This window comes from Telopea speciosissima, chromosome 7 (assembly GCF_018873765.1).
Source record: "Telopea speciosissima isolate NSW1024214 ecotype Mountain lineage chromosome 7, Tspe_v1, whole genome shotgun sequence".
Lineage (NCBI taxonomy): Eukaryota > Viridiplantae > Streptophyta > Magnoliopsida > Proteales > Proteaceae > Telopea > Telopea speciosissima.
The window spans coordinates 28,462,111-28,741,590 of record NC_057922.1 but is presented as its reverse complement, the minus strand read 5'-3'; the positions used below and the strand labels follow the sequence as shown (position 1 = coordinate 28,741,590).

The 279,480-nt window shown below is 39.6% G+C and overlaps 10 protein-coding genes and 4 long non-coding RNA genes across 16 annotated transcripts; 3 read left to right on the top strand and 11 right to left on the bottom strand.

Annotated features, from left to right (window-relative positions):
- Nucleotides 1–44,166: 44,166 nt before the first annotated feature.
- Nucleotides 44,167–97,947, bottom strand: LOC122667703 (probable indole-3-pyruvate monooxygenase YUCCA10). Its single transcript, XM_043864096.1, has 5 exons — nt 97,927–97,947; nt 50,193–50,810; nt 49,860–50,093; nt 44,805–44,927; nt 44,167–44,409 (listed from the first exon to the last, which is right to left on the bottom strand). Exons 2-5 carry the CDS (start codon nt 50,805–50,807, stop codon nt 44,245–44,247), a joined length of 1,137 nt encoding a protein of 378 aa, XP_043720031.1. The 5' UTR covers nt 50,808–50,810; nt 97,927–97,947; the 3' UTR covers nt 44,167–44,244.
- On the top strand, nt 81,109–120,156 carry LOC122667710. Of its 2 annotated transcripts, XR_006333840.1 has the most exons (4): nt 81,109–81,118; nt 97,864–98,084; nt 111,997–111,998; nt 114,599–114,612. It is a non-coding gene; the product is annotated as an uncharacterized LOC122667710 (long non-coding RNA). The 2 variants fall into 2 exon arrangements; XR_006333839.1 differs by lacking the exons at nt 81,109–81,118; nt 111,997–111,998; nt 114,599–114,612 and adding exons at nt 105,242–105,244; nt 120,143–120,156 and having other exon boundaries at nt 97,989–98,084.
- Nucleotides 120,157–131,544: 11,388 nt separating this feature from the next.
- Nucleotides 131,545–135,061, bottom strand: LOC122667705 (probable indole-3-pyruvate monooxygenase YUCCA10). Its single transcript, XM_043864098.1, has 4 exons — nt 134,418–135,061; nt 134,056–134,289; nt 131,868–131,990; nt 131,545–131,741 (listed from the first exon to the last, which is right to left on the bottom strand). Exons 1-4 carry the CDS (start codon nt 135,027–135,029, stop codon nt 131,577–131,579), a joined length of 1,134 nt encoding a protein of 377 aa, XP_043720033.1. The 5' UTR covers nt 135,030–135,061; the 3' UTR covers nt 131,545–131,576.
- A 980-nt stretch (nt 135,062–136,041) lies between these two features.
- On the bottom strand, nt 136,042–150,153 carry LOC122668423 (probable indole-3-pyruvate monooxygenase YUCCA10). Its single transcript, XM_043864989.1, has 5 exons — nt 149,519–150,153; nt 149,185–149,418; nt 147,506–147,628; nt 147,127–147,291; nt 136,042–136,098 (listed from the first exon to the last, which is right to left on the bottom strand). The coding sequence occupies exons 1-5, from the start codon at nt 150,128–150,130 to the stop codon at nt 136,042–136,044; spliced, it is 1,191 nt and encodes a 396-aa protein (XP_043720924.1). The 5' UTR covers nt 150,131–150,153.
- Nucleotides 150,154–160,149: 9,996 nt separating this feature from the next.
- On the top strand, nt 160,150–161,448 carry LOC122668422. Its single transcript, XM_043864988.1, has one exon. It carries the CDS (start codon nt 160,150–160,152, stop codon nt 161,446–161,448), a length of 1,299 nt encoding a protein of 432 aa, XP_043720923.1.
- A 3,139-nt stretch (nt 161,449–164,587) lies between these two features.
- Nucleotides 164,588–169,049, top strand: LOC122668421. The gene is made up of 4 exons (XM_043864987.1): nt 164,588–164,697; nt 164,781–165,495; nt 165,586–165,599; nt 168,920–169,049. The coding sequence occupies exons 1-4, from the start codon at nt 164,588–164,590 to the stop codon at nt 169,047–169,049; spliced, it is 969 nt and encodes a 322-aa protein (XP_043720922.1).
- A 13,016-nt stretch (nt 169,050–182,065) lies between these two features.
- LOC122667707 lies at nt 182,066–185,944 on the bottom strand. Its single transcript, XR_006333837.1, has 3 exons — nt 185,731–185,944; nt 185,459–185,542; nt 182,066–182,079 (listed from the first exon to the last, which is right to left on the bottom strand). It is a non-coding gene; the product is annotated as an uncharacterized LOC122667707 (long non-coding RNA).
- Nucleotides 185,945–192,425: 6,481 nt separating this feature from the next.
- Nucleotides 192,426–193,906, bottom strand: LOC122667704 (probable indole-3-pyruvate monooxygenase YUCCA10). Its single transcript, XM_043864097.1, has 4 exons — nt 193,275–193,906; nt 192,904–193,137; nt 192,688–192,810; nt 192,426–192,599 (listed from the first exon to the last, which is right to left on the bottom strand). The coding sequence occupies exons 1-4, from the start codon at nt 193,884–193,886 to the stop codon at nt 192,435–192,437; spliced, it is 1,134 nt and encodes a 377-aa protein (XP_043720032.1). The 5' UTR covers nt 193,887–193,906; the 3' UTR covers nt 192,426–192,434.
- Nucleotides 193,907–200,245: 6,339 nt separating this feature from the next.
- On the bottom strand, nt 200,246–200,668 carry LOC122668420. The gene has a single exon (XM_043864986.1). The coding sequence runs from the start codon at nt 200,666–200,668 to the stop codon at nt 200,246–200,248; it is 423 nt and encodes a 140-aa protein (XP_043720921.1).
- Nucleotides 200,669–213,204: 12,536 nt separating this feature from the next.
- Nucleotides 213,205–214,624, bottom strand: LOC122668419. The gene is made up of 2 exons (XM_043864985.1): nt 213,550–214,624; nt 213,205–213,239 (listed from the first exon to the last, which is right to left on the bottom strand). The coding sequence occupies exons 1-2, from the start codon at nt 214,622–214,624 to the stop codon at nt 213,205–213,207; spliced, it is 1,110 nt and encodes a 369-aa protein (XP_043720920.1).
- A 9,677-nt stretch (nt 214,625–224,301) lies between these two features.
- On the bottom strand, nt 224,302–224,641 carry LOC122670048. Its single transcript, XR_006334123.1, has 2 exons — nt 224,564–224,641; nt 224,302–224,485 (listed from the first exon to the last, which is right to left on the bottom strand). It is a non-coding gene; the product is annotated as an uncharacterized LOC122670048 (long non-coding RNA).
- A 1-nt stretch (nt 224,642) lies between these two features.
- Nucleotides 224,643–227,664, bottom strand: LOC122668418 (protein indeterminate-domain 7-like; the record flags this gene model as incomplete). Its single annotated transcript, XM_043864984.1, has 3 exons — nt 227,053–227,664; nt 225,980–226,376; nt 224,643–225,153 (listed from the first exon to the last, which is right to left on the bottom strand). Coding segments are annotated over exons 1-3 (1,164 nt in total), but the record flags the coding sequence as incomplete, so codon positions are not given.
- A 16,338-nt stretch (nt 227,665–244,002) lies between these two features.
- On the bottom strand, nt 244,003–253,411 carry LOC122669547. Of its 2 annotated transcripts, XM_043866330.1 has the most exons (5): nt 253,256–253,411; nt 253,030–253,075; nt 250,464–251,342; nt 245,397–246,199; nt 244,003–245,168 (listed from the first exon to the last, which is right to left on the bottom strand). In XM_043866330.1, exons 2-5 carry the CDS (start codon nt 253,033–253,035, stop codon nt 244,232–244,234), a joined length of 2,625 nt encoding a protein of 874 aa, XP_043722265.1. In that variant the 5' UTR covers nt 253,036–253,075; nt 253,256–253,411; the 3' UTR covers nt 244,003–244,231. The 2 variants fall into 2 exon arrangements, with proteins under 2 accessions (XP_043722265.1, XP_043722264.1); XM_043866329.1 differs by having other exon boundaries at nt 244,003–246,199.
- A 3,452-nt stretch (nt 253,412–256,863) lies between these two features.
- On the bottom strand, nt 256,864–257,108 carry LOC122669329. The gene is made up of 2 exons (XR_006333994.1): nt 257,058–257,108; nt 256,864–257,014 (listed from the first exon to the last, which is right to left on the bottom strand). It is a non-coding gene; the product is annotated as an uncharacterized LOC122669329 (long non-coding RNA).
- Nucleotides 257,109–279,480: the final 22,372 nt, after the last annotated feature.

The window sequence follows — 279,480 nt, the reverse complement described above, 5'->3', positions numbered from 1 at the left end:
GTTGTAGTTTCAGCATCAGATTCGGTTTCCTTCCTCCACAGCGGCGATGTCTCCGTCAGAGTTCTATCTCTCTTTCTGAATGATGTAGCGATTTCTTCATTCGAGTAGAAAGTTGCTCCCATTGTTCTACTTTCTTTGTATTTTTTCTATTTCTTCTCTCTGACGACTCTTTTGGTTTAGATTGAGTTGCAGGTCATGGGAGGAAAAGAGTGGTGTAAGGAAGGGGATAATTTTGGGGTTTTTAGATTCAAGGGTACAATAGTAACTCTACACTAGGCAAGGATAGTTTAGGGATTTAAATTTATTTAACTGGCTGACATCATCACTTAACATCATAAAACTAACAGTGAGGACTAATTTGTCATATTGGGGTATATATGGGGTGATCTGAGTATTTTCAAAGACCAGGGGTTGATTTGAGTTTCATTTGAAAACCAAGGGTGACATGTAATTTACCCTAAAGTATATTAAAAACATAACATCAATAGATCAAGTAAAGTATATGATGCATTTCATGCATGGCAAGTACTTATCAAAGTATCTTAAACCAACTTTAATCAATTTTTTTTTATTTTACACAATTATTTTCAAATTGTTTAAGTTTTCAAAAATTAAAAAAATGAAATAATATAGTAAGTTATGATAAAAATAACATCAATCTAAGGCTTGTCATGCATTTCAGCCATTACATGATCTAATCAAACTACAAAGAAAGAGTAAAGATGAAAATAATCCTTTCTTTTTTTTCATCTTTTGATTATTTTTTAATTCCAAAAAATAGCTAATAAAAATATAGATTATTAAGTAAATATTAATGCTACATTGAAGGTGATAGATCTGATGTAAATGTAGTACATATATTTTTCCCATAAGCATAGGACTTGATTTTTAAAANANANANANANANANANANANANANANANANANCCTTTATGAAAGACATTTTCATTTTTGGGTGAAAAATCGAGGATTTGAGTTCAAATTATTGCAAATGTTCATCATGCATACATCTAATAGCTTAGTTGAACCTAATAAATGGATTTATAGCAAAAAAAGCATAATTAAAAAACAAGATTTAAAGAAAAAAATCCTGTTTTTTGAAAAAACATACCTTTCCTTACCAAATCCCCTTCAATCTTCGATTTTAGCTTATGTTTACCACAGATTGAGTCATCTTTTCACTCTTAAATGGAAGCTCTAAGTTGATTTTGTTGGATCAAGCGCTTGCCAATCCCCCAAAAATCATCTTGTGAGGGAAGGTGCAACTTTATTTTCTTATTGTAAACTAGCCAGCACGCATCGCTTCTCCCGAGCCGGGGTCTGGACCGGTGTTTGATTCCCCAACAATCCCCCCAACGCCATGCTCAGGGGCTACTCATAAGTACAGTCTGCTCCGTAGAATGTCGCATGCGAGGAGACTCGAACTCGCGACCACCTGCTCTGATACCAAATGTTGGATCAAGCGTTTGCCAATCCCCCGAAAGACGCCTTGTGAGGGAAGGTGCAACTTTATTTTCTTATTGTAAACAAGCAGCATGCATCGCTCAGCCCGAGCCAAGGTCTAGGCGGGCATTGGATTCCCCAACAGATTTGTGTGAAAAATGGAGTTTAAATCCAAGTTTTCAAGGTTTTCCAAATGGCTGGAGGGTGTTTTTTCCGCCTCTACAGTTTTCGGTTAGTGTGTTTTGGCAAAACGTGAACTCTAAGTGTGATGTATCGATATGTATCAGTCGATACATATCAATGCATTTTAAATCCAAAAAATCGATAAATGAAGTACGTATCACCTGAATCGATATATATATCGAGAGTATCGTTTTGTATCAGATCGACACGTATTGGTTGATACAATACAATACACTCGATACACTTTAATTTTTTTTTTTTAAAAGAGACATAGTTGTTAGTATCGTATCAACACCTATCGATACTGATCTATATGCTTGCCATATTGGTCTATATGCGTCGTGTCGTGCTGGTACCCAGGTGATAGATGGTACGGGACGTTGATGCACCTGGAATACCTCTCGGGACGATAGGATCGACTTGTATGTAGTATATCTGCAGTTAGGATCTTTGTTCCCTTATGCTACGACCTTTACCAACAAGGGTTTAGGTGTTGGGTGATCAGGACTCCTTGCCTGTGGGGGAGAGAGGCCAGCTCAAAGATGACCACTAATCATCAAGGTCTATCACTGGGTGGTTTTGGTGGCTTCGACCGGCGTAGGCCCCTGGTGATAGTTGAGATTTCATTGCACGATAAGTTAAGTGACCCACGGTGTCCCTCAAGTTGTTACAGTAGCATATACCATTGACTTAGTTTGTGTGCTAGGTGAAAAATGAATTTAACATGTACATGCATTATGAACTGTTTGTAATTGTGTGTTTATGTATTTGTGCATTCTCCTTTGCTCTCTCACTAGCTCAGTGGAGCTAACCCCCGTGTGCACACTCTTTTAAATTTTAATGCAGGTGGTGGATATTTTGCTGGACTTAAGGTCCAATCTTCAAGTTATGACGATTTTGTTAATATGGAACCTGAGGCCATGACAGGGGATCATAGTGATGGTTGTGCCTACAGGCCCTACTAATACTCAGGATTCTGTCCCGCTGTGTTATTTTGTGGGCCTTGTTTTTTGTATAAACTTCATGTTATATCTTTTTGATAGTTACTTGATGGTCATAGGAATTTTGTAACTACAATACTTATTATCATTAGCTAAAATACACCTTGTAACTATTTGATTTATGCTTCCGCAAACCTTGATATATGTTGGAATGTAATTTCCATTGCCTTTCGCTTTCTGATATTATTGTATTAATATTGGTTTAAGGCTATGGATTGGGATACTATGTTTGTAATCCTGGTAGCATTGTAGGATGACATGTGTTGTCCTACTCACCCTCCAATCAGAGTCGTGATGCTTTGCACCAACTATAGTTTGCCTAAGAATCTTGATTTACTCTATACAACTAAGTTCTAACTTAAAAACTTTCAAGAGAATAACTGGCTTGTGTGTGGACTTAGGGAGAAGACACTGTTGTGAAAAATACCCGACAAAAAATAGTATATAATAGAAGAACATTGTGCTTTAGCAAAAAAGATAGATTCTATTAATAGTTCAATTGTTGCTACATAAACCTCCCCTTACCCTCTAGTGTGCAGCAAAAATAATTCTGCTATTCTATTACATATTAAACTTTGGGCATAATACAAAGTGGTTAAAAGTTTTGGCATGTACTCCAGCCTAGGGGAGTCATTAGAATAAATTTCTATAAAACTTAGCATGTTGGGTGTAATGTTGCTTTCCAAGCAAAAGTATTATAAGAGCCATTACAACTAGAGGACTAGTTAGTTAAAGAGAGAACCTTTATTTCAATCCCACTTGTAACCCAAAGACATAAGACATACCAAGCTAAATGGTACAAGTCATGGGGTGATCATGAGTAAGTCAAAGCAACAAGATTTGGAGAATCTCAAGTCTAATTTGTTAGATTTAAAATATATTTTATTTTATTTTAAGTTTTAAAATATTTTGATTGCTTTGTTATGGTGTGGGACCCATGTGATCAAAGAAGTAATTCCAAAGATTGTAACATTCTATGGGTACCCTAAAGTCTATTCATGGTCACTATCATGAGTGGAAAGGTAGGTCAAGGATATTGAATGAGATTGATTTCTCAATTCATGGTCATAGGTGATGTCTCTCCCTTTATGGGGTATTAAGGCCTTTATGGTCCTTAGTGGAGAATGACCTTTTATGGGGTTTTAAGGCCTTTATGGTCTTAGTGGAGAATGAATGAATTTTAAGGTCATTCATGACCCTTAGTGGAGAATGACCATGAATTTGGAATTAACCTCCAATTCATGTCCATATTCATGTCCATAAATCTTATTCTTCAATTTGGTCATAAGTGAATGGTTATTCTTGAAAATTTCAAGGGAGTGCAAGGATTGGTCTTGGGCCTATATAAACCCAACCAATTGTTTTATAAGAGACATCTTTGGATACATGTTTATGCCCATACTTAGCAATCACTAAGAGTATTATTCTCTCTCTCTCTCTTTTCTTCTAAGTGTGTTAGAGGGTTACTGTGTTGAAGCTCTTGGCTCCTTCAAGGGACTAGAAAGACTGCTTCATCTTCTAGTTGGAGGTTGTTTTATCTTGGGGTAGTGGTGTAGAACACTCCTTGACAGTAGGAGACATCAATTACCTTAAAGGCAGCACCACAAGTGTAACTCAACCTCAAGCTTGTTCAAGTTGTTGCGGGTGTGGTTCTACATCAAATCCAAGCTTTGGTCTTCTCATTTCAGCCAAAGGTCAAGCCTAGTTTCTACTGCTTAATCTATTGTATTGCAATTCGTGTTGTTTCAATTATTTGTAAGGAATTGTAATACAATTACCCAATAAATTTAAGGTAATTGATATTATAAGATCTCATGGCTGATCTTGGAGTTGTAAGCAACAAGGGTGATGCTTGGAACAACAATACCGCTGATGGAGCTGCCAATGAAGGAAATCCTTCAAACACCAGTATTGAAGGGGCAATCAACAACTAAGAAGGCGAAGTTCCTGTTAGCCGTAATGGTAAGGAGATTCCTCTTTTCCCTACCGTTGACTCAATTCCCACCAATGTTATCCCGTCGGTGACGGAGTTTATCCCGGATTTGGGTAAGATGAGGATTATCTCTGAATTTGGCAAGATCGAACAGTTTGGAGGTCAAAACTTCAAACGATGGAGGCAAATGATGTTGTTTGCATTAGCCCAAATTAGGGTGGTATTTGCCTTGACTGAACCCATGCCGGAAAAAAATAATGATCCTGAAAAGGAGGGCAAAAGGGTGGCTTGGATTCAAGCGGATTACCAGTGCAAGAATCGGATTTTGAATGCATTATCAAATGACCTATACCATGTGTATAGTTCTTTGGAGTATGCATGTTCGATTTGGAATGCATTGGTAAAAAAATACTTTCTTGAGGATGCTGGTTCAAGGAAGTACTTGGTGGCTAACTTTCTAAACTTTTCTATGAAAAATAGTGATACCGTCTCAAACCAAATTGGTCAATTTCAAATTTTGGTTGGAAAGCTAGCAAAGGAAAATATGGTTCTACCGGAAGAATTTGTGACCGGTGCCTTGATTGAAAAGCTTCCATCTTTTTGGGATGCCTTTAAGGCGTCTATGAAACACAAGAAGATGGAGTTGAGTCTAGACCAATTGATTGTAAGGATCAAAATTGAGGAGAAGAATCGGCACAGGGACAAGGGTGAAAAAGACCTTGGGGAAAGACGCCTAAAAGCGAACTTGGTAGAGACCAACAAACAAAACAAGAAAAGGAAGAATAGTCAAGACAATGATGAGCCTTCTTTCAAGAAGAAGAAACTTACTTGTTTTGTGTGTGGTAAGCTAGGATACTTCAAGAAAGATTGTCGGTTCAGGAAGAAAAATTTTGAAAAGGTGAACCTAGTTGAAGACATCATCTTTATTGCTATGATCACGGAAGTAAATTTGGTTGAAAAACTAAAAGATTGGGTATTGGATACCGGTGCCACAAGACATATTTGTGGTGATCTGAAGATGTTTTCCTCTTATTCCATGAATACAGAGGATAAAAAGGTATTTATGGGGAATTCCCAAAGTGCTCCTGTTATGGGAAAAGGAAAAGTGACTTTAAAACTCACTTCAGGGAAGACTATAGTTCTCACCAATGTTCTTCATGTGCTGGATATTAGGCGTAATTTAATTTCAGTTCCTTTGCTTAATAAAGTAGGAATGAACTTGACTTTTGAAAGTGATAAGGCAGTTATCACTAAAAATAATATTTTTGTGGGGAAGGGATACCTTAGTGAGGGGTTGTTTGTACTAAGTGTTGGAAATATTGTAATTGAGAAAACTAGTACTTCTTCTGCTTACATGATTGTCTCTTCTAACTTTGTTTATTTGTGGCATGGTAGGTTGAGTCATAGTAGTGTGAAACATATCACCAAACTATGCAAGTTAGGCATGATCATCGATAAGGTGGAACCCTCCGTGAACAAGTGTATAACTTGTGTAGAGGCAAAGTTAACCAAAAAGCCTCACAAGACTATGGATAGAAAGAGTGATCTCTTGGAATTAATCCATAGTGACTTATGTGACTACAAGTCATATGAGTCTAGGGGAGAAAACAACTATGTCATAACTTTCATAGATGACCACTCTAGATATACCATGGTATATTTACTCAAATCAAAGGATGAAGCCGAAAAGACGTTTATGTCTTACAAAATGGAAGTTGAAAATCAACTTGGTAAAAAGGTTAAAAGACTTAGAACCGATAGAGGATCTACGTACTTTAACCTTGATAAGTTTTGTGAGAAAAATAGAATTATCCATGAAACAACTGCTCCATACCAGCCGGAATCAAATGGGGTTGCCGAAAGGAAAAATAGGCCTCTTAAAGAGATGATGAACTCTATGTTATTGAGTTCAGGTGTACCACTTGATATGTGGGGGGAAGCCATGCTATCGGCATGTTATCTATCAAATAGAATCCCACATAGCAAGATTGGTATGGTTCCATTTGAGAAATGGTTTGGTAGGAAACCAAGTCTAAAACATCTACGGGTTTGGAGTTGTTTGGCTAAGTTGTTGTTACCGGATTCCAAGAAAAGAAAATTGGGACAAAAAACATATGATTGTGTGTTTTTGGGTTATGCTACAAATAGTATGGCATACCGGTTCATGGTGATCAAAGCCATGGATGATGTTATTGAACCAAATAGCATCATAGAATCAAGAGACATTGAGTTTTTTGAAAATTTATTTCCCTTTAAGTCCATCTTACCTATAAGTAAAGATAGTCAATTGACTAATGGAGAAATTGAGTCAGATGAAAGGGTTACCAATCAATAATTGAGTAATGATGACAAAAGTTGGCTTAAGATGAGCAAACGACTCAAAAGATCCAAATATACAGATGATGAGTGGCTTGTCTATTTAGTAGACAAGGATCCTCTTACATACAGAGAGGCTATTATATCACTGGATGCCGTCTTTTGGAAAGAGGCAATCAAGAGTGAACTAGATTCAATCTTGGCGAATAACACTTGGAAATTGGTGGATTTACCATTCAGGTCCAAAACTTTGGAAACCAAGTGGATATTTCGAAAGAAATTAAAAAGTAATGGGTCACTTGATCGTTTCAAGGCCAGACTTCTTGTCAAAGGTTTTAGGCAAAAACCTAATATTGATTACTTTAACATATTTGCCCCGGTGTCTAGAATTGCCACGATAAGGGTTATATTGGTAATAGCGTCAATATATAACCTGATCATCCATCAAATGGATGTGAAAATGGCATTTCTTAATGGGGACTTAGAGGAGGAAATTTACATAAAGCAACCAGAAGGTTGTGTTGTAATTGGCCAAGAGCAAAAGGTTTGCAAACTTTGAAAATCCTTATATGGATTGAAACAAGCACCGAAGCAATGGCATGAAAAATTGGATAAGGTTCTAATTTCAAATGGATTCGTTGTAAACGACGTTAAAAGATGCTTATATAGCAGGTTTCATGGTGATAGGGGTGTATTCATACTACTATATGTAGATGATATGCTCATAATGGAAACAAACTTAGAAATGGTTAATCAAGCTAAGAAACTTTTAGTGTCTAGTTTCGACACAAAAGACTTAGGAGAGACTGATATGATCCTTGGGATCAAAATCACCAAGCAAGGAAATCATGTTTCATTATCCCAAGCCCGTTATACAGAAAACATACTTAAAAAGTATGGGTACCATGAAGTTTTAGCGGTTAAAACACCTTTTGATATGGGGTGTCACTTGAAAAGGAACCTAGGTGAACCAATGAATCAAAAAAGATATGCTCAAATTATTGGTTCAGTCACATATCTAATGAATTGTACACGTCCAGATATTGCCCTTACGGTAGAAAAATTGAGTCAACATACTCATAATCTAAGTAAGGAACATTGGAGCGTGGTTGATAGGTTATTAAGGTACCTAAAAGGCACTATAAACTATAGTTTACATTATAGTGGTAAACCAGCGGTTTTGGAAAGGTATTGTGATGCAAATTGGATTTCGGATACAAACGAGTCCTTAGCTACTAGTGGATATGTGTTTACACTAGCAGGCGGTGTAATCTCATGGAAGTCCACAAAGTAATCTTGTGGGACAGGCTCTACCATGGAAGCTGAGTTTATAGCCTTGGAAAAGGTAGGAACGGAAGCCGAATGGCTTAGAAATTTAATGACGGGCATTCCATTGTGGTAAAAATCGGTGCCATCGGTATCACTACATTGTGATAACCAAGCGGCTATACATCTAGCCAAGAACCGGATATACACTGGTAAGAGGAGGCATATACGCCTCAGGCACAACCTTGTGAGACAGTACATAGATGAAGGAATGATAGCTATCGATTATGTGAAGTTAGAAAGTAACCAAGCTGACATGTTCACAAAGCCTATGTCTGTCAAGAACTTGTGTAGTGCATCTACAGGAATGGGGTTAATGCCTAATCCATAGGTCATGTGATGGATACCCTACCTATGTAAAGAGGCTAAATGTCTGAATTAGGTTCAAGGGGTACAAACGAAATCACCGGTTGACCGGTTTTGTACTACTGCTTGTTTAAATATTCATTCCAAGTTATAGATGGTGAAAGTAGTACTACCACAAAGAAAGAGATTGAGCGATAAAGCTCTTAATTAGTCTAATCCCAGGAAATGTGGGGGGGTGTCAGTTGTGGTGCACACCAGGGACTAACCTAAGTAAATGTAAGGGGTGTGGCCCCCGCCAATGAGAACTTATAGGTGAGTTGTCTGAAACATTCACGAGTTCAAAATAAGGGTTATGGCCGGTTCAAAAGTCCAAAGTGATTTTATGATGAGTAGCGTAAGATTCGACCTATGGGATATGGTTGATGGGATGGTCAGCTACACTAATGAGAATAGGTTCAAGGAGGCTGACTTCACCTCTACTCTGTAGCACGGTCCATTAGACCTAGTGTAGGTTCAAGTCTGGAAGACACCTACAACGATGTGTCCTATAGTGTCTAATTCAGTCACAGCATGTGTGTCTCATGTCGTTTTGAAACTTGTGGGGGATTGTTAGATTTAAAATATATTTAATATATATTTTATTTTATTTTAAATTTTAAAATGTTTTGATTGCTTTGTTATGGTGTGGGACCCAAGTGATCAAAGAAGTAATTCCAAAGGTTGTAACATTCTATGGGTACCCTAAAGTCTATTCATGATCACTATCATGAGTGGAAAGATGGGTCAAGGATATTGAATGAGATTGATTTCTCAATTCATGGCCATAGGCGATGTCTCTTCCTTTATGGGGTATTAAGGCATTTATGGTCTTTAGTGAAAAATGACCCTTTATGGGATTTTAAGGCATTTATGGTCTTAGTGGAGAATGAATGAATTTTAAGGTCATTCATGACCCTTAGTGGAAAATGACCATAAATTTGGAATTAACCTCCAATTCATGTCCATAAATCTTATTCTTCAATTTGGTCATAAGTAGATGGTTATTCTTGAGAATTCCAAGGGAGTGCAAGGATTGGTCTTGGGCCTATATAAACCTAACCAATTGCTTTGTAAGAAACATCTTTGGATACATGTTCATGCCCATACTTAGCAATCACTAAGAGTATTATTCTCTCTCTCTCTCTCTCTCTCTCTCTCTTTTCTTCTAAGTGTGTTAGAGGATTGCTGTGTTGAAGCTCTTAGCTCCTTCAAGGGACTAGAAGGACTGCTTTATCTTCTAATTGGAGGTTGTTTTATCTTGGGGTAGTGGTGCAGAACACTCCTTGGTAGTAGGAGACATCAATTACCTTAAAGGCAGCACCACAAGTGTGACTCAACCTCAAGCTTGTTCAAGTTGTTGTGGGTGTGGTTCTACATCAAATTCAAGCTTTGGTCTTCTCATTTCAGCCAAAGGTCAAGCCTAGTTTCTATTGCTTAATCTATTGTATTGTAATTCGTGTTGTTTCAATTATTTGTAAGGAATTGTAATACAATTACCCAACATAATTAGTGATCCTTTGTACACCATAACCTTAGGAAACAGTTGGGTATGGTTTGATACTTCTTTAGACACAATAGAAATCCTTTTTTATGCAAAGCATGATGGAATCACAATATGAGATACTTATCACTATAAATTCAATCCTAGAAGACAAGTATAATAGTTATATAGTGGTATGCCTGAATGAAGCTCGGATGATTGAGTAAAATAATACATTCCAATAATGTCTATGAAAGGAGTATAGCTGTGATTAATTGGAATGAAGGTTTAAACCCCAACATTAAAACTTAGTAATGGACTGTAATGAATAGACAAAAGTATGAATGCCTATCATAATTCTTGTTCAAAATACAGCAATGGGGAGTGTTGTGTCTCCTAAGTATAGTGTGAAGAGGAAAAAGAGGGTTTTATTCCCTTAGTAATATTAAACCAATACACTTGAGAGAGAAAAAAATAGAATAAATACAAAGATGAATGCAAATTTGAAGAGCTATCATTCTCTCACCGTAGCTAAGAAGACTTGGAAAGAATCCACCTCTAGAGAGAGATCTTACTTTTAAGCTTTCCTCAAGAGGCCTATCTTAATGGTCCAAAGCATGTGTAGTTGGGTTTAAATAGTAAATTTATGAAATGATCAATGGAAGATGGGAGTACTCCTACCACAAGGTTGTTTTCCCCAAAATAGTAGGATTTCAGTTTTGAGCTTATTCCATCCAAGCTCTTGCATAAACCGAATATGTAGAGAGATTAGATAGAAATGTTTATGCTAGGATTACGATGGGTTGATTTGTTAATGATATAAATATCTCATTCAAGTCACACATGTACAACAAAGAAAAGGAGAGAAAAGAATAAAAAAAAACCTTGTCAATGTTGAAGTTCTTCTTTCAATCTTAACTTAGAAATGCTAGGGGAAACCAAGTATAGTTTTGGGTTGAGGTTTTCTTTCCAAACTCAACTTAGAAAGTCATAAGAATAACTAAGAACATGACTAGGACTTCCCACACCTTGAACCTTATACATAAAAAAAATGGGGATATATATGTATATATATGGCAGTAGGGCAAAATATAAACCTATAGTACTTCAAGAGAAGGAAACCAAGAACAGTAAAATAAAAATTCTTCACAGCTATGAGTAGAGTCAGTGAGGGTAGTAATCATTTATTTCACTCTCACTTGCAAACCAAAACATAATGTATATCAAAGTAAAAATGGGGCAAATAATGGTGTGTGTGAATAAGTTAAACTAGTAAAATTTTGAGGTGTATTCAAGTCCATTCATGCAACCTATTGTACTCCACCATGGGTGAATCAAGTCTTAGCCAAATGATGATGTAATTCTTTCCAAAACCTCTACCTAGAATACTAAAAGACGAATGCAGTAGCTATCCTCTGTTTTACTGTTATGATTAGTTAATTTCACAACTAGGACTGAGTTGAACAAGTGTGTACTTGAGTGTGAACATGTAAATGAGGCTATGTAAGGATAGTGTGCATGATCTAACCACACTTGAACCAATAGAGAAGGGCAAGTTGCGGGCTGTGTTTTAAAAGAGGAATATGCATCGGATATGCGCCCAGGTAAAATCCGATGCTGTATCTGATGCTTCCCTAGTTACAACCCGGATCGGATTTAGGATAGGATGCAGGTTACTGGTTGCATCCGATCCCCCTCTGAAGCTTATTTTGCTGGTTTACTTGACCAGTTCCTTTCTAACCCTTTTTGTGTCTTATTGTGGGCCTTTCTTCATGTGTTAGCTTTGTAATGCTAGTGTATTGTTTTAAATCCTCTTGTGTTATCCTATGCTTGTATTGTTGATCTTGGGGTTTAGCACCCAGTTTATTTATTCACTATTGTTTGTAGTAAACTCTTTGTACTTAGTCCAACTATCGGTAAGTGACTCACAAAAGGTTTTATTGAGTAGCCTAGCCGATAAAGGGAGGTACATTTTATTTTTACGGCCTTAGTGTTTTGCTCGGGCTTCCTTGAGAAAACACCTAGAGAGTCTGAGTTTTAGTTCCAAGTACCCTTGGGCGTGTCCACCCTTGGTCTTATTCGACCCTGAGTATCACTTGGGAGTATTATTTGGAGATTTCAGTATTGGCCCTGAGTGTTCCTCAGGAAAGCTGATTCTTAAATCTTGCCTGACCTTGAGCATCACTTAGGAGAGTCTATCTAGACCAGAGGCTAAGAAGTGAGTAATAACTCTTGAGATGAAAATTGTTGTAAGTTATTTCTATTGGGTGTTAGTTTAGTAGTCTTGTGTGGTTTTGAAAACTGAAACTGGAGGATTTGACAGGACTTTTCCCAACGATAGGTATGAATGGAGTTATGGGTCACCAAACGCGTTCCCTTCGTATTGGGAGTGAACAATAGGAGATTCCATCAATATTCAATTCATTCTAAAGTTGAGTTAGGTAATGGAGAATCAAAAGTGAAAGTCTTCAGAATAAAAGCCTTGTGAGAAAAGTAGTATAAACATAACCTTGCAACCCAAGTGATGGAAGTATGACTCTGGGAGTGGTCCGGAGGTTTAGTTAGACCTTTCGCTTCCTTATGATTTATGTCCAAAGATCGAACCTCCTGGGCTCTTATGTACGTTGACCTATAACCCACAGGTCCCAGGATCATCTTAAACTACATCATTAGAGGTGAATGTTGCTAGAAAATTGAGTCCAGGCAGCTCAAATCAGACAAAAGAGATATATCACTACAAAAAGAGAGGACCTGGAGTTCACCGTAGGAGACGATGTATTACTTCGGGTATCGCCAACCAAATGGGTGATGCAGTTCACTAAGAAAGAAAGTTGAGTCCAAAAATCATTGATCACTGGCATACAGAGTTGACACTGCCCCACCTTTTTGGCAGGATTCCCTGACATAGTCCAGGTATTGGTGATGAGAGGATGATAGGCGATCGAAGTACCCTCACCTATTAGGATCCCTAGTCACGTCAAATTTTGAGTATGAAATTTCTTATAAGGTTAGGGGAATGTTATACCCACACCCCGGATACTATTATTTTAATACCTTTCTATGCCACGTAGATGGGGCAGAGATGTCTATGAGGGTGAACTGTTTTCCCTGGTCACCAAGCCAACTCATAAGATCATTGATCGGTTCATGGGGTTGACTGTTGAGGACAGATCTCTCAATCGAGAGTGGGAAAATTCGTTGATGATGACTTCACGGGCTTTCGTCCTAGTACAAGCCCCAACAGTGAGGCATATTGGAAGGCACACCCTGTGTCATACCATATCAACATTTCATTCGCTGATGAGGTTAGCATCGCCGTTGGGAAGCTCTTCGGGATCACGGAGGTCACACCATGATGATCAGAGGGTAGTTACTGACCCTATTTTATTTCTTATTACCTTCCTCTCAAGTCCTTGGTGTGCGGGCCAAAGCCCGTCAACCTTTGATGTTGTTTTCAGCCAGTACAGGGACGGATCAACGAATGGATCCACTCCTGGTGAATCCGTTCGACAATCCTTCTGCCCTGTCTTATGCATTTTGTGTGTTTTCTTTCATGGGGCCCACCTACCCTTTTGTTTGGACATTGTTAGTGTCCTTGGGCTTAGTTAAGTCCTACCTAGGCCCTTCACTTGGCAACCTCTTTAATAAGCCCATAGGACCCAAGTTAAATTCTATTATGGGCCCTTAAAGCCCATGTTTTATTCTAAAACTAGTCTTAGATGTGTTTCTTCTTAAATGGACTTTTAAGCTACACTAGCCAAACAAACCTTAGTTGGCTTTTTCTATAAATAGGGTACCTAAGGCTAAGCTCTCTCATTTTTCTCATTTCTTCTCCTAACCAAAACGTGGAAGGAGAACAGGGTTAAGGAAAAGAGGGTTTTGTTAGAAGAAGGACAAAAGGAGAAGAAAGAGAAGGATAGAGGATCGGTTGCAAAAGCTTGGATCCTCAAAGGGAGCTGCAGTGGAGCCTTGAAGTATTTCAAATAGGTAGGCCAAGTGCTCTTTCCTCTCTTTCCTTTCTCTTTTCTCTATTTGGTTGAGCTTGAATGGCTCCAATGTTACTGTCTTAGACTTGGGGTTTCTCATGGAACCCAAATGCTTTACCTAGATCTATGTATGGGACCTTTTATTAAGGTGTTATACTATGCCTTTACACCTAATCTAGACCCCTTGCTGAATCCTTGAGCTTGGGGTTTGCAAAAACCCAAGAGAAGCTTTTAGATTTTGGAGCATTAATGGTGGTTTTCACTTAGAACTCAAAGGAATGACCTTAATGGACCATAGGTTCCTTTTTCCTTGAGCCATTAGGGTTAATAGGACCCTAATGAACTTTAGAAACCTCCCTTACAAATCCTTGAATCCATTAATGGCCTTAGGAACCAATTTGGAGGGGATTCAGAGTTGAAAACTTGTTTTTGCTGCAGACGGACTCACCATCATGCTTCCTTCCATTAATCCGTTCACCTCTGTTTCATTACATCTGAAAACGGAACCACAAACTAATTCATATAAGTGCCATCGTCCGTAAATCCGTACGTTACTGATTGCTTGACCGCTTCTCAGTATTTTGACCATAACTTTGTCTATACATATTGTATCGATGTGATTCAAGTTGCATTGTAAAATAGACTTAGAGGGATATATTTCCTATAAAGGAATCTTGGACCCAATCTGATTGAAAGACCCTTAAAAGTGGGATCAAACACTGAGGTTATGTTTTGACAGCAACTTTAGAACATAACCTTAATCCGGTGACCTCGCCCATGTCATGGCTACTTGTGTAAGACTTGATAAATTTTAATGGGGGATATTTATCACCTAAATTTCCCCCTAAGTATACTAATTAAGTGACCTATTGTGGTGCCTAGGTCAACCCTTAATGCCCTTAAACCCCCTTGCCCTCATTGGTTTTGGGTTGGGAATCTTGGAAATTTGATGTTGGATCTAGGGTTCCACTTGGGCCAAGATTGAGCTTAACCATATAATGAGCTTCATTAATGGATCCTATCTCCTACCTACATCCCTTGTATGGTCTCCATTGCAGCTTCCTTGCGGTCCTAAGATACTGTGAATTCACCTAGAAAGGGGGTGAATAGGTGAACGTAATGGAAAGTATAAACTTTTGCGAAAATAAAAATATTATCAATATAAGACAAATAAATTGCAAAGATAACACCAAGATTTATAGTGGTTTAGTCAAAACTTGCCTACATCAACTCCTCTCACCTTAGAGAGAGGTCCACTAAAAATAAACTTGAGAGTGAGCAAGAGAACTCGTACAAATCTTGATTTCGAGCAAGAGGACTCACACAACCAACTACTCTTGATTTCGAGCAAGAGGACTCAAACTACTCTTGATTTCGAGCAAGAGGACTCAAACTACCATTTAAAATAAATGGTACTAAAGAAGGGGTTACCTCAACCTTAGTAGTGTGTGTGCTATCTTTCAACTTGAAGCTTAATGCTAAGTGAATTGAAGGAGCTTGTGAGGGAATGTGCTTGAATAAATGCTTGATGAAGATTGCACACTTCAGTGCTTTGAATGATCAAGTAGCAATGTCTTTTAGTGCCTTTGATTAGCTCTGATTAATTATGTTTAACTTAATTAAGCTTACCTATTTATAGGCAAAGGTGCTCAAAGCATCCATGAATCATTGTTAAATTTGGATACAAGTCAGTCCTGATCCGGTAATTCGGTATGCCGGATCACAGAATATCCATTGACCAACGGCTAATTTTTAACAGACATAACATGATTCGGTATGCTGGATCATGATTCGGCATATTCCATTTGCTCTCTATGAGTAAAACCCTAAGATTGCATTTTGCAGACCAAATGGGATTCGGCATGCCGGTTCTGGATTCGATATGCCAAATCAGCTATTTTTGTTGAAAATGGTTAAGTCCTTTGTTGGATAAGTCTGGGTCATTTTCTTTGGTTTAGTCCATGTGAGATATGTCTAATATAACCTCCTAAGGTCATACTACATGTATGTATGCGTGAGTATGTGCGTTACATTTGAATATGGACCTTAACTTAAATACAACTCAATACAATATTAAAACAAGTTCTTTAAGGTCTTGTATCTCATGAAATTGTTTGAAGAGATGCCTTGAGTTGTGTTCTTCACTTCAATTGTCTTGAAAGCTTTGACTTGGTGCATCAATCTTTTGAGTGCTCCCCCTCACTTGATGCTCTACTCTTGTGAAGTATCTCTAAATAACTTAACACAAGTTAATACAAAGAGTTATCATCAAAACCATAATGGATGATGTGTGAGGACTTTACCTCAATAATTTCCCCCTTTTTGATGATGACAAATAAAAAATATCAAAAGGCCCTCAAGACAATATCAAGTCATATATGTTCAAAAGATAATCTCAATACATTAATTGCATTAATATATTCAAAGAGAAAAACTACATCCATTTTTGTTCTCATAATAATCATAACAACTTTTTCTCCCTATTTCTCTCTCCCTTTACATTATCAAAAAGCGGGGATATAAAAGAAAATAATAAATGTAATTATTTAAATGGGTTACAAATGCCCAATTCTCTTCTTAACATACACTAAGTTACTCTTTTGCACTTACAAAATAATAATGCTTAATAAAATTTTGGTCCTCATTGTGTGTTGGGTCCATCATTGTTAGTAACTTACATTCCTCTTGGTCTCTAAACCATTTGATTTCTATTTACCTTTTGGTTGCCATACCAATTTTTGTATGATTGGGGGTTCCAAGGTCTTTGGTTTTGGGGTATTCTATATGATCCTTGGTTCTTAGATGGTTTTTGCACATTTGGTGGAGTTCTAGATGGTCTTTGCATCTTTGTAGGACTTCTCCTATTTTAACCATTATAAGGTTTTCTAGGATAATAAAATGCTTGATTCATATGATAGCATTCTCAAATTGTATGTTCCTCTTTGTTTCAGTTATTATATACAACAATTTGAGGGGTTTTTTGACTTTGAATTTTTCTTTTGGGATTCGGGTTCTTAGCCTGAGAACTTTTCTTCTTGGAATAGCATTCCTCAAGAGAATGTCCTTTTTTTTTACAATAATTACAATATTTATTTTTCTTTACTCCCTTGCTTGCTATTTTACTTGAACTTGGCTCTTTGGTTTGATTTGAACTGTTGTCCATAGCATAGCCTAAACCTTCCTTATTGAAAGATACTTTGGACGAAGATCCAAGTAAAATGTCAAGGTTCTTCTTACCATTTGTAAAAGATTCTAAGGCTTTACACAACTTTTCTTTTTTTTCCTCCAAGTCATTAACTTGAGAAATTAAAGTCATGTTTTGGTCTTTAAGGAAATTGATCTCTTTTAAGAGATTCTTTTTGGTGGAGATGGAGATGTAGGGGTTACCTCATTTTGGTTTTTCTCATCTTCAAGAGCCATGAATGCCAGGTTGGTTTGCTCTTCTTCTTGAGATTCTTCATCTTCCTCTTCTTCATCGCTTGAGTCAAATGAGTGTTTAACTTTGTATGTCTTTTTATATTTCTTCATTTTCGGATAATCTCCCTTGTAGTGTCCCAATTTCCTACACTCAAAGCAAACAATGTCTTTTGAAGAAGATTCATTATTCTCTTTAAAAACATTCTTACGTTTTTTGTCTCTAGAGAATCTCCTCTTGTTGAATGAGGTTTTGCCTTTGTTTTTTAGGAACTTTGAGAACTTCTTTGAAAGATATTCGATATTGTCATCGGATAGTTCTTCTTCATTGTCACTTATTTTGTAGCATGATTTGAAAGCCACGACCTTCTTCTTAGACTCTTTTGATTTATCTTCTTTGGCATCTTGCTTGAGTTCCATTTCATGAGTCTGAAGAGATCCCAATAACTCATTAAGGCTTAACTTATCAATGTCTTTAGATTCCTTGATGGCCGTTGATTTGGGTCTCCATTCCTTGGAAAGAGATCTCAAGATCTTTCTCACATTTTCTCCATTAGTATAGACTTTACCTAAGCCTTTCAACTTGTTCACAATGTTAGTAAAACGAGTAAACATAGCATAGATATCTTCATCATTTTTTATTTTGAATAATTCATATCCATTTACTAGCATATCTATTTTGGATTGTTTGACCTCCGAGGTACCTTCATAGGTTACAATAAGTTTGTCAAACATCTCCTTAATGGAGTCACACATGCAAGTTCTATTATATTCTTTTTCACCTAAAGCACATTGAATGTAGCTAATGGCAACATAGTTAAGTTGGATTTTTTCCTTTTCATCTGCACCCCATGTGTCTTTGAGTGTGGTCACAACATTTAGACCATTATCAATGATATCCCAAGCATCAATATTGTTAGCACAAACAAAGTTCTTAAAATGATTTTTCTAATAGGAAAATCCTTCTCCTTCAAAGAAGGGTGGTCTAGTGATGATGTATCCCTCAATCTTTCGATTGCTATAGGATCCCATGGTCTTTTAACTCTTAATAAGATTAAAAATAATCAAGGTCTTGAGCTTCCGCTCTGATACCAAATGTGAATTCACCTAGAGGGAGTTGAATAGGTAAACATAATGAAAAGTATAAACTTTTACGAAAATAAAAATACTATCAATATAAGACAAATAAATTACAAAGATAACACCAAAATTTATAGTGGTTTGGCCAAAACTTACCTACATCCACTTCTCTCACGTTAGAGAGAATTCCATTAAAATAATCTTGAGAGTGAGCAAGAGAACTCGTACAAATCTTAATTGAGAGCAAGAGGACTCACACAATCAACTACTCTTGCTTCCGAGTAAGAGGACTCAAACTACCATTTAAAATAAACAGTACTAAAGAAGGGGTTACCTCAACCTTAGTCGTGTGTGTGTTACCTTTCAACTTGAAGCTTAATGCTAAGTGAATTGAAGGACCTTGTAAGGGAATGTGCTTGAATGAATGCTAGATGAAGAATGCACACTTTAATGCTTTGAATGATCAAGTAGCAATGTGTTTAGCTTAATTAAACATACCTATTTATAGGCAAAGGTGCTCAAGACATCCATGAATCATTGCTAAATTCGGATACAAGTCAGTCCTGATCCGGTATACCGTTTCCTAATTCGGTATGCCGGATCACAGAATACATCCGTTGATCAACGACTAATTTCATAACATGATTCGGTATGCTGGATCATGATTCGGTATGCCGGATCATGATTTGGCACATTTCGTTTGTTCTCTGTGAGCAAAACCCTGAGATTGCATTTTGCAGGCCAAATGGGATTCGGCATGCCGGTTCTGGATTCGGTATGCCGGATCAACTATTTTTGCTGAAAATGGTTAAGTCCTTAGTTGGACAAGTCTGGGTCATTTTCTTTGGTTTAGTCCATGTGAGATATGTCTAATATAACCTCCTAAGGTCATACTACATGTATGTATGCATGAGTGTGTGCATTACATTTGAATATAGACCTTAACTTAAATACAACTCAATACAATATTAAAACAAGTTCCTTAAGGTCTTGTATCCCATGAAATTGTTTGAAAAGATGTCTTGAGTTGTGTTCTTCACTTCAATTGTCTTGAAAGCTTTGACCTAGTGCATCAATCTTTTGAGTGCTCCCCCTCACTTGATGCTCTACTCTTGTGAAGTATCTCTATACAACTTAACACAGTTAGTACAAAGAGTTTATTTGTTATCATAAAAAACATAATGGATGATGTGTGAGGACTTTACCTCAACAAATACTTATGACCTTGACCTAAATGGTAGAGACCTAAAATGGTTTCTAATCTTTGAATCCTCATGGCTAAGGTTTAGGCTTGGCCATGGCAACCTTAATGGACCTTAATGTGATCATTTTGCGGTCCTATGACCTCTTTACCTTCAATAATGAAGTTTGGAAGAGTGGAACTTTTGAAATTCGTGTTTAGGTGAGGAAGGATTCACAGACGAAACCAGGCATCGGGCCTCCATTCAAGAATCCATCCCTATTAAAAGTCATTGGTTGACAACAAATAGCCTGAATGGAACCACGGACGGAACCAGGCTTCTGCTTCTGCCCGATGTTCCATTCGTTTCTATTTTAACACATCTGAAGACGGAACTAGGCTTCTACCTCCACCCCTACGTCTGTTTGTGCTGTGTTTTTCTATACCCAATAGTAACTCTTGGGGAATCCCCATGGGATCCCTCCACACCTATTCTAACACTTTCGCTCGCACCTTTAGGCTATCTAGCTCGCTCGGGTGAGCATGGTCCAAAGCAAACTTTATTAATCGTTCCAAACATTTTGAGAATTATCGGTGAGTGGGTTTTGGGTGATTTCCTTGGGCTTGCTTATGATAATTGTATCTAATATGTTATTTGCATCATGATTTAATATCTATTGCATACTTGCATATTATTCTTGAAATATGATATGATATTAGAACTATTGTAAATTGTATTCTTTTGTGAATCGGGTTACGGTGCCGGGGGAGTACTAGTGTAGGAACCCCAGATATGCTTATGTTATCTTCTATTGCTTGTCATATTGGTCTGTATGCGCCGTGCTGTGCTAATAGATTGTATGGAAGGTTGATGCACGTGGAATATCTCTCGGGATGATAGGACTTGCATGTAGTATATCTGCGTTTAGGATCTTTGTTCCCTTATGCTACGATCCTTACCAATAGGGGTTTAGGTGTAGGGTGATCAGGACTCCTTGCCTGTGGGGGAGAGAGGCCAGCTCAAGAATGACTAGTGGCATTCGGGGTCTGGCACTGGGTGGTTTTGGTGGCTTCGACTGGTATAGGCCCCCTAGTGACAATTGAGGTTTCATTGTGGTGATAAGTTAAGTGGCCCGCAGTGTCTCTTGAGTTGTTACAGTAGCATATATCATTAACTTAGTTTGTGTGCTAGGTGGAAAATGAATCTAACATGTACATGCATCATGGACTATTTGTAATTATGTGTTTGTGTGTTTGTACATTCCGCTTTGCTCTCTCACTAGCTCAGTGGAGCTGACCCCCGTACGCACATTCTTTTAGATTTTGATGCAGGTGGTGGATACTTTGTTGGACTTAAGGTCCAATCTTCAAATTATGACGATTTCATTACTGTGGAACCTGAGGCCGTGACAAAGAAACATAATGATGGTTGTGCCTACATGCCCTACTAATACTCGGGATTCTGTCCCGCTGTGTTATTTTGTTGGCCTTGTGCTTTGTATAAACTTCATGTTATATCTTTTTGGTAGTTACTTGATGGTCATATGAATTTTGTAACAACAATTCTTGTTACCATTAGCCAAAATACACCTTATAACTATTTGATTCTATTTGATTTACGCTTTCGCAAACCTTGATGTATGTTGGAATGTAATATTCCCTTGTCTTTCGCTTTTTGATATTATTGTATTTAATATTGGTTTAAGGCTGTGGATTGGGACACTGTGTCTATGATCCTGGTAGCGTTGTAGGATGACATGTGTTGTCCTACTCACCCTCCATTATTACTAATATATTCCTTATTGGAATGGGGGCATGCCACTGTAGACACTGAATTTTATCATCCCTTGGCGTTGATGACAATAGGACACAGACATACATCGGTATCTCTCTCAAGAAGGACTCTTGCCCCCACATCTAAGCCAAATCACCCTAACATCTCTAAAAATGACTTCTAAGACCCTTTTACCAAATGCTAAAGGAGATACTGCTCACCTTCCTCGACCACGGCGGTGTCGTGAAAAAGGACAACGTCATCTACGACGCCGTGATTGGTGGGGCACCCCTATAAATAGGGAGGTCCCCCTCTCTCATTTTGAAGGAAGAAGGTCGTGGGGAAGAGGTTCCCAGCCCATTTTCTAGTTATTTTTGCCTCCTTTGAAGCCCTTTGAGTGATTTTATGAGTATTCTTGTAAACTATGGGTAGATCCTTTGATTACCCTATGTGAAGAGAGAGAGTGTTTATATCCTGGGTTAAGCCATTATTTCGTCTGTATACAGGTAATGAATACCACCTCTCCAAATCGTTATTCTATCTGCACAGATAACGAAGAAGCCTTTATTACATCCGTTGCTCTGTCTGCATACAGGTAATGAGAATTCCTTATACAACCGTTGCTCTGCCCGAAGTCTGAGTAACGAAACCCATCTCATATAGTCCTTATTCCTTCCGACAAGAGAGAGACAAGCCGATCATCTGTCTCCACCTAAGCCGTGGGACATCACATATTTTGCATTTGGTACATTTTCCATTCTTTTCTTTTATTTCTTGACATGTATTTGTCTCTTTTCTTTTTATTATTTTTGGCATAATGTAGACCATTAAAGTAATTCGCTCTAAAGTACATAGTAAATGATTTTTTTCCTTTCTTTGTCATGATTAGTGCATCATAATCTAGCCTTACATGTTTGTATAGGACATATTATTAAGGGAGAATTTTATAAATCTAGCATCTAATAGAAAGATCAGTTTAACCGGACGAGATGGGGTGCTAATATCTTACCACGCTTGTAACCTGACCACTTACTCAGAATCTCTGACCAAACTATATGGAATCACATAGCACATTTTCGCTCACCCCGAATAGGGCTACACCCATTGGTCCTAAGCACGAATCCTAGGTGACGACTCCATTTTTTGTTTTATGAAGCATGATCCCAATCCCCATGATTATGTGCCGTAATGATACGTCGTCAACTCCCGAAGACCAATATCTTGTCGCCATAAGGCTGAGGTACCCTCGTCCCGAGGACCGCGGTACTTATAAACCCGAAATCATTAAGATGACCTTATTTGGTCATATTGTGCTTACACGTAAAATTTCGTGCAATTTCAGTATCATTTGGACCTTGATCAGTGAGAAACACCATTTCTACACTTTTCTTGGTATTCATGCCATTTTGCTGCAAAATCTGACCACATCAGCCGTACGGATGGAAAGTACTTGTTGTGACCATCGTGTCGATATGTGGTGTGCAAAAAATAGCCATCTAGATCAAAAGATATTGATGTTTGAATGTGGACTCTTAAAATTGAATAAAAATAAAAATAAAAGTTGCCAAAACCAAGTCAGACCAGGTTAACCCGATCCGTCTTGACCCAATCTGGCTGGGTCTGTAGGCAGCTTAGGCCCGTCGGCAAAGGCTACAAGGCCTAAGGCCCATGTGCACAGGCCATGGCCATGCACCTGGCCGTAACTTGCCAGCGTGTCGTGCACGTAGGTCAAGCCCGCAACCCCAACCCCCTTTCTTGTCGACCTGTATCAAATGCCCAAGGTTTTTTTTTTTGGGTAAACAAATGCCCAAGGTTCGTTTGGACATTTTGTCGAACATATTTTGGCCTATAAATAAGCTATGATTTGGAAGGTTTAGAGACCCAGAACAATTCAGAAAAAAATATCTTCATTAATTCATGATCTCCTCTTTCAATCCATAGTCTGATCATACCCAGATTATGCTCCATTATACATAGAAAATTCCCCAAATGTCCCTTTCTCACAACTCTTGCCATTCGAAGCAACCACATTTGGAACAACTTTCTGAGGTTTCTGGCGACGATTTGCTGTCAAAATAGGTTACCCAAGCTGAGCCCAAGCCCTTCCTCAGTTCGAAGCTATTTTTCTATATTTTATTTATCTTTATATATTTTCTTTGATTTTCTTTACAAAAAGAGGTTGTTTTTTAGTTACAAAAATATTAAAAACTAATAAAAGTTTGATAAAATCTTGAAAATTTTCAAGGATATGTTTTTCACTATTTTTTATGTCCATTAATTTTCCTAATCTCCAAATCACATGTTTTTGGGACACTTTTACCCCTGTGAATAATTTTGTGTTTTGCAAGACTGGGCCCCCACAAAATTGGATTCGGGCTGAGCCACTAACATGGGTGTGAAGAGAATGCTTATATTAGTATGTCTCTGTTTTTGTTTGGTCTAATTCAGATTTTTGACATTTATTTTGTATTTTCTTCATTTTAATCATTGTTTACATTCTAGGAAGCATAAAAAAATTAAAAAAATATCAAGAAAATCATAAAAAAAAAATAATTTTATGCATTATATATTGTGTTAAGTTGTTGTAGGAAGTGTTAATGTGCATATATTTCTATCATGTATCATGGCCATGCTTAAAGGTCACTTTCGCCCTTCGGGGGCATTTTGGTAATTTACCAAATGCAAACCCAAAATGACCTTCCAGAACTAAGATTTGGTATAATTGGTCATTTTATGACATTTACCATTACACCCAATGCCTGAAATTACTTAAGAGTGCATATTCTTGCATTTTTACCATTTTGTCCTTTAGGGGCATTTTGGTCATTTTGCGACCAAACCTTGTTTAGGACCCCAGAGCGGCTCTTGTTACTTTTGCTGCATGTTTTGACATTAATAAACATGTTTTAAGCGTAATTAAGATGTTTTATGAATTTTCATGCATTTTCTACATTTTTGCCCTAATAGGGGCATTTTGGTAATTTTTACTACCATGCATTTTCTTAGAATTCTATGTGCTTCTGTTGATCTAAATGCATGTTATTAATTTTTTAAACATATTTTTCTTATTTACAACATTTATATATGACTTCATGTTATGCTTTTGCACATATTTTGGCCCTCTAGTGGCATTATCGTAATTTTAGCTATTTTGGCCTGATGAGTCATAGTTCGACTCATCCAATCCCCAGGCCACATGTGGAGAATCGGAAAACTACCGAACCGACCAGCTCAAACAGAGCTGTGTAGAAAGGCACAAACCGAAAGCTCCGACACCTCGGGTCGGCATAATCGACTCAGGTCGGCCTGGCGCTCCGGGAGCCTGGAACGGTTAACTAACTTAACCATAGACCCCGATCAGGTCAAAGTCATGCTTTCTGCGTGACTACCAGCCTGGCACATGGCAAATCTAGAGAATCTCACTAGGACTACGTGAAGCCGAGATTACCGTCTATAAACAAATAGTACATACACCGATCTAATAAACCAAAACTATAAATAGATACGCCTAACCCAGTTAAAGGTGACCCTCTTAACTCATTTTCTTAAGTTCTTAACTTGGGAGAGTTATCTGTTGCAGAGGTTTGACTTAGGCATCAGAGTGTACTAACCGGCTCAGGCTGGCACTCTCTTGTCTAGTGTTGTCTACTTGTGCAGGTCGGCCTGACCAAGTGGACCGCAACTCGGATTCTACCGCAACAGATTGGCGCCATCTGTGGGAAATGCTACGTAAAAGCCATAGAGTATGGTGACTGACAGAGCAAACAATTCCCAATCAGGGGATAGTTGAGCCACGGGGAGCTCCCGCCATAGAGGGAATCGAGTTGATAGTGGTCCAGTAACTCGACAGGCGACCCAAGCAATGCTTTTGCCACTGGGCACTATGGCCCAGGTACATCAGGCTTTGGAGGTCCTGATCGAGGAAGATCTCCCTCCCCCGCCGCCATTACCGATTCCGGGACTCTAGGGAGGGGGACCAAGACCCCGACCGGCCATCCCAGAGGTACACTACCTTGACCCAAATGCTCCTGCGACCAACGCACAAGTACATGACCTACGACTCTAGCTTGCAGAGACAAATGCGATGATGAGGTCATGTCTCTTATGGGTGGAGACGAACCAGCCACATTAGCAACAACCACTGCACCAGCCGGTGTTGGAACCGGTAGGTAGGCCCGACCACCAAATCGAGAGCAAGGCCAGCTCGGCCCGGGCATGAAGAAGTACCCCGCCACTGCACGATTAGATAAGACAATGAGATGTCAGGTTGGGTTCTCGGGCACGGTCCCCGATCTGACCTGATCGAAGTCCGAGGAGGGAACGAGAGAGAACGGTTTCAAGGCAATCCCGAGGGAGTTTAGATCACAAATCGAGAACGTCATCCAAACTTGACCTGAAGATATCGAGATTAGGCGACGGTTGAGAGATCTCAATGAAAAGATCCGAAACTTCGGGGGGAACGCAGTGGAAGAGATGTTGGCAGTAACAAACCAGCACCTGTTCTTGGAAGGAATCATGGGAGCAGAACTACCAAGGGGGTTCAAGATGCCGACCTTTGTCCTATATGATGGGATCGACCGACCCAATCTGTCACACCCCCATTCCGGCAAGGGATAAAATACTATAAAAGGGGTTGCCTAGGATGCTTACCAACATCCTAACCACTACCAGGATCTTGATGCAGTGGCCAACTCACAGTCTTAAAATCAATATTAAATTACAGTAATATCAGAGTGCGGAAAGTAAAGGAATATTACATTCCAAAAGATCATAAATAAATGGAAGCGTCTATAATATCAAAAGGGTTCAAGTCTAAGTGATAATAACTTAATATATTACATCTCAACCCAAGGATTGATTGAAACTCAAATGGCAGTAATGTTGTCAAGTTTATACAATGCAAATGATAAACAAATAGCAAAAGATAAAGTTGTGCCCAAATGGCACAGTTCTTGCGTGTACACTAACATCCGGGTCCAATATCACGGGCTCCGATCAGTCCACATCAAAGGAGGATCATCGTTATACATCACCTGCATACAACTAAAAAGGGTTGCACAACGGGGGTAAGCTCCACTGAGCCAGTGAGGGAATGTGGAATGCACATACAAACAATTTACACATAGTCCATGATGCATGTAAATGTTAATATATATTTTTCATCTAACACACAATCTAAGTCAATAGGTATATGCTCCTATAATAACTCGGGTGTAAGTACCGTGGTCCTCGCTTCTTTGACGAGGGTTCCTCAGCCTTAGTGGGGTGCAGGCATAGTAATGTTGGGTAATATTATCAAATGTTTAAGAATAATATCAGAGGTTTGGGATCATGCATAATATACTAAAATAATGTGAAGTCGCCACCTAGGGTTAGGGCCTAGGACCCATTAGGTGTAGCCCTATCTGTTGAGAATAGTATCGGACTACGTGACTCCATATGGTCCGACCAGAGGTCCAGGTAAGGGGTCAGGTTACGAGTGTGGGAAGGTGTTAAGCACCCACTTCGCCCAGTCGAAACCGGTCTCTCTGTAATAGATGCTACAAAACGACGAACATTCTCTCCTAATAATACGTTCTATATTAACATGCAAGAATAAATCATGATAAAGAAAGAAAAATCATTTATTATGTACACTAAAATGAACTACTTTAATTGTCTACATTATGCCAAAAAATAATGAGAAAGAAAGAGATAAATACCTATCGAGAAATACAAGAAAAGAGTAAAAATGCACAAAGATATGCAATATATGATGTCCCACGGCTCAGGTGGAGACAGACAATCGGCTTGTCTCTCTTTTGTCGGACAGAGTAAGGACTAAATGAGATACGTTTTGCTACTCAGACTTCGGGCAGAGTAACAACTATATAAAAGACTCTCGTCACCTGTATGCAGACAGAGTAGCGGGACCGCCGTGGTGGAGGAGGGTGAGCAGTACCTCCTTCAATGTTCAGTAAAGGATCTTATGAGTCATTTTATGGATGTTAGGGTGACAAGAGTCCTTTTTTGAGAGAGATACCAATGTCTGTCCGTGTCTTGTTATCATCATCGCCGGGGGGTGACAAAATTCAGTGTCTACATCGGGTATACACTGTGGGTCACATAACTTATCGCCATAATATAACCTCAATTATCACATTGGGGCCTGTACAGACCGTAGTCATCACCACCCAGATGCAGACCCTGATAACCATTACTACCTTGACTGGCCTCTCTAACTCTCCACAGAATCCGATGCTTTGGTTACCCAACACCTAAACCCTTGTTGGTAAGGGTTGTAGCATAAGAAAACAAAGACCTTAACCGCAGATATACTACATGCAAGTCCTATCATCCTGAGAGATATTCCGGGTGCATCAACGTCCCATTCCATCTATCACCCGGGTAATAGCATGGCACGACACATATAGACCAGTATGACAAGCAATAGAAGTTAATATAAACATAACTGGGGTTCCAACACTGGTACCTCCCGGCACCGTGACCCGACACAGTTCGCATCATCATAATCATCATCACAAATAAGAAATAATGCAATTATGTAATCATGGTTATAATGATAATATACATATGTAGGTATAATAAGCAAGCCCAAACAATCACCCAGACCCACTCACCAATAGTTTGAATATCGTTCGATGTGATTAGTATGGATCGCCTTGATACACGCTCTCTCACAAAAATTAGGTAGCCTAGGGATACGTGAAACATAGCATTAGAAAGTATGGACGGATCCCAAGAGGAGCCCCAAGCGTTTTCATCATTTTATACAAAAGACAGCAGGGACGAAAGCAATAGAGGTGGTTCCATTCCTGGTTCCGCCTAGGCCATGGGCTCAAAATACATGGGACGGATCCACGAACGAAATTATGATCATGGTTCCATTCGTACATCCGTTCCAAACCCTAAGAAAATACTGAAGGGTTCGGAACTACGGATGGAAGCAGTCAGAGTGGTGCCTTTCGTTGTTCCGCCCGAGCCTGAACATGAAATCCTTAAGTCAATCTGATTCCCAGCCCTCTTTGTTGAGGTCCAATAGCCTCAAGGGCTAGAGGAGGGTGTCCTAAACCTTCCTAAGGGCATAATGTCACATATCATTCATTGGTCTTGAGAGATTCTATGGATTGGTCTCACCTTAGGGTTTTCCATTTCTATGTTGAGGCCATAAGTCCCTTAGGACAGCAAGGGGTTTTTGAGGGCGACAAGGTTAGACCTTGGCACCACAATAGGTCACTTAATTAGTATATCTAGGGGCACTTTAGGTGGCAATTAACTTCCATCAAAATTTATCAAGTCTTACATAATCCGCCACGACGTGGGCGAGGTCACCGAATTAAGGTTATATTCTAAAGTTACTATCAAAACGTAACCTTTGATCCCACTTTTGAGGGTCTTTCATTCAGATTGATTCCAAGGTCCCTTCATAATAATTGTAGTCATTTGAGTCTAGTTTACAATGCAACTTGAATCGTGTCTATACGATATGTATAGATAAAGTTATGGCCAAAATACTGAGATGTAATCAAGCTGTCAGTAACAGACGGATTTACAGATGGAGGCACCTTTGTGATTCTGTTTGTGGTTCCATCCGATGTTTCGTTCTCAGATATGAGGGTCCATAAAAACACCGAACAGTTTAGAACTACGGACAGAAGCAGGCAAAGTAGTTCCGTTCAATGTTCCATCCAGTTCAAATCACAAATATTCACAATTTTACACAGGACGAATTTATGGACGGAACCGCCAAAATGAGTTTCCAAATCCGAAATTCCTCCAAATCGGTTCCTAAGGCCATCAATGGCTTCAAGGGTTTGTAGGGATGATTTTTAAGGTTCATTAGGGTTCTATTAACCCTAATGACTCAATAAATTAAGTCACCTATGGTCCATACTCAAATCACCTAACCCAAACTTGGGTTTTTGGGTGAAAAACCTAGGTTTTCATGGACTGGTTGAATGGCACCTCAAAGAGAGGAGCAAGGCTATATATTGGCACCCCAAGGGATCCAAGTCAAGTCCAACACAAGGGCATTGAATCCCAAGTGTAAACCAATGTCATTCCTAACCCCAAAATCCAAAACCCTAAACTAACAAATAGAGAAATGGAAAGGGAAAGTTGGGAAGTTCACTTACCACCATTGGAGGCAGCAAGAACAAGGCTAGGTGAGCCCTCTTTACTCTTTCCTTCTCCTCCTTCCCTTATTTTCCTTCCTTTTCTTCTTCTCTTTCTTTTTTCTTTCCTTGTCCGGACAGCAAGAGGGGAGCGAGAGAGTGTGGGTGAGGGAGTTGTTTTCCCCTTCCCCCTCTCTCCTTCTTCTTCTTCTTTCCCCTCCTCACGATAGGGCTTTTGGAGAAATGAGGAAGGGCTTAAGAGCTCCCTCCTTTTATTATTAAAATGGACCTTAGGGTCCGTTTGCCTAAGTCCTTAAACTCCCAAATCCATTTTAACTCAAGTTGGGCCTTAGGGCCCCGCCTGTCTGGATGGCAACCTAAAACTCCAACTCATTAAGGCTCTAAAGTGCTATGGTCCTAAAGTCTTGTTTGACTTAGCTTAAAGCCCTAAGGTGTGTTTTAGGATTAGGGATTGTTTGGTTGGCCATCTTTAGGACTCAAAACTCATTAAAGCCCATGTTGAGCAATGTGGGCCCACCAACTTGACCCCATAAGGTATGGAAAGATGGGGATGGGGTCCACCATGCCCGGGAACATAGCAACGGTGTCCGGAGAACGGGCACATGGGTCTCACCCAAGAAAACACATAAAACAAGCATGACAACACGGACGGAACATCGGGCGAACTCACAAGCAGTGGTTTCGTTCATGGTTTCATTCATGGTTTCGTCCCTACTGTCAAGGCAAAAAACTGAAAGAAAGATGACGGGCTTCGACCCGTACTTCAAGGACTTCGAGGAGGGTATGTGTACCAAACATTTAGGGTTCAAAGCATACTCATTATGTGGTCCAATCGCCCATTAAGGTGTGAATACAATACTTATGTTCGAGCTTTCCCTTTGACTGTTATGGTCCAAGGTCATGAGTGTCGACTGTAGGCAGCATCGCAACACCTATCAATGAAAATTCAATTTAGCCTAAAAATTTAGGGTGTAATTTGGGCGCGGGTATAACACGATTGATCACGTCAATTACTTCAATTCATTCATGATGGTCTATGGCGGATCAGACACTACATCGTGCAGATTTTTCGCAGCACTTTTGAAAGGAGCAACGACTTACTGGTTCTCACACCTAAGGCCGAGATTTGTCGGATGTTTTTCCAAACTCAGTAGGGCATTTGTCACAAGATCTCAGAGCAGCATCCGGTAGAAGAAGATCGTGGCGAAACTATTGGCTATCAAGCAGCGTCGAGACGAGACGATTTAGGATTTCGTCTCACGGTTCAAATCGGGAATCCTTGGACATTCTCGACCTCAATGACTCGATGGCGTACAATGCTCTTCAGATCGGCATAACAGATATCGAGTTGATAAAGTCTTTAATTTTGAATAAGGCCAACAACATGACCGAGTTGATCTACCGGTGCCATCAGTTCAGCAACATGGCCGAAATCATCGTCACACGTAACAAGGTGAACGGGGTCCTAGAAAAGAAGAAGACCCCAGATAAAGAGGATAAGAAGATTTACAGGAAAGATGACAAAAGGCCCAAAACTAAGAGGGCTCCTAGTTCCGAGTTCACCCCACTCAATACTAGACGGTAGGACATCCTGATGTAGATAAAAAATAGAGGGCTACTGAACTGGCCCAGACCAATGTTCTCGAAAGCTGAAGATAGGAATCCTCATAAGTATTACTGATTCCACAAGGACACGAGGCATAACACCGAGGACTGCAGACAATTGAAAAGAGAAATTGAGAATCTGATCAAGGAGGGGTACCTCGGTCGATATGTGGACAAAAGGAGAGACTACCGACCCGACCACAGAGAAGGAGGTCAGGAGGCACAAAGAAAAGAAAGGAGGGACAACCAGAAGGAAGGAAGAAGGCCAAAAAAATAAAAAGAGAAGAAAGGAGAGAGACGCCCAGAGCCCAACAAGGAAACGGGACAGCCGAGCAGACCATTGGCCGCGCTCATCTTAACAATTTTAGGATGTCTCGGATTGGAGTCAGTTCGAAAAGTGAAAGCACATGCTAGGTTTGTTGGAGTGGCCAAGATGATCAGGAATACGACAAGGTTCGAGCCGACCATTACCTTCACCGGAGATGACATGGAGGGTATTAGTTGGCCACATGATGATGCTATAGTGCTACAAATGATAATACAAGACCGACCCGTCCACCGAATCTTGGTTGATACAGGGGCCTTAGTGGACCTGCTTTCGTATCAGGCCTACCAGTAGTTTGGGTTAGGGGATGAAAGCCTGACACCAGATGGAACGAGCTTGTAGGGATTCTCAGGGGTGGCAGCTTGAATTGAAGGAAGCATAAGGATGCTTGTGACTGCTGGGGAATGCTCAAACGAAGTTACTGTCGAAGTAAATTTCATGGTGGTAAAGATAGTCTCAACTTTCGATGCCATTTTAAGCCGACCTTCCATGAACACATTAGGATCAGTCATGTCTATCAAACATCTGAAGATAAAATTCTCAACCCCAAACGGAGTAGGAGAATGACGAACTGACCAGAAGAGGTCTAGAGAATGCTAGGCCACATTCATGAAAACAAAAGCAACTGTAGAGGCATGGCCTTGCCGATCGAAGTGCCCAACCACGAGGATGAGCTCACAGCACATAGAGGAGAACCAGTTGAAGAGATTATTGCAGTCCCGATCTGGGAAGGACACCCGGACCGAACCGTTCAGATCGGGAGTCAAATGAAAGAAAAATAGAAGAAAGAAATTATGGCATTTTTAAAGGCTAATATTGACGTTTTCTCCTGGTTGGTAGCAGACATGCCAGAAATCCCCAGGAGTATTGCAGAACATCGGCTCAACATCACTCCAAGAAGCAAACCAATACAGTAGAAGAAGGGATACTTCGCTTCTGAGTGGATGATAACAATAGAGGTCAAGGGATAGAAGCTAAAGGACTCGTGATTTATTGAAGAAATTAAATTCTCGACCTGGCTCTCAACTATGGTCATGGTCCCAAAGTCTAACGGGAAGTGGAGAATGTATGTCGACTTCACCAATCTAAATAAAGCTTATCTGAAGGATTGTTACCCCCTGCCTTATATAGATCAGCTCATTGATGCAACTGCAGGACATGAAATGCTCACCTTCATGGATGCTTACTCAGGCTATAACCAAATTATGATGAGTGAGGAAGATCAGGAGAACACAGCCTTTTAAACTGAGCAAGGAAATTTCTTTTACAGGGTCATGCCCTTTGGATTGAAGAATGCGGGAGCAACCTACCAAAGAACAGTTAACCACCTTTTCAAACCTCAAATCGGAAGGAACATGGAGAATTATGTGGATGATATGTTGGTCAAGAGCGTTCGAGCTAAGCATCATTTGAGTGATCTAGAGGAAACTTTCCAGTCTTTACGGATGAATAGAATGAAGTTGAATCCCATAAAGTGCGTATTCGGAGTAGCCTCAGGGAAGTTCCTTGGATTCATGGTGTCAAACCATGGAATAGAGGTGAACCCAGAGAAGATCAAGTTAATCCATGAGATGGAGCCGCCCCAAACTATCAGGGAGGTTCAGAGGTTGATCGGGAGAGTTGCTGCTCTCAACCGATTTATTGCCCGAGCCGGGGACAAGTGTCTACCTTTCTTTACCACCTTGAAGAACTTAAGGAATCCCAAGGACTTCCAGTGGATGGCTGAGTGCCAGGAAGCCTTCGAGGAGTTGAAATTGTACCTGGAATGAACCCCATTGTTATCCCGACCCGAACACGGAGAAGAGTTATAGTTATACCTAGCCACTTTGAACATGGCAGTCAATGCAGCCCTCATCAGGACGGACAAGAATAGTCGAATTCAGTAACCGGTCTACAATGTCAATCATGTGCTACTGGACACAGAAATAAGGTACGCACAAGTTGAGAAAATGGCTTTTTCTCTTATAGTTGCAGCTCGAAAGCTCAGACCTTACTTCCAAAGCCACTCGATCGTAGTACTAACCAACCAACCTTTGAAAAAGATCCTGCACAAGCCCGACCTATCTAGTCAACTGGTTAGGTGGGCCGTCGAACTCAGTGAGCATTGTATCGAGTACAAACCCTATAATGCGATCAAGGGCCAGAGCCTGGCAGACTTCGTGGTTGAATGTACTAAGAGCGAGGAAGAAGGCGAGGAAGCTGACCCGATCTCATAGCTGTTGTTTGTGGATGGGTCATGCAGTTCTGCAGGAAGTGGAGCTGGCTTGATATTAACTAGTCCAAAAGGGTTCAAGACACAGTACGCACTTAGGTTTTAATTTCCAGCCTCGAACAACGAGGCCGAGTATGAAGCATTATTGGCCGGCCTCAGAGTGGCATGATCAGTTCAGGTCAAGCGTCTGATCACCTATAGTGACTCTCAGCTAGTGGTAAATTAGGTGTAGGGTAGCTATGAAGTAAAAGAGGAGAGAATGATAAAGTATCTCAAAAAGTTTGAGAACTAACCTTCGCATTCGATAACTTTGAGATAAATCAAATTCCTAGATGTGAGAACGGGTCGACAGATACGCTGTCTAGGCTAGCCACTGTAGTATGGTCAAACCTTGATCGAACTGTATACATCGAAGTCTTGAAGTAGCCATCACATATGGGGGAGCCCCAGGTAAACATAATTAAAGAAGGTCTGAGCTGGATGGACCCGATCATCACTTATCTAAAGAAAGACATCCTACCGATTGATCGGGTCAAAGCGCAGAAAATCATAAGAAGAGTAGCTCGATGTACTGTGATAGACAGAGTGCTATACAAGAGATTGGTCAACATGCCACTATTGAGGTGCCTCAGGCTGATAGGGGCCCAATACACCTTGGTTGAGGTGCACGAAGGAATCTATGGTAATCACCTTGGAGGTCGGGCATTAGCCTACAAAATCCTACGACAAGGGTTCTACTGGCCCTAGATGCAAGAGGATGTAGTAAGTTACGTTAGAACATGTGAACAATGCCAACTGTTCACTCTAGTACCGCATCAGCCAACGACTGCGTTGACCTCAGTGCTTAGCCCCACACCATTTGCTATGTGGGGAATGGACCTACTCGGGAATTTCACCCCAGCATCGGGAAATAGGAAGTTCCTGGTAGTCCCTATTGATTATTTCACCAAATGGGTCAAGGCCAAACCCCTGGCAGCCATCACTGAGAAAAACATGGAGAAATTTTTTTGCGACAAGGTCATTTATCGGTCCAGCCTTCCTAAGGTCATGCTTATCGACAACGGTAAAACAATTTGACAATTCTGCTTTCAGGGCCTTTTGTGAGCACTACCATATTGAATTAAGAAAGACATTCGTAGCGCACCCTCAGTGCAATGGGTAGGTAAAGGTCACGAACCAAACCCTACTAGATGGCATCAAGAAAAGACTGCTCGAGGCTAAAGGAAGGTGGGTCGATGAACTACCAAGAGTTTTGTGGGTGTATAGAACCACAGTTTGGACCCCAACTGGCGAGACACCTTTCAGATTGACGTACGGAACGGAAGCTCTAACATCGGTAGAAGTCCTGGCCAAGTCACATCGGGTCATAAGTTTTGACGAACAACTGAATGATGAAGGATTTAGAGCGAACTTAGACTTCTTGGATGAGATACGAGAGAATGCACTGATCAAGAATGCGGCTTACCAACAAAGGACAGCTAATAGAGGGAGATGGACCCTACCGGTGTATTATTTTTAGGCAGGGGGTAGGGTGGTCATTTCCACCCTCCCTATTAGATAGAATCGAGAAAATTGAGGGGATAAAGATAGTCAGATTCGTAGAGTCTGAATAAGTTATCTCCGAATTGGGAAGGACCTTACATAGTTTCCAAAACGATCCGACCAGGGACCTATCGTCTGCAAACTACGGGGGGTGAAGACATCCCAAGACTATGGAACTCTAAGAATTTAAGGAGGTTTTACTAGTAAAAACCCCGACCTGACTCCCTTATAGAACCACTGCACTTCACTTTTATATTTTACCATGTATTAACTACCAAGCAAGAAGGAATATATACAGATAAAAGAGTTGAGTTCGAAACTAAATGCTTTTAAAACATGCAATTTTTTCACTCGACCTAACCTCACGATCAGATGAGTCATCATCCGTGAAGAACAAAAGTCCTCACATGTGAGGCAAACAACCTGACCTCAGGATCAGAAAAGTCCTCACCCGTGAGGCAGCCTACCTGACCGCAGGGTCAGATAGGTCCTCATCCTTGAGGAACAAAAGTCCTCACCCATGAGGCAAACAACCTAACCTCAGGGTTAGATAAGTCCTTACCCGTGAGGCAGCCTACCTGACCTCAGGGTCAAATAGGTCCTCATCCTTGAGGAACAAAAGTCCTCACCCTGAGGGAAACAACCTGACCTCAGGATCAGATAAGTCCTCATCTGTGAGGCAGCCTACCTGACCTCAGGGTCAGATAGGTCCTCATCCTTAAGGACATAAAAGTCCTCACCCGTGAGACAGACTACTTGACCTCAGGGTCAGATAGGTCCTTATCCTTGAGGAACAAAAGTCCTCACCCGTGAGGCAAACAACCTGACCTCAGGGTCAGAAAGATCCTCATCCGTGAGAAATAAAAGCCCTCACCTATAAGGCAGACTACTTGACTTCAGGGTTAAATAAGTCCTCACCCGTGAGGTAGATCATTGGACCGTAGATTCAGAGAAGTCCTCATTTGTGAAGAATAGAGGGCCTCACCCACGACATAGACTACCGAGCTAAAGAAGGATGAAGAAAATACAACATATAAAAGCACATGTAATGACATGAGGAATAAAGGAAAAATTCTGCATTAGATAGTGATATTGTTAAAATTACAATGCAAGTAGGCTCCAAAGATGGCCGACCAGACCCAGAATTCAACATTTACATCTTTAAGAAAAAAAAAACAACATATATAACAAAAAAGAAGAGTTCTGGAAGGGCATTAGTCAACAATGACTTTCTCCTTATCCTGACCAGAGGCAGCAAGGGGAAACTTGGCAGCATTGAAAGCGGGGGCTCGGGAAGACACATCAGCATCAAGCCCCTTCAAATCATCCAGAGGAGCAGTGGCCTTAGAAAGAGCTGGGATGATATCAATAATCTTCTTTTTATCAACCTTAGCTTCCTCCTTCAAAATCTTCTCCTCGGCTTCGGCCATCTCCTTCTCAACCGTAGGGTCATACTGTTTGCAATTAGAAAAATCATACTTTGGGTTGCTCTTGTGAATAAAGTGGTAGGTCATGTTGGTGCCAAGGGAGAAGACCTCCTCGTTATACTCATAAACTAAGTCCTCAAATTTGTCGAACGATTTAAAGGCCTCAATAACATCCTTCCAAGCAGCCTCAACCTCAGCAGCAAAATCCTCTTTAAGCTTCGCCTTCTCCGACTTGACCTGTTTGAGCTCGTCATACATGACCTTGATACTATCATTAAGACGGGTTTGCTCATTCAATAGCTGACCATTCAAAGTCATAGTCTTAGAGAGGCTAGTCTTGATCATCCCTAGGTCAGCCTCGGTCTCAACCATGCTCTTATTTAGGGTCTCGATGAACCCGTTGGCCTCCTTCAAATCATGGGCCAGCTTACGGTTCATCTCCATAACCTCCTCGACCCGAAGAATGGCCTCAACAAAAGAAAGTAAACCCTAAAAGAGAGAGAGAGATAAGAAAAGGAAGAGCCTAATAAAACCCTAGATAATAGAGAGTGGGAGAACAAGGATGGGTAAGGAAAGGAGCTAACCTTGGCCAGGTCCTTGTACGCAGAATTCATGAACCGACCGTGGGAAAGGGCCTTGAAGCGAGCCGCATCCCGGGGAAGACGACCCTTGGTTAGGACTTCAAGAGCCACCGCAAAGTCATCATAGGCTGAATCAGCGGTATTGACCTTCCAACCTGGGTAATAAGGGGAAAGGCACTGTGCCGTAATTTGGGTGGAAAGCACGGTCAGGGGGAGCTGGTCCTCGTTGACCCGATACAAGGAATGGCTTTCCTCGGATTGCCTTCGCATCTTCCTATGCTTATCAGGGATCTAATGCTCCTCATTCCTCCTTTTCTGGGTGGAAGATCTGGCGTCGGATTTGGGGGTTGGAGTAGGGCCCCCAGTTCGGCCAGTACCTTTGCCCTGGGGAGCAGCTACACCCCCTTCTCCTTCTCCTAACCTTTCTTGGAGATACCACCCGAGTCAATCTCCTGCTCGGGTGTTGATTTTGCTACAGCCTTAGCTGCATTCTTATCCTGCTTTGCGGCCCTTTGCTTTGCGGCAATGGTACTCAACCTGGCTGGATCCAACTTCATTGAAAAAGAAAAAGAAAAAGCGAAGGATTGGTCAGGACAGACATGAAGAAATAAAGGGAAAGTAATAATTGAGATAGGTAAAGGAGGTCGGACTGACCTGGACTGATACCCCATTTGAAAAGGAAAGCCTCAAATTTTAAGTTTCGTACATCGAACCGGGGGCTGCTAAGAGTGGCTTTCACTGACTCTTGTTCATCTTGGGTCAGACCAACCATGCGATTTACGACTTTTAAGTTAATCTTCAACCACCCCAACTTTAGAGGATTCCCCGGGATGACCACGAAGAAGAATTTTCCCTTTCAGAACTTGTTAGAGGACGACACTTCATTATAAGACTTGAACCGTTCCCTAGCCTCACCAATGTCCCGGCGAGCGAAGTAATCCCAACCCTCTCTGTACTACTTCAATAAATAGAAATAGGCAAACAGCGGGAGGGTCAGCTCTTGACCTCAAACAGACGTACATACAAAAAAAACCTAAAAAGGGCTTTCCAGGAGTTTGGCATGGCTTGGCTTGTTGCCAACCCCTAGTGATCGAGAATGTTGGTCACAAACCAGTGCACCGGGAAACGAAAACCAGCCTTGAAAGCATCAAGGTAAAAATAGACTTCAGGGCTACGGATCGAGGAGACCCTCTCCTGACGGTTGGGTCGGCGTTTACTACATCGAAAGGAATGAAATATTTCTTCCTGATAGCTTCGAGGGTCGAGTCCTTCAGGGTGCACTCATACGTTCACTGGAGCACGTTCTTGAACTTTAAGGAATTCAACCTCCTCATCGTCTGATTCATCCGACCCATCATCCCCTTCCTCCTGACCTACTGACCCTTGCCCCTCGGTAGCTTCTACACGACCAAAGAGCACAATAGTCTTCTGGTCGGGTCGGACAACAGGCTGATCTACCTCTACATCCTTACCTGTCATAGAAACTACCTCTCCACCCTCACTATAATTGGAGTAGTCATCCGAAGACCTAGAGCCGACCTTTTGCTCTCGGGGTATCTATCCCCACTAATACCCTTTATCCCGCCCTTGATGGGGACGGGTCTATAATCACTATCAGAAGACATGAGAATGGAAGTTATGGAGATACTTACTTCTTGTGAAAAGGCCTTGGCTAAGCTGGACGACGGGATAAACTGAGCACAAGAGGGCAACGGAGCCGAGCAGAAAATAGCAGCGATCGAGCAACGAAATCGTAGAAGAGCACAGAGCGAAAGAAGCGAAACCCTTATTTATAGGATTAAAGAACGGGTAGGCAGCAAGATTCGACAGCCCAGATTAAAAAGATCAACGGTTGACAATGCACGACAGTTCCTCTACCCAAGGAGTAATCATGATAGATGCCACGCATCAAAACATGAAAAGCACATCGCGTCGGCGTTATCTTCCCAAGGCATTGTATGGATCACAATAATTGTGAACGTCCCATCAATCTACTTTGTTGTGAAGAAACCCGATCTGGAAGTTACGGGCAGAGTTAACCCGGACCACCAATGGCCGAACCGATCCTAGTCTCATCGATCAACCATGTTCAATAAGAGTGGGGGGCCTATAATGAGTCATAGTTCGACTCATCCAATCCCCAGGCCACACGTGGAGAACAAGAAAACTACCAAACCGACCAGGTCAAATATAGCTGTGCAGAAAGGTGCAAACCGAAAGTCCCGACACCTCGGGTCGGGATAATCGACTCAGGTTGGCCTGATGCTGAGAGAGCCTGGAACGGTTAACTAACTTAACCATAGACCCCGATCAAGTCAAAGTCACGCTTTTTGCATGACTACCAGCCTAACACATGTCAAATCCAGAGAATCCCACCTAGGACTACATGAAGCCGAGATTACCGTCTACAAATAAATAGTACACACACCGATCCAATAAACTAAAACTATAAATAGACATGCCTAACCCAGGTAAAGCCGTAAAGGGGACTTTCTTAACTCATTTTCTTGAGTTTTTAACTTGGGAGAGTTATCTGTTGCAAAGGTTTGACTTAGGCATCAGAGTGTACTAACCGGCTCAGGCCGACACTCTCTTGTCTAGTGTTCTCTAACTGTGCAGGTCCTCCCGACCAGGTGGACCGCAACTCTGATTCTGCCGTAACATGGCCTATAAGTTATTTTGCTTATCAATGATTGTCCTTCTCCATGATGTAATTAGACTTGGTTTTCTTTTTTACAGTCAACCATGTTTTTGACCATCGAGTTAGGCTTTCTAACCTAGGTAAAATCCATGAATTAGTATAATTAGGATGCATAATGTATATAATCATTTAACCTAGTAGTAGTAATTAGGATTAAAATGTCAATCTTAATTAGCCTGATTAGGTACAGAAATTTTAACTAAGATAATCAAAATCTTTCAAAAAAAAAAAAAAGTTTAATTAGGTGCATAATACGTATAACAAAACAGTACACAATAGAGTTTGGTCTAGGGAGGCTGGTCATTGGTTGGGCGGTTGTTGGGTGCCTAACACCTTCCCAACCCGTAACCTAACACTTACCTAGAGATTTGGGGCAGACCATCCATTAAGTCATTGAAGTTAATTTAGCACTCTTTCTCCAAAGGAGGGGCACCATTCATGGGTCCTAGACCCTAAATCTAGATGGTGACTCCCATTTATCTTCTTTACCTCAGATACACGCCAGCGACTTCTGTCCATTGTACCTATAGTGGCGACTCTATTGGGGACTGTCAGACGTCTGATTGACCACACTTTGTTGTATACTTGTTGTGTTATACATAATTGTTTGCATATATATTGTGATTGTACTAACTACATCATGCATCTTACTAGAAGTGAAATCAAACAACGAGGGTACTCCCTGTTGTGCCTCTACCCCTAGGAAGGTGGGGCACATCATACTAAGTACTCTAAGATCCGATGATAGCCACTTCTTGCTTCACATTCGTACATACACTCACTGCATGGAATCACTCAACCCCGTGGTTAGTCGTTGGAACCCATGAGTAGTAATGGGTAATCCGCGGCGAAGCCACAACCCTTGATATCATACCTCTAGTATATCAAAGGAACCACGTACCCTCGACTCACTTCGTACATACGAACGATAAGTATATCGATTCTGTCAAGGGTGGCCGTTTCTGTCCTATGGCCTACCTTATGCATGCATCATGTACTAGGACCCATAAATAATACCCCCTATTTTTGTGGTTGAAATACCCCTATTTAAATCCAATAAAATAGTTAAAAAATCAAATTCCAAAAGGATAAAAAGTCAACCCTCCAGTTCAAGAACAAAAATTGGATTTTCGACGGTAGGTGAAATTTTTTTCAACTTTCTAATGCTGGGGTTTTTCTCAAATCTAAAAACTCTATAAATTTGAATATGATCAAACATTGCTAAAGACCAAAAGTGCGGTAAAATATTCATATGTTTTGATGTCTAAAAAAATATTTTCATTCAGAGCGATTTTAAATAGCATTCACGCATACCAAATTAAGTTTGACTAAAACATAACACCTTCATTATAAATCAGATTTAAGCAGTCTTAGATTTGTTTGAAAGCTTTGTTGGAAAACTTTTAAAACAAATCAAAGATTTCTTAAATCTGATTTATATTAAAGGAGTTATGTTCCGGTCAAACCTTATTTGATACCATGTCCAAGAACATTATACAATATCCAACTTGGGTCAAAACCACAATTATTATTTTTAGTGTTCTCTATGTGAAACTAATGCATGGATTGGGTTTAAAATGTCAAAAATAGGGAGCACAACAAGAATCAGGGCAAAAAAAACAACTTATGGCCTCGAAACCAAGGTTCAAGTTAGCCTGGAGAAAGTTCCAGGTTTTGACTGAGATATGGTCGAAACCAAGACAAACTCAATTTCTTGTTGGTTGAAACCTAGTTGAAACCCGAGTTTTAGAACCTTGGTGCCATGTGGGAAATGATATAGCAACTTTAATATGTCTGTAGACACCTCATTTTATCTTTCCCCCCGAAGGTTTCCAGTAACGATGATGAGCATCCTCCAAGGGCTAGAGTCGATGTATTTGTGGATGTAGCATCAGTGTGCACTTCCCGAATCCGTATACCGACCATCCTTTCCCTAACCCAGATCCCTTGGAACCAGCCTAACCCAGCCCAAAACCTGACCCAAGCAGCCCAAGCCATGCCCATCGACACTGAAACCCACCTGGACACTCAAAGGCACCGAGTCGACACCGAACCTATCCACCCGCGACATTGAGCCATACCCTCTAACTGTCGAACAGTATACTTCTACTGTCTATCTCACTTCGACATTCAGTTAATGGCAATCGACACTCAAACACCAACCCTCGATGTCGAGTCCTGTTCATCGACAGCCACTCGATGTCGACTATACCCCACTTTGATGTCGACTCAGGAAATTTCAATGTCAAATATCTGTAAATCTGAGAAGCCCAAACTTACCATTTTTTGCCCCGATTGCGATCCCTTTCATGTCCCAGCCTATTTTTGGCACTTTGGATCTCAATCTTGGCTCCCTTAGGCCCCAAGAAACACTCCCTAAGGCAACTAAACACTTGCCACTCACCCATTGATCCTTACCTTGACTTTACACCCATCGTCGATGCAAAGATAGCTCCCACCGACGATCCAGATCAACGCAATCATACCTACACGAATTTGGGAGTGCATACACCCCTCTACATCTATAAATACACCCTCTCTCACATTGAGGGGGGTTACTTGGCCATTGCATGAACTTGGCACAGCCTCCCTTGGTGATTCCTTACCCATAGTGCATCGAGACACCCCTCCGTCCATACTTAGCCTCCATTCAAGAGTTTTGAAGCCTTAGCCTCAGCCCATCACTCCCTTCATCTCTTGAGTACTACAATCCCACTTACAACATCAAGGTTTGGAGACACCAATCCGATAATCCTGGCTTGCCAATGAACTGCTACTTGCAAAGAGACAAGAGAAGCCACAACAAGTGGTAATACTTGCTCAATGTACGAATCTCCTAAGTTACACAAGGGAAACCCCAACATTCTTATTTCGATCTTCTTTCACTAGGTAGGCCCTTCGATCTTTGATCTTATTTAATCTACATTTTTTTATTTTCATCGCGTTTTGCATCTCCAAGGGGAGTGTGATCCCGTCTTCCTAGACAGTGATTACACCCTATTATTTCTTTTCTTCTTCTTCATGCTTTTTTTTTCTTGTGTTGTATCACCTCTTCCATGCATGCATCTCCATGATCCCAATCCCTCATAGTTTAAGAGTCCCTCATGCACATGCATCATTAGCATATTCTTTCCTATTCTATTTCTATGTTTCTCCATACATATGTATTAAATTATCATCTTTTCTTACATACGTTCATCATATCACCATGCTTAGGTTATTTAGGTTTTTTGATTCCCTTACTTTTACATTCCTGTATACTAACCCTTAGCCTGCAGTCGAACCTCTGGGTATGTGTTCCTTAACATCTCTTGTACCTTATTTTCTCAGAATTTTGTCTGAATCTACATTCTTCCAAAGCATGTTAGACCCTCCTCTAGGTGGCTACTCCTTTACAACCAACTTCACCTCTCTCTTCTCCCTAAAGAGGGATGAGGTGGAGGACCACGTGGGGATCCCTCGCCATGTCATTGTCCTCACAATGCTACAAGTTGAATTCAAAGTGAAATTCTATTAAAATTTCTCCCATGCATGTCAATGCATACATGTATTTGTCAAAATGTCCATTTATTGACATGCACTCTCCCGTGGTTCTGGATTTTTCAAAGCAAAAGTTTACAACATTGCTAACTCTATTTAGGATGAAACTTGACAAGCGAGATACATGGGTCCTTTTGTCAAAAAACAAATTCAGCTACATATATCTGACTCGGTCTCACCTTGCAAGAAATGTTCATAGACTAGATACCTCTCTATTCTATGCAAAGTAAAGATAATCTGGCCATAAAAATAGCACAAAAGGTTCTTTGGAAGGCAATCCACTTAGGACCTTTGTATAGATAGGACATGGTTTAGATTAGAGTACTCTTGTAAAATTTAGGAGCTTAATTAATCATGTACCCTCCCAATAATGGCATGCAACCATATATTGGAGTGCACTCTTTTCGTAATCCTAGATTTTAGAACTTTGTTTTTCTATGCAACTAACTCCATTTGGCATAAATTTTGACATGTGATCAAGGACCTTACACCCTACATATCCATAAAGTTAGGGCTGCATTTGAGCTATTACATTATAGAATTTTAGGCTATACAAGAAGTTTATTTATTTATTTTTGGTAACACAAGAAGTTTAGTACAAGCATATAAAATACCACTCACTCTTTCCTTTAATACATGATATTTAATAGGTTCACTTTTAGCAACAACATTTTAAGAAATTACTGAATACAATCTCCCTTGCAATTGGTGTTCTTCACAATAATTTCTTGATATCATTAGCTATGTTTTGACCATCCACACCACCTCCATACAAGCCTTGTCTTGCCAACCCTGCAAAATACAATCCATTCTTTCCCTTCCAATGGTTTGGATAACTTTGTTTTGGAATTCCATCCTCGTTGAGAAACTCTTCATCATCCTGAACAAACACAACACAAACATTGTTATTAATTATCATCGTCGAATGGATAAAAAAGGCCACCCCTACTAGGGATTGAGATATCGGTATCGATATTGGTCTGTGGATACCAATCTATATCGGTCAATTTTACCTTAGTTTTCACTAAAAATTTTTTTTTTTTTTTTTACAATTTTACCAATTGATTCGATACCGATACCCGATCTAGAATCGACCTCCATCGATATCGATCCAATACTGATACCTCATTCCATGCCCCGACCCTTTCCATTATCCATGCACATATCATAACAGATTTTCTCATTATCAAAGAGAATACCCCTCTCGTTTCGTTTTTTTTTTTTTGAGTTCGGGAGACATAAGAAGAATACTTTATGATCTATTATAAGAGTTACCTTTAGCCATTTTTTTGTTATTCGATGAAATCCCGTGGCAAACAAAATTACATCAAACTGATAGGACTTGCCATCCGTGAAGATAACTTCATCACCTTCTACGCTTGATATTCCAGGTAAAACCTGTTAAATATAGTAACAACATAAAAAATAAATAAATAAAATAAAATAAAATAATTTCTAAATCTTTGAATCAAATATTTAGGTGTTTTTCCCCCTATATATGTGATAAAAAGAATAGATTTTTCTTGATATAATATTATTAAAAATATTCAGTGAGATCTATATGTCTTCTTGTGATGTTTGGTCTATTCTTTCAATTATGATAAGGAAAATTGCCGTGCAAGTAAACCAATGTGATGATCTTCACTAGTTAAGTTGCACGTTAGTAACTCCAAAATCTATAATTCCATTTCATTTTCTTCTTCTATTAAAAAAGCTAGAATACGAATTAATTATTTTGAAAAAAAGGAAAATTCTCCTCTCTATTTTGAAAGATTCTTACAAATGTACCCCTACCATTAGATGATAACAGTTAAATGATGATGTCACTGCCCAAATATTAACTAAATGCTCATAATACCCTTAATGAAATGCTTTTTCATATTTACCCCATTTGTTTCAAATGCTACTCAATTTTTTTATTTTTTTTCAATTTTACACTTAAAATAAACCTAATGGGATCCACCACATCACCGTCCCTTCTCCTCCTCTTCCTCATCTTCTTCCTCTTCTTCTTCTTCTTCCTCCTCCTCTGCAGCCCCACTAGCCCCACCACCTGCTGCAACCCAACCCCACCCGCCGCTACCCCACTTTCTGCAACCCAAGCCCACCATGTCCCACCCTCTCGTCTTCCCCTTCCCTCTGTTCCTTCCCCAACCAAAAAAAAACAAATTTTACTCTGTTATGTCTCTTCTTCAGTTCTTTCTCTTTTGCTTTTTCTTTCCTCGCCTGCCTCTTTTTTTGTCCTTCTGCCTTTGTATTGAACCCTCCCAAGCTTCAACCTTGGAGGGTTTTAATGCTCTCCTTTTGGTGTTGTAACCTAAGCTGCGCAGCTCCTTTATATGAAGTTTCTGATTCTGGGTTTTGGAAATGGCAACCATAGATAAGCCAAATGTTGGTGATGTAGGAGAATGGAGTCATCGTTGTTTCGTCGATGGTAGCGAAGAAGGGAGTGAAGGCAGCGTATGCTTCTCCGATGCTGATGACAAGTCATGGCATTCTCCTTTTGATTCCACTGCTGGTGGGTCTTACGATGAGCATAGGTTATCTTGCATCTCTGATCCCAAGATAGGTGATGTTTTAGATCAGCACAGAAACTCCTGCATGTCGGATTGTTCGATAGAGATGCATTTGGATTTTGGAGTTCCGGAGATTAAGGTGCATTTGGCTATTAAAGTGGAGAAGGATTGCAGGATTTGTCATCTGAGCTTGGACCCTGTTAATCATGAATCTGGGATTCCTATCGAATTGGGTTGTTTGTGCAAGGAACAGATGGAGGGGGGAGACGGATAGGTGGGACATGGTGGGGTTGGATTGCAGAAGGGGGGCAGCGGCGGGTGGGGCTAGGTTGCAGCAGGTGGTAGGGCCAGTGGGGTTGCAGAGGAGGAGGAAGAAGAAGAAGAAGAAGAAGGGACGGTGATGTGGTGGGTCCTATGATGTTTATTTTAAGGGTAAAATTGGAAAGAAAAAAAATAAAAAAATGAGTAATTAAGTTAGCTATAATCTGTTTTAAGTACTTCAAACACAACATGTGGGACATTGAGTATTTAAATTACAATTTGTTAAAACATTAGGTATCCTAGGGGTAGGGGTGTCAATCGGTCAGGCTCGGTCGGTCTTGGTCGGGCCTAGCCGGGCCTCACCAATTTTACAAACTGCATCGTGTTCGATCGTTTAGGCATTCGGGCTTGCCTTGGGCGGGTATGGTACGGTTTTATTTCGGTCGGTCGGTGTTCGGTCTATAATCGGGGCAGTCTTATTCGGACTAAACGAGCCTAAATCGGGTCCAAAACTGGCTAATGATTCGTTTAACTCTAAACGGTGTGGGCTTACTAATTGACATGCAATCAGAATTTTAAGTTCAAACCATCACATCGTTGGGCAGTCACGGACACCTCAACTCAAAGTCAAATAAAGTTTATCCCAACTAAAATAGCAGCACAACACCGAATAGAAGCACATCTAACCAATAAATGTCAAAGACCAACAAAGAAACAAACAAAAAAACGGAAATTTGGAGGGAAGGGGAGGGGAAGTTTATAAGTTAAAGGGTCGGGCTATAACCGGGCGGTCCAGGTCAAGCCTAGAATCGATCGGTCCGATCGGGCGCTCAATGGGCTAGGACCCCACACCGGGACCGCCCGATTACTAAACGTGTCGGGCTTAAGCCCGACACGTTTAGTAATCAGTCCGGGCTGAGCTTTCACCGAGTGGGTCCGATCGGGCCTGGCGGGCCGGGCCTAGAATTGGCACCCCTACCTAGGGGTGTCATTTACCCAATAACAAATAAGAAAGGCCAAGGTTCTCGTTCATTGCTTGGCTGGCCTTCCATGGGTGGCTCACTACCAAGGCAAGGATGATGCAATGGGGTATCAATGTTGATCCCATATGCTGCCTTTGCAAGTTGGCGGCAGAAATGCTGGATCACTTGTTTTTTCAGTGCCGTTACACCAGGGATCTATGGGGAAGTATACTTCAACTGTGTGGGTATACAAGGCACTCCAGTGATTCATGGCCTGAGGAAATTGGATGGATCGTCCAGCATTTTAGTGGAGATTTGATCATTGCTCGAATTAAGAAGTTGTGTGTGGTATCCACAATATATCGCATCTGGGGTGAGAGAAATGGTCGAACCTTTAAGCAGCAGGAACACACCTCCAGTGTTGTACTCCTTCGGGTTCTGCGTGACACCAGAGACAGGTTCTCAAGGAGGCGAATAAGACTCCCCGACACCAATGCCAACAGGGAGTTCCTTGAGCGATGGAGAATTAATATCCCACTCTACCACCCACGCTCAAAGGGCCATTCCTGGAAGGCCCCACCCCCGGGCTGGCTGACCATCAACTGTGATGGGTCGATAAGAGGTGACATTGGAGGATATGGGGCAATTGGACGAGACTCAACGGGGGCTGCTTCTTTTGCTCTTGCCAGTGCAACCAGGGACGTCAGCGTTCTGCGTATGGAGCTGTTGGCGATTAAACATGGGCTGCTGAAGACTAAATCTGTTGGTCGACACTCACGCCTTCAGGTCAGATCTGACTCGGTGGTGGCTGTGCAAGTTCTGACGGGACAATACACGCCTCCGTGGAACAAGTTGTATCTTCGTACACCACGTACGGGAGACAAACTTCTGTGCTGATTTCCTGGTCGGCTTTCTTTGTTAGTGTCAGGAGATCCATTTCTATATAGATAGTGTCCCTGAGGCTCTATCTCGTCTGATAAGGTAGGACGCCAAAGGGAAGAAATACTACAGGATGTAAATTCTCTTACTTATTCTTAATATAAATTCTTCTTTCTCTCAAAAAAAAAAAAAAAAAATTAGAAAGGCCAAAATTGTCATTTAGAAATAAAATTAACACAGTTAGCATTTAGGGGTATAGATGTAATTTCTGAAATCTCAAGAGTGGTAGATGTAATTATTTAAAAACATAGGAGTGATAGACGTAAATTTTCCTTAAAAAAATTATGAATTATTTTTAGGGAAAAATTTTCATACACGGTCATGTAAACCGTGTATGTGAGAGGGTAGGAGTTTCAAGGCATTAATTAATGGGTGGGGATTTATGACTTTTCCAACTCATTGTGAGAGATCCTCTCACATACATACACGGCTTACACAGCAGTGTATTAAAACTTTCCCCTTATTTTTATTATGTATTATTATAAAAATGACAAGGACTCTAGCAATGTGAACCTAACATATGGAATGGCCAGAACCCATTATAATGGTAAGACCCACACCATGTCCTCTCCAAAAGGGATTTCTCCATCGATTGTGAGTGGCCAAAAGGGATTTCTCCATGTATTCTTGCATTTCGGTTGAATCATATATCATAAAGTATAATAAACAAAGTTTTTCTTCGCCCATAGAGGACGGTTCACCCACCATCCTAGGCTTTACAAATCCCTCTTAGGATTTTTTGTATGTTCCGAAATATCCTCTAGATACCCATTCACCGTAGGTTGGACTGAAACTCGGTACAAGTACAATTAAGAAAGGAATCTCTTGACTTTGAACCATTAGGACTTGGATCTTGTGCAGCTGTGGCGGGAGCTGCACTGTACAACACCAAAACCCACCCTAAATACAGGGGGAGGTGGTCATTTCACATGTGGAGCTGCACTGTACAGCACCAAAACCCACCCTGAATACAGGGGGAGGTGGTCATTTCACATGTGGGGCCCAGGTGGGATCCACCTGTGAAGTGACTACCTTACCCCCATTTTTCTTATCGTTTAGTGGTACTGCACAGTTGCAGCTCCCGCCACGGTGGGATAAGATCCTTTTCCGAATCATTATGATAATACAATAGACATCATTATGAGAATTTGGATTTTCTACCCTTGCGGGGTACCACCTCATATGGCGAGAACCAATGATGTGGAATCTCTATCCCCAAGGGTCGAAGAGACTTATGAGTGGAGATTTCATTTTATTGGTCCTCCCCTATGTGGGTACGCCCCTTCAGTAGTCCTTTATAAAATAAGAGGCAGGAAGGTTCATGCAGCCCGGAAAGAAGGAAAATTGTTTCCACTACGAAATTTTTTGGGACCCTGATCTTCTACGGCGCCACGGGCAGAGCGGTCTGAACGGCGCACATACAGGTCACCCTAAAATGACCGCTTTGCCCCTGTCCGAGCACCTTGCCCTAGCGGGGTAAGATGGTCATTATAGGGTGCCCTGTTTATATGCGGTTCAGGCCGCTCTGTGCAGGGCATTGTAGACGATCTCGATTGAATTTTTTGCGGCCAATGGTATGTCAAATGTTGCACCAAAGTTATGGGATTTAATCTTCTGCTTTCCCTGAGGGGGATAAGGGGAAACGTACATACTTGAATCTCGCCGGACTTAATTTTCCCAACAGTGCCTTTGTCGATGACTGGATACTTTCCATACTTATCTTTCATAGTGAAAGGAGCTTCTTGGGGTCTCCTTATCCCACACTTGCTCATATCTCCATACCACAATTTACTAAGCAACAGAACAATCTCATCCACCAACTCAAAGGGCAAATACTTGAACAAGCTCAACCCCACATATGCCATCCATTGAGTCATAACATGTCTCTGTGTAAACACCATATAAATAAACCAAATTAGCTAGTAGTAATTAATTAAGAAAAATTAAAATGTACTCTTTCATTAAGGTGATAATTAATTAATTACCGGGTTTCGAATTACAATGGAGCTCCTAGCTCCAAAGTTTGATAGATCATAAGCAATCTCCATTCCAGAATTACCACACCCAACAACCAAAACACTCTTGTTGGCAAAGGGTTCTCCAGTCTTGTATTTTGTGGAATGTAAAATCTCCCCTTTGAAGCTTTCTATCCCTTTCATCTCCGGTATGAATGGGTCGGTGGTCTCGCCGGTGGCCACCACTAGAAATGTTGACATGTACTCCTCCACCTCATCTGTCTTCAAGTTCCTAGCCTTGACCAGCCATTTTCCGGCAACCTTATCGTACGCCGCCGCCGATTCGATGGACCGGTTGTAAACCGGGTTCACATTGAACTGGGTTAAATAATTGTCCAAGTATTGGACAAATAGTTTTCTGGGTACATAAGTTGGGTATGAATCAGGGAATGGCATGTGGGGAAGTTCACAGAATTGCTTGGCTAATTGAAGGTGGAGACAATCGTAGGATTTCTTGGTCCAAATGGGACAGTAAATGTCTTCTCTTTCGAGGAGTATGTGGGGGATGGATTGCAGGTTTAAACAAGCAGAAGTGGAGATTCCAGTAGGCCCAGCGCCTGCAACTATCACTACTGTTTCCTTCATTTTCTTTGCTGGTTTCTTTGATTTCTTCTCCCACTCACTCACTCACTCTGCGTCTGATATGTTAAGAGAGAAGAACCCAAGTTATGTTGATCCTTTTACTAAAGTGCATAGTGAGTTGTGGGGACCACAACTCCAATGTATTTCATACAAGGTTATAAATACTATGCATGCTTTGTTGATGATTATTTCTAATATTATAAAATAAAAGGGAAAAAAAATGTTGTTTGATTGCATGGTTCTTGCGCTCAAACTCAGAGTCTGTGAAACACCCTATTTTCATAATTAAAATAATAATATCAATGTTGATGCCCTTGTATATGCTCTGATGCATGTGCTATACAATCAATCAGACAACGATTTCTTGTTCAAAATAAAATTTATAAATAATAGGGAATAGAGAACGCTACGTTTGACTCTTCGAGTGGTGATTAATGCAGTCATTGATAACTAGTGGGGTTTTTGTTTTTTGAGGGGGGGGAGGGGGACATTTAGGCTTCCAAAACCTGAATCTGGCCAGGCTTGCTGGTTTTCCTTTCTGGGTCTGGTCAGGTGTTTCCAACCCATGGGCCGGACTGGGATTGAATTAAGCTTTCAAAATTGACAAAAGTCCAATCTAAACAATTCTATGTCTATCCAACATTCAAATTTCCGTCATCCTTTCACATGGCATGAGTGCATGACTTAGGCTTGCATTTCTTAGGAACATGTGCAAAGAATCTTTGTGCACTACAAATATGACCCGGGGGATTTCTATCTAGCATAGAGTGGAAAAGTATCTAGTTGCACACATTTCTCACACCGTGGGAGTTAGATGTAGCTGAAATTTTGTTGATAGATAGGTTCTATTCACAAGTCAAGTTTCATCCTAAATAGAGTATATATTTAGCCAAGTTGCAAAATTGAACTTTCAAAAATCTAAGATAATGGGAGAGTGCATGATAAGGGTGTCAATGAGAAATCGGAGCCGAATATCGAATCTTAACCCGAATTGAATAATCTGAACTGATCCAGATCGAATTTAATATGGTTAAGTCCAAGATTTGCAAATGCCTTTATAATTTGATTCAGTTCTGATCCGATACTAGCCACTAAACCGATGGTTCTAACCAAATCCAAACTGAATACCCGCATTACAAGTTAAAACTTAAAACCCTAATAGTTTATTAGTTTTATCTTCAAACTCTATTAGTTCATTAGTTTTAGTTTATCTTCAAACATAAAACCCTAATCAAATGCTGCAGTGTTACAAGGACTCTCTTCAAGTAATACCCCCAACGAACATGGCCGTAACAGTTTATTTGGCATCTAGTTTGGAATCATGTATTTTTGTTTTTATTTCAAGGGAGGAAAACAACATGATTAACTCCCTTATAAGGAGAGCCCAGTTCTTGACGTGTGGAACTGTTTAGCCCACTTCCATTCGGTGGTTTCATGAAACTTGTAATTTAGAATCCATGTGTACTACACATTTTTATTAGTAAAGCTTTGTTTATCAAAAAAAAAAGAAAAAAGAAAGGGACCTGGCTTTCGGACAAGTGAAGAGTAGTAATGTAAACTCATTCTTCCTCTTACTTTAGTGGCTGCTCCCCAACAGAAGAAAGAATGTCATGTTGCCAAGCTTTTTCTGAACTAAGTCTATCTTGTTTTAATAATAAAAGGTGTCATTATTATGCACTTTTTTTTCGAATATGTATGTGAAACGACATTATTACCCTCATTGGAAAAAATTATGTCATATTAAAAGGGCAAAAAAGTAAGATTACAAATTATTTAACATCTGGAGGGATACGTGTCAATAAGAAAATCCCCTAATTTAATATGGTATCGTTGCCCACAATTTGTTGGTTATTTCCCTTGGATCATCGATCATTTTGCACGTATAGGATGACGGCTCATTCTAACTTTAGATGAAGGATGTTGAGAGTCATAGAACTATAGTCCCACTTCAATTAGTTATAGTCTAACACCGATTTGGTGCTCAGGTCCTTGTTAAGGGTCCAATCTAAAACCTTAAAGGCATTAAACGGGCAGAGAGAATTCCTCAAGTATCTGAAGACACCAATGATTCGAACAAATCCAAGTAAGACAGACGTTTTTTCACCACCAATATAAAATTACTATTATACCCTTCAGTGTTTATTTATTAGATAAAAAAAAAAAAAAAAAAAAAAAAAAAAGGGCCAACTACCAACTACCAAAAAGGAAATTTTATATCTAATGAAAACTACAAGTCTTCAACGACAAAACCCACAAAAAAAACTACAACCACACGTCAAAATTTGCAACACAGATCTTCTACGGCGTAGGTGCCTATAGCGGCCTGTACGGTGCAGACTGGACCGTCCGTGCAATGATCGCCTTACCCTCATTTGGACAAGGCATTTGGGCAGGGGTAAGATGGTCTTTGTGTGTACGGCTCAGTCTGCGTGGCTCAGACCGCTACAGGCACCGCGCCATAGAGGATCTGGATTCGAAAATTTGAGACGTATACGCAGGGAGTGGAACTGGTGCAGTCAAGGCAAAGCTCACTATAAAAACCAAATGGGATAGAAAACTTTGCCCCATAAGTAATAAACATCTATCAAGTGCTTGATCCCTTACCAGTGGTTTGAATTTCCTCCTTTCTTTCCCATCATCTTCAACTAACCTGGGCCAAGCACTACAGTAGAGAAGGTGTTCTTTGTGAAGGAAGAGTCGAGGATACTTCCTGGAATTTGTATGGAAAAACTGGCTTGCCCTTCTGTGTCGGTGGAACATGATAGGACTTGTTTGTAATAATGGATTTGTGGCAAGGCTGTAGTGGATTTTTAGCTTCGGCTTGATCCATTTTCTTTATTCTCCTCTTTCTTGCTCGTTTCCTTACTTAATGGTTAATCTCTCTTAACTTCGGTTCACGTACGGGGTGAGTGTGTGACTTCACTGTGTGCAGGTACGAAATTACCATTGATGCTGAGGAGGTTGGTGTAGTTGGATTTGGGCTCATTGACGATGTCTCCTTCCACTGTTACTCCTTGTTTTCACTGCGGCTAACCCTTCTCTCTCTGCGCTTTCCTGTTCTGGTTTTTTTGGTTTGTTTTCGAAGATCAATGCTTGATTGATGGTAATACCTCTTTTGGACCATCTCTCTTGCACTGGTTCTTCTTCAGTTAGTCTCTTATTGGTCTTTGCTTAATCCTATTGTGGGGTTTGGCTCTCAAGGCCGGTCTTTCTCTTCTCCCTTCCTGCAATTCCTTTGTCTTTCCTCCTTCATGTCTTGGCGATTCCCCCCACCTGGACCTCTTGGCGGAGAGTTTCTATATTTTATGTGATCTCTTACTATGTAAAATCTCTCTCTGATGTACCATTATAAATACTCTCTAATTGAGAGAGTATGAATGAATGAAATACAATTTACTCTCTTCAACATGGTAATCAGAGCCTCTACTCCAACGAGACCTCTCTACTTCTAATTTTTTTTTTTCTTTCTCTCTTCTCTTTTCCACCATGACCGAAGGAACTTTATCTTCCACGGTTGCTGGTGCCATCACTTCCTCTGAGGTGCCGTGTTATACCCGTACCCCGGGATATAATTAAATATCATTTCTTCTCGTGACGTGTAGATACCGCTGCCATGTATGCTGGTGACCTGTTCTCCATGATGGTCAAACCTAGCTACAAAATCGTTGACCACAGCACGGGTTTGCCTGTGGAGGAAAGATTCCTCAACCGCCAGTGGGGAAAGTTCGTTGACGGCGACTTCGTCGATTACCCTCCAAGTACCAGCCGGGGAAGCGAGGAGTTCAGGAGAGAGCATCCTGGACCGTCACCTCAGTTGGATATTTCGTTCGGTGATGAGCTTAGCATTGCCGTGGCGAAGCTGTTCGGGGTCATGGGTAATAAACCATGACAGGGGGAAAGGTAAGTTCTAGCCTCAAGACTTATTAATTATTCTTCCCTTGGTAACCTCGAAGTGCGGGTCCGGGCTTGAACCGCTCGAGCTATTTCATGAGAGAAGGGAATAATTTAAGTTCGGGTCCCACGTACCTTTAGGAAGTACATTGGGGACTTATACCCATCTCTTATGAACCCATCTAAGAATGGGCTTTTCCCTAATTAAGGTTGTGGGCAGGCCCATTTAACCTATTGACCCAATGATGGGTTATTCCATCCACTTACCCACATAGGGCTAATGGGTTGACCCATTAAGCCTCATGACCCATTTGACTAGAGGTACCCAAATACCCATTTATTATAAATGAGTCCATGAGGGAGAGAGAGAACATCACTTCTCCTTCATCACCCTCTTCTACCCTAAATCGTGGAGGAGAGAAAGAGGAGAGGAAGAGAAAGAGGAAGGAGAGAGAGGCTTGGAGGAAGGTGGAGACCCCATCTCTTGGGCCATAAATCGTGGAGCTCTCATCTTGGGGGAAGGTAAGCTATTGAACCTTCTTCCTTCTTCTATTTTGGATTTTAAAAGGGGTTGGGTAATGGAAGAGATTGACCTAGATCTCTCTTGGAACCTAGGGAGTAGATGGAGCTTTAAAGCCAAGCTATGGTGGAGTTATTTCACTCCATTGTGAGCTCTAATGTGAGGGTTCTCATTGCCATTGAGAGATTTAAGGTTGGACCCTAATGAGCTTAGGATGGAGTTTTCTAGAAGTCCTTGTGCTTCAAAACCACTTGAAATGGGGTCCTTGGAGGGGAATCCTCCGGGTTTTGGACCTGAAGGTGTGAGGGTTTACATGTGGGTTCAGACCTGCAAGAAACCACCCTGAAATTACCTTCCCGAGAAGGATTCTGTGAAGGTCGGATTTACACTCGGTTTCAGTTTTCTGAAACCACATCTGCATCCGACCTTGGCCAAAATTGTCCTGAGTCCCTGTGAAGGTCGGACTTACACTCGGTTTCAGTTTTCTGAAACCACACCTGCATCCGACCTTGACTAAAACTGTCCCGAACCCCCGGTTTCCTAGGATTTACATGTGGTTGCAGAATTTGGGCATGAAACCACTCCTGCAACCACTTCGTCTCTGAAACCTTATACTTAAGTGTTTATGGGAGACCTTTTGGGGATCCGTTCCCTTCGCTCGTTTAACCTTATTTCACTCTTTGTATAGGTTAAAATATTCACTTTTGTGGCTTATTGCTTGATCGAGGCGACAACTGATAAACTGGGTGCTTGGCGTATACGTTGTGAGTGGGTTTGGTTGTTTGGGCTTGCTATTATTATTGCACTATATATTATGTACTCATTATAATTAATAAGCATGTTTGCGCATATTGCATAATTTTATATCTATTTGTTATAATGTTGATTGGTAATGTTGTACCTTGATGGGTCTCGGTGCCGGTGGGTACCGGTGCCGGAACCCCGAACACTATATACATTTATGAAGAAATTTTGTTGAATGTCATGTTGAACTGTATGCGCCGTGCCGTGCTGGTAACCGGGCACTAAACCAGATGAAAAGTTGATGCGCCCGGATTACCTCTCGGGACGATAGGACTTGCATGTAGTATATTGTGGCTAGGATTTCATACCCTTATGCTACGACCCTTACCAACAGGGGTTTAGGTGTTGGGTAATCAGTACACCGGATTCTGTGGAGGTGGGAGAGGCCAGTCATGGTAGTATTGGTTATCAGGGGTCTGCCACTGAGTGGTCTTGGAGGCTACGATCGGCGTAGGTCCCACGTGACAATTGAGGTTTCATTGTGGCGATAAGTTAAGTGACCCACAGTGTCTCCCGAGTTGTCACAGAGCATATGCCATTGACTTAGTTGTTTGTTAGGTGGAAAATGGACTTAACATGTGCATGCATCATTGGACTATGTGAATTGCGTGTTTGTGCATCCCCATCCCCTCACTGGCTCAGTGGAGCTAACCCCCTCGTGCGCACACTTTTTAGATTATGGTGCAGGTGACGGATATCTCGCGGGACTTGGAGTTCAGCCCTCGGGATACGAGGAGATCGGTGAGGAGGAACCGGAGGCCGTGTTTGAGGAACATGGCGACGGGTGTCCTTGCGATGATTGTGCCTACGGGCCGTGAGGATATTCGGAACTCGATCCCTTTTTGATCACTTTTGAGGCTAAGGCCTATGGTGAAATACTTACTGTAATACCATTTTGATAGCTATTAGATGATCATTGGAAATGTAACTAATTACTGTATTTATCATCTAGCTTTGAACATCTTGTAACTATTCGATTTATACGCTTCCGCAATACTACTGATCCTTGGAATGTAATATTCCTCTTTTCTGCATTCTAATATTATATTGTGTTAATATTGGATATGACTGTGCGTTGGGACACTGTGTCAGTGATCCGGGCGGTTTAGTAGGATGACACGCGTCGTCCTAGTCACCCTTTATATGACGTTATATTCCTTGTCTGGAATAGGGGTGTGACATGCCGAGCTTGCCTTCTTTCCCTAATGCTCATCACTACATATCAATCAAGTTAACATCCAAAAATTTTCTCTATTGGCAAACACAAGTAGAGCCCTTTCTTGACAGTCTTGGTCTTTTTGGACACGTCGATGGCAGTATGGTCTGTCCCACTGAGCCAGCAGCTGCGTCCCAATGGCGCAGACAGGATTCTATACTTCGCAGTTTACTTCTTGCTTCTCTATCTGAGGAGGTGTTCTCTTTAGTACTCGGCAAGCGCACAAGTCGCAAAATATGGACCACCCTTTGCACTGCTTTTTCTGCTCCATCAGAAAGCCGCATTATGTCCCTATCTATGGCACTTTAGGATCTCGAACAAAAACCAGAGGAGACTATTTCACAATTTTTACAACGAGCAAAGGCCATTGCCGCTGAACTTGCTGCGTCTGGTCAGCCACTGCGCCCAACACAATTTAATCTCCATATTTTTAGAGGTTTGAAATCAGAATTTTGACCCATGGTGTCATCTCTGTTGACTCGTACAGACCCTATTGAATATGACGATTTACATGCTATGCTTCTCAGTCATGAGTTTCTGAATGGTTCACTCCTGAACAAGTTGACCATATCAGAAACCCCCTCCTCTGCACCTGCTTCACCTTCTGCACACAATGCTCAACGTGCTCCCTCCTCTGGTAACTCTCTCTCTACTCCAACCAACCGTGGTGGTCGTGGTGGCCGCAGTGGTCGTGGCCGTGGTGGTCAGTCCTATGGACGATTTTGGTGTACTATTTGTCGGCGGATGAACCACAGCATTGATAGATGCTTTTACCGGCAACAACAACCTTATACCAACCCTAACTAGCCTCCATATGGCAACCAAGGACCGTACCCCATAGCCAACTATACCTATCCATCCATAATGCCCAACTATACCCAGCCCAATCTGCCACTGCTACCCACACCACTTGAGCTATTGGTTCTGGGTGTGGTAGGTCTGAGGCACCCTCACGCTTCCACCCAGCTGCCACTGTTAAGGAGATTCAAGGTTCTGAGTCTGGTGCGGCTGCCCTTAGGTTGTTGGCATCTAACAGCTCTTCTTCTAGATATGGCTGTAACAGACCATATCAACCGTACCCGATTTCTTTCCATACCTGTCGTTGCTTGGGTATCAAGTATACAATCCCATGCAATCTCATGCAATCCCATGCAATCCTCTATAGTGTCTCTCTCAATCTTCCATGCATAGTATGACACAATATTGTAATCCATTATTTTTGGTATGTGTATTATAGGTGATTGAGTTTCCAACATGTGGATTCCGTCACCTATATATACACTCATTATTGCCATTCAAATGTATACCCATCCCCTTTTCTCCTTTTTTTGTTTTCCTTCTCCATATCCTAACCCCCAACGTCCTCTCTAGCATGGACGATATGGGCTCCCCTCCCTCCACCCCCAACTCCTCATCTACTTCTTCCACTATTCCACCTACACCTAGCCTATTTCAAATACTTTCTATCAAGCTTTCTTCTAAAAATTTTGTTTATTGAAAAACACAAATTGTTTCGTATCTCAAAGGCCAGCGATGCTATGGCTATGTCACTGGTTCTAATCCCTGCCCCAAGCATGCATCGCAGGTTGAACAATGGGAGGAAAAAGACTCCTTAATCATGAGCATACTCATTTCCTCTCTCTCTGATGAGGCCATGTCCCTTGCAGTTGGATGTGAGACAAGTAAGGAGCTTTGGGACGTCCTTTATGCTGCCTATAGCAATGCCTCCACCCCATGCATTTTATCAATCAATACTGCCTTCAACAGCCTTGTAAGTACCGTGGTCCTCAGGACGAGGGTTCCTCAGCCTCTTGGCGACAAGGATTGACTTCGATGAATAATGGTGTATCATTCCGATATATCATCATGGGGATTAGGATTGTGCTTTATAAAGAAATGGAGTCGCCACCTAGGATTAGGGCCTAGGACCCAATGGGTGTAGCCCCATCCGGGGTTAGCGGAAAGGGCTACGTGATTCCATATGGTCTGGTCAGAGATTCAAGGTAAGTAGTCAGGTTACGAGGGTGGGAAGGTGTTAGGCACCCACCTCGCCCAAATAAACCGATCTTTCTACTAGATGTTGGTTTTCTAATATTCTCCCTTAATAATATATCCTATACTAACGTATAAGGCTAAGTTATGATGCACTAATCTTGACAAAGAAAGAAAAAATTATTTATTATGTACACTAAACGAGTTGCTTTAATTGTCTACATTATGCCAAAAATAATGAGAGGGAAAGTGACAGATACCTGCCTAGAAATGCAAGAAATAAATGAAAGCGCACTGAGGGCGAAATATGTGATGTCCCACGGCTCAGGTAGAGACGGACGATCGACTTGTCTCTCTCTTATCGGATAGAATGAGACTATACGAGATGAGTTTTGTCACTCAGACTTCAGGCAGAGTAACGGCTATATAAGAGATTCTCGTTATCTATATACAGATAGAATAACGGTTGTGAAGGGGGTTTTTCGTTATCCGTACACTGACGGGATAACAATACCTAAGAGCAGAATCGCTCTATGTTTGGATGGGTAACCGAAGGATCTACCCACGTCAAAGAACTCCACTCACTCACATACTCATGAGGAAAAGACGGGGGAAAAGAGGGTGAAAAGGGGGTAAAACAAGCCCTGGAGGGTCTCCTTACCCGAGAAAAGCTTGAGAAATGAGGGAGGGGGACCCTCACCCTTGGCCTGATAAGCCCTCCACGGCGCCGTGGGAAAAGTACATAGGTGCCGTGATGGGCCCCCATGATGCAATGGGAGCACTGCCTGCCCCCCTAGACCCCCACGGCCCCCTAACCAGCTAGCGAGACCGCCGTGGTTGGGGAAGGTGAGCAGTACCTCCTTCAGCGTTTAGTAAAAGGGTCTTATAAGTCATTTTCGGGATGTTAGGGTGATTTGGTTCAGATGTAGGGACAAGAGTCTTTCTTGAGAGAGATACTGATGTCTGTCCTTGTCCTGTTGTCATCATCGCCTGGGGAGTGACAAAATTCAGCGTCTACAAGCTTGTTCAAAAACCTGAAGAAATAGTCACTCAATTTCTCAGTCAGGCCATAGCTCTTTCTGATGAACTAGGCGCTACCGGCAAACCCCTCCCCACAGAGGACCTTAATCTACATATTTTTCGTGCTCTACGTGCTGAGTTTAAACCTCTTGTTCCAACCATGATGGACCGCAAGGACCCAATCAATTACACCGATTTGCATGGACTCCTTGTTAGCCATGAGTACCTGCTTTAATCCCGCCAAGCCGTTGTTGATCCTGCTGCCAATGCCACTGCCAATGTCTCACAATACAAAAGCCGTCCCCCTAACCAGCCCCAAGGTTGTGGCACTCCTGGTGGTCGCTGCCAGGGCAGGGGTGGTGGTCATGGCCCAAGTGGTTTTGGTCGATCTAATGCCTTTGCACATAGTCCCTGTACTATTTATGTCGTACAAATCATCAAGCCCCCACATGTTATTACAAGAACAAGATTGTTGGTCAACAGCCTAACCAAACACCCTCTCCATCTGCCTATATTGCCATGAACAACAATCCTCCATTGCTGCCCACCCCACGGCCTTACCCACATCAGCCACCGACCCAATCGTCCCACCCCCCCCACCATGGCCATTACCCCCCACCCGCTACCAACTCCAGTATAGCCTCTTGGATTCCTGACACTGGGGCAACTCATCATGCGACACTTGACTTGCAGTCTCTCTCCTCATATGCTCCCTACAATGGTAAGCACAATTTTTTGGTTGGTGGTGGTAAATCTATTCCCATCTCTCATGTTGGACACTCTTCTATCCCCTCATCTTCTGGTTCTTTATCTCTTTCTGATGTTTTACATATACCATCGCTTTCTAATTCTTTACTTTCTGTTAATAAGTTTGCTTCTGAAAATACCGTTTTCTTTGAATTTCTTGCTACTCACTTTCATGTGAAGGATCCGACGTCCAATCGCATTTTGCTTACGGGGCCTAGCAAAGACGGTCTCTACCACCTGCCATGTTCACATCCTCCCTCCACCAATATTGCTCAGGTCTCATCTTATGATCACTGGCACCAATGTTTGGGTCATCCTCATGATCGTTCACTGCATCTTATGGTTCCTGATGTCAAGCTCCCATCATCTGCGCATTTGTGTCCTGATTGTCAAATAGGAAAATCAAGCCATTTAACCCTTCGTGAATCCAACCATCGTGGTAGTTCTGCTTTATCTTTAATTTTTAGTGACATTTGGGGACCTCCCACTATTTCTTCTAATGGACATCGGTATTTTATAATTTTTGTGGACGATTTTACTCGTTATATTTGGTTTTATCCTCTTAAGGCCAAATCTGATGCCTTCACTGTGTTTAAGGAATTTCAAGCATTAGTTGAACGTCAATTTTTCACCAAAATAAAAAATGTGCAAACTGATTGGGGGGAGAGTTCCGCTCTTTTCATTCTTACTTTGCCACCCTTGGCATTCACCATCGGATCTCCCGCCCTCACACCCATGAACAATAGGGCACCGTTAAAAGGCGTAATCGCCATATTGTTGAGACTAGGCTAGCTCTTTTGCCTCATGCCTCAGTCCCTCAACTTTATTAAGATTATGCCTTTGAAACGGCAATTTACTGAACAAATAGAATGCCAAGTCCCACTCTTAGGAATCTTTCCCCTATCAGCTTCTCTCATCCCATCCACCCGATTACAGTTTTCTTAAAGTTTTCGGGTGCCTCTATTTTCCTTTTCTTCGCCCTTATAATAATCACAAAATGGATCCGCGTTCCGCTCCTTACGTCTTTCTTGGGTATAGTTCCCATCACCATTGCTACCGTTGAATGCATCTTAAATCACATCGCATTTATATTGCACGTCATGTACGGTTTGATGAGCATAGATTTCCCTTTAGTGAATCCCAATCAAACCCCCCTCCCACATCCCTTACCCCCACATGGGCTTCCCTATCCCTCACTATCTTATCCGATCCACCGATCCCTACTATCTGTACCCCAACCCCTAACTCCCAACAGACCCCCATACCTCACACCCCCATCCCTGAAGTCGATCTCATATCCCCTTCACCTAGTCCGCCACCCTCCCCATCCCCAACCCCTCCATCATCTCCCCCACATCGCACATATCTTCTCAGTGACTTGTATGCCGACCCCTCCACAGCTCCCCATGCCCATTTTACACCACTTAACTCTGAACCATCCACGCCCATAGAACCTACCCGTTACACTCAGGCTGTGAAGGATTCTAATTGGCACCAGGCCATGTCTGATGAGTTTGTGGTTTTGCTTAAAAATGGCACATGGTCCTTGGTGCCTCTTCCTACTAATGCAAATTTGGTTGGTTGTAAGTGGGTATACAAGATCAAGCGAAAGGCCGAAGGGACTATTGAACGATACAAGGTGAGACTTGTGGCCAAGGGGTTTCACCAACAACCAGGCTTGGACTACGATGAGACATTTAGCCTTGTTGTCAAACCTACGACCATATGCACAATGCTCACCTTGGCTGTCTGTAATGGCTGAGGTGTTCGACAACTTGATGTCCAAATTCCTTCCTACATGGTGTTCAAAATGAGAAAGTTTATATGACTCAGCCTCAGGGGTTTGAGGATGCCAATCGACCAACTTATGTATGCAGGTTCCACAAATCATTATATGGTCTCAAACAGGCCCCTTATGCCTAGTTCAGCCGTCTGTCCCAGTTGTTGGTCCAATCTGGTTTTCGATCGTCACAAACGGATGGTGTGACAACATCGGAGCCACGTATCTCTCAGTAAATCTAGTTTTCCACACCTAGACCAAGCTCATGGAAATCGATTTTCACTTCGTTCGTGACAAGGTTGCCAAACGTGATCTTCAGGTCCAAATTATTTTTACTAAAGATTAGATTGCTGATATACTGACCAAGGGTCTCGGTACGACCAGATTCACTTTTCTTAGGGACAAGCTGAAGATTCACCCGCATACATCTTCATCTTGAGGGGGTGTATCAGACCATATCAACCGTACCCGATTTCTTTCCATACCTGCCATTGCTTGGGTATCAAGTATACAATCCCATGCAATCCTCTGTATTATCTCTCTCAATCTTCCATGCATAGTATGACACAATATTGTAATCCATTATTTTTGGTATGTGTATTATAGGTGATTGAGTTTGCAACATGTGGATTTCTTCACATATATATACACTCATTATTGCCATTCAAATGTATGCATTATCACATAAAATAATAATCCCATTACGCTACAGGGAGAAACTGATGTTGTTTAGGTTCACTATGAGCATTCCCAAGCCCACAAAAGACATTTTCAGTAATCACTTCATGGTTATTTGGGAACCGCTTGGGGTTTCTGCTATTACCTGGCTTAAGCATGGCAAGTTTATGGTGGAATTGGTGTCCTTGGCTACGCGTGATAGACTACAGGCGCTTTGCCCCTGATGGTGTGGAAAGGCCTTAATAAACCTTGTTACTCACCCCCTAGTTGATGAATTATTTGCTTTTGAACGTGACATTGTGCCTCTGTGGGTCCAGGTCAGTCCCATTCCCTTGGAAGCTAATTCTTTTGACACTATTAGATAATCTATCTCATGTATTGGTAAAGTGCAAGATCTGTTCCTTAATACGACTGAATTGGGATTGCCATCTAATGTTGCTTGGTTAAAATCCTATTTTAGTGGAGAAGACCCATTTGTACCCATTCCAAAATTTGTAACAATAGAGGGGATTCTCTACCTGTATTCCTGAAATATGAGGCCCTTAAGATTTGTAGCATTTGTGCACATCTTTGTCATGAAGAAATCTATTGTCTTTCACAGTCAGGGCCGGTGCCATCCAGTAGGACCAATTTGGTCAATTTTTCGAGCAGGCTATCACTCCACCTGTTATACCCGCACCTCGGGAGTATAATTAATTATTATTTTCTTTTCGTGACATGTAGTTACCGCTGCCATGTATGCTGGTGAGCTGTTCTCACTGGTGGTCAAACCCAGCTATAAAATTATTGACCACAGTACGGGTTTGCCTGTAGAGGAAACTATCGGGGTCATGGGGGACAAACCATGATGGCTAAGAAGTAAGTTCTAGCCTTTAATTTTATTTATTTATCCTTTCCCTCAATGCCCTCGAAGTGCGGGCTAAGGTTTGAACCGCCCGGGCTATTTTAGTTGGGTAGAAAATATTTTATTGGTAGGTCCCACTTACCTCTGGAAACATGTGAAGAGCTTAAGCCATATCATGCAAACCCATCTTGTAATTAAGGTCTTTCCTAATTATAACCAGTGGGCAGACCCATTTAGTTTAAAAAGCCCATTGGACTCAAGTGGCCATTTAACTTATATGGCCCATTTAACTTAAGGGACCATATAACTCTATTTGACCCAAGGATGGGTTATTTCATTCCTAATTCCCAAATAAAATCATGGGTCGATCCATTTAGCTCTTGACCCATTTAACTTAAAGGACCTAAGGCCCATTTTCTATAAATAAGACTCAAGGGGGAGAGAGCATTCATTTCTCTTACTTCTCCTATCTAACCTAAATCAAGGAGGAGAGAAAGAGGAGTGAAAGAGGAAGGAGAAAAGGAAAAGCAAGGTGGAGAAGCTTGGTTGGAGGTTGAGACCCCACTTCTTGAGGCCATAAACGTGGAGCTCTCCTATTCTTGGGGTAGGTAAGCCATTAAATCCTACACCTCTTCCTCTATTTTGGGTTTTAAGGTTTGGGGAAATGGGAGAGACTTGACCTAGGGTTCTCTTGGAAGCCAAGGAATCGATGGAACCTCTAACTCTAGGCTATGGTGGAGTTATTTTACTCCATTACAAGCTCTAAGCCTAAGCAATCTCTTTCCATTTGAAAAATCTAAGGTTTCTACCCTATTGTGCCTTGGATTAGGTTCTTCTTGGGTTTCCTCTTCAATCCCTCGGATTGAATGGACCTAATGAGGCCTTAGAACCCTAATGGGCATAGGAAGGAGCTTCCTTGGTGTTCCTATGCTTTTAAACTACTTGGAAATGGAACCCTTGGAAAAGGGTCCCTTGGATTTTGGACCTGCAGGTGTGAGGTTTTACATGTGGCTTAAGACCTGCAAGAAACCACCCTAAAATTACCTCCCTGAGAAGGCCCCTGGAAAGCTAGGATTTATGTGCAGTTTCACTTCATGAAACAAAGCACTTGTGCAACCGCACTTGACTGAGACTATTCTAAGCCCCTGGTTTTCCAGGATTTACCTATGGTTTCAGGAATTGGGCATGAGACCACCCATAAAATGACCCTGTCTCTAAAATCTTATACCTAAAAGAATTAAGAGAGACCTTTTGGGGATCCATCCCTTTACTTATTTAACTCTATTCTTACTCTTTGTCTAGGTTTAAAACTCCCATTTTGTGGCATATTACTTAATCGCGGCGACAACTGTAACTTCGGGACATAACTTATATTGTGAGTGGGTTTGGTTTGTTTAGGCTTGCTATTATTATTAATTTCAGATGTACCATGCTATTAGTATATTTTATTAAGCATGATTGTGCATTTTGCTTGCTTTATTAAATGATTGATATGATGATGTTGTGGTTGCTTTCCATTCTTTATTGGGTTACGGTGTCGGTGAATATCGATGCCGGAACCCCAGAATACATATATAATACCTTTGATTGAATGTCATATTGAACTGTATGCGCCGTGCCGTGCTGGTACCTGGGTGCCAAACCAGATGAAAAGTTTATGCGTCCGGATTACCTCTCAGGACGATAGGATTTGCATGTAGTATACTTGTGGCTAGGACTTTTGTACCCTTATGCTACGACCCTTACCAACAGGGGTTTAGGTGTTGGATAACCAGAGCCCGGATTCTGTGATGTGAGAGAGAGCCATGTTGGGTAACCTAGAGGGGGGTGAATAGGTTACCACTAGTGGATTTTGCCTCTTTTTCGATTGGTTGCACACTTATACAAAAACAGAAGTAAATGAGGCACAAGATTTATAGTGGTTCGGCTAACTTAGCCTACATCCACTCCTCTCAACCTTGAGAGAATTCCACTAGTATTTCCCTTTCAATACAATGGGTGGGGAAATGACACCTTTACAACTCTTTTTAACAGGATAAGAGGATCCTTACAATCTTAGTTTCAGGACAAGAGTATCCTTTCAATCTCTTAAGGATGAGAGGGTCCTTGTACTAATCTAAGTACAGTCTAGATTAATACAACAATGCTTTATCAAATCAAAAGTATAAACAAGTAAATATAATAGAAGTTTGGTATAAATACCTATCAAAGAGTAGTGACACTTTTACCCTTTGAGTGATGGTGCTCAATGATATGAATGAGAGTGATGCACCTTGAGTCTCCTAGATGACTCTCCTTGATGGCATGAGTTGGAGAGAGTGGAGAGTTAAGAGCTTGGTAATATCTCTTTGAAGAGCTTGAATTGAATAATTTAGCTCAATGACAAATTCTCACTTTTGTACTTTCTCAAATGTACAATGCACTTTTTCTATCAAAAGATGTGTTTTGTTCCTTGTTTGGATGTGTTTTATAAAGCCAAAAGTTGGAGTTTGTTTGTTCTCCAACGGATATAAAACTGTCATATTTTTAGACTGTCGGTCGACCTATAAAAGTTGTCGGTTGACCATCAAAAAACTAGCTGTTGAAAACTAGCCGTTAAGCCCAAGTTTGGGGCTGTAGGTCGATTGTCGGTCGACCTATGGATCGACCTACAAGTGTCGGTCGACCGATAGATCTGTCGGTTGCAACCGAGCACTCGGAAACAGTCTGTATTTTTTATATTCTAGGTCGATCGACGAGTCTCGTAGGTCGACCGACGTACGCTTATCCTATTTTTGATTGTCTGTCAAGGGGATTTTTGGTCCGGCTTGCTTGGGGACTTCATAGGTTTTTGTCTAACACTTTAATGGCCATGTTTCTTGAGCCTAGGGCATGGGAATGAGTTCCTCCTAGGGTCTCTTACATGTGAATGCAATGTGTTTGTGATGTGATATGTACATGTAATGAAATGTGTTCTAATGCACTTGAATCTTCTTGGAGAGTCTTTGTCTTGGCTTCCTTTAGAAGATGTTCCTCAATCTTCAAATTTCTTCTTTTCCTCAATCTTCAAGTCTTTCCTGGATGCTTGATGTTCCCAACGTCTGACTATGAGGTTTGCTTAAAGATTGGAATATTAGTATTAATCTTAATGTTTGTTATCATCAAAATTAGTTTATGGAGGAATGTGTTTTCCAACAATCTCCCCCTTTTTGATGATGACAAACATGTGATTCAAAATATGCATTACTCATGTATGTATGCAATTCAAGATAAATATATGCATTATTCATGTGGGCATGTAACTCAAGATGAATTTGTATTATCATACATCATAATTCAAGGTATGCATTATCATAAAATGAATATTTGAATCATAATAACTTCTCCCCCTTTTGTCAACACAAAAAGGAGGTGTAGAGCATGAACAAGCACAAACAATCTTAGGGTGGCTCCCCCTAAGCCAGTGCTGGTAACCATGAACAAACAAAAACAATCTTAGGGTGGCTCCCCCTAAGAAAATGACTTCCTGCATGGTTAGAAGAACAGAGAGCAAATAATATGAAGCCCAATAAAGTGTTAATTTTAAAAGCATCACATGCTTCAAAATAGAAGTGACATGTTTTAAAAGTATGCCATAAAAGTACAGATCAAGAGTTCTAATATAAAGTCAGTGATGTCAACTATCTCTACTGGGGAGGAGGAGGAAAGAAATGCAGATTGAGACGCTGTAAGATCACGTGGTTCTCCTATTGGATGCGAAGAATCTCTTCTTGATCTTTGTGGAGAGAGGTGAAGTGATCATCAAAGCCCTTCAGGCGGGTGTCAAGTTGTTGGCGAAAACTTGAAAATTCTTCTCTGGTGACATAGTCCCCTGAGGGTTCACCAGATAGTCTTCATCCTCACTTGTCGTCCTCTTCTTGTGACTCGCCGTCACCGTGACATGTTGGGTAGCTCGCTTCCTTCGGGCTTGGTGTGAGGGAGGAGCCGCAACAAATCCCAGCTTCATCTTCTTGATGGTGGATGAGTCGATGTCAATCATCTTTGGGTCAATGAATTCCCCAGAGAGATCCACTTCATGGAACTTAAGGATGGCGATTATGAGTCCGCCATATGGAAGGTTTCCCTATAATGAGGTACTGCACAGTATTCCATGGTCTTCATAATCACATATGGAAGATTGATAGGAGTGGAAGTGACAAGACACCAAGTAATGTAGGCTTGAAAGGGATTGACTTGGTCTCTATGGCCTCCTTTGGGCAAGATGTTGTAGCTGACAATGAAGCTGATCATCTTGGGTAGTTCATGAAGTTTTATAGCTTTAACAGTTGGTTCAAACCCAACATAGTCTTTCATGATGGCACCATAAATTTCATCAACATTCATAAAGGTTTTGGCATCCCCTTTGGGAGGAAGATAGCTCATATCTCCTACAGTGGGAATCCCCATGATCTCTCCTAGATCTTCATAAGTGAACATGATGGGAACACCCTTTACTAGGGATGTGATGGCAAGCCTAGCATCCACTATTTGGGTTCTCAGATTACAGTAAAAGTGTCTGGCAAGGTCAGGATAGCAGGGATCAACATAAACTAAGGTATTTTCCCAACCCAAATATTTGAAATATTCTTCAATGTCATAGTCAAGAAATTGAGAAACTCTTACTGTTCTTTCCTTGTCAACCTTTCTCTTCTCAAATCTTCCCCAGAGAATGGAGGCTTCTTCTGAGATGAAGAGAGACTTGTCATATGCTGCAGAGCTCTCTCCAACTTTGGCTTTCTTCTTTGGTTGCTTGCCCTTGCTTTGCTTTGGAGCCATTTGAAACCTAGGGCTTTAGAGAATAGAGAGAGATAGAGATTTTTGGGTTGGAAGTGGGTAGATTGTGTAGGAAGAGTGATTTGGGGCTTGGATTTGGTGAAATCTCAAGGGTTTTTGCAGGGTTTTGCCTTGGAGTTCAGAGAAAAAGGGTTTTGGAGAGGAGAGGTCTCGAACATAAGAGGAGAGAAATGAAAAAATCCTCTCGGTTTATGTTTAAAAACGAAATTTTTCCGTGTCGGTCGACCTACACGAGTCTGGCGGTCGACCGACGTCAAAAACAGGGATTAATGGGATTTTAGCCCAGAATTCTCTAACAACCTGATTTTTGGGCTTTTTGAGGATTTCACTTTACTCAAAAGGGTTGCAAATCCCGAGTTCTCTCCTCAAATAGCAGAATCTCTCTTCACTTAATGGCTTGGTGAGTATGTCTGCAAGTTGTTTTTCAGTTTCAATGTATTTTAGAACAATTTCCCCTTTTTGAACTGTGTCTCTAAGAAAGTGATGCCTAATATCAATATGTTTGGCTCTTGAATGGAGAATGGGATTTTTGCTTAAATTGATTGCACTTGTATTGTCGCAATTAATTGGAGATGAACTAAAATGTATCCCATAGTCCATGAGAGTTTGCCTCATCCAAAGGACTTGGGCACAACACCTGCCGGCCGCAATGTACTCGGCTTCAGTAGTGGAAAGAGCAACAGAGTTTTGTTTCTTGCTAAACCATGAAACCAAGCAAGATCCTAAGAAGTGACATGTGCCACTTGTACTCTTGCGATCAAGATGGCACCCTGCAAAGTCGGCATCCGAAAAGCTTATTAAATCAAAATTTTGGTTCATTGGGTACCATAATCCTACATTTGTAGTACCTTTAAGATATTTAAAGATCCTTTTAACGGCACTAAAGTGGGATTGCATTGGGTTGGCTTGGAATCTAGCACAAGCACACACGCTAAACATGATGTCTGGCCTACTAGCGGTGAGATATAGAAGGCTGCCAATCATGCCTCTATAGCGTGTAGGGTCTATGGGAGTACCTTCCTCATCTTTAGATAGCTTTAGAGAGGTGCTCATGGGGGTGCTAGATGACTTTTGACTATCGAAATCAAATTTCTTGAGAAGTTCTTTAGTGTATTTAGTTTGACATATAAAGATTCCATTTTTGGTTTGCTTAATTTGAAGTCCTAAGAAAAAATTAAGTTCACCCATCAAACTCATTTCAAATTCATCACTCATGCATTTGCTAAATTCAACACAAAGATTTTCATTGGTGGATCCAAATATAATATCATCAACATATATTTGCACGATAATAGAGTCTTTTCCTTTATGTTTTACAAACAAGGTTGTATCAACCTTACCCATTTGAAATCCACTTTGGATTAGGAATTCACTCAATCTCTCATACCAAGCTCTAGGAGCTTGTTTGAGTCCATAGAGAGCTTTGTTAAGTTTGAAGACATGATCCGGATATTGTGTATCCTCAAATCCGGGAGGTTGTGCAACATATACTTCCTCCATGATAAAGCCATTTAAAAAAGCACTTTTGACATCCATTTGACATAGCTTAAAATTTTTATGACATGCAAAAGCAAGTAGCATTCTAATAGATTCCAGTCTTGCTACCGGTGCATAGGTTTCATCAAAATCTATCCCTTCTTGTTGATTATATCCTTTGGCAACTAATCTAGCCTTGTTTCTAATGATTGATCCATCTTCATCAAGTTTGTTTCTAAACACCCATTTGGCTCTTATAATAGAATGATTCTTGGGTTTTGGGACAAGCTCCCAAACATTGTTTCTTTCAAATTGATGGAGCTCTTCTTGCATAGCTACTATCCAATCACTATCTTCCAATGCTTCTTTTATATTTTTAGGTTCAATTTTGGATATGAAAGCAACATTGTTGCAAATGTCTTGAGTTTTAGATCTAGTTTGAACTCCTTTGTCTAAGTCTCCAATGACATGATCCAAGGGATGGTCTTTCCAAGGTCTAACCTCTTTGGGTAGATCCTTTGGTTGGTTTTCGGGTTCTCTTAGAGAGAGATTTTCTGTGTTCTCCCTAATCTCAACAAGTGTATCATCATCATCAACCAATGGCTTGTTTCTATCTTTAGGAAGAGATTCATCAAATTTTATATTCATTGATTCTTCAATAATCAAGCTTTTCTTATTGAAGACTCTATAGGCTCGACTATTTGAAGAGTATCCAAGGAAAATGCCATCATCGGCTTTAGCATCAAATTTTCCTAAGTTATCCTTAGTATTCAATATATAACATATACACCCAAACACTTTAAAGTAATCAACTTTAGGTAGTTTATTATGATAGAGTTCATAGGGTGTTTTGAGTAATATAGGTCTAATTAATACACGATTTAACACATAGCAAGCCGTATTGATCGCTTCGGCCCAAAAATATTTTGGAAGAGAGTATTCATTTATCATTGTTCTAGCGGTCTCTTGGAGTGATCTATTCTTTCTTTCAACCATCCCATTTGATTGAGGTGTTCTAGGAGCGGAGAAATTGTGGGTTATGCCTTGTTTACTGCAATAACTCCCAAATTGATTGAGATTGTCAAATTCTCCTCCATGATCACTTCTAATGGTTGTTATGAGATATCCCTTTTGGTTTTGTATTCTCTTACATAGAGATGCAAATTCATCAAAGGCTTCATCTTTATGTTTTAAAAATAGAGTCCATGTGAAGCGAGAAAAATCATCAACTATTACAAAGGTGTATCTTGAACCGCCTAGGCTAGGTGTAGTAATAGGTCCAAATAAGTCCAAGTGTAGTAGTTCTAAGGGTCTAGTGGTAGACACTTCATTTTTTGATTTATGAGATACCTTGGTTTGTTTTCCTCTTTGACAAGCATCACATACATGGTCTTTTCCAAATTTGAGTTTGGGTAAGTTTCTAACTAAATTCTTAGATGCAATGGTCTTAATCACTTTTACATTAACATGTCCTAGTTTCCTATGCCATAGGTAGGGATCAACATCATTTGTCACAAGACATGTATTACTAGAATTTGCTTCATCCAATAAGCAGATATAGATATTATTTTTCCTAATTCCCTTCAGGATAGTCTTATCATTTGAATTTTTTACTAAGCAATGAGAGGTTTTGAAAATGACACTATATCCTATATTACACAGTTGACTCACACTAAGCAAATTATACTTTAAATTGTCAACTAGGCATACATTGGATATGATTGTACCTCCAATGGTGATTTCACCGATGCCAATGATTTTTCCTTTGCTATTGTCCCCAAATGTCACCATTCCTCCATTGTACTTGTTTAGCTTGGTGAATAGATTGGGGTTGGCCGTCATATGCTTGGAGCATCCACTATCAATATACCATTCAATTGCTTCACTGCTCTTCAAGCATACCTACAAAAGCAATCAATTATATGTTGGTCCCCATAATCTCATGGGTCCATTGAGGTTAGGATCGATCATACCCTTAGGTATCCAAGCTCTTCTGGAATTTTGACTTTGTATTGTAGGTGTGATAGATGTAGGTTTTCGATGTCCATATGATCTTTGGGTTCTTCTTGGCCCTTGAAATTCATAGTGTCTATATGGAATATAGTAATTTTGTGATGTGTAAGACTTATTGTTGATGTAGGCCCTTTGGTGATCATAGGGCCTAGTGTATGTGTTTGGTCTATAGTGATTTTGAGGTCTTTGGGGTGCATATGGCATATATGAAGCATTTTGCCTATATGGTTGAAATGGATTAGGCTTGGGATATTGTCTTTGTGGCCGTTGGGGCACAAATTCTCTTTGAGGTTTGTTGGTCCTCTTTTGAGAAGTATAGTAGAATGCATGATGCTTCCTTTTTGTATCCGGTTCTTTATATATCACCTTACCATCAATATAAGCACCGATGCAAGTTTCATGTCCGGGTAAATGATATTTTTCACATATAATGGGATGTGAGGTTTGGCCTTGGTTTGATTTTCTCCATCTTGGAGTTCTCATCTTTCCCTTTCCTTTGGCTTGATGTGGTCTTTTACCATCATAGCCTAGACCTTCTTTATTTTGAGGTCCCTTTTGTGGATTTCCTAATAATGTATCTAAGGTCTTTTGACCCTTAGTAAAGGTGTGCAATGTGGAAGTTAGATTCTTATTTTCTTCTTGTAGGTTGTGTGCATGTGAAGTCAACTCATCAATTTTGTGTAGAAGATTGGCTACTTCTTTTTCTAAGGCCTTTTTAGAGGCTTCCTCTTGGAGACTTACATTATAAAGTTCTTCAAAGGCCTCTTGAAGTTCTTCATATTCTAAATCATCATTGCAAATTGACACTGAGCTATGATAGGGAGAGTTTACCTCGTCATCATCATTGTTGTGAGCCATTAGTGCCAAGTTGACGGTCTCTTCATCGGATTCATTATTTTCTTCTCCACTATCACTTGAATCCCATGATATCTCGGTGGTGCAAGCCTTTTTCTTTCTGCTTTCCTTTCCTTTTAGCTTGGGGCACTCGGTTTTGAAGTGTCCGGGCTTTCTACATTCATAACACACAATGTCCTTGTTAGTATTGAAGGGTTTTTCCTTTGTGTATGTTTTACCTTTGTTTTCTTTTGATGGTTGTCCTTTGTAGAATCTTCCTCCTCTCTTTCTTAGGAATTTTTGGAACTTCCTTGTGATTAGAGAGATTTCGTTCTCTATATCCTCTTCATCGCTTTCTTCTTCTTCGGATTCGCAAGAGGTCTTGAGTGCGATGGACTTTCTCCTTGGTTCTTTTACTTCTATGACTTTATCATCTTCAAGGAGTTCAACTTCATGGGTTTGTAGAGTACCCATCAATTCATCCATGTGTAGAACCTCTAGATCTTTTGCTTGTTTGATGGCGGTCACCATTGGTCTCCACTTGGAGGGTAGTGATCTCAAGATCTTCCTTACATTCTCCGCTTTGGTGTATTCCTTTCCTAAGCTTTTCAACTTGTTAACAATGTTAGTAAACCTAGTAAACATGTTAGAAATACTTTCATCATCAAGCATTTTAAACAATTCATATTCATGAACAAGTTTGTCAATCTTGAGTTGTTTAACTTGTGATGTTCCTTCATAGGTAACCACAAGAGTATCAAACATCTCCTTAGCTGTGTTACACATACTAGTTCTATTGAATTCTTTTTCACTAAGAGCACATTGTAGGAATGCAATAGCTTTGTAGTTTTGTTGTATGTGTGTTTTATCCGATGGTGTCCATTCGGATTTCTCCTTAGGTACAATTCTTCCTCCAACTTCTTTTGTGATTTGGAAGGGACCTTCCTCAATCACAGTCCATACATCAATATCGTGAGCACACACATAATTTTTGAACCTACACTTCCAGTAGGCAAATCCTTCACCATCAAAGTATGGTGGCCTAGAAGTGTTGAGCCCCTCAATTTGGTGTGTAGATGATGATGATGCCATGGATCGTTTTTAGCACAATATAAAGACAATATGGTCTTAGTTTTGAGCTCCCGCTCTGATACCAATTGTTGGGTAACCTAGAGGGGGGGTGAATAGGTTACCACTAGTGGATTTTGCCTCTTTTTCGATTGGTTGCACACTTATACAAAAACAGAAGTAAATGAGGCACAAGATTTATAGTGGTTCGGCTAACTTAGCCTACATCCACTCCTCTCAACCTTGAGAGAATTCCACTAGTATTTCCCTTTCAATACAATGGGTGGGGAAATGACACCTTTACAACTCTTTTTAACAGGATAAGAGGATCCTTACAATCTTAGTTTCAAGACAAGAGTATCCTTTCAATCTCTTAAGGATGAGAGGGTCCTTGTACTAATCTAAGTACAGTCTAGATTAATACAACAATGCTTTATCAAATCAAAAGCATAAACAAGTAAATACAATAGAAGTTTGGTATAAATACCTATCAAAGAGTAGTGACACTTTTACCCTTTGAGTGATGGTGCTCAATGATATGAATGAGAGTGATGCACCTTAAGTCTCCTAGATGACTCTCCTTGATGGCATGAGTTGGAGAGAGTGGAGAGTTAAGAGCTTGGTAATATCTCTTTGAAGAGCTTGAATTGAATAATTTAGCTCAATGACAAATTCTCACTTTTGTACTTTCTCAAATGTACAATGCACTTTTTCTATCAAAAGATGTGTTTTGTTCCTTGTTTGGATGTGTTTTATAAAGCCAAAAGTTGGAGTTTGTTTGTTCTCCAACGGATATAAAACTGTCATATTTTTAGACTGTCGGTCGACCTATAAAAGTTGTCGGTCGACCATCAAAAAACTAGCCGTTGAAAACTAGCCGTTAAGCCCAAGTTTGGGGCTGTAGGTCGATTGTCGGTCGACCTATGGATCGACCTACAAGTGTCGGTCGACCGATAGATCTGTCGGTTGCAACCGACAGGCTACTGGAAACAGGTCTGTATTTTTTATATTCTGTAGGTCGACCGACAGAGTCTGTAGGTCGACCGACAGACAGTTATCCTATTTTTGATTGTCTGTCAAGGGGATTTTTGGTCCGGCTTGCTTGGGGACTTCATAGGTTTTTGTCTAACACTTTAATGGCCATGTTTCTTGAGCCTAGGGCATGGGAATGAGTTCCTCCTAGGGTCTCTTACATGTGAATGCAATGTGTTTGTGATGTGATATGTACATGTAATGAAATGTGTTCTAATGCACTTGAATCTTCTTGGAGAGTCTTTGTCTTGGCTTCCTTTAGAAGATGTTCCTCAATCTTCAATTTTCTTCTTTTCCTCAATCTTCAAGTCTTTCCTGGATGCTTGATGTTCCCAACGTCTGACTATGAGGTTTGCTTAAAGATTGGAATATTAGTATTAATCTTAATGTTTGTTATCATCAAAATTAGTTTATGGAGGAATGTGTTTTCCAACAAGCCAGTCATGGTAGTGATGGTTATATTGGGGCTTGCCACTAGGATGTTTTGGTGGCATTGTCCGGCATAGGCTCCCGGGTGGCAATTGAGGATTCATTGTAGTGATGAATGGAAGTGACCCACAGTGCTTCCCGAATTGTCACAGTACCATATACCTTTGACTTAGTTGTGTGATAGGTGAAAAAATGGAATTAACATGTGCATGCATCATTGGACTATGTGAATTGTGTGTTTGTGCATCCCCATCCCCTCACTGGCTTAGTGGAGCTAACCCCCTCGTGTACACACTTTTTAGATCATGATGCAGGTACGGAGGAGCCAGAAGCTGTGTTTAAGGAATATGGCAACGGGTGTCCTTGTGACGATTGCGTCTACAGGCCGTGAGAATACTTGGGACTTGTTCCCCTTATGTTTATTTTAGGGCTTAGTCCCATGTATAAACATTTACTGTTATACCCTTGTTGATAGTTATTAGATGGTCATGGGACATGTATTAATTACAGTATTTATCATCTAGCATTTGAACATCTTGTAACTATTTGATTTTATATGCTTCCGCAAAACTACTGATCTTTGGAATGTAATATTTTCTTTTCGAACTCTGATATTATATTGCTTTAATATTGATTATGACTGTGCGTTGGGACACTGTGTTAGTGATCCTGGCAGCTTAATGGGATGACATGCGTCGTCCTAGTCACCCCTTATATTATATTATATTCCTTGTCTAGGATGGGAGCGTGACAGAGTGGTATCAGAGCAATGATGCTCTGCACCAACCACAGTCTTACGGACTCTTGATTTACTCTCCATAATTAGGTTCTAAACTAAAAATCTTCAAGAACATAAATGATTGTGTGCAGACATAGGAGAAGACTGATTATGGTGAAACAAGAACTTAGAAGATAATAGACAACATAGAACTTAGGACTTGAACCATAGGTTGTTAAGCTACAACTATGTAATTGTTTAGTTGAGTCTGGAGTAGGTTGTAGATGGGCGATTATGTGTTATAATTCATAAACAATAATGAATCAATCATAACCGAGCACAAATATCAACAATGATTTAAACAATAGAGAATTAAGCAAATACATAGAGATACATATAAGATTAATTACAAATATCCAATTGTTCCAAATCTTCCTGGAAGGCAACCATATCCTTCTCATTTCAACATTCATGATTTCATCCACTCCAAAAAAAAAAAAAAAACCATATGACTCTATCCTGCTCAATCAAAAAGATACAAATCTAACAACCATAATAGATTCTTTGTTTTGGCATAATTGTGTCTTTTCCAACTCAGAATACAAGATCCCATTTGTTCCAAATCAAAACATTTGATTCTGTTTATGTCAGATTAAATATACAAGTCCACCATTTCCAAAAGAGAAAAGGAAAAACTAAAAAAAGAAAAGTAAAAGAGCTCCACAAATATCCATCCTAAGACAAGAACTAGAAGAACTGATCCGAGATAATTTCAATTTGTTGAGAGAAAACTGGACTAGTCGTTTGCACCACCGCCACCACCATGACCAAGAAAGGTGTCAATGTCTACTACCCCTCTCTCGATACCCTCTAGGCGTCCAGTCTGGTCGAAGAGTTGTTTCGTGACCTCATCGAAGCCATCCACTACTCGCAGGTTCAGCCACCTGATGGTCGTCAGAATGTCAATACCTCCCGCTTGATGAAAGTATAGGGGTTCTTTCCCGGTGAGCAATAGGTCTTTGCTTCCCCAATAGACACATTACGAATCCCCGCTAACTGTGTTGCTGTGAAGGCTATAAAGACCCCCTTGACATATGAGACAACCCGATAATTCTGTATGCCCAAGTTCTCAGTGTCTAGATTTGTATAAAAATGTCGGATGAGTTTTGGGTAGTATGGTTCAGGAAGATTGAGAAGGTTATTCCACCCTAATGCCTCGAATCTCTGTTCCACCTTGTAAGCTTTGAGATCATCCAACACTACATCCCGCCCTTCCACTATATTTTTGAAGCGGAAGTAGCCTTGGTAAAGCTCTTGGTCCTCTATCTTTTGAAACCATAGTGGATCTAGGACAGTTGGTGCAACTTGTTCAACGCGTGCACGTCATGTTCTTGGAGCCATTAGATACTCTTAACCTGCAGCCAAAAGCTAAGATTGATAACAAATTAGTACCTTGAATGCTAAAGCCTAAGTAGGATGATCAATGTAAATCTATGAGGTTTAAAACCTTTGATTTTTCCTTTCAAAATAAATTAAATTACAGTAGGATTCTTAGGCTAGAAAATTCTAATTTTATCAAATTGTGATCTAAGAAGTTGGGGAAAAAGAGAATGCATGGCCACTATGTGAATGTAATCATATATGATAGAGATTGATGGCCATATTAAGCCTAGAAAGTAATATTTTATACAAAGCAGTAAGTTCAAACAAGAAATAGACTTGTTCGATCATGGAGCATGCCTTGGACTTCAAAGAAATTTTCTAGATTTTGTGGTTGGAAGTTGGAATCATGAAAAACAAGTAAATATGGCTTATGACAACTCAAAGGATGTAAACTAAGCCCTATCTAGTAAGACCGATTCAAATATGGCAAAAGTGAAGAGGAAAAATTCGATTAGGGTTTGGGTTTTTCCAAAATCTAACCCAATCCTTGAGTTAGATGCCAAGATCGTGTTCAAACCCTTACCTAGGCTGTATAGGGTGTGAAAATGGTTAAGATTAGGTTACAAATAGCCTATTAAGCAAAAAGAAAGCAAAAACCCCAAGTTTCCAAACCTGAAATCGTGTTTTACAGTTTCTCCAAGAGAAAGAAATCAATGGGAGAGAGAGAGAGATCTTACCTGAATGCGATTGCATGTTGTTGAGGAGTGAATTGGAGCACCAAAATCCATCAAGGAGTAAGGAAAGAGCAAGTACGATCTCAGTTGGGATTTCTCCTAAGCTTTAGAGTTATGTTTTGAAAGAGGGAAAATGACCCTTTAAATCGCGGACTTTAAATTTAAAGAAAAAGGCCCAATGGTTTTACCCACGGTTTCAGCCTAGGTAAAAATCACCTGTAAATCTGTGATTAACCGAGGTTGTTTATTCTGATTTCAGTCTCAGGCAGATTTACTTGCGGTTTCATATTTGAGTAAAACCAGGCATAAAACCGCCCAAGCCAGAAAGGGTTTTCTTGCCTTGTCTTGATGAACCAACCTATGTTAGGCTTTTATTTCCTTCGTTTGTTGTTTCCCTCGCCCCTTATGACCTATCTTACCCCGGTAATTTAAGCTTTATGCTTGGCAAATAAAATTATAGAAGTGAAATATCTACAAGATATGGGAACTGTATTATGGCAAGAGCTTATAAGGAAAAATGAGACATAATAACCATAGGAAGATGTTTGGAGTGAAGATAAATGAATAAAATCAATGCACATGTAAAATCCATGTGAGATCCCTAGTGCATGGATGTGAATAATGAGATCAATGTGAACAACATGTGCTTTTGGCTACTTTACATCCCAACCAATACCAAATGAGCAAGTTATTGGATGAAAATACCCCAACAAGAGATAAGAATTATTTATCTAAGGAAAAGATGAAAGATTCCAAGAATTTTATCAACAATCATGTATACAAGAGAATATGCTTGAAGATAAGACAATGTGATAATTTTCTATGAGATTTTATGGCATGCAAAAGAATTAAACTTGAACTTGAAGAGTTTTCCCAAAATATTATGAATTGAGGACTTTACCACAACCAAAACCTGGACATAATCCAAGTAAAATTCAACTAGACATGACAAACATAGCAACAATCTCTAAAATGCTTGCAAAGACTTGAAAATTTATAAAAGATGCAATAATCAAACAAGGATCCAACAACTTAGAGTCATCGATCAAATTGGGCTTGATTTATACCTAAAAACCCCAGTCCCAATCAGTTTGGCATGGATTTGGTGTACATGGCTATGGGATTACAAGCAAAATCAAGACTTGATCACGACTTGAAAGGATTCATCCCAAATCCAAGAAAAGAGAAAGTAGGAATGGGAAGAAAGCCATATGTTGAACAAGTAAGAGTTGAACCTTGAGGCTTAAGATTACAAGAAAACCACCCAAGGGAAACTTGAACGGAAGTCCCTGTAGAGTTTTTTTTTTCTCCCTGCGGTTATGTCCCTTTCTTTGGAGCCAAAAATGAGTTTTAAAACTCGCGGCTCTGTTTTGTTAAAATTTTACGAACAGATGAACGAACGGATCCACACTCATGCGTCCGTCTATAGATCCGTTTGACTTAAACCCTCTCTGCCATTGAGACTTTTGAGATCGAACGAACAAACGGATTCGCATTCTACATCCTCCCGTTAGTCCGCTCTCCCTATTTTTACGGAGGAGCCACGAACGGACCCAGAGTACTGACACCGCTCGTGAGTCCACCTGATTTCTTTTAAGATTTTGAGCTTGTTTTGGAGACCTTTGACCACACTTATATGTAATGATTATGTGCCTATACCTTAGATCGGACACCCCTGTTGTGTGACCCATTTGTGTGGATCACTTAAGTCTAGTTAATACCTTAAAATTGAAAGAGGTTAGGACTTGTACACGACTGGGTCAGCTAATAAGAACTAGCAGGCATTGATAACCGCTGTGACTCCTCTCTGACATAAAAGGAGAAGAGTTATCTTTGAGGATGAAGACCTTAGACCCTGTGAATTTAAAGACCCGAACCTTATGGATAGGAAAACCTAAACCTATACGGGTAGAGACCCTTAATGGCATGCGTAGAATCTAAACCTGTGGGCAGGTACTAGGAAAGAAAAGTAATAGGCTAGTTTGGACTGGTTTATTTGAGTAAGTTATGAAGGTCACATGTATTTGGAAGTCATTCATAACACCTCAAGCTAGTGACGACTCTATTTGAACTTTACTTGGTTTATCCAAACCTTGTTTAGACTCATAGAGAAAGTCCTACACTGTTATTTGACTTTCCAAAAAAAAAGGACTTAGCGAACCGTGCCTGAGAACTTCTTGTTCTTGTGGATTGATCTAGATGATAAATATGTTCATAGGGATGTGAATGTAATTATTAAATTTATGCGTATGTATTGGTGTGAAAATAAAATATATAAATATATATAGATATCCCATAGAACCTTGGACTTGTGTGACTAGGAGTTTGGGTTTCATTACTCAAAACCCTAGAACATGACCTTTGAGAGTTCAATCCCTTGAGTTCTCTAAGCCCAATGAATTTAATGATATAGCTAGGCCCTATCGAACCCTAGGATACCATTCCCTTGTCCTTGGGACTTAAAGATCCAAGTGGGACAAATTGGGTTAAGGAATACCTTCAAAATTTGTGACATGTTGTGATCGAATGCAAGGGTAGATGCAAGGTCCTGCCTACAATCGTGCTTGCATCTGATGCTGCCCTAAAGGCCGGCAACCTATGTAATTTATGGGACTACAAGTGTGACCTTACCTCGACCTTGCTGTGTAACTAGTTGGAGCCCTGACCTTGATTGACCAAACCTTAGGGTAATGAATAATGAATTTAATGACCGGGTAGGTTAAATTATTGAGACCTGCTTAAAGAGTTGACTTGGACAAAAGCTAGTAAAGGTTATTGGTTCTCGAAAGAGGACTGATGTGGACTCTTCCCTGTGGGATAACTGTGTAGTAGGTTTAAATGTTGTGAAAGCTGAAACTGAAGGATGTGACAAGACCTTCTCCAACAACTGAATGGGGTAATGGATCACCAAATGCGTCCCCTCCGTACTGGGAGTGAACAATAGGAGATTCCATCAATATTCCAAAACATTCTAAAGTTGGGTTAGGTAATGAGACAACCAAATGTGAAAGCCTTCAGAATGTAAACCCTATGTTGGGACATGGACATGTTAAATCCTGTAACCCAAGAATGACCAGAGTAGTGAAGGCTAAAGTGGTATCACCTGATCTTAGGACTATAAATGGATAACTGAAAATCCAAATTTGATCCGCATCCATATCCGTTTAGGGGCATCCGTATTTGATTAGAGATATCCGAAAAAAAAATCCGAATACTCCGATAAAAATCCGAATCCGAATACTTAATTATAAAAAATTAAGTAAATAACGATCTTGAGGGTTTTTGAAGATTCAATAGGTTCTAGAATATGAGGAGAAGAGAATCATGATCTAAAACTATGGATTGAGAGTGAATTGTATCCACTAGGGGGAGGAAGGTTCGGGTGACACAAGGTAGAGGTGTAAACGGATGGTCGAAAATCCGAATTCGATCCGCATTTGAATCCATTCGAATCCGTTTAGAGGTATCCATATTCGACCAGGAAATATCTGAATCCGATTACATCTGATCCGTATTCGAGCTGAATCCGATCCGTTTACAAGCCTACCTGATCTGGAAGATTTAGGGAACTTTTATTCCTTGAGACTTAATTTAGTAGTTGGAACCCTGTTTTCCTAGGGTTATTGTGAACCACATTTCTTATGGTAATGTGACCCTATAAAGGAAGAGAATTGTGGAACCTGACTTGCTGTGCCACGTAGGCACTGCCTCATTTTGACCCGACCTTTAACTTAGTTCAAGATGTGGGTGACTTGGGATGTTGTTATCTAACAGCCCTTATCATTTGAGACCCTAGCTACCTCAAATTTCGGAGACAAAATTTCTTGTAAGGTGGGGAGGATGTTATACCCGCACCCCGGGAGTATAATTAATTATTATTTTCTTTCTGTGACGTGTAGTTACCGCTACCATGTATGCTCGTGAGTTGTTCTCACTGGTGGTCAAACCCAGCTACAAAATTATTGACCACAGTACGGGTTTGCCTGTAGAAGGGGGACAAACCATGATGGCTAAGAAGTAAGTTCTAGCCTTTAATTTTATTTATTTATCCTTTTCCTCAATGTCCTCGAAGTGCGGGCCAAGGTTTGAACCGTTCGGGCTATTTTAGTTGGGTAGAAAATATTTTATTGGTGGGTCCCACTTACCTCTGAAAACATGTGAAGAGCTTAAGCCATATCATGTGAACCCATCTTGTAATTAGGCTCGTTCCTAATTATAACCAGTGGGCAGGCCCATTGGACTCAAGTGGCCATTTAACTTATATGCCCATTTAACTTATATGGCCCATCTAACTTAAGGGCTCATTTAACTCTATTTGACCCAAGGATGGGTTATTCCATTCCTAATTCCCAAATAAAATCATGGGTCGACCCATTTAGCTATTGACCCATTTAACTTAAAGGACCTAAGGCCCATTTTCTATAAATAAGACTCAAGGGAGAGAAAGCATTCATTTCTCTTTACTTCTCCCATCTAACCTAAATCGTGGAGGAGAGAAAGAGGAGTGAAAGAGGAAGGTGGAGAAGCTTGGTTGGAGGTTGCGACCCCACTTCTTGGAGTCATAAACATGGAGCTCTTCTATTCTTGGGGTAGGTAAGCCATTAAATCCTACACCTCTTCCTCTATTTTGGGTTTTAAGGTTTGGGAAAATGGGAGAGACTTGACCTAGGGTTCTCTTGGAACCCAAGCAATCGATGGAACCTCTAAGCCTAGGCTATGGTGGAGTTATTTCACTCCATTACAAGCTCTAAGCCTAAGCAATCTCTTTCCATTTGAGAAATCTAGGATTTCTACCCTATTGTGCCTTGGATTAGGTTCTTCTTGGGTTTCCTCTTGAATCCCTCGAATTGAATGGACCTAATGAGACCTTAGAACCCTAACGGCATAGGAAGGAGCTTCCTTGGTGTTTCTATGCGTTTAAACTAATTGAAAATGGAACCCTTGGAAGGGGGTCCCTTGGATTTTAGACCTGCAGGTGTGAGGTTTTACATGTGGCTTAAGACATGCAAGAAACCACCCTGAAATTACCTCCCTAAGAAGGTCCCTGGAAAGCTAGGATTTATGTGCGGTTTCACTTTCTGAGACAAACCACTTGTGCAACCACACTTGACTGAGACTGTTCTGAGCCCCTGGTGTTTCAGGATTTATCTATGGTTTCAGGAATTGGGCATGAGACCACCCATAAAACCACCCTATCTCTGAAATCTTATACTTAAAAGAATTAAAAGAGACCTTTTGGGGATCCATCTCTTTACTTATTTAACCCTATTCCTACTCTTTGTCTAGGTTTAAAACTCCCATCTTGTGGCATATTACTTAATCGCGGCAACAACTTTAACTTCGGGACATAACTTATATTGTGAGTGGGTTTGGCTTGTTTGGGCTTGCTATTATTATTAATTTCATAAGTACCATGCTATTAGTATATTTTATTAAGCATGATTGTGTATTTTGCTTACTTTATTAAATGATTGATATGATGATATTGTGGTTGCTTTCCATTCTTTATTGGGTTACGATGTCGATAAATGCCGGTGTCGAAACTCCGAAATACATATATAATACCTTTGATTGAGTGTCATATTGAACTGTATGCGTCATGCCGTGCTGGTACCCGGGTGTTAAACCAGATGAAAAGTTTATGTGCCCAGATTACCTCTCGGGACGATAGGATTTGCATGTAGTATATTTGCGGCTAGGACTTTTGTACCCTTATGCTACGACCCTTGCCAACAGGGGTTTAGGTGTTGGATAACCAAAGCCCGGATTCTGTGGTGTGAGAGAGAGCCAGTCATGGTAGTGATGGTTATATTGAGGCTTGGCACTGGGATGTTTTGGTGGCATTGTCTTGCGTAGGCTCCCGGGTGGCAATTGAGGATTCATTGTGATGATGAATTGAAGTGACCCACAGTGCTTCCCGAATTGTCACAGTACCATATACCTCTGACTTAGTTGTGTGATAGGTGGAAAAATGGAATTAACATGTGCATGCATCATTGGACTATGTGAATTGTGTGTTTGTGCATCCTCATCCCCTCACTGGCTCAATGGAGCTAACCCCCTCGTGTACACACTTTTTAGATCATGATGCAGGTACGGAGGAGCCAAAACCTATGTTTGAGGAACATGGCGACGGGTGTCCTTGTTGCGATTGCGCCTACGGGCCGTGAGAATACTTGGGACTTATTCCCCTTATGTTTATTTTAGGGCTTAGGCCCATGTATAAACATTTACTGTTATACCCTTGTTGATAGTTATTAGATGGTCATGGGACATGTATTAATTACTGTAATTATCATCTAGCCTTTAAACATCTTGTAACTATTTGATTTTATATGCTTCCGTAAAACTACTGATCTTTGGAATGTAATATTCCCTTTCCGCACTCTGATATTATATTGCTTTAATATTGGTTATGACCGTGCGTTGGGATACTGTGTCAGTGATCCTGGCAGCTTAATGGGATGACACGCGTCGTCCTAGTCACCCCTTATATTATATTATATTCCTTATCTGGGATGGGGGCGTGACACCACCTCTTCATGTTAACTTCACTGGTGTGTTGGATCATAATGCACTGAGTAGGGGTGGGGAGGACCGAGAAGCTTCCCCAGTCAGGGATCCTGATCCCCTTGCATTAGTTAATAGGGAATTAGATGGTGTTGAAAGTTCAAGTGCTAGAATCTCAAGTGGTGTTGCGAAGCAGGTTGACAACCCATTACCTGAGGTTACTGTAGCCGAATCTGAACCAGGCACTGAGTCTCTTGCTGCTTCGGGTGGCATAGCCTTGGAGTTGGATGTTGAGGATTTTCCTGTTGGGAAGGCTTGTGATCCTCTGGAATCGGCCGTTGATGATTGTTTTTCTAAACCTGTGTTGGCTACAACTTCCCCAAGTGATGATGTCTTTGTTTCCTCAATCCTTTCTGACTTTCAACCGAGTATAGATATCTTTGACATTTTTTAAGGTGTGGATCATGATGATGGAAATTTTATGGGTTCTATGGGATCTGATTCTGTGGTGCCAACCATTGATTTGAACCATTTGGACTACGACCCTTCCTACGGGGTTACTTCAAACCCTATTGTTCTAATATAATAGAAGGTTGTCCGCCCTGGAGGTCTTAGTGGGGAATCTGTTTTGCTGCCCAATCTCCAAAAAAAGAAAATCATGTCCCCTTCCCCCCCCCCCTCTTCCCTTGAGATTAAAATCTCTACTGTTAAGTCCCTGTTGGAGTTTTCTCTTACTACTTCAAATGATCCTTCCTCATTTATTTCTCTAGTCAAGGACTATGTCAATGAGTATGAAGGTGATTCCCTTACTAGTGGCTCGGATCTAACCTCTAATGATGGCATCTCATGTGATTTTGTACCTAGCATATCGGTGGAAGTCCATACACATAACCCGGTATTTTCTTTCACTCAGTACCAACAGTTTTTTGATTATTTCTCAGTGTTCTTCATTATTCTGTTTAGCTTGTCTATTTGTATATTGGATCTTAACAAAAGTGATTTAGGCCGAGCTTTTCATCCCTGGAGGTGTTACAAATTCTGTTGGTTTCCTTTCCTTTTTGCTTCTCTCCTTTTTGGTGTTGACATCATGCTTATTCTATTATGGAATGTTAGAGGCCTTAATAATAGTTTTACTAGAAAATGCTTATCTTTTCATTTGAACAAATATGTGCCTGATATTATTTTCTTTTGTGAGACTATGTGTGGATCATGCATGTATCAAGTTTAAGCCTCCTATGTCTGAGTACAAATCCACTTATTATATTAACAGTAGTGATTCCAGAGGTGGTATGGGAGGACTGTGGATTCTCTCTAAATAAAGTGCAATGGTCTTTGATTCCTTCATTGTAAGCAATTTTATTGGAATTAAAATTGAGAATTTTGGGGGGACTTTTTTTTTTATTAATTTACTTGTATGTTCCACCACATCAAGTTCAATGTTGGATGGACTTATCTGACTTGGTTTCCTCCCTGGATTGCATGTTTTGTATCATTGAAGATTTTAATGAAATTCTCAATCCTTCTGAGAAATTGGGAGAGACCCCCTTTCAACCTTCCTCGGTTACCTAGAAACTTAAGGATTTTATTACCTCCTTTTTTCTTGAGGATGTCTGTTTTCGTGGGTCTAGATTTACTTGGACGAACAAGCAAAAACCCCCTAGACTCATTAAAGAATGTCTTGATAGAGTCCTTGCCTCGCCTCAATGGTTTGCTTGTTTTCCCTTAGCGTCTGTTTCAAAATTATCTCCAATAGGCTTGGATCATAATCCTATTTTGTTTTCTACCTCTGGCTCATGTCCCAGTTACAAAAAGGTTTTTCATTTTCAAGATGCGTGGATCTATCACCCCGAATTTTCTTCTTTCTGTTCGGATTCCTGGAACTTGCTATCTGGAGATCCCTTGTCTGAGAAACTTGGTTCTTTCTCTAATAGATTGCAAACTTTGAATCGCAAGGTGTTTGGGCATGTTAATGTTCTTAAGAACCAACTGGTTGACAATTTCTTCTCCTGCTCGGATAAGATTGAACCAGATCTTGTTTTGATGAATAAAGTTCAGGGGCAACTTAAATGGATTTTTTTATGCTAAGGAGGCCTTTTGGCTTTAAAATTTGAGACATTTTTACATCAGAGATGGTGATCGTAATACTAAATTCTACCATTCGGTGGCAAGGTCAAATTGGAGAAAAAGAAGAATTGATTACATTTGGGATGAGGAAGACCACAGGATTGATGATCCAAAGAACATGCCCCACATTTTTGCTTCTCATTTAAAGGATGTCTTTACTACTTCTTATTCTTTGGATGCAGGATTTGTGGAGTGTTTGTTTTCTCAAGTCCTTTCACCTTTGGATGTGGAATTTGTTTGCTCTCCACCTTCTTTAGAAGAGATCAAGAAAGCTGTCTTTTCATTTGACCCTCTTAAAGCTCCAGGTATTGATGGTTTCCAAGCATGCTTTTCCAAAAATTCTAGGATTTGGTAAAGTCCTGATTTACTCTCTTTCTCTACACGATTCTTTGTTGACTCCTTGCTACCCCCTGGGGTTAATCATACCCTAATTTATCTTATCCCAAAAAAGGATTCAGCGGTTCAGGTGGGGGATTTCAGACCTATCAGCCTGTGCAATGTGTCTTATAAAATCTTATCTAAATTAGTTGCAATAGACTGAAAGGTTTTCTAAATTCTTTTATCTCCCCATTTCAGTCGGCTTTCATCCTTAGAAGACAAATTACTGATAATATTGTGATGGCTCAGGAGATTTTTCATTTCATGAAACACACCAGGGGAAAGATTGGGTATGTTGCTATCGATCAAAATAGATATGTCAAAAGCTTATGATAGAATCTAATGGGGACTTATTACTTCCTTATTTCGTTTCTTAGCATTTGGAGATAAATGGTGTGGCTTGATTTTTTCTTTAATCTCCACTTCTTCCTTTTCTATTAAATTAGACGGCAGTCCTTTTGATTTCTTTAAGGCCTCTAGAGGAATTAGATAAGGCTGTCCTCTTAGTCCTTATCTGTTCATTATGGCCATGGAAGTCCTATCTAGACTATTTCTGGCTTATAGGGAATTGAATTTGTTTAAGGGTGTTAAGGTCGCTAGAACGGCACCCGAAATCTCTCATCTTTTGTTTGTTGAAGACCTTTTTATATTTTGTCGGGCCTCTCGTGATGATCTTTTAACTATTAAAGCCATCTTGGATCTTTTTTTCGGATTTATCGGGCCAAGAAATTAATTTCTCTAAGAGTGGCATTCATTTTAGTAGAAATGTTCCAATTGTGGAAAGATAAGCTCTTTGTTCTCTTTTAGGAATTTCAAAAATGGCTAGTGATGCGGTTTATTTGGGAACTAACATTTTTCAAGGTACATCTAAAATACGTGATTTGAAAAAGGTAGTTGATAAAATGCAGAAGCAATTATGTCTCTGGAAATCCAATTTTTTGTCTTATACAAGTCGTAGGGTTTTGGTCCAGTCAGTCCTTGCCTCTACCCCTGCATATCTGATGAATTGCTTTCAATTTCCATTGAAAATCTGTCACAATATTAACTCCATTTGTCTTAACTTCTGGTTGGGGAATTTTGGCAATAAGAAAAAATCTACTCTCATTTCTTGGGATAGAATGTGTACCCCTTTATCTCATGGAGGGTTGGGATTTCGTAAGGCTATGGTCCACAACAAGGCCTTGCTGTTGAAATTAGGATGGAGACTTATGACGAACACATCATCTTCTGGGCGCGTACCCTAAAGGCTAAGTATTTTCCTAATTCTTCCCTCTTTGACCCTAAAGTGAGGAGGAAGAAAGGTTCGTGGACTTGGAATAGCATAACCTATATTATTCCAGCCCTTCAAGAGATCTCAGTTAAGAAAATTGGGAATGATAAATCAACTTTTTTTTTGGACTGACCCTTGGATTGCTTCCCTTCGAGGATGCCTCTTTCCTTCTCTGCAGGACTCTAATAGAAGGAATGACAAGGTTGTTGATTATGTTGTAGAATCTAGATGGAATTCAGGCTGTATTGATGGTTCTATTCCTTTGCATCTGTCTTCTCACATTTACAGGATCAGTCTATCTTCTACTGATGACAGGTGGTGGTGTACTCTCGCCAAAAATGGCAAATTTAGTACTAAACTAGCAGCTAAATCTTTGATTTCTCATGATTCCACTAATAACTCTTTGTGATCCTCTTGGTGGAAATTTTTCTGGAAATTAAAAATTCACCCTAAATTCAAAATCTAGGTCTTCCGGTTAAGGCGGTCATTTCCAAGTGGCTTCAGGTCAATTCTGCTTGTGCTCTTTGTGGAAGTTGTGCTGAATCCTACTAGCACTTATTCCTTTCATGTGATTGGACCAAACACATCTGGGCGGCTGGGCCGTTGGGGCTAAGAACTGAATGCATATCGCATTCATCATTGGAAAATTTCTGCATAGAGACCTTTGCTTAATCGCACTCTAGATAAGAACTCCTTAGATTGGTTCTTCAAGGTTTTTGTTATTAAGTGTTATTTTATTTGGACTGCTAGAAACAAAGTGGTAGTTGGGCTAGAAAAGCCTAACCCCACTTGGGTTTTAAAACAAACTGATATTTGGTTGTCCAATTTGGAGATTTACCCTCTCCCTGTTGCATCCCAATTTGTACGTCCAGGTATTAATGATGAGGTAGGTATAACAAACTTTTCCTCTCTTCCTTATTTCAGTTATCCTATTTTAATCTGTGCAGGATACCAGAAATTCGGAGTAATTTCTGTAGGATGGTCGGTTATTTTTTTGCTAGATGGTAGATTCATTTTGCTTGTGGCAGGGTATATTAAGAACTACAGTGGCACTGATCTAGAGGTGATTAGTATTAGAACTGGTCTTGATCTTTCAAGGAATTTGTGGTTGAAGATTAAAGAAGTGTGGTGCTCAAATCAATAGATCGATGATCTTCTTCCATCTCCAACTTTTAATCCTTGGCCGTGGTCTTTGCTAAAAGATCTATTGTATATCAACAACCTAGGACCTGACATTTACTATACTTCTAAGGGTGACCCTTTTTGTAGTGCTGTAGTTAGCAACCTTGCTAAGCCGGCTCACCTAACTAAGTCTCTGTACATGGTTTCTTTTTAGTCGTTTAATATACTTTTATGCTCTCATAAAAAATAAAAATAAAAGACATAACTTGAATAATAAAAACGGAGAATGTTCTCTGTTAAGGGCGAATGCCACACCCAGAACCAAGGGGCGAAATGACCATCGTGCCCCCAATGAAAGGCAAAAATTTTGCCCCCGATGCTAGCGCGTGTTTTCATTGGCTACCGCCGTGGCGCCACTTGTGGTCCGTACGCTCCCCCATAGAGAACGCTCTCCCTAATAAAAATTAGGAAGAGGGTTGGGCATGCTGCCGTTGAGCATGCTAGCAACTCTCGATAAGCTAACAGCATACACCAATGACAAGGCTAAATCTAGGAGGGTAAGGGAGTCCTTTTCAAAGAGGGTGGAGAGAGGATGACACATGCCGGGCATAGAGATGTCAACGGATATTCGAAAATCCGTATTCGATCCGTGTTTGTATCCGTTTAGGAGAACCTGGATCCGTTCGAAGCTAATCGGATACGAATATGATAATCCCCCTATCGGACCGATTATTATCCAATTCGTTTAGCAATCTGATGGTAATAAAATATCTAAAATATATCTCTATGTCCGTCTATCCTTTTAAGTTACCTTATTGGATTTTGTTATCTTTTACAAATTTATAAGTTAAGATAATGTGATTCTTTTTCTATATTTTCTATTGGTTTATATATATTGTTTTATGCAATGTAATACATGGAATCACATATCTATGTGAGAAAATCAAACACTAAGAAAAGTGGAAGAAAGGGTAGTTGTTGAACTCTCAAGTCTCAACCCTAACTCTCATCATAAAAATGGTAAAGATGTCAACGGATAGTCGAAAATTTGTATTCGATTTGCGTTCATATCCATTTAGGAGAATCCGTATTCAAAAAATCACTAACTGGAAACTATCCAAATCCGTCCGAAAATGGATAGGAAATTATCCGAATCTGTCCGAAAATATAAACGGATATGAATATGATATGCCACTATCCGACCAAATTCGATCCTTTTACATCTCTAGCTGGGCACCTTGATGGTGTGCCTAGCTTTTTCCCTAAAAATTAAAAAGGAATTTACTCAATTTCTCAATCCAACAACTATAACAAAAGAATTATTGTTTGAACTTCAAATAAGTTTAAGGGAAAATTGATGTACACTAGGGTACAAGTGTAGCTCGGTGAGCCTGAGCCCGACATGGTTTGGGCTGGGCTTTTCAGTCCGCAGGCTAGGTCAGGGTTAAGATTTCCAAGCTCAGGTTGGGCCTAGACTGAGCCCAGCCTGGTCCTACGTACATAAATAAAAATTATATAAATATATTATATATTTTACATAGTTAAATACAGTCTAAAAATAGGACTAGCCCTGAAATGACAAAAATGGAGACTTCTAGGTTCAATCAGGACAAACCTGGGCAGGCCAAAGAAATCAGAGTCAATCAAGTTCGGGCTGGGCTGTGTTGGGCCTGGTTTGAGGTAAGGGAACCTAAGGTTGAGCTCCAATTTTAAAAACCGGGGCAGCCTAGCCTGGTTGCACCCGTAATATATGTAAACATTATTTCACCAACAAAAAAGGTAATGTAAACACTAGGTGTAAGACACACCCTCACACTCCTCCCTGTCCATATGGAATCCCTACATATGAATCATAAAGCACTCTTTTCTGCCGGAACCCTCTCTTCTCCTCTCCTCTCCTCTCCTCTCCTCTCTCACTCATCTCTCTCGCTGCTGGAGTTCGCCATTAAGTCACTCTCCCCGATTAATAGGAAATGCTATTCCTCTGCCTTTTAAATATTGGACAAATAACAAAAACGACGACAACTCAACTTTTTCCTAGCCAAATAGGGTTGCTTACATGGATCTTTGCCCTCCAAACAGCTCTATTCAATTTCATACTTGTCTATAGCTCTTTTAGTTCTTTTAATCTAAAGCAAATCACTCCTCCGTATTGGAACATCCAATGACCTCTATTGAATATGATATGTCACCTCAAACCACTTTTGTATCAAAGCAAATTTGCATCAATTTACAGCATTGAGGTTATTTTGGACTGATTTGAAAATGTGTTTGGGAAAAGGTCAATCTATTCATAAAAGTTAAGTCATGTTTATCAAAAATTGTTGGATTAAATATGCATACCCCCTAAAATGGACCCAATATTCCTCATGCACCCCTAAGGTTCTAACAATTCTACACGCACCCCTTGAAAATTCCACGTACACCCCCTACTATTCAACCTAAAGTCATTTAAGTCCACACTGTTAAATTCAGATGTTAAATGCTAACGTATCAGATTTTGAAGAAGGTAATGTACAGTTGTAACCTTGATAGGACATAATTACTAAAATGCCTTTTAGTTAAAAAAAAAAAAACAAAAAACGACAAAAAGGGGGATTTTGAATCTACTTCTGGTTCTTGAGGTCTGTTCCGCCATTAAAACCGTTTTGATGCCCAAATTTCTACAATGGCCCGACGAGGAGACCGTGAAGAAGACAAAAGAGGATTTTGAATCTTTTCTGAAATATCAAACGTGATCGGCTCCATGGGAAGACAAAGGGGTGCATGAGGAATATTAGGTCCATTCTAGGAGGGGTATGCATGACGATTACATGTTAAGCATTCGCTTTGCTCAGCCATTACTTCAACCCTTGGTGAAATTTATACACTAAAACACAGTCTAACTCTTCCCTTGCAACAGTAAGTTAACAACAGGCGACAAGAGGCCTTCATATATTAGATTGATTTGAAAATGTATCTGCTTTGCTTAGCCATTACTTCAACCCTTGGTGAAATTTATACACTAAAACACAGTCTAATTTAGGGTTGCAACAGGGTCGGGTTGGGCCGGGGTTTATAGAACCCTAGCCCAACCCTAAGTCCCCTTAGCTAGGCCCAGGCCCGACCCGACCCTGACTCAGGGCCAGAAAAATCCAACCCTGACCCGCCCTCTGGGTTGGGCCGGGCCGACCCTGATTGGCCTTGATCATGGGGAGGGGAAAAGAAATGCATGGGCTGGAATGGGCCGGAAAGAACATTATCAATTTTACATAAAATAATAAAATATATTATAACACTTATTGTCTTCATATATAATATATTATATAAAAAATGTGGGTGAAATTTAAAGTTATAATGTATAAATTATATCAATATATATTTTATAGTATAACTTAAATCAGGGTCGGGCCGGGCCGGGCCAAGCTTAGCTCGAGGCCTCAACCCTAACCCGACCTGACCCTAACTCAGGGCCAGAAATTTTCAGCCCTGACCCGCCTCAGGGCCAAATATCTCAACCCAGGCCTTGTTCGGGCTCAGGGCGGGTTCGGGCCGACAGGGCCAAACTTACACCCCTAGTCTAATTCTTCCCTTGCGATAGTGATTTAACAAGAGGCCTTCATATTTTTGATTGATTTGAAAATGTGTTTGGAAAACGACAATCTATTCATAAAAGTGAAGTCATGTTTATAAAAGTTGTTAAGTATTCATTTTGCTCGGCCATTACTTCAACCCTTGGTGAAATTTATACGCTAAAACACAGTCTAAGTCTTTCGTTGCAATAGTGATTTAAAAGGAAGGCTTCCCTACATATATATATATATATATATATATATATATATATATATATATATATATGATCTGTTATTTTCCATCACCTTGATGTCAACAGGTTCAGCTTAGAATTGGAATCCTCTAAGGATTCGCAATTTGCATAAGCAATCTCATTGACAGGTTCATATTAGTTATTACTTATTTTTTACTGCATAAGATTAGTTTAAGACTTTCACGTTATTTACAGAAAAGGCTTCCTCACATAAGGACAGAAATCAATTCATTTGGTTTCTTTTGAATTTTATAAACTTGAAACCTTACTCACAAGTTCATGTTGGCCAACTAGAGCCCGGATCACCAGTACTTATCTTATGACTTTTGAAAACATCACTTTCCATCGTTACATGGATAACAACTCAAAAAATTCATTAACATATTGAAGGCAAGTGAGTTTTTTATATATGGAGACAAAAATCATGTGAATTATGGCTTATGTGAGGGTAAATGGAAAACCAATTTCCTCCATGCTTCTATGAAGGATTATGAATCTCATAGCAATTGGATTACAGATCCTAAGGAGGAGGACATAGGTTTTGTTTTATCAAATTATTTTGAGAACCTTTTCAACTCATCATCCCCTTTAGATCCTTGTAAGTTTTCCTCACCCATAATCTAAAAGGAGGAAAACATCAGCTTCTCATCTATTCCAACATAAAAGGAAATCAATCAAGGGAGACATTTTTATCATAAGAGCGAATAAGGCATAAGAGCGAATAAGGCACCAGGACCAGATGGTTTTCCTACCAACTTCTTTCAAAGATTTTGGCATTTGATGAAAGAAGATATTGTGTCTTTGATGTGAAATTTATTTCATAATATTTTTTCCTAATGTAGATTATTGGAAATATTTTTTAGGATAATCAAATAAATATATATTAAGAAGAGAAGACATGATACAAATTGTAAATTATCGAAAACAAACACATAAAAAACCGTCAAGTAGTAAGCCTTGTATCAAGGTTCTAGTGAGAATTGATATGACTATTTAAAGCCGGCAAAGGAACCACCCCCACTAAACTTTGAACAACATTATCTCAACTTAAGATTAGTTTGTAAGACTAGGGGTGTCAAATCTAGCCCGCACCTGTAGGCCAATCTAATTGAAGCCCGACATTGAACCGATCGGTCAGCAAATGGCCTGATGTCGGGCCTAGCCCACTAGTAAAAGTGTCAATAACAGAGTTTGGTTGTAGCCCCACAGGCACCTGATCAAGACCGACAGAACTATTAACTGATTGTTTATAGCCCAAGTAGGTTGTTTATAGCCTGATTAGCATGAGCATGATTATGGATCGGTAACCAACTAACCGAATAAAAATGTGTCCATGACCTATCTAGGAGGCCCAACACCAAAATAGTTTTTAACAATGTGGGGTCTTAAATTGGTGGGGACTGATTGAGCCCGACCAAAGCCGACTAGCCCAATAGGTTGACAACTTTATATGGTGTCATATAAGAATAATAAAGGATCTAGCTTGTTTCTTGAACAAGGTTCAAAATCTAGGTATCAGACTCGGGATCGGTCATGACCGATACCGATCCAAATCGGTCAAACTCGGATTGGTTCGGTAAAAAATGATCAAAATCTAGATTTTTCTGGATTGGGCTTGGATCGATCAAAAATATTAATAAAATATAAAAATTGGTACAGATTAATAAAAAGTTCAAAAAAAAGAAAAAAGGCCAAAAAACCCAAAATATCGGTCAAAATACCTAAAAAATGGCAAGTATCAGATTAGATTGGTCGATCCAAGGAACGATCCAAAAATACCTTGACGGATCGCTCTAATCTCAAATCGATCATGGCCAATACCAATAAGACCAATATCGGCTGATCCAATCCTAGATTACGAAAAATGTTCTTGAACCTACTGTAATTCCTTTCAACCCAGGTGTGATGGGTAGTTGCAACAAAACAATCTTAAGCACGTGGGAAATAATGATTTGACCTGTGAAATTTCTTTCTCTGAATACAATAAAGCTTCTGATGCCAGTAGCTTGATTGCATTGATTTCTTAACGTGACATACCGTCATTGCCTACACATTACAGGCTAATCATCTTTGTATATATAATTTATAAGTTCATTTAAAAAATTTTGCGAAACAGATTGAGGTCTGTAATCCAAAAAAAAAAAAAAATTGTATCTCGTTAGGCTGGCAACCTTTATCAAAGGTGGTCAAATCTCAAATAATATGATTATAGCATATGAGATCAAGGTTGATATGTTCATGACATATGATAGAAAAAAAAAAATTTATGTTTCAATGACAAATGTGTATACTTACCTTCAAAGTAAAAACCAATGGATTCCCTATCGTGAGGTTAAATCTCTATCTTTTTCAGTTATTACAATGAAAGGATTGTCAAATTTTATTTGCCTTTGTAATTTGACTAAAAACTTCTAGCCCTATAAAGTACTTAAATCTCGAGACACTACCTATTATTTGCACATGACATTTTTATATATTTAATAACAAAGAAAATAGATATTTTTATATTTATAAAGCAAACTTGCATCACATTGATGCTAATTTTAGATTGATTTTGAAAATGTATTGGGAAAAGGTCAATCTTCATATATGACAATTGCCCTCATCACTTGGGGATCCCTCATTAAAGAAAAATCCATATCATTTTTGAATTTTGAATTTTGAATATTGAGCGATAATTTTGAATTTTGAATTTTGAATTGAACTTCACTACCAACCATTGGATTGACATGGAATCCACGTGGTGGCATGTGAGTTGAGCACAGCGCGATGACCACTCAACCCCAGGCCACAGAAAGCTCGATCCTATATCTTCATGCAAAGCTATTAAACTTTTGCCAATAATAGGTCAGGTTGTAACAATTATTATTTCTTACTCTACAAAATTATCCAAAGTTGCAATGAGTCGGATGTAGTCCATTTTATTTAATGGGACAATCGACACCCTTTAATGTGTCAAATAATTTGTAATCATATATATTGTTTTTATTATTTATTATAGCATATTTACTATTTTTTAATGAGGATAAATCTTATCATTTCACATATGTACCAAAAAATGTGTAAAAAAGATATTTTTTTATAAAATGACAAAATGATAAATCATTTTCAAAGTATATTTCAAAGGTCAACTTCTAGTTATCAAAATGGTGAATTAAGAAATTGCAACCTTCTTTTAATTTCCCCTTGTCTTATTTTCATTTTATATATCATTTAATATAGATGTAAAAAAATTTTCAAAAATTTGAAAGTTATTAAATGCATCAACAAATGTAGTTTTTATGTGAAATGACAGATATACCCTTATTAAAAAAATAAAGAGAGTATTATACTTTTTATTTTGATAATAAAAGAGAGTATTATACTATTATACTTAAAAGGGTAAAAAAAACTAAGGTTACAACCTTGGTTACAACAATGTTTTCTCATATTTCAAAACCCTTTCTTATTCGATAAAAGAACTTTTGAAAAATAAACAAGGAGCAATCAAAAAAGATGTTAAGTTTTAACCAATACACCTATAGAGGTGTCATTTAGAATAGTCCCTTATTTAAGGGAATGTCTGAATCATGATTTGAGATATCGGATATGTTTCGTCCTATAAATGTTTCACCTTTATAGGACAATACATATCGGTTTCACTAGACATAGATTTGTTGGCTATTCCCTGGGCGATCATCTTTATACATGTATATGGTGACATCTCATTCTAACTCCACATGAGGGGAGTGTAACCGGTGTAGTCAACGCAAAGCTTACTATAAAAATCAAATGGGTTCTTCTCTCTTAACAGATCAGACACAGAACGAGTGGGAGAAGAAAGACAAGAAACCAAAGAAAATAGTAGTGATAGTTGCAGGCGATGGGCCTACTGGAATCTCCACTTCTGCGTGTTTAAACCTGCAATCCATCCCTAACATACTCCTCGAAAGAGAAGACATTTACTGTCCCATTTGGACCAAGAAATCTTACTATCGTCGCCACTTTCACTTAGCCAAGTAATTCTGTGAGCTTCCACACATGCCATTCCCTGATTTATACCCAACTTATGTACCCAGAAAGCTATTTGTCCAGTACGTGGTACTTGGACGATTATCGTACGTCGCCGATTCAATGGACCGGTTGTAAACCGGATTCACCTTGAATTGGGTTACATAATCGTCTGTAAGTATTGGACAAATAGCTTTCTGGGTACATGATTCACCTCTTCATATTGTTGGCCAAACAACGGTCCAGGGATCAAACCATGGTTCCCTAGGGAGACTAAGATATTTATCTTTAGGGTTTTGCACGCCCTGGGTTAGCCCATGGTGTCCCATGGGTGCCCCATTTTAATTTTAGGGTTTTCCATGGTCGCCCATGGGAACTCTAGTGTATCCCTATTAGGGTTTCTCCATCCCTATTGCATTCCATGAAATTAATTATCACAATAGGGACGGAGAAATTCATCTCTAGTCCATCACATGGCAAGAGGGATCCATCCCATACTCAAATGCGCAGCGAAAATTAATCGATTCGAGTTTCTTTCGCATCCCATAAATATTAATAATCAATGAACAGAAGGAATTAATAAAGAACTGCTAACCTGGTGAACCTCAAGTGTTGCTCCTCCAATAGACAGTGGTTCTTCCTCCAATGAGTGCTCCAAGCAACTAGATCTGAACCTCCAATGGTGCTACCAAGGTTCTACACGCCAATCCCAGATGCCCTCAAACTCCTCAGCACAGATCTAGGGTTTCACAAACCCTAACTCTCAAACACAGGTGAGAGAAGCAAGAAGAAGAAGAGAGATCACAAGAGGGAGAGAGAGAAACCAAAAACGTAGGAGAGAGAGTGTCTGCTCCAAAAACGTGGAGAGCTTCTCTTCTGTGTATTTTTGGTCCCCTATTTATAATAATAGGGTTTAATTAAATCCTAAATAGATTTAATAAAGCCCTAGTGAGAGTCTGACTCTCTCTCTCTCAGTCTGGCAGTTCTGTTTAAACTCAAAGTGCTACACAAGTGAAGAAGCAGAATCTAACAGGGAAAGTATTAATTAGATTCTTTATTTAATTATTAATGAATAATTACAATTAGCACCAAATCCATTAATTAAATAAAGAGCCAATTAAATTAGCAAATTCCAAATAACTCCCTATATGATAACAATTTATCATATACAACCCCCCCACTAATCAACACCATCCTTATGGAATCTAAGGCATGTACACATGTACTGCCAAACCCCAATCCATAGTACATGTCCATATAAGAGCGTCTGTGCATCCGATCGGGTCCCGCAAAACTCGATAAAACACTTTATTTGAAATAACTATAAATAATGTATCATTTTATGTAAAATAAATTTTGCAAAACCATTTCCAAACGGTCTGATCCGATTCTAATCCGACCATGCACAGGCAGTCTCTATCTTGGTGTTCCCAATCGGGCGAGGTGACCGTGTTAGATAACTCCTTCACTCACAAAGTGTTCACGCATTCCCAGACACCGGCTTTGACTCGCTTGAGTCTCGGTCATTGATGAACCAAAGAATGCGATCACACTTTGCGGTGAGGTTCCCTCAGTGCAGGTGTCGGTGACACATGTCTATCCCTTCCTACATCCGGCGTAATACATGAGGGAATCGACAAAGTAGATTCTTCGCCAATGCACACATCAAACATGTGAGCACTCGCATTCGTACCCTGACATCACATGTCTAGGCATACCCAATGCGACGACCATATGATAAGGGTGCCTAGCCCAAACCCTAGTCGTGACTACCATTTTAAGTATAACTTACGGACACATAATGCTCAAAAAGTTTATATCGCATGTGACAATATTAAACTAAAATGTATAAATGTTCAATACAAAGGTGAACCGGGTTGAACCGGACCGAACTGGGTTTGATGGACACACACTTGTCCAACAATCTCCTACTTGTACATCAAAACCAATTCCCTATACATTTTAAACCCATGCCCTCCATGTGTTTCTCAAACACACCTGGTGACAAACCCTTTGTCATGGCATCAGACACATTTTCAGTTGTGTCTACTTTGGAGATACTCACATCACCCTGCTGGATAATCTCTCTGATGAGGTGATACTTCCGCTGCACGTGCTTGTTCCCCTGATGAGCCCTAGGCTCCTTAGCTTGTGCAATGGCCCCTCTGTTGTCACATAACAGGGGAATGGGGCCCTTGACAAGATCAGGAACTACTCCAAAAATGTTAGGAACTTCCTAACCCAAATACCTTATTAGCCGAATCACATGATGCAAGGTGTTCATAAAAATAGGGATCGGCTGTAGATTTCTATTTTGTACTCCTCTATACAATGGCACCTCCACTCATTAGACTCGTAACGACTCACAATACCTACTGTATAGCAAACGTCTGACCTCGTACGCAACATAGCGTATATTAGACTTCCTACTGCTGAGGCATAGGAAATCTTCTTCATCTCTTCAATGTCCGTCTGAGACTGAGGACATTGAGATCTGGAAAGACTGACTCCATGCTTGAAGGGAACACTTCCCCTCTTGGAGTTCTCCATACTAAATCTGGCCAGGACTTTGTTTATATAGGTAGCCTGTGACAAGCCTAGCATCCTTTTCTGGCGATCTCTTACGAGTTTGATCCCAAGGATATAGCTAGCTTCACCAAGGTCTTTCATCAAAAATGTTGTGGATAACCATTGTTTTACTGATGAAAGGAATCCTACATCGTTACCAATCAGCAATATGTCATCTATGTATAAAACAAGAAAACATACTGCCCTCCCATTGATCTTCTTGTAAACGCATGGTTCATCCATGTTTTGATCAAAACCAAACGATTTGATTGATTGATCAAACCTGATGTTCCAGCTCCTAGAAGCCTGCTTCAGCCCATAAATGGACCTCTGTAATTTACATACCTTTCTTTCTTCCTCCAAGGAAGAGAACCCCTCTGGCTGTTCCATGTAGATTTCCTCTTGAAGGAACCCATTTAGAAATGTAGTCTGCACATCCATCTGCCAGATCTCATAATCAAAGTGTGCTGCGATAGCCAATAAAATCCTGATGGATTTCATCATCGCTAGTGGTGAAAAGGATACCTGATAGTCTATACCCTCTTTCTGGGTATAACCCTTTGCCACCAGTCTTGCTTTGAATCTCTCGACCTTTCCATCTGTGCCCTTCTTCCTCTTGAAGATCCATTTACATCCAATCGGCTTGACGCCAAGTGGTGGATCGACTAGAGTCCAGACCTTGTTGGAATGCATCAAATCGATTTCAGAGCGCATTGCTTCCAGCCACCTAGTGGCATCAACATCCTTTAGAGCCTAAGAGTATGTCATCGGATCATCATCCGATTCAACCGATACCATGTGGAACTCTTCCACTGTTTCCTCTTCGGTTAGAAGAGTTAGCCTGGTGGGTGGTCTAATAGTCCTCCCACTGCGTCGAGGTTCCTCATGTGTTGGTATTTCAGCAGGTATGTTAGTTGGTCTCACTTCTGGAAGTGACGTTTCTGAGCCATCTGATAGCTCTTTTATGACTACTGGTTCGGACCTCTGGGTCATCATTTCTTCCTAAAAAAATGTAACATGTTTACTTACAATGACCTTTTGGTCAACTGGGTCATAGAAATAATAGTCTATCGTGCCTTTGGGATGGCCTAAGAAATAGCATCTCGAAGTCCTGGATTCTAACTTGTCTGTCTGTTGCTTTCGCACATCTGCTATGCAACCCCATACCCTAAGGTGTTGAATACTGGGCTTTCGCCCTTTCCACAACTCAAAGGGTGTCTTGGCTACAGACTTAGATGGAACCCTATTCAAGATATATATCGCCGTCTCTAAAGCGTACCCCTAGAAAGAAAGAGGCAGCTCACTATAAGTGAGCATCGTCCTGACCATATCCAATAGGGTTCGATTGCGTCGTTTGGATACACCATTTTATTGTGGTGTGCCTGGATTAGTTAGCTGACTAACTATCCCTTGGGATATGAGATGTTCTTTAAACTTATCCGATAGATACTCCCCTCTACGATCTGATCGTAAGGACTTGACGCATTTATCGAGCTGTCTTTCGACCTCGGCTTGGAATTCTTTGAATTTATCAAAGGCTTCTGATTTCCTCTGCATCAAGTATATGTAACCATATCTAGAGTAACCATCAGTGAACGTGATAAAGTACTCATACCCATATCTCCGTATGTTTATGGGTCCACACACGTCAGTGTGTATCAACTCCAACAGATCTGTGGCTCTAGCACCTTTATTGCTAAAGGGTTTCCTGGTCATTTTGCCCTGAAGGCATGACTCACAGGTGGGGAATGGTTCCACCCTCAGACTCTCTAAGGGCCCATCCCTCACCAATCTACTGATTCGGTCCACATTAATGTGACCTAATCTTAGATGCCACAGATATGTTGAGTTCACTGGAGCTACTTTCCGTTTCAAATCAATATTTGAAACAACATTCGTTCTAATATGGCAATCTAGAAAATACAAACCACTTTGCATATATCCAGATGCCACAAAGGAATTATTAAAACAAATAATCAATTTAGAATTAAAAGAAAAACTATATCCGTCCAAAATAAGTTTTGAAACTAAAATTATCTTCCTCTTGAAAGAGGGTACATAATAGCAATCCTTTAAAACTAAACTAGCAGAACTAAAATTTAAAATAAAAGTTCCCACAGCCAACGCCATGGTCTCAGCTCCAGTGCCCATCCGAAGACGCACTTCATTTCTTTTCAGGTTCCTTGTCTCCTTGAACCCCTGCAAATCATTGCAAATGTGAACAGTGGATCCACTATCCACCAACCAAGAATTGGTTGGTTCAAAAGACAAATTAGACTCATAAAGAACGTGAACATCACATGTACCTTCTTTAACAACCTCTATTTCATTCGGCTTCTTGTCTTTCAAAGTTGCCAGGTAAGCACGACAGTTTCTTTTCTAGTGACCCTCCTTGCAATAGAAGCACTTGCCTTTGCCTTTATTGCCAGACTTCCCACCCTTGGCTTTCAGGGTTTTACCCTTACTTCCCTTTTTCTTCTTCTTCTCATTTGAAGAAGGTTTTGTCTCAGTTGCATTGACCTCTGCCTTGTCCTTTTTCAAGGACGCTTCAGCCTCTACCAGTGCATTAGCAAGCTCGGTGAGCTCCATCTCCTTCTCGGACATCTTGTAGGACATCCTAAAAGGTGCGTAGGCAAAAGTGAGTGACGCTAAGATCATATTAGTCTTGTATCGCAGGCTGAAATCAGTCCCCATGGATTCCAGTTTTTTAAATAGATTGATCATTTTCATTACATGATCTATCACTGGAGTCCCCTGGGACATCTTGGAGTTATGGATTTGACTCACCGCATCAGAATGTGCATGTGTCAACTGCCTGTTGAACAATTCAGCAAGCTTATCCATTTTACCCCCAGAGGTGCGTATATCCTTGACTGAGTCTACAACTGACTTTTCCAACGATCCTAGGATATAGAGTGATGCCTTGGAATCCCTCATGAGGAACTCTTGCATCTCTTCATTTGCCTCAAAATTGTTCGGGTCGGGTTGAGGAGGAACTTGTTCATCTAGAACGTATGCGATCCTTCAAGATCAGGAGCAACTTAATGCTCCGTACCAATCGACATAGTTTGTACCATTAAGTTTGTATTCGCTAATGAGTGTTAACAGGTTGAAATTAACGGCAACCATCGTATATTAATCTACACATGCACAAGTAAATAACCACATGCTAATTAATGACCACTGAAAATAATAAATTGAGCACACACATCAATGGTCTTTTATGATTTCGGTTTCCCTCATAACCCAAAAGATGAATTGGATACCTACAACCCTTGCATGCATAACTTACCCTGCCGGGAGTTATTATACACACCATGGTAGTGTGTACTAAGCTGTCCGCCTCATGGGCTTCCAATATTTTTGGCCACCTCGGTGTCATGTCCAGATCCTGTCGGCTGACATACACCTAAGTCATGTACTTACCTATTGCATTAGTTAGAATCATGAAATCATGAAAGATGGCCCACTGTCGCAGTGCCCTCTCACTATCCATACCCTAACATATCTAGATAGAGGTAAATATAGATAAATGTGTGACAGAGGTCCTGGCAATGTTCTGTCGGCTTATGCGGGGTCATGTCACACACTTTCTACATTTATCTTCAATAGGAGGCCATGGACATGTCTACCGATTAAGACTAGTCCATATCATACATGTATTGTGAATAAAGAGGGATTAATTAACTCTCACAAACATGGATAGATTTAAACAACATAATTAATCAACATTAATTAAAAGTGATTATGGGATGGCGGAATTTTTATCAGAAGCAATTAAAGAACCCTCCCAATAAAAATAAAACTAATAACTTTGGGTGCATTTTTCATGCCATGGATGCCACGCCTCAATCATCTCCTCCGCTTGATTACGTCTTCAAAGTAGGTGACTTGCATCTCCATAAGCTTTGAGCACCACATGTGGATCACCATCTACATGCCCTGGGAGTCCTAACTCCTCTAAACTTACAATGGAAACCTAGGAAAAATTCTATACACTTTCCTTTCCATAATAATAAGGAAACCCCGCATGGAGAAACCAACCCACCATTTGGGCTGCCCATGGGGTGGAGTACATTTGTTTATAAAAAAGAAAGGCGGAGAGAGAGAAAGAGAGAGAAGTATCATATCCACCCATAACCCCATGTATCACATACATAAACAATCCATCCATTTATTAGAATGCCATTCCCATAATCACATCATAATACAATTTCATGCATGGCATTAAAGCAAGTGAACCAAAAATTAAAACATGGATTCCTTCAATTATTGAACCACCACATCGCATGTGATAACATGTATCCAAGCCCATAAAATTAAAATCGCATTTTAATTGCAAGTGGGTAAAGAGGGAATCTCTTCACCCATCATCATCCTCTAAAAACAAAACAAAATAATAAAATTCCGTTTTGAAAAATCTTTTTTTTTTTTTTTTTGTTAAACTGGAGGGAAAACAAGGGGGGTGCATGCAGCCCACTTGTGCAGGCTGCAGACACTCCCTGCGCAGCCCATAGGCACAGGGCCCATAGACAGCAGCCTTGGGCTGCAGGCCGTAGGCCTGCTGCCCGTAGGCTAAAGCCCACGAACAGCAGCCTGCAGGCCTGCAGCCCACAAGCTTGCTGCCCGCAGGCAGCAACCCGCAAGGGGATGCGCATAAGGGTAGGTTCATGGGGAAGGATGTGCGCAGAGGCTGGGCAGCGTGCGCTCTCCCCCCCACATATAGAACATGATTAAAAAAATTTAAAATAAAAATTAGTAATCACAACCTAATTGGATACATGCTTCAATAATTGGAATAAACAAAACAAACCAAATCCATCATCACATGGGTAGGTTGTTACACTAATAACCTTGTAACTACCCATGTGCACATGGGAAGGTTGTTACAACAACCATATCCTAACCACCCATGTGCCAACTTGCATCCCACTCATGATAATCATATTAACCATTAATTATCTAATATTCATGGGTGGGAAAGGTGGCTCTGATACCACACTGTTGGACAAACAACGGTCCAAGGATCAAACCATGGTTCCCTAGGGAGACCAAGATATTTATCTTTAGGGTTTTGCACGCCCTGGGTTAGCCCATGGTGTCCCATGGGTGCCCCATTTTAATTTTAGGGTTTCCCATGGTCACCCATGGGAACCCTAGTGCATCCCTATTAGGGTTTCTCCTTCCCTATTACATTCCATAAAATTAATTATCACAATAGGGACGGAGAAATTTGTCTCTAGTCCATCACATGGCAAGAGGGATCCATCCCATACTCGAATGCACAGCGGAAATTAATCGATTCGAGTTTCTTTCGCATCTCATAAATATTAATAATCAATGAACAGAAGAAATTAATAAAGAACTGCTAACCTGGTGAGCCTCTAGTGTTGCTCCTCCAATAGACAGTGGTTCTTCCTCCAATGAGCGCTCCAAGCAAACAGATCTGAACCTCCAATGGTGTTACCAAGGTTCTACACGCCAATCTCAAATGCCCTCAAACTCCTTAGCACAGATCTAGGGTTTCACAAACCATAACTCTCAAACACAGGTGAGAGAAGCAAGAAGAAGAAGAGAGATCATAAGAGGGAGACAGAGAAACTAAAAACGTAGGAGAGAGAGTGTCTGCTCCAAAAACATGGAGAGCTTCTCTTCTGTGTATTTTTGGTCCCCTATTTATAATAATAGGGTTTAATTAAATCCTAAATAGATTTAATAGAGCCCTAGTGAGAGTCTGACTCTCTCTCTCTCAGTCTGGTAGTTCTGTTTAAACTCAAAGTGCTACACAGGTGAAGAAGCAGAATCTAATAGGGAAAGTATTAATTAGATTTTTTATTTAATTATTAATGGATAATTACAATTAGCACCAAATCCATTAATTAAATAAAGAGCCAATTAAATTAGCAAATTCCAAATAACTCCCTATATGATAACAATTTATCATATACAACCCCCCCCACTAATCAACACCATCCTTATGGAATCTAAGGCATGTACACATGTACTGCCAAACCCCAATCCATAGTACATGTCCATATAAGAGCGTCTGTGCATCCGATCGGGTCCCGCAAAACTCGATAAAACACTTTATTTGAAATAACTATAAATAATGTATCATTTTATGTAAAATAAATTTTGCAAAACCATTTCCAAAATGGTACTGGATCCAGATTCTGATCCGACCATGCACAGACAGTCTCTATCTTGGTGTTCCCCAATCGGGCAGTGGTGACCGTGTTGGATAACTCCTTCACTCATAAAGTGTTCACGCATTCCCAGAACACCGGCTTTGACTCGCTTGAGTCTCAGTCATTGATGAACCAAAGAATGCAATCACACTTTGCAGTGACAGGGTTCCCTTAGGTACAGGATGTCGGTGACACATGTCTATCCCTTCCTACATCTGGCAGTAATACATGAGGGAATCGACAAAGTAGATTCTTCGCCAATGCACACATCAAACATGTGAGCACTCGCATTCGTACCCTGACATCACATGTCTAGGCATACCCAATGCGACGACCATATGATAAGGGTGCCCAGCCCAAACCCTAGTCGTGACTACCATTTTAAGTATAACTTACGGACACATAATGCTCAAAAATTTTATATCGCATGTGACAATATTAAACTAAAATGTATAAATGTTCAATACAAAGGTGAACCGGGTTGAACCGGACCGAACCGGGTTTGATGGACACACACTTGTCCAACACATATTTGGGCTTTAGTGGATGACATTATCCACCTTTCTACATCTTTTGTTTCTTGTGATTTTGTTTGTATTCCACGGGAGATTAACAGTTTTGCTGACTCCTTGACAAGGAGGGCTTTGTTGGTAACATGCACGACTGATTGACCCCTATCCACTCTATGGTTGAGTGGGTTGTGTTCCTCACTTTCTCCATGAGTTTTTGCATGTCTTCTATTCAATAAAGACTTGTTTACCAAAAAAAATAGCTTTCTGGATACATAAGTTGGGTATGAGTTAGGGAATGGCATGTGTGGAAGCTCAAAGAATTGCTTGGCTAAGTGAAGGTGGAGATGATCGTAGGATTTCTTGGTCCAAGTGGGACAGTAAATGATCGACTTCTCTTTCAAGGACTATGTGAGGCCATGAGGGATGGATTGCAGGTTTAAACATGCAGAAATGGAGATTCCAGAAGGGCCAGCTCCTGCAACTATCACTACTCTTTCCTTCATTTTCTTTAATTGGGCTTTTGTCTCTCTCACTCGATCAGTACTGAGTCTGATCTGTTAATTAGAGAGAAGTATTTGGTTTTTAAAGGGAGTGGTGTTTTAATCTGTGTTTGGTTATGGGTGCCACCTCGCAATAATAATAAAGAATGGGATCGTTTTTCATTGGGCATTGATATATTGGGTAGTTGGTATTACAACTATTCTTTTCTATATACTTTTTTCTTTTGTTTTCTTTTCTATCCATCTCTAGACATCCAAACACAACCTAAAAGAGTTAGGGGAAAACCTAAAATGATCTTAGGAGAAGTGGCGAGGAAAGACATGCATAACTTAATCCTTGTATCAAGTATGACATCGAATAGAACTGATTGGAGGACAAGGATCTATATAGTCGACCTCGTTTAATTGAGATAAAGTTGAGTTGTTGTTGCTCTGATGAGTAATATAAAAATATTATACGCAAATAATGGGTGGTGGAGAATCGGATTATGTCTTATGATTTCAATACCTTCTAGATTTTTCTAGTTAAATTACAAGTGGGATTGTCTAACTGACACCTGTATAAGTGTTTATTTAGAGCTTGATATATTTTTTTAATTGCCCCTTATTTATTCTTAATTTTTTTTTAAGTCAGTGGTAAATAAAAATTTTAAAATAATTAAAAAGTGACTAATTATGATGTTAGTATAAAACATTGTCATTATCTTGCATAATTTTAGAGTACACATGTGAAATGGCAAAATTTACCCTCATTGAAAGAAAAAAATGTTGCTATGGTAAAAAGGGCAAAAAAATGTTGCTATGTTCTAGGCCTCTCGATGGGCTTACATGACCAAATGCAAATCCATTGACCTTCAACCTATCATATGTCTTGGTCAAATCTTGATTTGGTTTGTAATGCATAGACAATGATGGGTTAGCACATTTAAGAATCAATTCAATAATCGAATATATTTTGCACCAAGATACAATGCCTACTAGGATTCGGGTAAAACTCACATTTAAAAACTAGTCTTTAAGAAGAGGTTGTCTAAGTCCTTATAAATCTTCATGTTGAAACATTCATATATGATGTGGAATCGATTGCTTTCACATGAAACCAAATTAAACAATATCTTTTTCCACCAGATGCCATTAATCTTTGAAAGAAGTTGATAGAAAAACCATCTGATCTTGGTGCCATATTCACTCCTGTTGCATCAAGAAATCGTCCGGTGGTCCCTTCGAGTGCCGTAACTTGCAAAAGGACCTGGGTGGCAAAGGAGAACCGGTGTGGTTCCGGCCTAGGACTCTCCGATGCCTAAGTTAGATCTCTCTGAGCAAACAGATGAATAGTTAGAATTCAAGATGGGTTGATGGGGTAGAGTACCTTCGCATTTAAAGTGGAATGTGGCGGTGTGGAGAGTCCCAGTTGATGACAAGTAGTCCTCGTAGTAGATAGAGTTCCTAGGTAGTAGGATTCTTCTCTTGGTTGGTTGTCTCCCTACGGGAGGTAGAGTCCCGGTAGGGTGGATGTTCCTGGTAGATAGACATTCATACGTGTTGGATAAGATCCTTGGTGCTTGAGTCCATCTGGGACTATGTCGCTGATAGGCGGTGCCTTGTGCCCATGAGATGATGTATATCTCGATCGTTGGTGGTAGTAACCTGTAGTACCTGGACTTGGTCCTTGATGGTAGTAGCCCGTAGTACCTGGACTTGGTCCTTTCCCATCCGGAGACGTGAGTTGGCCAACCTTGGGATGGCCTCCCTGCTTGGGCCGGGACACGTGGCGGTTTACAATTGGCCGGTGTGATTTTGGGTTTATCATTTGCCCCCTACTCTCTTGGAACGAAGTGTTCAAGAGAGTAGCTTTTTCATTTTTGTATCAGTAAGGGGTTTGCTATAAATAATCACTTTTGGAGGGTGTTCCTACGAAATCATTTAGTGGAGTGGGAGAGGTTGAGGGTTCTAAACTCTCCCACTACACTTGTTGGCTTTTTCCTTTTTGCTTTGAAGCTTTGTCTCCCTTGCTTTGGACTTCGTTAAGGGTGTCAATATGGAACCGTAACCGTATACCGAAACCGAAACCGCCACCGCCCGTGTAAAACCATACCAAACCGCACCATTGCAAAAATGGCACGGTATGGTATGGTCAAATGGTATTGACCACGATATGGTACGGTAACGGTTTTTACGGTCATACCGTCGGTATGTACCAAAACTGTACCATTTTCCGTAACCATACCGTTTTGGGGTGTAAACATGTAAAAATGAAACCGTACCACTTTCATACCGTATGCATACCATTTTTGTACCGTATATATACCATTTTCATATACATACCGTTTATAAAAATCAAATTTATACCATTTCTGTACCATACATATATCATTTTCATATCGTACCAAAACCGTACCGTAGCGGTACGATTGCGGTATTGAAAATAGGGTTCTTAAACGGTATGGTACGGTATCGGTATTGGGTACCTATTTTTGGTACCGTACCAAAACTGTACCGTATTACCAAAATCATACCGTTTGACAAGCCTAGACTTTGCTACTATTTCTTGTGCCCCCCAAGTGTAGGGTGGCTTAGTCTCTTGCCTTGGCCTGCTCTTCTCTCGGCTTAGCCCCCATTTGGCATGGTGCCTCTTAGAGCTTGGTTCCACTCATAGTCTCGTTCACACGACCTCGATTGTTGGTCCTATTTGCTTGCCCGTGCATCCACCCTGTTCTCGTGCCCATGGGCCCTAGTCCGCATGCCATCGCTATTCCGCACTCGTTGACGCTGCTCGCCTGTCCACGCCCCTTCGGGCCTATTGGCAACGCTCTCCTGTCTGTGCCTGTTGCCATCGCTTGACTGTCCATGCCTGTCCGTGCCCGTTGGCGCCGCTCACCTGTCCACACCCATTGCTGCCGCTCGACTGTTCGCGCCCGTCCATGCCCGTTGGCGCCTGTCGACTGCGGCCCTTGGCCGTGTCCAAAAAACCCTTTTTTTTTTTTTTCTTTTCCCTCTCTTTCTTCTTTCTCCTACTTTTTCTTCTTCACTCTCCTACTTTTTCTTCTCCTCTCTCTGTTTCTCTTTTCTTCTCTCTTTTATTTTTTCTTCTCTCCTTTGCTCTCGCCCAAAAGTAGGCACCCATTGCTGGTTTTTTTTTCTTCCTCTCTCCTACTTTTTCTCTCATCTCTCTCTTCTTCTCTCCTTTGCTCTTGCCCAAAACTAAGCTCCTACTGCTAGTTTTTTTTTTTTTTTTTTCTTTTTCTCTCTCCTACTTTTTCTCTCTTCTTCTCACCTTTGCTCTCGCCCAAAACTAGGCGCCCATTGCTGGATTTTCCTTCTTTTTTTTTTTTTGGGTTTTGGCCTTGGTCGCCCATGGCCCTTTAGCCGAGGCCCCATGGCCTTTTTTTTTTTCTCTTTCTTTCTTCCTTTTTGCTCACCCGAGGCTTAGTTGCCCATGGCCCTTTGGTCGTGGCCCCTTGGCCCTTTTTTTTTTTCCATTTTTTCTCTTGCTCGCCCTTGGTATGTTGCCCATGGCAGTCACCTGTCGGCTCAGTCACTCGCCCGTCAGCTAGTCGCCCATCGTTCGCGGTTGGCTACCAGGCGCCGATCAGCCTCTTCCGGTGCCAGGGTGCCGCCGCATCTATCCGTTTGGCCTCGGTCACTCGCCTAGTTGGCCTCAGTCACTTGGTCACTTGGCCTCTTGGTACCTTAGCCTCTTGGTCACTTCGTACCTTGGTCACTTGGCCTCTTGGTACCTTGGTCACTTGGCCTCTTGGTACCTTGGCCTCTTGGTCACTTGGTCACTTGGTACCTTGGCCTCGATCACTCGATCACTTGGCCTCGGTCGCTTGGTCACTTAGTTACTTGGTCCCTTGGCCTGTGCCCGATCGCGTTCACTCGTCATCCAGTCGCCCGTGGCTAGTCGCCCTTGGTAGGTCGCCCGTGGCTGGTTGTTCATGGCTAGTCGCCCATGCCCATGGCCTGTCGCCTATGCCTTTGGTGGTGGCAAATTTTTTTTTTTTTTGTATTGACCCGAATTGGTCTTTTGCCACAGACACATCTTTACTCGAACCTTGACCTTGACCCCTCGCAAATTTTGACCTCGGACCTCGACCTTCTTGGTACGTTTTCCTTACGTTGTTTCTATCGTCCACTGTGAATACCTTTACCATTTGGTCTCTAAGACACTTCCTTGGTTATGTGTTTGTGCATGTGGCTGTACATTGCTGGGGTGTTTAGCCTGGAAGCCAAGGAGTGTTGCCCAAGTAAGTCCCCCTTCTCCACGACTATGTCCAGTGATTCTAATCCTGACACCTCTCATGAGGGTTGTGCCTTTGATGGGCAGACCTCTGGCTCGTCCATGCCCTCATTTGTGTCAGGCGTGGACACTCTCCCTCCTTTGCCTCCTCCCAGACCTACTTCTAGTTATGGGGAGGATGCCGTTGATAGTCCTGGCCTAGATGGTAGTCCTCCTAGACATGATGCTGGGGTGACACCCCGATCATGGACCCCAATAGTAGGATGGGACGGTTCTGAAGCATCTTGACCGCATCAAACTTGGTGTCTTTTCATCGATTGTACCACATACCTTCTGAGATTGTCTTTCGCGCCCTTGGGGAGTCGATCGTGCCTTCTCCCACCAAGCTGATGAGGTCTGCCTTTATGAAGTTTCCTTCTCCTACAGCCTTCTTTCTAGATTTCTGTGGTTGGATCCTCGCTCCTTTGTGTATTGCTCTTCGTCATTTGTGTATATGGCCGATAGGCCTTGGTAGTCATCGAACCTTGGTGGCCTTGAGTCTTGGGGGTCCGTGGACCTTGGTGGCCTTACGCCTTGGTGGTCATTTGACCTCGGTAGCCTTACGCCTTGGTGATCCATGGACCTTGGTGGCATTATGCCTTGGTGGTCATTTGACCTCGGTGGTCTTATGCCTCAGTGGTCCATGGACCTTGGTGGCCTACACCTTGGTGTTCATTTAACTTCGGTGGCCTTACGCCTCGATGGTCCATGGACCTTGATGGCCTTAGGCCTTGGTGGTCCATGGACCTTGGTGGCCTTACGCCTTGGTGGTCCGTGGGCCTTGGTGGCCTTATGCCTCGGTGGTCCGTGGACCTTGGTGGTCATTTGACCTCGGTGCTTGAAAGTGTTCGACCGACAGTCGAGAAGTAGACAGATGTAGCCCAAAACCAAATATTTGCTTCAAACTTCAAAAAAATTTCAAATTATCCTTACAAAATGGGATACTGAGTTCCAGGTATGATCTATTTTCTTGCCCCCTAAAGTTTTTAAGTGGTTGGTCCCTGAGCTTATCTGCTTGGAAACTATATAAGGTCTTTCCCAGTTGGCCAACAGCTTCCCCTCTTTCCTTGGCTGTGATGCACTAGCTCGCCTTAGAACTAGGTCTCCCTGATGGAAGAGCCTTTCTCTGACTCTGGCATTGTAGTACTTGGTTGTTCGTTGCTAATATGCCACGTTCTTTAGGAGTGCTTTCTCACAAACCTCATCCAGGAAGTCCAAGTTTGCTCGGAGTCCGTCATCGTAGGTGCATTCGTTGAAGTGCAGGACTCTGTGGGGCATGGCAAGGACTTCTACTGGTGCCAATGCCTCTGTACCATACGCCAGACGAAATGGGCTCTCTCCTGTGGGCATCCTTACTGTGGTTCGGTACGCCCACAAGATACTTGGAAGTTCCTCGACCCATTTTCCTTTGGCCCCCTCTAGCCTCTTCTTGATTCCTTTCAGCAGTGTTCTGTTTGTCATCTCCACTTGACCATTGGCCTATGGGTAAGCTACTAAGACAGGCCGATAGTCAATGTGGTAGAGTTAGCAGAAAGCCTTGAACTTTGGGTTGTTGAATTGCTTTCCGAGACTATGATCCTGGGTACCCCGAACCTGTAGATTACGTCGTCACGAATGAACTTTTCCATTTCAGTTTTTGTTATCTTCGCCAGTGGTTTAGCCTCGACCCATTTGGTGAAATAGTCGATGGCGACTACTAGGTACTTTCGCTTCCCAGACGCTACCGTGAAGTCACCCAGGATGTCCATTCCCCACATGGCGAATGGTATGGGGTTGAGGATGGATGTCAATTTGGTGGCGGGTAGATGGGGTACTGGGGCGAACAATTGACATTGCTTATAAGTTTTGACATACTGTATAGCTTCTTCCTGCATCCGTGGCCAGTAGATCTCCTAGCAGAGGACTTTGTAGGCTAGCGCTCGCCCTCCCATGTGGCTTCTACATATTCTCTCATGGACCTCTGCCAGGGCATACTTGGCTCCCTTGGGTCCTAGGCACCTGAGTAATGGTGCAGTGACCCCCCTCTTGTATAGTACCCCGTCCACGACCATGTACTTTGCCGCTCTCATCCTTAGCTTCTTTGCCTCGACCTTGTCTCCTGGTAGGACATCGTTCTGTAGGTAGTTGAGTATAGGGCCCATCCAGCTTGGTCCCTCCTCAATCTCATTTACCTGCTTCTCCTGGTACGTTGGCTCATACATTATTTCAATGTAGACGGCGTTGGCCAAGTTTCGGAGCTCGTCGTTTGCTAGCCTGGATAAGGAGTCTACTATGGCATTCTCGATCCTTGGTACCCGAACCATCTTGAACTTCTCAAACTCCCCGATCATGTCTCGAGCACATGCTAAGTACGATGCCATTCGATCGACCTTCGCCTCGTACTCTCCATTCACTTGATTCACTACGAGCTGGGAGTCGCTCCAGATGGCTAGGTGGGTGACTTGGATGGCCTTGGCCACTCGGAGTCCAGCTAGTAGTGCCTCGTACTCTGCTTCATTGTTGGATGCCTAGAAGTTGACTCGACGAGCATATTGGATTCGAAAACCCTCGGGGCTAGTGAGTATGAAGCCAGCCCCGCTTCCTACTGTGCTACTCGAGCCATCCACGAACATCTCCCATGACCCACAATCATGATTCTCTGGTTCCTCTGCTTCTGGCTCGATCTCAGATGGGGTGCATTCAGGGACAAAGTCTGCCAAAGCTTGACCCTTGATGGCCATCCAGGGTTGGAATCTAATATCATGCTCACTCAACTTTACCGCCCAAGCTATCAATCATCCAGAGATGTTTGGTTTGTGCAGTACCTTCTTCAGCGGTAGATTGGTGAGTACCACGATCGTGTGAGCTTGGAAGTATGATCGTACCTTCTTTGCCGCGATCACCAGTGCGTAAGCTATCTTCTCAATTCTTGTGTACCTGATTTCTGCGTCCATCAGGACATAGCTGACATAGTAGATGGGTCTCTTTACTTTACCCTCCTCCTTCAGCAGCACGATACTTACCGCAACTAGGGTGGCGGCCAGGTAGAGTTATAACTCCGCATTGGGTTCTGGTCGCCCGAGTAGTGGTGGGCTCTCTAGTTACTCCTTCAGTTCCTTGAATGGCCTTTGGCACTCCTCTGTCCATGCAAAGTCTTTAGGACTTCGGAGATTCTTTAGGGTCTTGAAGAATGGTAGGCATTTGTCTCCCGACCGTGACATGAACCTTGAAAGATCCGTAACCCTTCCATTTAACTTCTGTACTTCCCTGACTATCCGGGGTGGTGCCATCTCCTGAATGGCCTTTATCTTCGATGGGTTGGCTTCTATTCTGCATACCAAGACCATAAAGCCCAGGAACTTCTCTGATGTTATGCTAAAGGTGCACTTTGCAGGGTTTAGCCTCATCTGGTTCTTTCTTAGTACTCCGAATGCTTCCTCCAGGTCGGTCAAGTGCTGATGGGTTTGGATGCTTTTCATGAGCATATCATCCAGGTACACCTCCATGTTGCGTCCAATCTGTTCCTTGAACATTTTTTTGACCATCCTCTAGTAGGTGGCTCCTGCGTTCTTCAGCCCGAACGACATGACGCGGTAACAGTAGTTCTCCTTGTCTGTCCGAAATGCGGTATAAGAATCATCATCCTTATTCATGAGATCTGGTTGTACCCAGAGTAGGCGTCCATGAAGCTCAGCATCTCATGGCCGGCAGTAGCATCGATCAATAGGTCGATCCTGGGTAGCGGATACTCATCCTTCAGGCATACCTTGTTCAGGTCCGTGTAGTCAACGCACATCCTTGACTTCCCATTGGGCTTTGGTACCATAACTACATTCGCGAGCCATGTTGGAAAATTCTCTTCTCTAATGAACCCCGATTGGCTCAGTTTCTTGACTTCTTCCTTAATGGTTGCCTGTCGGTCGAGGGTGAAATTCCGTCTCTTCTGTTGGACAGGCTTCCTGGCTGGGTCTAGGTGTAGCCTATGTTTAGCTATGGACTGGGGTATGCCTGGCATGTCAAAGGTCGACCATGCAAAAACATCCATGTTTGCCTGGAGGAGACACCCAAGCTCTTCTTTCTATTCCTTGCTCAACAGTGAGCCAACCTATACTACCTTGGAGGGATCGTCCTTGCTAAGAGGACATGGGACGAGGTCCTCTACTGGCCTTCCTCTTCTCTCTGTCTGTTCATCTCTCTGGTCACTGACAAGGTTCTCTATGCACAACGCCATTCCACGGGTGTTGCCATTGTTCTTCTTGATGAAGGTTGCATAACATTCCTTGGCTTTCTTCTGATATCCTCGGACCTCACCGACCCCATTCTCTGTGGGGAACTTCATCCTTCAGATGGATGGGTGATACAACTCCTCTAAGGGCTGTCAGAGATGGTCGCCCTAGGAGGCCATTAAAGGATACCACGGACTTGACGACTATGAAGTTCACTATGATGGTCACCTGCCGAGGGTGTTCTCCGAAGGTAACGGGCAACTCTATAGTACCTATGATGGAGGCAGTAGTGTTTAAGAACCCGTGGAGGTAAGTAAGCTCTGGCTTGAGTTGGTCATTGCCAAACCCGAACTTTTGGTAGGCTTCTAGTAAGAGCACGTCCATAGATGCCCCAGTGTCTATCAACATCCTATGTATTGGTCGATTGGCTATCTTACTTGGCTTCTCGGCCACTCCCACGAACCTGGCATGGGCTTTGGCCTTCCTAGTAGACTCCTGCCCAGGTCCTCCCAGTATGGTGAGGATGGGGGCTCCTCTCTCCTCTCTTTTGGGCATTCTCCCTCCGTATCTCAATCTGTCCTTCTTTGTTCCCTCCTTGGCTCTTCTCTTTCTCGTTCACGACCTCTACCTTCTTGGTTTGAACGGCTGCCGCGTCTTCCTTTCACGTACTTGTTCAAACTCCCTACCTTTACAAGTTGTTCTATCTCCCTCTTCAGTTGAATGCAATCCTCTGTGTCATGCCTGATGTCTTTATGGAAGAGATAGAACTTGTTAGGGTTGCACTTCTCAGGTCCTACTAACATGGGTCGTGACCAATGTAGTAGGCCGTGGTCCTAGATCTGCATGAGGATCTGAGACCTGGTGGTATTCAGGGGTGTGAACTCAGGGTTGCTTGCTCGGTCACTCCTTTCTGGGAGATGGTTGGTCCTCCTTGACTGATGGTCGCCCTTTTCCTGTCGATGCTCGGTCCTCGACTTCTTGCTCTCTTTACGATCGTCTGGCGTCGACCTCTTGTTATCCTGCGGCTTAGCTTCGAATGCTTTCTTCCTAGCCTGCAGTACCTCGACCATATTGGCAAATTTGTTGCATCGCTCCAGAAGCTCCTTTATGGTCCTGGTCTCATGTCGCGCCAGGTCCTTGATCAACTCTAGGTCTCTGATGCCCCAGCTATGGCTGCATGCTGGGTCTAGTCGTCTAGGTCTCGGACCTCCAAGGACTCCTTGGTGAACCTGGTGACATACTCCCTAAGGGACTCCCCAGGGTTCTGGACCACATTCAGTAGATTGACCGTGGTCTTCTTCTACTTGACACTACTCTGGAAGAGGGTGACGAATTACTCGCAGAGTCCCGCAAATGAATTTATCGACCTTGGTCGTAGCCTAAAAAACCATGAAGTGGTTGCACCCTTAAGGGATGTAGGGAATGCTCGGCAAGAGACCACATCCGATCCCTCATATAGGATCATCATCCCATTGAAGTAGTTGATATGGTCATTAGGGTCAGTGGTACCACTATAGAGTTCAAAGGTGGGTAACCTGAATCGGGAGGGGAGTGCTGCTGCCATGATCTTTGCCGAGAATGGGTGTTGTCCTGGCAGTGAATATGTCTCACCTTTGGTCTGCTTCTCCAGCCCTTCCAGCTTCTCGTCCAAATCTCGGAGTGTTTTGTCTAACTCCTCATCTCACGACTGTCCATCACTCCTGGCCGAACGTTCAGTGACCTCGCTCTCGATCTCTCCTTGAAGTTCCCTCCCGCCTTAAGTGTTGGCGGATGGTGAATGGTCACGTTGCGATGAACCTTGGCGTGCACGTGGGGGACTTTCTTCTCGGTAGGTCCGGCTCTGCCTTGACGTGTGACGTCCTCCTAGTCGACCTTGGAACACTGACCTCTTGATCGAACCTTTTGGACTGGGTACCACGGACCTGTGTGTCGGTGTCACCCCACGCCTTGAGCGTACTGGTGGGTCTATCGTTCTCCTGGGATGTTGGGAAGGATCTCCCTGTTGATGAGTGGGGCTCGCACGCCTTGCGAGTCTCTCTGACCTTTCACCCTTGGGAGGTGACCTCCTAGGGTTTTGCTCTTGTCGAGGGATAGGTTCCGTCCTTGGTGGTGGCAATGCCCTACGGCGATGGGACGTCATTCGTTGCCTTAGGTAGTCTTGAAAGAGTCGTTGGTCATTGAGGATCTACCGTTGTAAGTCATTGATCTGACCCACAGTCGCCGGGGCATTAGGGTCAGGTACTGGCTCCACAGCTACTTCGTGGTTGAGGTCGCCTACCTCAACCTGATCATTCTCTAGGATCTCCCTCTCTTGAGAGACATGGTCATTAGCTAAGCGATGCGAGCTCTCGGGTGGAGGTGATCCATTCCTCTCCCTCGCGGCATTGTTGGTGGAGGGAGTGGTCTTTTTACCTCGTGGTGCCATTGAGTAGTTCAGGAATCGAGCTAGTAGATACGTTGCCTAGCGTCGTTCCTACAAACGGCGCCAATCTGTTGCGTCAACAAATCGTCCGGTGGTCCCTTCGAATGTTGTAACCTGTAAAAGGACCTGGGTGAAAAAGGAGAACCAGTGTGGTTTCGGCCTAGGACTCTCCGACACCTAAGTTAGATCTCTCTAAGAAAACAGATGAATAGTTAGAATTCAAGATGGATTGATGGGGTAGAGTACCTTCGCATTTATAGTGGAATGTGGCGGTGTGGAGAGTCCTAGTTGATGATGAGTAGTCCTCGTAGTAGATAGAGTTCCTAGGTAGTATGATTCTTCTCTTGGTTTGTTGTCTCCCTACCGAAGGTAGAGTCCCGGTAGGGTGGATGTTCCTGGTAGATAGCCACATTCATACGTGTTGGATAAGATCCTTGGTGCTTGAGTCCATCTGGGACTATGTTGCTGGTAGGCGGTGCCTTGCGCCCATGAGATGATGTATATTTCGATCGTTGGTGGTAGTAGCCTATAGTACCTGGACTTGGTCCTTGATGGTAGTAGCCCGTAGTACCTAGACTTGGTCCTTTCCCATTCGAAGATGTGTGTTGGCCGACCTTAGAATGGCCTCCCTGCTTAGGCCGGGACACATGGCGGCTTACAATTGGCCAGTGTGATTTTGGGTTTATCAACTCCTATGCTAATAACTTCTTCCTTGATTAATTCCTCATAAGATGTAATAGATGTGGGTCTGATGTTTTCCTCTGGGATTATTGGTGAGAAAAAATTACAAATAGATTCAGCATCTGAAGGGAATGATAGGTTGAAAAGGTTCAGAAAATAATTTGAGAAAACATAACCTACTTGATTCTGATCACAATTTTGAATTGCAGCTTGATTTGGAATTTTTTTTTTTAAAAAAATAGTATACATTGAGAGATTATTGTTGGGATGTCAAATAGACGGTCTGGTCCGGTTTCATTTTCTTTTCATGTATTCGGTCGGACTGAAATTGGATGGATAAGGTGTTTTGTCTATTATCAATTTCTTTTAATGTTTGCTTATTGGTTTATTATCGGTCCGGTCTCAATTTTCATATATAAAAAAATATTGAATTTTATTGAATTTTCCGATTTGGGTCCAAACAGTCAATTTTGGTTGATCTTATATATCGACCCAGTTTATTTTGATCTTTTAACGGTTTCTAAAGTCAAAATCAATACCCAACATGCATGGAGTAGTGCTTCCCAATGATTTTGTTCCTTGCAGCTTTTGGAATAGTCCGCTTAATTTGCTTCTGCCAATTGTGCACATCTTGTATAACCAAAATCCATGAAGGGGAACCCAAATTTCTTGTTAATGATAATAATTGATGTCCAACCCGCCTCATGAGAAACCTTATCAAAGCTCTCATCGCAAATGATAATAGGATTTTTAGATTGGGCTAGCTCAAGGTAATCCTTATGAAACGGATTAGGAGTAAGTAAAAGGAGGTCCAAGGGGAGAGAAAAGATCTTACAGAGAGTCATAAACCCATCTATTTATATTGTTCTGCTGTAAATAAATGTATTTAAATGAAGTTTTAAAAAATTATTCTCTTTCTTTTTGAAATTTTGGTTAGTAGTGTTTTCCCTCCACAAGGTTTGTTTTCTTTGGAGTTATTTTTAACTTAGTCATTTTTTGTGTGGGACTTTTAGTCCCATATTGGAAGTGGAAAAGAAATAAGAGAGGTTAATATATGGGCTGGGTTGTGCCATGGCAAAACTAGACTTTGATATATGAAATATATTTTTTTGCTCCAACCTAAACGGGATTAAAATCTAAGTTAACTGACGTCGGTTGGGATACTAATGAAGCCAGTTATGACACATTACATATCATTATCTCTCTAAGATAAAAAAAAACGACATGGTTTGCTCTCTGACCGATGTGAAGGCCATTCTAACCAAAGTCTGCCACCTGTAAAGCAGTGTCGGCCACGTTGCAACTGGTGTCGATTTCGGTGTTTTCTCTGAATTGACACCTCTTTTCGTAGAGGTGCTTTCAAGGGACTCCTCTTGTCTATAAATAGAAATTGTCCGTGGCTCTCAAAGATATGATTTTGAATGTTTAAAGCTCTCTCTCTCTCTCCATACATTTTGTCTTTGTTTTGTTTTGTTGCATATCCATTTGATCAAGAGATTTTTCTTGTTTCTTTGCATTGTTTGATTGAGCACAACTTAAAAGTACTCCGACGTGGACCAATAAGTGAGTACAACAATTATTGGAAGGCTTAAGAAGCTATTTCATCTTGGAGATTGAATCCATATTGCACCATAGGGGACGACTACGATCTTAAGAAAACTGACCAATGGCACGACTCAGCCCCCACCAAGTGTTGTTCGTAAATATTGTATGTATTCTACTTCTCCTACTGTATGTGGTTGCTTCATAAAGGATTAAACGTTGGAAGAGAAATTGTATACTCTCAGTTTATTATTTCAAAATGTTCCAATAGAATTGATTTCTATCGTTATGTGAGATGGCTTTTTCCGTAGATGATCTGAAACCTTAACCTAAATTTTATGCCACCAATAACTCGGTGGGCACATAATGTGGGTGCAGATGAATTTTCAATTAAAAAAAATAAGTAAATAAATCATCGAAACCTACCAATGAGATTGTTTCCACTTGTTCCTGTAAATTGCGAATCCATAGTGGATTATAACCCTAAGTTGAACCCCTTGACATCAAGGTTTACACCTACCTATTTTATTTACTTAATTCTTAATTCTTATGCAGTAGTTAGACATTCGGACATCCTTGTTTTCTAATGTATTGTGTTCTGTGCACCTAGAGTATGGTCATTCCCTTTGTTTGTTAAAATTGTATTAATGGAGTATAGTGTTTTTGTTGGGATAAGTTTGGTTAGCCTAATACTGGTAAGGTGATCATCAATTGGGTATATGCTTATTTGATGTGCCTTAATTAGAATGATGCAATCTGTGTATGGACCTATATATATTGTTCCTTTAATGAGAAAAAGATTCAAGTTATTTCCTTTTTGTATGGTTCCGTCCCTACCCTCACTCTGTATATAATCACAAATGATCCATTATTAAGTGTATGACAAAAATTTTTAGAAAAAAGAGGGTAGATAAGACTAATGGTCATCAAAGACAAGAGAGCAGTTTTACAAGCAATCTTCTCCCACCATGGATCTTGGTATATCTGAAGCAGACTTCGCTTATATTGATTAGCATGCTCGTTTGTATTCTCCATGTTGTATTGAATAATTATTCTATCAAAAAATGATGTGGCAATTTTGATAATTGGACATATAAAATATGTTATAGATCAGCCATATTGAATTCAAAGATTCTTTGGACATGTTCTTAAAGGTTCTGTTTGTTCGATGTAAAATCATTAGTGAAACAAATAGTACTGTAAAATAAAATAATTATTTTACACTGTTTCTTTCAAAGTTTGGAAAATTTTTCACAAAGAAAATTTTACCACAACTCGTCTATTTTCCGAAAAAGGGGCTTGAAAATATTGTTAGGTTTTGGGCTACATTAATGCCATTGTTTATTGAGCCTATAATATAGGTTACCCACTCCAGGTTTTAGTCAGGGGTATTTCTGACCTAACACATTGTGGGAGTGTGTTAGGGTCAGGTGAATATTATATATTCAACCCAAGGTCCTCACAGCCGTCACTTATTATTTTATATTTTTCTGCTCACGGGAGTTTTAAGAGAAAGGTTGTGGAGAGCTATTGGGAAGCTCTAAACGGTTGGGGATCGACTTCAAATATCAGCCAAAAAGGTATGAATCTTATTCATTGTTTATTCATTGTGTTCCACAATCTATATGAGATCTTATATTTATGAATGAGTGATGGAAATCACAACAAGTGATATCAGAGTTGTATTCTTACCAATGTCCTTTTTCTTGTCTAGATAAGCCTTCCTCTTGAAGCAGTCCTTCTTCATATGCCCTTTATTCTTACACCAGAAGCATTCAACACTGTTCGAATCCTTATGCCCTGTGTTCTCTCTTTCACCCTGCTGCCCTCTGTTACCCTGTTCATTGTGGTTTCTTCCAGTCCGGTAGGGTGTGTACCTACCCTTCCTGGAAAACCTTCTGTTGTTTTTGTAAGGTCCTCCAAATGAAGATCCCTTACCCTATATGAGATTGGCATTCTCAATTCTGTCCCTATTCATTCTTGCCTCTTCCTGCCCAACTATGGTAATCAACTCATCCATACTCCACTTATCTTTCAAAGCATTGTAGGCGCTACGAAAATGTTTATACTACCTTAGAAGTGAATTCAATGCAATGGTCACTAGGAAGTCATCATCAAAATTTATTTCTAGCTCCCTAATTTTGTTTTCCAAGGAAACTAGACCCAGAAGGTGTTTTCTGGTGCTATCATTTCCATCAAACTTGGCAGTTGTCAGCTTACTCATCAAATCAACTAACTGAGCCTTCTTTGAAGATTCAAAATTGACTCTAATTGCCTCCAAGTACTCTGTTGCAGCCTCCTTCATGGTAATGCTATCTTTCATAGTCTCAGGGATAGCATGCTTTTAGACTTTCAGGCATTTTCTATTAACAGTGTCCCACTTCTCATGGTCAATCTTTTCGATCCGAGTACTGGCTGAGGTGAGGTCAGTTGACTTGGGTTCTCTCAGACAAAGATCTAGGTCTCTTAGGCATAAATAGACCTCCAAATCCTCATGCCAACTTCTATAGTTTTCACCAGAAAGCTTGGAAATATCTAACAAACCATGGCTTAGAGACATTTGTCATAAGGATATAATAAAATAACACATCCATCACAGGAAAGTAAATATATTAAATCGGGTATTTTTATACCTATAACTCATGCTAGTGTATAAACTAATGAACTAACCTATAAAACAAGAGTATCAATCGAAACTACATCTCTAACCTTTGGGTTTTTAAAATGTACTGGTCCTCTCAACACTTTGCAATTACTACAGGACAGCACCAACCTTTGGAGAAATTGTCACTTTTGGGTAAACAATTATTCCTAGGTTGATCTCTCCCTGTATGTGTGTTTGTATTTCCTTTTAGTCTTTAATGATACTACCTTTGGGTTAGCATCACCTTTTTTTGTTGTCATTATAGAAAACCTTGAGTTATGGGTATTACAATAAAATCAGGTTTTACCACTTTGGTGGGTTCCAACTAACCTCATTATAATACCTAATAACCCATGAATACATCTCTGGTCTGTTATGAATCTTTCCTTATAGATGCACCAATAGACTCTTGGTGGTTGGATTCTGGGTCATCCATTCATGTGACTCATTCCTTGCAGGGGTTCACAAGCAGGAGGGTGTCAAGCAAGTGTGAGGTGACAGTGTTTGTGGGGAATGGAGCAGAAGTGCAAGTGAAAATCATAGGAACTATTAGATTACTTTTGAAATCAGATAGTTCAGATAGTTTTGTTGATTTGAAGGATGTTGTTTTTATTTCCTCTATGAGGAAAAAATTAATTTCAGTTTCCAGATTAGTTTTAGATGGATATTCTATTAATTTCAATAGAGATGGCTTCACTTTGGTTTTGAATTCTGTTGTTGTTGATTATGGTTATTCTTCTGATGTTTTGTATAGATTGAATTGTGTCTCCTCTTGGGTTATGAATGTTGGTACTAAACGCCAACTAGTGGATGAGAAGTCTCCTGTACTCTGGCACAGAAGGTTGGGCCATATCTCTAGAAAGAGAATGGATAGGTTGATCAAGGAAAAGGTACTTGATGACATGGATTTCCAAGACATGAAAACATGTATTGACTGCATAAAGGGGAAGATGACTTCTTCTACGAAGAAGGATGCCTTTTGCCACAATGAGGTCCTAGACCTCATCCACAGAGACATATGTGGATCTTTCCCGACTCCTGCACTTGAAGGCCAACGCTACTTCATCACCTTCATAGATGACTGGTCTCGATATAGTTACATCTTCTTGATTGCTAAGAAGTCGAATGCGTTAAATACTTTTATGATATTCAAGGCTGAAGTAGAACTCTTCCATTCTAGAAAGATTAAATCTACTAGGTCTGATAGGGGTGCAGAATATTATGGAAGAGTAGGTGATACAAGACAGCAACTTGGGCCTTTTGCCAAATATCTACAAGAACAAGGGATAGCTCCACAGTACTCCATGCCAGGTACACCTCAACAAAATGGTGTAGGAGAGAGGAGAAATCGTACTCTGAAGGACATGGTCTGAACCATGGTCAGTAACACTAGTCTTCCAAAGTCTTTATGGGGAGAAGCACTCAAAACTGCAACTTATATTCTTAACAGAGTGCCAAGTAAGTCTATAAGAAAAACTCCCTATGAACTCTGGACTGGTAGGAAACCCAGCCTTAGACATCTACGAGTCTAGGGATGCCCTGTTGAAGTCAAACTTTTCAATCCTCAACAGAAAGTTTGGAACCCAAAAACTGTGAGTTGCTATTTTGTGGGGTACCCAGAAAGGTCTAAGGGCTACAGATTCTATTGTCCAGGTTTAGGGAATGGAATAGTAGAGACTACCCATGCCAAGTTCTTTGAGACAGAAGGAGATCAGTCTGTGCCCCAGAATTTGAGTTTTGATGAAGGAAGGATTGGAACATTTGCAGTAGCACCAGAGTCGAGCGAGCCCTTGCTGATTATAAATGATTATTCCCTCATGGATGTTGATATGGATGTGCCCACCGATCCTATTATTACTTTCATTGCAGTTGTAGATGAGCCATTGCCTGTGTTCAGTGATCCATTACCATCTAACACGGTCACCGTTACAGATCCTTAGCCTTTGAGGAGATCTACCAGGACTCGCAAGTCTACCATTCACTCAGATTATGTCACATATCTGAATGAATGTGAGTTTGACATAAGTAAGGAGGAAGATCCTGTTACCTTCCTACAGGTGATCAATAGCAGAGATTCTGACAAATGGGTAAAAGCTATGAAGGAAGAGTTACAATACATGCAGAACAATGGTGTTTGGAAGCTGGTAGATATTCCATAGGATTACAAAGCCATAACATCAATAAGACCAAGACTGATTCACAGGGAAAGATAGAGCGTTACAAGGCCAGACTTGTAGCGAAGGGTTTTACACAGAGAGAAGGCATAGATTACAAGGAGAACTTTTCTCCAGTGTCTTCAAAGAACTCATTCAAAATCATTATGGCCATTGTATCACACTTTGACCTTGAACTACATCAGATGGATGTGAAGACGGCCTTTTTGAATGGTGATCTAGTTGAACAAGTTTATATGCGTCAGCTCGAGGGATTTGAGGAGAAAGGAAAAGAGCATCAAGTTTGCAAGCTGAAGAAATCACTATATGGACTGAAACAGGCTTCAAGATAGTGGTATTTGAAGTTCAATCAGATAGTGACTTCATATGGTTTTATTGAGAATGCAATTAACAATTGCATTTATCTAAAGACTACTAGGGGCAGGTTCATCTTCTTAGTATTTTATGTAGATGATATTCTGCTAGCCAATAGTGATCTTGGTTTACTTCAGGAGACCAAGCAGTTTCTGTCTAGTAATTTTGAGATGAAGGACATGGGTGAAAACACCTATATACTTGGCATTGAGATTGTGATAAAAAGTGAGGTATTCTTGGTTTATCACAGATGGCTTATATTGACAGAACCTTGAAAAGGTTCAACATGTCCCAATGTTAAGGGAATGATGCACCCATCAACAAATTAAAGGGGATAAGTTGAACAAGCAGCAGTGTTCAAAGAATAACCTTGAGAGAGACTTTATGGAGGACAAGCCTTATGTTTCTGTTGTGGGAAGCTTGATGTATGCACAGGTGTGTACTCGCCCTGATATTGCTTTTGCAGTTAGCGTACTTGGGAGATTTCTGTCCGATGCAGGATTGGCTCACTGGACTACAGCTAAGAAGGTGATGTGTTACTTGCTGAGGACTAGGGACTTCAGGCTAGTCTACAGAAGAGATGACCAGCTTGAAGTAGTTGGATACTCAGATTCAGATTTCAATGGATGTGCTGATGACATGGAATCAACTTCAGGTTATGTCTTCTTGATGGGTGGAGGAGCTGTTTCACGAAAAAGTGTCAAGCAGACGATTTTAGCTTCATCCACCATGCAGGCAAAGTTTGTGGCACTTTTTGAGGCGACCAAGCAGGCAGTATAGTTGAGAAATTTTATTGTAGAATTGAAGGTTGTTGACTCTATTTCTAAACCCTTGAGGCTATGGTGTGACAACAACTCTGCGGTCATCTTCTCAAAGACCAACAAAATGTTAAACAGCTCAAAGCATATTGAGATAAAGTATCTTCTAGTTAGAGAGAAGGTAATTGAGGGAGAGGTTGATGTTGTACGCATCTCAACTGAGAAGATGGGGATGATCCTCTCACTAAGGCCCTTTCAATGGGAGTTTTCAGAGATCATGTTACCAGCATGAGACTTATAGAGTCTTTTGCTATGTTTGTTTAGTGGGAGTCTGTTTTTCCTTTTGGACTATTATTTGAGCTCTTTATTTTGACCAGTGATTTTGTATTCTTTTGGCATCTTAATACATTTACTGGTTATGGTTTTATTATTTATTCTTATATGATATGTCTTGTCAAATGGCAGTATCTAACCAAAATTTTTGAAATGGTGTTTAGCCATAGGCGGTATTTAGCCAAAGATTCTAAAAATGGCGGTTAGCCATAGGCGGTGAGCCAAAGTATGGCATTAACTCAAGTTCATGGCGGTTTTGACCAAGTATGAGTTAATGTCAAAGTATACTACCTGTGAGGATTTTCAAGGTAGAGGACCTACAAGAAAAGAACATTTACTTGGTGATCACTTGTTATGCTCCTGTTTCCTTGTTTATACATATACCCAAAGTGCTTCGCGTTAATAGGTCATTTGTGGGTGTGATGACAGAAAGTTGTATGCCGTATATTGAGACATGTCTTCTGCTGTTGTTCGACCACAAGTGGTTATTAATTGAATCAAAGCAACTTGAGTGGAAGATTGGGACTCTAGCCAATTCCAATAAAAGATATGTGTATTAATTTTGCCCAAGCGGCAGATTGTTGGATTTTGGACTATATTAATGCACATTGTTTATTGGGCCCATAATATAGGTTACCCACTTCAGGTTTTAGTCAGGGGTATTTCTGACCTAACACATTGTGGGAGTGTGTCAGGGTCAGGTGAATATTATATATTCAACCCAAGGTCTCCACAACTATCACCTGTTATTTTATATTTTCCTGCTCACGGGAGTTTTAAGAGAAAGGCTGTGGAAGGCTATTGGAAAGCTCTAAAAACTTGGAGATCGACTTCAGCTATCAGCCAAAAATGTATGAATCTTATTCATTGTTTATTCATTGTGTTCCACAATCTATATGGGATCTTATATTTATAAATGAGTGATGGAAATCACAACAAATTTTACTGAGAATTTAGGCGTAAAATTTGCCTTTGTCAAATCCCAATCCCGTTGCTTGGCAAAATTTTGTAAAAATTTTACTTGATGCGTCGCTTGCATTAACAACTACCCTGAAGAAACCTCGACGACCGCTACCTCTTCAACTCATCTTCTCTACTCTGCAACTCCCTCTCTTTCTTCTCTAAGAGCATTTTGTGATGCCTTAATCGCAGGTGATTCCTATATTTTTTCGAACAATGGCGACGTTTGAGGAAGTTCCACAAGATTTTCAAGACTAAGTGTACTCTCTCTCTCTTTCTCTCTCTCTGCTTTACCGTCGAGTTCCTGAAATCGAGCTGCGACACCTGAAATTGTGCTGCGATAGCCTAAAATTGATCTGCGACACCGGCTCTCTTGGCCTGAAATCGAGTTGCTCTAAGATTAATTAATGATGGTTATGTGAAGCCACTTGTTGATTAAATTGCTTTCTATGTGCCCGAAAATCACTAGTAACTACACTACTAATTTTTTATTTTTTTTTATGGATCTAATCAGTTGGAAATGAAAATTTCTCTGCCAATGCTACTGATGGGTTGATGTCCTACTACTGGAGTACCAGATTAGCTTTATGCTGGCAGTGGTGAAGGTGGTGCAGACAGTAGAGGTTGGCAGTGTTTGGTGATCGGAAATGTTTGGTTTTTTACGTTTTCTTCACTTTTGGAGTGGCCGTTGGGGGGGGGGGGGGGGGGGCTGGAGAGAACAGTGTTTGCCTTACAAACTTAAATTTGCCAGGTGCCTAGTGAAGTTTGCACTTCACGATCTGTCAAGGCCATTTGCTAAATTCTTGGTTGTTCAGGGTGGTGACCAAGTCTTTCACATCAATTGCCACCCAAGCTGGATTGAATATTCTCAAATTGATGGATCCAAAAATCAAAACGGGCATCACCATTCTCTGTCCGGTTCAAAACTTTCGACATAATCGAACTCGATGATTTCCACCCTGAGCCGTACTGTTCCAATAAAGATTAAGCTACTGTGCCAAGACATAGGACTAGAAGTTTCCCTCTACCCACAGAGGAAAGTTCACCCACCATCTTAGGGTTCACAACAATATGGCTCTCCTCCAGCCTAGGCAGGAGCTGGAGGGTCCAGCCCAACAAAATAAGGGTGGTTTTGGTCATTTCACAGGTGGGATCCAAGTGGGCCCCTATGAAATGACCAAATCCCCCCACCCCTATTTTTGGGTGTTTTTGCTGAGCTGGACCCTCCCACTCCCGCCACGGTTGGAGGAGAGCCAGATCAGATTCACAAACCCCTCTTAGAGTTTTAGTATATACGAAGATTTTACATGTAAAATTTTACATCGAAACAAACGGAGCCTAAGGGATGCATACCAAGGCAGACACTCATGCCATGTGAAAGGATGATGGAAATTCGAATGTTGGATAGACATGGAATTGTCTAGATTGGACTTTTGCTAATTTTGAAAACTTAATTCAATCATGTACCCTCCAATGTATTGGTATGTACCCTCTTAGTAGTTGGAGATTTTAGAGTATTATTTGTTATGTGCGTACCTCCATTTAGGCTAATTTTTTGATATGTGATCCAAGGACCTTGGGCCCAACTTCTGAATAAGGCCTGGGCCACATTTTAGCTACCACATACCAGATGTTTGGGCCATACAAGAAGTGTTTCGTTTGTTGCCCATCTAGTAAACCATTTCTCTATGCTTATATAAAGTACCCCAAATTGCAAGCAAATGAGTCCTAGGCCGGGCCAGGCCTAGCCAAGCCGATAATTCAGCCTTAACTCCACATAACTCACTCACCCTTGGGATGGATTCTAATGTCAATCCTAGCCCGGCCCATGGGTTGGAAACACTTGAACAGACCCAGAAAGAAAAACCAGACAAGCCTGGCATGAGTCAGGATTTTGGGGCCTAAATGTCCAACCCCCCCCCCCCCCAAACAAACCCCACTAATATGGTCCCTAGTTATCAATGACTGCATTAATAACCACTTGAAGGTGTTTTTCCTGAAGATTAGCCTCGCTACATTAATAATTAGTGGCATGACTTAAAATCGGTTGATTACGGATTCAACACACGCAAGTTTTTTTTGTTTTGGTAGAAAGAAATTTCATTGAAGAACCGCATCCATACAAGCAGTGGCATCAGCTAAACCAAGCTGGATGAGCCACTGGGTCGTGGTACTAGGCCAAATGATCGGGGATGCAACCGACAAGGCAGACCTAGCCAAGGAATCCGCCACAACATTGGAGGACCTTGGAATATGCAAAAAAATGCAAGAGAAGGACAACTGTAATTGAGAAATATCCATGCATATGTTGAGAATTAATCTCGAAATCAAAGGAGCTTGAGTTCAACTGAGAGATAAGTGAGGAGCAGTCAGACTCGATAATAATCTCAGTGAGACCACTACTAATCGCATGGAGAAACCCTGCCCGCATCACCAAAGACTCAGCCACCAGCGACGATCCACACTGAATCCCACAGGAATAAGCAGAGACAAGCCTTCCAAAATGATCCCACAGCATGACACCAATATGTCATTTACCCGAATCAGCATTCCACGCAACATTGCAATTCACCTTTATGCACTGGGGAGGGGGAGGGGGAGGGGGAGGTGGAGGGGCCCAAATGGTACTAGTAGAAGAGTGGGAAGAGGGGAGCAAACTGTCAACCGTGTTCTAAAAATAGCTACCTATAGAAGTGGCTTCGACGAACTCTGAACATGCCTTACAAGCAACCGAGATGACATCCTTTGGCTTCCAATAGTGATATGTGATCACACGTTCGAGCATAGAATATATAGGTTGCAATTGTTTCACCATTAAATATCTCATGGGATAGTAGTTATTAGGCAAAAGGTGAAATGACCGCCCTACCCTCATGGAAAGGCAGAATTTCTCGATGGGCACAACAGTTATATTACCCACCCCAATGTCTGGGCACAAGAGGTATGCACCGCACACGTCCATGTAGCGTTTTCTATCTCCTACTATAATGGTCTAGTCGTATAGCACTTGCACGAGTGAGGGCACCATTTGTGGTACTTAGACCTGGATCTAGGTGGCGACTCATGTTTTCCACCGCATTTCCCCCCAAGGTCATGCGATGGTAGATCACATCCAATCCCGCATACCTACAACAGGCTCCCATTAACAATTAGCATAAAATAGGGGAAATTAAGTCCCCTATCCCCAATCTTGTCCAAAAAAAGCCATCAGTGGAGTCAGTCCGAGCCATTTTGGTTTGATTCAGACCGGTTTACCGTTTACCTGGTTTGGTCTCCGTTTTGACACCCCTAGGGTCATACAAGAAATGGATTCAACATACACAAGTTCGAGCATAGAACATACAAATCCAATTGAATCTTTCTTAACGTGTATATATATATATATATATATATATATGTATATATATAGAAACATTAAAAGAAATTACTGTTTAATAAAGTCTCCATTGCAATTGATGGTCTTCACAATAGTTTCTTGATGTCAATAGTTATTTTTTGAGCATCCATCGCAGCTCCATACAATCCTTTCCTTGCAAGCCCTGCACAATACAAACCATTCTTTCCCTTCCAATGGTTAGGATAACTTTGTTTCGGAATCCCATCCTGATCGAGAAGGTCATCATCATCCTAATAAACAAACACAAGAGCATTGTTATTATCATGGTCAGAATGGATCAAAATGGCCTCCCCTTACTAATCCATGTACATACTACCACATATTTTTCCATTAATATGATCGATTATAAGTGTTACCTTGAGCCATTTTTTTGTTATTCTTTGAAATCCAGTAGCGAACAAAATCACATCAAACAGATAGGACTTGCCATTTGTGAAGATTACCTCATCATCTTTTATGCTTGATATTCCCGGCAGAACCTATTAAATCATCAATGAAATAAAATTACATAAAAGCAATAATAGTAACAACATCAACTAGAAGTAAAGTTAACCCTTCACACACACACACGTGCACACGTGCACACGCACACACCACACACCACACACACACATTGATGTGACGTGCAGAATCCTCCATGTGCACGTCATGAGAAACCTCTACCTAAATATAGATCTAAAATTTTCATTATTTAATTTCCCCTTCCCCATTAAACAATGAGATTATAAAATTTGAAGAGATCTCGTAATGTAAATGGGTCTTAGGTGGTTATGGGATCCATTCTTCTATTTCACTAATTAAGGAGGATGGGACAATTAAATATATTTCCTTGAAAAGTAGATGGGAGAGGGATCGATGCCCACTTACATTGGCATATTCTTACGCCGCAAGCCATTTGTGGTTATAGAGAAATGGTATATTTAATGAGAAGAGATAAGGATGGCCAATATTTAATGAGGAGAAACAGGGGAGAGGGGCGAGGGGAGAGAGGAGAGGAGAGGAGAGGAGAGAGGGGAGAGAAACTATAAGGACACACTGCCCACATGTAATTCCTTATTTTCCCCAATCAGGCATTAACTATTGGGAGTAATTCAATATTAGGTATCTTGTAATATTAGGTATCTTGTCTTGGCTTGGAAAACAACTTTTTTGACTATCTCTTTCCCATGTGACAATGTACGAAAACTATATGTGCAAGATTAATAAAAAATATAAAACAAAAACAAACACATACACAAAAGAAGCAAGAGGTTTACGTGGTTTATCTACGTCCATAGAGTGAGATTCGACTTCCATTATGAATCTGTTTTTTGTTAAAATTTTCACTATAAATCAAGAGAAGGAAAAATAATACAACTTTTACAATTTGATACCTAAAGTCAATCACCCATTTACACCATTCTCTTCTCTCATTTACTCTACATCTTCACTCTGATCGCTATATCCTTGTACACATGTTGCACTCACATTGTACCTTTTGGACTCTCACTTGGATCCTCACATCTCTATTTGTAATCTCGGTATCGAGATTGGATCGGATCGGTGTATCAGATCAGCCAAATAAGATACATTTACCTTTGTTTTTTCATTTTAAATATGTTTTTATTACCATTTAACCCTTGTCTGTACAGGTGTATCAAATCAGTATCGGGATTGATTTCGGTCAAAATCGATCCGGGCAATTTTTTAGATCCAAGACCTAGATTACGAACCTTGCTCCTTAAAGAAAACCAACTAACTTTCTCTACTCTACCTTGTTGGGCAAGATTTCACTTTTTCTCTTCGTAGACAAAAACCATTACACAGTTCTTCCAAAGTGTCTATTGGAAGATTCCACCTTGCTTAATATCTTCAATTACTAACCACTTTCAGTCCTTTGGAAGACCCAATCTTATTGATCACTCCACTCTACACTTATTTGGGAGACTCTACCTTCTTGAAGACTCCACCTTCTCTACTCATTCTCTTTTTTCTTCTCATTATAAAAAAAACCCATTAAAAAAAGTGTTTGCCAACTCATATGGCACTTGCACATATAGACTTGGACCCAACATGACCCAATACCAACAAATTCTCTACCTTCTCCATTAGTCCATTTATACCAATGAACCAAACCTTCAACCGATTTAAATAAAAACTACGAAACCCAATATCTTGGAATGTCGTCATACACCAGTTGAAGTTCTCTACCTAATTATTTACCAGATCCATCAAACTTACTATGCTATCAATACATCTTTGTACAGTCACCCAAAAGAGAGGTCACATATCTATGACATGTATAGCCACCTATTTTATTCTCTACCCATGTGAGGAGCCACCCCACATGGTGAGGGCAATGAAATGGAATCTCCACCCCACCTAAGACTGGATTAGAGAGGGTCAGATGGGTGGAGATTCCATTTCATTGATCCTCCCTTCCCCATGTGGGTAGGTAGAGGATCCGGACTCGTTGGGAATAATCCCACATTCTTTATCTAACAAATAACTTAAGTTTTTGGGTTAAATAATTCAATAACAACGATTGCATGGAAATATATATACCTGAATCTCGCCGGACTTAATCTTGGCGACGGTGCCGACATCGACGATTGGATACTTGCCATACTTATCTTTCATGGCGAAAGGACCTTCTTCCGGCCTCTTTATCCCATTCTTACTCATGTCTCCATACCACAATTTGCTAAGCAAGAGAACCAATCCATCCACCAAGTCATAGGGCAAATACTTGAACAACTCCAACTCCACATACATCATCCACCGTGTAATAACGTGAAGCTGCATGTGCATGTACATATCAAATAAAAGAAAGTTTTACAAATCACATTCACAACTAGAATGGAAAACCTACTAGATCTAGATCTGATTGGTTTCTAACTAAGTAGTAATCAAAGGTGACACATTACCGGATTTCGAATAATAATGGAGGTCTTAGCTCCAAAGTTTGATAGATCATAAGCAATCTCCATTCCAGAATTACCACACCCAACAACCAACACACTCTTGTTGGCAAAAGGTGCCCCAGTCTTGTATTTTGTGGAGTGCAAAAACTCCCCTGTGAAGCTCTCTATACCATTGATCTCCGGTATAAACGGGTCGGTGGTCTCGCCGGTGGCCACCACTAGAAATCTTGAGCTGTACTCTTCCACCTCATCCATCTTTATGTTTTTGGCCTTGATGAGCCATTTTCCGGCAGCCTTGTCGTACGTCGCTGATTCGATGGACCGGTTGTAAACCGGGTTCACCTTGAATTGGGTTACATAATCGTCTAAGTATTGGACAAATAGCTTTCTGGGTACATAAGTTGGGTATGAATTAGGGAATGGCATGTGTGGAAGCTCACAGAATTGCTTGGCTAAGTGAAGGTGGAGACGATCGTAGGATTTCTTGGTCCAAATGGGACAGTAAATGTCTTCTCTTTCGAGGAGTATGTGAGGGATGGATTGCAGGTTTAAACATGCAGAAACGGAGATTCCAGAAGGGCCAGCTCCTGCAACTATCACTACTGTTTCCTTCATTTTCTTTAATTGGGCTTCTCTCTCTCTCTCTCTCACTCGATCAGTACTGAGTCTGATCTGTTAATTAGAGAGAAGTATTTGGTTTTTAAAGCTGGGAAGTGGTGTTTTAATCTGTGTTTGTTTAATTAGGACTTGTCGACCAATTGGGTGTGGGTGCCAGTGTGCCACCTCGCAATATTAAAGAATGGGATCGTTTTTCATTTAACATATTGGGTAGTTGAACGATCCTAGTTGGCGCGCAGTGGATCTGGCTCTCCTCCAGCGTTAGGACTTGTCCACCAATTGGTTATGGGAGCCACCTCCGAATAATAAAGAACGGGATCGTTTTTCATTTGATATATTTGGTAGTTGGCGCAGTGGATCTGGCTCTCCTCCAGCCGTGGCGGGAGCTGGAGGGTCCCACGTTCGAAAACCAGAAAATTATTCTCTTCAAATTCCTTAAAGTGTGGCGGAGATATCGACACTTGGTAACTGCTGCATCCAACAGTCTATATCAATGAGATCGGACTGTTGGATGCGACAGCTGCCAGGTATCAACATCTCCACCTATCACTATCGCACTGCCATACTTCAGGAATTAGAGAGGATAATAATCCTCAAAAACCACCCCAAAAACAGGGGTTGGTCATTTCACAGGTGGGGCCGGATGGGACCCTCATGTGAAATGACCAGCCCACTTCTATTTTTTCTGTCGTTTTGCGGGGTTGGACCCTCCAGCTCCTGCCACACCTAGACCCACCTGTGAAATGACCAACCCACCCCTGTTTTTGCTGTCATTTTGCAGGGCTGGACCCTCTAGCTCCCGCCACGGTTGGAGTAAATCCATTTTCATGCACAGTAGGGTTGTTTTTCCCATTTTCTTATTTTATTTATTGGAAATTCTGTCCCGTCCATTAATTTATAACATAATTTTGACTAATCCCACCATAGTACGCAGCACGTACAATGTTGAAGAAATTGAATCAGTTGAAGGGTGTAGTGGTAATTTCATATCGATAGTGAAAACAATATTTCACTTTAAAAAGATAGGGCAATTACAAGTTGCTGTGGGGGGGGGGGGGAGGGGGAGAAAAAACAAAGTTTTTATCCCAAGCAAACAAGGAAAGAAGACAACCTAGGAGTGTCAAACGGTTGGTTCAGTCTGATTTCGGTTAGATTGATCGCTGTCTTGGTATTACTACTACGAAGGAAGAGACTGACAACATGTTCGTAAGGGTGTCAAAATCAAACTGAAACCATTTACCAAAATCGAACCAAGCTGTTTTGGTTAGATTGATCGCATCCTTGGTATTACTACTATTCTTTTGTAGAAACTTTTTTCTTTTCTTTCCTTTTCTATCTATCTATAGACAGCCAAACGCAGCCTAAAAAAGTTAGGGGAAAACCTAAAATGACATTAGGAGAAGTGGCGAGGAAAGACATGCTTAACTTAGTCCTTGTATCAAGTATGACATCAAATAGAACTGATTGGAGGGCAAGGATCTATATAGCCAACCTCATTTAGTTGGGATAAATTTGAATTGTTGTTGTTGCTCTAATGAGGAATATAAAAATATTATATGTGAATAACGGGTGGCAGAGAATCAGAGTATGTCTCATGATTTCAATACCTTCTAGAATTTTCTAGTTCAATTACAAATTGGATTGTTTAAATGACACATTTATAAATGTTTATTTGGAGCTTGATCCCTTTTTCTTGATTGCCCCTTGTTTATTCTTAATTTTTTTAAGTCAGTGGTAAACAACAATTTTAAAATAATTTGAAAGTGACTTCTTATTAGGGGTGCAATAGGGTTGGATTGGGCCGGGCTTTATAAAACCCTAGCCCAATCCTAAGTCTCCTTAACTGGGCCCAAGCCCGACCCTACCTTGATTCAGGACCTAAAAATCCCAATCCTGACCTGCCCTCAGGGTTGGGTCTGGCTGACCCTGATTGGCCCTGATCATGGGGAGGGGGAAGGGAAAGATGCATGGGCTGGACTGGGCTAAGGAGAAAATTATCAATTTTACCTACAATATTTTTTTTTTTGTAGGAATTTTACCTAGAATAACACTATAATAAAATGTTTATATCACTTATTATCTTCATATATAATATATTATATAATAGAATGTGGGTGATATATATATATATATATATATTGAATGTGGGAGACATTCAATATATATTTTATAATATAACTTAAAACAGTGTCGGACCAGGTTGGGCCAGGGTCAGCCTGAGGCCTCAACCCTGACCCGACCCGATCCTAACTTAGGTTATAAGTCTTAACATTGTTTTTAGTCAAAGTTTTAAAAGTGTTTTTTTACACCTTCCCTCTTTTTATATGGTTTACTCCTTCCTTCCATTTTTTTATTTGAATTTGTTGTGTACTTCTGTGTAAGAGGCAACTTAAAACTTAGTTTATCAAAAAATAAAAAAATAAAAAAAATAGAGTGAAAGTATAGCCTTTGGAATCTTACCTGCCATTTTATATACAACAGAAAACGTTTTCTATCTCTGCAATTGTCCGTACCAGAGACTGTTTTTACCTACTATAGTTCTTATAAAATAGAGTGAAAGTATAGCCTTTGGAATCTTTCTGCAACCTATGAGTTTAGTGAGTTGTTTCATCTTAAAGGGTTAAGTGTAAGGTCAATCCAGTTGCAGAAGTGGGGCATCTAAAACCTTAAGGAGAGTATTTGTCAGATACGACTCAACTCAAACTGTTCATGCTTGTTCCTGTGCGTGTTGCTTGGAATTCATTTTTCTGGTTCGTTTCTTTTTGCGATTATTGTGCTATTACAGGTATTTATCTATCACTGTATATCAGATTAGTCTTACAAATTCTACCTTGTATAACATGGTGCAAAATCTGCAATGGCTCACTATCAATTTGTTCATGAATCCAAACTCGTCTAATGATTTAATTTTTTTTTATATATATTTTTTTCATATTAAACTTTTTTAAATAGTTCTAAATTTTTTCTTATGTACATTTATTTTTATGGAAAAAAGAACTCTCTTCAGGATTGAGATATCGATATTACTATCGGTCTTTATTGATACCCATCCAAATTGGCCCGAATTGATCAGTTTTACCATTGATTCTATATGGTTACCCAATTCAGAATCGACCAATTAATGGTATCGGCCTCTACCAATACCGATCTGATCCGACCGATCCAATACCAATACCCCAATATATGCCCAGATGGAGTTATTGATTTTTGGCAGAATGAATTAGTTTGGCAGCTGTAGGTTTTTTGGACACAGGTCAGAAGGTAGAAATCTTTGTGGCATGTATAGAAAAAAGGGCTGAAACATGCTCCAGACCTGGGGATTCAGCTAAAGGAAGTGTGGCATGACTGTACAGAAGTGGACCAATTACTCCCTCAATCAGGTCTGCAACCTAGGCCTTGCTTTTTGATTCCACAGCTCATCTATATCACAACTTTTGCAAAAGATATTATGTTTAAGCATTTGGCTAACCCTAATATGTCTCCCTTTTTAGTATGGCTTTGCTAAGAAAGCCTTAAAAGATCGTGATTATTTTGAGATCACCGAATATAAAATGTCTGGGAAAAATAAAACAATAGAAAATGTATGATTTCATTTTATTTTATTTTATTTTTTTTCAATCTTGGTGACGAAGCAGGGATAAGAAACCCTTTGTGGATCACCCGACTCTTGTCTGGATCAAAAATAAATCTCTCTCACTTTCAGACTTTGAGTGCCAAAAGTGTGGGGGACTTGAGGAATCCTCTTTCATGGTTGGTCGATGGTAGCCATCTAATTAAAACCATTTGATTTGATAGATTTGATAAGTTGGAATTGGTTGGTGTAGGTTTCCGTGGTTACTATGCATCTTTAAAAAGATGATATTTAATTTATCAAGAGAGTAGTCTATATCGTAGTGACACGTAGGAGACGTATGACTCCAATGATTTCACCAAATGCCGACAGGTGGAAAAGCAAGAGTTTGATAGATAGGAACACGGTTGTTGTAAAGTCATGTAAGAGTTAGATGAATCCAAACTCGTCTGGTGATTTAAATTTTTTTCAATATATTTTTTTCATATTAATTTTTTTTAAATAGTTCTAAGCTATTTCTTATATACATTTATTTTTATGGGAAACAAGAACTCTGTCCGATAGTGTGCACTCAACATGACCATCTCGCCCCCATAAAATGCACAAATGATGCATCGTACATGGGTAGGAGCCACCCTCCAATACTTATGCATTTTTTTATTTTTATTAAAGGTAAAAACGATTTGACTTATATTGTGAGATGCATGTATGCGGGATTAGGTGATTCATGACTCTGGTTGATTCACACAAAAGAACTTTGGTGGCACATGCTAAGGTAAAAACGATTTGATTTATATTGCGAGGTGCATGTATGCGAGATTAGATGATTCATGATTCTGGTTAGTTCACACAAAAGAACTTGAATGGTTTGAGCTTGCGTGATTCTTTATGGATAAATATTGAATTGTTGTGGACCAAGTCAATGCCAGGTCAATTTATTTGTTAGTCAAACTCAAGTGTGAGTGGTTCAGTTGTAGCCAAGTTTATTTTAGGCCTTTGATATAGACTATAATTGAATAAAAAAAGATATAGAGTTAATGTCTAGGAAGCTTAAAGATTGATTTGGCCAGGTATGCGTATTACTTCAGTGGTTCAAGATAATAGGATCGATTTTGGTTTCACTTAGTGACTCAACGTTTTAACCAAGAACCAAGTTACCAGGTTGGATATAATTTATATTGGTCAATAGATTTAGTCTAATCAAATTCGAAATTTGGGAGTCTGATTTAGTAGATTGGTTAAGTTTCTAAACATAATGTCTTGACCAACAAATGGATGAGTAGTTAGAGAGAATGACTCAGATTCTGAGGAAACACCTATTGGATTTTAAATCGAAAAGAGCAAGTCTTATAAGAGTGTACCATTTTATTGGTGACAATTCTTTGGAGGAATTATGATATTTAAGAGACTTTATGGGGAAAAAAAAATGAAATGCGATCCAAGTATCCACAACAGTTTAGAGATCTTGATATGTAAATTTCGAGGATGAAATTTCTTTAAGAGGGGTGGATTGTAATTTTCTGGCATAATGGAAAGATCCAAATATGTAAATTTCGATGATGAAATTTCTTTAAGGGGGTGGATTGTAATATCCTGGAATAATAAGAAAATTAATTTAAAGTTTTATCTGTTATGTAGATCCTATAGAAGTGACGGAAGGATGATCAGATTTTTGGGAAAACCCTGATACCATTTTAGCCTTGAGACAGCTAATCAGGGGTTAGTACTTTTACCTAAAATAATATTTTTATTGGCTTTAAGGCTGAAATAAGTTCGTACATAGTCAATGTTAGTTTGTAGGAGTTATTCTGGAAGTTTTACCAAACAGGATAAAAATGTCATTTTAGGGTTTTCTGGAGATAGAAACTAAAAAGGGCATTTTTGAAAATTTTCATAATAAATAATTTAATAAGTAAATCAATAATTAATTTAATAAATTTTCACTATTTGAATAATACATTAATTCTAATTAATGCAACAAAACAAACCTTAACCTAATTTGGGCTAAATCTAAACCGGTCTAGTTCTAATATGAATGGGCCTAATATTTGTGGGCTTAATAAAGTACAATTTAATTATTTCAGCTTAATAAAATAACATTATTTTAAAGGATTTATGCTTGGACGATTTATGTAGACTATGTAGATCTTATTTGATTTTGGATGAGAGGATTGAGGTGATGTGGCAACCTCCCATTGGTTGGAGACTTAGCACTAAGAGAATCTTTTCTCTAAGGATAGAGAAAATCTCCATGGATTAGAATCATAGCAAAATAAGGAAGTTAAGTTAGATTAAAACTACCAAATCTAATTCTAAATTTAAAAACTCCAAGTAAAGATTCTTTTTAAAATAATTTGATTGGAGGAGAGAGAAATTAGATTTAGACTAGGAATTTGGAAAGAGAATCATAGGAGACTTAGGTTTTCTCTTAGGATTTTAAATCTGAGAAGGGGGCAGCCACTCCCACGTTTTCTCCTTGGCAAAAACTTGAGAGAAAGAGAGAGGGAGAGAGAAAAATTCGTGGGCTATAAAGAGGAAGAGAAAAAGAAGAAGAAGGAAGGAAAAGAGAAAATTTTGGGTTGTGCAGAACCAGTTACTTGACGACTTATTTTGATCATTTTCTGAGGAGAATTGAGAAAATACTATTTCACGATCAAACGTAGCCTCGTCTGTTAGCTTTGCAACCCAACTAGAATCACTCCAATCGGATATTTGAGCAGAGGGATTGCAAATTTATTATAAGTAGGTTATTCTATCGAAAACCTGTGTTTCCTAAATCCGAGTTTAAGAAATACCTTAGAATTGATTTCATCATTACCTTGACTCTTTAGACTCCATTGAAGCTTCTAAACCTTAGAAGAGGAGGATTTTCACCATTAGAGCATTAAAGTGAAGGTTTTTTCAGATTTGAAGGTGTTTATAGCTTGAAGAAGGTGAGTGAATTTACACAATTTTACATACTTATTTTCTCTAATATAAAAATTATTTTGTTTATTTCTTTTAAAATCTGATACCATGATTTAGATCTTGATTCAACATGTCAAATCATCCTAAATACTTGTTCTAAACTAGAACCTATGTATGCACATGATAGCATGAGAAGAATCTTTGTATTCTACATGATTTATATAAGATATGTGTGTGTAGAATTTTTCTAAAAATATCATGATTATAAATTAATGAATCTAATACATGTGTGTTGATAGTGTGAAGTTCAATGAATGATCTTCTCGATTCAAGCACTTTCATGATGTTTTTCTATGATGCATTTAAATCTGATTTTTATTTGATTTACAGGTTTATATTCTATTAGAATTAAAGATGCTTGCTGATAACTTTGTGCGAAGATTTTGCCAAATCTTCTCGATTTATGTATTGCACTCTATGTCATGATATGTTGATGAAACTCTATTTAATTCTAAGTCTTTTTTTCTATTACAATTCTTTTATTAAATGTTTTAATGTTTGAAATATGGGGAGTTGCAAACCCTAAGTTCTGGACTTGTTGTATAACTTTATGTATAAGCATGGATGTTCTTTTCTTTTATCTTACCGACATGGGTTAAAGTGTTAGGGTAAGGATGAGTCGGTGGGTTTTTGAGCTACAGGCTTATCTTTATTGGAACTATATGGACTACTAGAAAGAGGAAGATGATCAATAATACAATTTAGAAGGGCAAGGTCGGTACAACCTTCTGGGGCATGACTCGGTCTAATTGCAAGCTTGATCACTAGCATTTCATTGGTTTCTGTTTGTGTGGGGGGACAGTGTGTTGTGGTGGATCATAGCTATAATCAAGTGTTGCTATTATGAGGGCCTTGGTTAGTGTATGGTACTAGCTCATACTAGTATATTTTAGGGAGTGATGTCTTTGTTTACTTTATTCTATACTTGTTAATTTCATCGATGGGAATTACTGTAGACACTTTTCATTGCGGTGGCAATGTTTAGCGAATGTGGTATATTTTAGGGGACAGTGTGTAGTGGTGGATCATAGCTGTAATCAAGTGCTGCTATTATAAGGGCCTTGGTCAGTGTATGGTACTAGCTCATACTAGTATATTTTAGGGAGTGATGTCTTTGTTTACTTTATTCTTTACTTGTTTATTTCATCGATGAGAATTACCGTAAACACTTTTCATTGCGGTGGCGATGTTTAGCAGATGTGGCTATGATCAGGTTTTTTATTATGGTCTTATACAAATTATACTTATATGTATGTCTTTCGTTTTTATTCACATGTGTTTGTGTTTTCAAACTTATAATGTTGTGCTGATTTAATTGCTAGGCTTTTCCTAAAGCTTACCTCTCGTTACTTTTCAGATGAGTAGCTTTATGAGTGCGACGATGGTTGTGATGAGGCTAATATGGAAGTTCAGGAAGACAAAGCATATGGATATGATGAGGATAAATACTACTAGAAATTGCTTAGATTTTACTGTTTTGGGGAACATGTTATTTGATTTATTTAAATTGGGAGGTTGTAATTAAATTTAGATTTTAATTTTAAGTTTGGAGGACTTGTAATTAATTACAGATTTTTATTTAATTCTAAGGACTTCCCTTATCGCATTAATATAACTCTTTGTGTTTTGGTTCTACTCCAGTTCATATCTCCTAAAACATATAGATCATGTGGACCATTAATGTCCAAAACCCCTAGACCAAGTTTGGGGGCGTTACAGAAACCCATCTATTCATATTGTTTTGCTATAAATAAATGTGTTTAAATAAAATTTTAAATTTTTTTTGAAATTTGGTTTTTGTGTCTTCCCTTCACAACGTTTGTTTCTTGGGAGTTATTTTTAGCTTATTATTTTTTGTGTGGGGCTTTTAGTCCCACATTGGAAGTGGAAAAGAAACATGAGAGATTAATATTTGGGCCGGGTTGTGTCGTGGAAAAATGAGACTTTGATATATAAAATATTATTTGTATGCTCTAACCTGAATGAAAATAAATTTCGAGTTAACCGACGTCAGTTCGAATACAAATGAAGCCGGTTATGACACATTACATGTCGTTATTTCTCTGAGATAAAAAAAAAAATGACATGGTTTGCTCTTTGACTAACGTGAAGGTCATTCCGACCGAGATCAACGAGGAGGTAACAAATGTCAGCCATCTGTAAAGCAATGTTGGTCGCGTTGCAACTAGAGTCGGTTTCGGTGCTTTCTTTGAATTGACACCTCTTTTTGTAGAGGTGCTTTCAAGGGGCTTCTCTTATCTATAAATAGGAGTGGTCCCAAGCTCTCAAAGATATGATTTTGAATGTTAAATTCTCTCTCTCTTCATACTCTTTTTCTTTATTTTGTTTTGTTGCATATCAATTCAAAAGGTTTTTCTTGTTTCTTTGTAGTGTTTAATTGAACACAACTTAAAAGTACCCTAACATGGTCTAGTAAGTGAGTGCAACAACTATTGAAAAGTGTTAAAAAATTATTTATCCACCTGTGTCCCCCTTTGGATAGTCTATCTTGTTAGAGCTCATGTATGATATATATATTATTTCCTCTCTTTCCTACAAGGTCGGCCTTTTAGAGGAAGCGGTTCCAACATGGTATTAGAGATAGCAGGGGTCACAGTATCAAGTCCCCCTGGGAGCGAGCAAGTGTTATAATTATTTATCCACTCGTGTCCCCCTTTGGATAATCCGCCGTGTTAGAGGTCTTGTATGATATACATATTATTTTCTCCCTTTCCTACAAGGTCAAGATGGTATCAGAGCAGGTAGGGGTCACGGTATCGAGTCCCCCTAGGAGCGGACAAGTGTTAAAAATTATTTATCCACCCGTGTCTCCCTTTGGATAGTCCGCCATGTTAGAACTCCTGTATGATATACATATTGTTTCCTCTCTTTCCTACAAGGTCGGCCTTCTAGAGGAAGCGGTTCCAACAGAAAGGCTTAAGAGACTGTTTCATCTTGGAGATCGATTCGTTAGAACCTATATTACACCATAGGGGTCGACTATGATCTTAAGGAGAGTGACCAATGGCACAACTTAGCCCCACCAAGTTCTGTTCGTGATTATTGTATGTATTCTACTTTTGCTACTGTTTGTGGTTGCTTCATAAAGGATTAAGCATTGAAAGAGAAGTTCTATATTCTAACTTTATTATTCCAACATGTTCAAAATGACATGAGGATTAACTCAGGGTTTTCAAGTTTATGAAGTTAAAAAGCTACCAATAGAATTGAATTCTCTCGTTATGTGAGATGGTCTTTTCCATAGATGTTCTGAAAATCGTAAGCTAAGTAATAAATCATCGAAACCTGCCAGTGAGATTGCTTCCACTTGTTTCTGTAAATTGTGAATCCATAGAGGTTTCCAATCCTAATATGAACCCCTTGACATCAAGGTTTGTACCTAACTATGTTATTTACTAAAATCTTAATTTTTTATGCAATAGTTAGAGATTGGGACACCCTAGTTTTCTAATGTATTGTGTTCTGTGCACCTACGCATTCCATGTGAAAAATAAGATTTTCTATTTTGGTGGTCTAGTATGGTCATTGCCTTTGTTTGTAAAAGCTGTATTAATGGAGTGTTGTGTTTTTGTTGGGATAAGTTTAGCCTAATACTGGTATTAGCCTAATACTGGTAAAGTGATCACCGATTAGGTATTATGCTTATTTGACACTCCTTAAAAAGTTATTTGACGCTCCTTAAAAAGTATGATAGAATGTGTGTGTGGGCTTACATATATTATTCCTTTAATGAGAAAAAGATTGGAGTTGTATCCTTTTTGTAGGGTTCGTCTCAGAATCCTAAAAAACACATAAAAATCCCAAAAATACCATTCCTACGAGATTGGTGAACTGATCTCCGCAACATCGCCTTTCCATAGGGGCGTGACGGTCACTTCACACGAGCCAGTGTCTGGGCACAGGGACCACGCGCTGCATGCGACTAGGTAGCATTCTTTCTCCCTAATTATAATCCCAAAAAATATTGGTATGCTGAAACATATATACGACAACCTGTCTATCAGTTATGATGGATTGAGGCTTGACATGCGAACAAGGAATCAACCTTATGTCCTAAGCTATCACGTGCTAGATATTTGGGTCATCAAGGAAAATTTTCCCATTTATTTATTTATTGTATCATTAAAGGATGGTCTCATAAGAATATATGAACAAATGACATTGAAGAATTCCACGGAAGAAGCTTTATACTTAAATTATAAGAAAAAGTTTTCCTTCACTGTGGGTGGTGGAAATCAATAGTAGACAAAGTCAGGCCCCATATTGTATGAATTCATTCATACCCCTAGGTTTCCAATTCAAGAAAGATTAATGTATGGAATCCCTTCACCCTAAATGAAGAGAAACTTGGTCCTAAAAATATACAAGAAGTTGAAGCAAGTCATAAAAAAGGTGATGTGACAAACTTCACAATCTACAGTTATGCATGGCTAGGGTGCAAGTCTGGCAAGTTAGGCCACGGTATTGAGACCTCAAGCCAGCCCAACTTCATATTTGGAAATCTTATTCCCAAACCAGACCAGCCAAATATATTAGCCCATAATATATAAACACATTAATTAAGACGTGATAAAGGTAAGATTTGAACCCAGACCACAAGGATGCCTAAACAAATGAGCTCCTAGGCACCTATTTGTGCCATGTGGGGAACTGATGTAGCAACTTTGATATGCCACATATTGAATTCAAACTGAAATTCTATCAAATACGCTCCCATGTATGTCAATACATACATATATTTGTCAACATGTTCATTTATTGACATGCACCCGCGAAGGCACAAGGCTGTGTGAAATGACCGTCACTTAGAGTCTTTTAAACCTAATAAACTGAAATTCTATCAAATACGCTCCTATGTATTTTTTAAAGTTCAATTTTGTAACAACTTTGCTAACTCTATTTAGGATGAAACTTGACATGCGAGATACATGGGTCCTTCTATCAAAACAAAAAAAAATCAGAATTAGAATACTCTTGTCAAATTTATGGCATGCGAGATACATCTGACACTCATGTTGCAGAAAATGGGTGCAGACTGGATACTTCTCTATTCTGTGCAAAGTACGTAAGACCACCCGGCCATAAAAATAGCACTAAAGGTTCTTTGCAAGGCAATCCACCTAGGACCTTTGTATAGATAGGACATGGTCTAAATTAGAGTACTCTTGTCAAATTTATTGAGAGCTTAATTAATCATGTACCCTCCCAATATTGGCATGCAACTTTTTGATAAGCAAAAAGTGCACCCTCTTCATAATTATAGATTTTAGAGCTTTGTTTTCTATGTGACTAACTCCATTTGGCCTAAATTTTGACATGTGATCAAGGGACCTTACACCCCACATGTCCATAAAGTTTGGCTGCATTTGAGTTACTACATCATAGATTTGTAGGTTATACAAGAAGTTTAGTTCAAGCACAATAGAATATAAAATCCACTCACTCTTTCCTATAATACATGATATTAGTAGGCTCACTTTTAGCAACAACATTTGAAGAAATTACTAAATAAAATCTCCCTTACAATTGGTGCTCTTCACAATATTTCTTGATATCATTAGCTATGTTTTGACCATCCACACCACTTCCATACAAACCTTTTCTTGCCAACCCTGCACAATACAATCCATTCTTTCCCTTCCAATGGTTTGGATAACTTTGTTTCGCAATTCCATCCTCGCCGAGAAGCTCATCATCATCCTGAACAAACACAAACGAACATTGTTATTAATTATCATCGGGGAATGGATAAAAATTCGCCACTCCTGCCCTTTCCAATATCCATGCACATATATACCACAACAATTTTTCCCATTATCAAAGAGAATACCCTTCTCATTTTCTTTTTTCTTTTTTCTTTTTTTGAGTTCTGGATAAATAAGAAGAATACTTTATGATCTATTATAAGTGTTACCTTTAGCCATTTTTTTGTTACTCTATGAAATCCCGTGGCAAACAAAATTACATCAAACTGATAGGATTTGCCATCCGTGAAGATAACTTCATCACCTTCTACGCTTGATATTCCAGGTAAAACCTGTTAATATAGCAACAACAACAACAATAACAAAAATAAATAAATTAAATAAAGGAAAAAAAAACTTTGTCCGGGAGTGTGGCCTACACTAGCACTCCCATGAGTCTCTCTCTCTTCTCCACATATGAAAAGACATCTCTGCACCCCCCCTCCCCTTTTTTTTTTTTTTTTTTTTCTTCTTTGAGAAAGAGAGATATAGACACATGAGATAGAAAACTGCTTCTCATAAAATAAAATAATTTTTAAATCTTTGAATTAAATATTTAGGTTGTTTTTTCCCCATATACACATGACAAAACAGAGTAGATTTTTCTTGGTATGATATTATTATTAAAAAATTATTAAAAATATTCAATGAGATCGATGTCTTCTTGTGATGTTTGGTCTATTCCTTCAATAATTATGAGGAAAATTGCCGTGCAAGTAATGATCTGTCACAAATTTAGCTGCACTTTAGTAACTCCAAAATCTATAATTCCATTTTATTTTCTTCCTCTATTAAACAAGCTAGAATACCATCTTTGTTTATTATTTTGGAGCAACGAAAAGCATTAAATATTTTAACTTGACTTGAAAACTACTTTTTTTTTATAATATCTTGAAAACTACTCACTTTAGTAAGAGGAGTCGTATACAATACGACTTATTTAAGAATTAAAAACGACAAGGACTCGAGCAATGTGAACCTAACATATAAAACATCCAGAACCCATTATAATGGTAGGACCCACACCATGTCCTATCCATTTTATTGTATTAGGGACAAGCCTTTCCTACAGACAAAGACTTTACCAACCTACATATGACAGAGCGATTGTGAGTGGCCAAGACGGATTTCGCAATGTATTCTTGCATTTGGATATTGAATCATATATGATAAAGTATAATTGATAAAGTTTTCTTTTTCTGATAATGAACGGTTTCCTTCACAAATCCCTCTTACAATTTTTGTATGTTTCAAAATATCCTCTTTATATTCATTCTCGCCATTTTATTTACTGTGGAGTGGACGAAACTCGGTACAAATATAATTATGAAAAGACCCAATTTTTTCTCATTGACTGTGAAGAGGAATCTCTTGATTTTGAATCATCATGATAGTCTGATACACATCATTACGAGAGTTTGGATTTTCTACTCATGTGGGGTGCCATCTCATATCCTATGGTTAAAGAAATTCTCTATTGATTCTTTGAAAAATATTAAAAGGTGGGCCTCGGTGCAACAGAAACGTTGTTTCTATTGTAATCAAGTGATTACGGATTTAACTCTGAAAACAGATTTTTTACAAAAACAGAGATAAGATTACGTAGATTATGACCCTCCCGAGAGCCTGCAGTGGCGAAACCCCTTTCTTCAGCCCTTGGAGAAGTATGAGGGAGGGAGGAAGGTTAGTGTCCAACCGGGGGTTAGAAGGAAAAAATTTTCCACTAGGAAGGGCAGTAGGGTCCACCAAAGTTATGGAATTAACTCTTCCACTTCTTCACCTGAGGGGGACAAGGTGTTAAATATAATAAATCTTTGCTAGTACAACTGAATGGAAGAAGTGTAAATACCTGAATCTCGCCGGACTTAATTTTCCCAATGGTGCCGACGTCGACGACTGGATACTTTCCATACTTATCTTTCATGGCGAAAGGACCTTCTTGGGGTCTCTTTATCCCACACTTGCTCATATCTCCATACCACAATTTACTAAGCGAGAGAACAATCTCATCTACCAACTCATATGGCAAATACTTGAACAAGCTCAACCCCACATATGCCATCCACCGAGTCATAACATGAGTCTGTTTAAACACCAAATAAATAAACCAAATTAATTAGCAGTAATTAAGAATAATTAAAATGTACTCTTTCATTAATTTAAGGTGATAATTAATTAATTACCGGATTTCGAATTATAATTGAGGTCTTAGCTCCAAAGTTTGATAGATCATAAGCAATCTCCATTCCAGAATTACCACACCCAACAACCATAACACTCTTGTTGCCAAAGGGTTCTCCAGTCTTGTATTTTGTGGAGTGTAAAACCTCCCCTTTGAAGCTCTCTATCCCTTTAATCTCCGGTACGAATGGGTCGGTGGTCTCGCCGGTCGCCACTACTAGAAATGTTGACATGTATTCCTCCACCTCATCTGTCTTTAGGTTCCTAGCCTTGACGAACCATTTTCCGGCAACCTTGTCGTACGCCGCCGATTCGATGGACCGGTTGTAAACCGGGTTCACATTGAACTGGGTTACATAATCGTCCAAATATTGGACAAATAGTTTTCTGGGTACATAAGTTGGGTATGAATCAGGGAATGGCATGTGTGGAAGTTCACAGAATTGCTTGGCTAAGTGAAGGTGGAGACGATCGTAGGATTTCTTGGTCCAAATGGGACAGTAAATGTCTTCTCTTTCGAGGAGTATGTGAGGGATGGATTGAAGGTTTAAACACCCAGAAGTGGAGATTCCAGTAGGACCTGCGCCTGCAACTATCACTACTGTTTCCTTCATTTTTCTTTGGTTTCTTTTCCCACTCACTCTGCGTCTGATTTGTTAAGAGAGAGGAACCCATTTGGGTTTTTTTTATAGTGACCTTTGCCTTGGCTGCACCGGTTCCACTGCCTGCGTATGCGTCTCAAATTTTGACGTGTAGTTGTAGACTTGTAGTTTTTCCAATCTCAGATGTGACAGCTAGGAAAAAAAATTAAAGTGTGGGTTTTTTTTGTGGGTTTTGTCGTTGAAGACTCGTAGTTTTCATTAGATATAATTTCCTTTTTAGCGGTCGAAAGTTGGCCTTATTTTTTTTTTTTTTTTTTTTCTGTATTTTCTTATTTTATTATTGTCAAGAATAAATAGAAACAACTGAAGGGTATAATAGTAATTTCAATAATGATCCTTAAGTGCATAATACTGATGAAATTGTGAAAACTTATTCCCACTATGAGATGATGAAACTGAAGGCATGTAACCGTTGGTCTGCTGTGGGGGTTGATGAGCCGCATTAACCATTATAGCAAAGAATGTGGCGGTGTAACCGTTGGCTGCATGTTGAGCATCGAAATGTATAACTGTTTGACTGGAGTTACAATCATTTAGTGCAAAAGTTGGTTGAAGGGAATAACCATGAGGAATCACAGTAACGACACTGGTGGCCACAGATAAAACTGAAGGTATGTAACTACTGGTCAACTGTGGAAGTTGATGAGCATTAACTATTGTAGCAGAGATGTGGTGGTATAACCGTTGGCCACATGTTAAGAATTTAAATGTGTAACCGTTTGAATGAAGTTACAATCATTTAATGCAAAGGCTGGTTGAAGGGACAACCATTATGAATCATTGTAACGGCATCGGCGCTTGAGCCACCCTATTGGCAATCAATATTCACGGCGCCAGCGGCATTGGAGGGCCAAACTCGCAATATTTCGTATCATATTCACGGCGCCAACAGCATTGGAGGGCCAAACTCGCAATATTTCGTATCATAGTGTAACAGCACTCTAAATTGAGAAATAGTAGCTCACGAGGTATCCATATAACAATGTATTTGAAAACCCAAGCACTATCATCACCCACCTCCATCTTAAAAAACTCCACCACTCCTTGAGCATGCCAAGCCAAAATCACTAGAACATTATTCTAGGCTATTGCAACATTGTCCTCCAATTCATCCCTTACCACGAACTTATCTTCGTCTTCGCTTTGCTTTTGTCTTCGTCTTGGCCTACCCTCTCATCTTCGTCTCCTTCGTCTTTTCCTTTGCCTTCGCCTTTGTGTTCGTCTTCACTTCGACGACTTCCAATGGTCATGGTGATTCACTCACAAGAAAGAGAGAAAAACCAATATTTTGGGTTTGTAACACTTTTTGACGATGAACCACTATCTTAAAAGCATTTTGAGATTAACACAAGGGGTAATTAAAAGAAGGCAAGAGATCTCTTCTTGGTCGCATGATCTCTACACAAGCGTCTGGGCCAATAGGGGAGCAGGCCTAGGTATGTACCTAGGGGCAGAGGCCTCATTTCACGCATAGGAAACACCACCAAGTAGAGATCTTTTTCCCTTAAAAGAAATTTGTTAAGTTCACACTAAACTTATAGAGGTGTCATTCAGACCATGGTTTTAGTGCATGATATCGGATCGGGTATCAATCATGTACAAAACTGATACGATACCAATATAGTGTCGACACAGATCAACCATGGTCTTACCCCTTGTTTGCACTGTTTTACCGATATGATATCAACACGTATTAGAATCGGTGACTGGCAAAACTGATATGTATTGCCACGTATTCGTTACCTCAAACCATGATTTAGACATTCCCTTAAATAAGGGACTATCTAAATGACACCTCTATGGGTGTGTTGACTCCATCTTTTGATTGACCCTTGTCTTATTTTCCAAAAATTCTTTCAGCCAATAGTAAAGAAAGGGTTTTGAAATATTAGAAAACATTGTTGTAACCAAGGTTTTTATTTTGGTAAATTTGTAACCAAGATTGTGACCTTAGTTTTTTTTACCTTTTTAAGTATAATACTCTCTTTTTTTCAATAAGGGTACATCTATAATTGCACATAAAAACTATATTAGTTGATACATTAAATAACTTTCAACTTTTTGAAAACTTTTTTTACATCTTTATTAAATGATGTATAAAATAACTTTTGAAAATAAGACAAGGAGAAATTAAAAGAAGGATACAATTTCTTAGTTCACCATTTTGATAACAACAAGTTGCACCTTTGAAATATATTTTGAAAAGAGAAATTTACGTTTACCACCCCTATGGTTTCAAACAATTACGTCTACCACCCCTGGAATTTCATCTACCTCCCCTATATTTTGAAAGATTCTTACAAATGTACCCCTATCGTTAGATGAGAACAGTCAAGTGATGATGTCATCACCCAAATATAATCTAAATGCCCCCAATAATACCCTTACAAACATACCCCTACTGTAGTAATTTTTTTAATCCCCAAACTAACCCTGGGTCCATGTAACATGACCCTTTTACCCTTCTTCTTCTTCTTCTTCTGCTTCTTCCTCCTCCTCCGCCTACAACTCCGCCCTCACTCCTTCAACATCTATTCGAGTGGTGAAGTGGTTCAATGCCCAGAAAGAAATCTCTCGAAGAAAATCAAATCCATGGATTTGGGGTTTCTGCAGGTGATGGATCTGAGCTACAACCGATTGTCGGGCGTTGTTCCATCTGCATTCCAATACCCGTCTCTGCGATAGCTCACTCTATCCCACAATCGACTGTCATCGATACAGGTTCCCAGAGACAGGGGAGCCCATAGCGAGTTGGTGGCCTTGGATCTGAGCTACAACGAGCTTCAAGGGTTGTTGCTGGCATTCATGGGGATAATGCCGAAGCTGTCGGCCCTGTCATTGGAGAAGAACAAGTTCACAAGGATGATACCGTCTCAGTATGCATTGAAGGCATCAGTGTCGAGTAAGGGAACATCACCATTTGCGAGGCTATTGCTTGGGGTGCCCTAGGGATTTATCATTCTCCATGAATTAATTTATGTTTTTCAAGAAAGACCGAAGAAATCGAAGCCTAAACCTAAGAAAGATAATCCTAACTTATTTCTTTGTAGAACCCTTTAACAAAATTATCGATTTTCCTCCTGTTGCGGTAAGATCTGGGTCGAGCTCTCCTGGGTCCGAGCTGACCTGCACAGAAGAACATAAGAGGCTAAGGAGTGCCGGCCTAAGCTGACGGAATAGATCCGACGCCTAAATTAGATCTTGCTCAACAGATAATCTCCAAGTAGAGAAAAGATGAGCCCCTTTACCTTTATGGTACCTGACTATTTATAGCGTTTAGCTTATAGATCGTCATAGGTATTTAGTCTATGCTAGATCGTTGCTCTGATCTCCAAATGTATAGGTGGAGCACCTCTGGTGCAGACACCTATCCCAAAGAGTCATACAGATGGCATGACCTTAAGTCATGCAAGATGCATGACATGGGTGAATTGATTCTATCCTTAGCTTGTTGACTGATCTGGGGACATGATAAGATCGGATCAGTTATGGCATGACTGATCCGATCATATATAGATGGGCCTTCGTAGATTCTTACTGATGTTGTTCGATTTTAACTTGCACTTTGTTGTTTTTAGTTCGGCTCTGGTCGGCCTAGAGTCTGATAGTTGTAATGAGCTAGAAGGATTATCTGAGGGTCGGTTCATGTCAAGTTGGGTCGGCCCAGCATCTGATAGGTATGAAGAGCTGGGTGGATGATCTGAGACAGTTCGGGTCGGCTCATGTCAGAGCTAGATGGATGATCTAAAACAATTCGGGTCAGCCTCATCCCAGATGTTGCCACAGGTCATCATCTCACTGGTCGATAATAATTTGGTTCATCAGAGGCCCCCCACTCATTCAGGGTGAGGTTGCCTTGAGCGAGTAGTCATAAGTCTATGGCTCGAGAAGGTTCGCCCTGAGTGAGTAGTCAGTCACGAATGAGGTCTTTTTATACCGATCCAGAGATCGGTTCTTCACACCTTGCGAATGAGGTTTTCCTTGTCGACCCTGAGGTTAGTCCTTCACACTTCACAGATGAGGTCTTCCATGCCGACCCAGAGGTCGGTTCTTCACACCTCACGAATGAAGTCTTCTATGCTACCCCAAGGTCTGTTCTTCACACCTCACAGATGAGGTCTTCCATGCCGACCCGGAGGTCGGTTCTTCACGTCTCACGAATGAGGTCTTCTATGCTGATCCGGAGGTCTGTTCTTCACACCTCACAGATGAGGTCTTCCATGATGACCCGGAGGTTGGCTCGTCTATTTCCAATCCGAAGGTCGGCTCATCTGTTCATGGATGAGGTCTTTGTTGCCTCACGGATTAGGACTTTACCAGCTCGGAGGTCAGCTTATTTTTTTTCCAACCCGAAGGTCGGCTCATCTCTCATGGATGAGGTCTTCATTGCCTCACGGATTAGGACTTTACCAACCCGGAGGTCAAATCTTCACACCTCACGAATGAGGTTTTCTATGCTGACCCGGAGGTCTGTTCTTCACACCTCACAGATGAGGTCTTCCATGATGACCCGGAGGTCGGCTCATCTCTTTCCAACCCAGAGGTTGGCTCGTCTATTCATGTATGAGGTCTTTGTTGCCTCACGGATTAGGACTTTACCAACCCAGAGGTCGGCTCGTCTCTTCATGGATGAGGTCTTCGTTGCCTCACAGATGAGGTCTTTACCAACCCGGAGGTCGGCCTCATCTCTTTCCAACCTGGAGGTCGGCTTGGTTCCTCACGGATGAGGCCTTCGTTGCCTCAAGGATGAGGACTTTACCAACCCAAAGGTCAGCTCGACTCCTCATGGATGAGGTCTTCGTTGCGATGAGGACTTTACCAACCCAGAGGTCGGCCTTGTGTTTTTCTAACCCAGAGGTCGGCTCATCTCCTCACGGATGAGGTCTCCGTTGCCTCAAGGATGAGAACTTTACCAACCCAAAGGTTGGCCTCGTCTCTTTCCAACCCGGAGGTTGGCTCGGTTCCTCACGGATGAGGTCTTCGTTGCCTCACGGATGAGGACTTTACCAACTTGGAGGTCGGCATCCTCTCTTTCCAACCAGGAGGTCGGCTCAACTCCTCACGGATGAGGTCTTCGTTGCCTCAAGGATGAGGACTTTAACAATCCAGGGGTCAGCCTCGGCTCCTCATGGATGAGGTCTTCGTTGCCTCATGGATGAGGACTTTTCCAACCGGAGGTCGTCAGCTTGGCTTCTCACGGATGAGGTCTTTACTAAACCAGAGGCCAGCCTTGGCTCCTAACGGATGAGGTCTGTACCAACCCAAAGGTCGACCTTGTCTCTTTTGAACCCAGAGGTCGGCTCGTTTCCTCACGGATGAGGACTTTACCGAACCGGAGGTCTGCCTCATCTCTTTCCAACCCGGAGCTCGGCTCGTCTATTTTCAACTCAGAGCTCGGTTCATCTCCTCACGAATGAGGTCTTCTTATGCCAATCCGGAGATCGGTTCTTTGTACCTCACGGATGAGGTGTTCCTTGCTGACCCGGAGGTCTGCTCTTCACGCCTCTCGGGTAAGTTCTTCCTACCTCACGAATGAGGTCTTCTTACGCCGATCTGGAGATCGGTTCTTCACACCTCATGGATGAGGTCTTTTTTCTGACCCAAAGGTCGGTTCTTCACACCTCACGGATGAGGTCTTCCTTGCCGACCCAGAGGTCGGTCTTCACACCTCACGAATGAGGTCTTCCTTGCCGACCCGGAGGTCGGTTATTCTTCTAGAAGTTTCTAACTGTTATACTACTGTCATGATGGATCGTCTTTGTATCTTTTTTTATGCAATTTCCCATAGACTGCGCCAATCTATTGCCGCAAGATCTGGTCCGAGCTCTCTTGGGTCCGAGCTGACCTGCACAGAAGAACATAAGAGGCTAAGGAGTGCCGGCCTGAGCTGGCAGAATAGCTTCGATGCCTAAATTAGATCTCGCTCAACAAATAATCTCCAAGCAGAGAAAGGATGAGCCCCTTTACATGTATGGTACTTGACTATTTATAGGGTTGAGCTTATAGATTGTCATAGGTGTTTAGTCTATGCTAGATCATTGTGCTGATCTCCAAGTGTATAGGTGGAGCACCTCTGGTGCGGACACCTATCCCAAAGAGTCATGCGGATGGCATGACCTTAAGTCATGCATGATGCATGACATGGTGAAGTGATTCCATCCTTAGCTTGTTGATTGATGTGGAGACATGATAAGATCGACTCGGTTATGGCATGACCGATCTGATCATATATAAACGGGCCTTCGTAGACTCTTACTGATGTTGTTTGATTCTGACTTGCACTTTATTGTTTTTAGTTTGGCTTTAGTTTGGCTCGGGTCAGCCTTACATCGGGTCGGCCTAGAGTCTGATAGTTGTAATGAGCTAGATGGATGATCTGAGGGTCAGTTCATGTTAGAGCTAGGTGGATGGTCTAAGACAGTTTGGGTCGGCCTCATCCCAGATGTCACCACAAGTCATCATCTCACTGGTCGATAATAATTTGGTTCATCACCTCCAAACTCATTCATATAAGATCTTAGGATTCGTTGAATGAGCAATGCAGAAGTACTAAATTTGCAAACCTAAAACTTCAAATCATTGGAACCCGTTAGCCGCAAGAAATAAAAAATGAAAGAAGCCGTAGAAACCAGAGATCGAGCTTCCTCCACGGTCTTAGAAAACTGCCGCTTAGAGAAAATTAACCAATTCAAAGAAACAAGTTTTTCTTCTTCAGGAAAAATAAAACAAGAGTAGAACATAATGGAAAAGGGATATGCAAGAGAGAGAGGAGGAGAAGGGACGGTGATGTAGCGGCGAGCAGGATTGGGTTGCAGCAGGTGGTGGGACCAATGGGGTTGCAGAGGACGAAGAAGAAGAAGGAGGAGAAGGGATTGTGATGTGGTGGGGTTGGGTTGCAGAGGAGGAGGAGGAGGAAGAAGAAGAAGAAGAAGAAGAAGAAGAAGGGATGGTGATGTGGTGGGTCCCATTAAGTTTATTTTAAGGGTAAAATTGAAAAAAATAAATAATTGAGTAATTAGGTTAGTTATAAAATGTTTTAGGTACCTCAAACACAATATGTGAAACATTGGGTACTTAAATTACAATTTGTTAAAACGTTAGGTACCCTAGGTGCCATTTACCCAATAATAATAAGGGCAAAATTGTCTTTTAAAAATAAAACTAACAGAGTTAGTACTCAGGGGTACAGATGTAATTTATGAAACCTAAGGGGTGATAGACGTAATTGTTTGAAACCTCAAGGATGGTAAACGTAAATTTTCCGTTTATCATTATGTCATTTTATAAAGATCATATTAGTTTACGCATTTTTTAATACATATGTGAAATGATAAGATTTATCCTCGTTGAAAAAAATAAATATGTTATATTAAAATAATAAAATATGTATGATTACAAATTATTTGAGACATTAAAGGGTGTCGATTGTCCCATTAAATAAAATAGATTACATCCAACTTAGTGCAACTTTGGATATTTTTGTAGAGTAAGAAATAAGAATTATTACAACCTGACCTATGATTGGCAAAATTTTAATTGCTTTGCATGAAGATACATGATCGAGCTTTCTTGTGGCTTGGGGTTGAGTGGCCATCATGCTGCGCTCAACTGGCATGCCGCCACATGGATTCCATGCCAATCAAATGGTTGATAGACGAGCTCAATTTAAAATTCAAAATTGTCGCTCAAAATTAAAAAATGACCGGCCACTGAGGAGTCATCTATCAACCATTGGATCGACATGAAATCCACGTAAAGGCCTGTGAGTTGAGCACAGCACGATGGCTGTTCAATCTTGAAGATACACCAATACAAGTTGTGGGTCAGGTTTTGAATAAGTGAAGCAGTAATTAAGAGTATGTGTGAGAAAACTCACAACATGAGCTTCGATGTCTGGTTTTTTACACCATATCTTTTGAGGTTGAGATTGGACAAAGACTTTGCTAGTTGAGATTTCAAATGATATATTAAATTTCATTTATTCTTTGTTAGACTGGTCATGCATATAAGACAAGGGATTAGAGAGGAGATTAGGTTATAGTGTCGTTTATCCACTCTCCCTTTATTTATTTAATTCCTACGATTTAATAATATAAGTTATGTATTTTTCTTTAAAGAGGGATCATCATGTGATGAGGGCAGTTTTCATATATGAAGATTGACCTTTTCCAATACATTTTTTAAATCAATCTAAAATAAGCATAAATGTGATGCAAGTTTGCTTTAAAAAATATAAAAATGTCATCTCCAAATAATAGGTGGTGAAGAGTGTCTCATGATTTTAATACTTTATAGAAGTTTTTAGTCAAATTACAAAAACAAAGAAAATTTGACAAGCCTTCCATTCTAATAATTGAAAAATATAGAGACTTAATGGGTACTCATGTCCTCTCGACAGAGAATTAGATGATCAAATGCAGATCCATTGACTTTTATTTTGAAGGTAAGCTATACACATTTCTCATTCAAACATAAATTTTTTTTCTAAGAGTGCAGGAAGGTATCCCATTCAACCTTATCATATGTCTTGAATATATCAATCTTGACGTCATGTTGCCATTCTTTCTCTTTCTATTTTTCGTGTAATGTATAATCTCATCTGGTATTTAATCACATTATTTGAGATTTCACCACTTTTGATAATGGTTGCCAGCTAAGGAGATATAATTTTTTTTCTATTTTTTTTTTGGATTATAGACCTCAATCTGTTTGGCAAAATTTTTTAAATGAATTTATAAATTACATTACAAAGATGATTAGCCTGTAAAGTTTTTGCAATGATGGTATGTCACGTTGAGGATTTATTTGATTAAGAGAACCATCATAAGTCAAATCCTGGTGGTTCGCTACTCCCTTGGGAGAATTGTGTCAGGCACTTGATCGGTGGTTCAAGTCTCCTTAGCGACCTGGTCCACATTTAATTGCTTTCCAAGAAGTGGAGCCTTTGGGTACCATATTTGACCCCTTGTGGGTCCCGTCATTGCTTCCTTGTGGGGTCTTGTTGAGGTTGATGGCCGGTGGGCCATTGAATTGCACCCAAAAAAAAAAATTATTATTTCTCACTTGACTTACCAAGAAAAACATTATTTCTCACGTGAAAGGAATAATAAAAGATTCAAAAAATTAAGCTAGATCCTTTACTCATACATGGCACCGGATAGAAGTGTCAACCTATCGGGCTAGTCAGTTTTGGTCGGGTTCAATCGGTTTCACCAAAAAATTTTTTTTTTTTTGGTAAAAAACCTTGCAATTAGAAGAACAAAATATGTACATAGTTTTCAGCTTGTGCATATTTAGCTAAGTTAAGCGCTATGGCCATACAAAATCTATCTCCTTTTTTGTCAAAAGAGATATTGTGATCTAAATTACTTATATATATCAAGTCCTTAATGAGGTACCAAGGCCAGGGAGATGTGGTTAGAGATGGAAGAACATCGGTGATCTGTTGGTTGGAGCACCACACTTCTTTTATCTTCAACCCCATGCTGGTAGCATGATCTAGGCCAGACCTAATATTGAATAGTTCAAGTTCCAAAAAGTGGTAGATGTTATGTATCCTGCTGCAATTAACATAATCCTGCCGTCTAGCAAAAAAATATACGACCATCCTGCCACACTTACTCCCTCCGGTAGCTTATGGGTAGTACATTGTAGAGAGCCATGGACGAAGCTTTTGACCTTGCGCAGGATCCTGATGGGGGAGTAAGCCACCAGTGGTTGATTTGGGTGGTTTTCTGGGGTTCCCTGCTGTGAAACCACCTATCCTCGTTGTGCCTCCTAGGCCTTACGCTGTGGGTGCCAAGCAGGGCTTACCGGAGATCGATAAACTGCCTTCCCCAGTAAGAGATGGCAGTCTTACTCGCATCAAGATTCCTCAGGCTGCTTACTTGGCGCAGCTATCCAAACTTAAATTTTCACTTTTGGGAAGAGTGAATTTCAGATTCACGTCAATGGACAGAGTCTGAGTTGCTATGAAGCGATGGGGTTTACGTGAAGATGTCAACCTTCGTTCTATTGGGAAGGGTTTCATCATCTTCAACTTCGAGAATGAAGATGACATGGTTGCAATCTGGAGGAAAAGCCTGATACGCGTGGATGGCCAGTTGCTACGCTTTCAACCGTGGCGAAAAGATTTCACTACGCAAGAGCAAGTCATCACTCATCGTTTACAATGGATTCGGCTTCCCCATTTGCCACAGGAGTACTGGCATGAAGAAATATTATTGTCCATTGCGAAAGCAGTGGGTAGGCCTATCACCATTGACAAGCGAACTAGGGACTCCTTCTATGGTCACTTTGCAAGGGTCTGTGTAGACGTGGATGAATCCATTCCCCGAGTAGAGGAAGTCTACGTAGAGCGTGAACAAGAAGGAACCTCTGATCTATTTGTTTTTAAACAACCAGTAATTTATGAAGATCCCCCTACGCGTTGTCCGGTGTGTCACAAGTTTGGACATCGACGTGAAGCCTGTCCGGATCAGAATTTGGAGAATACAGAAGAGACGGGTGTGCCTGGTGCAAATTATGTAGATCAAGCGGTGGCTGATCACAAAAATCATCGGCGATCCAGACGTCGGCGACGATCCTCAGAGCAGGGCATGAAGGTGAACAACGGTGCACAGATCTGTGGCGAGAATCTTAGTGACGTACAAGCACCCAACTTGGAAAAGGCGCATTTAGAGGAGTCACCTTGGGCGGTTATACATGTGTCTCCATCTCATGCATTCTCTAATGCCATGCAACATGTGGAAACGGCTAAATGCACGGATATTTTGGGGCAATCCAATTCAGAATTAGAGAAAGATTCCAACCCTCTTTTGGTTTCCAGAGTTGGTGATTCTCTCTCCATCAATATAGGAGAGGGTCGTATCCCAGGCGACGTATCCGGTGAACCCTTATCGGGTGAGGTGGCAGCATCATCGAACAACTCGATCAGCTCTATTGCGAACCGCAGGGGGGAAGGGGGTTCATCCACCTTAGTTTCTTGTTATGACCAAGGTCGCACTGCCGTGGTTACACATGCCAATCTAGACCGTGAGCAGCCTGTCGAAGGTGCACCATTCCAAAGGGTGACGAGTCGACGTAACTCCAGGGAGAAGCACATCCTTCAGGAAAACATTGTCACTGGCTCTCGTAGACGGCTGCAAGGAATGCAGGAAGTTTCATTGGTGGAGGGCATTCTTCGAGAAGCCGAAGGTGAGGGCACCTCTGCAGGGGGCCACACTCTCTCTAGCTCACCTCTCCTATGCAGTGCCTCTTCTGGAACATAAGAGGAGCAGGTAATCAAAAGGCACGTGCGCACCTAAGAGGCCTTGTGAAGGAGACACAACTAGATTTTTTGTGCTTGGCGGAGCCTAAAATTGGTATGGATAAATGCCCATTAATTTATTTTGCTAGTTTGGGTTATAATGCTGAGGTAATTTCTAATAGCCATAGGGAGGGGGTGCCCAACTTATGGTTGCTTTGGAGGCTAGGTGTTGCCCGACCCTTGATTACTTTGATTTCAGATCAGCATATCACTGTTCAAGTGGAGAGGGAAGGTATTAAAAGCTTTTTAACTTTCATCCATGCAAGCTGCAAGTTGCCTGAAAGCTGTGCGTCACTCTCTCTGGATCGACCTTACTTCTATTGCAGAATCTTCTAGGCCTTGGCTGGTCATGGGTGACTTCAACACCTATTTGTTTGCATCAGATAAAATTGGGCCGGGTCGCTTCAGTTTAAGTTCGGCCGAGGAGTTCGCTGCCATGATGGACTCTTGCGAGCTTTCTATCATCCCTTCTTCTGGGCATAAATTCATATGGTCCAATAACAGACAAGTGGGAAATGTAAGAGCAGTTCTTGACCGAAGTATTTGCAATGATGCGTGGTGGCAAGCTTATGAAAACTGCTGGCAGCAGGTGATGGTTAGAGGCCCATCTGATCATGCACCTATTTTTGTTACTTGCAAGGCGGTTCAGCGTCCCCACAACACACCTTTTCGTCTCCAACGGTTCTGGTTAGAACATGACGAGTTCAAAGCTTTAATTGAAAGAGCATGGGCTGAACCTATTCGGGGCTCCCCTCTTTATGTGGTTGCCGCTAAGCTTAAATGCTTGAAGGCCCCTCTCAAAGAATGGGCTAGGAAAGTTTTCCCCCACATTGATCATGAAGTAGCCAAGACAAAGGCCAGCTTAGATGAGGTTCTATCTCTTATAGAAGTGGAAGGTTTATCTGATGATAATTTCAACAAAGAAAGGCTTGCGAGAAAAGAATATGATAAGGCAGTGCTGCTACAGGAAAAACTTTGGAGAGAAAAATCTCGAGAAAAGAGAGTAAGACTTGGGGATAGGTGCATAAAATACTTCCACCTCTCTGCTAAAATCAGAAGATCTATGAACGTCATCAGAGAGCTTAAGCTAGATGATGGTAGGACCCTCTCCAACTTTGAGGAGATAGGGGAATGCTTTGCGAGCCACTTTGAACACTTCTTCAAGTGTGGGTCCATCCAGCGAAAAGATGACATGCTTGCTATTTTACCTAATTTGGTCACTGACAGAGATAATGAAATGTTGGTTCATGTCCCAACAGCCTAGGAAATCAGAGCTGCTGTCTTTGATCTTGACCCCGCTAGTGCCCCAGGTCCTGATGGCTTCCCTAGTGCTTTCTTCATAGTCTGTTGGGATATTGTTGGTCCTGATGTCTGCCACGGCATGCAAAACTATTTCAGAGAAGGAGTGGTCACGAAAGGCATTAATAGCAATTTTATTAGCCTCATTCCCAAAGTGGGTCAATTTCGTCCAATCTGCCTTGGGAATTTTTTCTTTAAATTAATCCCCAAAATTTTGGCTACCAGATTATCTTCTGTTCTTCCGAAATTGATCTCGGTAGAGTAGGGTGCCTTCCAACATGGTAAGGTGATTCATGACAACATTGGAGTAGCTTCGGAGCTAACCAACATGTTGCATGCAAAGTGTAAGGGAGGAGGACTAGCCCTAAAGTTTGACATTCAGAAGGCCTTTGATACCCTTGAGTGGGATTTCCTCTTTGATGTGCTCATGGCTTTTGGTTTCTCAGAGTTGTGGATTTCCTTAGTGAAGCAAATTATGCTCTCCACTAAAATCTCTATTCTGATCACTGGAGGTCCAGTTGGATTTTTTTAATGTGGAAAGTGGGCTTCATCAGGGAGACCCCCTCTCCCCTCTCATGTTTATCCTTTCGGAGGAAGTGCTTTGCCGAGGTATTGGAATTCTCTGTAATCAGGGGATGATCTCTCCCCTTCCAGGCCCCCGTCAGGTATCTACTCCCACTCATCTGTTATATGTTGATGATCTTTTGATATTTATGAGAGCAGATCTAAAGGATGTTAAAAATTTAAAGAAGTTCCTAGAAGATTATAGCCAGGCTTCTGGACAGCATATCAACCTTTCAAAAAGCAAGGTCTTCATGGGCAGAGTTACCGCGCAAGGAAAGACTGTTATCAGTTCTTCAGATTCCTACATGCACTTTTCCTACAAGGTATTGGGTGTGGAGCTGCTTAAGGGGCGGGTCACTAAAGCAAATGTCTTGCCCCTCCTTGACCACTTCAAGAAAAAACTCTCTTTGTGGAAGGGTTGCCTTCTACCTCTAGGGGGGCGTGTTGAATTGTTTAGATTGGTAATTGGAAGTATCCCAATCCACAACTTCTCAGTTTATTATTGGCCAACGACGGCAATTGAAAGCATGAAGAGATGGACTCGAAACTTCATCTGGTCAGGAGAATCAGATAAATCCAAAGCCATCATAGTCAGGTGGGATGCCCTTTGAAAGCCAAAGCATGAAGGCGGTTTGGGCATTAGGCGCCTTAGGGAGTTAAACCTGGCCCTTCTAGCAAAATTCACTTGGGCCATTAGAAGTGGAACATCTTGCAAGCAGCCTTTATTCGAAGTAGATTGGTTAACAAGGATGGGTCCTTGAAGAAATATGTCAACCCTTCTACAATTCTTACAGGTCTTAAAAAATTTTGGAGTTTCGTTCAGGCTGAAGAACGTTGGGTGGTGGGGAATGGAGAGTCCATTCGGTTTTGGTACGACAGGTGGATAGGCAACCAAAGCATTGAAGACCTACTTCAATCGAACTTGATTCCAAACAACCTAATAGCCAAGGTTTTCGATTTTATTGAGGATGATAGATGGGTGCTCCCACAAGTGGAAGTCAGACCCCTACAAGGAATATTGAATAGAATTCAGAGTATGGCAATATTTCCTACAGGAAGGGAAGACGCTCGCTTTTGGGCGCATACCCAATCGGGTTGCTTCTCGGTGCGGACAGCCTGGGAAATATTGAGACACAAGGCAGCCAAGCCGGAGTGGGCTTGGGCTGTTTGGCACAAGCAAATTCACCCCCGGTGTTCTTTGTTTGGATGGAGATTAGCTCACAAAGCTCTTCCCATAGATGCAAATATCTGACGACGAGAAATTCCTATGGTGTCAAGGTGCGATCTCTGTTGGGCTGAAGAGGACTCAGGAAACCACCTTTTCCTCAACTGCAGCTTTTCCACTCAGGTATGGATGGAAGTATTAAGTCTTTTCAATGAAATTTGGAGTGGATTTCCTTCTATAGAACTCTTGTTCTCGTGGTGGCGAAGGAAGGCAAAGGTAGTCTTGGTGGCTGATATATGGAAGGCTCTCCTTATCACTGTCTATCAACAACTATGGATTGTGCAAAACAAAAGGCATTTTGAAAGCCAGAGAAGCCTTCCAAGGAATGTTGTGCAAAGGTGCATCAATGCGATCTCTGATTGCTCTCTCATTACAGGAGTTAAAATCAATTCCGTACAGGAATTAATGCTTACTAAGTATTTTAAGGTGACCACGGCTATACCTAAACCGAGGAGGATAGTAGAGGTTCGGTGGAATCCTCCTCTGTTGGGGTGGTGGAAACTAAACATTGACGGCTACTCCATCGGCAATCCTGGTTACTCGGGAGCTGGGGGGATTCTTAGGAATCATTTGGGAATTTTTAGACGTGGCTTCTCTAGCTTTGAAGGTATTAGAACAAACTTCCAGACAGAGATGGCAGCTTTCTTTTTAGGCATAAGAGAGGCGAAAGAACTGCCGGTGGAGCGCCTATGGGTGGAATGCGATTCAGCTTTAGTGGTCTATGGGATCCTAGCCTCTAACATCTCTTGGGACTTTCTTCAACAGTGGTGGAGTGCTGAATCCTACCTCTCTTCTATACAGTGGCGTGTTACTCACTGCTACAGAGAGGGTAATGCTCCAGCAGACGCCCTAGCTAAGTGGGCAGTCACCAATAAAACCTCTGAGAAGTGGGATGATTTACCAATTTTCATTGCTCGCTCGGTTAGTTGGGAAGCATCAAGCAGACCAAACTACTGATTCTGTTAATGCATTGTGTTACATGTTTCTGGTTGAGTTTTTAATTCTCAACAGCTGAACTGTATCTTGTACATTCTTTCTATTTCTAATATATACTTGCTGACCTTTTAGCAAAAAAAGTAAGAAAGAAAAAGTGGAAATTGTAATCTCCTCCTCATTACTATCAAATACATTGTGGGACAAAAGTGAAGGGGGGGGGATATCTGTAAGTCTGCTAACCAACGATTGACCTGATTTACTATCCAAATTGAATTAGGTTTTTTTGACTCAATAACAGTTTTGTTCCTGGCAGCCCAGATACAATAACAAGTAATAATAAATATTTTAAAGAACCAAATGATATAATTCTTGTCTAACTTGAGAGAGAATCGGTCCCACCAATTTAAGACCCTACACTATTACTAACTATTTAAGTGTTGGGTCTCGTAGATAGGTCATTGATGCACTTTATTTGGTCAAATGATTCTCGATCCATAATCATGCTCATGGTAATCAGGCATTAAACACACTAACTAGCTAATCAGGTTATAAACAGACTAATTGGGCTATAAACAATCGGTTAATGGTGCCGACGGTCTCGGTTGGGTGCTCATCGGGCTACAACCAAATTTTGTTATTGATACTTTTTGTAATTGGGCTAGGCCCGACATCGGGTCATTTACTGACCGGTCGATTCAATATCGAGCTTTAATTAGATGGGCCTACATGTGGATACTAGATTTGACACCCCTAGACTGTTGCAAACTAATCTTAAAATGAGATAAAGTGTTCAAAGCTTAATGGTTTTCATTAGTCCGCTTTAAATGTCATATCAATTCTCACTGGAACCTTGACATAAGGCTTACTATTTGACTGTCTGTCTTTTTCGTGTTTGTATTCGATGGTTTACGATTTGTATCATGTCTTTTCTCCTTAATATATTATTTTTTATTACCCTAAAAATTATTTTAATTAATCTCCACTAGGAAAAAATATTATGAAAAAAATTTGCGTATCAAAGACACAATATCATCTTCCACCAAATGTCAAAATCATTGAAAGAAGCTGGCAGGAAAACCATTCTGGTCCTGATGCCTTGTTCTCTCCTATGCTAAAAATGGCTCCCTTGATTTCCTTTTATGATGGAAGAGATGAGAGTATGATGTTTTCATCCTTTGAGATTATTGGTGAGAAAAAATTATAGGGATCTGAAGGGGATGATGAGTTGAAAAGGTTCTGAAAATAATTTGACAAAATATAACCTATGTCCTTAGGTGCTATAATCCAATTGTTATGAGATGCATAATCCTTAATAGAAGCATGGAAGAATTTGGTGTTCCATTCACCCACAAGCCGTAATTCACATGATTTTTATCTCCATAAAACAATCACCTGCCTTCAATATGTTAATGAATTTTTGGGTTGTTATCCATGTATCGATGGAAAGTGATGTTTCCAAAAATCATAAGATAAGTATTGGTGATCCGGGCACTACTTGGCCAGCATGAACTTGTGAGTAAGGTTTCAAGTTTATAAAACTTAAAAGAAACCAAATGAATTGATTTTATAAATTGGTTTCTGTCCTTATGTGAGGAAGCCTTTTCCGTAAATAATGTGAAAGTCTTAAGCTAATCTTATATAATAAAAAAATAAGTAATAAATAATTAGAACCTGCCGATGAGATTGTTTATGTAGGGAAGGCCTCTTTTAAATCACTATCACAAGGGAAGAGTTAGACCGTGCTTTAGTGTATAATTTTCACCAAGGGTTGAAGTAATGGCTGAGCAAAGCGAATACTTAACAATTTTTTTTATAAACATGACTTCACTTTTATGAATAGATTGACCTTTTCCAAAAACATTTTCAAATCAATCCAAAATAAAATGCCATAACTTGATGTAAGTTTGCTTCGATGATTGGATTTATATTGAAAGAACTATAAAAGCCAAAGACAACTTAAAATAACCCTAGGAGAAGTAGCAAGAAAAGACATGCATAGCTTAGATCTTGTATCAAGTATGGAATCAAATAGAGCTGATTGAAGGGCAGAGATCCATGTAATCAACCCCATTTAATTAACTTAAAATTGAGTTGTCGTTGTTGTTTTGATGAGGAATATAAAAATGTAATGTGCGAGTAATGGGTGGAGGAGAATCGGAGCTTGTCTCACGATTTCAATACCTTATAGAATTTTAGTTCAATTACAAGTGGGATTGTCTAAATGACACATCTATAATTGTTTATTTAGAGCTTGATATATACCTTCTTTTGATTGCACCTTGTTTATTCTCAAAAATTTTCAAGTCAACCGTAAACAAAGAATTTTTTCAAAATAATTTGAAATTGACTTATTGTGATATTATTATAAAACATGTTGCTATACTAAAAAGATTAAAAAGGTAAAATTAAAAATGATTTGACACCTTAATAAATGTCAATAAGAAAATCCCATTACAATAACAAATAAGTCTCGACATGCCTTCCATTGTAATAATTTAAAGATCCAGACTTAGTGGATCTCTATGTCATGGGCTTCTTGATGAGATTACATGACCAATTACAAATCCATTGACCTTCAACCATATTATATGTCTTTGACAAATCAATGTTGATTGCCATGTATCCATTCTTCCTTCTTAATTTTTGGAAAATTGCCAAAATTTATTTAGATGAGAAACTAAATGATAAAACAAGTAAGGTTGACTTTGTTTTACACTTATTTTCTTGTAAAACTACTTGTTTTTATAATTTTTGCTTTCATCTAGTAGATCTAAGAAACTGCTTTTTTTATTTTTTTATTGTCCATTTTCATATAATGTATAAACTTATAGGATATAATCGAAGTATTACTTGATATTTGAGAGCCTTTGATAAAGGTCGTTGACTACCAAGAAGATACACATTTTTATTCAAAATAAATTTATAAACTACATTGCAAAAACCGATTGGTTTGTAATGCTCACCAAAAATACAATATTTGCACGTTTAAAAGCTAACATTTAAGAAGAGGTTGTCTACGTTCATAAGTATGAGAAAATTACTTGGACACCCCTTAGACTATGGTCATTTTGCGTATATTCTTCAACTTTTCAAACAATTACTTGACCACCCTCTGTAGTTCACCATTTCTTTTAAGTAGGTCTAGTCCGTCAGTTTAGTGATTATGTCATCGATTAAATTTTTTATAATGCCTAAACTACCCTTAAAGGGTACTGAAGTGATAGATTGGCCCCCCTTCTTCTTCTTCTTCCTGCAACCACAAAAACAAAAAAAAGGGGCAGCCATGGCTGCTGTTTCAAAAACCATAAAGGGTTTGAAAGTTCTACACGATTACTTGTCTAGGTCTCTCTCTCTCTCTTACACTCTACCTCTTTCTTTGTTCTCTGTTGAATTGGAACTTTGATTCTAGTTTCCCGGCGACATTTGTAGAGACGGAGATTATACGGTTCGTTGCAAGACCATTCATTTGCCAAGATCCAAAGAAGCTACATAAAGCTAAGCAGAGATTGAAGCAAATGTGGGACATGAAAGAATGGTAGAGTAAACAGATCTTCCAAAGCTAAACTACCTTCAATGTATCATCAATGAGACACTTCAATTGTTTCCAACAGGACCACTTGTAATGCCACACCAATCGTCTGAGGATTGCACTATAGGAGATTTGACATACCAAGTGGTACAATCCTGTTTGTTAATGCATGGGCTGTTCACAGAGACCCTAAATTGTGGGAAGATGTTACAACCTTCAAGCCTGAGAGATTTGCAGGGGTTTGAGACCCAAAAGCAAGTGGGTTGATCCCATTTGGTATAGGAAGGAGAGCATGTCCAAGGGCTGGGCTAGTCAACTGTGTGATAAGATTAATTTTGGCAGCTTTGATTCAGTGTTTTGAATGGAAAAGAATTGGTAAAGAGTTACTGGATTTGACTGAAGGAAAAGGGCAACGAATCGTATAACCTCCGTCTCAGTGCTATTTTTTTTTTTGTTTTCCAGATCAAGATTCACTCAGGATGGATGATCCTTGGCTCTGTTCTCCCTGTGAAGATGAATTTGATAATGGGAAACGGGTTATTCTACTATGGCTTTTGGTGAATATGTTCTTGAAGGTGAATGAGTTTGATTTCAGTTACCATTAAGGGTTTGAATCTTAATCGATTTTTAGATTCAAACCCTTAATCTGAAAATCGATTAAGGGTTTTGGGTTATTTTGATTTGAAATTTGTTTAAGAAAAGAGAAATTTTCTGAAATCGGTTAGGGTTTGAAATCAATTAGGGTTTGAAATCACTAGGGGTAGGGGCTGTGGGGTTGTATGAGGAAGAAGAAGAAGAAGGAGGAGGAGGAGAAGGGGGTAAATCTATCAATTTCACTGTTTTCTATTGAATATGTGATATGGGTAAAATGGACTTTTCCATTCAACCACTAATAGCAAGCTAACACCGTCAGGGTTCAGGGGGTGTCAAGTAATCGTTTGAAACATTGGTGATAGTAAGCAAAAGGGCCATCATCTAGGGGGTGTCCAAGTAATTTTCTCATAAAATATTCTCGTCAAACTATTCATATATGATGTGGAATCGATTGCTTTCACGTGAAACCCAATTCAACAATATCATCTTCCACCAAATGCTATCCAGCTGGTTTTGGTGCCATATTCGCTCCTATGCTAGTTTCCTTGATTAATTCCTCATAAGATGTATGAGATGTGGGTCTGATGTTTTCCTCCTCTGGGATTAATGGTGAGAAAAAATTGCAGATGGATTCTGAAAATAATTTGAGAAAACATAACCTACTTGATTCTGATCACAATTTTGAAAATAAAACGGAGCAACCCATCAAACCGGTCATACTATTGTTAGATTGGTCCTCATATTGGATTAAGGATTGGATTAAGGACTGTTTAGTACGGTTAAGATGACAGTAATAGTTTTGCAGCTTGATTTGGATTTTAATTTTTTAAATATACATTGAGAGATTATTGATGGGATGTCAAACAGATGGTCTGGTCCGGTTCATTTTATATTCATGAATCGAGTTGGACTGAAATTGGACCGATAAGGTATTTGGTCCATTATCAATTTCTTTTGATGTTTGCTTATTTGTTTATTATCGATTTGGTCTCGATTTTCATATAAAAAAAATGTTGAATTTTATTTGTTTTTCCAATTTGGGTCTAAACAGTCGATTTTGGTTGATCTTATCTGTCAACCCAGATTATTTTGATATTTTAACGGTTTTTAAAAGTCGAAATCACTATCGAATAGGTAAGGAAATCGATCGGTTCAATCAGGTCAGTTTGATTGTTGACACCCCTATATTATTGGTATGATTGCTCACTTGACTTGTTGCAAAATTTGCAATGGCTCACTATCAATTTGTTCATGAATCCAAACTCGTCTAATCACTTAATGTTTTTTGCATATATTTTTTTCTTATTAAACTTTTTTAAACAGTTCTAAGTTTTTCTTATATACATTTATTTTTATGGGAAAAAGAACTCTATCCAGGAGTGTGCGCCTTGCACCTAGACACATGAGGGTTGCAAAATGACCGTCTTTCTTCTATGAAATGCGCAAATGATGCTTTGCACGCACGTAGGAGCCACCCTTCGGACAAAAAATACTTCCCCTAATTTTTATTTATTTTCAAAACCGACTTACCAAATTGATTCACTTTAGAAAACAATTCAGTTGACTTTTATCAAAAAAACGAAAAAATCAGTTGACTGAACTTTGTAATGCTTAAGAGGGTGCGCAAATATTTTATGGAAACCTAACACATGGAAACATTCGAAACCTATTCTCAAAATTGGCCAGCATGAGCCTGTGGGAGGGGTTTTCAAAATTTTTTTTATGAGAAGCAAATGAAATAAACGAAGGAAACTTCCAAGTTCATACTAATAGGCTATGTTTGATATATATTCGCGGAGTAGATTCTAAGTTTAGAACACATTTTGAAATCAAATCCTTCTTTATTTTTTTACTTACAAATACGATTTAAATCCTGAATTTATTCTGATAATTTATACCAAACACAGCTATAGTCTTTGTGTGCTTTTCCTATCTAGCTCTATTAAGCTAAGTTATGAGCAATTGAAACCCAAGATCTAATCTTGTTTTAGAATATTTATATAACTGAGAGAATTAACATAGTTAGTGTTTAAGAGTTTAGAAAAAAGATCCATGTCCAGTGACAAGATCGATTGTTATGTAGCGAGAAATGTGTGCAACTACAGACTTTTCCACTCTATGTAAAATATAAATTCCCCGGGTCATATTTGTAGTATGAAAAGATTCTTTGCACATATTCCTAACGGATAGACACCTTAGTCATGCACTTATGCCATGTGAAAGGATGATGGAAATTCCAATGTTGGATAGACATAGAATTGTTTAGATTGGACTTTTGTCAATTTTGAAAGCTTAATTCAATCATATACCCTCTAATGTATTGGCATGTATCCTCTTAGTAGTTAGAGATTTTAGAATATTATTAGTTATGTGCGTACCTCCATTTGGGCTAATTTTTTGATATGTGATCCAAGGACCTTGGGCCCAACTTGTGCATGAGGTTTGGGCCATATTTTAGCTACCACATAGCAGGTGTTTGGGCCATACAAGAAGTTTTTCGTTTTGTTGACCATCTAGTAAACCAGTAGTTCTCTATGCTTATATAGAGTACCACAAATTGCAAGCAAACGAGTCCTAGGCCGGGGCGGGCCGAGCCAAGCCGATTCTTCAGCCTTAACTCCACATAACTCACTCACCCTTGGGATGGAATTCTAATTTCAATCCTAACCCGGCCCATGGGTTGGAAACACCTGGACAGACCCAGAAAGGAAAACCAGGCAACCCCACTAATATGGTCCCTACAATAACTGCATTTCTACCACAAAAAAAAAAGGTTACCAATAACTGCATCAATTACTAGGGGTGTCAATGGGTCAGGTTGGGCTGGGCCTGCTCTAAACCCTGACCCGACCCTAGATGCCTTAACCCTGACCCTGACCCTGACCCCACCCTGCCAGGGTCAAGAAACTCTCAACCCTTACCCGACCTTGTCAAGGTCGGGCTGGGTCGAGTTGGCCCTGATTTATGGCACCATCCACGTGTCTCATTATACCATGTTTTTGTAACATAAGATCTCAACCTGTGGGACAGCTAATAAATATGTTGAAAAAAACGGCGTGTGTATAGACTCTCTCTCTACAATTGTCACGGTGTCCCCTCAATAGGCTTGGAAGCTTATAGGGGCTACAACTAAATAACAATCATATCAGTGACTCTTTTTATGGCCCTGGTCAAAATAGTAGATGATCTACTCTTTTTATGGGTTCCCACTTCATGATGATGACAAAGCTAGTATTTTATCTCTCTACAATTCTCTTCTGGTTGTTTTTCCTGTTTTTTTTTTGTTAAGAAAATACTTATATTAAGTATATAATATATATATATATATATATATATATATATATATATATATATATATATATGTAATATTATATACTAATAATTAACACAGGGTCGGGTTGGGCTGGGCCGGGTCGGGCTGAGCCCATGATCTAAACCCTGACCCGACCCGACCCTGCCAGGGTCAGACTATAACTAAACCCAAACCCACCCTCAGGGTTGAAAAATCAGGATCGGGCCCGGGCCGGGCTCAGGGCGGGTTCGAGCAGGTTCGGGCCAGTCGGGCTTTATTGACACCCCTATCAATTACCACTCAAAGGTGTTTTTCCTGAAAATTAGCTTCACTACATTAATTAATAAATAGTAGCACGACTTAAAATCGATTGATTACGGATTCAACACACCCAAGTTCGAGCATAGAATATACACGTTCCGATTGTTTCACCATTACATATTTCATGGGATAATAATAGTTATTACGCAAAAGGCGAAATGATCGCCACACCTCTATGGAAAGGTGGAATTTCCGGACGAGCATGACATTCGTTCCGCCCGCTCCAGTGTCTGGGCGCAAGAGGTGCGCATTGCACACGTCCAGGTAGAATTTTCTATCTCCTATTATTTATAAATTTTATTTTAGGCAAGAGATCGTTGTATGATCGTATAGCACTTGCACCAGTGCACGGGCCAATGAGAATGCACCTAAGGGCATCAACATAAATATGATTTTTTATGTTTAAGCACAGAAGCCACAAGATCAAGTAAATAGCTTTCTTTTTTCCCTTTTATTTATTTTATAATAATGAAAAGTAATCATCAACTAAGCATGCATAGTATTTGTAATTTTGTATGGAATCCACTCGAGTTGGTCCCACGACTGACTATGCATACACTTTGAGTAAACTAGCATGATACACCAATCACAACGCCTAAATACAGGAACGCATGGGCATAGATCCCTAATTCCCCTTGATGAAAGATGCAATACACACCGGCAGGGTATAGATCCTTATTCTTTTTTAGTCAACCCTTTATTCAAAAGAATGTAAAAGAATAGAAAAGAATGGGTGTCTGACCTTGATTAGGGATGTAAATGGATAACCGAAATCCGAATCCGAATTTGCATCCGTATTTGTTTAGGGGCATCCGTATTCGTTTAGAGATATCCGGAAAATAATCCGAATACTCCGATTAAAATCCGTTCGAAAAAAAATCCGAATACTTAATAATAAAAAATTAAGTAAATAATGATTTTTAGGGTTTTTGAAGATTAAACAAGTTCTAGAATATGATGAAAAGAGAATCATGATCTAAGAGATATGGATTGAGAGAGAATTGTATCCGCTAGGGGGAGGAAGGTCCGGGTTACACAAGGCGGATATGTAAGCGGATGGTCGAAAATCCGAATCCGATCCGCATCCGAATCCGTTTAGAGGTATCCGTATTCGGCCAGGAATATCCGGCTCCGATCACATCTGACCCGTAGCCGATCCGAATCCGATCCGTTTACATCCCTAACCTTGATGCTAGATTTCTGAATCCTGAAGAAGTGTTATTGCCAAAAACTTTTTGAAAATAAAAGCTGTCTATGGTTGAAATGGTGCAAAGATCATGCTGATCACGGGTGCCTGCATTATCATGTACCCGACCCGTTCTCCTATTCTTTATCACAATTCCAGTGGCAGAAAATTAAAAGTTACAAAGATATTCTCAAATGAGTTGGGTCAGTAAGAAACGCATATTAAGTACCTACTAATAAAAAGTAAAAAGGAAGACATTCTTTGTGGGGGGAGTACATTATCCGTGCCCAGGCGCAAAGGGGGCAAAATTATCGCACCGCCCCATGAAAGGCAGAAATCATGCTTCCGGTGATGCCAAGATGCATTCTCTCATTAGCCTTGTGCGTGTGCAGGGCGGATTGATCATGTTTTCTTCAAAAAAACTTAATTTTGTTTTATATTTTTACCTTTGTCCATATTGATCCACTAATATGGGATCAGCCAATAATTGGTATCAGTCTCCACTAATACTGATACAAATTGGTCAATTTGATATCGATTCCTCAAACCATGGGGTAGGGGCGTGCTGGGAACACCGATCCAAAAAAAAAACATATGAAGTGATTAAAGATATTGACAATGAACCATAGAAACAGTAGTGTCCACTCATGTGAATTACTATGTGTGTCACAAAAAAAACCCGGCCAACCGGAGCCTGTCCAAACCCACCTTGAGCCCCAGACACGGCTGAGCCTGGGGATAAGCAGCGGTCAGGGCTGAGGCCTCGACCTTGGCAAGGCCATCCCAATCCTGTATTATATAATATATATTTATAAAATATTAATAGGGCGGGCCTTAGTACAAATGTCAAGGTTGCTCTATTGTGACCAAGTAAGTGGTCACACGTTTGATTGTGGAAACAAGCCTCTTTGTGAAAAACACCCTCTTTTTAATAAACTGGGCTTCGTTAGTACCATTCTTGTCTAAGCCCCAATTGTGGCTCAAATTAATCCACATGTGTAGACACCACATTTTGACACCTTGAAAGTGTGTCTCGGCGATGATGATCAAAGCCTGGTTAGCTCACGTGGTGACCAAATAGTAGAAAATTATCAAATTATCCCTTCCTTATTTTGTAACCAAACTGTTTCAAGTAGAGCCTAACCCCTAGGATAGTCTTATTTAATCATTTTAAGCCCGCATGAGAATTTCCACCTGAATCCAACAACTTCTATAAAAATGATCGTTTTACCCCTGACATGTTTCTCGATATCCGAACCACCCGATTTGGATTGAAATCATTCGAATGACCTTATGTGGTCATGTTAAGCTTGCATGGATCAAATCTAGATTTTTTTTTTTTTTTTTTTTTGGGGAAAATGACCGCTTACCATTTGGTATCTGAGCCACTTGTTATGATATGAAACCATTTGGATGACCTTATTTGTTCAAATAATTAAAAACACTTAATGCATAAAATTAAACACCAAGATCTGCTAACCTGTAGAGCCTCAAGTGTTGCTCCTCCTCCAGATAATGGTTCTTCCCCTAATGAGCCCTTCAAGAAAGCCCTAACTTGAATCTCTTTGATGCAATAGAAGATCCTCAAGCCAAACCAGAATTTCTTCTACAAGAACAACTGGATCCCAAATACCTAGGGTTTCCAAAACCCTAACAAGTCTCACAACTCAACAGAGCAAGAGAGAGGAGAGAGAGAGAGAGAGAGAGAGAGAGAGAGAGAGAGAGAGAGAGAGAGAGACGCAGGGGTGAATTTTCCAGAGTGGAGGGCAAGAAAATTCATCTAGGATATTGTGTCCTATGCCCCCTTGTGGTGTGATTAAATAGGATGCACTCCCACTAAGAGTCTAACACTCTCTCTCTCCTGTTTGACTGAAAATCCTAATAGACTTCTAATTAGTGAAGAAGCAGAATCTAAAAGTACAAATAAAATAAATAAAATTTTACTCTATAATGGGCCTTTAATTAAATATTGCATCAAGCCCATTTAAAATTAAACAAATTAATTATTATTTACCAAATCCTAGAAATACCTCTGCATAACACTTATGCACTAACCCTCAACTAGACAACATCATCATCATGGAATCTAGGGCATGTACACTAGTACTCCCAAACCCCATTCCATGGTACATGTCTGTATGGGAGCATCCGTGTACGTGATCGGAATCCTCAAAACACAATTAAACTCTTTAATCAAATACAAAAGTATAATTTATCAATTCATATGAAAATATGTTTTGCAAAAACCATTTAACAAAAATGGTACAGGATCCTGATTCTTATCTGACCTCCACAGACTAACTCCCCTTGATGTTCCTCAATCGAGCAGTGGAGACCATGTTGAGTGACTCTTTCACTCACATAATATTTACGCATTCCCAGAACATCGACTGTAGTTCTCTTGAACCACAGTCATTGGTGAACCAAATAATATTTTCATATCATGCAGTGACAAGGCCCTCTCAAGTACTGGGTCTTGGTGACGCATGTCTATCCCAAACCTACATCTGACAGTAATACATGAAGGAATCGACAAAATAAGATTCTTCACCAATATACACTCATGTGCGTACTCGCATTTATACTATGACAGCAACATGTCTAGGCATACCCAATGCGACAACCATATGATCAGGGTTGCCTAACCCAAACCCTAGTCGTGACTACTAATTTAAAGTGTAAACTTATGGACATTCATTGCTCAAAACTTATATCACAAGTGATCATATATATTAAACAAAAATGTATAAAATATTTAATACATAATAAACCGGATCGAATTGGATTCACTGATGTGGATGCCGTCTGTGTTTGGGCTAGTTTCGGGGGTGGTGATAGTGAGATTGCGTGCTCCAAAGTTCTGGCAAAAGTTAATCATAAAGTGGAAAGCTTTGCTATTAAGTGAATGGATACACCGAACCCTCTCATTGTTTACATGATTGAACTTTATATTCTGCAAAAATCAATAATTTTCAAGGGTAAACTGAAACGATTTGAACAAGAATGAAGAATGTTTAATAAGCTCTCCGGGATGAACCAATTCAGCACAATACCACACAAAAATATGGTGTGACAGTGCGAAGAGGGCCCAAGACGGGTCCCATAGAGACCAGCGGTTGACCAGCGACAAAGCAAACTGGACGACGAGACTGTGTTTGAGGAAAATCAAACACATGTTGCCCCAACGTCGAGTTTACAATGGCTGATGCAACAGAATGTCCAAATAAACACTGTACAACAGAAAGTACAAATCATGGTTTCCAAATCCCACTTGATCCGTCGGGTGCAGAAGACTTCTGGTCTTCAAATTTACTAGAGCTTTAATGCCTACAGTGGCCATAAACAAAACCATGGAGGGCTGGGTTTTGAAAACCATTAATGGGTGTATTAAATATCTGAAACCGTTTTTATTTTTCAGGGTTCCTCATTTCGTTTGAACGGTCAAGGGATTTCAGGGCTTATTCTAGCCTATTGGAAAAGCCGTTGGCATTGATTTAAGTTCAATTCGAGACCCTCGCGGGCTTTTGTTTTGCAGTGGCTTGAGGAAGAAGGGGTTGCAAGAGGAGGAGGAGGAAGTAGAAGAAGGGTAAATGGGTCATCTCACAATGACCCAGGGTTAGTTTAGGCATTATAAAAAAACTAACTATGCCACGTCAGCACTTAACAGACAGATGCTAACGGCAAGGGAGGTCTTATCTGACCTCCATAGACTAACTCCCCTTGATGTTCCTCAATCGAGCAGTGGAGACCACACTACAACAAAATACACTTGTAGCTACACATAGTTAACTACGGTTTTTTAAAACCGCAGCTATAAATGTCCTGTAACTGCGGTTTTCTCTTGTGCAGTAACATGGGATACTTATTGCTGCGGTATTTACAAACCGCATTAACAAATGCCTTTATAACTGTGGAAACAAAAGTGCACTCAACAAACGCAGTAATATAGAATACGTATTACTGCGGTTTTTGAAATCGCAGTAACAAAGGACCCTCTAACTACAGAAATAAAACCGCAGTTATCAATCACAGTAATATAATATTTTTATTACTGCGGTATTTAAAATGCCAACAATAGAGGATACTATAACTGTGGAAACAAAATCGTAGTTACAAATCGCAGTAATATGAGATACTTATTACTACGGTATTTAAGACTATAGCAACAGAGGACCCTGTAATTGCAGAAACAAAACCGAAGTTAAAAATTGCAGTAAAATGGGGTACTTATTGCTGCAGTTTTAAATACCGTAGCCACAGAGGACCTTCTAACTGCGAAAATCAATCCGCAGTTAAAAGTCTCAATAATATATGATACTTATTGCTGTGGTATTTAAAATCGCAGTAACAGATGACCCCTATAATTGTGGAAACAAAACCGCAGTTAAAAATCGTGGTAATATGAGATACTTATTATTGCGGAATTCAAACCGCAGTAAAAAAGCAGACCCTATAACTACGCACATAAAACTGTAGTTAACAAGTGTAGTAATAGGGGATACTTATGGCTACGGTATTAAAAACCACAATAATAGAGGACCTCATAATGGCAAAAACAAAATCGTAGTTATATGAGATTTTTATTGATGCGGTATTTAACATCACAATAATAGAGGACCTTACAATTGCAGAAACATAATCTTAAAAATCGTAGTTATATGAGATACTTACTGATGCGGTATTTAAAACTACGATAACTACATTTATCCCCCAACTTGTCAGCCCTAATTTCTCTACCTATCAAATAATATACTTTAGCGGATGTCTATGGTAGCGGTTGCCAAAGACCGTCATTAAAGGTAGGTCTATGACAACATATATACACAGTGGAAGAATGTGATTGTGATATCTGAAATTTTCGTTTATTATTTTTACACGGTGGATGAATTTTCTCTTGCATAATTTTTTTTTATTTTTGTATTTATTTCTAAAAATGTGGGTCTCGCATAAATAATATTTTTTTTAAAACACATATTGGTGTAGTGTGCAGATTCCTCTCCACACTGTCTGTGTGAAAATCCTCTCCCAAATTAAAAATAAAAATACTTGTAGAGCCCTCATTTTTTGTAAGGGTGTGCGTACATGTGTAGTTCTTTTGCCTAGTTGCGTAAGGGCGTCAATTCGCACCAGAACCAAAACTGAAACCAGTCCAAATAAGTCAAACTTAATTTCAGAACCAAATCCGAACAAATTTTGGATACTAGTTTATTATAATATATTAATATAGGGAGAAATAATGCTACCTAGTCACGTGCAGGGCACGACCCCTACATCTAGACACAGTGCCAGACAAAATGAATGCCTCGTCCCCATGAAAGGGGGAAATCCTTGAGGACGCGACACACCCTGTGTCTGGGTGCAGGGTCCACACGCTGGACCGGACCAGGTAGCATTGTCTTTTCAATTAATTAATATATTATAGTATATTAATATATTATACTCTACCAAAAAAAATATCAATACATTATAATATATATATATATATATATATATACAGTATACATTATATTAATATTATTATTAGATTTTATAATAATAATAATAATATACTATATTATAATATTATAGTATAATATATTATTTTATATATATTGTATATTAGAGTATAGGAACTAAGCCGAATCGTATAAGAACTGATGTTCAGAACCGAATAAAATCAAATCGAACCGTACCGAGTAATTCGGTTTAAGTTTGAATCTCAAAATCCTAATCGATTTACACCCTTAAAGTTGCTTATACCTTTACATCGATAAAGTTGTATATACCTTTCTACCCATAAAAACAAATGCTTATACCTTTTTGAATTCCCATACCCAGCCATCGTTTGCGGAATTGGTATCGCGCGGATTGGTTGATTTGTATCGATATCGGTGGAGATCGATATTGATTCCTAAGTGTGTTAAATGGTCTAGTTTCGGTTAAATGGCTCGGTTCCGTTCAAACCATTTAAGTAAACGGTCTCATTTTTTAAACCTTAACCGTACCATTTATTAAACGGTTTAACGTTTCAATTTTAAACGGTTCACTTTGGCTCAAGCCATTTAACTAAACAGTCTCAATTTTGAAACCATAACCAAACCGTTTATTAAACGGTTTCAAGGCTTAAGGGTTCGATTCGGCTTCGTTAAACGGTTTCGGTTTGATTTTGACACACTGACCAATCCATATAAGCAGATCGGTAAGAACAAGTGTAAAAATATTTAAAAAATTCTGATTTTTGAAAAAATATAGGGCTATATCTATCCGATCGAAACCGTTACAAACCGATCTAAATCGGTGTCGAGACTAATACATTATTAAATCCATGTACCTGCTTTTAATTAATTTTTTTGGTTAAGTAAATCCAAGTACCCATTCCAAAGAATTTTTTGAATTGGGTAAGTAAATCCAAGTACATGGTGGTTGGTTAATCAACGAATATTTTTGGGCAAGTTTTAAAAAAAAAAAAAAATCCAAGCACGATCTTATATATTCTCTTAGTTTTTTTTATTTTATTTTATTGGGAGATCTCATTCGATTTGGATAAACTCGATTTACGCTTTGAGTTTCCCTCCTCAGCCCGCTTCCTCTTGTTATTTCCCGCTCGAATTCGATCTCTTCTACAGCCCAAGATGCATCCATCTTCCCGCGAAATTCGTTCATTATCTCCCACTTTCACTTTCATCCCTACTAAATCTCCTCTGGTTTACTTAAGAGAGAGTTTTCTCAATCTTCTCAATCGTTTGAGAGTTTTCTTTCACTCCTTCTCTCTGTTTTTCACTTTCCCTAGATTAGTTTTATGCAAATTTCCTCCGAGAGAAAATAGTTCTAGCACTATTTTCTGTAGGATTTCTTGTACGGTGGCTTTTTTGGAACTCGATTGGAGACTCATTATTGTCTGGGGTAATTTTTTTTTCTCCCTCTCTCTGTCTCTCTGATTTTGAACGAATACTAACATTTTTATTTTTGCAAATCCCTTATCAGAGTTTTATCTGCAATCTGTGGAAAAATTGCTCTTGTCGGACTGTTCTTGGAGACTCTCACAAGCTACCAGGTACTACTTTCGTTGGTTTAAATTCTGAGATTTGTGTGTATGCGTTTTTGTTTGTTTAGCCTTTGGACCTGTAAACTGTAATCGATTCTGAGATTTGGGTGTCTTGCTGTTCTCTGGGAATGGAGTGAAAACTTTTATGGTGCAGTCATGTACCAAATCTGATCTCTTCGTGTTTTTGATTATTATCTCCCCATTTCGCAATCCCAAGTATGAATCTGACGTTGTTGTCCCCAGTCTCAACAGCTCCATCTTGAGATTTTCCAATAGTACTTTCTGCGAGAAATATTGAAGGTTAGTTAATTAATTATGTTAAAATATTGAAGCTAACCTGGAGAGGTAGTTAACTACCATTCTTCAAATATTGTACCAAAAATGCATTATCCATATGCTAGAGGTAAACTAAAACATCAATCCAATCTTATTAAGAAAGAGAGAGAACCATTGACCTATGAAAACTGAATTAGAGATCTGCTGTGAAGCAGAGGAAATTCACTACAATATGTATTCTGATCCATTTACTATCTTATGTTTAGTAAATTTTTTTTAAAGCCAATGTTCATGTGCTACCCCATTCCCAAGCCCTGACTAAGGAGAGTTTGTGCATTTGTAGGAATCTGTACAGAATGATCCAAAACAGCCACAGGCTGAGAGTCAGTATGAAATATTTGAAAGAACAAACCACTGTCAATACATTAGTTCCCCTCCCATTATAATTAATACTTTATAAACTAATAACTTGTAATATTGGATGATTGTACACAAATGAATTTGGTTCTATCAGGTCCTACTTCATAGCTCATATCTTAATGCCTATATGCCCGGTAGCTTCTTGTTAGACTCTCATGTTGAACACACAGTGCAGATGGCAGTGACTGTGTGTTGGTTGTCATTGTTGTCAACACACTGCATGTGTGTTGTTGTGGTCAACACAATGCATCTTGGTGCAGATACTGCTCATAGGGGCATTTTGGTCATTTGACAGTGTTGTGACATGTTGGCAATGATGTTGGAGCATCCGGGAATTATGTGGCACTGTAGCAGCATAAGATTGTTCAGTGCAGTGTTTGGAAGCTTTAAATAGCCTTGGGTGAAGGCTAGGTGTATTAAGAATGTTGATTTCATAGGTTTCTGCATTGGCAGCGTGTTCGTCGGCATTTTTGGAGGGTATAATGATAGAACTGGGTGAAGCATTCTACATGAATATTTTAGTTCGTCGAGTCTTCTTCGAAATGCAACTGGAATCCCACAATTTCGAGTTCGGACGGCGAAGTTACATCAATTCCCGTTTGGTCCCCTAAAATGAAGGGCAATTTAGTCAATCCGAATTATTTTTGGGTTTCCTGAGAAAATCAGTAAGGGTTTTGCTGATGTGGCTATTTTTGATTGGTAGTGCTCATCGTCACGGACACGTGGGCACAAATGGCTCTCAAATCGGAGCTAAAACGAAGAAGTTATGGCCTAGATTCCATTTCGGGCTCCTTGGTTGGTTGAAGATGCAAAAGATTCCGATCGATAAGACAACATTCAACTGGGATTTTAAAATTTGAATGTGCGGTCCAGATTAATTCAGATCTGTAGATCCTGTGGTCCCTGATTGAGTGTAGCGCCTACATATAAAGCTCTCAAGAAAGATTCTGTTTCGAAGGATCTCATAAGCCCTTTCATTTCAAAATGAAATGGATGACTATCCGATGGCTGAGAAGTATTCCCGCCTTCACCGACAGATCTGACGGTTCGCAGGAAGCCGTACGAGACAGCCAATAGGAGCACGAAACGTCGCCTGCCACTGTCAGCCTTTGACATTGACTTTACCTCGTGATACTGACCTGACGGATGAGATCTTGAGCGATCTGACGTATGAAAAACATGCATATTTCAAAGTCAAGATCTGATGGACGTTGATATATGTGCTGATGCACTGGCGCTACATGGAATCAAGTGCCGATATGATGCTTGCGCGCGCACATGTACATAGCCCTCGGGATTCCATTTTAAGCTCTACGAATGGCCCAACTTCTAAACCCGATGTCTCACTCATCCAATGGCCAAATGAGGTGAACTTTTTTTTTATTTTGGGTAATTTTTCGAGATCTATCCATTGGTGTGCTGAGAGAACAGAGTAGAGAAGAAGAGGTCGCCGGAAAAGGGTTGCAGCCCTAAATAGGTGATGTGTGTAGTCATGGCTTGAATCACCTTCTCCATCTCATGTGTTCAGCCTCCCTAGAAGCCATTGGTAGTCTGAAATCATAGTTTCAACACCTCCCTTTGTGGTTGTAGCCAAGGAAGAAAGGGGAAAAGAGAAAGGAAAAAAGAAAGAAGGAACGAAGGAAGGAAGGAAGAAAGAAGAAGGGGAAAAGAAGAAGAAGGAAAGGGGAATGAGATAAAGCAAAAAGGTTGAAGCTCATCTCACATTCTGTGAAGGTTTAGTGCAAAAAGAAAGAAAGGAAGGAGAAAGAAAGAAAAAGAAAAGGAAAGGAAAAGAAGAGAAAAGAAAAGAAAGGAAAGGAAAGGAAAAGAAGAGAAAAGAAAAGAGAAGGAAGGAAATAGAAGGAAAAGAAAGAAAAGGAAGAAGACAGTGGTTTCCCACACTACCAAGAACCACTCCAGGAATCCAGTGACAGAGCACACTTGAAGATTCCAGTTCTCCATCAAATTGGGAGAAATTGAAGATTCCAGTGAGCCACCAGAGTTGCCAGACTCCATCACCGGACATCAGTGATCAGAGACAGTGCATGGTTGTGAGATTTTCTACACTTTATTGCCTGTTGTGTTTGATATACTGTATTTCCATTGCATATGCTAGCTAGGTTATACTGCCATAGACCTATGCTATGTGGATTTCATTGTAGGGCATTTGTATAAGCCCAATTGTTCTTATTGAGTTGTCCAGTTGCATCTGGACACAGTACTGGTTACTAGTAGGTGCTGGGAAACCATTGGGGGTAACACCCTTGTCTCTATACTTAGAGATAGAAGCAGGTCAAATGTCTTGAGTCATAGGTGTGACTAAAACATCATCTGCCGTGGGTGTGGCCTCTTGATTTTATGCTTGGAAAATTAGTGATGAGTAGATGCTGAGGTCCAAGTGACCATTACTCCGTGCATGTAGGCAACTTGCCGAAGCATGTATTTCTCTGTGTTGTGGATGCTTTTTTTGCTTTGGTTAGAAGTGCTTTTCTGCAGGATGGGTATACACACCTGGTAGAGCCTTTGACAGTCAGGTTGGGGTGTGTATGTGTGTATGTATGCCATCAGTGAGGTCCTGCAGTAGTGATTGAGTTAGTGTGCTTAAGTGAGGGATCTCCAGCAGTGTGTGTGGTTGAGCCAGTATTGTGTGATAGCATCAGCTCTTAGCAGCACTTTGTTTAGCAGCTCTTGGCAGCAGTATCAGTGACTATGGTTGTATAAGACTGAGTCAGGATTGCTATTAGAGTGTGATTGTGTGTCTTTTGAGAAGACTGTGTGGGTGGTTGTGGTGAGTGTTAAAGATCTCAACAGGTGAACTAGGAGGTGAACCTGTTGGAGGAAAAAGTTTTCTAGTCCACTGATTCACCCCCCCTCTCAGTGGCCATCACTGTTCAACATCTCAATCACAATTCATGTTACCTTTGTACGTGTGGACACTTAAGTTTCATTTGATTATAAGAATGTAAATAAAAAAAAACTAAATTGCCATTTTTTATTATTACTTTGATGGTAAAATCCTCTTTCCTTCTTTCTACTTTTTTGTACAATAGTTTCATCTTTAAATATTTACTAAGATAAATGAGACCATAAGGCATAAGCAACTTCAGCTTCAGGAAGGTCCCAATACCCAGTTAACACCTTCAAATTTTGAGTCACTAGTAGCAACTAATAACATGTTCCTGTTCACAACATTGAGTGATGGACATTGCAAATGATTTCTTTTTGTTGGGTTGGGGGGGGGGGGGGGGTTCACCTGGAAACTCATGATATACTACAATTCTGTAACAGGAAACTCAAGATACTTACAAACTGCTTACAAACATCACATTTTGGATGGTAGTGCTCCTTGTAGCAGGATTTGTGATAAGGGTGATTATCAGACATTGAGAACTACAGAATGAAGAAAATAAGAATAAATTAGCCAGACTATTATAATCAAAAGATACTACTATTTTATTGGTACAACAATCTAAACCATAAAGAATCATGTTTTTCAGTTGTGATATATATATATATATTTTTTGGTAGAAGTTTTTGTTGTGATCTAACCAGGAAAGATATCTGAATAGTTAACACACCTCATAATCCGAAATGGGTAGATTGCAAGCATGACAACAGAAGCATTCTGGGTGCCAAACTGCACCCATGCAGCTCAAATACCGTCCATGGCCAATCTCTGTGTTGCAACCAGCACAAATCCTACGCAAATTAGTTTAATCAACCAGATCAGTTTCAGGTGGAACATGTGTGCACAGGGATATGAGAGAAATTTACTTTAAATAACAGAACTAGAATTTAGTCAACCCTATATCTGTTTCAGGTGGAACATGTGTGCACAGGGATATGAGAGAAAATTACTTTAAATAACAGAACTAGAATTTAGTCAACCAGATCAGTTTCAGGTGGAACATGTGTGCACAGGGTTTAATCAACCCTATATCTGTTATTTTTTCTCACTCTCCATTGTTTTCTTTGCCAGCCCACATTTTTTATTGTATGTTTTTTGTCCATAATTTATGATCCAGTATTGATAAACTGCCTCAAGCTGTCAAGTGTGTCTTTCTTGGATATTCTCGCACTCAAAAAGGGATCAATGTTATGATCCTGCTACCCATCAACAGTTTATCAGTGCTGACTTCACCTTTTTTGAAAATACTCCGTACTCGTTTGCTGAGGGCCGTGTCTTAGAGACTGATTTTGTCAGTTCACCTCCAATTTCTGCATTAATTGCTCTCTCTGTTCCACCATCTCTGTCCCAAACAGCACCACTGCATTACCAGTGTCGATCTAAGCCATCTCCACCAATTGCTGTTGTTCCTTCTCCACCGCCCTCAGCACAGTCAAACTCTTTTACTGCAGATCATGTCCCCTTTGTCTACTACCGATGATCGACTTGCCACTTGCCCTTGCCCTTCGGAAAGGTGCACATTCTTGCACTCAAAGGTCTTTGGTTGCTTATCCCATTGATCAATTTGTTTCTATTTAACATCACCCATCTTCTCTTCATGACATTGCCTTGTTTTTATTTGGCTACTCTGTTCCTAAAACCTATCAAGAGGCGATATCTCATCTTGGGTGGAAGTAGACTAAAATATTTGGCTTTTTCATGTCTTGATTTTTTGTAAAAAAGAGATAAGAGCTGGCGGATAGGAAATAATTGATAAAAATAAAAAAAGAATTTGTGAATAGGACACTTGATCTATCCTACACTTAGATTTTCCTCAACAGTAAGTTTTATTTGGAAGGTGCAATTGTATTAGGTTTTCCTAGTCCAAGTAGGAGTTTTCTTATGTCATGTGGATCCATGATGGTGTGGATACACTAACAGTTCAATAGTTTCTATAGAAAATTCCATGTATAACAGCCTCTATAGAAAATTATTATAAGTATGATTTCCCATTAAACAAATTAAATTTAAGGTCTGTTTCCCTTGTTCATTTGAGAGGAAGACAATCAGGATGGGATAGACTAAAATTAATCCTGCCCAAATGGAAGTACTAATCTTCTCAAATGCGACAGCTTGGCTGGAGACAATACCAACCCTGTCATTTTGGAAAAATCAGATTCCAATGCAATTAAATGAAAAATCAAACCAAGCAACAAAAGAGATCCGAACATTTAAATCAACATAAAACGAATATCAATCATAAAAAATTGGGGATTTTAAGTTTGGGGTTCTAAACTGAGGTTTGACATTCAGTTACGTTGCTTTCTGAAGTTCTGTTACTTAAATCTCAATTTAAATTCTTGGTAGATTCTTGACGTCTTAAAGAACCCCCAATTTATTGTTTAGTTTAATCTTTCTTCCCAGTTCTGATCATGCTTCTTGCTATTTATGTAATTAACAGAGATTTGCTTAAAGCCCTGTTAATCTTCTTCAATTGAGAGTCATAGCAATGGATAAGAGTTTGATGTATACGAGTAGGGTTTCCAAGGAATACTTGGAAGGGGTTGATCAATTTCTCAATTGTGCTTTTATGGAAGCGTCTTGTGATGGAAAGATTTCATGCCCTTGTGTTAATTGTGTTAATGCATATTGGAGGAATCGGGGAGAAGTCTACGAACATTTGGTTTGTAATGGATTTGTTACTGGTTATACACGTTGGTTTTGTCATGGGGAAATGAGATTGACATCTTCGCTCTCTACTGAAAGTCATGTACAACAAGACCCGCAATTGTCGCATGACATGCATGGGTTGCTGCATGATTTATTTGGAGCACATAGGGAAGAACAACCGGTCGGTGGGGATGGTCCTTCAAGTGAACAACCTAGACATGAGCCAGATGAAGATAAGGATGATGATGCAACAATTTCACTCAATAACAAGAAAAAAGCAGCTAAGGTCTTACATTATTTTCCATTGAAACAAAGATTGCAGAGATTATTTATGTTATCGAAACTAGCTTCATTTATGAGATGGCATGATGAGGGTCGTAATAAGGATGGGGCATTAAGACATCCTGCTGATTCACTTGCTTGGAAAGCTTTTGACTCCCGATATCCAAATTTTTCCTCAGACCCTAGGAATGTTAGATTGGGTCTTGCTAGTGATGGATTCAATCCATTTAGGTCACTAAGCAGTACATACAGCTCGTGGCCAGTTATTTTGATGCCATACAACTTTCCTCCATGGATGTGTATGCAGCAATCTGGCCTTATCTTGTCTTTGCTTATTCTTGGACCGAATGGACCTGGAAATGACATCGATGTCTACTTACAACCCTTAATAGAGGAGTTGGTAGAATTATGGGATGTAGGCATAGATACTTATGATGCTGGAAGTAAGGTGACTTTTCGAATGCGTGCAGCTCTGATGTGGACAATTAGTGATTTTCTTGCTTATGCTTACATATCTGGGTGGAGTACTAGTGGGAAACTGGCATGCCCGTCTTGCAACTATAACACTTGCAGCAGGTGGCTCAAGCATTCAAGGAAGAATTGTTATATGAGCCATTGTCGATTTTTAGAGTCATCTCATAGATTTCGATCTGATAGGAGAGCTTTTGATGGGAATATAGAAGATCAAGTTGCACCTACTCCACCATCTGGTTCCACAGTGTTAAGTTGGCTACAAAGAATGAAATTCACTTATGGAAAGAAGAAATTCAGGTTAACTGGTAAAAGTGTAAGACGGGGGAGAAGTAAAGAAAATGCAAACGTGCCACAACCTTTGAAAAAGAGGAGTATTTTGTTTGAATTACCTTATTGGGAGTATAATTTATTACGTCATAATCTTGATGTCATGTATATAGAGAAAAATGTATGTGATAATTTACTTTGCACAAGAACCTTGAGTGGAAAACAAAGGATCATGTTAATGCACGTCTGGACTTACAAGATATGGGTATTAGACCTGAACTTCACCCGCAACAACGTGGGTCTAAAGCATATTTGCCTCCCGCTTGTTTCACAATGGCAAGAAAAGAGAAAGAGGCATTTTGCAAATGCTTGAAAGGTGTGAAAGTTCTAGATGGTTATGCATCAAATATATCACGGTGTGTACGTGTTGATCAATTGAAAATCTTAGATCTTAAGAGTCATGATAATCACATTTTGATGCAACAACTTCTCCCTGTAGCAATCCGAGGACTTTTGCCCAAGAATGTAACATCTGTTGTAATTGAACTGTGCAATTTCTTCAGAGAAATATGTACCAAAGTTCTCCATGAAGAGGAGCTTAAGCGCCTTAATTCTCGAATTGCTCTAACACTTTGCCATATGGAGAAGATTTTTCCTCCATCTTTCTTTACTGTCATGGTGCATCTAGTAATTCATTTGGCGGCAGAGGCCAAGGTTGTAGGTCCAGTGCATTATCGATGGATGTATCCTATAGAAAGGTACGCTATTTTAATTTAAATCTTAGATATGTCAAATTTTATGTTGTTTTAATTAATTATTCTCATATAGAACCTCCCAAAACTTGTCTGACCATAGGTACTTGTCAAAATTGAAGTCTTATGTGCATAATAGAGCACATCCAGAGGGATCTATTGCAGAGGGGTACCTAGCAGAAGAGTGTTTAACATTTTGTTCAAGATACGTCTCCGGAGTTGAGACGAGATTTACTCGACAAGTAAGAAATGATGATTATATGTAAGAGTACTGGTAAGAGTAATACTTGGGATGGTGATCTCTTTTCTCAAGTGCCGGGAGAAGATAGACCAGGACGTGTTCGTGGGTTAGGATTGGGTATCACAACTTCTTCGTCTTCTCGTCACTCTAGAGAAATCAGGACAAGCTCTGAGCAGGATAGGAGTGGTGATAATCATCAAGTACTTTTATTGCAAAATAAAGTTGGTGTGATGGAAACCCAAATCAGTATGCTATTATCAACCGTTCAAGAACTACGTCCGGGATTTCACATGCCAGATCTTGCAAGCGATCCATTACGACCGGAGGGACAGGTATATAAATATTTTAAGAGTTTCTTTTATTTCAGAGATTTTTTTTGTTGTCTATTATAATTTATTGGTCATTATTGTTGGACCCAACTTCAAGCACTGCCAATCCAAATCCTTCAAGTTTTTTTCTAACCATCCATAGACCAGTTCAGCACACCGAGAATCGCATACAAAAAACTAAGCTGAATAATTAAACTTCAGAGATTATGGGTCAAAAATGGGTAACAGTTGATATATTGTAAGTGGGTGTGTTTCAAAATATAGGTAAACGTCAGGGGGTGGCGTTGATAATTTCCCTTTTTATTTTTAACTGTTATTTACTTCGAGAATAATCATTTGTTATCTATATTTGTGTGATAGGTACTTAATCCCTATAGTGGTCATGATGAGTCAACACTACAAGGGAATCACTCTTCTGTAGCAAGTCGTAATGCTACTTCATCGCAACAAGGTAAATTGATATACAATTTATGGTTTAGTCATCCGTATTTATTAAATAATTGTTAACTGTTAATTTTATTAATATTGATTACAGGAAATATCCAACAAACTCAAAATTTAGTCAATCAAGGAGGTGGTAAGACAATTGCAGAGTTCCCTAATAGTATAAAGCTTGGGAGGCACGGACCCAGTTAAGATCTGAACAAGGAGCATTCAACTACTAGTCAAGTCTAGTATTTTTTTTTTTTGGGGCAAACAATATGAATTATTGGAGTTGAGTTTTATAGGATAAGATTGTTAATTTATCAGGTATTTTGAATTTAAGTAATTCAGATGATGAACATGATTTTAATTTTAGATGTATTTTGAATTTAAGTGATTGGGATGATAAACAAGATTTATGCATTTATATGTATTTGGGATGATAAATAGTTGTTATCTATTTTGTATCGAATGGATTATGTGGATGCAAGAAATAGGTGTGTGTATATATATATGCAGCTAATATCCGTAGCACAACAATCTGTAACTAGAAAATCGTAATCACAAATTTTTAGTCACAAAATTCCGTAGCTAAAATCTGCAATTATAAATTTATTACAAGAAAATCCACAGCTAAATATCTGCATCTATAACTTTATTGTGGAAAAATCCGCATCAAAATATCCACAGTTATAGATTTGCAGTGGAAATATCCGCAGCTAAAAAATTGTAGTTATATTTGCTGTGAAAACATTCGCAACTACAAATCCGTAGCTATAGATTTGTTGTGGAATAATCAGCATAAAAAAATCCGTAGCTATAGATTTGTTGTGGAAAAATCCGTGTCAAAGAAATCCGCAGCCATAGACTTGCTGTTAAAAGGTCCGCGCCTAAAACTCCGCCGCTATAGACTTGCTGAGAAAAAGTGTGCATCTAAACATCCGCAGCTATAGAGTTGCTGCAAAAAAATCCGCATCTAAACATCTGCAACTATAGACTTGCTGCGGAAAAGTGCGCATCTAAACATCCGCAGCTATAAAGTTGCTGCAAAAAAGTCTGTATCTAAACATCTGCAACTATAGACTTGTTGCGGAAAAGTCCGCATCTAAACTTCCGCAGCTATAGAGTAAACATCCGCAACTATAGACTTGCTGCGGAAAAGTCCGCATCTAAACATCCGCAGCTATAGATTTGCTGCAGAAAAATCCGTAGCTAAAAACCTGCAGCTATAGAGTACCCTTTTCCTGCAGTAGGATATCCGTAGTTATAGAACTAGCGACGGCACTTGTACCTGCAGTTTGAAAACCGCAGGTAATCCGTAGCTATGGCACAATGCGGCGGATTTTTTGACTTTTTATTGCGGAAAAAGCGCAGTTATAAGCCCTTTTTGTTGTAGTGCCATGTTGAGTGACTTTTTCACTCACATAATATTTACACATTCCTAGAACATCTGCTGTAGTTCTCTTGAACTGCAATCATTGGTGAACCAAAGAATATGTTCATATCATGCAGTGACAAGGCCCTCTCAGGTACTGAGTCTCGGTGACGCATGTCTATCCCAAACCTATATCTGGTAGTAATATATGAGGGAATCGACAAAATAAGATTCTTCGCCAATACACACTCATGTTTGTACTCGTATTTGTACCATGACAGAAACATGTCTAGACATACCCAACGTGACAACCATTTGATCAAGGTTGCCCAACCCAAACTCTAGTCGTGACTACTAATTTAAATTGTAAACTTATGGACATTCATTGCTTAAAATTTATATAATAAATGATCATATATATATTAAACTAAAATATATAAAACGTTTAATACATAATAAACCGGGTCGAACTAGATTAGACCCGATTTGATGGATACATATATCCAACATATACTCACTTTTAGCAACATTAAAAGAAATTACTGATTAATAAAGTCTCCGATCCCTTGCCATTGGTGGTCTTCACAATAGTTTCTTGATGTCAGTAACTATTTTTTGACCATCCGACGCAGCTCCATACAAACCTTTCCTTAAAAGTCCTGCACAATATAAACCATTCTTTCCCTTCCAATGATTAGGATAACTTTGTCTCGGATGCCCATCCTTATCGAGAAGGTCATCATCATCCTGATGAACAAACACAAGACCAATATTGTTATTATCATGGTCAGAATAGATCAAAATAGCCATTTTTTTGATCGATTATAAGTGTTACCTTAAGCCAGTTTTTTGTTATTCTTTGAAATCCAGTGGCGAATAAAATCACATCAAACTGATAAGACTTGCCATTTGTGAAGATCACCTCATCACCTTTTACGGTTGATATTCCCGTCAGAACCTATTAAATTAAATCATCAATAAATTTTAAGTTTTTTGGGTAAAATAATTCAGTAATTAACAACGACTGCATGATGCATGGAAATGTATATACGTGAATCTCGCCGGACTTAATCTTTCCGACGGTGCCGACATCGACAATTGGAAACTTGCCATACTTATCTTTCATGGCAAAAGGACCTTCTTCCGGCCTCTTTATCCCATACTTGCTCAAATCTCCATACCACAATTTGCTAAGCAAGTGAACCAATCCATCCACAAAGTCAAAAGGCAAATACTTGACAAACTTCAACTCCACATACATCATCCACCGGGTAAGAATGTGAAGCTGCATTTTTTACATATCAAAATAAAATGAAATTTAAGAAAATCACATTTTTTACTTCTAGGATTGAATAGATAATTGATGGTTTCTAAACTAGGTAGTACTAATAATCAAATTAAGGTGATAGCTAGATACATTACCGGGTTTCGAATAATAATGGAGGTCTTAGCTCCAAAGTTTGATAGATCATAAGCAATTTCCATCCCAGAATTACCACACCCAACAACCAACACACTCTTATTGGCAAAGGGTGAACCAGTCTTGTATTTTGAGGTGTGCAAAAACTCCCCTGTGAAGCTCTCTATGCCATTGATCTCCGGTATAAACGGGTCGGTGGTCTCGCCGGTGGCCACCACTACAAATCTTGAGCTGTACTCCTCCACCTCATTCATCTTTGTGTTTCTTGCCTTGATGACCCATTTTCCGGCAGCTTTATCGTACGTTGCCGATTCGATGGACCGGTTATAAACCGGGTTCACCTTGAATTTGGTTACATAATCGTCCAAGTATTGGACAAATAGCTTTCTAGGTAAATAAGTTGGGTATGAATCAGGGATTGGCATGTGTGGAAGCTCACAGAATTGCTTGGCTAAGTGAAGGTGAAGACGATCATAGGATCTCTTATTCCATATGGGACAGTAAATGTCTTCTCTTTCGAAGACTATGTGAGGGATGGATTGAAGGTTTAAAGATGCAGAAATGGAGATTCCAGCAGGGCCAGCTCCTACAATTATCACTAATGTTTCCTTCATTTTCTTTTGCTTTTCTCTCACTCACTCACTCACTCACTCACTCACTCACTCAGTACTGAGTCTGATGTTAATTAGAGAAAAGCATTTGGATATTTATAGAGGAGGCGAGGCCGGAGTACTGTTTTAATCTGTGTTTGTTTGGTTAGGACTTGTCAACCAAATGGTGATGGGTGCTGTGCCACACCTCGCAATAATAATAAAGAATGGGAATGTTTTTTCAGTTGAAATATCGGGTAGTTGGCACGCGGTAGGATTTCTTTTTCATTTTGACTAGCCTACTCAGCCTACTCAGCCTACTAAGCGTACTCAGTGGTTAGCAGGTTCTTGAGGTCAAAATATGTTTAAGAGGATGGTTTTATTTAAAAAAACCAGCCTATGCTTATGCTTTCACTATCAGACTTGGTGCGCGGAAGGTTTGGGATTTACTTTCAATTTTTGAACGGTGAGCTATATGTGATGGCAGTTCCGTTAAATTCTGAGCCGATAAGCCTCACTCAAATGGGAAGTAGTTTTCTGTCTGAGAGTATGGTCTACGTCAGCACTCTCATGTATATATCTTTCTCCTCCTCAAAATAAGGGGCAATAGTATCTTTTAATATGAGGATGAGAGTGATAAATTCATGCGAGTGTTGATGTAAGCCACACTCCCGGGTAGATGAATAGTCAAAATCCGTTTCCGTATCCATTTAGCACTATCCGAATCCGTCTGAAAGCTCAACGGATGCGGATACGGATGGACTATAGCTATCTGAAAAGCTATATTTACATGTAAACAGATAAAATATCTGATTCGTATCCGTGTCCGTATCCGTTTAGCACTATCAGAATCCATCCGATAGCTAATCGGATGCGGATGCGGATATAGCACTATCTGAGCCGAATCCGATCCGTTTACAGCCCTAGTGAGGACCCATTTCTGATGTATTCTAATTTAATTCGGTTAGGATTTAGGATTCGTTTGGCAACACTCCGGGGGAGTGATTTTGATGATGATTTTTTCTTTTATTTCTCTTGAGTAATACTTTTAAGGGAAAAAATAGAAAATATTACATTTGATGACATTTCTCTCTTCTATTCTTTCCATGTGGGAATCATATATACGGATGGTATTATTTTTCAACCCTTTACTGGCTGTAGTGTGTAGATTCCTTCTTACACTTCCTTGCAGGAATCCCTCTCCATATGTTATAAGAATCCCTCTCCTTACTTTAAGAGTAAATAAAATTACATTTGATGATAATCTTCTCTCCCCATATGGGACCCATATGGAAGATACTATTTTCCAACCCCTCATTGGTTGTAGTGTGTAGATTCCTTCTTACACTGTCCTTGTAGGAATCCCCCCTCCTACTTAAAGAGTGGAAAGAAATTTTTATCTTTTTAACTACAAGTTTATTCAAAAGGACAAGAGGAACTCATGGATGCCAAACATTGCTGTTGGATCCATGGATTGAAGTTAGGTCAAGCTGTCCTTCTCGTCACAGACAGAGCTCTCCTAGCTCCTGGCCGAGGAGTTAGTTATGCTGTTTAAATCCAATGGAGCAAAAAGAAAATTAAATAAAATAAAATGTTTTCAAATGAAGAATATCCTCAAGGATGCAATAGATATTCCATGATGCAAATAAGCTGCCTGTTAGAACTGTATAACATAATGGCACAAAAGATATGTAATTGACTAGAATGGGTTGCTTTCCATTGATATGGAGATGTCAATATATACAAGAGATTACATGGGTCAATCACCAAAAAATAACTCCTAAGATCAAGTTATAGATAAGAGAGAATCAATTATCTCAATTGTCCTAGTCACTAGATTAGTATAGAATCAATTATATATCCTAGTTACTATATTAGTATGAAAACTCATATGGTAATACTCCCCCCTCAAGTTGGAGCGTGTAGGTCACAAATGCCCAACTTGGAAATTAGACCTTTGAACTGTTCCTTGCCAAGGGATTTTGTAAGAGATCTGCAATTTGGTCGGAGCTTGGAATCTTGGTCGGTCAAAGGAAGCCCTGTTGGAGTTTATCACTAACAACATGGCAATCAATCTCGATATGCTTCGTACGTTCATGAAACACGGGATTCGATGCTATGTGGATTGCAGCCTGATTGTCACAGCACAATGGAATTGGTAATTTAAAACCAATGCCCAAATCATGCAGAAGATAGGATATCCAGATGAGTTCACATGTTGTAACCGCCATGGCCCTATATTCGGCCTCTGCAGAAGAACGAGAAACAGTGGTTTGTTTCTTGGTCTTCCAAGAAATTGGGCCCGAACCAAGAAAGATGCAGTAGCCCGTCATTGATCGGGGGGTTATAGGACAAGTCGCCCAGTCTGAGTCATAGTACCCACTAACACTGAGCTCGGCATTTGCTAAGAAAAAAATCCCTTGCCCTGGGGTGGCTTTTAAAAAATGAAGTAGTCTACGTGCTGCATCCAAATGTGGCTGGCATGGAGCGTGCATGAACTGACTTAGAATATTCACTGTGTGTGTAATATTTGGGCGTGTCACCATGAGATATATTAATCGCCCAACAAGCCTGCGATAAGATGCAAGGTCAGATAAGAGTTTGCCATTGAAATCAGTGAGATGCAAGTTACGCTCCATGGGAGTGTCGGCTGGTCTTGTTCCAGTAAAGCCACCATCTTGAAGGATATCCAAGGCATATTTCTGCTATGAAAGATAAATGCCTTTGGCTGCTCTAGCGACCTCAATGCCCAAAAAGAATTTTAACGGGCCAAGATCCTTGATATGAAATTTGGTGAACAGAAAATTTTTTACTGTGTCAATCAAAGTGGTGTTTGTGCCAGTGATGATGATATCGTCCACATTGAGCACAATGTAGACACTCTCGTTGTGACGGCTCAATGTAAATAACGAATTATCTGCCTTGAATTGGGAAAATCCGAATTTGAGGAGTGCCATGGAAAACTTGAAGAACCATTGTCGAGATGCCTGTTTTATACCATTTAGGCATTTTTTAAGCTTGCAAACAAGCGTCTCCCCCTTGCGATGATAACCGGGGGGAGGTGTTATGTAGACATCCTCATTAAGATCCCCATGCAAGAATGCATTGTGGACGTCTATTTGATGTAGGATCCAGCCTTTCACAGCCGCTAAGGCAATGAGGGTGCGAACCGTCACAAGTTTTCCAACAGGGGCAAAAGTATCAGTGTAGTCAATGCCTTCCACTTGATTGTAGCCTTTAGCCACGGGGTGAGCTTTATAGCGTTCAATTGAACCATCAGAACGCCGTTTAATCTTGAATACCCATTTTGACCCAATGGGTTTTTTGCCAGGTGGTAAAGGTACTAGGGACCATGTTTGATTCTCAGAGAGAGCCAGAATTTCTGCCTTCATTGCATCATGCCACTATGGGTATTTAATTGCCTCGATAAATGTAGCAAGTTCAGTTGTATTAACCAAAGAGGAAAGAAAAACAACATGTTTGGGAGAAAAATGGTGATATTGTAAATAAGAATGCCTTGGATGAGAAGTACCTTGGGCCGGTGCTGAAGACAGTAGTTGCGAGTGTGTAAACGAACATTGGTAATCAGTGAGATAGGGGGGTTTTGTTTTAGTGCGCTGCGGTCTAGTATTGGTGGGTATAATTGAAGGAATCTGAGGTAGTAATGGAGCATGGGTGATGGGTAGAGGTGCAACCGATGGGTGGGTTGGTGTTGCAGCAGACGGTGGTGGAGGTGGTGGTGGCAATGGGCTGGTGGGGGCAACGAGTGGTGGGGCAGTGAGCTCGTTTTCAATTGGAGCGAAAGCCTCATCCTCCTCAGTAGGTAATAAAGGGCACACGGGTTGATCTGTAAAATCTGAAACATTATGAAAAGGAAAGATATTTTCATGGAATATAACATCACATGAAATGAAAATTTTTCCTGATTGGAGATCGTAGATACGATATCCCTTTTGCCCGAATGGGTAACCGATGAAAACTCCCAGGGTGGCACGTTTGTCAAACTTATGTTCAGGAGAAGTGTTTCTAGCAAAGCATAGGTACCCAAAAACCCTGAGATGTGAAAAAAGAGGTTGTTTACCAAAAAGCAACTCATATGGAGTCTTCCCATGTAAGATAGAAGTGGGTAAACGGTTTATCAAATAGGTGGCTATTAAGACACAGTCTCCCTAAAATTTGATTGGTAAGTTGGCTTGGAAGCGCAAAGCACGAGCCACATTGAGAAGATTATTGGGGAATTCTACCCTACCTCCATAAGTGTTTTGATGATAAAAAACATATTGGACTAGGTCTTGTTTGTGCCAATATGTTAACAGGGTAACAAGTCAAAGAACTAGAAGGCACAAAGTAAAGACGTTCAAGACAAAGCCTTGAAGATCAAGATCTCGAAGACGTACGAAGCTTGTCAAGTAAATAAGATCTTAAGAGATCTTTTGAAGATTGAAGAACGTCACATGAAGAAAAAAAAGTCAAGATGCTCGTGTGCACATACTTAGATACATACTGTATACATACTTGTAATTACATTTGCATAATATAAATGAAAAAGCTTATGCATCATTTAGAGATCTTAGCAGGTTATAACTGAACCCCCTTTGACCTTAAAATATGTTGAAATTAGTTGGAGAAAGTCCCGAACCAATCCCCTCAGTCAAACTATCAAAATCAAGCTAAGACAGGGATCCGGTCTGTGATCTGGTCGACCGGATCACAGGGTATGCATCGACCGGGAGAAACAGTGGCCTCACTGGTACGTTCCCAGAAATGATTTGGTCAACCAGATCGAGTGGGACGATGATCCGGTCGATCGGACATCGACCGGATGCCACTTCTGCCTTCCAACGGCTAGTTTTTAATGGCTAGTTTCTCCAACAGCTATGATCCGATCAACCGGATTAATCTTCAGGTCAACCAGATGAGTTAAAAATAGATCTGTTAGAGCACATTTTGCACATGTTCGAAAGGCCATTAATGAGCCTATAAATAGAGAACCTGTTAGACCTTTTCACCTATCCCCTACAGTCCAAAATACAACTTTTGTGAAAGATGAAAAGTCAATCCTTACTCTCATCATTGAAGTCTTCTTGTCCTCATCAACATCATTCAAAGATTGACTTTAAAGCTCAAAGGACCTTCACTTGCTTGCACTCCAAAGAAAAGTCTTAAAGAAGGTCATCATTACAAGCATTCATTTATATCATTTGACACCTGCAAGGAGTACACTTTTTTTCGTAAAGATCAGCAACGTATATATTAAAAATAAATTGAGAGTGTTACAACAATACAGGACATCATGGTTCTAACCACATGTTGGTTAGGATCTGTAATAGGGATGACCTATAGCTCCCCACTCGATTGCATGGGCAATGTGAGGGGGAGCAGGGGTCCAAAAGAATGAATCTTGGTGAGTTGCTACTCTTTTGGAGAGTACATCGGCCGCCGTGTTAACCTCGCAGAAACAGTGAGTGATGCGCCATTGGATGGAGCAAAGGAATCCAGAGATTGCCCACTACTGTTGTAGAAAGCACCATGGATATGTGCTTGAGAGTATGGAAGAGACCACCGAAGTTGAATCACACTCCACCCATAGCTTACTAACTTGTAGATTTTTTCGCTTCTTTCAAACCTTCAAAAAATGCCGCTAGTTCCACATTAAAATTAGTTTACACTCCTTGGAACATTGCGAAGCACTTAATTGGACGCCCCATGTGATCTCTGAAAATCCCTTCTGCTCCTGACAATCCCAGATTTTCCAGGGACGAGCCATCTATATTCAACTTTGTCCAACCTAGGGGAGGATGACGCCATTTGTGTTCTAGTATGGAGCATGCTGCTGGCCTTGCAATGGCCACATGGAACTGTCTTGCCATGACCAGTTCTTCTATTCTCTTTACCTTGACTGCATTGATGCGTGAGCAATCTGAAACTTCTCTCAAGCAGCGCTTCACCACTTGCATGGGTGTTCCTTCTCGGTTGTCAAATCTTCTGTTGTTTCGTTCAAACCATATTTGCTGATAGCCAATGATGAGAACTAGCTCCCAAACTCGACTTAATAGTACACTCTTCACCTTCCTTTGCCACCATGAAAAAAGAAGCTCGATCGATGGGAACCCAGGCCAGGCTTCATTAAAATAAGAGAGAATTTCTCTCCATACCTGAACCGAGAATTGGCACTCCAAAAAAATGTGTTGGCCTGATTCGCATGCCTTATGGCACATCTCACACCTTGAAGCAATAGACATTGATCGCTGCCTTACTTTATCGTCAGTTGGGAGAGCTCCATGCGCCATCCTCCAACCGAACAGAGAGCAACGAGGGTGTAACTCAAGTTGCCATATAGCCCAAATCCACAATGACGGATTTGCCTTCAACCTCAGGCTGTTCTAAGCAGATTTCACCGTAAAGCTCCCCGTTTTACAATGTGCCCATTTCCAAAGATCCTCTCTGGTTGTCGCTTTGATGCCCAGTGCCTTGATCCTTTCAAACGCTGCTTGGATTGTCGAAGATGCCGCAGCAGGGAAGTCCCATTGATCCCCTTCTAAAAATTCAGAAACTGTTGCAGTTAAGTTAGAGGGAATCCAGTTAGGCTTCAACAGTTCTTCAACACTATGATCCCCCACCCATGTATCATACCATAACCGTATTGAGGATCCATTGCCTACCACCCACCTCTCTGCAGATTGAACGAACTCACATACCCTGCAAAGCCCAAGGAGCACAGTAGACGATCCAACTGCACTCTTTGGGGTGCCATCTTTTTTCAACAAACGCCGTCTCAAAAAAGCAGCAAAGGCAGTCTTCTCCATTTTTATTGACTAAGCCAGCTTCATAATTAGGGCCAGATTTAAGTCTCGGAGGCGTCAAATCCCTAGACCCCCTTCCTTCTTGGGCTTACAGAGACTGTCCCAACGGACCGTAATTGCCTTGGATTTATCTGCTTCCCCCATCCATATGAAGTTACGTATCCATCTCTCCATGAGATCAATGACTGAGGTTGGTCACAGGTATACAGAGAAATTATGAATTGGTATACTGCACATTACTGATCTGACCAACTCCACACGCCCCGCCATGGACAAAAGGTGCCCTTTCTAAGCCGACAATCTTCTTTTAAATTTATCTACTAATGGAATGAGCACCTCTGTCTTCACTCTTCCGTGCACAAGTTCCACCCCTAGGCACCGGGTGGGAAGCTTGCAGATGGGAATTTGTAGTACTACAAACATCCGCTGCCTTCTGGTCGAAGTGATTCTTCCCAAAAATACCTTGCTTTTTGCCAGGTTTATTACCTGACCTGAGTAGGAGCCATATTCATCTAAGAACTGTCTAACCCGCTTCACACTTTTTATTTCTGCTTTCATGAAGATAAAAAGATCATCAGCATAAAGTAGATGAGATGGTGTTTGTACCTGCCATGCGCCTGGGAGAGCCAAAATCTCTCCCCTTCTGAGCATCTCTGATAGACCTCTACAAAGTACCTCTTCTGAGAGGATAAACAGTAGTGGGGACAGAGGATCTCTCTGCCCCAGCCCTCTTTCCACCCCAAAAGAACCCACTGGTCCTCCATTTATTAAGATGGATATCTTAGTAGTCTGCAAGATCTGATGCACCCATGAGATCCATAGCTGTGAGAACCCAAAGGCCCTTAGGACATCGAAGAGAAAGCCCCAGTCAAGGGAATCAAACGCCTTTTGGATGTCTAGCTTCATGCCCAACCCACCACCCCTGCATTTGAGCGACATGATGTTGGCCAGCTCTGACGCCACTCCAATATTCTCAAAAATCACTTTCCCCTTCTGGAATGCCCCTTGCTCTGGTAAGATCAGCTTATGCAGAATCTTAGCCAATCTAGTTGCCATGATTCTAGGAATCAATTTAAAAAAGAAATTCCCTAAGCAAATTGGGTGAAACTGCCCCAATTTGTTTGCCCCCTCCACCTTTGGTACCAGGCTTAGGAAGTTGCTGTTGATGCCCCTTGTGACTACTCCTTCCCAAAAAAAATTTTGAACTCCCCTACAAACGTCTGCTCCAACTATGTCCCAGCAAACTCTGAAGAAGATGCCTGGAAACCCATCCGGTCCTGGAGCACTGGAGGGGTCCAGATCAAACACAGCGGCTTTGATTTCCTCATGTAAAGCGACCCTCGCAAGCATCTCATTATCTTCATTAGAAAGCAGCTTTGGAATTGCAGTTAGGAGACCCTCTTTCCTGGTAGTTACTCCTCTTCTGAAGAATGACTCAAAGTGCGAGGCGATACAGTCTATCATAATACCCACATCAGACAGTACTTCCCCATCATCTCTTTTTAATTCTCGAATGATGTTTCTGACCCTTCTAATTTTTGCAGACATGTCGAAATATTTGGACCATCTGTCTCCCTGCTTTACCCACTTGTCTCTAGCCTTCTCGCTCCACAGCTTCTCTTGGAGTAAGATTGCTTGATAATATTTGCTCCTTGCTTGCAGCTCCCTATCAAACAGTTCATTAGAGAACCCCTGATTTTCCATGGATGCCTGAATCTCTTCTAATCTTTCCCTGGATCGAGTGACTTCAATATCGATGTGTGGAAACACCTTGCGTGCCCACTCCCGCAATGATCCTTTGAGTCTTTTCAACTTAGCTGCCACCACATAAAGAGGAGTACCCTGAACCGGCTCTGCCCAAGATAGATGCACAAAGCTGTGAAAGTCCTCATGCTCTGACCAGAGCTGTTGCATTCGAAAAGGGGCATTAGCAGGGCGCGCCACCTTATCGCAAGAGATCACCGGAGGGGAGTGATCAGAGGACCCCCTGACTAGTACCTACTACACACAACCCTCATATTGAGTCCACCATGCCTCGTTGTAGAAGTTCCGGTCCAGTACTGCCTGCACATTACCAACCCGCCGGTTATTTGACCAAGTGAACTTGTTGCCCACTGAGGGGATTTGTAAGAGCGAGGCGGTTTCAATCATCGCAGCAAAGTCCTCAGTTGAGCCCACATTAAACCGACCTGGACCCCGTTTATCTGAAGCAAATAAGTAGGCATTAAAATCACCAATAATCAGCCACGGGTAAGAGATACCTGCAATAGACGCCAGATCACATCATAATTGACGCCGAGCCGCCCGAAAGCAATTTGCATGAACCACCGTAATTACACTTTTAATACCCTGCAATTCCACCTACAAGGTGAGGTGCTGGTCTGAGTCCTTGATGACCTTTGGCCGAGGCAATCCAAACCTCCATAAGAACCAAATGTTGGGACACCCCGCTTCACGCTTGTTGTTGATCACCTCTGCATGCAGACCCAGGCGAGCAAAAAAATGTAAAGGATACTTCTCAACCCTAATTTTAGGCTCTACTAAACAAAGAAAGTCTGGCACTCCTTCCTTCATAAGGCACCGTATATGAGCCCGTGCCCTCTGATTTCCAATTCCTCTAACGTTCTAGAAGAGGCATTTCATAATTAAATATCGGATGGCATAGCAGAGTACTCATCACTCTCTCTTCTATCTCCCTGCAGGGCTTCATCAACCAAATTAACCTCCTGGATTCCACGTCCATGGTGGCGCGAACCTGAGATAATATTGGCCTCTTGAATATGCTTCGCATGCTCCTTCCGACGCCTAGTCACCTTCACAAAGGGTGCTTCAATAGCCTGAGCATCGGCAACCACCCCTGCATGAGTGACAATTGCCATTCAGCCATTATCTTGACTAGCTAACGAAATTGGCGACAGCACCACCTCTAGAGAGCCACCTTCCTACATAATATCCACCCTACTTGTATCTGCATGGGTCACCCGATTAGAAGCTTCATGGATCATCCAGGAAGAGCCCAGCAAAATAGGAGTCTGGGTGTGACTCAACTCCACAGAACTGCCCGACTGAGCGAAGTCCCCACCCAAACCGTTCTGCCCAACCAGTTGATTGTGCACCAATAGATATGTGGCCCCATCCACCACCTCAACCTCGTTATCGTGTGGGATAGAATCACGAACTCTAGACACCGAGTTCGAGTGGGACTCTTCCAGCAGACCCTGGCCATCATGCTCCTGAAATACCTCTCTCAATCCCTCCTCCAATGGGACACGTGTGCTCCCCTGGCCCACCTCCATACCCCATTCCATGTGGCCTACATCACACTCCTTGCCTAGGTAATCTTTACCTTTATTCTCTTTTGTATTTGTTTATACTTTTAAATTTATAAAGCATTGTTGCATTAGTCTAGACTGTACTTAGGTTTTGCAAGGATCCTCTTATCCTTAAAAGATTCGGATTCTCTTATCCTTAGAAGATTGAGATCCTCTTATCCCATGAAAAAAGATTGTAAAGGTGTTCTTCCCACCTACTGTACTGAAAGGAAGTAACTAGTGAAATTCTCTCAAGGTTGAGAGGAGTGGACGTAAGCAAAGTTTAGCCGAACCACTATAAATTTTGTGTATCCTTCATTTGCGCAATTTATCTCTTTCTTTCTTATTTAAATAAAGAAAATTTAAAAAGGATAATATTTCACTAGTGATAACCTATTCACCCCCCTCTATGTTATCCCACATTTGGTATTAAAATGGGAGCTCATTTTACTTTAGACTTAAAGATCTATAGGATCACATTACACCAATCCCCTTGAGGGACTGAATGTCTCTAGACCTCCTTTGTTCAATGGAGATAATTTTTCATATTGGAAGATTAGATTCAGGAACTTTACATGTGCTCATAATCTTGAGGTTTGGCATGTAATTGAACATGGACCATATTCTTTCACTAAAATTGTAGAGGGTGAAAGCATTCCTAAGGAAACCTTTGAACTAACTCCTATTGAAAAGGAAAAAATTCAATATAATTTCAAGACTTTCACCTTCTTACAATATGCCTTAAGTGATTCTGAATTTAACAAAATAGCCATGTGTGAAACGGCAAAAAAAATTTGGGATACACTTGTGGTTTCATATGAAGGAACCTCACAAGTGAAGAAATCCAAAATTGATAAACTTGTGCATGAGTATGAATTATTTAAGATGTTAAAAAATGAGAATATTTTCAATATGTTCTTGCGTTTTACTAACATTACCGACAAGTTGAAGGGCTTAGGTAAAACATATACCAAGTCAAAAAATGTAAGAAAAATTCTCAGGTCACTTCTCCCCAAGTGGAGACTGAAAGTAACGGCCATGAAGGAAGCAAAAGATCTTGATAAAGTGAGCCTGGATGAACTGCTTGGATCTTTACTCACTCACGAAGTCGAATTGAATGAAGATGAAAGATGGTCAGAAACAAAAGAACCGAAGAAGAAAATCATAGCTCTCAAGACTATTAATCCATCTGATGAAGAGAGCAATGAAGAAGAGGACATCACACTTTCAGAAAAAGAAATGTCTCTCATAACCAAGAAATTTCAAAAATTCCTCAAAAAGAAAGGAGAAAAATATTTCAACAAGGGACAAGCAAGCAAAGGTAAAAATTTATCCAAAGACAAAACTCTTCTTTCTAAGAAAGATATTGTTTGCTATGAGTGCAGAAAGCCTGATCACTTTAGAACTGAGTGCCCAAAATGACAAGACAAAAAAAAAGCTTATGCCGCTGAAATTTCATGGGACTCAACTGAAGAAGAAGAGGTAGGGGAATTTGATGAAGAAGTCACAAATCTTACACTTATGGCAATAGAAGATGACATAGAAGTAAGTTTAGCCTGTCTCACTTCTAATTCTAAATATGGTGACTCTATTGAAGAAATAGATAGGAATAACATAAATGAAAATGATATTGAAAAGGGATTAATTTGAAGCTCTATATGAGGCAACCCGCAAACTTGAAGCTTCAAACTCCTTTTTGAAAAAGAAAGTGATAGAATTGCATAATAAAATAGATGACCTACGTGTCTACATTGCCCAACTTGAAAGAGAAAAGGAGGAATTGACGTCGGCCTTGCTTACCTTCACCAAGGGATAAAAATCACTAGACACTCTTCTTGGTACACCTCAAAAACCACCACAAGACAAGGAAGGATTAGGCTATAATGAGAGAATCCCATATCATGCCAAAGGTAAAGAGAAAATGGTGTACATAGAAGAGGGAAGAACATATCAAGGTCAAACATCAATCTCTCATGCTCCCTCTTCAAGAAATCAATGGTACAAAAACCAAAGGTATAGAAATCAACGTCAACGTGCATTTCAATATACTTCTCAAAAAAGGAATAGACCCCAAAGAAAATATATTCTTCAAAGACTTTAAAGACCCCGAAGATAATTTCATAGACCACAAGTTCTTTACAGAATGGAAAGAAGCTATAGACCTCAATCAAACCATAGGCCATATATGAAGTATAATTCATATAGACCTTATGACCATCAAAGATTCCAAAGAGGTAGAAGGACTCAAAATTCATTTGATTGGCAAAGATTACAAAGACAGAAAAAGGCACCATCTCCATTTGATATTTGTGACCCTAGGTACCAACGACCCAAGAACTATGTTCCAGACATAAATTATGGTCCAAACAAGAACCATAAATACAAGAACGTTTGGGCACTTAAGGAATCTCTCAACTCTAGCAACGATGGAACCATGAGATTATGGGGACCAATGCATGTGTAAACTTTGTTTTGTAGGTATGCTTGAAGAACAAAGGCCAAATAGAGTGGTATATCGACAATGGATACTCCAAGCATATGACGACAAATACAAAACTATTTACAAAGTTGAGAAAGTATGATGGAGGATGGGTGACCTTCGGAGACAATGGCAAAGGAAAGATAATCGGTATTGGAAACATCAACATAGGAGGTACTACCAACACAAATGTCTATCTGGTAAACAAACTTGCCTACAACCTACTTAGCGTAAGTCAACTATGTAGTGTTGGATATAAAGTAAGTTTTGATGTTTCACATTACCTAGTTATAAATACAAATAACAAAGTAATATTGAAAGGAACTAGAAATAACAACATATATACTTGCATTATTGATGAAGCTAGTTCTAGCAATACTTGCTTAGTTTCCAATGAAGATTCAAGTGTTTGGCATAGAAAACTTGGACATATAAATATCAAGTTAATTCAATCAATAGCTTCCAAGGAACTTGTCCGAAACTTACCTAAACTAAAGTTTGACAAGAATCATTTTTGTGATGCATGTCAAAAGGGTAAACAAGTTAAAGTTTCTCACAAATCTAAGAACATTGTTTCAACTACTAGACCACTTGAACTTCTCCATTTGGATCTTTTTGGCCCTATCCCTACTCTAAGTTTAAGTGAAAAAGTATACACTTTTGTCATTATTGATGATTGCTCTAGATATACTTGGACCTCTTTTCTTAAACATAAAAATGAGGCTTTTAATGAATTTTTAAAACTTTATAAGAAAATCTAAAACTAAAAGGGCTATTTGGTTACTACAATAAGAAGTGATCATGGTGGTGAGTTTGACAACTCAACCAATTTGAAAAATATTATGATGATGAAGGCATCACTCACAATTTCTCTGCTCCTAGAACCCCCTAATCTAATGGGGTTGTTGAAAGAAAAAATAGATCTCTTCAAGAGACTGCTCGGACTATGCTTAATTAATACTCTCTACCTAAATATTTTTTGGCTGAAGCTGTGAATACTGCATGTTATGTTATAAATCGTGTTTTGATTTGAAAAATCCTATCTAAAACACCTTATGAGCTATATTTTGAAAAGAAACCCAAAGTTGTTTATTTTTAAATTTTTTGATGTAAATGCTTCATTTTGAATGCTAAAGACTCCAAAGGAAAATTTGATGAAAAATCAGATGAAGGTATTTTTCTTGGGTACTCTAGCAATAGCCGTGCCTATAGAGTATTCAACAAAAATACCTTAGTAGTGGAGGAATCTATGAAGATTAGATTCGATATCTCTCCTCCAAAAGAAAAGTACAAACCTCTAATTGATGAGGATGAGGATGTCATATTTGAAATCTCAAAAAATTTTAAGACAACTTCTTTAAAAGAATATGAAAATTTCCCTCTAGAAACATCTAAGGAAAACTCATCGGTGCTTCTTAAAGAAGTTAGACCAGTAAGAAATCATCCATTAGAACAAGTTATTGGTGACTTAGAATCAGGTGTTCAAACTAGGTCTAAACTTCAAAACACTTGTAATTTTGCTGCATTCCTATTCATGATAGAACCTAAGAACATAAAAGAAGCCATATTAGATAATGATTGAATTTTGGCCATGCAAGAAGAACTCTATCAATTTGAAAGAAATGATGTATGGGAGCTTGTGCCAAAATCCAAAAATAAATCCATCATTGGAACAAAATGGATTTTCAAAAATAAACTAGATGAAAATGGTATTGTAGTCAGAAATAAGGCAAGACTAGTGGCCCAATGCTTGTCATAAAAAGTTCAAACTTTTTCAAATGGATGTGAAAAGTGCTTTCTTGAATGATTTTATTGAAGAAGAAGTGTATGTCTCTCAACCTCCTGGTTTTGAAAACTCTTCACACCCTGATCATGTCTTTAGATTAAAGAAAGCTTTATATGGACTTAAACAGGCACCAAGAACATGGTATGACAGGTTAAAGACATTCTTGATTGAAAATGCATATATCATTGGTAAGATAGACACTACATTATTTGTTAAACGTAAGGGCTCTAAATTAATCATAGCACAAATATATGTAGATGATATTATCTTTGGTACTATTGATGAATCCTTATGTATTGAATTTAGTGATTGTATGAAAAATGAGTTTTTCAACTTCTTTTTAGGCCTTCAAATCAAACAAATTGAAAATGAGATTTTTATCAATCAATCAAAATATATCAAAGAGTTGTTAAAGAAATTTGACATAAATTCCCAAAAGGTCTCTAACACTCCCATGAGTACCTCAATAAGCCTCTCAAAAGATGAGAATGGAAGTCTTGTTGATCCTTCTCTTTATCGATAATTGGAAGCTTGTTATACTTAACTGCAAGCAGATCGGACATCATGTTTAGTGTCTGTGCATGTGCTAGATTTTAAGCTAGCCCTGTGCAATCACACTTAAGTGCAATTAAAAGAATTTTTAAATACTTAAAAGGAACTATCAATATAGGATTATGGTACCCAATGCAATGATTTTGAATTACTTAGCTTTTCTGATGCTGACTTTGTTGGTTGTCATATTGATCGCAAGAACACAAGTGGTACTTGCCATTTTCTTGGATCTTGCCTCGTTTCTTGGTTCAGCAAGAAACAAATTTGTGTGGCACTCTCAACTACCGAAGCTGAATATATTGTAGCTGGCAGGTGTTAAGCCTAAATCCTTTGGATGCATCAGACTCTTCAGATTATGGTATTTCATTCAATCTTTCCAAAATACTCTGTGATAGTACCAGCGGCATCAATCTGAGTAAAAATCCTATTCTTCGCTCAAGAGTAAAACATATAGATGTTCGCCATCATTTTCTTCGAGACACTATCCAAAAGGGTGAAGTAGTCCTCAAACACATTGAGACTGAAAAGCAAGTCGCTGACATCTTCACCAAACCTTTGTCCGAAGAACGATTTTGCATTCTTCGACGTGAATTAGGTATGTGTAATCCTTTCGATTGAATTAAATCCCTTGAACTTGCCCAAATAGACCTCACGATCAATTTCTAGGCCGGACCGACTTAAAATTCGAGGTTTAGGTCATCCGATCGACCGGATCGCGGACAAAATATTTTTAAACCCAATCCGTGGGTCATTTGGCTCATTAATTTTTGCACAAAAGTCTTTTCTCTTCTCTCTAAAATCCCTCTCTTGAGTTTCTAGGGCAAAATCTTGCAAAGCCCTTGAAGATTCTTGCTCTATTGGTGATTCAATCCCATCTTCACCATCAAATCTTTAAGTTTTCACTTCTTTTACTCCCAAAACCTCTTCAATTTTTCTCCAAAACCTTTGGTCTCTATGGCTTCCAAAGGAGAACCTTCAAAGAAGAGAAAGGCCGTTGCTTCAAAGAAGGATGTCTATGATGGAACATTGTTTATCTCCAAAGAGGCTTCGATTTGGTGGAAGCAATTTCAACTCAAGAAATTCATTAGGGAAAGGCTAGTAAGTGTCACTGAACTCAATAATATTCTTTCTTCTGAAATCAACACTTTCTTTGAAATATTAGGTTGGGACTCCATCCTTTATCCCCAAGAGAAAACCTACCCTAGACTTGTGCAACTATTCTATTGCAATCTCCAAGTTGTTGGTGTTGAAGATGACTATAGCATCACCTCTCTGGTTAAGGGCAAATACATCTTCTTTAACACTGTAGAACTTACCCAAATGATTGGAGTTGATGACTATGGAGAACGCAAGTATTTCCGTACCAAAACCTCTCTCGAAGGATTTATGAATGTTGATGAGGTTTATGGTGCAATTTTTAAGAACTATTTGGGAGAACCTAAGGGTCTTACTGCTATTCATCTTAGAGATATCCCTAGGGTTGTGAATCTGATTCTTACTTATAATATCCTCCCTCTTGGTGGGCATAGAGATGTCATTACCCGTTTCTAAACCTATCTCATTTGGTGCATTGCCAACACCCATCAAATCTGCCTCCCCTATGTGATTATGAAAATCATGAAATTAGCTGCTGAAAGAGACTCTAAGGCTAGCCTCCCTTATAGTCGTCTCTTGATAATCATTTTCAAGCATTTTGAAGTGGATCTCACTGATGAAATTCCCTCCACAAATCCTAATGCCATTGATACTTCTACCTTGAAGAAAATGGCCATTCCTACTAGTGCCTCTGATGCTCCTCCTCTTGCCCATCAAGCTAGGCGCAAGCAAGTCTCTTCATCCATTGTTGATAGTGATGCTTCTGATGATGAAGAATATGTGACAAGGGCTGAATTTTTTGCTTATCAAGAGAAGCTTGACTCTCACTTCCAGGGCTTTGATGATCAGTTCGCTGCACTTCGTGGAGACAAGGAGATCATGGCTCAGCTTCGGATGATCACTCAGGATTTTCACATTTTTATCCCTTCTGCAGATGATTAGTGCTTTTTATTTATGTTTTTTTTTTTTAAAGACAATTTGGGTTGTAATATTTGAACCAACTGCTTTACTTTTAGCATGATTCTTAACTGCTGCACATCTCTAGGGGGAGAGTGCTTTTGACTAATTGGCTTAGACTTTTATAACTATATGGTTGACTTGGTTTGACTTAAGTGTAATCATTTCTTTATTATATATTTTCTGCATATGACTCTATATTGCAAGGGAAGCCTTCTCTACTCCTTTTTGTTGTTGACAAAGGGGGAGAAGATATGGATGATTTGGATTTGGATTATGATTATGATGCATGACTTGATTGCTTTAAATTAAAATATATTGCATTATATATGGTTGCTATGGATATTATATAGTGCTACCAAATCATATGTTTGTCATCATCAAAAGGGAGAGATTGTTGGGGAATTCTACCCTACCTCCATAAGTGTTTTGATGATAACAAACATATTGGACTAGGTCTTGTTTGTGCCAACATGTCAACAGGGTGATAGGTCAAAGAACTAGAAAGCACAAAGTAAAGACATTCAAGACAAAGCCTTAAAGATCAAGATCTTGAAAACATATGAAGCTTGTCAAGTAAAGAAGATCTTTAAAGATCTTTTGAAGATTGAAGAACGTCACATGAAGAAAGAAAGTCAAGATGCTCGTGTGCACATACTTAGATACACACTGCATACATATTTGTAATTGTATTTGCATAATATAAATGAAAAAGCGTATGCATCATTTAGAGACTTTAGGAGGTTATAATTGAACCCCCTTTAACCTTAAAATATGTTCGAATTAGTTGGAGAAAATCCCGGACCAATCCCCTCAGTCAAACTGTCAAAATCAAGCCAAGACAGGGATTCGGTCTGTGATCCGGTAGACTGGATCACAGGGTATGCATCAACCAAGAGAAACAGTGGCCTCATTAGTACGTTCGCAGAAATGATCCGGTCGACCGGATCAAGTGGGACGATGATCTGGTCGATCGAACATCGATTGGATGCCACTTCTTCCTTCCAACGGCTAGTTTCTCCAATGGCTATGATCCGGTCGATCAGATTACTCTTCAGGTCGATCGGATGGGTTAAAAATAAATCTGTTAGAGCATATTTTGCACATGTTTTAAAGGCCATTAATGAGCCTATGAATAGAGAACATGTCTGACCTTTTCACCTATCCACTACAGTCCAAAATACAATTTTTGTAAAAGGTGAAAAGTCAATCCTTGCTCTCATCATTGAAGTCTTCTTGTCCACATCAACATTATTCAAAGATTGACTTCAAAGCTCAAAGGACCTTTATTTGCTTGTACTCTAAAGAAAAGTCTTAAAGAAGGTCATCATTACAAGCATTCATTTGCATCATTTGACACCTGCAAGGAGTACACATCACACTCCTTGCCTAGGTAATCTTTACCTTTATTCTCTTTTGTATTTATTTATGCTTTTGAGTTTATAAAGCATTGTTACATTAGCCTAGACTGTACTTAGGTTTTGCAAGAATCCTCTTATCTTTAAAAGATTTGGATTCTCTTATCCTTAAAAAATTGGGATCCTCTTATCCCGTGAAAAAAGATTGTAAAGGTGTTCTTCCCATCTACTGTACTGAAAGAAAGTAACTAGTGAAATTCTCTTAAGGTTGAGAGGAATGGACGTAGGCTAAGTTTAACTGAACCATTATAAATTTTGTGTGTCCTTCATTTACGTAATTTATCTCTCTCTTTCTTGTTTAATTAAAGAAAATTTAAAAAGGATAATATTTCACTAGTGATAATCTATTCACCCCCACTCTAGGTTATCCCACAAAGATGGCGGTGCTTGCGCTCTACCACTCCATTTTGCTAGGGTGTGGCAACACAACTGTATTGGTGGATGACCTCCAATGATTGTAAATGCCGAAAGGTTGACTGGTTTAAAAATTCTGTCCCTTGATCGGACCGAATAATTTTAATGTGAGTGCCAAATTGTGTTGTAAGCATGGAAAAAAATGATTGAACCAATAGGAGAACTTCAGCTTGGTTTGCATAAGATAAACCCAAGTTGTTCTAGAGAAATCATCCACAATTGTTAAAAAAAAAAGGTGCTCTAGATAAAGTTGGAGTTCTATACGGTCCCGAAACGTCAAGGTGTATCATGTCAAAACAAGATTTAGTGAAAATTGAACTATTTGGAAATGGGTTTGTTTTGCCAAAGGGCAAACAGTACACGAACAATCCTTATGAAAAGTAATTGTAGAGTCTAAAAGTTTTAAAGAAGGTAAAACTGAAGAACCAGGGTGACCTAGGCGACAGTGCCAAAGGTCAAAGGTGGAATGATCGGCGGCAGCAACGGAAGGACTGTGAATGTCCAAAAAATAAAGATCTCCATGTCGTTTACCCTTCGTAATAATTGTCTTCGAACGTGGGTCCTGAAATGTACAAGAAAATTGAGAAATAAGTACTTCATAAGAAGTACTAGAGGTGAATTTAGGAATTGAAAGCAAATTATAATTGAAAGTAGGAACATATAGGACATTCTCAAGTGTTAAAGAGGATGATAAATGGACAGTACCAATCTTCGCAACCGGTGTTTGGGTGCCATTAGGCAAGGTGATGGGTAATGCAGTAGGAGGAATCAAAATTTGAGAAAAAAAGTTTCAAATCTGAGCAAATGTGCGGCTGCCCTGGAATCGATGATCCACGGGATGGTACCAAAAGAAGAATTAAGACAAAGCTTACCTGCAACATGTTCGAGGGGATGAGAATTACCAACAGGGAGTAATGCTAGAAGCTGTTGAATCTGATCAGCAGATAATGTGGGTCCCGAAGTCAAAATAGTTGACCCTGTAGAGATAGCCGCAGCCAAGTTTGAAGGCATGTTAGAGGTAGAACCTCTTTGGGCAGCAGCATTGCTGCGATTGGTGTTTATATCCTTAGAGTAATTCTTTGGGTTCTTGTTGTCCGGAAAGCCATGCTTCTTGAAACACCTTGCTTTGGAATGACCATCTTTACTACAAAAATCATAGTGGTAAAATGGTTTAGGACGCTGACTTTGCAGTTTGGAACGGTCAAGAGCCATGGCAGCGTGATCAATAGGTGGTGTGGGTAATGAGTGGATCGATCTTTGAAGTTCCTCTTGCAATAGTAGGGAATAAACCTTGGCAAATGATGGTAATGGATCCATTAATAGGATCTGGCTGCGGACAACAGAGTATGAATCATGAAGACCTTGCAGAAAATCCATCAATAAATCGGAGTCATAAAACCCCCGGATGGTGGTAGCAGAACCACAAGTGCAAGTTGGTAAAGCGCGATAAGAAGAAAACTCATCGCATAAACCCTTCAATTTGGTATAGTATGCAAAGATTGAATCAAGACCTTGATATAAATTGGAGATGGAACGACGGATTTCAAAAATCTGCGGAGCTTTTTTCAGAGAAAAATGGGTTTGCAAGTCGAGCCAAGCATCCCTGGTAGAGTTGATCCAAAGTATGTTGTGAGTGATGGTGGGAATGATGGAATGTACAATCCAAGAACACACCATGCTATTACAGCGAATCCAATGGGGTAGATCAAATGAAGTAGAAGCTGGTTTGCGCAAAGAACCATCAAGAAACTGGAGCTTATTCTTTGCCTGAAGAGCAATGATCCTGGCATGATGCCATGTAGGAAAATTGTCCCCATTGAGAAGTGGTGTAACAAGAGGCGTGCCTGGCTGATCAGATGCGTGGAGAAAGTATGGGGAGTGAGGAGGTATGGTCGGTGAGAGGGAAGAAGCTTCAGCTTCATGGAAAGTTGCAGCATCGTTAGGCATTGTGGAGAAAATTCAAAAAATTTGCCCAAAATCCTATTAGGCTGATACCATGTTAGAACCGTATAACATAATGGCACAAAAGATATGTAATTGAGTAGAATGGGTTACTTTCCACAGATATGGGGGTGTCAATATATACAAAAGATTACATGGGTCAATCAGCCAAAAATATCTCCTAAGATCAAGTTATAGATAAGAGAGAATCAATTATCTTAATTATCCTAGTCACTAGATTGGTATAGAATCAATTATCCTAGCCACTAGATTAGTATGAAAACTCATATGGTAATACTGTCACCTTTTTGTTGTCTAATTCTACTATAAGATGTATAAAATTCTCAGATATAGCCTCCAACAAAGCTGAGTGAATTGCCATGGCTTCCCCAACCATAGGAACTGAGAACATATTTGGTGATTTGAATTTGATCACTGGAAAGAATTACATTTGATGATTCTGGGTTTAAATATCGACAAGTTAAATTGGGGAATTAGCCGACTTGAATCTGATCACTGGATCAAGCCATCAAACTAATCATATGGTACTTTTTTTTTGGGGGATGGACAAAAGGATGCTTAGATCATACCATTGTTGGATATACTTATTGGATTGGTCCTTATCTTGGATCAAGGAATACCAATGATATTTGAAAATCGGATAGAACCATAATCGAACTATCTTAATTGATCACTTGATTGTTGGGTTGTTAAATAAAGTAGGATAACCCAAGAATTACCACTTAGGGGGTCAACCCAAAACCTTAAGGCATTAGGCGAAAATAAACCAAGGGTATAATACTAATACACATCAAAAGCTTTAGATAACCAATGTAAGACTATATTTCTATAATTCCAAAAATCTCAACACTCATCCTCACATGTAGTTCGGCATACACATAGATATACATCTTGTGAAAGACAATAAATAGACTTAATTTTGACACCATGTCAAATGAAATAGGATAGCCTACAAAATATCACTTGAGAGTCTAATAGACAAGTCGAGTTAGAAAACCTGGTTTTCCAACTATGTATTGGGAAAGGGATATTTTTTTTTTCTTTTCATACTTTAATGGAAAGGATAAGATTGATAATATACAAAAGTCTTCTCAATAATATGGAGATTAAAATGTCAAGTTGATTCAAAGTAGTTATAATTAATGGATTTTAATTAAATGGAAAAGATTTTTATGGGGTAAGTGAACCTTCCTTACCTTTGGAATCAGATAGGTTTTCTTTATAAAATGGACCTTTCCTTCTATTACATGGACATCAGCTGGTGGGGTATACGAAGAAGAGAACATCAAGAATTAATATATTAATGAAGGCACAAGGGTTTTGACTCTGCCTTATTGCGCCATGTCGAAATAAGGGAGTCTATTTTCCAAACTAAAATTGAAATGACTATATTTGATTTTGATTTTGGTCCGATTCAAGATACAATATGTAGAAATAATTGAAACAAAATAGAAACAAAATTTTCAACCCAAATCCGAATCTACTCGATTTGGTTTCAATTCAGTTTTTATTTGTTTTATATACAATTTTTTCTCAGTTTGTATTATATGTAAATATATATATATATTTTTTGGTAAAAAGAGAATTTATTGATGATAGTCATGTGTACAGTCAGTAGCTTCATTTACACAAAGGTCCTGAAACCATGGAATGGAGAGTGGCCAATCTATCTTACACATGATAGACAGGGCCTTCCTAGCCAGGGTATCTACCATATAGTTCAGAACCCGTGGAATACAAGAGAAAGATACATCTACAACGAAGCAACTAGCCAATGCACATCTGAAATAATCGCCAACAAAAAATAATCTTTATGTATTTTTTTTATAAGAAAAAGAAAATACATTAATTAGTTAGTATATCAAATTTTTTTTTTTTTTTGGGTAAACAGTTAGTATATCAAATAGGCTAACAAACAACCTTTATTTGTTAATGTCATAATCCATCAAACTTATTCAATCATTATAATAAAAATTTAGCATTCACATTCCGCATTGATTAAAAAAGAATATAATTTTATATTCAAATTTTAAGTTTTTGTGTCGAAACCGAAACCGAATAAGAATTATACCAGATTTTATAAATAAAATTGAATATAAAGAACAACAACTTTATGCTTCCAAAAAAAAGGCAACATGAACCATAATATACCAAAAAATTTAAAAAAGGCAACAAAAGACATAATGTATTGGTCTAAATTTTCCTTGACCACCCACTGAACATTCAAACATCATTTTAGGGTTTACAAACCCCTATAGGGTTTTAGTATGTTCTCCAAAATATCCTCCCAATACACCTCCCCAAACGCACGCATCTGAAAATTTACCGTAGCCTAAGGAAAACTCAATCTTAAAGTATTATTTCCAAAGCATCGATATCTAGTTATAAATATGGTATTCTTTTTTGACAAAAAACACAAAACATGGGAAGAACGGCTGTTCTTTGGATTAGCCTTATCTTGGATCAAGACCAAGGCTATTCGAAAATCGGATAGAACCATAATCGAAGCATCTTAATTGATCATTTGATTGTCGGGTTGTTAAATAAAGTAGGATAACCCAGGAATTACCACTTAGGGGGTCAACCCAAAACCTTAAGGCATTAGGCGTAAATAAATCAAGGGTATAATACTAAGACACATCCAAATTAAGCTTTAGATAACCAATGTAAGACTATATTTCTATAATTCCAAACATCTCAACACTCATCCTCACATGTAGATCGGCATACACATAGATATACATCTTATGAAAGACAATAAATAGACTTAATTTTGATACCATATCAAATGAAATAGGATAGCCTACAAAATATCACTTGAGAGTCTAATAGACGAGTCGAGTTAAAAAACCTGATTTTCCAACTATATATTGGGAAAGGAATATTTTTTCCCCCCTTTTCATACTTAATTGGAAAGGATAAGGTTGATAATATAAAAAAAGTTTTCTCAATAATATGGAGGTTAAAATGTCAAGTTGATTGAAAGTAGTTATAACTAATGGATTAATTAAATGCAAAAGATTTTTGTGGGAGTAAGTGAACCGGCCTTACCTTTGGAATCATATGGGTTTTATTTATAAAATGGACCTTTCCTTCTATTACATGGACATAAGCTGGTAGGGTATACGAAAAAGAGATCATCAGGAAGTAATATATTAATGAAGGCACAAGGATTTTAACTCTGCCTTATTGTACCATTTCGAAAGAAGGAAGTCTATTTTCCAAACTAAAATCGAACTGACTATATTTGATTTTGATTATGGTCCGATTCAAGATACAATATGTAGAAATAATCGAAACAGAAAAGGAGCCAATTTTTCAAACCAAATTCGAATCTACTTGATTTGGTTTCGATTCAGTTTTTATTTACTGATGATACTCATGTGTACAGCCAGTAGCTTCATTTACAAAAAGGTCCTGAAGTCATAGAATGGAGAGTGGTCAATCAGTCTTACACATGATAGACAAGGCCTTTCTAGCCAGGGTTTCTGCCATACAGTTCAGAACCCATAGAATACAAGAGAAAGATACATCTACAAACGAAGCAACTAGCCTATGCACATATGAAATAATCGCTAATAAAAATAATCTTTATTTGGTTTTTTATGAGAAAATGAAAATATATTAATTAGTTGGTATATCAAATTAAATACACTAACAAACAACCTTTATTTGTTAGTGTCATAATCCACAAAACTTTATTCAAACATTAAATAAAATAAAATTTATCATCCACATTGATTAAAAAAGAATATAATTTATTCAAAATATAAGTTTTAGTCTCAAATCCAAAACCGAATCAAGAATTATACCAGATTTGTCAATAAATTTGAATAGAAAGAACAACTTTATGCTTCCAAAAAAAAAAAGGCAACATGAACCATTATATACCAAAAAAATAAAGAAGGCAATAAAAGACATAATGAATTGGTCGAAATTTTCCTCCACCACCCACTGAACATTGACAAATCATTTTAGGGTTTACAAACCCCTATAGGTTTTAGTATGTTCTCGAAAATACCCTCCCCCCCCCCCCCCAACACGTGTATTTGAAAATTCACTGTGGCTTAAGGAAAACTCAGTCGTAAAGTACTATTTTGCTTCTTTTTGAAATTATAGTAAATTATTTCCAAAGCATCGATATCTAGTTATAATTATGGTATTCTTTTCTGACAAAAAACACAAACATGGGAAGAACAGATGGTCTTTGGATCATTATCTGCTCCATTTCCCCAAATCCCTCTAATAGGGGCAGAAATGACCACCCTACCCCTGCATGAACTCACTGCCCGGGTGGGTCCACCACCTGTTAGAGGGACTTGGGGAACTGGACCGGACAGGAAATGAAGCAGATAATTTTTCGATGGTCTTTCCTAATAATTTTGGAGGCATATGTGTAATTTTTTTTTTTAACTTTTATATTGAAAACTTGATTAGTACCTATATTCACTAGTGAGCCCAACTTTACTATTTGGAATATTTATTCTTTTATATTTATTTAGTACCACTATCAAAAAAATTATAGACCAACTTACATGGCCCTCTCTTGGACTATGGTCCTATTACAACCCCCCACCCCCCGTGTTTTGAACAGTTATATGGACCTCCCTTGAACTATGGTGGGGCTTACAAGTAACCCCAATCTGTTAAGTTGAAACTGTTAATTGAAATAAAACATTCATAAATGGCCATATTACCCTTTGTTACTGCAGTTTTACCCTTTCATCTTTTTTCATTACAAAACCTTGAGATATCTCCTCAACCTTCCATATAGGGTTGCAAGTTTGGCCCCGTCGGCCTGAACCCGCTCTGAGCCCAAACAGGGCCTGGGCTAAATATTTCTGGCCTTGAGGGCGGATTATGGCCAAAAATTCCTAGCCATGAGTCAGGGTTGGGCCGGGTCAGGGTTGAGACCTTGTGCTCAGCCCGACCCTGATTTTGACCTTGGTTTTTTATCCTAATATTGGCCCTGATTTTGGCCTTGAGCTTGACCCTGATTTTGACTCTGATCTTGGCCTTGATCTTGATCCTGATTTTAACTTTGATTTTAACCATGATTATATAATGATAATATGATATTATATTATATAAAAAATTATTAATGTAACAACTAAAAAGGGTCTGCTATTTATCAAAATATAACATGACACCAAGTCACCAACTAGTATTCTGATTCTTTTTCTATTATTTTGACTTTTTTTTTAAATAAATTAGGGTTCATAAATTTGACCTCTAAGTACATTATATATATTATGATCAAATTTTGATGGACATTAAAATAAGTTTGAAAGACATTAAATAAGACAAAAGGATTGTTCTTCTGGGCTTTCTCAAATAAAGACTTTGAGGGATCAACTTTAGTTATCAGAACTAGCTGCTCTTCAGGTTTGGGGAGTAAAATAATGTTTAGCTGGTGTGTATAATTTCTATACCTTATTTGTTTATTGTGTTAGTATTCTAGTATGTGCTCTATGGTTCACTAAAGCATCATTTCTAGGTTATACTCCATGAAGAAAATTCTTTATTTATCAAAAAATATAAGTTATGATACACATGATCAAGGAATATAATTATTTAACATGGGGCCTAACCATTGTACCCAGGAAAAAGAAACATAATAAAATAATCAGATTAATGTGAATCCGTCTCTTTATTGTGTTGCTATATAAACATTCAGGTATTTTAATTTGCTTATTACAACAGGAGCTGAGTGAGGGTCAGAGTCATGGTCAGGGTCATGGTCAGGGTCAGGGTCCGGGTCAGGGCTAGGGCCAAGGTCAGGGTCAAGTTTAGGGCCCCTGAGTCAGGGTCAGGGCGGGCTTGGGCCCAGCTAAGGGGACTCAGGGTTGGACTAGGGTGTTAAAAGCCCAGCCCAAATCGACCCTGTTGCAACCCTACTTCCATCGTTCCATCCTCATCTTCCATCTCACCTCTTTCTTCTCCGGCGACTTTGCATATATCAACCTAAGGGTGTCAAAACCTAAACCGAACTGGTAAAACTGGCCTGACCCAAACCGCTTGAGCCCAATCCAAACCGAACCGAGGCCTTTTCGGTTCGATTTACGGATTAGAGTGCATTCGGTTTCGGGTCGGTTTGGGTTAAACCAATGGGCCACTGATAGGACCGAACCGAATACTAAAACCAACCCCCAAACCCTAAAAACTCTACCTAATGCCTAACCAAAACCAGCCTATAATCGGGTTTCAAACCAAAACGAACCGAAGTGAAATCGATATCACAAACCGACCCGAACCCGAGTCTAACCCAACCGAAACTGAAATCGAAAAGTCTTTATTGGTTCGGTTTTGGTTTCCCTGAAACCCACACCGAAATCGAAAAACCAAACCTGAACCGCCCGATTGACACCCTTATATCAATCTGTCATCTTCGACAATTTGCGAGGAGTAATCTCTCCAATCCGGTGATCTACGAGCTACGAAACTGATGACCAACTTTGACGACTTCAGTAGCTGCACTAATCTCTCCAATCCGGCGATTTGGGAGCTGCAAAACTGAGAAAAATGCAATGGTATTGGTGAAAATAATTGAGGACCTTTGTAACATGAAGGTAACCTCCCCTCCCCCCCCCCCCCTATCCGCTGCTGTATTCATCGTGCCACGCTGCAGGTGCCATGTGTGCCATGTGGGACCCACTGTGCACACATGGCACCTGCAGTGCCGCACTATGAGTACAGCAGCGTTGCAGTTACAGCAGCGGATAAAATCCCCCCTCCCTAACCCCCTAATCCATTATGTCATTAATTCTTCATCGGAAGTTGCTTAGATGGGAAGAGAGAGTCCCAAATGAAAGAGGGAGTTAAGTGGAGAGAATTGTAGAAGGGAGACAATAAGAACAGGGGCAGAGAAGAGGAGAGAAATCAACATAGTTATCAAGAAAAAGAGGGTTTTCAATTCTCTCCAAACCCGTTTCAATTTCTCATCTTTACACGACCCTATCACGATTATTAATTTGTTTCCTTTCTCTCTATTAATCATCCTCTCTACCATGTATCTCTGTTTTAATGAGGCAAGAAATTAAGAAGGCAATTACGGAACAAAAGGTTGGAGAAAAGAGGCACAAAAAAAGGAACAATGGAAAGGAAGCTATTGAAGGTCGAAAGTCTGGAAAGTTGCACAACAGGAGGGAGTGAGGGGCTTTCTATTTGAGTCTTTCAGGCTATAATGGATGGATGTGAAAAAGTACCAAAAGTAACAAACACTTCGATGGAACTAGTATCGGGGGGTAGGGGTGGGTGGGTAGTTGGGTTGAAGAAGAAGATGGGGCGGGTGGGTATTGTTGGGGATGGGTATATCTTGTATTCTGCCGGTCCATTTAATTGTAATAGGTCTATATTGAAATTCTGATCTGGGTTTTGGGTCAATTACATATACAAGAGTAGAATTATAATTATGTGGGAATTAGGGTTTTGAATTTCCTTCTATATTATCTCTATATGAAAAACCCTAATAACAAGCAAAAGAGAACATAGTGAAGAGTTTTTAAGGAAATAATGGAAAACTTCTGTTTCTCTCGGGATTGCAAAGAGGTGGGGGTAGGTGGGGTTGTCATGGATAGCCTGTCTCAACATCTGTACCTTGCAAGGCCAAGAACCCTCCATATATCTAGAACTCTCATTCCTATTTCCATTCCATCAAGGAAAGATAGGCAAATTCACAATCCAATTCTGAACCCGTATTGCAACCAGCTTAGGACCCTTATGTTGAGTCCTATATAGAATTCTTATGCTGATGTGGCAAGACACGCCACATCAGCTAACAAGAGTTACTTCCCATTTGAAGTAGATAAGATAACAGGCTGCCTCAACATCTCCCCGGCCCGTTCTCTGTTTGGGTTGAATTTATTGTAATTTTTCAACCCCACTACATAGATGGGCTTGACACTTACAAACTAGAACCTAAGTCCTCTAATCCTATCTTGAAAACTGAAATGTGTGTCCATAAACATGTGGCTGGATGCGGCTAAGCTTGGCCTGGCCCAGCCCCTCACCGGCCAAAGCTACAAGGCTAAAGTTTGGCCCATTTATGTTTTACATAGGCCCATTTACACTCCATCTGTGATCTTGAACTGGTCAGGTCCAAATTCCCAAGTCCAAGAATTCATTAAAACGTTGAGCCTAGCCTACATTACTACAACGATGTGGGACTAAATCTCCTTTTATTCTTACTCATGGAGTTGCACCAACACTACTTCACCGAAATGGAATTAAATCTAAACTCCCAACACTACTTGATCGATATGGGACTAAACCTACCCCTTCCCCAATTCTTGGTCATGGAGTTGCACTTACTGCATCAACTAATGCCTTATTCCATAGTGCAAGTAGTTCTAGAAACTCCATTGTTGAGTTTTTATAAACCTTAAGTTTACTTTGAGAGTTGAGTAGTGAGCCATCTTTTGTTGGTTGAGTGAGTCCCCAAGTTATTCATCTGTCTTTATTAATGAAATTTCTTCAAATTCCTTCCTCTATTTCAATTGTTTTTCCTCTTTGAGCTTAGTTTAAATCAATTTCTATTTCATAGCGTCCAACCCAAAAGCCTGAGCTTCAAGGTGGATAAGTATTTCCGAAGATCAAAAGCTCAACAAATGCATACTACCCGATCGAGTTGTATTCAGTGCACCAACTCTCTCTCAGCTTTTGACTATGGGCTCCCACATAGTCAGTGCATAGACAACCCACTCTGATACTATTGATGACAACGTCCAACCAAAAAACCAAAGCTTCAAAGTGGAGAGACCCTTCTAAGGGTCATAACTCATAAGCCTAGCAACGAGACAACTTGTTATGATACCATCAGATGATGACATTCAACCAAAACCCGAGCTTCAAGGTAGAGAGACCCTTCCCAATGTCATAAGCCCAACAACCACACAGTACCTAACCAATGTGGAATTAAACTCTAATCTTTTTACTATAGAACCACGATGCATCTACTTCATTAACATTGGACCACGGCCCCACATATCCAGTGTATGGATAACCTCTCTGATCTCATTTGATGGTATCCAACCCAAAACCCCAAGCTTCAGGGTAGAGAGTCCTTCCCATAGTTATAAGCCCAAAGCAACGACAGACTACATACTATTTGATCAATGTGGGACTAACCCATCCACCACCACCCCCTCAAATTCTAAAAATGGAGTTGCAACTCACTGCATCACATGCCAATGCCTCATATGGATCAGATGATCTGATCCAGGGCAGGATTAGTGCATCTTGGAAGGAGGAATATAAACCTATCAAGCTAGCCTTAAGGACTATTGTTTAAAAATTATTTTTAATAGAAAAATCAGTCTCTTAATGGTTTTGGCTTCTGGTCTCAAACATTAGGTTTGGGTTCATTGTTTTGAAGTCAAAACTTATGTTTAGCCTGGGCCCACAAAAAGTCCAAATAAGCATGTAGATTGTTCTCTACTCAATAACCAAGAAAGTATTCTCACCAACTCCTCAAAAATAGATAGAGGTGGTGTGGTTTCCTTCTGTTTCTTCATAAGTCAAAATCATTTACTATAAAAACTAAACAAAAACTAATAAACTAAACTGATTCATGTCTTCCCCACGGCCAAGGCAAACCCTCAAATTAAGACAAGACAAGAATGAGTGGTGGTGGGGTTTAAGGAGCTATTGCTATTATTAATGTCTTAAAGAGTCAAATATCCCACATAGATTTCTCCATTGCTGCTTGTTCATGAGATATCTGTTGTTGAAATTGATGCATCCCTTGATGTTGTTCACTTAAATTTGTTGATCTTGATCCTCCAATCCCCATAAAATCCAGAGTCATCATATCATCTCCTCCAAAGCTTGATGTTCCTCCAAGATTTCCTCCATTGTTTGGTATCCCTAACCCTAAATTACCATTCTTGCTTCCTTGTATCATTCTATTAGTAGTAGCATTATTACTTCCCTTCTCTTTCTCTATCTTCTTCAAGATTCCATGGTTTTGATCAGTTCCACCCATAAACATTCCAGCAGAGAAGAAGTGGTTGGTGGTTTCTCCTCCATATGATGTTGTTCTCATGCCAGAGAACTGATCAGGGCCTGCCATTCCAGTAACCAAAGTCTTTTGCATCATGGGGGAGTTAATAGTAGTACTTGCAGTTGCACCCATTTGAGCTGCTTTCTGTAACAATGCAGTTGCAGACATGTGGGCTGATGACCCAAGGCAAGAGGAGGAAGAAGAGATGTTTCTTGGACCACTAAAGAGAGTACTGGAGTTGTTAGAGAACAAGGTTCCTGACATAATTGGAGAGTTAATTTGCATTGACATGAGATCCTGAGGGAGAGACTTAAGTGGGTTCTTAGCTTCTTGGTGATTAAATTCTGGAACTCCAATTGATCTATCAAAAACCATAGGCATTGATGACATGAGATCTGAAACTTTTTCCTGTAAATTCCCAACAAAGGTGGGTGTGATCAGCCCATGGCTTACTTTGTTGTTTTCTTCTGTTAGTGCATCACAAAAAGCTCTGTGGGTGATGAAGCTATCTCTTCTGCAAACATAACAAAAGACAAGAAATTAATGCTTTCAAGAACAAAGAAATTTATGAGATAGAAAAAGTAAACTGACCTGATCTGTACTGTATTTATAGTATAGTATTGTAACACAATGGGTTATGGGGCCTAGTGTAAAGAAACAGCTTATATAAGTTAATCAAAAGAAAGCTGTAGCACAGTAAATCTTTAATGGAAGAAAACAAGAAATTAAAGAACAGAATAAGAATGGAGAACTTTTTGAAATAATATTTTTTTTTCTTGCTGGGTTGCTTTTTAAGAGTAGGATTTGATGTAGACAAGGATTGAAAGTATGAAAGGTATCATAAAGGAATGTAAAAGAGTTCATCAGTTTGTCGGCCATTTTCACCAATCTTAACATGTTTGGGAAGTTGTGACAATAATTCAAGGAATTGAAAATTTGAAATCCAAAATCCAAAATCCAAAATCAAATTTTTTGTCTACTCCACTGTGTGCCAGTTCATGCATAAGGCATCTTAGGGTTTAAATTAGTGTCATTTTTAAAAGTTAACCCAAAAAAGGAAAAAAGCAAAAAAAAAAAAAAAAAAAGAATTGTCTAATAAGGAAAACTTCCAATGTAAATGTGAATATGAGATATCCTCTTTAAGGGTCTGTTACTGTAAGACTCTAAACCACCCATTCAGTGAACAGTTCAGATCAGTTTCCCACGTAGGGGGTCCATCGTTTATGGGGTGTGGGTCTTCAATGAACAGAATAAAAAAAACCCAAATGGATCCAACAAAGAAGAAAACAAAGGAATTAATTAATGGATTTTTATATGTATATTGTGCATGTAGTAGAGACCTGGAGAATATGGTTCCGCAATCACATTTGTACTCCTTAGTACCACAAGTCTTTGAATGAGCCTTCCAATCTGATTGTACTGCATATTTCTTCAAACACTTATCACATTTCCATTTCTTCTCACCATGTTTCCTGCAGAAATGCTTCTTGATGCCGGTAAGATCGCCCAATGCTCGAACCGGGTTGTGGTGGACACAATTTGGCTCAGGGCATATGTACACCCTCTTCCTAATCTCATTACCTGATCTTTGCTTAAGCTTCCATGGGAGATTATGTCCTCTCCTATGAAGCTGCAGGTTTTGATCCCTCTGGAACCCCTTCTTGCATATCTCACAGACGAACCGGTTCGTCGCCATCAGTGTCTTTGGTGATAGAGCAATCACTTCTGCATTTGGGTCTATACCCACCACATATAAGCTTAATTAAATACTAGTCTTAAATCTTAATGTAAATACTTAAATTCTCATTTCAAATCTGAATCATGGAAGGAAAACAGTAAGAGATTAGGAGAGAGACACAGAAGAAATCAATAAATTAAAGCATGGAAACAATAGTTCTCCAATTATTGTAATATAGTCCAACCAATAATTGAACCCATCAACAACCAGGAGATGGAACAGAAGAAGAAGAAGATGAAAAGAAATCTCCACAGAAATTCTCCATTAAAAATAAAAAAAAAGAACCATTTGTAGAAATCAAGAAATCATATTAACCTAAGGGTTATCTTGAATTAAATCAAATCAGATTTAAGATAATAGATATCATCTACAAGTCTAGGGTTGCATGCAAATCCCATCAATACACCACTGAGAAGTAAAGTTTCCAGCAAACCTGAAACAGACCCAGATAATATTCCATTTCAATTATATGAGAAACTTGAAAACCAAACAGAAATAATCCTTCATGAGTCATGGCCCACTTAGATAGGAGCGATCTCCAACACCAATCAAAAGATTTGAGTATGAAAAAGAATTAAAAAGAGAGAGAGAGAGAGAGAGAGAGAGAGAGAGAGACTATGAGGACAATTATAAGAAAGCAATAATTGAGGTTAAAGGAGTAGTAGTTGGATTTACCTGGAGTTCCTGGCAGATTCCTTTTCTTCTTGACCGGTTGTTGGTGTTGAGATGGTGGTGATGGTGAGATGGAATCAGTGCTGTTAGTTGTAGTTGAAGGTCCTGAGTTGGAGCCATGGAAGAGATCTTGCAGCAATTGTTGTTGTTGTTGTTGCTGGTAGCAGTTGAAGATGAGTTGTGGATTTTGCTGCACTTCTTCATCTCCAGTGTTGCCAGAAGAGAAACTTCCAGCTGCATCACCTGTGATGTTTGACATGGGAATGAAAGGAGTGATTGAGCTTTGTAATCCTAGCTTTTGTCTTTCTCTCTTCTGTTCTTTCCTTGCTTTGGTAATTTCTTGTTGTTGGTGCTCTCCAAAGAAGGGGTTTGTGTTTTGTTTGTAGGTGAAACAGAAAAGCTGGGATTTGCCCTTGCTAGAGGAAGACAAAAACCATGGAATTCTCCTTCATTTCTGGAGTTGAAGGAAACTCTTGCTGCTACAAGAACAAAATAGGAACCGGATATCTCCCTTGCCCTTGTATTTTATGCATATATATAGTGAGAAGGTCACAAGTCACTTGAGCTTTAGCTACCCATATGCCCCTACCTTTGATTTGTATTAAAGTATTGCCCTCTCTCTCTGTCTCTCTCTCTCTCTCTCTCTCCATAACCCTAACATGAAGAAAAGCCACCAACGCTTACGTGAGTCCTTTTATGTCATTCTTATTTTCTTTTTTTTTGGTAAAAGTCCTTTTATGTCATTCCACAATATAGAAAGATGTATTTTCTTGTTAAATCATAGGAAGTAATTACATCATGTAAGAAAATATTTACATATATAACTGGAAAAATATAAGTTAATTTTATCAAGATGACCTAATGGTCCTTAACCATTGTAACAGTTGTTGCCATTGGCATCATTTTATTTTTGTTATTTTATTACAAAATATAGTGAATTTTGAATTTCATTCAGGGTTAGGCCTTTATGACGAAGAAACGTACTCTTTGAATTTCTGTATCTATCAAACGTTAAAATGCATGTTTGACGCGTGTATCACATTCCGATAATTCCGTGTAACGATTTTCGTCAGATATATTGTTTGACTAATATAGGTTAATTCTTAGAGATCTTTTGAGATATTGGTTTTTATGACGAGGATACGTTATCTTTACATTTATGTATCTACGAGACGTTAAAATGCATGTTTGACGTGTGTATCACATTCCGATAATTCCGTGTAACGCTTTTCGTGAGATTTATTGTTTGACTAGAAAATATAGGTTAATTCTTACAGATCTTATGAGATATTGGTCTTTATGACGAGGATATGTTATCTTTACATTTATGTATCTACGAGACGTTAAAATGCATGATTGACGCGTGCATCACATTCCGATAATTTCGTGTAACGTTTTTCGTAGGTCTACAACAGGGTCAGGTTGGGCCAAGCCTTTTAAAACCCCAACCCGGCCCTGAGTGCCCTTAGCTGGGCCTAGGCCCAGCCCTGTCTCAAGGCCAGAAAAATCAAATTCTATTCCGTCCTCAGGGTCAGGCCAGGCTGACCCTAATTGGCCCTGACCATGCGGGTGAAAGGAGATGCATGGGCTGGCCCTTAGCTAGGCCCAGGCCCAACCCGGCCCTGACTCAAGGCCAGAAAAATCCAACCTTGACCTACCCTTAGGGTCGGGCCGGGCTGACCTTGATTGACCCTGACCATGGGAGGGGGGGAAGGGAGATGCATGGGCTGGCTAGGCTAGAAAGAAGAACAAAAAAAAATGAAGAAGGCATGGTTGAGAGTTGAGTGAATCCTCTTGTTGGGTTGAGTGAGTCCCCATCCTTGAGTCAAGTGAATCCTCATCTATTATGTGACTCTGTTCTCATTTTGTTCTTTAATTTATTTTTTTTATGATTTGAACTTGGCCTATATCAACTTGGTATCAAAGCAAATGCACCAAGTGCTTTCATAAGGATGATGACTCAAATTCTTAGACCTTTCATTTGAAAATTTTTATAGTTGTTTATTTCGATGATATTCTCATTTTTAGTTCTTCTTGTGATGAACACACTAATCATGTGTGACAAGTTCTTGAAGTGTTACGAAGGGAAATACTTTATGTCAATCTCAAAAAGTGTGCCTTCATAACCGAAAGTGTATCATTTTTTGGATTACGAGGTAAAGATTAAAGCAATTGCGGATTGACAAACTCCAAAGTCAATCAACGAAGTGAGAAGTTTTCATTGTTTGGCTAACTTTACCGATGGTTTGTTAGAAATATTAGTATTATTACTACCCTAGTAACCAATTGTCTTAAATCCAAAACTTTTATTTGGACTCAAGAGGCCAATAAAAGTTTTGATGAATTGATTGAACAAAATTTGACCGAGGCTCCAATCCTTGTTTTTCTTAATTTTAATGAATTAATTGAGGTTGAGTGTGATGCCTCCCATGTAGGCATTGGAGCCATTTTGAGCCAAAAGGATCACCACATAGCTTACTTTGGTGAAAAGCTTAATGAGGCCAAAAAACGCTATTCTACTTATGATCTTGAATTTTATGCCGTTATGCAAGTGTTAAGATTTTGGTGTCATTATTTGATTCACAAAGAGGTTGTGTTATATACCGATCATGAGGCTCTTAAATTTTTGAACACCCAAAAGAAACTCAATTAGACAAGCCAAATGGGTTTCATATCTTCAAGAATTTAGTTTTGTATTCCATCATAAATCTGGCTCCATGAATAAAGTAGCCGATGCTCTTAATCGTAAGCTTTGTCTTCTTAGGATATTGTGTTATGAAATTATTGGTTTTGGGATGTTAACGGAGAATTATAAGAATGATCAATATTTTGAAAAAATTTGGGAAACATGCCAAATTGGAAAGAATGATGATTTCTCTATTATGGATGGCTATTTATTCAAAAGAAATCCACATTGCCTATCCGAAGGGTTCCTATAAGGCTCCAAGTCATTTCCAAACTACATGGTGGTGGTTTAGGAAGTCATGTTGGTAGGTACAAAACCATAGCATTAGTGAAAGACCGGTGTTGTTTGCCCAAATTAAATCATAATGTGGAAAGGTTTGTTAAATAATGCATAGTTTGCCAAAGGACTAAAGGGAGAATTCAAAATCATGGACTTTACCAACCTTTGTCTATATCGGACTATCCTTGGGAGGATATTAGCATGGACTTTGTCATTGGACTCCCAAGAGCACAAAAAGGGTATGATTCTATTTTTGTAGAGGTGGACTGATTTTCAAAAATGGCACATTTTATTCCTTGCAAGAATAATACCCATACCTCAAATGTTGTCCAATTATTTTTAGAAAAATTGTCAGACTACATGGAGTTTCAAGAATAATTACTTTGAACCGTGACACTTGGTTTGTGAGTCAGTTTGGCTTACTTTGTGGAAGCTCATGGGTACCAAACTCTAATTATCGAGTGTTCATCATCCACAAACCGATGGTCAAATCAAAGTCGTAAATAGATCACTTAGTGATTTGCTTCATTAGTCTTGCAGGTGATCATGCACGTCAATAGGATCTAATTTTGCCTCAAGCTGAGTTTGCCTATAATAGTTCCAAATGCCGGTCCATTCAAAAATGTCTATTTGAGATTGTATATGGGAGAAGCCCAAATCACATCCTAGATTGTGTCCCAATTCCAAATCCAAGCAAGAGTAGCATGGAATCGGAAGAGCTTGCAAATCACGTTCGGGAGATCCAAGAGCAAGTACAATCCCAACTCCACAAAGCCAATTAACGTTACAAGGAGGTCGTTGATGCCCATTGACGATATATAGAATTTGAGGAAGGTGACTTATTCATGGTATACTTGCAGATAAAAAGATTTCTTAGTGGCACCTACAACAATCTCAAAGATAAGAAGATTGGTCCAAGCCGCATTCTCAAGAAAATTGGATCAAATGTTTATCGTGTAGAGTTGCCCGAAGGCATGAGTATTAGCCCTGTCTTCAACATTTCCGATCTCTACCCCTATTATAATCCAAATACTCCATTAACAAACCCGAGGACAAGTTCTTTCAAAGTGGGAGAGAATGATGACGTTGCATTAACTCCCCCCCCCCTCCTCCCAACGTCTTTTTTTTTTTGAACTCCCAATAGCCAATAGCCCTTTCATCTCTTCCCCTCCTTCTAATGTCTCTATCCTCATCCCCTTTAAATATGTATGTGATATTTTGAAAGACAGTTTTGAATCTTATTCTATGTATGAACTTCAAGTTCCTTTGAGAGTTGAGTGAATCCTCTTGTTGGGTTGAGTGAGTCCCCACCCTTGGGTTGAGTGAATCCCCATCTATTGTGTGACTCTGTTCTCGTTAGTAAAATATATTTCATTTCGTTCTTCAATTTCTACTTTTTTTATTGTTTGAACTTGGCCTACATCAGTATCACATACCGATAATTTCATATAGTGTTTTTCGTGAGATTTACTGTTCATGTATGAAAATGAGCATCGACATAATTAGAAAAATATAAGTTAATTTTATCAAAATGACTTAATGTCCTTGGCCATTATGACAGTTGTTGCAATTGACATCGTTTTATATCTTATTAAAAATATAATGAATTTTATAGTTCATTCAGGGTTAACTTAAAGATTGTCAATATCACACTAAGGCATTAATTCTTAGAGAGCTTATGAGCTATTGGCCTTTATGACAAAGATACATAACCTTTAAAATTCTGTATCTACGAGATTTTAAATCGCATGTTTGACGTGTATCACATACCAGTAATTTTATGTAGGTTTTTGTGAGATTTATTATTCATTTATGTAACTAAAGTTGGACATATATTTAAAAGAGAAAAAGGAGTCTGTCCGGGAGCATGGCGCATGTGCCCAAACACAAACCCCCATAAAATGATCGCCTCATCTCCCATTAAAGGCAAAAACATGACCCTGTTGATGCTTTCACATGTGCTCCCATTGGCTCCCCTCTTGGCGCAGGGCCATGTTCCTAGACGAAAACCCTCCCCCTAAATGAAATTTATCAAAATAATACAATGGTTCAAACCGATCATTTTATCATTTTGTTGGGTGAAAATATCCTTGTAATTTTATCTTCTTTTCTTTTGGGTTAGTTCTATCTTATTTTAAATATGGACCTAGTTTCTCTTAACATATGATGTAACGCCCCAAGAATCACAATATCATGCCAATAGAGGGGTTGGGTCATTACAGTGGTATCAGAGCAAACTCCGGACACTGGTGGTGGGGCCACAGCTGGGACGTTGTGTCTGTAAGGGGGGAGAATGTAACATCCCAAGAATACGGCTCAGTACTGGCCTGTCTTGGAGATCGTTGAGGTGTCCCCACCAAGACACGACTCAATACTAGGGGGTTTGGGAGATCGGTGAAGGGACGCAAACTTAATCCCACATTAGCTAGGGAGGGAGATCCTGAACCATTGATAAATAATAGCATCATCTATTTGGTATAACGCGTTTTAAAACCTTGAGACCCATTGAGCCATAGAGGACAATATCATGCCAATAGAGGGGTTGGGTCGTTACATATGGTGAAGAGAGAATCTCTAATCCACGTTCTTTCCTCATCCACGATATCTAACCCTCTGATTGGACTCAAGAAGGGTATTTCGAACCTTCAACAACAAGGGGCAAGAGTTAATGATGACATTCACTCTTCATAGAGTCTAATCATTTCATCAAATCACCATTAGTGACCTACAGTATAGAAAAGCTAAATCCTAAATGTATTGTATAGATTTAGTTCAATGGTCCACTAATTATAATTAAAAAGGAACATCTTATCCTTTAAGCTTGGATTCGATGTTGATAATATATGATAAACATACAATAATTCTCCCTTTCAAAGTTACAAGAGGTCGAACACATGATAGCTACAAAACTTTAATCACTTTCAATCTGCTATATTGTAGATTTTTGCGTAAGGAAAAAATTTCCCCATGTGACAACATGTGATTTATCTTTAACATAGATTTTATATTATTTTCTCCATCCTACTCTAAATATATGGGGCCCATGTGATTGATACCTTTTTCAAGACAGCCATTGGTATTGCCTGTAAATTATTTTTCGCATTACGGACATGTATAGGCTAGGGCTGTTTCCAAGTATGACCTCGGACAGAGCCTACTGGAGGTCAAATATCCATGTTGTAGACCCCATTGAGCAGAGATTCTCCTGACGAGATGGGATATGGCTCTTTCCTCTTACTATCTTACATTCATTTTCTCCTTTGTTTTTTTTTTTTTAAATTATGTTTTCCATACTTTGTTTTGTTTGGATCCATGTATAACCGACCCCATTAAGTTGGGATAAAGCTAAGTTTGTTGTTGTATTGTAAAGTAGGAAATCATCTTCCTTTATGTAATTAGAGCTTCATGGTGGATGACCAAAATTTCTCCCCCTATGAAAAAAAAATGTTTTCTTCCCCGCCACTATGCATATTGAAGAATAACACTTCACTTTTTGCTACACAACGGTACATGAGTTTGTCCATGTGATAGAGAAATAGGCAATCATCTCTTTGGTACAATTTCAACTTTAAATGAGAAGAGGAAGTAGCTAAAATTACAAAATATACCATTTTGTATTTTATATTCATTTTCGTTTTACTAAAACTTTGAATCAGAGTTTGAGCAACTTTAATTGCGCATTTTAAACTAAAAGTTGATCATTAAGATGTATAAAAGTCCTTTATCACATGAACTAATCTATGTACTACCAAATGACAAATGGTGAAGCATTATGTTCTACTAGGCATAGTGTCGCCTAAAAAGACAGAAAATAAATATATAAAAAAAGTATAGCAGTATAATAAGTAGTGGAGAGGGATAAGCACACTACTCATGTACAGTAAGCTAGTAGACAACACCAATAGAACATAATATATGAGAGACAAAGGAATCATTTCAAAGAAGAAAGAGAGATAGACACAATCTTACGATATATCAGCAGCGTATCCAATTTTTTCCTTGTAGTACTTGAGGAAGAAAAAGGAAGCATATAGTAAAGTGCCCGTGGAGCATATAAAATAATGGATTTGAGTTGAGAGTTGAGAGTTGAGAGTTGAGAGTGGAGACATCGCTGGCGGACGAGGACGAGAGCTAAGCTAGTGTTTTGGTCAGTATGTGTGTGGGGCTCACTTTACTTTCTTTCAAAAGTAAGTATAAAGCACTCTCTCTCTCTCATTCTGATTTTATTCAAATATTCACTCATTGGCGCATTCTTTCAAACACGTCGCCTACGTTTTTTGGTCCCAAAATTGCCCAACGAAGTACCGGGAAGCTCTACCCTTTTGATTTCTTACCAGAAACAAGCCGCCGTTAATTTCAGAAGGACTAAAATACCCTCTTTGGTCACGGGTGTATTCTCCTTGGCTCTTCATTCGAGAAAAGGACCCGTCCTTACTCTCAGATCACGTGCAATGTGAACGTAACCACGTAAGGGTATTACTCGAATATTTTGAGAAAGTCATAGGGCATTTTTGTCATTCAAACAAGATTTTGAGGCCCTTTTATTTTTTGTTTTTGATTCCACAAAAATATTTTCCTTACTTTGAAAATCAATACAGACAGTGAAGGTGATGGGAATTGGGATGGTCCATAAGCTTTATCTCATCAAACTCATAAAAAGGTTTAAAAAAAAAAATTAAGGACAAAAGAGATCACGTATTATCAGGGCATGTAGCGCATGCACCAACGCAAGGCCAATGAGAGCCCATATAGTGGTATCAATATAGATGTGTTTTTCTTATTTCATGAGGGCAAGACAGTACTTTTACTTCCCTCACAATCGGTTGAAGAAATGTTTGGAATTAAAGAGATATAATCTCACATTGGTTATCTAAGACCTTGTATTTCTTCATATATTATTTGGGTTTTTTCCACCTAATAGCTTAAACTTTTGATTTTTACCTTCAAATGATATTAATTTTGTGAGTTATCCCACTATATTTAATAATGATTAGAAAAAATATTTTGATGAAAATTAAATTAGAGAGAGGGATGGGCCCACGGTTTCAAGAATTGGGATCCGCTAATCTTTCTGGTCGATATCGTCCATTCAATCCATCTACAAAAATTCCTAAATGCCAAGAATATACTGATTCTGGGGTCGATTCCAATCGATCAGGACCGTTCAAAATCCCACATCTGAGTTTTGAATCCCTAGTTGAGAATGTTTGTATATGTATATATGTATGTATGGGGTGTCCAATGTGGTGTTGGGTGGGTTGGAGATATCAGAATTAGGAAGAAGAAAAGCATGGAAAGCGATTTGGTCTCTTTAATTAAGTTTACAGCTTTGCATGCCCAAACAAGGGTCAATTCACAAGGGTCAATTCTTAGATGTTGAACCTCTCTCTCTCTCTCTCTCTCTCTTATATATATATAAATACACACACAAGTGGGGAGTGGGAACAAGTGGGGAATGGGGGGATGGAAATGGCACTTTTGCATGCTTTGGAACTAATAACATGTATTTGGAATTTTTTTTTTTTTTTTTTTTGGGTAAATGACATGCATTTGGAATTACAATATCATGTGAACATATCGTCCGGCATGTGATATAGATTCTCTCATATTTGTGTATGTGTCCATATGCATATATGGGTCCCAATGGGGGTAGCCCTACAAGTTTATTCTCCTCCTCCTTAATTCATAAACATTTAGGCTCCAACTCCAACTTTTCTTTCCTCTTTAGATCTTCAAAGTTCTTTTTCTTCTCTTCAGTTCAGATCTTGAATTATGGAATTTTAGGTCAGACTAAGTGTCTACCACAGCCCAATTAAGATTGCACTGTGGGCATAGGCATAAATCTCTCTCTCTCTCTCTCTTGACCCATGATAACTTGTTATTGTGGATTTGAATTTTTTGCATAAGTTGGTCCTTGGTCAACTTCTACTCGTCTCAATCAAGGTTTCGTCCAATCAGACTCTACCTATGAGTTAAACAATATTTTAAATGTATTTATTAAAAAAATATGAATTATTATTATCACAATTGTCTATTATTTTTTCAAATATCACAAAGTATTTTTCTGCCACATGGAAAGATGATGTCCATTCTGATCATTGGATATAGATAATATGATCTAGATTAGCCACATGTCAAATTTCAAAGTCTAATTCATCAAATAATTACTTTTATGTTCATGCATGTGTACGAGCACTCTTCCTGTCTTCCATGACCATAAATACAGGTTAGCTAGATACTTTCACAAGTTATAGAGAAAATCTCTCCCTTAAAGATCAAGAACAAACACTCCCCTTTTACTTGGGGTTATGATTGTAGAGGGTTTGTGGGTAAAACTTTATTGAAGTATTGTAATTGAAGAGTGAACAATGGTATACAAGTATCAACTGTTTGCTTGGAAATTGTTGAATGGGACGGGGGTATTTTGACTAGAGGGGATCTTGAAACGGGTTTTGTTCTTGAAGATAACTGTGTATTTTGTTCGGTAGAGAAGAAAACTGATTGACACCTCTTTTTATCCTGCCCTTTCTCTATGAGGATTTGGGCAACAGGATTGCTAGAATTAAGGACTAAATTCCTCCAAGGTAGAATTATTTGTGACATTTTATATCATTTGCTTGTTTCTAACCCAGAACCCATTTGTAATAAGTCACTCTTTATGGTTCTTTTTCTCAATAACATGTTACTTTTTAGGGAATACTAGGAATTATTATCTTTGAACCATACACAATCAAACCTAATTTAAGGTTACATTCAATATTCATAACTAGATAGTAGACCAACTCCTCTTTTCTTTTCATTATCATATAGCCATGAACCCTTTCCCATCTGATTCTGTCCTGCCAAGGGAGAGCTTCTTTCAACTCATATACCCTGATCATCCACTAGTTATTTGTGATGGCAGCTTCTTGAAAGAAGCAAACAGAGCTGGATAGGATTCGGTTATATTTTGCAACAAAATTATTACTACTGCTTGTAAGAATTTTGGATATGCAGAGAATGCACAAGAGACAGAAGCTCGGGGATTACTAGCTCATGGGACTACAAAAAGCAAAATCTTTAGGATTCGATACTCTAGACATTTGGACTGACTATGTAAGAGCTGGTAACATGGGTGACTGAAACTATACACTCCATTGGCCAATGAAGTATTTACGTTATTGCTGGATATTAATTAGATCTAGAATTATATTGTAGCTTTCTTTTGGTACAACGATGTGTACGCGAAGAAACATTAATTACCTATAAACAACCCAATTACTTTTGGTCCCTAGCTATATATACCGGTTTGAAGGCGGATTAGTTGAATTTATGATCGACCTTAGGATTGACTTTTCCATCCTGAAACTCGGGCTTTTGAATTACACATCATCAACTAAGGTAATTTCAAATCCAACGATGGTCTAGTTGGTCCATACATTAAGTAAGAGAGACGTGTTGGACTTGAAACTTGGAACAGAGACTCTGCGTGTGATTTTCGCTACTCACATGCACGCGCGCACGCACGCACTCACATGTCACTCATCAATCATGCATCTTCAGTAGTTTCTCCGATCCTCCATGATTTCAAAACATTGTCTATCGTCCATTCATAATAGCTAAACCACCACTCACAGTCACCATTGTTGTTGTCGGCTGTGGTCCTGAATAGGACATCAAAGAGGCCTAGCAGACTTAATCTTCTCCGGAGAAGAACTTATAAGCTAGCATGGAAGATGCAATAGGGAGAAAACCAGATAAATGTTCATCCAATTTGTTCAGATCTGAATTTGTTCAAAGAAGCAGGATTTAAATCATCTCATATATAGATAAGCTTAGACTGGTTTATTCACTTTATTTTTTTTCTCTTTCTTCTCCTTTCCCCTACAATAAAACAATGCAAAAAAAGCTTAAAAGCAAACAAAAGACTAAAAAACAACACCTGAAAGACAAGAAATCACAACCCACCAACTAGATTCACACATTACTAATTGGGATTTTCTCAACACCCATGAAGAATCCATTAACTATCCTTAAAGTTGCCATCAAAGAATACAAAATTAACTTAACTTTTTTGAGTTAGTTACACAATCATTGTTGATAATGATTATAAAAATATTTTCATTTTATTTTTGTTTTAAATTTTATTTTCCTTTCCTAGCTAGTTCTCTTCACATTAGATCTAAAAACTTAAGCGGCTACTACAGATTTACCGAATTTTTATCCTCTCAATTACACTACCCGTACATGATGTCAAGTACATCTAATAGAGGGAGGTGGACCCCACGTGGACCCCACTTCAGATAGTGTGTTTGGGCAGGGGGTAGGATAGTCATTTCTGCCTCCTCTGTTAGATATACTTGACGTCAAGTACGGGCAATGTAATTGAGAGGATAAAGATCCAGATTTACCTAAGCGGCTCTCTGATCTTTGAGTTCTATTAAGAGGTTGAGGCTCCTATGTTCTTTTGTAATGGGGCTCAGGGTTTGCCTTTTTGCTGCGGGCTTCTTTGTTCTTTTGTAATGGGGCTCCGAGTTTGGCTTTTTCATTCAGTTAGTCATCCAGTCATTCTTTTATCTCATATTCTTTTATATTAATACACACTTGATCTTTAGCAAAAAAAATCTAAAAACTTAAAGGAAACAAAAAAAAAACTTTGTCCAAGAATGTATACCCCGTGCCCAGACACATGAGGTGAAATGATCACCCCGTCCCATGAAATATACAAATGACGCCCCACTTGATGCCCCCAAGAGCGAGCAGGGCATAGAACACTTCCCCTAAATTATATTTTTTAGCATGAATTCCTCCTTTCATTTAAATTATTACACCTATAAGCATCAGACCTAAACAATGTTAGTCTCATGCATTGCATTGATTTGATAAGTAATTGAATTGTAATTATATATTTGAATATTAAATACAAGACTGTCTAAATGACACCCCTATAGGTGTATTTAGAACCGGTAAAGCTTCTTTTGATTGTTCTTTGTCTTGTTCCCAAAAGTTATTTAAGATAGGGGTGAAAAATGAGTTTTCAAAATATTTTGATAGTGATTTATCATTATGTCATTATCAAAAACTATCATTGTTTTACATATTTTTCGAATACACGTGTAAATTGACAGTATTTATCCCCATTATTTAAAACGATTAAAAAAAAAAAAAAAACATGTTACGCTTAAAGGGAAAAAAAATAAGATTGCAAATTATTTGACATCTTAAAGGATGTCAATAAGAAAATCCCATTAAATATACAACAAAAGTTTCACTTGATTGAACACTAATTCCATCACGTACGTAAAAGGATCAAATGGTAAAACTGACCATTGGATTCCTAGGAGATAGTTTGGATAGGCCACATGTCAAATTTCAAACTCAAATTTAATCCCTTATCCCCATGTAATGTCATACCTTCCCATATATATCCATGTACTCTTAGGTAGTCGCTTGCACTCTCGCGAAATTTCTAGATTTTTCAATAAATCTATTTTTCCAAATGACAAACTCTACTTGGGCTGAAAAACATGTGATCAGGAATCTTGGGGTTTAAATGCCCACAAAATTTTAGTTCAATCCAATCTACCACGTGGAAAAAATGTGCACCCAACCATGGCTTTTTTATATGGACCGCCAAACTAAAAAACTGTCTTATAGCATAAACTTTTCATTAATCTAATCCTTAGGCTTTATCCTATATTTTCAGAAACCACATCTATGTTTAACCAATAAAGGATCAACTTATTAGCATCGTTTTTTCATGCCTCCTGACAAATCTTTGTTTAACAAACATTTCTCTTCAAAAATTTTAGCTTAGCTTCCTAATACAATTTTAAACAACTGACCTATACATAAGAGGAAGGCTTAGCCTTAAACAAATGCAATTATTAGACTATCAAAGCCTTCCAATCCTTGGGTTCCTTTATTTAATTTAGAGGGTTAACATAGTAAAGTATGAAGATTCTCCTAGTCATATCTAAGGTTTCATTCCATCCTACATAACTAATGCAAGATTACTATATGATTATTAGAAACTGAAAGAATATATTCTTCCTCAGATCCCGATGTACATGAAAAATATTTTATCATATAACTGACACGTGGACGAAATAAATGGAGATCTTGATAAGCAAGTGATCCACCGTCATTGGGGATACATGGGATTTTTATGTTCTATTTACTTCCATTCAGGTGAGTCACTGTAACCGACCCACCACTTTAGGGTTGTTATTGTTGACCACCCACCCAAGTGGGCAGTTACAATTCAACTGACCCGAACTATAAAAGGAATAGTAGCAATTAGGGGTAGGTAATCACATTTACCACTCTTATCGAATTTCACTTTTCATATTAACTATTGCCCAGATCTAACTTTATCATCGGAGATTAACCTCAAGTTTACCTCGGGTCCATCGTCCCATCATTTGTTCTCTCTTACAGAAAATACACATCAGCAAGGTCAGAATCTATCGACAACAGATCCTAAGCTATGAGAGCTAGTGTTGGGCCTGTTGGGAATCGTTATCGCGTCAAGTACTTGACGCGGTCAAGTACTTGACGCGGTCAAGTGTGCATCGCCACTATACGCACATGGGCGGTGTCCAACCGCACGATGCACATTTGACCGCGTCAAGTACTTGACGTGATAATTTTCTGCCTGTTGGCAAGTCTCTTCCCCCTATATTATTTATTTTATTCTTATATATATCTATGAAAAGAGATGACATAGAATGTCATAACATGCCACCTTCTCTTTCTTATCCATCCATGCATGTTTTAGCCTTTTTAGCCTGTTGTAGCCTTGGTAGCCTTTTAGCTCTAAATAGAGTTTTTGGAGTTGGAGTCATCTTTTAAGGTCAAGTGGGAAGACCTGAAAAGACATGAATTGAGGTAGTAAGTAAAGATTTCAAAGACAGGATTTTTATACCTTGACACTGACCAATTTAAGATAAATCTTGAAAAATCCCACTAATATTCCTTAGTACCCAATATGAAAATTTTTCTTTTAGAGAAAAGTTCTCTCTAGTGGAGTGTATCGCCAATGCCCAAACACAAAATGGGCCGAAATGACTGCTTTGCGCCCCCCCCCTCTTCCCCCTCCCCCACCCTCTCTCCCCCATCATTAAAGATAGAATTTTCGACCCCCATGATGCCAACGCAAGTGTTTTCATTGGCCCCGCATGCATAGGGGCCACGTTCCCATACAAAGAACGCCGACCCTTTTCTTTTATATGGATTTTCTTTAATGAACCCAAGACATAAACTAGTAGTATGTATGTATGTATGTTAATTAAAGTGGGCAACGGGACCACATTTTGAAACTACTAATTCACAATATTATCTTAATCCCTCTATTGATGAGTACAAGCATTTATGCATGTTTATGGAGATGAAGGCATTATTGGGCAAGACATAGCAATCACTACTCGTTAAGATCATTAGTTCAATTAGATTTAAGTATGAATTTTTAACATTAAATGAGAAACAACAAGGAACGTCAGAATTTGGTTAAGACAAAAATGGATTAATTTCCAGCCATCTTCATTGTTCCCCCATCTCAAAAAGCATTTTTGGAGCCATGATGAAACATTGATATTTTTGAAGAATTAAAACTTCAAAAATGAGCAAAACCATGTAAAAAGACAAACTACCCACATCACTCATTCTCTCTCACCTCTCTTACTTTGATTCGTTTAAGCTCATTTATATAAAGAAAGGACACACACTTAAGACAGAATTTAGATCTTGGCTTTGTCACAATGCATTATAATTCAAATCCAAACCAATCACATGAGAACACAAGCAAACGAAGCCTCCATGGATAGATCTACCACTCTTATGTTCTTTTCTAGTAAGACATATTATATGACATGAAAATGATGTTTTGATTATGAAAAAAAAATGTATTAATTATCAGTTAGGTCGGTCTTTCAAATGGTGTGAGACTCTTGATTCTATTGTTTTTTGAATATTTAAAGATCAAATTGGATGTTAATGTGGGTCCTATCAGAAAAGAACTTTGATAGAAACATTGGTGGTTTATATTATTTATGTAGTACTATATAAAGGCATGAAACATTAGGATCCAAAAAATGTCCTTGTTGGGAATAATTTTAAATTGTAAAACTCGGGGACCTTGGATGCCTTCGTATACTAGTGGGATTGCATCACTTAATAGCTTAAGTTTTTAGGTTGAACACTTCAACAATTCGTAGTAAAAAGGATTCCAAAGCCTTTTAGGAGGAGAATTGCTCATTTTTAAGGGAGTGGGGGGAGGTGGGTAGATAATATCTCATTCCCAAGGACGCTCCAAACATTTCTTGTAAGGGTATTGACTATTAAAGGCAAATGTGAGTCTGGAACAGTACAATTAGTTTTGCCATGTGGAAGGGTGGTTTGGAAATTCTGACAGTTCAACATGTAAGGAATGGCCTAGATTGATCAGTGTAAGATGTTGGAGCTAAATTTAATCATTTACCCTCCTCCCCTGTAATGGTGTACCCTCCCATGTATGTCTATGCATCCCCTTGGTGGCTATAGACTAAAACTTGAAAGAAGCCTTTTATTGTAAAAAATATAAAAAAATTTCTGGTGATTAGTATCAAGTAAGAGGGGGAAGCAGTTGTGGCCTGTGGGGATGCAGGTTTGATCCAATTTCAAACCCAGTCAAAGCTAGCCCATTAATGAATCAGTTCAAGCCTTGTCTTTGGTCCAACATTAACCTACTTATAATGCAAGCTGTTTTGAAAGCCCCATTCCAACATTAACGGGAGTTAGATAGAGTAATACTATAGGAAAAGAGAACACCACCTGGTCGTGTGTGGCATGTGGGTCCAGACACAGGGCCATGCAAAATGACCGCCACACCTTCAAAATTTTGCCTTTCATGGGGGCACGATGGTCATTTCACATGACCCTGTGTCTAGGTGTGGGCCACGCACCACACAGGACCAGGTGGCATTTTTTCCTCCTAAAAATTTCATGTGAACCATTTGTACCTTAGGCCCATTAATTAACCAGAGGAGAGAGTTTGTAACTGTGAAACTATCATCTCTCTTTCAACTGTTCAGTGAATGCATATAAGGTACCTCCGCCTACTCCACCAACCCCAAAAAATGGAGAAAAGAAGAAATTTTCATGTTTGTAGCCATGAACAATTGGACAAAGACACACCCAACCCTCCCTCCCCCCTCCTTTCCCCCAACCCAAGACTCCCAGGTGAAAGCGAAATCCCGGGACATAGCGACAGCCAGCCCCTGCCCTCATCAATTGCACGAGCTGGCATAGAGACCAAGTGGTCTTGTGCTTCTTGTATGTCTTGGCCAATAAATGAAGCACATAAAGGCTACACTTACACTGCTGGGACTATGGAGTTATACTGCTGTGCTAGTCCATAGTCGACTCACCTGTAAACACAATCAATGATGATCTGCTCAACTCCTACTCAGGTATTACTATTATCAAACATGTTTCCAAAGTCAGCTGGACAAATTTAACAAGTTCTGTTGATTACTTGAATCCTCTATATCAGTAAAAATATAGCAGAATAACCCCAACCCGCCCCCCCCCCCCCAACAAAAAAAAAAAAAAAATTTCAAAATAGAAACTCCAATTTGATACCGATGGGGTATAAACCTCTAAAATCATATGGGCAAAAACATGTTTATTGCAACACTGCCGGATGAGTAATTATGGGTACCCAATTTGTGTATAATGAGGCTGCACAGTTACAGGAAGAAATCAGAATGCAACCATCAAAGTACAGCATTTCTCATCTCAGTTGAGATAAGGGAGTGGCACCCTCCAGCTCTCCCAATTAAAACTCGTTTGCATCAGTGCAAATCAATATTATGGGAAAGTGTTGAACCTGACAAATGTTCTTCTCTGAAAAATCTGACTCCCTCTGAAGCCACCCTCACTTCTTTCTCATTTTTACAAGAGCTATCTTTTGTTCTATCTGATGTAACTAACCTGTGCTGAGGCACCATTATTCATTTTTTCTAAAAAATGTTTCAGTGATTTCACCTGCCAGATGCAAAGCAGCCAGTGGGAAGCGGCACTTTGTTCTTCTCCTTGTATATAATAGGATGAAAGCAAACAAAAAAGACATTGATCTCCCCAGATTACGGTTAAACACAGTGAAGCAAGTTCTTGGGCATGCCAACTGGGGGACCACTCTTTCCAAACTTTCTTGCATCTTCATCTGCAACAGGCAAATGATATCACCATCTAACCATATCAATCATCTTTACACATCAAAACTTCAGGATGATATGTAGGATTGGTCATCCCTAATAACTCATGAGTTCCTTTCTCAGACCCAACCTGAGGCTTGCCAACTGTGTTACCACTACACTCACAATCAACCATCATCTCCACAACCTTGGAATCCACAACTCCAGCTTCAACACCCCAATTTCCAGTAACTCCTACCCTACCACGGGCTCGCCTGGAAGGCCTTGATATTATGTTCTCTTGTGAAAGAGTTTCTGCACCCCTCTTCCTTCGCTTTGTATTAAGGAACCCACAAGCAAGAGCTTCCAATGCTTTTGTTGTCAATGGCCGGTTTCTCGTGCTCTGCCTCCTGGAATTTACAGTAGGCTGCTGCTCGGCAGTACTGGTTCTCATATCCTCAGAATCCTCTAGCTGTTGACCGGTTTCAGATGGTAACAATGTCCTCTTAGTGCTGGGGTCGTCCTGGCTGTCTACCTCCATGGTAAAGGGTTCATCAGTTTCAAAATCTGGTGGAACATGGGGTAGATTAAGGTCAATCAAAGTCCGTGGTTGACGTTTCTCATTAGGTAGTTCACCAAAACCATTTCCTTTGAGAATCCCTTCACTGCTCTCATCTGGACTGCTGTTAGCAGAAGAACTAGTAGAAGATACCTTATCCAGAGATTGAACCACTTGAGAAACTATGGTCTCATTTGCATCAGGTGAATATAACTGGAAAGAAGGCTCCTCTTGTTTTCGGACTGGAGCCACCAAAAAACTGTTCCTGCTGTGGCTTGTTTCTGACTGATTACAAGCAGTTAACCTCCGTCTTTTTGTGACAGGGGCATGGTTTGACTGGCTGGGTTTGACACTCTGGCCGAATTGGCACTTTGTCTTCCTCTGTTGCTTTTCAATATTGGCATATGAATTTGCATGATTGTCCAATGGTCCATTGGAAGGATCTGGACCATTAGGGATCCAGCTGAGTTGGCAAATTGTCTTCCTTGGTTGCTCCTCAATATTCTGGCATGAATTTTCATGATTGTCAGATGGTCTATGAGAGGGATCTTGACTGTTAGTTGGCATCTCATGCTCAATGCTCTTTGATGAGTCAAGTTCCCTTTTAAACATGACCTTTGGGGGGCTGGAAGTATTGTCATCACTGTGACCATGAGCTGGGTCATCATGAGCCATGTCTGGATCATCCACAATCTCCTCAGAGGTATCCCTTTCAGGATCTCTCAAAATGTTAGTTTGGATGGAAGTATTAGTAGTGTTGACAGGTATACTTCTTAGTTCTCTCAACTTTGATGGTTCTGCTCCATAAGCCAAACTGGTATCCACAATGGTAAACTTCATGAGCTCCAACTTGCACTTTGAAATGCGTGGTCGAAGATAACAATGACGTTGACGATCAGAGAATCCATCTTGATCCACTTTCAGCTCTGAGTCCCACCTATATTCTTCCTGGACACTGCTTTTAACCGCTTCAACCTCAAGCTCCAGAAGACTAGGGTCTAATGCAACTTTGTTCAAGACATCACTAACAGAATCAAAGTAGTGGTTTCCTTTCACAAGTCTCCTTCTTGAGAACTTCTTAACACCAGGTATAAGGAACACCAGAGCATGCTTGGAACCAGCACAACCATAATTCTTAGGCTGCTCAGAGTGCCACCCTCTTGCTAGTAAACGGGGCCAAACAGCTTCCCAAAAGAGATCATTTGACCGGGCTTTGCTTAACCGGAAGTCTCCTGTTAGAAACTTGATGATGTCCCCAGACGTAAGAGATGAGCATGCCTTGCCGACTGGTATTTCAGGACGAACAGGAATAACATGATTGGATTTTAATGGCTCCATCACGATGCCGGTCAAGTCTTGCTTCCCTTTACCAATTCCTACAGCTTCAATGAGGTTGTTCATGCCAACTGTAGCCTTTAAAGCAGAGACATATTCTTCCAAAGAAATTTTCCCCTCTCCAAATGTCCTAGAGACCTGCAAATTGATCACAACTTATTTGCAGACAGAAAAACACAGTATTTGCTAAACAGATAAAAAGCAATAATAATTGCAGATACAATTTCAACATTTTAATAACCAATCACTACAACAAAAGATTTAGGAGACTTCTGCAAGTATAAGAATTATCATCTAAAGCTTACCAGAGGAGGGGAAAAGTCAAGAATGACAATACAGGAGGCTTTAACAGAGAAATTTTGACAACAATACCAGAAAATCTAGGAGCATGTAAAATTTCGAGGAGATTGGAAGTAGCAACAAAATTTCTGACATATTTCATACACTCACTTCAAATTAAGTCTGCAAGGGAGAATTAAACCCTTTGCTAATTTCGATGAATAGTATTTGGGAGGTTTATATTTTGCTGACATCAAACTCTTCCTAAGGGAGTCAACATACTCATAGGAAAAGCATCTACAGGATATTTAAATTTTTAACAAGCAAAACATGTAAGAACACTTAATTTTTCAAAATATGTCTCCATGAAACTTCAAATGCATTTCTTTCCATTCTTTTTCATTGTTTAGTTTTTCAAGAAATGCCTGTAATTTCTAATCCATTTCCTTTCATTGGTATCCTATGTCTGTATGCATTAATCCTAACAGAAAAATACTCGTACAAACAAAAAGTTATCAATATTTGGCTGATATCACCTCAGCAGCAGATAGGCACATCATCTGCATGTATTTTAAATCATAATAATGGTCTGCACATTCTTGGTTCACTGTTCCAAATTCCCAAGCTTTGCTCCTACACATTTGAATGTTCTAAGCATGGAATGTTAACCCCAGATATAGCAGTGAGCTAAATGATAAAACAGGATTTGTGTGGCCAGCCCAATTTAGTTAGGCTAAGGATCAGTTGAGTTGAGTGTCAACTCTTATTTGCATAGGTTTCAGTTCTTATCAAGCTTGTCCACAAAGTGAAGGATAAAGGTAGTTGATTAATTCAAATAAGTGTAGTGTGGCTAAAGCTGATGAGGAAATGCTGGCCATATGATTTGGTTTCACTGCATTCAATATGGATGTCAATTTAGACTTATATACTAGTTGCAAATACCAGTCGAAAAAACGATAAGCTAATATATTGAGTAGAACCGTCAGCATGTACCTGATGCATGCACAACAGTCGGAAAAGGCCAAATTCAGAAAATGGGGCGAGCTTGTCACTTAGGCTACAAATTTACCTTAGAAATACTGCTTTTACGAACATTAAAATTTCATTTATTTTCACAATTGTAATAAGTATTTGTGATGGAAAGATAAAATGAAAACTATGCTATACCCAACAATAGTTTCAACAACTACGATACTTCTGGAAGATTCAGAAGATAAGAGGAACACAATAGAATAATAATGATATGATGATTATACAGGATCATGGACATAGCTAGGGAGAAAAGAAGTGATTACTAATCCCAGTTATGTCCCTAGATAGGTCCTACACAGATAGCTAGAATTCATGCCTATGAGTTGCTGGGTTTCCTAGGTGAGGATAAACTGTAACCAAGAGACCACCAACAAGCTCTGGGTTGCGTCAAACCCTCAAGAACCAGCAGGTGGCAAGGAAGATATGTTACTATCCAGGCACAGTACAATAGCACCTTAGTGACTTCTCTCCCGGCCTAAAGGAAAAGCCGGTCACTGAGGCACCAGGATGCTTTAACAAGACTAGCAAGCAAACCTGTACTATTCTGTCGAAAACTTAGATTAGCAAATCATATGAATCCTTAAGTGAAAACATGACAGCCTCTAAGCTTTAAGAGTCATTGGAAGGTTATATTGTTTGCACCACAGTCAATCCTCCAGCGCACATGTTTCAGTAATTATTTATAAATTAGATTTAATGATTCTGTTTATTCAAAGATGGCTACTCCACAAGAAAAATAAGGATTTTAGTTGAGAGTTGGGGAAAAGGAAAAAAAAAACCCAGGACATTACCATTTTTCACAATTCATGGTCCTGATAGCAATAAGGAAGATGAACAAGATGTTGCCATAGAATTGGAGCACTGTAATGGAGTGGATGAATTCTACCAAGTATTGGATGACTGTCATTACCAATCGGGTTAAGGATATTTCTTAACAGAACTTAAAGAATAACGATAAGACATGGAATAAAATGACAGAAATCAAAGTCATAAGTCATAACCAAGAAATAGATGTTGCAATGGATGAGCAGCAAGAGAATAAGATAAAATTAGAAATTGATGCATTCCATGAAACTAAGAAGATAAGAGAAACCATATGTCAGGAAGACCAATAACAGGCATTAGTGTAGAGTTATTTGGCACAACATTTAGACTCCAAAGGCAAGGAGATTGCAAAAATTATAAGTCTGAATGGTAGTACTAGACTTGAGATCCAAGCTTTCACAGAAGATACAAACCTGAAAATAGTGAAAATAGTTGAATGGTCCCAAAATACAATTTTCTTAGCCAAGCTCTAATCATTCAAAATAGTTTCATGAATGATGACTACTGCCACTACTCCATGTATACATTAATCAGCTAGTTTCCTTGGGTAGGCCTAATCCGGGCTTATCCAAATTAAGTCCCATACATAAGCTAAGCAGAATAAGACCCAAAAGACGATTCATTCAGCTATGCTCTATGGCCAAAATTTTGTTCTCAGCACAACCCAAAACCCATGCACTAATAATCAAACTAGTGAACCAAGGTGGCACTTAGCAATCCACTATGTTACAAAGATAGGGATGGGTCTCAAAATCTGGCACAGACACAAGTTTGGATTCGACAAGGCCCCAAGAATAGGATTAATTTATATGTTAGATAAAATCAACTTATTTACATCCTGTTCTTTTTCCTCCACAGTATTTATCCCAACCAAGTTTAAAGTGAGAAAATTACAACAAACCCAAGCAACTGCAAAAATGAAAATAACCACTTGATCTTAAGATGTCAGGTTATCTCCTGTCACCAGACCATCTCCATAACATGGTCCATTACCTGAAAATCACAATGTTCACATCAGCAAATCAAGGAGTTAGCTAACATGGTGACCTGTTGACTCCATAATCAAGATGAGATACCATCCAGATATATGACATTTAACTGATGACATTTGTATTATCTTATCAAGGCCAAAGCACTGACAAACCTCCCACACCCCCAAACCCAGCTACCCAAAAAAGCAGAGTTTAAGTACCACTCAAGGGATTTCACTCAACTTCTGTTCAAACCAAAGATCGAAGTCATTCCCCCTGATGTACTGATATTCTCCATAAAAAAGGGCATACCTAGTGCACGAGGCTCCCGCCAATGCAGGGTCTGGGCCTCTGGGAGGTCATAATGTACACAGCCTTACCCCTGCTTTCGCAGAGAGGCTATTTCCAGACTCGAACCCATGACCACTTGATCACAATGGAGCAACCTTACCGTTGCACCAAGGCCCGCCCTCAGCGTATTGATATTCTCCATGTTCAACCAAAAATGGTCCCTCGAAATATCTCCAAGACCAAGTAGCTCACTGCCTATACAGCATTAATCTTATAATGAGCCACCAACCAATTAATTATAATATGATAGTAATAATTAAACTAATAAATCATCTTATTACCCAAACATGTCATGTATCATTGGAGTTCCCATGTACAAGAGGACAAGCTTATGGGCTTGTGGGTATGGAATACATGTCTGATCTCAGCAGTCAGACACTCGGACATGTCTATGAAGAAGAACAAGAAGAATAAACCACCCGTAAACACATTGTAGCCAAGTCCCTGTACCCATGGCCAATTTTGGAGACGCCATCCATATCCTAAGTTTTGGGAGTCAATTTGATTCATCTCCTTGACACATAGTGTACTTGAACCCCATACCCATACCTGGGTAACATAGCTCGCTGACCTTCATTTTGCTTATAGACCCACACCTTGTCCTGATATGTTCATTCCAAGACTTGATGAGGGCATGCGATGTCATTGTAACCTTAAGTAAACTAAAATCAACTAAGCCTGACTTATCCCAACTGAATGGGGTTGGCTACATGAATCCTGTTTTGCAATCAAAGCTAATATAGTTTTAAAAAAAAAAATTTGATTCAGCTCATAGAACAAAAATAAAATATTATGTACTCCCTAATAAATATCATGTGAATAATAATTTACAAAATATAATCACCATTTTATATACACACAAATCTCATTAGAAACAACTTATGCTGATCAGTAAATTCCAAAAGTAAAGGTTCCAATTGACTTCGAAAATATATTATGTATACCTCTAGCAACGTATTCTGGCAATCCTCTGACATGCGAGGAAGCAAGCGTGACAACAATTCTTGTTGCCTCCATGCAGTAAAAATCTTTTGCCCATGTATACATCTTCTGCTTCTTATCTTCCTGCACTCTGACCACTTACGATGCCCATCAGACCTATAAAACTCCCCATAATAGAAAGATTGTATATCCCCCATCTCTTTACTCTCCATAAATCTCTTCACCTGATTAAGATTCTTCCCAAAGATATATAGACCAAGGATAAAACTCTCCTTGTCAATGTCACTCCAAGATCCACCTAAAGACCCTGGAACTGGACAATAAGTTCTGCCTCCATGCCTCTGGTCTAGGTTAGGCTTCTTTTCTTGCAACATAGGAAACACATCTATCTGCCTGCTTACCACAGTAAATTCAAGGCTTGCTGATGGCTCTAGTCCTTTTCCATATTTGGGGGCAAAATCCAAAGATTCACGTTTCAAATCTCCATTATTAGAAACCACCTGGTTCTCTTTGTTGCTTTCAGATTCTACCAACCCATTTCGGTTCATAGTATCATCTGGATCACTGAGACATTCCAGTGATTCACACTTAATATTAGTAACTCCATCATGGACCCACATAATAGGGATGGGTAATCCCACTAAAAAAGATTGACTAACATCAACCATGTCTTCTGCATCACTTCGCTTTTTTTTAAGCTGAAGACAGTCGGATTCTTTTATTAGAAGCGGAATTTCCACCTGGTACTGATCCCCAATTCGGGGAAACACTTGTGGTTCTCCAAAGATACTGCTTATTTCAGGAGAAGCTGGTTCAAGTGACAGGTCAACAGGTGTTTCTTCTATGGCTTCGAGTTCTTTATTCAGTTCTGCTGAATCCATCTGTTAAAACATAAAAAGAATAAACCAAGGAAATTAATCAAATCCTCTGGCATAAATATGAATCAAATACTTTAAATACAACTGAAAACAGATAAAATTATTTGCAAATTGTGACAGGGTGGTAGATTAAATTATTATGTCAAATAAAAATTAATTTAAGCAAAGATTAAGCAAGATAACATTAACCAAAATGGATTACCCTTTAAATCTATGATAAACCTGGGCTCAAAACCCTGGTTAGAGACCAATATACCAACCTGCTTACCCACCAAAATAATACGATATGCAAATACTTGGAACTTTAAAACTGAAGAAACAAAATATTTGATTCACATTGCTAGAAAAGGAAGAAAATTATCCATGTTACAACAAGGAACCAATCAAGCTAGAGATTTACTAATAGAAATGACATGGATGTGATTCTGAGCAGTAGATGCTGCATTAGCATTGCTGCTGAAATTGAACGTAGTGAAATAGTGGCAAAAACAGTGTGCAACAAAATCACCTCTGTAACATGCACAGAAAACCATCCTCTTTTGTTTTCATGGAATGTCCTTTCCATGATTAACTGAGTGATAAGTCACCAGTAAAAGTTTAGTATATAACAATTGGATTTCAATTAAATTCCACGACCTCTTCATGGATCGCAAACCATAAAACAACCTGAACCCTAATATCTACTAAAATGACATCCCAAAAAAACAACTTCAAGATGATAGTTTGGATCCCCCAAGTTAATTCTATAGACAAATAAATCCTGTCCCTAATGCCAAAAGAAATGCACATGTAAAATTCAGAATATTTGACTGCAGTGGAATACAGTGATAAGATAATCCAGAAGGAATGACAAACACTGACTATGTGTCAATTCTTAATCAGGAAAACACAAAGCCTAAATGAGTATCATAGAGCTCCTCTAACAAGATGACACAGGTTAAATGGATTTTTTTCATTGTAAGATTCAACAATCGAAACCATATATATTCTATTTGCTAAAGAGAAAACCATAAGAATTCAAGCAGGCAATTCCTCATAATAAAAAACTTGACCTCATTGAGCCAATTAGGCAAACCAAATTACGTATAGATGGGGAAATTTAAATAAACATGTAACTGAAACCGAAAGAGTATTTGAGCAGAAAAGATCCCAATGTGTAAGTGAATCAGAGGGAATGCTATAAGTTGAACTCCGAATACAATGCTGAAAATATATACATGATAGAAACACTCAATAAACCCACAAACCAGATTCCTATGACCCAACCACAAACAGCAATAAACGCATAGAAGCAGAGCCTCAATATTAGAAACCTATGTCAATGATAAAGAATCCCAGATCCATACTCAAACCCGAAGCAACACCTAACGCTCTAGCCCATAAACAACCATCTCAAAATAACATCAAAAAACACAAAAAAAGGGAAAGACCAAATTGGGAAGAAGCCCAATTGTGCTAAACTCTAGATACTGAACTCCATATCTTATGAACCACACGAACAACGTTCGGACTGAGCGAAACACACAAGCATCACGAACCAACACTCTTTATGAGAATTCCCATGTGATCCAACCAAAATCAACTTATTCCAACACTAAAAAACCATAAAAACAGTAAGAGAAGTACATTAAATCGTCTTACAAAAGGAACAGAACATGCAGAGGAATGAAAAAAAATAAGATTTACTAACCTCCATGGAAGAGCTTGGACGTTAAAACCCACGTGAGAACGAATGCCTGCACAAATGGGACTTCATGGTTATATATCGATTGACCTCGATTGTCAACTTCTCCATGAAAAATTACGAAAACAATAGCATCAAACGAAACATAACACACACATACAAACCACAGTGATAAAACCAACACACAGGAAAGACATATAGGGAGAACAATAAGACACTAAAGGATGTTTACCTGCTTTAAGAAACCTGAACTTTCATGGCTAACGAAGGTTTAGAATTCTTGGGGACTCGCAGGGAAGAAAAAGAGAGGGAAGGCCAAGGGGAGGAAAACCAAACCAAAGTCGTTTCTCCCTCTTTCCTATAGTAGAGAAAGGGCTCGAGAGTAGAGAGAGAAAATAATCTAATATACGAGTTTTCAGTAAGGGAGGGCGATTTAAATAAAACACTCAGAGAGAGAGAGAGAGAAAGGAGAGGAGGAGAGAGAAAGTATTTACTTTTCGTTTTCCGCTGGTTTTGAAGAATTCTTGGTTACATGAGGATTCGACCACTGGGTTCGTAAGCGGATTTCTTACTATCTTCTGACCATTTTACCCTTTTTTTCTCTGAGACTTTTAAAAACAGATTAATCTTCTTTTTTGTTTTTTTTTGGATAAGAAAAACAGATTAATCAATCAAAGCAAGGACAATTTTAATAAAATAAATTGATCATCCGCTTAATCCTGACCGTTCAGATTCAAACGAAGATGATCCATTTGATTGTCAGAACCTATGAAATCCAGGCTTTAAATCTACAGCTACGATCAGCTGATGCTCTAATGCATGCCAACCCTTTCACTGGTGGGGCCCACTCAATGTTATAGGTATCGTGTCTTTTATCTTCGATTGGAATCAGGTGGTTCCTATAGACACAAACCAATGCCTTCGTGTGCAAAATGACCGTTCTACATTGATCTTAGTAAACAATTTTACCCTCAAAGATACCGATACTAACATAAATTTTTACGAATTTACTCGAGTATCACCAATCCAATAATATCGGCCACTGGTATTGGTGTCAAAACTGATACCGATTTCTAAAATCCCGACCTTGGAAAGATGGTGATTAGTTCCTTGTCGAAAAAGTAATAAAGTCGATTACGAAAAATCTCTGAAGGGTATTTCTGTCACATTGAAGAAATTGAGTTTTTGGTAGCTTTTCGAGTTTTGATTAGAATAGTTATAAAATAATAAATGTGTCTTTCCGTGAATATATATATATATATATATATATATATATATATATATATATATATAAAACTTGGTAGGCAGTTATGAGACGTTCATGAGAAATACGGCGGGCAAAAGTTGATCTTATTAGAACAGAAACACCATCCATATAAGATCAGACGGTAGTTATTGGATTATAGATCAAAGCGATGACTGGACTTCAGTGCCGTCCATACTATGCCGAGAATCCAATAGTAAAAGTGTTACTGTGTAGGCTAGTTGTCTATAATGCGAAGCACTATAATCTTGACTACTCCAGAGTCCAAAGTCCAGACTGATTCTCAACTCTCGACGTATGAATTGACACTCGTAAGAATCTTTTTCCAATTATTATAAAAGGGTAAAAATTAACTGACGGATAATGATATTTACAAATGTCGAAGCGTACCCGCAGACACGTGTAGGGCTTGGATGAGTTAATGTGGGTCCCACCAGGTCCCCATTTTGTAAACCTCATAAAGCGATGCTGTGGTTACCCGTCGGTGTGCCGAGTTATCTTCTGACAGTCACGGAGACTCAGGCAGGACTCAGCAGTCAGGACTCCGGACGGACTCGAATATTTTGAAATTGCAATTGGAGTTCCACACGCTACAACGGTACAACCTATAGTAGCAATGTAGCATATTTGGAATGCCCCTGCACCAGCTTGATCAAACGTAGGGCATGGTTCTAAGAATCGGTATTGTATCGTTCGATACGGTTTCGCACTTTATCGATTTCGATACCATACCGATATTGTCACACCCTGATTTCAAAATCATCGGAATCTGTGACTGAAGCGTGTAAGTACGTTTTCACACTCCCGCCAGGATCACAAATGCAGTAATTAAGCTAACGCATGCACACCGCACATAATAAAACAAGGTAAGATAAAATATATATCCATAGTCAAAGTAACGGAGCTGAATGATAACATAGATACTGTGACTGTTAATGTTTATCCAAGATATATCAATCTGTTACATCAATAATCCAAGCTATGTTATCTTTCTATCAGGACTTATGTATTAAATAGTATTTAAGTAATATATCATTCATGATGGGACCCAAAATGATAAAGTAGCAAGTATCCATAAATAAAAGTAAAATGTCCAAAAAGGGGCCACTGGCCCAGCATCCGATAAAGCTACTCTCCTTGGTAGCACGCCTCGCAGTCGCAGCCTAGCCCATGCTCCCCTACCTCAGAGGCCCACCAGTCCTCGCCACTATCGTCCTCAGGGACCACGTACTCTGAGCCACTTGGCTCCTCCATACCTGCATCGCCTTCTAAAAAAGGTTTCCCTGAGGGATGAGCTCTACTGAGCCCAATGAGCAAATCGAATCATGCAAATGGTTACAACATATATGGATGATAATATTATGATGCATGAATGCAATGATTACTTGTGCACCTAACTCTAACCTCTAAGTCAGGTATACTGCTACATACTACAACACCTTAGGTAGCATCCCCGGTCATCCACCTCTCACACACAGATGGCTTATTCGACGATGTCAAACCCGAGTTGAGCTAGGAGCCTGCCGATCCCGGTCCTCCGGACTCGCCGGTCCCAATACCTCGATCGGCATCATTGGTTTACCCAACAAACCCTCAAATTAATTCCACTACCAAGGTTTTGGTCCTACATCGGAATCGCCGCTCTCAGTCCCTCTATCGGGCTCACTGATTTTCTTGTGGGGGATTATCCAACACATAGACCCCTATTGGCCAGGGTTGTAGCACCAGGTACGATACCAACCTAACTAACAACATCTAATGCCTAATAGGGAATGTACGCATATAAGCCAGAGGTCAAGTCCATAGTCCCTCCACCGGGTTTGCTATCCTCTTGCCCCCTCTAGTTTACACGCACACATTCAATCACAATTTAGTTATCGATCCCAAGTCCAGCGTACACTGTGGTACTTGGATCCTTTCATTCTTTCACACGTTTCACAGTCATTAGTTATTCCCGTATTTCAACTCCAAAACCACATCCATCTCACAGATATAGCCATATTCACTCTCAACAAGTGTCACCATGCTTATTCTCATCACACATTCACATCTATCTCAACACATTATACCATGTTTATTCTCAACTCATAAAGACAATTATATTCTCATCGCACATACTTGCTTCACCATTCTTTCACATTCACATTCTCATTTAAATATGAAAAATTATCAACGCCATCCCTTGACGTTTGCCTATATTTTAAAACACACCCACTAACTACCATAATATCAGTGCCACCCCTTGCTTTACCAAACTAATTCCACACAGACTCCCTACCGTTAGTTAAGAACTGTTAAGTGGTGATGTCAGCTATATAATATTTTTTAAAAGACAATTCTGCCCTTCTTAGTGGGCAAAGTACCTAATCTATCCTTTCAATTAAAACACCCCCAAACCCTTCTTCTTCCTCACACTCACCGACAACCTCTCTATGAAACACTATCATCATCATCAACTCCCATCTCCATGATCAACACAACATTATCTTTGAGAATTTGAAACAAAACGGCCATTCAATGTAATTTATCAATTTATATATGGTCGGACTAAAGGGGTTAGTTTTCTCGGTCCAACGAACTCCAGAACGCCATTAGAGGACCTTATTCTTGTAGCAGACGATCTCGAAGCGCATTCCATGCTTTTTCAGTCAAACCACCGTCATGTTCGTCAATCTCTTCTGCCCTATGGGCTGCACCAATGACCTCGACATCTCTCTCTCTCTCTCTCTCTCTCTCTCTCTCTCTCTCTCTCTCTCTCCGAGTCTTTGACACAAGGAAAAACTATTACGAGTGCTTATTCAGAAGTTCCAAAACCTTTAGTTGATTTCTGATGGTTTGATTTCTTCTACAGTTGGCGAGTTTGGATTGAGCAACAGTAGTATTGAGGGCAATTACTTGGCCTCAAAAGTAAAATCTGAGAAGATTGAGGGGCATTGGTTGGGCTTTGATGATCCCCAAATTGATTTAGGGTCAAAGTTTGGTGTTGCTGGTGGCTTTGAAGATAGAGCTGATGGGACAATGGAAATTAAACCGCCTGAAGAGGACAGCTTGATCACAGTAGCTGATTCGATGAACCCCCAAAACATCACATTTATGCCTGCTTTCAATGCAACTAAAGACAATTTGTTAACCCAGCATGGCGGTGGGTTCGATTGCAGTAGGGGGTAGGGGTGGGTGGATGGTTTGAAGAAGAAGAAGAAGAAGAGGAGGAGGGGACCGGTATGGTGGTTTGAGTTGCAGCAGGGTGCAAGGCTGGTGGGATGGTTTGGGTGTGGCTGCAAGAAGAAAAAGAAGAAGAGAGAATGGTTTGGTTGCAGCAAGAAGAAGAGAAGCTATTGCTGGTATTATCTCATTTCATCTTCTTCTCTTTTAAGTGAAAAATAAGAAAGAGAGATTAGCAGGACTGGGAAAAAAAGAAGGATAAAGGGTATTTTGGTCAAAGGAATTTCAAAGGTTAACACCATTAAAAAATGGGGGATTGTTGATATTATGGTAGTTAGTGTGTGTGCTTTAAAATATAGGCAAACGTCAGGGGGTGGCGCTGATAATTTCCCTTTAAATATCACATCACAATAGTAATTTTGAAAGTAAACACATTCTACAATCTACACCCAACATGGAAGCATTTCCATCATTAATCAATTAATCTCGACAATCAATCAAGTATGTACATGTATGACAATCACACGACGAAATGTTAGACATTTCAAAATAGGTTCGGGTATCCCATTTCCTCACCTTGAGTTTCGGTTCGATCAAGCCGCAAGTGATCTGACGCTCTAACATGTGAGACGACCCCCGTATTTAGGTGCCCTAAGTACACATTATGACACATAAAAACCAATACTAAGGTCACCGAAGGGACAGGAATCAACAAGGGTTTCAAAAAGGTTACATGGGAAAACGGTAGATGTAAGGTGATAAAACAGTAGATGCAATTCTGGACTGTATCTACCGTTTCTTGGCACTTAGAAACTGTAGATGGGCACCTGGGCTGCTCCCACCGTTTTTGCCCGACTACATCTACATTTTTACATTTATTGTCCATATCTAACTTTGGTTTTGGGGTTGGGTTTCTTGGCTCAAATGGGCACATTCTAGGGTTATAACATGCATTCATAGCTATGAATATTACCCTAAACTGGGGTTTTAGGTCTCCTAATCCAAAGGGTTTTATGGATCATCATACATAATAGTAGGGGTTTTAGTACATGGAAGTGCACAAGAGGGGTAGATGTGCTCAATCAAACCTCCATGAGTTGTTTGATACATAGCCATGGAGGTATACCTCAAGGTTTAGTGCAGGATCGTTGGAGAAGAAAGTGGGTGATTCTTCTAGATCACCGGTAAGCTCTTCTAGGCTTGTTCAAGAACTCTTCAAGGTTCGTTAATGGAGGAAAACTCCAAAAGAGAAAATTCACAATCCAATATTCAATGATTGTATTCCATCTAGAAAATAGCTATATTGCATAGCCATGAGTTCAACGAGATTACAAGCAATCTATTAAATTAGGAAACTAGATAATGGGGAAAATAAAAATAATATCTTTGTAATGGTAGAGAATAATAGGAAACTAGAGCTGTTGCGATGGAGCACCAATGGGTCGAGCACTAATGGGTCAGGGGCGGAGTGCCAGCCTCTCTTGGATCCTCTTGGAGCGCCGGAGCTGCTTAGGGTGGGTCTGGCATGCTTCCACCTAGTCTTCCATGGCCGTTGCTGCATCATTCCCCCCAGGTTGAAAAGAGTTCACCCTCGAATTCGGGGATCCATCATCAGAAGAGTCGTCGTGGTAAGGAGTCAAGTGGCGCACATTGAACACGTCATGGGTGTGAATGTGCGATGGGAGCTTCAAGCGGTAAGCGTTGTCATTGAGACGATCCAACACCTCCAAAGGCCCAATCTTTCGATCATTAAGCTTCCCGTAATTGCCTGCGGGTTGGCGCTCCGGAGGTAGAAAAGCCCAAACATAATCACCTGGGTGGAAAATATTCCTCGACGCCATTTATCAACATGCTGCTTGTAGGTGGCGGTATTGGATTCCAGCTTTTGGTGAACTTCATCGTGGATACGACGCAGCTGGGTAGTTATTTCCTCAACCTGTACAAGGGGCTTGGCTAGAGATGGAATAGGAGCCAAGTCCAATGCTGTGATGGGCTGGCATCCGTACATGATCAAGAAGGGACTAAGTCCAGTCGACCGGTTTATGGAACTGTTCAATGCAAATTCACCCAACGACAAACGGTGTTCCCATGAGCGGGGATTATCATCAATCAAGCTGCGTAAAATATTCCCCAATGAATGGTTGACAACCTCCGTTTGCCCGTCGGTTTGGGGGTGAAACACCGAACTAAACTGTAGGGATGTCCCAATACACTTCCACAATTGTCGCCAAAAGTGGTTGACGAATTTTGTGTCTCTATCAGATGTTATTGTGCGGGGTAGACCATGAATCTTGAAGACTTCACGGAAGAAGAGATCTGCAATACGAGAGGCATCCATTGTTTTCCGACAAGGAATAAAATAGGCCATTTTTGAGAATCGGTCAACCACGACAAACACAGAATCCATGTCCCGCTGGGAACGAGGCAACCCAAGCACAAAATCCATAGAAATCTCTTCCCAAGGGGCTTTTGGAATCGGCAGCGGCAAATACAAACCGGCATTGGTGGCTTGCCCCTTTGAAGTCTGGCACACTTGGTAACACTGCACAGCTCTTGTCATATTAGGCCAAAAATATTACGATGCCACCAGCTGTAATGTCTTGTCACGGCCAAAATGTCCTTCGTTGTGAGTATTGGCAATGATCTTCAAGCGGAGGGAGCAGTCCGGTATATACAACTGAGTACCCTTAAACAAAAATCCATCAACAAGATTGTAGGCCGAACCACCTGTAACCTGCGCTTCACGCATAAATCTGGAAAAATAGTGGTCATCCTCATACAAATCTTGAAAAGAATCAAACCCCAGGGTAGTAGTGCGCATGGTTGAGAGGAGGTTGCGCTTTCAGCAAAGGGCGTCCGCCACTTGGTTTTGAATACCAACCTTGTGTTTGATGTGAAAGGTGAACTCCTACAAGAACTCAACCCACTTGGCACACCTGGAATTAAGTTTGTGCTGGCCCGCAAGGTGCTTCAAAGCTTCGTGATCAGTGTAGAGAACAAACTCTAGGTGAAGCAAATAAGAGCGCCAATGCTCAAGGGTGCGGAAGAAAGCATAAAATTCCAGATCATATGTACTGTAATGCAGCTTGACACCACTGAGTTTTTCACTAAAAAATGCAATAGGGCGCCCACCTTGGCTAAGAACAACACCGATACCTGTACCTGAAGCATCACAATGAACTTCAAACACAAGATCAAAATTCGGTAAGGCAAGTACTGGGGCTGTGATCAACTTCTCCTTCAATTGATCAAAACTTTGTTGGGCTGCATCGGTCCACTCAAACACCCCCTTTTTTCAAGCAGGCAGTTAGTGGGGGCAGCAATAGAACTAAAATGAGAAATAAAGCAGCGATAAAAAGATGCAAGCCCATGGAAACTACGAACATAAAAAATAGAAGTAGGGGTAGGCCAGTCCTTGATCACCTGAATTTTTGCATCATCCACCATAATACCTTTGCCAGAAATAATAAATCCCAAAAATAAAATTTTGGGCTCCATAAAATAACACTTCTCGGCTGCAGCAAATAGACGCTCCGTCCGTAAGACAGATAAAATGGTTATAAGGTGCTGCATATGCTCCTCAACTGACTTACCAAAAATTAGTATGTCATCAAAATAAACCACTGCAAAACGCCCCAAGAATGGCTTCAAGATTTGTGTCATAAATCTCATAAATGTAGAAGGGGCATTGGATAGCCCAAAGGGCATAACCAGCCATTCAAATATTCCATCACGCGTCTTAAACACGGTTTTCCACTCATCCCCTGGACGAATCCTGATCTGGTGATACCCACCCATTAAATCCAGCTTGGAAAAAATGGTAGCACCTATGAGTTGATCTAGGAGATCATCAAGGCGGGGAATAGGGAAACGATACTTCACAGTGATTTTATTGATTGCCCTGCTATCCACACACATCCTCCAAGTGCCATTTTTTTTTAGGAACTAACAGGGCGGGCACTGCACACGGGCTAAGGCTTTCGCGAATGAAACCTCGGCTCATTAACTCGATAACCTGGCAGTGCAACTCTGCATGCTCAGCCGGACTCATCCGGCAATGAGGTAAGTTCGGTAGTGGGGCTCCAGGGACCAAATCGATCTGATGTTAGATGTCGCGCATGGGGGGAAGACCGATGGGGAGGTCGATAGGAAAAACATCATGAAACTCAGCTAGTAGGGGCTTCACCCTGTCAGGAATAGCTTGGGAATAATTCCCCTCCACTGATTTATGCAATAAGACATACACCACATCCACATCAGTATTAGCATTGCGCAGGTCTCTCAAAGTAAGCAAGTTTGCGAAACCATAATCAGCCATTGAAGTCTTGATCGGGTCCTTTGATGGTGCTAACACCATTTTCTTGCCATTATAAATAAAGGAATGAGTATTCCTATAACCATCATGCATGGTCTTACGATCAAACAGCTAAGGGCGACCAAGGATGATGTGGCTAGCATCCATAGGGAGCACGTTGCACCAAATCTTATCATAATAGGTAGAAGCAATGGAAAGCGACAAAAGGCAGCGTTTCGATATTGTTACCTCAATACCCTTCTTCAGCCATGTCATTTTGTAGGGATGAGGATGATCTTGCTGCTCTAGCTACAACTTCTTGACCGCTGCTTCCGAAATCACATTTTTGTAGCACCCTGAGTCAATGATTAGCTGAAACACCTTGCCAGCAACAGTGCAAGTCGAATGAAAAATATTGTTGCAGAGCCAATGATCTCCTTGGTCATATCGTGGAGTGAGAAAAATCTTCCACATCATGAGGAATTCACCAACATCAGCGTGAAGCACTTCCTCCTCTTCGGGAACCCTTGAACTATCATAAAGCAGATCCTCGAACTGGTCACCAATGTTGCCATCCCCGAAATCATTGAGGTCATTCTCCAGTAATAACCCTTTTCCAGCCAGGGATTTTTGATAACACGGTAATTGGTAGCACGGTGACCCAACTCACCGCATGCGTAACACCTTATAGACGAGGAAAGTTGCTGCACAGGGAGAAAGGGAGGTGCTGCCCGATTAGGCTGAGTAGCCGTTGGTGTTGCAGCAGGCTGGGGCATCTTGGACACAGGTTGGGTCGTCCCTGTGGGTCAAAATAAGGGGTTATAGGTACCCGTTCCCTTGGATGCAAAACATGGGTTGGATGCGGTGGAGGTCTGCTTCCTTTGCTGCGATTTCTCAACCTTAACGGTGCGCTGATGTGCATCACCCAGATCCTAAATGTCAAGAACCTCTAGAACCCCCTGAATTTGGGGTTGCTAACCACCCAAATACTTGCTAACTAGCATGTCTTCCGATTCTCCAGTGTTGTTGCAAGTCAACAGTTCATTGAACTCACTGGTATACTCGTCCACGGTGCAACTGCCGTGCCAGAGGTTCTGGTATCGCTAATATAGCTCTCTCTTGTAGTGATTAGGGAGAAAATGTTTGCAAAGCTTCTCCTCTAAACGCCGCCATTGGGTAATAGGAGCCTTCCCATCGTTGTGGCGTGTCTGCTTTTCTCGGCGCCACCATGCAATGGCCTTGCCACGTAGCTGCATCACAATAAGGCCAATGCGCTTGTTCTTTGGCACTTTACGATGTTCAAATACTTCGTCGACAAGGGATAACCAATCTAACACTTCGTCAGGCGTTTCCTTACCCGTAAAATTTGGTATATCCCCCTTCAATTTACGATTCCAGTTTGGTTCTTGATCGGGTTGGGTTTGGAAAGGTAGCAGGTGTTGTGCTCGGGGTCCTCGACCTCTGCCGCCCACACGGCGAAGATCTTCATAGGAAGATGAGTGAGTACCGTCAACTTCTTCGACATCATCAACGTCCTCATCAACATCGTTGGCGCATTGAGAAGCAGTACGTAACTGCTCCAACTCGCGGGTCAATTCTACCACTTGGCACCGAAGCAACGCTGCCTCTGCCCAGACATCGTCGTCTCACGCCTGAACATCTCTCACCCGAGCTGTGTGATTACCACGGTTCTTCGGTGCCATGAGAGAACCTTGCTTCTCGCTGGCTTTGATACCAAAATAGTGCAAGACCATTGGAGAAGAAGGTGGGTGATTCTTCTAGATCACCGGTAAGCTCTTCTAGGCTTGTTCAAGAACTCTTCAAAGTTCGTTAATGGAGGAAAACTCCAAAAGAGAAAATTCACAATCCAATATTCAACGATTGTATTCCATCTAGAAAATAGCTATATTGCATAGCCATGAGTTCAACAAGATTACAAGCAATCTATTAAATTAGGAAACTAGATAATGGGGAAAATAAAAATAATATCTTTGTAATGGTAGAGCATAATAAGAAACTAGAGCTGCTGCGAATGAGCACCAATGGGTCAGGGGTGGAGTGCCAGCCTCTCTTGGATCCTCTTGGAGTGCCAGAGCTGCTTAGGGTGGGTCTAGCGTGCCTCCACCTGGTCTTCCATGGCCGTTGTTGCATCAAGGTTCCAAGGGAAAGCCTTAAATCACAACTTCTTAGGTTAGGGTTTACCTAAATGTTCTTAGGTTAACAGTGATGGAAGCATGGAAGCCATTATAGTTCATTTAGTACAAGAATAGAAGCATTAATGTCCTCTATTGATGGCACTCCCCATTTGGTAGCTGGAGCCTCCATTAATGATAGGACATGGTTCTTCAATGATTCCTTCCAAAGATTACATAGAGAGAGAGAGAGAGGAAATGAAATGGAGAAGATTGTACCTTCAATGGTGAGGCAAGGTGAAGAGAGTGCTCTTCCCACCTTCTTCTTCTCCTTCAATCCTCTTTCTTCTTCTTCCCTCCTTCCTCTCCTCTCAAATTCGTTTTAGGGCTTCTTGTGGAAGTGAATAGTGAGTCCTTGGATTCCTATTTACTTCACCCATTGTGCCTTAAGATGTGTTTGGGTGGGATATAAGTCCTTAGGTCTATTTAACTCAGGCTTGTTTGGGTAGACATAGGCTTTGGGTTTTAGTTTAAGTCATTGGGCTTTACAACCCAATAAGGCCCATAGGCCATTTCTATTCCTAAATTAAAGAGTTCTATACTCCTAAGCCCAATTGACTATTTATATAATATTAATTATACTCATAAGTTGAATACATGAATAATGGCTTACCCCCAGTCGTCGTAAAGTGGTAAATGGAACCGGTACAGGCCTTGCGGGTCCGCCTGCAGAGGGGATGCCCAAAATACTCCCTTATCGACAAATTTCCCCCTGTCCTTGTCGATAAACCTATCCTCGATGACCTTCCCCATGTTATAGTCAATGACCCTGTGAGACGGTTTGAGTATCATCGCCCACAATTCTCTAGAGTACGCCGCCGTCGATTCTATAAAAGTTCAATCGAACCGGTTAGACCAGGCTTTAAACTGGGGTTTGGGCATGGATTTAACAGATATTGTATCAGTGACACATTATGGATTACGGACAAGGGCTAAAATGATCACAAAACTTATTTTAAAAGGAGGATCAGTTTCTGAGTTGACAAATAATCAAAGTTCTAAAACTCGGGTTTTGACTAGGTTTCGACCAGCCAGAAAACGAGTTCGTCTCGATTTTGACCATATCTCAGTGGAAACTTGGGACTTTCTCCAGGCTAACTCAAACCTTGGTTTCGAGGCCCAGAAGTTGCTTTTTTGCCCTGATTCTTATCGTGCTTCCTATATTTGACATTTTAAACTCAATCCATGCATTAGTTTCACATAGAAAACACTAAAAATATTATTTGTGATTTTTATCCAAGTTTGATACTGTATATTGTTCTTCGACATGGTATCAAATAAGGTTTGACCAGAACATATCTCCTTCAATATAAATGAGATTTAAGCAATCATGGATTTGTTCAAAAGCTTTGTTTTGATAGCTTTGCAATAAGTCCAAGATTGCTTAAATCTGATTTATATTAAAGGCGTAATGTACCGGTCAAACTTAATTTGGTGTTCGTGAATGCTGTCAAAATTGCTCTGAATAAAAATATTCTTTTGGACATCAAAACAAATGAATATTTTACCGTACTTTTGGTTTTTAGCAATGTTTTGTCATATTAAGATTTATGGAATTTTTAGATTTGAGAAAAACCCCAGCATTAGAAAGTTGAAAATTGCACCTACCATCGAAAATCTAGTTTCTGTTCTTGAACTGGGTGTTGATTTTTTTTCCTTTTGGAATTTGATTTTTTAATTACTTTTATTGGATTTAAATAGGGGGTATTTGATCATTTATGAATAATATCCTGAGTAAATGAAATACAAATACAAAAACATTTACTTAAACGATATTAGACATAACTAAGTGTCTGTATAAAGTCTCTATCCTGGTTTCTGGCATAAATACCTGTTTGTCCAAGTTTTGAACCAAGTTTCCCCTAGTTTCGATGGGCATATGTGTCGAAACCATTGAAACCTGGTCGAATCCAGGGATTTTATAAAATCCCCCTTCAACTCGTCTCGAAAACCTGAAAAACCGAGTTGACTCGGTGGTTTCGACAGGTTTCGATCGAGTTTTTGTTCCATGCAAATAACTAAAATAGGTAGGCCATCAATTATGGAGGATTTTTCATTCTGTAGGTTATAGGTGGAGATGCCGACACCTAGCAGCTCGGACATCCAACCGTCCTAGCTAAATAGAAGTCAATGAGCTTGGATCGTTGGATGTCCGAGCTGCCAGGTGTCGACATCTCCACATAGCACTACCCCATTGCACACTTTTAGGGAATTGGAGAAGATTATTTTCATCCTAGGCCATGAAAACATTTATATCTAGACACTCAAAGCTTATTAAGGTGGTTTACCTCCTTCTACCAAGTGGAATGATGGAATGATGATATAAGGAAATGTTGAGATAAGCCACGATTTAAAATTTGTAATTTATGTAACCATATGTTCAATCATAATGTATGGGCTTTCTCCCATTTTTCTTTAACAACCTATTTTCTTCAAACAATATATATGATTTGAAATCACTCACCTATTGTTTGCGGATGATACTTTTGTGTTTTGCAGAGTGACTGGTGATGACATTCTCACTGTTAAAGCTATTTTGGACTTGTTTGCTAATCTGTTAGGTTAAGAAATCATTTTGAAAAAAGTAGTCTTTTCTTCAGTAAGAATGTTTCTGGGCTTGAGAGAAATAGGCTCTGTTCTCTTATTGGAATCTCTGAAGATTCATCTAAGAATTCTTATCTAGGCACCACTCTAATTCACTTAAGATCCAAGGCAAAGGAATTAACAGGTATTGTCAAGAAGATCAGATCTAGAATCTCAACTTCGAAAGCTAACCATCTCTCCTATGCAGGTCGAAAGGTGCTCATCCAGTTTGTACTTAACTCTATACCTACTTATTTAATGTCCTCTTTCTTATTTCCTGTAAAGGTATGTAAATCCATTGATTCAATTTTGTCTCAATTTCTGGAATGGTAACATTGATTCTGGTAAACATTACCATCCTATTGCCTGGGATAGGATCTGCTTACCTCTAGCGTTTGGGAAAGTTGAAATTCAAAATAAATCCTTAATTCTTAAACTTGGTTGGACACTCATTAATAATCCTAATGAATTATGGGCTAAGGTTGTAAAAGAAAAATATTTTCCCAATTCCTCTATTTTTTATCCAAAAACTGTCATTAAAAGAGGGTCATGGTCTTGGAACAGTATCGCCCATTTACTCCCCATTTTAAAATCATTGTCTTTTCGTATTATCGGTGATGGGAAGAATTATTTTTTTAGACTGATCCATGGGTTAAAACAATTCCAAGTTTTTGTCTTACTGACGTTATGCAAACTTTTTGAGGGGAGATATGGTCTGTAAATATTTCAAACTAGATAGACTTATCGCTGACTTACTTTCCCCCCAATTCCCTATTGCTTTTATTGCTGCTTGTGCATTTGTGTCTCTTTCTAATAAATCTGATTCTTGGATGTGTTCTATCTCAAAAAGTGGTAATTTCTCTACTCAGATTGCAGCCAAATTTCTCGCATCGCCATTGAGATTGTCTTCTTATCCTAGGTTCGCTGTTTGGTGGCACTTTCTCTAGAAGTTACCCATTCATCCTAAATTTAAACACTTTTTTTGGCGTGTTTTACATGCAGGAATCCCTGTTAAAGCATCTCTCTCGAAATGGATCAAGATTGATCCCCTTTGTGTTTTATGTGGATCTTGTCTTGAATCCATATAGCATCTCTTTCTCTCATGTGACTGGACTAAGCATATCTGGATGGCTGGCCCTCTGGGGTTGAGAACGAAATACTTCTCCCATTAATCTTTACTTCACCTTTGTAATTATATTCTAACTGATAATCTTTGGAATAAGCGACTCTCCAAGTGGTTCTTTGCGGTTTTTATTATTCCCTGTTACTTTATATGGTATGTCAGGAACCAAGTGGTCCATAGTTCTATTAAACCTGACCCTATTGGATTTATTTCAAACATCCGCAAATGGTTGATAGACTTAAATATTTCTCCCTCCCCCCCAACCCATACTTCGTTTCCCTCTATACATTGTTTTGGTAATAGTGATCAGCCTATAGATTTATGCTTGAAATTCTTTCCCATATTAAACCTCAATGTTTTGATTTGCACAAGAACAACTCAGTCTTCCCTGCAAAGATTGGGGTGGATGTGTTCTATTTTGTTAGAAGGACAATTTTTATTAATAGTTGCTGGTTTCTTGGCTACTAACGACTTTTTGAAAACATAAATTTTTGGTCTTGTAAAGGGTCTTCAATATGCAGCCTGGCTAGGATACAACATCAAAGAGATCTGGTGCTCCAACATGGAAATCCCTCTTTTACTTCAAGACCCAACTTCAGTGGTTCGACCATGGAGATTAATTCCTCTAGTGTCTCAAGTAGCTGATGGAACCAGAGGCATTCCAGTCACTTGTCCACAGAATATATATGTTTCTAGCTTTGCAAATTTTATGATGAAATATGTAGCAGTCCACAAAGAACAAGTTGTTCTCCATCACAATATTATACAGACTCTCTTATTAGTCCAGTAATATATTTAATTTTTCCTTTCTCATGAAAAAAAAAAAAACATATACGATTTGGTGAAGGAAGTCGATGCAATCCCATTCCACGCTGCTACCGTTTTGAATGTTAGATTTTGGAAGGAAGATGAAAGAAGGAGGAATCCCTACACCAACTGCTTAAGTTAGTGGGTAATCTCACTACTATGAAAAATAAGGGTAAAACAGTCATTTCATGTTCAATTTAAAGCCCACATCATCACTTAACGTTTACTTGTTAATGGACTATTAATTTTGTATTTTTTTAAAAATAGAGGGGATGTATAAGTGCATTTTTTGAAATTTCGGATTTACTATTACTTTAGGCAAAGTACAGGGGTGTACACATAATTTTCCCTAATAGTGTTGTTGTTATCAATTTGTATAAAGTCAAGAGAGTAATATAGCATACATGCTTACAAAAAACATCGGTTCAATGAGGTTATATATGTTTCATTTAAAGGACTGGGCTTAAGTTCCATGACATAAATAATGAAATGGATACCCTATCTATATGAAAGGAGATCCCTAGAATTAGGTTTAAATGGTAAAAAATAAATCATTGGATGACTTGTCTAGTACTAATATTATTTGCTCATTCTGGTTAGATGAGAAAATAGTACTTACCACAAGACTGGAGAATGAGTCATAGGACTTTTAACCAACCAAGGTCCCAACGAAATGTAGGGGTGAGTTAACTGTAGTGCACACTATGAGTTGACTTAAGTGGATGTAAGAAAAGAGGTCGTCTATCAATATAATGTTAAGGACGAATTCTCTAAACATTAATGATTCTAAGATAAGGGCAAAACAAAAATGTCCACTTAATCAAAATAGTCACTAAAGTGTCAACTAGTAGGATATGAATGATAAGCCAGTCGGCTACATTGATAACTAAATGTTCAAGAAGTCTGAGTTCACACATACTTTATAATGTGGCTTATCAGACTTAATGTCGATGGAAGTCCAAAAGACATCTCCAATGACGTACCCTACTATTTCTAATTTGCTCAAATGAATTTGCCGATTATTTTAAATATTTTGAATCATGTGGGGGATTGTTGAAATTTTAAATGACTTTAAATTAATGATTCAGAAAATTGTTTTCCTTTAATTAGAAGTTTGTTAGAGGGTTATATCTTTTTTTAGTTGGCACCCAACCAATATTGTGACTATTGGTAAACATGTTTGAATGGTCAACAAACATACATTAAGGGAAAAGTTTTTGGACTTATTTTTTTAAGATCGACATCCAAATTTCTCTTGTTCTTAGTTTTTACAATACATGGTTTTGTTTATGTCCAATTGAGCATGACTCTGAAATGTCCCAATGTGGCCAATAAACGAGTGTAATGACCGCTCGAGAGGTTGTAGAGCTGTTTTATCTTGGAGACCATTTCACAAGAACCTATTTTGCACCATAGGTTGTCTACAGTATTAAGGAGAATGACTAGTGGCACAACTCAGCCCCACCGATTTCTTAAGTTTCTCCATGTTTTTTTTAGTTTCGTGATGCTATGTATGGTACTTGAGTTTGCCGTCATCAACCTTTTTGTTTGTTTATGGTTCAGACAAATATTCTATTCTCATTGTTACATGTGTTTACATGTATATTTTGAATGAATATTTTCAACAGTAAAAATTATAAGTTGACAAATTTCATGGTTTGAAAGAGAAATTTTGAGAGTCGCAAGACAAAAACCAAAATGATTTGTACTTTTTTCTCTTACCCATAGTTGGAAAAATTGGGTTTTGACTCGGCCAAGTCACCCGAGTCGAGTCAAAATTTTGAAAAATCTGGTCAAGAGTCATGTAAACTAGGTAAGGGTAAAAATGACCAAGTCTCGTCATTTTTTACCCTGACTTAGTCTACACAACTCTTGACCATATTTTCCAAAATTTTGATCCAACTTGGGCGAGTTGCCCTAGTCAAAACTCGGTTTTCCAACTATGCTTAAAACATATATGAGTTTTCACTTGAATAGTTACCAAAGATTTGAAAAAAAAAAAAAAAAAAACCCTCCAAATACATTGAAAAATAAGAGTAAGTTTAGATATGAAATTTGATTAATAACTAATCCAAATATTGAGTCCTGCATTGTTAGAATCTGAGAAACATTCTTTTATCTCTATCATTGCTGTCAACTTCTATTTCTTATGGTCGTGTCTAAATTTTGTTATTGTTAGATAGAAGGACCCTAATCCTACAATGTTAGCTCAAATTATTGATAAATGAAATCAGGACTTAAAGATTCTCCTCTTACTAGATTGAGCTCCTCTCCAGGGAGCCCAGCACGCCCGGGGGCATCCAACCATTAGGCTGTGTTGCACACATCCCCAGACGTGTGCCGAGATGTGAGATGTGTGCAGCACAACCTAACCCTTGGATGCCCCCTGGCACTCCCTGAAGAGGAGCTGGATCCCCTCTTACCAACCAACCAACCTATCTCTAAGAGTGAATATGATGCTATATGGAATCTTGATCAGTATCATAAGTTATCAGATGGGTATCGTGTCTTCTCATATGTGATCGCAGCTATGAACAAAGTTATGGAGTTATTAGATGCATGGTTTGTAATCTCGGATCGGATCGGTCGATATCGGCCAGATCAAATCGGTATCGGTCGAGGCCAATCCCGAGATTAGACTGATACGACAAGGTCTAACTTGATCGTTTCCTGGATCGGCCGATTTGATCCGATCCTTGACCGATCCGACTGAACATTTTTTTTATTTTTCAAAGTTTTTAAGTTTTATTTTTATTTTTTATATTATCTTGATCGATTTGATCGATACCAACCGATTTTGACCGATCCGATCCCAAGATCAAAACACCCACCAACTTTGGCCGATACATGACCCAATCCATAAAAAAGGGATTTTGGGGGGGGGGGGGGTTTGACCGATCCAATCCTAATCCGGAAAGCAATTTTGGGGGTTTTTAACATAGTGGTCGTTGTAACTTTTTTTTTTTTTTTTTTTTGTAGAAACTCGTCGTAACTTATAGTTGTGGATCGGGTAAACCCTGAGCTTTCAAGTGCTAGCTTGGAAATTGTTTATTTTGGTTGGTCTTAAGACCATGGTTCGTAATCTCGATATCGGTATCAGATTGGTGGAACAAATATGAAACTTTTGTCATTGTTTTTTTGTAAAAAAAAAAAACCAAATTCCGTATCTTTTTACCCTTGTCCGTACAGGTGTATTGGATAGGTCTCGATCAATACCGATCTGATCCAGCCAAAATCGGTCGATCTGAGATTACGAACCATGCCTAAGATCATGGAAGAAGAATTCGACCGAACCCTGTCTAAACCATCGAGTTAACTCGGTTTCTCAGGTTTCCGAGACAAGTTGAAGGGTGATTTTAAAATTTTAGGGTTTCGACCGAAATTCGATGGTTTCGACCGAGATGTTGGTAATTTTGCAAGTTTTGACACTTATGCTTGTCGAAACTTGTGGAAACCTGGGCCGTAACTAGTATAAATACTTAAGTATGATAGTAACTAGGTCTGAAACCACAACAGACACTTATTTATGCCTAATATCCCCTATTTGAATCCAATAAAAATAGTAAAAAAATCAAATTCCAAAAGAAAAAAAAAACCAACCCCCAGTTCAAGAACAAAAATTGAATTTTCGGTGGTAGGCCTAGTTAGCAAATTCAGATTCGGGAATTATTCGAATAAAGAATTATTCGGAATGATTCGTTTTGTTAATTTAAGATTTCGGTCAAAAAAGCGGACATAATAAAATTCTGATTTGGATTCGGGAATTATTCGTTTACCAAAATAAAAGTCGGGCAAAAAATTTGGACGTTATTTTTAATATTTATAGTATCTGTTTAACATTATCAATCAATTAACATACCTACATAAATTACAAGTAACATAAAATTGGGAATACAAGCATTTATAATCTACTAATTCCATCATTCGGTAAATTCCTCCTATAGAGAGTATTGTAGTTGTTGTTTTTTGTTTTTTTTTTTTGTTAAAAAAAGTCTCTTTCTTAGTAACTCCTTTCTTTCTTTAATGTGAATCTTACTGTCCCCAACTCCCCATGGCTCCTATACCTATAGTCCAAAGTTCCAAACACATAATCCAAGTGAGAAAGACTCTTTCCGTTTATCTTTATGTTTTTTCCAATTCTTCGATGGATCTTGATCTCGATTTTGGAAGAAAATATTTTTAAAGTAAAATTAAAATCCATCAATAACATTGAGTCACTAAGGCTGAGAAATTAGAAAATACTTACAGAGGCAGACGGAGAAGAGAGACAGTCTCGCTGGCTGAAATCTGAATAGAGATGGAAAAGAAGAAGATAGCTTCAGATGGAGTGTTCCAATCTCTAAACGAGGCAGCAAATCTGTAGATGGGATGTGGGAATGTGGGATGGAAGTCACAAAAGTACGAGATAGCTGTTGCAGCCTTGCAAGTAGCAAGGTTGTTGCTTGCAGCGGTGCCAGGAGTCGGAGAAGAAGAAGCGCCCCAGAGTCCCAGACGACAGACTTGGTTGATTCTTTGACTCTTTGGCACTCTCACAGACACAGAGTCACGGTAAAACTGTAAAAGGGTTAAACTGTTAAAGGGGTGAAAGTGCAACCCTAGGGGAATACGTAACGGGATTTTTTTTGAGTTTTTTTAATTAGGGAATACGTAACGGGATTTTTTTTGAGTTTTTTTAATTAACTGAATTATTCGGATACAATTCGGTTCGGCCGAATATAACGCGAGTTTTTAAATAATTCTAATAAGTCACGACGTTTTTTGATTTGTATTTTTAATTCGAATTCGGCAAGAAATAATCGTATTATTCGGAATAATTTAATTCAGCCGAATTATTTACGAATTAAGCGGAGAATTAAATAATTAGGGCGGTAGGTGCAATTTTCAACTTTCTAATGCTGGGGTTTTTCTCAATTCTAAAAATTCCATAAATCTTAATATGGTAAAACCAAGGTTTTTTTTTTTTTTTTTTTTTAGGTAGAAATAAAACCAAGGTTTAAAATATCGGTATTGGGTGTCGTATCGGAAAGGTGATTTTGAGAGACATATCGTATCGTATCGGAGAGTATTAACCATATCTGGTCACGTATCGATCCTATATAGTTGATATTTTTAAGTATTGTATCGGTGTCGTATCGTATCGAAACCCTAAAAATAAGATATGTATCGGTTAGTATCAACGGATACGTTAAGATACTTAAAACCTTGGGTAAAACATTGCTAAAACCCAAAAGTGCGGTAAAATATTTATTTGTTTTGATGTCCAAAAAAATATTTTCATTTAGAGCAATTTTGACAACATTTGCGCACATCAAATTAAGTTTGACCGGTACATAACTCTTTCAATAGTTCATCAAGTATGAAACTGAACCAATTATCTTAGAATACTCTTTTTGGGAGACAGGTTCACCCATGTTTCTTTGTAAATAGCCTCCAACCTCGTGTTTTTATCTTTGGGTAGTCAAAGTAATCATACTTCATAAGTAAGTTTTCAACCTAGTGAGCTTGAGAAAGTATAATCTCATTTCTTTTCCTAATTATCTTGATGCCAAGGATTACATCAGCCTCTCCCATGTCCTTTGTAACAAAGTTTGAAATCAAGAGACTTTTAGTAGATTTCACTATCTAGACTTGTTCCCATAATTAACATATCTAGTTATAATATGATGAATACACTTTTACCATGATTGAACTTATTATACAAATACCTATCGGCATTGTTTACAAAGAAATCAATTGATATTAATACCATATCTAGCTTCTCTAGGAAACAGCCTCTCCGCAAAGCAGGAATAAGGTTGTGTACATTGTGTTCCTCCTTAGACCCCGCAATGGTGGGAGCATCGTGCATTGGGTACGCCCTTACCATATCAAGCTTTTCATACCATTGTTAGGTACTTGTTTTAGGTCATACAAAGACTTCACAAATACCTATCGGCATTGTTTACAAAGAAATCAATTGATATTAATACCATATCTAGCTTCTCTAGGAAACAGCCTCTCCGCAAAGCAGGAATAAGGCTGTGTACATTGTGTTCCTCCTTAGACCCCGCAATGGTGGGAGCATCGTGCATTGGGTACGCCCTTACCATATCAAGCTTTTCATACCATTGTTAGGTACTTGTTTTAGGTCATACAAAGACTTCACAAGTTTGCATACCTTGTGCTCAAGTCCAGATGTAACACAACCTTCTGATTGTTTAGTATATATTTCCTCTTCTATGTCTCTGTTTAAGAATGTTGTTTTGACATCCATTTGGTTTATCACCAAATTATATATAGATGCCACAACTATCAAGATCCTTATAGTGGTTATTCTTGCTACTAGAGAGAATGTGTCAAAGTAGTCTATATTTTGCTTTTTTAAACCCATTGTCTACAAGGCTTGGTTTAAATTTATCAAGTAATCCATCTAGTTTTTTTTTTTGAAATATTCTCTTAGTATCTAATACTTTAATAGCGGGTGAAAGGTCAATCAATTCCTATGTATGATTGGCTATTGCAACAACAAACTGAGCCTTATTGATGCAGATTCATTATCGAAGTGGGCCTGTTTCTTTAGAAATAAGGCTAGGTTGGATACATACATACATATATATATATATATATATATATATATGTTGGGCCTTTGATCCTAAGGGTTTTCTATGTAATATTCCACTTTAATGGGCCTAAACTAGGGATACATAGGTTACATATGGGATTAGCCCAATACTTAGTTTATTTTTCTGTTTTTTAACTGAACCAGTTCAAATTGAATTAGTTTAATTTAAGTGATTTAATTAAGCGTCTTTTATTTTAAGTTATTAAGAATAATTAGGTCGTTTTACTGTTTTAAGTTATTAGCTTTTAATTGTAGTCATTCACTTCCACGATTTTAAGTGAGGGAAGTGTTTAGATTGTATTAGGATTTGGCTATTAGCCTTTTATTATAAATATTAAATCATGGGAGGCTCCCCCACAAGTTTTATGAATTAAAAAAATCAGGTTTGCTGCCATTGTTGTTGCTGCTGCTCCTTGTGAGTGTTTTCCTTGTGGTTCTATCAAAGAAGAAAGGGTAGGTGGGTCTCTTACAACTCCTTACGCAGTGACAACTGGGAGGGTCCCTAAGATTGAAGGTGGTTATATCCTTCGCTGCTGTCCAAGCTTGTTGCCAGAGGATTCTACTATAAGTTTGAAACCTAATTCTGTTTCTAACCCTCTACTCCCCCCCCCCAATCGATCCACTTTTGTTTTTGTTTGAAATTCATAAACCCTAATCACCCTTAATCCTGTCCAGCATTAACCCCTCATCAGATTTCAACCAAATTTAGACCACAGCTCTTTCATACCATCTCTTATATTTTGCCTACAGTCCCATTTATCCATTAAACTCTAGCTTCTATTAACCTCCATTAAAGCCCCATGAACCCTAAAATTCTCACAGCCTAATCTAACCATCAGAACCAGCCCAAACTTGGTTCGAACATCCCTCCCACTTCCCCCTACACTCAATCCAAAGCCCTGCCCCAAAATCCTAGCTTAAACCCTAGTTTTGGCTATTTTTTCCTATTTCCAAAATCCGAAACCCTAACTCTAATTTCTGAAATTTGAAATTTTATTCAAGCCATGTTCAAACCTACACTATTAGTTTCTCCTAGACATGCCTATTAAAACCATATAAGATTTAACCCCATTCTCATAAACCTAACCCTAGAAATTGACCTAAAACCCTAATTCTGCCCATTCGAACCAACAACCCCCTTTTAGATCCTATTGCATGGCCTCTAGTAGGATCCTTCTCCTATCTAGAGCTACATTAAGTGGTATCAGAGCTCATGGCTGACCCCATGGCTGCAATGCTCGAGATGTTCCAAAAGCTTGTTGTTGAACAAAGGGTTGCAAATGAAGCCCAGAGGGCTACAACTAAAGCCATCATGGATCGATTGCAACGATTAGAAGAATAGAGATTCACCCCTGACAGAGATGGGAATCTCAGATATGAATACAGGTCATACAGATGGACCTAAAGATCACAAGGATTACAGAGAAGACAAAGAAAGGAATATAGAATACAAATTTTTATTGCCAAAGGGAGTTGAAGATAAAGCTGAAGTGCTCACAGTGAGTTGTGATAATAAGGAAGAGATAGTGCTTAAAGATTCAAAGATGGAAGGTCAACATGTGGAAGATTCTAGTGAAGAGGTCTACGTTGAAGAAGTTAAAGTAGACAATGCTGACATAGAAGAAGATGAAGAGGTGGTTGAGAATATCCCACAGGAAATCAATGATATTCAAGATGTTGTTCTTGAAGAGGTGGAGCTTGTGTCTCAAGTATTAAATGAGAAGGTTGCTAACACTGAAGACTCTATGGATATAGCATTCATAGTTGATGCTGATTCAGAGGTAGAGCACATAGAGTTTGTTATGCCACCATGGTTCTTCGAAGAGAAAGCTCCATGCCTTGAAGACTATATTCCTAATGTTCTTACCCCATCAGAGTTTTGTTTGGGAATGGTTAAAGCTGCTACTCATATGTTGTTTCCCTCTCATCACTGCAAAATTGAGGACGATTTATATATATATGTTGGACCTTTGATCCCAAGGGTTTTCTATGTAATAGACTACTTTAATGGGCCTAAACTAGAGTACATAGGTTGCATACGGGATTAGCCCAATACTTAATTCATTTTAATGTTTTTTAATTGAACCGATTCAAATTGATTGTATCTAATTATTTCAATTTAAGTGATTTAATTAAGTGTCTTTTATTTTAAGTTATTAGGGATAATTAGGTCTTTTTACTGTTTTAAGTTATTAGCTTATAATTGCAGTCATTCCCTTCCACGATTTAAGTGAGGGAAGTGTTTAGATTGTATTAGGATTTGGCTATTAGCCTTCTATTATAAATATTAAATCGTGGGAGGTTCTCCTACAAGTTTTATGAATTAAAATATTTGTGTTTGCTGTCATTGTTGTTGCTGCTGATCCTTGTGAGTATTTGTCTTGTGGTTCTATCAAAGAAGAAAGGGTAGGTGGATCTCCTATGACTTCTTACGCCATGACGGCTGGGAGGGTCTCTAAGATTGAAGGTGGTTCTATCCTTCTCTGCTGTCCAAGTTTGTTGCCAGAGGATTTTACTGTAAGTTTGAGACCTAATTCTGTTTCTAACCCTCTACTTCCCCCCTCCCATCGATCCCCCTTTGTTTTTGTTTGAAATTCATATATCGTAATCACCCTTAATCCTGTCCAGCATTAACCCCTCATCAGATTTCAACCAAATTCAGACCAAAGTTCCCTCATACCATCTCTTATACTCAACCTAGCCTACAACCCCATTTATCCATTAAAACCCTAGCTTCTATTAACCTCCATTAAAGCCCCACGAACCCTAAAATTCTCACAGCTTAATCTAATCATTAGAACCAACCCAAACTTGATTCGAACATCCCTCCCATTGTCCCCTATATTCGATCCAAAACCCTGCCCCAAAATCCCATCTTAAACCCTAGTTTTGGCTGTTTTTTTCTATTTTCAAAATCCCAAAACCCTAATCCTAATTTCTGAAATTTGAAATTTTCTTCAAACCTTGTTCACCTACACTATTAGCTTCTCTTAGACCTGCCTATTAAAACCATATAAGATATAACCCCATTCGCATAAACCTAACCCTAAAAATTGACCTAAAACCCTAATTCTGCTCATTCAAACCAACAACCCCTTTTTAGATCTTGTTGCTTGGCCTCTAGTAGAATCCTTCTCCTATCTAGAGCTACATTACCTATCCCAACTTAATGGAATCAGCTACATGGATCCAAACAAAACAAAGTAAAAAAAACTGAGTTCTAACAAAAAATGGGAAAGAAAATATGGGAAAATAGAAGAGTAATGAAAAATGATGAAAATAATTGGAAAAATGAAAGATAGTATGATTGGCTATTATTGAGTCTAATTCGTTCTTTATAACCTTTTTCCGAAAGATAGCACCCGGAGATGTAATAACCTCTTTATAATTTATATGTTAGAGGGTCCTTGTTAACTAAGTAGACAAGCATATCATCTCCTAGGTTTGTAGCTTTCCTTTGCCTTTTACTTCTTCGTGGTTGTTCCCACCATTAGGTTTAAGGTCACTTCCTTTTGACACCTCATCCTCTGGAGTTAATCGCTACTATCTACCTTATTAATAGGTAAGTCAATTCTCTAAGAAAATATATGTTAAAAAATTCAGCCTCCCTAGACTTTATTATAGTGTTTGCATTAAACACATTTTCCATGGATTTAACCATGAACTTGTATGCAACACTATGTTGTGCATACCCAATAAACGCATCGTCACAGGTTTAGGACCCAATTTTTTTTCTTGGGTTCAAGTATTGCTACCTTAGCCAAACATCCCCACACCTTCAAGTGTTTAAAACTTAGTTTCCTGCCAGGCATAATTTAAATGGTAGCAACCCAGTCTTCTTGTGGGTTATACTATTAAGTCAATAGCAAGCCGATAAAATTGCTCCCCTCCACATGTTAAGTGGCAACCTTGAACTTATGAGTATAGAGTTCATCATTTCTTTCGGGGTCCTGTTTTTCTTTTCAGTCACCCTATTTGATTCATGGATGATTTCATTTTCTTCCCAAAATTTAGTGAGATAGAGGTTCCATATTCAGTCTCTCTATCAGTCCTTAGTGTCTTTATCTTCCTTCCTAGTTGGTTTTCTACCTTTACCTTATAGGACATAAAGGCATGTTCTGCCCCATCCTTCATCCTTAGGAGATACAACATGGTATACCTAGAGTGGTCATCAGTAAAAATTATGAAGTATCTCTTACTACCTCTAAATTCATGTGATTTAAAACCACCTAGATCACTATGCACTAAATCAAGTAAGCCTTGCCTTTCCACTAGTTTATGGGCTTTTTAGTAAACTTGGTCTTAAAACAAGTAGGACACTTGTCCAGTGGTAGCTTAAGATTACCTATCTACCTTAACTTACATATTCTTAATATTTTCCATACATTATAGTGATCTAATCTACCATGCAATAAATTAAAAGAGCCAACC

Excerpts from the sequence above, each read along its gene's own strand:
- LOC122668421 (XM_043864987.1), top strand. The coding sequence starts at position 164,588 with ATGCAAATATCTGACGACGAGAAATTCCTATGGTGTCAAGGTGCGATC. Across the intron at positions 164,698-164,780 it reads ACTGCAGCTTTTCCACTCAG|GAAGGCAAAGGTAGTCTTGG; the intron begins GTATGGATGGAA and ends GTGGTGGCGAAG.
- LOC122668423 (XM_043864989.1), bottom strand. The coding sequence starts at position 150,130 with ATGAAGGAAACAGTAGTGATAGTTGCAGGCGCAGGTCCTACTGGAATC. Across the intron at positions 147,629-149,184 it reads TTAAGTCCGGCGAGATTCAG|GTTTTACCTGGAATATCAAG; the intron begins GTATTTACACTT and ends CTATATTAACAG. Across the intron at positions 147,292-147,505 it reads TAACAAAAAAATGGCTAAAG|GATGATGATGAGCTTCTCGG; the intron begins GTAACACTTATA and ends GTGTTTGTTCAG.
- LOC122667704 (XM_043864097.1), bottom strand. The coding sequence starts at position 193,886 with ATGAAGGAAACATTAGTGATAATTGTAGGAGCTGGCCCTGCTGGAATC. Across the intron at positions 193,138-193,274 it reads CCATTATTATTCGAAACCCG|CTTCACATTCTTACCCGGTG; the intron begins GTAATGTATCTA and ends TAAAAAATGCAG. Across the intron at positions 192,600-192,687 it reads TAACAAAAAACTGGCTTAAG|GATGATGATGACCTTCTCGA; the intron begins GTAACACTTATA and ends TTTGTTCATCAG.
- LOC122668420 (XM_043864986.1), bottom strand. The coding sequence starts at position 200,668 with ATGGAGAAGACTGCCTTTGCTGCTTTTTTGAGACGGCGTTTGTTGAAA.
- LOC122669547 (XM_043866329.1), bottom strand. Across the intron at positions 246,200-250,463 it reads GCCAGAATACGTTGCTAGAG|GTCTCTAGGACATTTGGAGA; the intron begins GTATACATAATA and ends ATCAATTTGCAG.
- LOC122667703 (XM_043864096.1), bottom strand. The coding sequence starts at position 50,807 with ATGAAGGAAACAGTAGTGATAGTTGCAGGCGCTGGGCCTACTGGAATC. Across the intron at positions 50,094-50,192 it reads CCATTGTAATTCGAAACCCG|AGACATGTTATGACTCAATG; the intron begins GTAATTAATTAA and ends GTGTTTACACAG. Across the intron at positions 44,928-49,859 it reads TTAAGTCCGGCGAGATTCAA|GTTTTACCTGGAATATCAAG; the intron begins GTATGTACGTTT and ends TATATTTAACAG.
- LOC122668419 (XM_043864985.1), bottom strand. The coding sequence starts at position 214,624 with ATGCCTAACGATGCTGCAACTTTCCATGAAGCTGAAGCTTCTTCCCTC. Across the intron at positions 213,240-213,549 it reads TCCCCTCGAACATGTTGCAG|GACCCACGTTCGAAGACAAT; the intron begins GTAAGCTTTGTC and ends TGTACATTTCAG.
- LOC122668422 (XM_043864988.1), top strand. The coding sequence starts at position 160,150 with ATGAAGCGATGGGGTTTACGTGAAGATGTCAACCTTCGTTCTATTGGG.
- LOC122667705 (XM_043864098.1), bottom strand. The coding sequence starts at position 135,029 with ATGAAGGAAACAGTAGTGATAGTTGCAGGAGCTGGCCCTTCTGGAATC. Across the intron at positions 134,290-134,417 it reads CCATTATTATTCGAAATCCG|CTTCACGTTATTACACGGTG; the intron begins GTAATGTGTCAC and ends ATGCACATGCAG. Across the intron at positions 131,991-134,055 it reads TTAAGTCCGGCGAGATTCAG|GTTCTGCCGGGAATATCAAG; the intron begins GTATATATATTT and ends ATGATTTAATAG.